Here is a 288,358-nt window from a genome sequence, read left to right on the forward strand (position 1 = left end):
TTAGCAAGTAGAGTGTTTTGTCTCCACTTTTTCTCCTATCTCCTTGCTTCACCTTCAGATTGAACATGCAGATTTCTTGCACTTGGTCTGATTTTTGCCTGTTACAAAATGACACTTTGCTGCGGTACCTGCAGTGGTTCCCCATGTCGTGATTGTTTCAGTGGTTTAAAAAAATCAGCCATCCCTGGGGTTCTTTCCATTAGAGAGAAGCTGTCACTGAAGAGCAGGTATATGCTGACCTACTGCTCTCCATGGGTGGTGATTTTTTGATCTTTCAGCAACTCTCTGTGTCATCAGAGAACCACCTATTTTCTCAGGTTTCTTGACTTGAGAAAGAGCAATTTGACTGCCTGGGGATACCTTGGGAATATTGTCAGAATTGTCTAAGCATTTGTCATTGTCTAACAGTTCTGTAATTATGGGTTTTCAATACACATAGTACAAGAAAGACTTGTTTTGCTATAATAATAACACCATCTGAAGTTTTTTATTTTCTTTCTAAGTGCAATAAATGGTATAAAGGTCTATACCATACTGGAGTAGGGCAGGAAAATTACTTTCTCCTTCAAATTTATGTTCTTTCTGTTCCTGACACCAAATTCTAATGGTAAAAAAAAAAAAAAAAAAAAAGTCAATTTTTAAGTGTATACCAGATGAAAGGACTCATGGTGCTGTTTTCCTCTGTCCATATCATAGACTAGATAGTTTGTGGTAGAGGAAACGTTGAGCCTTTTGTATTGATACTTTTCAACAAAGAAAGATGCACTGAAATTTTCTTATGTCTCACAAGTTATTCCTTGCAGTGTGTGTTTGATCTAATGTTAAGTATCGCTAGCAGTGCTTGAAAGAAGCCCCATCTGTGATTAATCACACACATCTCAAGGCTCGGGATTTCTATGCATGAGCCATATTGTAAGTAGCGTTTTCCAGAGTGGTGGTGTTTCCCTAATTCCTTTCCCTGTCAAGTTGGGAATAAAATGATTTTTTTTTTTTCTTCAGTGGAAGGAAAGTGATGTTCACCATCTCAAAAACGCCAAACTTCAAATAAACTGAAGTTCAAAGAGACTTTAGTAACTGCCTCACTTGTTTACCTTTGCAATAAAATCAAAGGTGTGTCACTAGTGGGCAGAAGTGTGATTTCTTATAAGAAAGGATGTGATGATCTCATTCTGGTCCCCAGTGAGCATGTATCCAGTGTCAAAACATCCTGTATTGCAAAGGAATGGGTTGTGCATAAGTCGCATACAGACGTCTCATGTTCGCACCAGTGGTCCATTATACAGAGCTCTGCTTTTTTGTCTTTTAAAAGCATTTCAGTGTTAACGTGAACAGCATTGAAATGGAATTAATGGGCATTTACACTGGCAGGTGGTTTTTTCAATAACCATTAGGTTCAGTACGTAGGTTATTTCAGTAACCACTAGGAATCCTCATACCCGACAAGTATACAGGTCACTGAGGTAGGAATATCATGGAATGGTTGGGCCTGGAGGGGACCTCCAGAGATCATCTGGTCCAACTCTCGTGCTCAAGCAGGGCCACCTCAAGCCAGTTGCCCAGGACTGCGTCCAGACAGCTTTTGAATATCTCCAGTACGATCTCGTGGTACTTCCATGACAGTGATGCAGAGGTCAGGGTGGTCAACTGGCTTTACTTGCAGTGTCTTTTACAACAAAATACGTTGAAAGAGCACTAATGACAAACTCGAGCATTCAGAAGTCAGGAAACGACAGAATCCAGATTGTTTGGTTTTCTGCAGTTAAAGACTAAAATTAAAGACCATGAGTATGGTCACCGGTCACAGAAGCATTTGTCTCTCCCATGGTTTCCTTTCCTCGTTCAGAGACCTGCCTGGACAATCTTTTCTGATGGGGCAACTTAACTTCTCTTCCTTTGGGTAGTGCTTCACTGTGTGTAAGTATTTCATTGCTCTGCCTGCAGACTGACCTGCTGGCCGTTTCCCACTGCTCAAATACGTATTATTTTATTATAATATTATTATAATATTATTCTATTCCATAGAAAAACAGCTATTCAACTTTGCAACCACTTCGTTCAAAAGCATTTGAGGCCATTTTCCCCTGAATTCTCATCTCTTTGTCAGCAAATAGACAAACCACCCTCATCCCTCATCTAACTGCATGTTTTAAGTATATTTGCATCTGCATCGTTCATTACACGTCAGGTTTGAATACCAGAGTGTATCAGCAAGAGAAGGGATTCACATCTTGGGAAGCCTTTAGCATTTCTGCACTGTCCTGGGGTGCCCCAGAGAATCCTGTTAGTGTTGCTCCATTAAAAGAGTGGATGCTACTTCAGTGTGTGCAGATTATTCCCCATGGCTGTTGATGGGGATAAGGTTAATGGGATGGAGAGAGAGAGATAGACAGACAGACAGACAGACAGATAGATATTGCCTCTTCATTCTTCTTTTGAACTGGAGTTTGATTGGATTCAATTGAAGGATGTGGGATGCTGCCAGACTGCCTCAGCTCCTTATTCATAACATCTTTTGTCACTGAATTAATGAAATATCATCTTGCTTTTAACTTCTGCAAATGACAGTAGTCTTTTTGGGGCATGATCATGGCTCATTTTCGAAGTCAGTCCAGCCTATACATTGAGTGAAATGCAGGTCACGTAAAAAAATTGTATATCATCATTATTTTTTTAATATGTCTTCTGTGATGTATTTTGGATGGGTATGTTGCTGGAGAAAACAGGTTTTTGAGGGAGAAGGTCCTTTCATCCTTCTTTCGTACGTGGAAGAAAATTACTTGGGTCAGAATTTGATCTCTGTGAGAAAGAATGTATTTTTTATACGACACAAGTTCTGCTTTTCTGTTCTTTTTCCAAGCAAAGAAGCCATCTGTGGTGCTCCTGCCTTGCACTCTTGCTGTTTTAGTGCAGGTGTCTGCACCGCTTCGTGTCTTATTAGCTTGGGCTTAGTCCTGGGGCTGATTGTGCCCAGCATGGCCCGCAGCGTGTTCCTGCGGTGCTGTACCTGTGCTGTTAAGCCCTGCTGCTCGTGAGCTCTGCATGGCTCTGTCCTTTGGTGGGTTGTATTCACACCAAATAATCCACCCTATTATTATTTATTATTATTATTATTATTATTATTATTATTATTATTATTATTATTATTATTATTATTATTATTATTATTATTATTATTATCTCTCTGGAAGAAAGTCAACTGTGTTCTATTAATAAACTAAGCTGTTCAGAGCCCTGTTATGCAAAATTACTGACGTTGGGATTTTCTGCTGTCTTCCTGTCCCTGCTTGTCTTGCTGAAAATGGGGCAGGAGATGGGAGGAAACTGCTCCTTTGGACGTTTTACTCTAGGAGGCTACGGCACATCACGAAAGTAGTCAAGAATCAGTGTACAAATTTGCCTCTTGTCCATGCTGCACTGTTGCAGGAGAGGCATTTTTCTTTTCTTTTTTTTTTGTGACATTTTTGTCATATCTCCAAGCCAGAGAGCTTTTGTGCTAAATGAATTTTTATTTCTGTTTTATTTTGAGATTCTTAGATAAATATAAGTTATGCTGTAATAACATAAAAGATGCATCAGTATTTTGCCCAAGTAAATGAACTACACAGCCAAATTTGTGATGTTTTAGAATGTGGGGGGGGGGCTGGTGATACGTGGAGCTGTTGGAGCGGGTCCAGATGAGGCCACGAAGATGATCCGAGGGCTGGAGCACCTCTGCTATGGAGACAGGCTGAGAGAGTTGGGGCTGTTCAGCCTGGAGAAGAGAAGGCTCCGGGAAGACCTTCCAGCACCTTCCAGTACCTAAAGGGGCCTCAAGAAAGCTGGAGAGGGGCTTTTTGCAAGGGCGTGTAGTGATAGGACAAGGGGCAATGAAAAGAGGGAGGAAATGAATTAATGAATCTTTAAACTGAAAGAGGAGAGATTTATATTACATATAAGGAAAAAACTTTTTTATTCACACCGAATAATCTACCCTATTATTATTTTTTTTTATTATTATTATTATTATTATCATCTCTCTGGAAGTATGATGAGGCACTGGGACAGTTTGCCCAGAGGAGTTGTGGCTGCCCCATCCCTGGAAGTGTTCAAGGCCAGGTTGAATGGGGCTTTGGGCAACCTGGTGTAGTGGAAGGTGTCCCTGCCCATGGCAGGGGGGTTGGAACTGGATGATCTTTGAGATCCCTTCCAACCCAAACCATTCTATGATAGTGGGATTTTCACACTGGAGTTTTCATAGAATCATCTTGGATGATTAACTCCAGTGGTTGATATTTCTTTTTTTAATTCCTATGTAAATACAATAGTCATAGCTTCTGTTCTTGTTTCCACATTCATTCACTGAAAGTCACACTGAAGGGACAGTGTCCTTCTGGCCTTTTCGTACGATACAAATACTTTTTTCATGTACTTCATATACAGGTTACCAGTTAGTGTTGGGTAGTGATTTTTAAAGCTGCAAATAAGGTAAATCTGTAATCAGAAAGACGGTTGTTCATGAGGACACAGGCAATCTGCAGTTTTCTGTCGTCCCATTTCTCTTTCCACACTCTGTAGGTGGGGAACCACAGGGGTCAACGGCTGCCGAGCCGACGGCAAAGCTGAACTGCAACGCAGAGCGGGAGATTTTCTGTCTTTATGGAGTTTATGGTCTGTTGATCACTTTGGGTGATGCACTTGTTTGAACGTGTGCTGGGCAAGAAATTTAGTGAGGAAAGAAGGTCTCACATTCTAATTAATTATTTTTTCTTTCCAGTATTTTCCTCTTTATTGTTTGAGGATTGGTTGTGTTTTATGGGGTTTCAGCCTACATAATTTGACTGATCAAAAAGGTTGTGAAGCTTTCCCATTGTTTCTGAGTCTGCTTGTATCTCAAAATGCTACAATTCCTGTGGTTAGAAGGAACCTAATGCATTGGTACAAAGAAATAGTTATTATAGAAAGCTATGCCAGTTCTTTCACTAGCTTTGGGGTATCATTTAACTTGATTTTCATAAAAATCAGATGATACTAATTTGATGGATTTCCATTACTGCCACATAGTAAAAACAGTTGTCTTTCTTTTTTTTAAAAAAAAATATCCCTATCTAATGTTTCTCCTCTGCAAATTAAAGCAAATAATCCTTTATTTCTTTTTCTCTTAATTTAAGAGTTCAGATTTCAGTGAGTTTGTACTTTCTGCTACTTTAGTGTATGAAACTGTAAAAACTTTTGTAAGCAAAGGCAACAGTACATTTGGGGTATGTGATAAAATCTTCCATAAAGCAGTATAGGGTTCTATTAAAAATTGAACTGAAGTGTACTGACCTGACCTCGTACCTGTAGCATGTTTTTATCTGTCTCCGTTCTCTCCTGCCTTTCCAAGTTAAGTAAAGAGACATTTAAAGAAGAGTGGAGATTGATTTAGATCCATTTATTTCTTTTGCTTAGTCAAAGCTTTGTTTTTCTTTTCTAATCTCTAATGAAAAAAGTAAAGCACAGATTTATAGGTTTTGACTCCAAGAGTACTATTTGGTTAATCTGATGTGTTACTTTATTTAATTTGAAAGATTTAAAATGGTATTCCTTATGAAATCCTAGATGTTCTCTTTTTTGTTTTATTTAAGTAGGCTTTTGTGCTTTGTTCACCACTGTGGTATCTGAAGCTAACGGAACATTAATTTACTTTGCAAAAGAAAGTGACCTTTTTTTTACAAAAAAAAAAAAAAAGAAAGAAAAATTAATACTGGCTGTAGTAACTATGTGGGACGGTCCAAAACCTCGTGGAGATATATTACTTTGATTATCCTTTCATTTTGGTGTAATTAAATAATTATAACTTACAGACCCAGCTCACAGCTAATTTAATTTTGGATTATTTGATACATCTACTGAATAGGATTAATTTAGCCAGAGTAAAGACTATAAATTTTAATCTAAGAAGTCTGCTGTTTAGAAGAATTGATGGTAATTTAACTAAATCCAAACAATTTGTAAAGCATACAGTATTCCCAGTGAATAATTTATTTCTGAACTTAGAGAAGTTAAGTCAACAAACTCATTGAAAGTTTCAAGTCCAGCTTGAAGCCAGAATGCAACTGAGCGTTCAGTTTTGCCACCGGGTTTTTCAATTTATTTTTGAACAAAGCGTGTCCTAGGGTGTTGCCTCTTGCCCCATCTTTCCAACCATGGCAGTTGCAGACAGCACCATATTAAACCCTTACGAACGTCGGCGTGATGGTATTTCCCCAGTGCTGATCGTTTCGTGCCAGCTCAGGCTCTCGGAGACTTTTTTGGTTCTCTCTTTGTACAGTAAGCAACTTGGGAGGCAGATGGTTTGCACTTCAATTTTCACGAATCGTCAAGTGGCCTTGCGTTGTCCTTGTTTAACTGATGAACAGGCATGGTGGTTTGATCCATAGCAAATACGATGGGAATATTGTGAAGTTGCCAGTATGACCAGGTAGCCTGTACGACACAAGGATGTAAGACCTGGCCAGTTATTTCTTGTTCGAATGGAAAAAAATCTTCTAAGAACACAAAACCAAAATCCAATACAAACATTTTCAGTAACAAAAAGTCCTTCTGTAATCGCTAGTGAATTGTTCCTGGGCTCCGTTATCATTATTGTTTTAAACAGCACTGGTATATCAAATGTGAATGTAAATATTATGTTGTAAGTTAAGAAGGAAAAAATTGCAGTATTGAAACAAAGCTGGCTGCTCGCTTTGGAAGGGTGTGTGAGCACGCCAGCTCCAGAGAGGTGCATTAATCTAATCAAGATGCTTGGAGTGAGAATTTTGACAGAGTTAAATAGTAGATTATTCTGCACGCTTGGAAGCCTCTGATGCTTGCTTAGACGGCAAGACACGAGACGAGCTGAACCGTGAACCTGAACTAACATCATGACTTCAAATACTATTCATTTCAATTTCTTTTCCTTCATCTTTACAGTTTTGCCTTCTTTTTCGGACAAAATAAAAGGTGTTAAATGTAGCTTTTGAATAAGTATCCATGTTCAGGTTCACAGGTATTTGGCTGTAGGTAAATAATTGTTCTTCCATAGAAAGTTGTTGTCTTGATGCTTATTCCAGTCTGAATTGGTGAAGTTGAAGGAAGACAGCTCTAGTAGTCCGGCTCCCTGCTGTCAGGGGAGGATGCTTTCCTTCACCACCTTGCTGAGTGTTTGCTTCAGCTTAGTTTTACCTCTGAAAATCATCAGGGTACAACTAAGAGACTGCTCAAGGGGTTTATTAATCTCCTTGACACAATCTGTTTCTCCTCATCATACTCAGCTCAGCTTTTACTTTCTTTAAATGTATTGTGATATTCATATCTACCTTATGTTCTGCATATAATCCTCGTGACTGTAGTTTGTGCAATGCCTGAGCTGAGAGGCAGGCATCCTCCTAGGATACCTCTGAGGTGGGAGGCATGAACGAAGGGCAGCTGAAGCCCAAGAAACTCAGGACAAGGTGTTAAACACAAGCCTTGCCTGTGAAATGAATGAAATCCTTTGAATATTCCATTTTTACACTGCAGGTTATTTTTGTGGTATGATACTGTGTATGTTTTTGGTTGGCTGGGACATAACTACTATGTTAATCTCAGAGATGCTGTTATCCTTGTTGAAGCCCCACTCGCTGAGCGTGGCACTGGGAGACAGTAAACATCTTACTCTCCTCAAACTGGGAAAATACTTCTAGTTCCTAGAGAAAGAAAAGTCCTGAAGCACATACTGTGTTAAAGCCAAGCAATTGCCTTCTGAAAACTGCAGCATTTACTGGCACGCAGCAAAAGTGTCCGAAGTAGTGCTTGGTGTCTGTTGCTGTGCTTAGGTGTTTGATCCATCACAGCAAAAGTATATGTGGCATGTCCTTAAATTGTCCTTTCTGTCCCGTGGCTATCAGTTCTTCCTTCCGTGGAACTGAGGAGTCAGCACAATCTTAACAGCAGGTTTTCCTAAACTGCCAGTTGCCTGTAGGTAAGGTATAGAAGTGTCTGTCTCAAAGCCTGTGCTGTGGTCGTACCTATATGATTCTTCTCCGATCAAGTTGTTTTCCAAAAATCTGGAAACAAGACTTAAAATCCATTCTGTGGATCTGTGAAAAAGAGTAAAAGATTTCTCTCTTTTTTGGCTTACTAATAAGACCAAATTAACTCTGCATTGGTTCCTGTTTTGTATTGGTTTAGAATAAAACTTGTGATGTTTTGCTATTGATTCAGTAATTTTTCTTTGATAAATTGGAGTCTGAGATGATGAAAATGTAATATTTTAAAATCTGTTCTAAGGCTGAAATTCTGTAGTCCTTTATGGAGTCAGTATGAGAATGAGGATGTTCTTAAAATCAAATCAGGATTTATCCTTTCAAAAGGAATGATAAGAAAGCTGATGAGAAGTGGTTAAAGCATTGCTGCTGAGTTGCAGACTACACCCCTTCCTCCTCTGGCAGTTGGCTGAGGGAAGGGGCAGCACCCGTGGGCAGTCCAAGGCCCAGCTGAGCAGTGCCCGTCTCCTCCTATGTGCTTATCCTATGATGTCTTTCTGCAGCACAGCTGAACCTCAAAGAGGCTCTTAGTGCCTCAGCTCTGGTATTTCTGTCTCTACAACACTGTATAGACAGGTTTATCAGTGCAACATTGACGTCCCTGTCTGTAAGAACCTCAAAAGTTACTCAATTTATATTTTGCAGACAGCTTTTTCTGTGAGTCTTATCTCTTTATCCCACAGTAAATTCAGAAGTCTTGGTGGTATAAATTAAAACAATGCATACTTCTGCACTTATGTGAAAATCCTCTTTTTCTTTTAACAGATAAACAATCAGATATTGTATGGAAGAAGTCATCAGAATGCTTCTGCAATCATTAAGACTGCCCCATCAAAGGTCAAGCTTGTTTTCATACGGTAAGAACAGTTCTCATCAAAATATTTGTTTGCACTTTAGCCTGTTACATTACATATTTACTGATTTAGCCTGTTTTGAAAATGCTGAACTCACTCAGTTCTCTTTGAAGTGAAAAAAACCTTTTCCTGGACTATTTATCTCAGGACTGTTGAAGAGTTATCCTTAATAATGTAAAAACCCAAGATCTAATGTCATTGAATGCCTATTTTAGGGATGTCTGATGAAGACTTGAGCTGTCCCTCTTGGGTTAGAGAGCACCCTGATAAGAGCTTCTTCCCTTAGAACTTACAGAAGTGCTTTAGGTTGGTTCTGCCAGCACAAAAACGGGGTGGGCAGTTTGCTTCATCCAGCCTGCCAGAAGGGAGTGCAAAGGGTGCAGAGGCTTGGGGCTGGAGAGAGAGCTGCTGCGAGGGGAGCAAACACGTGTGGATGGAGTGCATGGAGCATGGGCTGGGTGGGTGTGTGAAGGACAGCTCTGTATGGGCATCAAAAGAGGTTTTAAAAGGTGAGCTAAGGCTTGTTCTACAGACAGGGAACCTGACTTTGGCAAGGAGCACTGGGATGGCTTGTGTAGGAGGGAATATGCTAAAATAACCTTTCATCTGCATAAGGGCATCTTTTATTTTACTCCAAGCATGAGAATTTTTCCTCTCAGTCTGTATGTGAATTAAGGACACCTCCAAGCAGTCACTCTGTCATTCAGAAAGTGTTACTCTTATGACTCTGGGCAGGAGATCTGGGAAGAAGCTAGTCCTTTCTCGGAACTCATATATGCTTTAATATATTGGAATTTCGTAGATGTATCTATTCCCAGCTGTGCCCTTTGTTGGGCACTTATCCCCTGCCATTTTATTATGTGGTCTTCCCACTAACATATACATCATACTTGATATTGTTTTATATTCTTTGCTCATGCACAGCTTACCTGTGAACAATGTGATAATCTGTGGGTGAATGCATATAAATATGTACATTTACTCGCATGGCTCTGTCTGGTACAGCATACACAGAAATGATGGAAGAGCAGCATTAGCACAGTGAAGAATGAGTTGCTATACTTGGCAGCACAGAGGATCTGGAGGAGATTAATGATCTGGCCTGCAGCTCCCGTGTTACTTTCCCCAGCTATTGAAAATTAAACGTCATGTACAACAACTCACTCACCATTACTTAATTGCACGTGGAAGACGTGTCTGGTTGAAGCTCCAGAGGCAGAACCACAACTTACAAAACCAAAACCCAGGGTTGGGTTTAGTGCTGTTGGGCAGCACGGAGAGCATGGGCATCTTCAACCCAAACCATTCTGTGATTCTATGATTCTTGCAACCTGCCCTGCTGCACCCAGCCCCGCGGCACAGAGCTGCAGCAAAGGGTGTGCCTTAGCTCGAGTTGCCCATGGATCGGAAATCCTCGATGCATATCTTTAGGACACAAAGGCCATGTGTTCAAACAGCAAAGAAAGAAATTCTCCCACTGAGAGGGTGTCATTAGTAACTAGAGCACTGGCTCTAACCTGGGGAGCAAATGTATGTCGCCCTTTTTTGGATGTATGGCCAATTTCTTATAGTAACAGGGGTGTTTCAAAATTTTAGCAAAGCCATATGAGACTGTCTCTCTTAAAGGTGAATTTTAAGGAGAAATGAGAATAATTTCCTTCTGTCATGCAAACTATATTCCATGAGCCCATTCTATCTTGGTGCTTCCTGATCCTACACCTCAGACCACAAAGACTGATTGAAAACACGAACTGAAATACTCTGCTGGTCCCAGAAGTCTTGTTCGTGGTGCAGTTTGGTAGAAAAAGGTTTTGCTTGCTTTATCAACTTATTTTAAAACTCTAATATAAAATGGGGGTATTGAAATGCCACTGCTTAATGTGTTGTGGTGCCAGCTGTAGTAAATAAGAGCAGCAGCAGGCCTCTTGAATCTCCATCCATCTCTGGTACGTGCATGTGCAATAGCTTTTCCAGCTGAGAACAAAGTGCTGAGTGTAGCAGACTCAGCTCTCCTGGTAGATTTGCTGCTTGGCTGATTTCAGATATGTTCCTCTGGGCTCTAATGATGTGGAAAGAGCAGGATACCGTTACATTTGTTATGCTTTGGAAGCGAGGAGGAGCCAGTTGCAGCAGAAATGCTACTTTCCTCCTCCTGAGCACTGTTACCCGTGCAGCTTCTTTTAAAGGTAGAAGGTGCGTAGCATAACGTAGCCAAAACATACCCTGGAGCACGCAGTGAGAAGAGGCCACAGCTCACCGTAGCAAAATAACGTGCACTGCAGGAGTTACGAGAGAAATGGATTTGGTCTTCACGTGCATGAAGATACTAATGTTCTAATTTCACCAGTGAAAGACCTGAGTAGGTTATAGTTTTCCCGAAACATGTCATTCTGCATCTTAAAAAGTTCCTACATGCCTGACTGAGCTGACCTAAAAGGTCATAAAGGACATAAAAGCAAAACTAAGAAGTGCCCTCTTTGATATCCTGAGGCCTTATTGTCCTCAGATGAAGGATGCTCAGTGATAAGCACGCTGCTTTTCACTTTGAAGCAGGAAACAGCATTAAGGTTTTCCTATTTCTGGTGTTTTGGTTCATGTGCAGGGCAAGGGGATGTTTCCATAAACTCTTGAAACAGTTACGAAAGAAGCCCAGAAATTCCTGGGCACAGAAGAGCCGTTCTGGGAGAACTGTAGTAACTGTCATTAGATAACTTGGGTTTTGTTGCACCTAAATTTATTTTTTCTAGGAAAAAATACAGAATAAAAGGTGTCCTCAGCCTGCTTGACTTTTTACTGAAGTTCTAACTTACCGTCTGAGCTATAAAAATCTGTTCACACTTTTTTTCTCATACTCAGGTAGTGTTACAATTGAATTCCCACCCTTTCCTGAAATTTTTGCTGATGAGACATGGTGCAGTAAGTGTCGTGAGAATCACAGACGTCCCCTTATATTTGAAGGCTTCTTGCTCTGGTTTATGAGCATCTTTTCCTCAATTAAGTTGACGATGCCTATTTAAAAGAGTTGATTTTGGCCAGATTCCAAAATATAGGTCTTAACACAGCACTGTTTCCCAGTGGTCTCATTAATTACATGAGCTTGTAATAGCATCTAAAAGATTTGCAGTTATAGTGTCACTTTTCTTTTTTTTTTCTTTTTTTTTTTTTTTTTTTTGGATTCAGTGCACCTCGTGCTTTGTAGCCTCCTACAGTAACAATTTGAAGGCGTTTAACCTGCTCCCCCAGTTTATCAAACAAACAAACCAATTGCCCAAGCACGGCAAGATTTTCCTGCGATGAAACGGCTCGGACCGAGTGCTTCCTTTGATTAGTGTCCGGTCACGTTTTATCTGACCTCAAAGTCTTACAGCTGCCGTGTTAACTTCCAAGCTACTGTAGCAAATACTGGTTGCCTTTTTAATTTCTGAATATCAGACATAAATAATAATTTGACTGCAGCTTTCCGAGGCGTATGAAGGAGTCTTGCTATGGAAGCGCTGGTGGAAGCGAGTGGCAACAGGGCATGTAAAGGTTTTAGTTGCCTTTTCCAAATTCTTGGCCTGAGTCTCCAACAACAGGAATTAGCCAGGCAGTAATGTGAGGAAGAGACTTGCTTCTTGTAGGAATCTCTGTGCCCTAGTTCCCAAAATAGAATGGGGTTTGTATCCACTGTGGTTTTTGTTCATGCATTGTAAGTGCATCCTTTTAAGACGCGTAATAAAACAATATAATTAGATTTTACATCTGTGGTAGGAAATCCAGTTTATATCAGAATGCTCTTTTACAGTGAGAATTTTATGATTCAGCAAATTCAGTGTTTCTTCCATGCTCAATTAACTGCCTTTAATCTGTTGTGGCGCTTCAGTGTTGGTATAACAGGCAGATCAAATAGAGTTTGAATGCTTGAATCAAAGTGAATGCCACTGATTTCAAACCATCGTCCCATTGTGTTCAGTTCCACGATTCATTCTGTGGTATACCTTTATTCCTTAAAAGAAAATCATCTGGTGCTGTGATGGAACATGAGGAATGCTTTAAGACTAAAGTGCTGTAGGATTTTGCTTATTTAAATACCATCTGTTTGCTGTCCAGAGCTGTCCTCCCACGCTGCAGCGTTCGTTCTGTTATCATCGTGTTCTGGTGATGAGGCTGTAGCTTCTCAGTGGAGCTCACCAATCTCTGTCACCTAACCCCTCCTTCTGCTTCCAGGTGTAGTTGTAAAGACTGATCTCCAGTTATTTCTGGAGATGTGCAAAGGAGAGGGGTCCTTATGCTCTGAGGACTGGGAGAGCGAGGGGCAGTGGCTGGGTCGGCCAGTTCTCGGTGCTGGTTAACGCTCTCCATTGCTGTGACTTTGTCACCGAGTCTTTGCTCTTCGTTTAGAGCCTCTATAAGTAGCGTTGTGTGTTACATGTGAGAGTCTCAAATACTGTCATGCTTTAGAAATTATTTCTGCTTTGAGTTTCTTCTAACTTACATAATCGGTTGTATTCTCATAGTATAAATTCTGTTTTTACTTGCTTTGATTGTTTAGGTTGTTTCATGTGGGAAAGCTTTAAAAATAAGCTCTTGCCAGACACTCTGTGTGCAAGTTTGAACTTTTCCTGTTTTCTTAAAAGCTGTTTCCTCCTTGCTGTCACACACATGTGGGAACAAGTGCACGGTTGAGGAAGTTAAGTAATTTGGGCTCTTTCAAACCTTTGATGACCTAAGCTGCAGTTTATATGAACATTAATTGTTCATTTAAAGTATCTGTATGCCTTTGGCTCTCACATAGTTAGGAGTGGACAGAGGGGAAATGGAGAACAAGACTGTTCTTGCTGTTAGTAAGAGAGATTTTTCAAGAAGATGCACAATACAAAGGTCTTGCCTTGACCCAGCCAAAGGAAAAATCCAGCGTGCCTTTTCAGTGTGCAACTTTCCTGCAGCTCCTCTTTTCCAAAGGAACATCTAGAGGAAAACAAAGATGAGAAAATACGAGATCTTGACCTGTTCTTTCGTTTTTTTAACAAACAGATTCATAGATTCATAGATTTCTAGGTTGGAAAAGACCTTAGAGATCATCAAGTCCAACCGTCCCTAATCCCCATTAAACCATATCGCTAAGTAGATCATCCACCCTATTCTTAAACACATCCAGGGATGGGGACTCAACCACCTCCCTGGGCAGCCTATTCCAGTGGCTGACAACCCTTTCAGAGAAGAAAACAGGATGAGGGCAATATAGGTTTTCAATAATCTTCTGGACTTTATGCCCTGGTGTCACAACCAGTGGGAGTCCTAAGGATTACTGGGCAAATGTCGTTCATTCACTTGGTCTGCAGATGTGTTCCAACTAAGATGTCACGCAACTGCATACAACTCAATACAATAGAATACAGTACTTTGTATTCCCAAAAAGCATCCCCAACCCTTTACAAAGCTGTTGTCTTTTAGTGTTGATGATGTGTGTAGTTACAGATGGTTTGGCAGGAGGTTCATCTCCCTTAGTTTAAATATCTAGTGGTTGACTGGACTTCTGTGATTAAGGAACGGTTGTCAGGAACCTCCAAAGAGCAATTCAGTTCGTCCTGTCCTAAACTAGGTCATTTAGGTGCCGGGATGAATTGCCCTTCTAAGTGGATCTGGTTTGGGATTTGCCTAGATTTTGCACTGATCATAGAAGAAGTTTGGACACTGTCTTAGACAAGATGCTCTGCTTTAGACAGGTAATGAGTCTCATCCAACATGCACAACAAGGATTTTCGTAGCGTTACATGACAGCGTATCTTCACAAACCTGAGAGACGCAAGAGTGAGTAGAATGAAGGACAGAAAATGTCCTCAAAGGATGACCGGGAACCTGAATGCAAGAATTACAAGTCTGAGGTTGATGAGCAATTGGAAAAATAAAAAAAAAATACGACCTGAATTTGGCTGAGGCTGTGACTTCTGGTTATCGTCTTAGAAAGATAACTTTCTGAATGCTTCATGGACCATTCCAGCTGTGTGTGACATTTCTCCAAAGTGCCAGAGACAGATTTCTGATAAGTGCAGCACAGCATTGCAGGCCAGCTTAGCTAAAGCCTTACAGCACACAACTTCAACTTCACTTCAGGCTTACTTTCTGCTGCATGGATTGAGTAATGCCTTTAGATTTATATTTGCATATTGCTGTCTTTAGGCTTCTTTTGGGCAAGTGTTTATGGTAGTTAATTATTCGTCAATAATAACTGTGTTTGTCTTTGCTTAAGCTGCACATCTCCCCCTTCATTGGAGGTGCAGTTTTTCGATGGGGCAAAACATCAGAAGTTCTTCTCTTTGGTCAGCAAGAAAGGACAGGGAATGTCCAGGGGTCCTATTTAGACTAGAAAGGAGGTAAAAAAGTAGTAAACTGTGGCCATCTGATTGAATAAATCTGAAAGGGTATGAGCTTTTCTAAAGCTTAAAGAGTCTTTCCTGCTTTGATCTTGCTTCGTGTGACATTTGCAGCAAGGAAAGCTTCTTGTTTCTTCAGTATTGAGCTATAGTTAGTGACGTTGGTAGAAGCACTAGGCACTCTAACCTCCAAGCAGATTTAATTCCTATTTTCTCCCAGAAACGCATCCTGAGAGGTTAGAAGCAATAAAAGTGTTGGTGGGAGGAGTGATGGATTCCTTCCCTATTCAGTTTATGTGTAACTGATGAAATATAAACAGCTCTCTGGCACACGAGCTCAGCGAGGCGGTGGGCTGCCGTCCCAGCATCTTCTAACAAACCAGTATAAGAGCTGGAAGGAGACCGGTGGATGTTTATCGTTTTTGCAGATAATGGAGGGGGAGCGTCTGAGCCGCCCTGCTCTATAAATTGCATTGTATGTTGCTCTGACCCCGAAAGTATGAAGCTGTGTCTTGACTGTGAAGGGTTTCTACATCTTAACCTCAGGCAATATTGAGCACTGGTAGCTGAGAACAGCTTTCTCGGAGGTGGTGATGTAGCAGCTATTGGCAAATGTGTTGAATGCTCATTTGCAGTCACTGTAATTTGAATATGATGTTCAGACTCCTGAGCTGCCTGCTCCTGCATCACAAGAAAATGATTGCTCCTTTTAGTTGTAAATAAATTCATGTTTTAGTTGAGGACACTTAGGGAAGTGGAGAGCAGAAAGAGCAATTTATTATTAGATCTGTCACTTTAAAATATGTTCCCACTTTGATTCTGCTTTGAAGCATTCTCCTTTGAAGCAGCATTAAAGTATTTAAATATGTACGAGTCCTAGCAGGGGGAGATTACAAGTTGTGACACTTTGTAACCTTGGGTTTTTTTTATTCTTTGCATTTTTTTCCAGGGAATTACTGTAAGTGGTTTTTTTATTGCTTGAAATAAAAATGGCCATCCATTTAAAACTGCATAAAAATGTTTGCCCAGTGCCTGGAAAAAAAAAAAACCACAAACATTTTCTGTGTGAATATATGAAGTAGAAACTAGTTTGTATAATTAATTACACCCCACTTTGTCATGCAGATCATGAAACTTCTACAAAGGTTTATACATACCTTGTTGTTTTCAAGTTTGCTCCTAATTGCAAGGTACACAGCGTGCATTGTAAGCTACAGAAGTGTTGTTAGTTTTCATGCTGTTTGTGTTTCATATAAACTATCGTCAGAAAAACCTCCAGAGTCAAGTAAAAATTGCTAGGTCTCTTTGGCACCTCACTTCTGCTGATTTATTCTTACAGGTTAGAAAAGCAACATAATTAGACCGATGTCTCATGAAGATAAGAGGAGAAAAAAATGTTCTTGCCTAATATGCCTTACGGGGTAAAATGCACTTGGAAATTGTGAAACATGTATGAAATTCGTGGGCTTGATTCTCTGCATTCCTCAGATTTCTGTCTGGGCCCTGTGCACGTGTGTTTCTGCATCACGGACCACTCTGGTTCTGATCTCAGCGTGGTTTCTGACTCTTGCAAGGCTTTGAGCAGGGCCAAGAGGAAAGGCTGGGAGCAACTACAGAAATGAGCAGCACAAAACCAATTCCTTTGAATTGTATAGCTGTTTGGTTGAAGATAAGTAAATGAATTCACCAACCTTTGCCTGCAGGATTTATCATTTCAAATGCCTGTGACTGAATTTCCCATACGCAGCTCTGCTGGGAGCAGGGTTGTCTTTCAGTGATCATAACATGTTAGCTTCATGTGTTTAACTCTTGAGGGATAAAATGAGATTTTTTTCTTCCAGTTACTTCTATAAAATATTTATGAACACAGTACTCTAATATTTTAGATTAGATATAAGGAAGAAGTTTTTCACTCTGAGGGTGGTGAGGCACTGGCACAGGTTGCCCAGAGAAGCTGTGGCTGCCCCATCCCTGGAAGTGTTCAAGGCCAGGTTGGATGGTGCTTTGAGCAACCTGATCTAGTGGAAGATGTTCCTACTCACGGCAGGGGTGTTGGACTGGATGACCTTTTAAGGCTCCTTCCAACCCAAACTATTCCATGATTCTATAATAAGCATCTTCGAAAAATTAATCTATGGTAGTAAAACAGGTTTTATATTTCAGTAATGTGAATTTTAGACTATAAACAAGCAGTTAACAAATGTCGACACTGTTAGAAGAGACTAAGAAAGTATTAACACATCTGTTGATAGGTAGGGATGATCCAACTGCATCCTCTGGTAATCCACACAAAATTAAATTTCCAAAGAATATGATGTCAGTATGTCCCAGATGAAACTACTGTGGTCCCAAGAAGGGATGTAATCTGGTTGCTAGCAAAGAACACAAGCGAAAATGAAGAGCTTTCTAACTTCTGGTAAGAAACAGTTGGGTTTTTTTATGGTATTTAGAGCATTTTCTTAATGGGCAAAACCAACTCAAAAGGAAAGTTTGACCATTCTGGTTTAGTGTAATACATTCATTTGTTTTACAGAAGTGAAGATGCAGTCAATCAGATGGCTGTTACTCCTTTCCCCATACCTTCCAGCTCCCACTCTCCTATTGAGGTAAGGTTTGTGGGTTGTTTTTTTTAATTAGGGATTGCTAAATTAGATAGATTAATCATAATTAGCAGTTCATTATAAATTCGAGCACCTTGTCTAATTAAACCTTGAATCATAAAATGCATAGGGTAGGAACTTGACCTAACAGGCATGTTTTCCCCTGTCTGTTTTTTATTGATCTCATCGTTACTGAAAGAGCTGGCGTGGCATTAACAACTGGTATTAAACAGGTTATTGCTGTATAGGGGGAAGAAAAGTCTCCAAATGGAAACCTTGCCACCTCCTCTCCTGCTCCTTTTTCAGCGGGTTAGAGTAGTCGTGGTGAAGATCTTTTGCCTGGAAAGTGAATATCCTCCTGCAGAAGAGAAATGAGTGTTTTTCAGGGGAAAGCTCCCACCTTCGAAGTTCATTTTCCCCCAGAATACCCTCCCATCAGCATCTCAAAATGAAACAGGGATGACCAGCAACTACCTACAGTAAAAGAGGTCACTGTGTACATGGGTGGCATTACAAGACCCCTGTAAGACAATCCCAGCCCAACTGAGAGCCCTGGTCCACCACTTTGTCCTGTGCCCCAGCATTGGGCTCCCTCGTTCCTGCTCATTTTCTCCATGGAGAAGCAGATGAGGGTGGTTTAAGCAGTGAGCTCTTACTACACAGTGTTGTAGCAAACAATCTTCCTATGCAAAAACTTCCTTTGTGTGGTAATCTTACCAATGTTTTTCTTCATTATAGTTGCTGTCTCAGCCCCCATGTAGACGGATTGCTCTCTTGTGCACCATGAATCCCTGCGGTGCCACCACATTGTTATCATTTTGACATCTCGATGTGGTGTAACAACATTTTCTAGATAAAGTACATGGTTAGCCTTGCTGTTGCTTTTTAATTCCATTTCTATTTGAGCTAATAAAGCAAAAGATGTTTTCTAATTCAATTGGAGTTTGGTCTTGCCCGGAATTGATAAATTCATGTGTATTGAACTCTTGGTATTTCAATTACTGTGATCCCACAGCACTGGTCCACCCTGGGTAATGCTGGATGAATCTCCAATTATGCCTTCAAATATCTTTGAAATACCAAATAAATTTTTAACGTTGTGTGTTATTTACATGGGACATGAAACTTGTGAGATCACAGTAAATAGCCTGGCTAGTGTAACAGAATATCAGTGTGCCATAATTACCATGTACTATTGTGTTAACTTTCTTCATCTTATCTCTTTACCTTCATTAAGGTATTTTAATATGGAAGGTGATAAACAGTAAATATGCCTTAAAACAGGGTCTTGCTTCATTGCATGGAGTTGCAGGATCGGATAAGACTACGTTGTGGTTTAATACTGTGGGCAAGCCACCAGAAGCAAAGTATATTAAATATTAATTACTGTAAAATATCTATTTTAAAAAATTTTCATTCATCAGAAAGCCACAGAATGAGATACTTTGTTGCAGTACTGAACAGAATGAGCCTTTGTACGAATGCAGAGGTGCTTCACCTGCTCAAGTGGCAGTCGAGCCATTGGTGTGATTCTCCTTGTGCGCTTAAATGCAAAATGTCTAATGAAAATTCAGAAATAATTTTACTTCTGGGCCTGAAGATCTTGCAATTGGATTTGTTGCTCATAGTCCGTTTTGCTTTGCAAGAGAGAACAGCTCCAAATTTGGATAAAAGGCTCTAGCCGTTTTAAAATAAAGTAAATCAAAATAATAGATGAAAAATCTTTTCAGAGTCAGGACCTGGTTGGTTTAAAAAAAGGAAGGACACTTAACATGTTAAATTTTACATGTAACCAAATTAGTGATAGTCTGAACTTTAAATTCTAATTTAACGTTTTTCCTGAAAAGATACCATTTCCTGTCTATCATAACTTGAATTGTCAGTAGGGGAAGAAAATGGTTTTTTTCTTGCAAGCATATGCTTCTTAAATATATGCAGAGAAAATACCAGAAGCTTTTCTGCTTAGTATGGTTATTGCAGCCTTCCAGTACCTAAAAGAGCCCACAAGAAAGCTGGAGAGGGACTTTTGACAAGGGCATGTAGTGATAGAACAAGGGGCAATGGATTTAAACTGAAAGAGGGGAGATTTAGATGAGATCTCGGGAAGAAATTCTTCCCTCTGCGGGTGGTGAGGCAGTGGCACAGGTTGCCCAGAGAAGCTGTGGCTGCCCCATCCCTGGAAGTGTTCAAGGCCAGGTTGGATGAGGCTTTGAGCAACCTGGTGTAGTGGAGGGTGTCCCTGCCCATGGCAGGGGGGTTGGAACTGGATGATCTTTGAGGTCCCTTCCAACCCAAACCATTCTATGATTCCATGATTTTATGTTTCAAGGGTCATTTTTGTTTGGAATCCTCTACAGAAAGATAAAAACTTCATGCAGGAGAAAGTACTGGAGCACATCTTTGTGAAAATACTGATGTCTTTTGGACCATTCCCTTCATTTGCTGTTTCTCCTGTAGCTGTCAGTGAATGTCGTGTGCAGTATTCTCACAGTAATGCAGAACTGCCTCAATCCTGAGGCTACGTTTGCACTTCAAGTTGAAGATTGTGCTTCAGTGCTGGCTTAAGCCTGCTGAGCTTGGTGGCCATGTGCTCTAACCAGAAGAGCTTTGGCTTTACCAGTTCCTCTCGGGTGGAGCACTTGGTCCTGCTGCTACGGACCTGTTCTTTAATGTGCTGAGCACACGTGAGACCCTCCCTCCTGACAGAAGCCTGGAGAATGCCTCTTAATGCAAACTCAGCAGTTTTCACAGTTGATGGGGATTAGTCTGGCCTTGAAAGTTGACACAGATCCTCACCTAAGTGCTAGTGTTGGACTGCATTGTGGTGGTTTTGGGCCAGCCAAGTGGAGACCAAGGTCTGTCTTTCAAAACTTCTATCACTTATTTGTCTCCTGACATTAGATGCTTTAATTGTGGATCTTTTTACTTTTTCATGCTGGTACTTGTTTAGAAAAACAAAAGAAAAGGTAAAATTGTCTAATTTTTTTCTTTAGCTGTTATGGGGGTTCATAGTTCTGCTTATAAAAACTCTTGTCAATCCTTTCTGCCAGGATCATGGTGGCACTGAACCTGCAAGCGGTGAAGAAGACACGAGTTTGGAAGTTGTCATGAAAAGCTTGACTGATGAGGAATCCAACAAAGCTGTAAGTGACTTTAAAGCAATAGTTAGTGATGATCAGAGCTTTGAAAATACAGACTTATTGCCTTGGTTTGTTTTCTATCTGCCTTTGTGTTGGAGTATTACAGCACACTTTTATCAAATAACATCCAGTACAAGTAGAAGCAGAATCAAACTTTTAGCTTTACGTACATAGACTGTTCTACTGAACTAAGCAGTCAGTATAATTTCTTAAAACATTGAGATAAGAGGGTTTTATGTAGCATTTTGGCGCTCTCTTGAGTTCTTTGTCAGTGAAGGGATTGAGTTTCCACTCTTGCCATCCATGTGTGACAAACTTCAGAAAAAAGCGTGGTCTGTAAATCATATTCTTATTTATATTCATAGCTTCATAAATTCTAAGGCCAAAATGTCTATTATCATAATCTAGTCTTGCCTCCTGAATAGCATAGCTATAGAGTTACTCTCAGTAATTTCTATATCAAGCCCATAACTTCTGGTTTAATGTGGTACTGTCAGTGTGCGCTGTAATAAATACTGAACTTCTCATTGATACAGATGGGGTTTTTTGTTGTTTTATGTGCCAGGATTGTGCATTATCAGAAATCTGAAAGTCCTTCAGGGTGCAGCTCTCATCTCTTTTTTTGGGCTCTATGTGAAAAGTTTAAAATGGAAAACTATTAAACATGCTGACGAGTGACTTACCTAGAGGTACATAAAATTTGCTGAGATGGTCTTTTTGCCCAGCAGCCTACTCCTTTTTCAAGGAGTGCGTTGGCTGAGACTTGCTGTGTGTGCACAGTTTGCGTGTGCTGTCCTCAACTAAGGAAATGTGATATTTCTGGATTTTTTTTTTCTTAGATGTCTTCTTCCTGCTCCATCATGTCTTTTGCAAAGAATGTCCTGGGTTTTGCAAATACATATATTTGAATAAAGAATATACATAATGTTCTTTAGCTAGTAAGTATTTAATTAAAGAGTCTATGAACTTCAAGAATTAGGAAGTGTTATGTGCTATTAAAGCATCAGAATTAACCACCCATGGAAATTGGATTGGTTTGTGTTCCTAATGGATTAGAAAAAAGTTGAGTTATTTATATTTGTTAGTCTTGTGCAGAATCCTCCTTTGATGCACTGGAATATAAACGCATCAGAGTTTTATTGTATGTATTTACAGGTGTAATTCACCTGGTTTTATTGCTGTTCTTGCTCAACTTGGCAAGAAACTTGTGAGGGATTACAAGGCAATATGAAAAATTACTCAAATATTGAAGCGGATAAAAATATATAAAATATGTTGTACCAAAATGAACTCTTGGTGTAGGATATTGTGCTGTGCAGCTTTTGAAAGAGGAAGCACAGATTTAATGGGGAAAAAAAAAATTTGCAGCAATCCAAGTTAGGTGTGGAGGGAAGATGCTGCTGGAACAACAGGGAACCCAGAACATCTGGGCAGCTTCTTTTCAAACTTGAACAAGACGGGAAGTGTGGAGCCAAAGGGTAGAAGTTACATTATTTTAGGCTGAAAAGTAAAAAAAAAAAAAATAAAAAAGAAAAAAAAAAGATAAAAGTATTGGTGGTAAGAGTTGTAGTTGTTGAGAGCAGAGCAAAGATCCATAGCAAAGTATGTGAAAGCCTATACATCCAACTGCTCATTCCATAAGGGCCAGCCCTTGGTTTAGAGGCATAAATGGATGAAAAATAATGGAGAAAGCGAGTTTCATGATTTCAGAGTTTTCTTTCAATCAGGATTTTAAAATTACATGGCAAATATTTCTAAGTATATCTTATTTTTGCAAATGCTGATAGTTGTGATCAGTCCCTTCTGACCAGAAGGAAATGGGTTTGTAGTCATATTGGCATTAAGATTTTGACACTGCAGTGTCGAACAACAAGACAGCTCATTATTTTGAGGAAAAGAGATTTCTCTGCAGTCTTCTAGTGACTGTTGAGGCAAAGTCAGTGCCTTGTTTTTCATAGCATGATGGTTGCTACTAAAGCCTAATGCTACTTCACCGTTGTTATTGAATTTCTCAGTCATGCGTCAGGAGAAATCAGGAATGTGAAAGTTAATAAGTAAGATCACATTCACTGGGTAAATAAAAAGTATGTGCTTATCAGCAGAGATCTTCCACAAGTATGTACAACTCAAAGCACGGGCAGGATGTCTCACCAAGTGACAGCTGTAGTTAGAAAAAAAAAAAAAAATCAGATCATTCTCTATTCATTTGTTGCTGATAAATTTGTCAGTCTCTCCCAAGATACTTTTTGTTGTCACTTCATCACTTTACAAAGTATAAGGTTATATAATGGACATCATGGTAGACTTGGATGATAAGGGGGAAAGGAAAACAACTTCATTTCTGAACTGGAGCCAATGGAAGTGTTGGGCCAAGTCTGCATGCTTATGAGCTGAGGTGGGAGGTAGCCTGATAGAAGGTGGTGGTTTTCTGAGGACTGTAGCTATCTTGCTTTCCATAAGGTGTCTTTGGAAAAGAATTGATATATGAGGGCTTTGAGATGCTCCCGAAACTTTTAACTTTACGAAGGTGAAAATGGCTGGAGCGGTCATGTGTGCTCTGAAGCACCTTGTGTCATCCGTGTCCTGGCACAACGTGTACGTATTTCAGTTTCCTGTAGGTGGGATAATTAAACTGATGTTTGTTAAGTGAGAATAGATTCTTTTTCCATAAAAGATTTGAGCTTGGAACAATAATCTGTCTTTGACACAAACAGAAAACTTGTCCTTGAAACATCAGCGAAGAGGAGGGGCTTTGTAAAAACGCTTTTGGATGCATTTGAGGGAATTGAATTAAATTCAGTCGGGCCACAGGCTCATGACCAATGCTGAGTGTACAATTCACTGCTTGAGGGGCTGGAAATCCTTTTATTTTGTCCAAGCATCTCTAGCGTAGTCTGAGTTCAATGGAGAAGATGGGAGAGATTTAAAGGTGATACTCGGTGCTTACTTGATGTGCAGCATGAAGTTTCAGATTTTAGTCACATATCAGAATGAAAAAAGGAAGTAAGAAATATTTTTTCATTGCTCATTAAAACAATCGCTCATGAAATGACAAAGCAGTCTTCCCCTTTCTCCCCTGACACCTCTGATAATACAATGAGATCACCACTTTATCTTTTTTCTCGTTATCCATTTGGATAATAGTTACAGTCGTACAGTTACAGCAAGCCTGGAGAAAAATGCAGAAAAAACAATGCAGAAGAAAAAAAAAAAAAGCCTATAGGGCTTGGCCAGTATTTTCAAGCTTGGTTACCTAAAATTTGATTTATATATTTATTTTTTTGTTTAATGTATGAATTGTCATCTTGAGTAGGAATTCTCTTGAGATGCAGAATATCTCTGTTGTCTTCTGAAGCTGTTACTCAGCTTTTCCAAAAACTAGGCTGTTGATTGGGTTTTTTTAACATGAGGTGAGATAACCTAATACTGTGATCAAAGTGGCCGAAATTTGGCTGAGAGCTAACAAGGGGAGGACACTGGAACAGTCTGGAAGCAGCTGTAGAAGTAGGAGAGAAAAAATATTTTTTAGTGTATTGGAAGGATATGGAAAGAAATGAGGATACAAGTGGAGCCCGTGATTGAAGTGCCATTGTCTGAGATCTCTCTAATGAGGCTGGAGGATGCATTTTAAGCAGTTACTTTATTTAGGTGCTGGCAGCATGCTCAGTGCTGCTGAGGACTCACAAAAAAGGGAGGGGGAAGCAGGGAACAGAGACTTTGAACCCCTTCCTGCTGTAGGCACCAAAGGGTCTCAGCTACCCGCGTGCTAGAGCTTCGGCACACAAATATCTGCACGCTTCCACGCAGCATGGGAATCGCTGTCCCAGTCACTCCAGAGGATGCACTTCCATTTTCTTTAAAGCTTCTTATTGCTCGGGAACAATATAGACCATGCATGATAATCTCCTCACAAAAAACCCTTTCCTTACGTTGTATCCCTTCAAAACTGTTCGGTGTGTTTTTAGTAATTCCTGATATACCCCGTATACATACTGGTTTTTCCACTTCCAGGTTGTGGGCTTCAGCTGTGTGTTCTGCTACAAGTGTGCTTCTAGGACAAAGTATCGCTGTGTTGGCCTGGGAGCATCGTTTTGAGTTTTGGAGGATGTTTTATTTAAGCTACTGTGTTATTTTCAATACACCTCACTTTCTTTTTTGACTTTTTAGGATGTGAAATGTAAAGCTGACAAACCAGTGCTGGTGGATCAGCAGGAAGTGGAGGAGCAGCTCCCGGAAAATGTACGTTAACCAATAAGGGAGGATTCTAGGGGCTTGATCTAGTTGAAGACTGAGTGATTTATGGGGGCAAGGAGTTAACTGGGGAGACATTAAAATAATTTTCTCAGGTAGAAACTTAAGAAGTGACTTGCTTCTCTTTAATTATGTGGAAATAGTCACACACGCTAATATCAAGGATGTTTTTTTGCTGTTTAAAAGTTAAAAAAAAAAAAAGAAAAACCAAAACCCAAACCCTCACGTTATTTGGTATGAGAGGCACAATTGAGAAAGGTGAAGTCCTGTCCCTACTTCTTACATGAGCATTTCTGGAACCACAGGTATCCAGTCACCCTGATTTTCCATTTATTTATGAAGAGAATGTTTCCATTTCATCTGTGCTCATTGCTTGTTTCCCTTCTATTGACTCAGTGGATTTAATAAAGTATGCTAATCAACAGCTAACGATGATGTCCACATAACATGCCTTTCAGTGGCTGACCTCTTTTGCTTCTGCTTTGCTTTGCTTTCAGATCCTCAACCAGATCAAACAATCCAAAACTTCAACAAAAGTACCAGTCAACTTACAGGAGATACCCCTGGTGCCAGCACCTACTTACCTTTCTCCAGAGGCAGAAGTCACCAGCCGTAGTATGAACCACTTATTTTTTCCACCAATATAGTGTATATTTAGTACCCTAACTCAGGTTGAAGCTTTTCTTTTTTTTTTCCAAATAACTTTTGCTGAGATTTTTTTCTTTATACATTGAATGACAAATTTTAAGTTATTGTACAAAGTGTTTGTACTTTTCTCTCATTTTATAATTTTTGAGAACTTGAAGATGCCTTTGCTTGTTTTTCTTGACTTTTCCGTGCAAAGGTGTTGTTCCTTCTTTTAATTAAAATAAAAACAAAAGGAAAAGCAATCTGGGACATGCTGTCCATTTGACAGTGCTGGGACATGGCCTTATGTGTCCTGAATGGAATAATACAGCTTGCCATCATGATCTGAATTGTATAGTCATAGAATCATGGAATAGTTTGGGTTGGAAGGGACCTGAAAGATCATCTAGTTCCAAACCCCCTGCCATGGGCAGGGACACCTTCCACTAGATCACATTGCTCAAAGCCTCATCCAACCTGGCCTTGAACACTTCCAGGGATGGGGCAGCCACAGCTTCTCTGGGCAACCTGTTCCAGTGCCTCATCACCCTCAGAGGGAAGAATTTCTTCCCGAGATCTCATCTAAATCTCCCCTCTTTCAGTTTAAAGCCATTGCCCCGTGTCCTGTCACTACACACCCTTGTCCAAAGCCCCTCTCCAGCTTTCTTGTAGCCCCTTCAGGTACTGGAAGGCTGCTGGAAGGTCTCCCTGGAGCCTTATGTTCTCGAGGCTGCACAACCCCAGTTGTCAGGTGTAGGAGAGGTGCTCCAGCCCTCAGATCCTCTTCATGACCCTCCTCTGGACCCACTCCAACAGCTCCATGTCCTTCTGATGTTGGGGGCCCCAGAGCTGAACACAGTGCTGCACGTGGGGTCTCACGAGAGCAGAGATTGACTTCAGAAGTGACTCAGAGTAGTACTTCGGTTTAGATTGGTAAAGGTGAAAAGCAAAATACAAGAGCTTAATTAGTTGCTCTCAAACAATTCCTTTGATGGTTTTCATTTTCTCTTTGAATAGTGTGACTTATTTCTCTGACTTCTCATGTTCTTAGGTGTCTTTCCACCTCCGTTGCCTGTGGATCCAGCAACGTGTCCAATAGTTCCAGGGCAGGAGATGACTATAGAGATATCTAAGGGTCGGTCAGGCCTGGGACTCAGCATCGTTGGGGGGAAGGACACTCCACTGGTGAGTTAAACTGGTATTTGCTGTCTCTGTTGCAGAATAGGAGACAAAGACAAAGAAAACGTAGAAACTATTGATGCCATTAATCTATAATTGCTCTAATTAATCGTTCAGTACAGGGAGGAGAAACCAGCAACTACGATCTCCAAGATCAGATTGATAATTTTGCCTTGCATCAGATCCGTTGTTTTCTTTTCCTTTTTAAGCTGAAACGTTTGTATTTCAGTAGTGCTTTCTGCTATGGTCAGAGTTTACAAATATGTTTTCTTTTTTAATCATTGTGAATTAAGGGTTTCGAGCAGGTAAGTTACCAGAATAGTTGGACTAGAAATGAATGTCACAGAGGTAGAGCTACCTCAGCATGGTTAACACCTCCGTCTTGAGGACATAAATGCTTAGTAGCTGTTTAAACAAACTGTGATTTATCTCCCTTCCAGCAAAAGCCCTTGTTGAACAGAGGTAAACCAAACGTAATCTTTTATTGTTTTCTGTGTCTTTTTGCTTAATCTTGCTCTTGGCTATGCTATTTTTTAAAAAATGATCTTCAGCTAACTTAAAATGTATCAGTTCAAGTGTAAACTCAGCAAGTTAGTTACGCTAAACCCTTCTCAGCCTCTGCTGTTGCTGTTTCCACTCCACTTTCCATTTAAGAGATGCTATGTTACAGTACAACAGAATGTCAGATTGGTTTTTTTAAATGTCAAATTCAGTTCTTTCAGTAAACAAGTCTGCTGCAGAGGTGTCTTTACTGGATTCTCCAGAATCCCCTGCCGCAGAGACGCTTAAAGCAATAGAGCTGCTCTGTTACGTGCAGTTGTTCCTAAAAATATCATGGTGGTGCATCATTAAGCAATGAAGTGCTGTGAGGTGTCAGCAGCTGCAGACAGTTGCAATGCCGTAATCCTTTTCCAGAACAAGAAAAAAGAAGGAAAAAAATCCGAGGAAGTTGAAAGAAAACATGAAGTTTTGTTTTGCAAAGCGTAGGCTGTATCTTTTATAGTATTAAAGCTGAAATTGGAGAAGGTTCAGCTTTTGGTCCCTTTTATCCAAGTCTCCGATTACGTAGAGTTTGGAAGAATTGCCCTGTTTCACGTGGAGATAGATCTGAATTATGTTGAAGGCTTAAATCTGCCTATGTAGTTTTCACTCCGTTCAGCCGTGCGCTGTTTTGTACCCCGTCCCTTTTTTGCCAAGCTCCTCAGTGTTGAGTAAATTCAAATAAGTTCAGTGTTAGTCATCTTTCTGCTTTTTCATTTCGCCAGAATTTGGAAATAATACATGGCAGTCTGTCAGACGCAATCTGGTACATGTCTTTCATGAGATTTTAATATAAATAAATGAAAATTATAAATATCTGCTTTACAGAGCAGATGAGAAAAATGCAAAAGACTTTATTCTTTACATTGAGTAAATGGGTTTGGTTAAGTATTAATACTTTCATTAGTTTATTCATTTAAGTGTCCTCCTAGGAATTTATTTTTGAAATCTATGCACTTGATTGCAGTAACTGAAATTCGTGGGAGAGCAGTCCGACTTCCCACATTTCTGATCCTCACGTTACAGGACTTACCAAAATGAGTCCCTGTTTCTTTTCGTATTTCTGAATCTACTCGTTCAAAGACAAGCAATGTTGTTTCTTAGGAAACAAGTTGCTTTCGTGAGACCACAGTCTAATCTGATCCCTTACCACACGCGGAGACCCTCGTTGGGATTCTCCGTAACTTGCGTATCCAAAACGGTGTGTGCAAACCCTCCTCCTCAAAGCAGATACTCAGGGTTGTGTTTTAGCTGGTGGGATCGTCATCGCTCTGTCTACTTTGTCCCATTGATGTCCCCAAAATTATTTTGAAGCCTTCCTTTCTTGCCGTGAAGGCAAAAAACCTTTTGTTGAAGAGTTGAAATGAAGTTCACGTAACAAAATGAGGAGGCGTAAAAGAAACCACTACTCAGGACTGTAGGAAAGTTTCTGTCTTTCTGGGGTTTGTGGATTAGAAAGGAAATATAACAAAATGAGGTACATGGAGCTGAGTGATGGATCTTCTCTTGCTCTCCATCTTTTTATTTTAACTTGAGGATGCAGATGTATTTTTAAAAAGGCAAAATAAATTGACTTACAGCTTTGCTGCTCACATTTGTGTTATGCTTATGTGCCATAGAAGTTCATTACTTCTGAAAGTCTTGTGTGGCAGAAATTGTGTATCCAAGACCCTCTGTTTTCTGCAGGGCAGAGAAGTTAAAATGAAGCTATAATTGGCTTCAGCGATTCAGGTTTGGTTTTTTAGCTATTTTTGAAACGGGACTTGTCAGATCAAAGTCGTAGAGAATGGGAACAGCACCACTTGTAGACATCTCTGCAGGCATAAGGGATGCTGCCTTTCGTGCTCTTGTAGTTCAGATGGTGGGCACGGACGATAGAGGTGAGATGCCCTGATGGGACCATGGAAGTGTGCTCCATCGGTGGTGGGAAAAGGCATGGCAGAACAGGGGCGATCTGCAGGGACGGTGCCTGCGAGTGCCACAAACAGCTGCAGAGACATTTTCTTCTACCTTTTTGTCCTCTGAGAAAACAAGACATGAACACCTATTTCTTCCTCCCTTTTCTACTGGTGGACTATCTTTATTTTGTACCTGTGCAGGTGCGTATGTGCCTACAAAACGATGAGGGATATCAACCCCGGTTCCTAGGATCTCAGAAGTAATGTATCAGTATGGGGTATAGAGGGAGGCTACTCCTTGGCAGAACATGTCAAATCTAAGGCAACTATGGCAAAAGTATAAGGGTCTCATCTAGGTGGTATTAAAATGCACGTGATCTAAAAACATTTAACTGTCTGCTGGTAGGCAACACTGATGCACAACAGGGTCACGGGTGGTGGGAAAGCTCACTTCAGAATATTTCTTAAACACGTGATGTACAGTCCCAGCTTTTGGAATAATAAATCTGGCAACCCCCTAAAGGGACGCAGTGCTTCAGAGTGAAATATGAAGTGCAACTTTTAAGTCATAACCTTAGGAATCTCATCAGAAATCACCAAGTAGAGACTTGAAAAATACAGCCTGTGTGCAGGGAGGTTAATGCGTTCAGGAGGGTGGAAAGTGATGTCTTAACCTCTGTGAAATGTTTTTTTGTTGAGAAGATGACCATCCCATTAAACTTGCAAAACCTTCCAAGGTGCTTATATTAGAAGCAAGGACTGTGGCTGTGAGCTTAGGGGAGCAGCAGAGCATCAGCTGGAAAGACACGCTAGTAGAAAAGGCACAGGGAAGGAAGGGCTGTCCTTGAGAGTTGTCTTCATGTTGTTGATCTTTAGGTTGCTATAGCCCTTAGGCAGTCCTATTTCATTTTATTTTAAAGGTTGATTTTTATTTTTATTTTTTTCTTCACTGCCTTTCATTTCACCTTCCCGTGTACCCCTGAGAGAACACAACACATGGCCTCTGCTTTAAAGCAATTAAACTGCAGAGTGGAGCTGGCTGAAGTACAGGGCTTTCAATTTGTGAGAAGATTTTGTTTGGTTTTTTTTTTTTTGGTTGTAGTCCAATCAAACTTGTAAAAGTAACCTCAGAGTGGGAATTTAAATAAAATTTAAAAAAAAATGTTTTCAAATACATCCCAAAACGAGGTTTGAGGCTCTAACTCTGCTCCCCAGGACCTCTTCTGCCCTCTCGTTTCCCCCCATCACCAGATGCTGAAATAAATAAATGCTTTTCAGCTCCGCCACTGCTAATAGCATCCATAAACCTGACAGGGGTGTCATTGGCATTCGACAGCTGCCAGTGGCACTCGCTCCAGCCACGGGATGCCCAGGATTCAGGAACCTCTTTGGGCAGCGCCTGCAGTGCAGCTCGGAGAGCAGCGGGCACCGCACGCCCCGGCGCGCTGGGCAGGACGCTCGTGCACGGGCTGCCAGCCCGGAGCCTGGGCAAGCTGTGACTCTTAGATGTAGAGTTCAGATTTCAGACACGGAGGTTGACGGCAGCGAGCCAGCGTTGGCACGGCCACCTGGCCCAGGGCTGCACGGGCCGGGACTGCGCGGGTCCGGGGCGACTAACCGGCCCTGCGGGATACAGGACTGGCAGCACCACATAGTCCAGTTTTTCACCATAAATTTAGGAAATGTTCCTCCATTATTCTGCTTGTGATTCATTGCGTTCTGCCTAAGTTGTTTCAAGGCAAGTAATTTTAATTCAAGTAATGGGCTTTTTCCTCTGAAACTGTTTTGCCAGCAAGATTCTATGAGGTTTTCTTCTTAAATCGTCTGAGAACAGGACATCAAGGAATTGCTTAAAAAAAAAATGGTGTCATGGTACTCCTCCAGATGGCATGTGGGGTTAAATCATCCAAACCCCGTTATCACCCCAGAGTGGGGTGGATACTGCCATGTCTTGTCCAGTTGGCAACTTGCAATGAGCCAGTTTCTGTAAAACAGGATTGTCGATTTACAGGGATTTTCTTCTTGGCAGTACACGGAAGAAGCATCGCTCTGAGATACAAACATTTTCTTAGTAGGTGGGAGCACTATTTTGCTTCCAGATGAATAATTTAGTAATGGTTGAGTTGATTACTCGTAGTTATTGACTCTGTATTTGCTGCCTGGGTGATGAAGATGCGCAGATGTGCCGGAGGGGATCCGGCGCTTTCAAGGCTGGTGGAAGCTGGTATGGGGACATTCCCTCTGGGCAGAGTTAGAAAACCCTGGGAGGGGAGGAGAGCACAGAGACTCTTGTTGTGGGGCTTGAAATCACAGTTAAGTACTGAAGAGGCACCTACGATATGAAAGAAAAAATGTTTGCAGGAGCAGTAACCTTGTGGCTCTTGGGAGGTGGAGTGGTTCAGAGTCGGTCGTTACCTGAACCTTACATAGAAAGGAAGAAAAAAGCATACTTTATCCTGTGTCTTTTTTATTAAAAATGACAACAAACCTCTTATGCAGAATTTTGTATACTGGGTTGTCTACTTTGAATTCAGTAAATAATTATTTTTTTTTTAACTTTTGCTTTCAGCTGGCTTTAATAAAAAGCATTTTTAAGGCAATTAACAAACTTTAAGGTATTCCATCTGTAAAATAAAGTGATCCACAAATCCAGGGAACTGGAACACTTTAGCAGTGCTCCAAAAAGTAACAGGATATGCCTAATGCTAGTTGGTGTAAGAGCTGGTAACGCCAGAGTGGGAGAGGAAAAAGCTTTCCTAATCACCTTGGTTAGCCCAGAAGGCTTTCTGGCTTGCAGCAGAGCAGGGGAGCTTCGTGATGGTGGGGATGCAGTTTGACAGGAGAATATTTAGATTCATTCTGTCAGTCCAGGTGAGTCATACCTTGCATAAACCCCATCTGTTAAGGAAGGACAAGGGAATAATCAAGAAAACTGTGACTTTAAATTGCAGCTGTTCAAGACCCAATGTTTGCCCCTGGAGCTGTGAGGGCTAATTACCCTGCTAGGATCTCCACGCTGCCAAGAGCAGGCTGTTACTAACACCGAAGCCAAGTCTAATATCTCTGGTTTGTGCCATGCTGCAGTCAGCAGTGGGGACCTACCTAAACACAAGGGCTGATGTGACTTGTGTGTTACTGAATGAACAGGTTCTCCCTTGGTTGAGCTTTCCTCCCTCCTTCCCACTTCAGTTCTATTTAGGTTCAGGCAAAAATAACTTCATCAGTTACAGACAGATGGGGTCTGAGCGACTTTGTAGACAGTCATCAAGTGCAGCTAAGACTGAAATGGGTTTAATGGAACATGCTTACCTTGTAGCTACAAATGAAAAGCAAGATACTGGCCTCAGGAGAGATTCAGCAATATATTGGCTATAGGTGCTGTTGCTGTTAAGCCTATTGCACAATGAATGGAACAATAGAATAAAAAATGGTAACAGAAGTCCCAAGTTTTTAATTGCGGCTTGGGTATTGTAGAGGAAAAGTTTGCGGTTGGGAGGGGAAAAAAATGCAATCACTTCTTAACCATCACCCACGTTTATAAAACAGAAGGCAGTTTAATGACAGAGTGGTAAATGCAGTTAGCTTGAAATTGTGAGGAATTGCTTTGACTCTTGGTTGGATAACGTTAAAATGAAGTCGGTGGATTCATCATAATTCCAAAAGGACATTAGCTTACAACAGCATGAGAAAACCAAACCGCTTTGTACATGAGTTATCACAAGTGGGAATTAGAGTAGTAAGTTTTGCAAATCATCTGTTTGATAGATCGTTGGCAAGGGTTTAGCTGACTGTACAGCCAGCTTGCGTAGCAGTGTCTTGCTTGAAGAAGTCGGTGTCTTCCAGGAGTGTAAATCAACCATAAAATTTAAGCTGACAACATACAAAAGCAGTAGGACATGTCAGAACGGACTTTGGGAATATCTTGCTGGCTGGTAGTTGTAACCACTGGCTTTTGGCGTCCTGTGTCATACGCATTCAGGATCTCGTGCATTCTTTATAACCCGTGTTGTACACTGTACACTGTAAATTTTCATTTTTTTTTCATTTAATAAAATAATGAGAGTGAGAGAGTTAACATTTTAATATGTAGTTCTGTGTTTTATTATTCCCTCTAAAATGAGCATGTATACTTTTTAAAAAACTTTGGTTTGCTTTGGCATGTGATTCATAGAAACATAGCTCTTTCTATCATTCTGACTTAAGTCATATATTTTTACACTAAACATCTTATTACCTTAGTTTTATTATTTCAGAATCAAAGGAGAGCTTGCAAATGTCTATGACTGCAGACCGAAGGAATGTTAATGAATAGTGCCATTGAATTTTCAGGTTTTAGCTTTTCTGATCTTAGAGAATATAACTGTAAGCAAAAATATTATGCAAGCTGAATAAAATTTAAATAAATAAGGACCAGATGTAACTATAGGGGCCTATAAAATGTAATACAAATATTATCCACTTCCTTAAAATAAATCTGTATTTTAGTATGAAAAATTATATTCATATTGATGTTGTGGATTAATCTTTTTTATGAAAGTTGGCAAGTGAACACCATCTCTTGCAAGGGCTTGTTCTTAAATGGGAAACAGACCTTTTGTTTTGACCTCGAGTAGAGAAGTTTTTCGGTATCGTGCGATGTAAAGCATTTTTACATTAACACGGTAATACATTTTTACATTATATAGCCTGTTTTATTACAGTAGTGTTTGGCTTAGGATTTTGGGTGCCTGTTAATGGTTTGTGAACGCTAGCAATTGCAAAATATTTGAGTGTTGGAAAGAGGTACATGCAGCATGATGCATTAGATAAACCCCTTTAAGAAGTCAAATGATTTGCTTGGAGTTGACCTTCAGCTTTCGTTGCTGAACCGTTATCTTTTAGATTCCATTCAGATCTGCGAGTGGAAGATGGTAGATGGTAACATAACTCTTGTAATTTCCTCTGCCTACAAGTAACCAGCAGCTGGATTTGTTTTAACTACTGGGGGATTCTTATATGGGGCTGATTCTTCAGCAAAGCACGCTGTGCAACTAGTTGATTTCTACTTTATCTGTGAACCAGCCTGTAAAAATGAAATGACAATTTTACTACTCTGGACAAAGTGTTATAGAAGTCGAAAAGGAAATAACTAATGATGTTGCATGTGCCCTGGGAAAGAGATAAATCTGTAATCCTGCAGTCAGCAAAAACCCTTGTAGCTTTATTATCTTTAATAAATGCTAATTTAGTATAACATTTGTAGCTATGTAGGAAATTTGTTGGAAGTGTGTAACATTAGCTTAGGTAAATCAGAAAACATCTTTTCCTGAATGTTGTTTTGTATGTAGCTTACTTTTTTGCTTCCTCGGGAAAGTACTCTAATCCCTGCAGAAAGCTTCATTTCTTACACCAAATACATAATTATGGTTAGTGGTAAGATTCATTCACCTAACTACAGACCAAACTGAGACACAGGCACGTAAAATTCATGTCATTCCAACAGTTTGCCCTGCCTGCTTTCTAACACTGCCCAACCACGTAGGTTCCCAAAAATCTGGTGGCTCTGTTTTGACCTGGACTTTCAGCAGCATTATCTGTATGTGCTCAGAGGTGTCTGCCTGGGAGACAGGTATTTTTTCCCTATACGATGCTCCCTTGGTGTGGGACAGATGGCTGGTGATGCTCTGGTGGTAGAGATAGCCTTGTAGCTACAGGGCAGAGCTATGGATCTGATTTCTACTCACAGGACCATTTGGGGGATTTTTTTTGGCTAATGGTTACCACCTTAAAATGCACATCTCAGAAAACACGGCCTGGGATTTTCAAACAACTCGTTTCTAACTGGGTATCTTACCTGGCGTCATTCTGTGCTGATGATTATTGCAGTCCTCCATGTGTAGTGGTTCACCTTATTTCTGGGAAGCACCTCTGATCCTAGCAAAATATCGGAGGGTCTGGCAGGCTGAAATAGCACAGCAAAGATAAACTCGAAGCAATGTTAGCTCGGTTAAAGACACAGCTTGTTGTGAGTGATCTGCAGTAGATAAGGACTATTCAGTACTATGCAAGAAGCCTTTTTACCAAAATTCAGACCTTTTTCCTTGTCAAACCCAGTCAGCACTAGGTATGTGGTGTTTTCTCTGCTCCAGTTCTCTTGAAGTCTCCCCTTTTGCATGCTGATTCACCTCTTACCGCATAAAACTACTTCACCAAAATATCTGTGGTACTTAATGTTTGAGCCTCGTTCATGTCTTGTGTCCTTTATTCCCTCACTCTCTACTCCCAGCAAACAACCTCATAGTCTGGGGGTTGATGTTCAGTGGCAAAGGGCACCCGCGTGGAAAGCTGCTGCTCGTCCTTCTGAAGAACAGCTGCATAGAAGAAAGGAAGCACTGGAGAGACTGGCTCAGAAGCTATAAACTTGCAGAAAAACGCGTGAGCAGTCCAAGCCTGAAGCCAGACAGCGTGTGAGACTTTCTCACCACTGTTTATGGTCCTGCAGGCTTTTAAGGCTCACTTGGTCAGTGATTTTCCTGAATAGGAAGCCGACTTTACCACCTTCCTCCCAAAGGCTCAATCAAGACAGTGCTATGTGGTCGTTGCCTGGGGTCTCTGCCGTACCAGTTCTTGACATTTAAGATGCAAAGATTAAGCTGTCACTCTTACTGAATTTAATTCTTAACGTTAGCATTTCTATTTGTGCTCTGCTGACGGGTGAGTTTGATATTCTTCCCCTGCCAGGTCTCTGAAGTTGCTATAAATCAAGCAGAAAAAATATCCACAGCTTGGGGGGGAAGTTGAGATCCAATTCCTCCAGAGTTCAGGGATAAACCCCTCCCACAGGTAGAAGGCAATGCAATGTAGATCACACTGTGCACATTTTACAAGTGGTATTTTCTGTAAGTGGATTCTCAGATTGGGCGCTCGTTTCTGGAAGATTGTCTTGCCCTCAATGTTCCATAGTCATTTGCTCTGCACCGACGTTGTTCTTCAAGGTGTTGACCAAGAAGCTCCAAGAACTCTTCTACTTGCCTGCCATTGCCTTTTCTTCCACAGCCAAAACCTTTTCTGTCAGAATTGTCACTCGTGTGCCTTCTCTTTGTTCAAGGCTGTGCAACAACTGGTATTCCACTGGTAAAGCTCAAAATCTGAACCTCATAAAATACCATCTAATATATGCGTGGCAGGTTTGGTAAGCACTACCGCTCGTTAACAGATTTGGTGCACATCATATAGGAACCAGGTATGCCCTTGCCATGTTTTGGAACTATTCTAGCTTGCAGGTGATTTTTTAATTTTTTTTTTTCAGCCATGCATTATCAATAGTATCAGTGCATTCATGTTCATTGCATCGGACTGCAGGCCCTTCAGTAGCCTTCGATATAACCATTATTTAGCCCAGGATGGCAACCTCAGCAGTAGCAAAGAATTTCCCTTCTACTTTGTCTTTCAGTGTTTTCATGGTCGGATAGTCTAAGCTTACACCTGGACTTTGTTTAGCGTAGAAAAATGCTGTTTATATGCCCTGGCTTGTATTCTACATCCTTCCGTCCCATACAAGAAATGTTCAACTTGGCACTAATTCCTGATGTGTAGAATGGTCCCAGACTATTCTTTGTCAAAATATACAAAGATTAAAGCTCCAGTTTTTTGAATGTATTTGTAAACCTGATGAAGTATATGCTTTCAGCAGCTGGATATCTTTCTTGAAAAACTGTGTTCTTGGTATGAGAGTGTTTCTATTCCCCCCTTCTGCACAAACAGTTTTTGTGGCTCTGCCAAGCTGTGTCATGGAGTGCCATAATCTACATGAAACTGGTAGTGAAAGGAGATGGGGGGAACGGGAGTGAAAAGTCTGTCCAGAGCCACCATTAATTCACAACCTCTAGTTGAACATTGATACCACTTTCCTTTCCTCCCTCTCGACTGATTGATTGATTTCGAACTACTTAGGCCTTGACTTCTGGAGATACCAAGCATGCAACTGAATTTGAAGCTAGTGAGCAGGAGCTGCAGATGTCCAGTAGCCAAAACCTGTCCTTTAAATAAATGCTTTGCATTGTTTTAGTCATGATAGATCCTATTTTTTTCCTGAGGCACTGAGAGGGGTGTGACAGCTTAAATCCGTAGCGTGTCAATAGAGTTATTGCAGATTAGGGCTCGCTGAGATGGTTGAAGTGTGATGTTACATCTCACTGCTGCGTAAACTTTTTTAAAATATTCCTATAATTAAATATGTTCAATAACTTCAGTAGTTTGTTTTTAATGATTGGCCATGGATGATCAACACTAACCGAGTCTTATCCAGATCCCACTAGATCCAACAGAAAAAGATTACTTCTGGGTTAAGTGTACTTTGAGCTGATCCCAGAAGTATCAGAGTCTGTTTATCGCAGTTTATAAGCTGAGGAAGGTAAGATTCTCATATTTATGCTGATGGATTATTTAAAAAATCTTTACGGTACATCGTGGACACGTTGCTTCATTCCATTTTTAATCGATTTGATAAGCCTGGTTCAACTACACCACTTAAACAAAAAAAATAGTTAAGAAAAACAGTGCTTTGGCAGGTCAGCAAGATGTTTCCTTCTTTGGGGTAGGCACAGACCGAGCAGGAATGTACCTTTTCGTGCCATATGTATTTTTAGTTCTAGGTCTGGCTTCTAACACATGCGGGAACCGCAGTGTAATACCAAATTGTTGTCTTTTCAAATAGATGATGCAGATTATTCAAACTGATAACATTCAGTCATTCCTGAATCCGAGCTTTAGGTATGTGTGGTTTTACATTCAATAACACAGCACTGGGAAAAGCTGGTAACTCTGGTTTGTTGACCATTTTTGAAGCAACCGCAGATGTTAGGCAAACTTAAAGAAATGTAATTGAAGGTTCCTCGCTCGGAGGTTAGGAAGTGTCAGATTAAATACAGTCTGAAAGTGTTTGATTTGACTGTCTTGTGTACATGCCCAGTCTGCTGATACCTGGTTGCATTGCCATTTTTCTGCCAAACCTCATGTTCACCCACTGCCCTAGCGTGTCCTGGTTGAATGATGCTGTCTTAACAAGCTGGTCAATATTTTGTGCTATCTTGTTGACCACTCCTAAATGCCTTCCTTTGTAAAGTGTTTAAAAAAAGGAAAAGTGAAGTGTGCTAAGGAAGTTCTAAACCACAGACTCAGCTTTTTCTCAGAGTTACCCGTGATCAGCCTCAGGTGAAAAAATATACCTCACTGTCACCCTCCTGGCTTTCACCCAGGCAAAAGTCTCTTGTGTTGACTTAGAGTTAAATGATCGTTTTTAAAACAAAGGTAACAAAAAAAAAAAAACACCCACCCCCAAAAAAACAATCAAAACAACCAAAAACCACAACAACCAAAACCCCACAACTGAGAGAAAATCTAAGACACATAGCAGAGGATTTCGGCAGAGCTGCTGAGATGGACATGCACATGTTACTCTGTCCCACTGCTGTTTCAGTTATTTCTAGGAAACCTTGCAGTTGCCAGTGGTGTGTGTGTGTATATATATATAATTTTTTTTTTAATTAAACCGTTCTTTTGATTTTCTTAATTACCTTGGTACACAGCTCACGGTATTTTGCCTTCGTTTATGTAGATTGGAATCTTTTTTCCCCCCATCTGGGACGCTTGTATCAGCTGTAATCCATTTGTGATTAAAATCCTTCAGGCTTTTTTCAGTGACTGGTGTATATGAATCAAAGAGGAAGCTTGGGACAGTGGTGCTGTGCTCCAGCAGCCACGGAGCGGCTGTAGGTACAAGTCCACATCATTAAATAAACTGTAGTGGGAATGAAAGAGAATAATGGTCTCAATGTTGTCTTGATCAGAGCGTTAGCTTAAGGGCATTTGAGTTTTCTTTCTGTTCAACATGCACCATGTGTGCTGGGAAAGGATCGCAAGGCAACACGGAGGGAGTTAACGTGGTGATGAGAGATGTAGTATCGAAGAGTGTTTTCGAAACACGAAGGTGCTTTGTTCTACCCCAGCAGCTATTTCCTGCTCCTGCTCCGGGAAGGCGGTGCACAGCGGGGCTCGCGCACCGCCAACCCCGTCGCCTTTTGTTGCACACGCTGCGGAAAGTCTCCCCTTGGACTCGTGCATCAAACTGGTGAAGGAACTTCACCACCGTTGCGTTTCTAGAGGGTGTGTTTGTCTGAGAACGGGTTATCCGATGCCTGCGGATCTAACTGAAAATCACTGCGTGTTTTATCCAGAGCCGTTTTAAAGTTCGTAGTGACGCCGGTGCTGGGTGTTTGCTGGTGATGTTGGAGAGAGGAACGTGTTTTGCAGGAAGGGTCCCATCCTGCTAGCTGTCAGGACCACAGCTGAAGCGCTCCTGCAGGATGTTCACCTATTTGTTTCAGGGTAAAAAAAAGAAAAGAAAAAAAAAGAAACAAACCAGAACAATGCAAAGGGAAAGCACCAGCAAGAGAACAGTATGTTCTTTGTAATGCTTTTTCTTTGGGGACATCTATTGCTGGCAATAAGATTAAATCACTGAAACCTTCCCTGAAGCTACATCTGCCACTGCCTACATTTTCCAACCTCAGTAATAAACTAACATTTGCCATTGTTCGTTTCTTCTGGATTTCATTTCTTACAGATTTAACCAGCGCTATTTACCACAAGGCATTCAGTTCTTGCTTAAAGCTGAGATCTATGCCAAGTCCCTAAAAATATTCATAGCTCCAAAGAATCTGGTTTTAAATAATATCATAAAAAGTAGACGATATTAATACAGCGGTTCACCCCGAGTTCACGTGCTGCTGATGCCAATGTATAAAAGTGATGGGAGCCCACGAAGCTCTAGACAAGACAAGACAAGTGGGGAACAAAATCATTTTTACCTTTATACCAGATGTCTGTTTTTTCATTATGGCAGTCGTTTTCTTACTCCAAAACATTAAAAAAAAAAAAAAAATAATATGTAAATCTGTGTTCCAGTCTGGTTTATCCTGCCACGGAGTGCTGTGCCTTTTTGCTGCCGAGCGGTGGGCTGCCCGGGGTGGGCCGTAGCTGCCGCTTTGCGGGTGTTTGGGAGGGAGGATTCACGCCACCCCCTTGTTCCCGCAGGATGCCATAGTGATCCATGAAGTTTATGAAGAAGGGGCAGCGGCGCGCGATGGCAGGCTTTGGGCCGGCGACCAGATTCTGGAGGTAAAGGTGTCTTTCCGTGTCTCTTTGTCGTTGTACGGTTGCGTTCAACGCGGCGTAGGTTTCTCGTAGGGGAAAGCGATCGTTTAGTAGGATCTGTGCTTGGAGCTTCCTTTCTGTCACTGAGAACGTGCTGACGAATTCGTATTTCCTTATATATTCATATAAACCGAAGGTACAAATTGAGAATATATTAAATTTAATTGAGCAAGGCAGTTCTGGAATTACATAGTTCAGCTGTCATGTCCAATAGCTCAGTATTATTCATCTGTTTAATCTTTCATTCGGAGGCCTGCGCTGCCGCCGCCGCTCCGGCATCTCCGCGCTGCCGAAGGAAGCACGGAGCTGGGTGAAGGAAGCACGGAGCTGGGCGAAGGAAGCACGGAGCTGGGTGAAGGAAGCATAGGGCTGGGCGAAGGAACGCGGGGCGTGAGGGTGGCCGCAGCGTCGCTGCGAGCATCCCCGCCACGACGCTCCCGGTGCCCACGTGCAGCGTCGCTGGTGGAGCTACCGGCTGCTTCAGGCCACAGCTTGGGAAACTGGGGGACCCACAGAATTATTTCTGTGGATAAATGTAGTGTTTTTCCCCGCAGACAGGCATGGAAATCGAGGAGGGAAGGGGTTAAGCGAGAAGTGTTGCTCTGCAAATGAAACTTGCATCAGGCAGGGGTTCGGCGCAGCTGCTTGCAGCGTCTCGCTGTCAGATCAGGACAAATTCCCAGCATGGCCATTAAGGCTTTGGTGTGTAGGGTTAGAAAAATAGCGAGGGGTACTTGGGGAGTTGTCTTTACAGCTCTTGCATTGAAAATATTTTTTTTAGCGTTGAGGCTGAATGTTGTTTTCGTTTTATAAATAACTGTGTATTAACAGAGCACAATAATTAGGGGATAAAAATGGGGCAGGTTAATTAATTCTTCTCTGGCCAAACAGGAAGGTGCTAATGTTTGTGTGCCGTGATATTGTTATTTCAGCTTTTAAAAGCTGTACTAATGAACCAGAAAGATGACTCTGAATTAGTTTCAGATTAGTATGGTAAAGCACACGTAGATGCCTGTGTTGAGAAAAGAATACCAATGCAGTATATAAATAAATGTTTGCAGAATTAGTACAAAAGAATAGAATTACTTATAATTATCTTAATGTAAGTGATTGCAACTTCGCATATCTAGAAATACTGAGAAATATTTTCATTGCCTTAAAACTTATTATGTTATATAAGTGGTTTAACATTGTATTGTTACTCAGCTACAGTTCGTGCTACTTCCTAAAGAGACTTCAAAAATATTTAAGCATCAGTGTTTTTTTGGTATTGAGAAATAGAAGATGATTTTGTCAACAGAATATTGGCACACAGCTTAAAGGGCATCTGTGGATCAGGCTTGGCAAAATGAGGAGATTAAGTTTCAAGTTGTAATAGGGTTTTTTTTAATACTTGAGCATTCAATCAGAACTTCTTGTTCTATCTGGTACTACTGAAATACTAAAACATTTTCAGGTTATCGTGAGAAATGTAATTCCGTGCTCCAGGAGCGGTCTTGTGTGCCATCTATTGGAACAAGGCAAAATAACCATTTAAAATGTCCTGCCTGGGCTTCACCGTTGCCATTTGCTGGTGCTTCTGATTCCTTCTGTCTCGGGCCCCGTGGCGTTGCGAAGCCACAGCCGGGAGAAGGAGTCGGAGCACAGTAAGAGCTATAGGAAGCTCAAAGGAGCACGTCTCACTTGTCTGGTTGTGAGAAAGAAGCATTGTTTCAGGTTCCAGCCTTAAAAAGAAGGACAGAACACCCACAAAACTTACAAGCCAAAATGTTTTGATTATTGTGATTTACTCCAGGCAGTGGCACAAAGCACCGAGCTCGGGATCAGTAGGAAATCCCGGAGCTCAGCCCTCTGGAAATGGGAGCACTAAATTAGAGTGCCAAGGGGTGTCAATTTGACAAATCTGTCCTGTCACACAAGGGTAGGGTGTGATGAAAAGATCATTTATACATGTCATTGGGAAAGAAAACACTGATTATTTCAGGTGAACGGGATCGATCTGCGGAACGCCAGCCATGAAGAAGCTATCACTGCGCTGAGACAGACACCCCAGAAGGTGCAATTGGTCGTTTACAGAGATGAAGCACATTACAAAGATGAAGAAAACTTGGAGATTTTCTATGTAGACATACAAAAGAAAACGGGCCGAGGACTAGGGCTCAGCATAGCTGGAAAACGGTAAGAGCGTCTCTCCGGTTGGACCGCACTTCAAATGAGACGTGTTTTGCTTTTTGCCATGTGAACAACTGTAGCCATTCAATGGAATAGGAAATAAAGGAAAAACTCTGTAAGGAACAAAATTTTGGATCTAAATATCTTCAAGGATGCCATGGGGCTGTGCTCCTGCCTCCTCTATCAGAATGACGGCGTACCTGTGTAGCAAAGGAGGCTGCTGCTGCCCAGGATTGCTCCGGGCGTGCGGCACGGAGCGGGTGTCCCGCTCGGAGCGAGCATGGCCAAGCGGGCACGTGCAGAACCGGGATCTCACTGTTCTGGTGGCTTTGTCATAGCTGTGTCTCAGGGCTTGGAAGCCCTTGCCATGGCTTTTCTGATTTCAAACTGGGGAGAGAAACCTTCCTATTTCCAAATAACGGGTTATGCCTTTGAAAATGAGTTTGTGAGTTAGATCTGGCTCGTGCTTGGGTTCAAAGGGGCCAGTGTCAGTGGAAGATGAGAGTCTGGGTTGGACCCAAATCCTGAGCGATGTCAAAGTGTCTGCACAACACTACAGGCAGCAGCTCTGTGAGTACAGAGCACAGTCTGAGATACGGTGGTAGGTAACATTTGTACTGATGTATTCCTAAACCATTACCATTAGATCATTCGAACCAGGGCACTGATAGATTTAATTTTTCATTGCAAGAAGAGATTTACAGCATGACACTGGCGAGCACTCGTTCAGCGTTGGTGCGTCAGGAGTCATATGGTTGCTCTTCTGTATTGCCAAAAAAAATTTATTTTCTCAATTACAAATCATCGTGTCATTATCCCGACTGCGTACGGTCAGTAAAGTTTCCACAGCGGTTTTTTTACAAGAGTGGCAATGTTTAACCCAGGTGTTGTGAGCAGATTGCGGGTTGGGTAATTAATTTAGCTTATGTAAATTACCCTACAGATGGTAATCGCGGTCTCCAGCCCTCCTGCCTTTGCTTCTCTGCAAAACTTTCTGTGCTATCGCTAACTCCTTCGCTTGTGGGGATTCCCACGTCACAGGGAGCCCAATTTCTGAAGTCATTTAAATGATACCTGGATATAATTCATGTTGTGCACTGTCAAGACCTTTGGGGTGAAGGATACCAAATGCCAGATCGTTGCCTCTCAGCCTTTAGACCCTTTAGGGACAATATAGGGAAAAAAAAAAGAAAATCTGAGGCTGCATAATTCATATCAGGCACATCAAGAGATGGTTTAACTCCATCTTAGACCAATCTTTGGCTTTTTATTCGTACAAGTGGTATTTTTCATGAATCTTTGTGCATCCTACAGTCAGAACTAACTGTTCAAGGGGAAAGACAGCATTAAATATAGCAAAGCATGCCTTGCTTTTAAAACTCGTAGATTTTTTTACACTCAAATGGTTGAATGGGGTGTAAAACTCGTTCTTCCTCTGCTCACAGGTTTCTTTTAATGTCTCTTAAATGCAAGTAATCTAAATTGGTCTCCCAAAGAATATTGGATTGTGTAATTAGCCATATGCTTCTTGCATTGTTAGAAATGGAAGTGGAGTGTTTATCTCTGACATTGTTAAAGGAGGAGCTGCAGACCTAGATGGAAGATTAATTCAAGGAGATCAGATTTTGTCTGTAAATGGAGAGGATATGAGAAATGCCTCACAAGAGACTGTTGCCACTATACTTAAGGTGAGTACGTAACACATTTTAAGGTACTGAATTGCAGTTACTGGCACTAGGCAAGGTGATTATCCTGAAGTGCTATCTACACATACACAGGACAGCTCAAACTGATTACCGAGACAGGAATTTCATCTCAAATAACTTTGGGAGATTCATTTAAAATCTCTTCTCCGTGTATGTTTAGAAGTGGGGTGATGTGAAGTGGGCAAACAAAGACACGTGTGGTATTTAGGCATTTATTTGAAAATGCAGCTGTGTGTTTCATACGTTAGAAAAATATTTTGAAACCTGAGAGTCATACAAATCAGAGCTGACATAAAACACCTTGGACTTGGCTAACCTGCAGCTATAAAATGACAACTTAAATCTGTTTCTGCACAGTTTTCCATCTTACAGGAGCAATTTTATACCCAGAAGTTGTACAGTCTGATGGGAGAAGTTGCCTGTTTCCATTAAAAAGCACGTGGCTGCTGGAGTCGAAGGAGAGGGCAGGGGATGCCTGCTCCCCTCTGTACAGCTCCCAGCCCCAACAGCCTCTACCGAGGCTGAAAGGACGGGTGGGAGTGATGCTGCAGACCCATTTCTAGACAAAACTGCATCCAGAGACAAGGGCTTTTTCCCTCCTATCACCACTAGTGTTTCTGCATATGATTTCTTTCATTCTAGAAGGGAAAGGCTGATTATTTCCTTGCTTTTTCCATTCGGGGCTGGTACCTGGCCAAAAGTTCACCTATTTAAGAACTGGAAATCAGTGATGTGAGGGTGTATTATGAAGTTGAATCCAGATGTGTTAAGTTCACTCTTTTCTGCAGTATTTTTCCTCTGAAGTGTTTTTCATGAGTATTGTTTGTAGCAAATGTCTGTTAAAGAGTCGGGGGCTTTTTGTTTATTTTTATTGAGTAATTGACTGTCTGCAGTTTGCCAGTTGGAAGAGTCACACTGACTTCAGCAACCAGGACAGACCTTCAGGATAAACCTAAATCCAAGGACAGATACTTTTTGTATTGTCTAAATACAAATGTTAACGTTTTGAGCATTCCTTGTGGTTTTCTTCACGGAGTTGCAGTGCTGAATATAAACATAATTCTCTCCAGGAGAGCGCGAAATATTATATGTCTACTTAAATGCTGTACATTGTGGTTTGCTTTTTTTTTTTCCAAGTGTGCCCAAGGCCTAGTGCATCTTGAGCTTGGGAGACTGCGAGCTGGGTCGTGGCTATCAGCACGGAAAACATCCCAAAACAGTCAGGTTAGTGACAAATTCATACGTATGAAACGGAGCTGTGAAGGGCAGGGCCCGGGGACAGAGCTCAGTCCTTCCATAGGCACTTACTGCTGAGTATGTGGAACAAAATATTCTATTGCAATAATTTTCTGAGCTAAACTGCGAAGTAAGTGTCGTGCCAAAATGCTGATTAAGTAGAAGAGCTAGTTAATGGTTTGGGTTTTTTTTAAGGAGTGTCTTCCTGGGACACCCCAAAAATACGTGATATGTTTCTCAAATGATGATGCCCAGAAATTCTGTAGCCCTGCAAAAAATGCTGAATGTATTTTCTGCAACTGTTTCGTCAATCAAAATGAGTTAATGAATCTGAACTGTATCTTTGCCTATCTTATGGCAGAACCACATGAGAGCTGCTTTGCTCTCAAAGAAAACACAGAGCAATTTCCTGCTTCACTTGCTTTTTACCTGAAGCGAGAACAACAATTCATTTTTCAATCAGTGCAGGGCTTTTCCCTTCTCCCCGCACCTCCGAATCAGCTCAGCTACCGATACCATTAGTATTAAAGCCCGAGTGCTGCAAGGGAGCAAAAAAAACAAGGCGAGACGACTTAAAAAACTTTTTTAATGGATTTTCTTTCCAAAACCTGCCTGCCTTGCCGTGATATTTAAGTTGCCAGTGTGCTGGAGAGAGACAAGCTGTGGTTCACAGTGCTGGTGCTCTGGAGTGTTTTGGCCCCTTTCTGCATGGGGGCAGCTGTTGGGGACCAGGGGGGACATCGCCTGCACACCGGTGAGACAAGTCCTACAAGGGCTCAGGCTTGGAAATGGAGAGGAGGAGCCGTAGGAGACTTAGGCGAGGTGTAAATTAAAGCAGGAATGCTTTAAAATAATGGCTAAAATAATGGCTAAATATCATTGGAGAAACATCTGCACTGCGTGCAGCAGGCAAGGAAAACTGAAATAACAGAGGAAAACGGTACTGATGGCATTAAGTAAAGACAGCAGTCTTGAGCATTACTTATTTTTTGGTCCTTGTGTCAACAGCTAGCCTAAGCAAGAGCAACGTCATCAAAAAATGACGATTAAAAATTGTCCACTCAGCTTTACTGCATAAAGCTCAAAGCTGATAGGGAAGCAAAATGCCGTAGTATCTAACGTGAGTCTAGGAAGAAAATCAGATCAAACAACGTCATCCCCCTTTCTTCGTAGCACAAGAGGCTTTTGCAGGAACCTGGTGATTTCTGTATTGCTTTTACTACAAGAAACGTTAATAGCTCTTCTTAATGAAGAGTCATTTGAGAGCCTTCGTCTCGCTGCTCCTAAGTGACTTGGTGATTTTGAAAACTGAATAAACGTTTCTTAACAAAACCGTTCCAAGAGTTATAAAAATTCTGGCAGATAACACGGCAAATCAGCTTGAATGATTTGCACAACTGCGAGTGATGTTTCAGAAGCTGCTGGCCAAGAGCATCCAGACCTTTTGTCCTCGCTTGGCTTTTTCCTTGGTCCGTTGCGTGCCTTTAACGGTAGAAATATAAGGCTTGGGGTGCAGGACAGTGATTTCTTTCACGCACATTGCAAATTATGTGAACTGGCCCAGGAGTTGGCAACCAGAGGTGGAAATTGTGCTCTGCCTGTTGTTCGTCACTGACAGCTGCACACTGGTCAGTTCAGATAAATGCTGCCAGAGCTTTCTGATTCACCGCCTAATGCGTCGGGAGGGAGGAAGCTCTGCCGTGGATGGAGAAGTATAGACCAGAGCTTTGTTCTGTAGAAGGCAGCTTAGTTGAAAAGCTCTGGCCCTCGGTGAAACCTCTTGTTCAGATGCATTTCCTAAATTGATAATGATGTTGCCTCAAGGGGCAGAGTCTGACGATAAAGGCAGATATGGAGATAGGGAAAAGGGAGGTTGGAAATGGATGGCCAAGAACTGGTAACATGCACGAGCATCTGTCTTCGGAGGCTGTCCCTTTTGTCAGCTGTAGTACACAGACATCTCATCCTGCCCCTGGGATGTTACTCTGGAAATGAGAGTAGGTTCTCGGTCAAATGGAAAGAGCAGGGTCAATTACAGGACCTTGCAATGGGGCAGTATCCAAACGGGCAGGGCGAGGAGCCTGCCGGGGGCTTCGTGGGGAAGATGCCCACAAGCTTTAGCAGCAACCATCATCTGCCCTTCTCCTCAACTTCGGAGACACACTGGGAAAAAGCAGAGGAGGGGGTTAATCCTACTTCCTTATGACCTCTAGAGCAGACCAGAACAACGTACACGTTACTTGTGCACGTAAGGGAGTGAAGTGCAGTTGGGCGCTACTGTGAGCAGCTCTACGGCTGTGCCCACGACTCAGGGACAGGTTTTGGCACGTTCCCCCTTTGGAAGTGAAGTTGGAGGGGTCTGCACTTGTGTGGCTGATGCGGTATTTGCAGTCTGGTTGGCACAGAGCACAGCTGTGCCTGTGTGTTGCAGGAACTGGTTTAAAGTTAACGTTTGGCTTTAACTCACGGGTTTTAATTTATTTTTAACATCAGGTGAGCCAACAGAGTGTCCATGGCCACTTCCATCCTACTCTTGCTCCGGTCCTCTCTACCTTACAGAATTTTGTCAGCACGAAAAGATCTTCAGCAGGTGTGTCTCAGAGAAATTCAGGTATAAGCTGGGCGGCCGTCGGAATAGCTGTGTGGCATTTGCACTGTTGCTTTATATTTGTGCTGGTTTCAAAGCAAAACTGAATACTTGAATCTGGTTTTCCTGCTCAGCCTCCCAGAAGACGTACCACTGATATTTTAAGACCCAAACACTTTCCAGCAGATGACATTGTTTTTACGTCTATTAGTATGGTAATGGCTCCTCTATTTTAAAGGTAGAATTCCTGCACCTTCCAATTCCCCGATGCCCTTGTCGGAGGCTTAGCACAGGCAAGGTTCTCACATTAGAAACATTTTTCTGAGGGAATAAAGCTGCCACCACTCCATTTATATCTTTGTTGCTCTTGAGTGTATAAAGGGGTGTTTTGTAATGAGAAAGTCACGATGCCCCGTTTGCAATTTTCAGATTTAGCAAGTGCTAAATCCACAACCTGCAGCAGCTCGTGGGGAGCCCGTGCGTCCGTGCGCTCCGACCTGCCTCACGAGTTGGTACCTGTGCTCGTGTCCGACCGTGGGCAGGAGGCGAAGACGTTTCTCCTGGCAGTTTGCACGTGCTGGAGGAGGCGTGTGGCTTTTTGGGACAGCCTTCCTCTTGCCGCTTCGAAGGGCCCTGCAGCGCCGAGGTGCACATCTGAGCACCCCGATTCGGCATCCCACGGCTGCAGACCTCGCTGCGCCTCGGCGGTCCTGCACGAGCGCACGAGAGAAATACTCGTATGTGTTACTAAGAACCATTAACTCTTGAAAGAGTCTCTGTCTTCTAAAAGATTATTGAGACAGTTTAATTAAAGCTGATAGAATTAGCGATCAGTGTAGGAGAGCCCAGGACCTGACTACACCATCAGCTTTTAGGCTGTTTAGTCCCAGTTTGAATGATTCCTTTGACGTGTCTCTTTTTTTTTTCTTTTGTTTTGGCTGTTTTGAGTACTTTTAAATGTCCTACGGCTAGGTGTCTGCCAGCTAGACTTCCTGACTGTCTATTATTTACTAATACAGCACAAATTAGAAGAGGAAATCAATAGAACCTCAACAGTCTCAGACCAGCTGCATGCCCTACCCTTTGTGGTAGGGAAACAGTGATTTATGAATAATAAGCCAATCTTTAATTGAGTGAAATGCACAATAGGGCTTTTTTTCAGACTGGCAGAGTGCTGCTATTCAATAGATTGCGGTGAGCAGCGGCTGCACTACAATGGGCGTCGCGGTGGCATCCGTCAGCCGGGGCGATTACATCCGTATTCATCTCTGGGTGAAACAGAAATCCCGTCCTCCTCACGTGAGCAGCACTGCCTGGTTTGGCACGGGAAGGCTCTGCTTCTGCTCGGCGATAACTCTGACTAGGCAGCAAGGGACCATTGTCACCTGACAGCCTTATCTCTTAATTATATTATCTCTTAATTACAGAAGCTAATTGTTTGTTTCTTTATTAGTAGGAGCAGATATGGGCCCAAGGACTGTGGAGATAACAAGGGTCAGTGAGTTGTTTTCTATCAATTCAGAAAGCTGACACCTTTAACTGAAGTCGTTAATTTCTGTAGCGTTTCTCAGAAGTAAAATCGCATTATTTATGTTTGCGATGGGTGGTTGGATGTACGCCTGTGTAATGGGACATGCGTGTGTCTCTCAAACCTGTCTATTTTCTCCCTGTTCCATAAATCAAACGAGTCAGTTATTGCTATACCCTGAACGCTGACCTCTCCAAGTTGCTCCAATTGCAAACGTCGTTTTTGTTTTGTTTTGTTTTAGGGACCAAATGATGCGCTTGGTATCAGTATAGCAGGAGGGAAGGGAAGTCCATTAGGAGATATTCCCATCTTCATTGCTATGATTCAAGCCAGTGGTGTGGCTGCACGTACCCAAAGACTCAGAGTGAGTAGAGGGGTCTTCTCAACACTTCCTATTTCATCTGCCGTGTTTCCCACAGAGAAGGAGCCTCAAACCCTTCTCTATATGACATCATTTTGATAATGTCTCATAGACTGTTCTGTCTCTTAAAAACAAAGAAACAAACCAAAACAAAACACCAAAACCAAACCTGCCCTTCTCTTCCCTTTTTGATTGTATTGCATCTTGGGATAATGGCAATAGTTGCCCACATGGAAAAGTGATGTTAAGAGAAAGCACATAAATATGTTTGCAGTGGTCTTTGGATGTGTATGTTCATCCAGAGCCAGAGAGGGCAGCAGCAGGCTGTCTGGAAACCACAGGTGTTTGGGGGACTGCAGACCGGGCATCGTTTAGAGCTCAGACCAGGTAGAAACCAGCTCAGAAGTCAGTTGTTTGATCTTAAGGCCCTTAGAAAGAAATGCCAAAAGTAAAGCACTTGTATCAGACCCACAGGATAGGTGGGTTTCCAGGAATGACCGTGGTGAGCACTTTCCAGTTTTGGAGTTTCATGGAATCATTAGTATTGAAAAGAGCTTATTATGCAGATACATGGGATTACTTTGGCCCCAAGATGCGTTAGCACACGCTGCTACATTCATGCCATGTCTCTGAGAGAATTACACAATAGCACTAAGTGCCAGGGTCAAGATTGGTTTTATGTATAAGAAGAAGAAATCATGTAGGTTAATTAGAATAATATCAAAAGTGCCTGCTTTCCTGTATTGCGTTCAGCATGTGCATACACAGTCTGTAAGAATAAGAACTTGTCTACATATAAGGACACAAATGAATCCTTTCTGGATGGGCGGACAGCAGTGAAAATCTCACTCTCTGCTTGCAAAAGGAAATAGTAAAACACAACCCATCTTTGTTTCTCTGATCGCGTTGTTATGTAAAAAAAAAAAAAAATCTGTATTGCACTTGCTCTGAAGAATGGTAAATGATCACTAGCAATGCAGAATTCTTACAAAAGGGATCCTGCAAAAGAGAAGCATGACTGTGCGGTGCCAAGTTCACGAGGAATTTTAAGCATTCTTAATTTTAATTTTCCCTAATGCTAGTAATTTTCCATTACTGTTGTACTTTTAGGTTGGAGATCGGATTGTCAGTATTAATGGGCAACCTTTGGATGGGCTGTCTCATGCAGATGCGGTTAATCTACTAAAGAATGCTTATGGGAGCATTATCCTGCAGGTATGGTGATAAATTGAACATGCAGCTGCATGAGGGTAGATAAATGGCATTCAGGAATAAAAAAAAAAACTAAGCATCACTGGCACGAGGCATCACAGAATTGCAGGGTGCTTGCTGATGGGAATTACACAGAATGAAAGCAAGAAATAATTTTCATTCAAAAAATCTTTATTGCCACTCATACAGGCTGTGAGCATGATTATATAAAAGCATAACAAAGAGAACAGAATAACTTGTTGCTACACATGATAAATCAACAAGCTTCCAAGTTGGTTGTTTTTTTTTTTTTAATTTGAAGTTAACTAGGAACAAAAAATTACGTGTGCGTGTATGTGTGCGTGCGTGTAACTAGACTGTGACCAAACTGCCCACAGTGTTAATTTCCTTGTTCTTGAAAAGGGGAGAAGAAAGAAATGCTGGCAGCATTTAGTAAAAATGATAGCATCATCATTAAGACAGTGCTGCCTAGAATTGATTATTCTACAGGTAATGAATAATAACACTCGAGAGAGAAAACAGTGTTATCACTGCCACGTTTATATGCTAGCTAAAAGGAAGACGTGTTCTGCCACTTTGGTTCTAATTGCTGCTTGCCAGTATATTCATCTTTACTTTATTTTTATGTTTACATAAAGAAACGGGAAAAATACTTGCCAGAGAGAATTCAAAATACTACTCGTTTGCAGAATTATTGTAACAATTGGAAAACAAGCTGAAGACGTACCACTAAAATCTACTCTAATTTTCTTTATCGTCACAGCATATTGGATTGGAACACATCTTGAGAGATTTTTGCAAGCTTCTTGCTCGCATTGCAACACAAATGTGACTATAAAAAAATGGGAGGGGTGAAGGAGGAAGGAAATGAAATGATAATAAACTTACTTTTAGACTTGCTTATTCTTTGTTCTGTGTGTCTGTGAACTGCTGACCTGGTAAGTGATGAGCCAGTTCCAGAGCAGATGGTGTGTTTGTCTAGTTCCATTGAAGTCAAAGGAAATGCACAGATATACACCAGCTGAGGATTTTCTGTTAAAATTATAGTTATCATATTGTTGCTAACGTTGAGTAATTTCACTTTTCTTGTCAACGGTATTCCCTGAATAGAAAATGAAAGCTTGCTGCGGAACCCAAAATTGCTCATCTTGAAAGCTGTAATACAGCGTATTCCACCTCATCAAGTATTTCAAACTCTTCCTGACGAAGCCCGCTGTCAGTTGGGTGCTCACATAAACAAAATGGTTCTTCTAGGAACGTCTTTGGGTTTGTCAGTCGAGGGTTTTTCTCCCGCGTTTTTGCCGTCGAGCTTAAAATGGGCTGAATAATTTTTACGGATGACACGGGTTTATTCTGATGGAATAGAATCTGTTTTCAGCCATTAAAAAATCCGTGATGTGGAGGTGGGGTGTTATGTTTTAATACCAGCAGGGAGTCGTGTGGCAGCCCTGCCGTAGCGCGGGGACGCGGTTGCCTCACACGCCGACGGCAGGTACTTCTCGATCACCAGATTGCCTTGATTTCTGTTAAAACAATCTAAATGCAATAACCCTATCGCCGCGATAATCGTGACTGATGTGCCATTAAGTAATTCTATTTATCACCAGGTTAGGCCACTTCATGGCAAACCGCTTTGAAAGGTCAGATAATTGCGTTCAGCGGTGCGGAAAGGCTGATTATCAGCACGTCCTGCGAAGGATGGCAAAGGAGTTTGCAAATGCTGTTTGCAAATGGGAGATTAGGGTCTCAGGGGAACAATCATCCCCTTCGGCTGTTTTGATGCTTTGGTTTAATTTAATTTCTTTTCTGCAGGTGTAGTAATGAGATAAGGGGAAGCTTTTTTACAAGGTTGTTGAACTCCGATACGTTCTTACTGCCGACTGAAGATTTTTGAATATGGATTTGGTTTGCCCTCGTTTTATTTAACAGCAAAATATGACAAATACTGATGACAAATACTGGCTGGCACCCTTTTCCCAGCTGCAACAGGACAGAAAACTTAACGGTGTCTTTGCTGGCTGAGCCAGGTGCAGCTGTCTTGTCTGCCGGACCCCTTCATTTAGGGCATCCCAGAACCTGAGTCCTGGGATGCCAGATTTGCGTGAGAACTAATCTTCCTTCCTAGAAAATGCTACCACCCTCTTGGCTCCAAGTGATTAGAAAGAGGGAAATGTTGTTGTGGAAGAATTGTGAGCGTTCATTTAAAACGGGGGATTTATGTAATGGATTTTTTTATATTGAAAAGGTACGTTTCCCTTAAGCCATGTTCACAGCAAGAAGTGGAAAAATTACCTGTGAATTTTGATAAAGTAAGGCCATAGATAGCTAAAGGAAATATTGAAAATATACTTACTGGGTATTTCTTACTGTCCCTGAGCTGAACTCCTGCACTGTACAGTGAAGGTCAAGCAGAGAAGAATATCTCATCAGAAGCAGATGGAGTTAGGGGATAACCATGGCATGTAGTTGTTAGGAAACTGATGCCCTTTGAGCTGCAAATACTTAAAATCCAAAACACTTCATAATGGTTTCCTCAATTTTTTTCCAGAAAAAAAAGCAAAGACTAGAAAAGGTTGCTTTAAAAAGCCTGAGCAAGTTTGCTGCCCCACAGCTCGTCTAAATGTCATTAACTCTATTGATTACTGCGCGGTCGTAATTCGTGATGGTTTCAGAATAAGACAGGAGCCAGAATTGGGAAGTTTAAGAATCCAGTTTGTGGGATTCACGCTGGAGATTGCAGAAAAATTGTAACCAAGGATTAATTTCTTCCCTGCTCCGCAAACAAACCCATCTGAGGTATTTCAGGGCCTTTGTCCAATAGACCCTTAGGACTCTGTATTTAGTTAAAGGCTGAGGTGCTCTCTGTGGGAGACCTTTACGTTTAAGCCCTGCACCAATCCTGGACACATTATGTTGACTCTGAGACACCCCTATTTTCTTGACAAAGTAACCTCTTCCTCTGGATTATCCAGAAGGACTGTTCCCCTCTGCCCAGCGTGGGAGTGACAGTCGTGTAAAGGCAAGAGGAAGCTTCAGAACAAAGTTTGCGTTGAACCCCCAGAAAGGTGGTTGTGATTAGCTGTCAAAAGTGTTGAATTAGTAGGAAATTTAAGACAGTAGGACTTCTATTTGAAAATTTACTTGGAAAAAAACCACCAATGACTGATTTTCCTAATTTATGGGCTATTTTCTATGTAATTAACCAAGATGTCTTTGGGATTAAGTGAATACACATAATTCTTCATTGCATCCTTCTGTTTAGGTTGTGGCTGATACCAACATCAGTGCCATTGCGACCCAACTGGAGAGCATGTCTGCGGGATGCAACCTTAACTCTTCTGCTGAGCATCCTTCTGAAGATCCCGAGTAAGTTCGTGCTTAGTCCGCGTCACTGAGGTGGATTTCCGTGCGCCGTGCAAAGGAAAGCCGAGGGTGGTGAAGGAGGTCTCTCCTATTGCTTTTCTCTCTAATTTTCCATCACCTTTAAAATGAAAACCTTGGCATTCTCCAAGCTGATTATGGGGTTGTGTCTGTCTTCACCTCATGACAGAAATTTCTGGACTAAATAAGCACAAAATGCATTTCCAAGCACTAGTTCTGGACATTTTTTAAAAAAAAAAAATTATCTCCTTTGTTTTCTAATGTGTTATGCTGACATGATAGTTCTGGCCTTGTCTGTTGGCTTCCTTGCCTGAAAGGAGATACGATCGTAGCAATTTGAAATAATTTGTCATTGGCAGCCTAAGGCAAGAGGTGTTAAAAAGCCTGGTATCAGAGACAAATGTTTCGATAACTTTCTTTGTCTCTTTACAATTAGAAAAAGTCTGATTTAAAAATTTCCTGCTTACAGCATTTCTGGATGGTGATGAAAGTTAGAGATCTAGCCCTTCCGTGGCCATGCATCATTCTCCATCGTGTGCTTTTTAGGGCAGTTTAGAGCATTCCAGTTATCTTTTTGAAATCCATTTGATCTTCATTTTCTTTCATTAGCTTCATTATCATCTTCATTTTCATTCTTTGGTTTATTATATTTATTTTAAGAAGCTGAGATGCAAGTTTCTACCCTACCTCAGGGGGTTTTGAGTATAAAAGTTAAGCTATTTATGCCGAGTTCTCTAGTCTTACAATGTGAGATGCTGTTTTTATTGCTGCTCTCAAGGGAGAATTGCTTACTTCACTAAAAGATTTGTATTCTCTTTTTGTATCAAAATAGTACGGAAATTTGAACGTGAAAATGTGAAGGTGGGCGTATGCATTTGTTCTGTCCCAAAGAAATGGCCAGATGTTAGTCATCAGAGGCTACACCGTTGTATAGGTAGAAGATGCCAGACAGCTTTTGTCCCCAGTAGTTCTTTCTACATACGTAGAAATTACTTTTTCAAATTTGAGTTGGGTCTATACATACAAGTGGTCTAAATTCCACCAAAAGTCCTCCTTTGCTCAGTGGAGACAGTGAAAGCCCCTGGAGAGAGTTCAGGCTCGAAGCGCTGCACCGAGCGAGGGGCTCTCAGAGGTCAGCCTCTGGGATGTGGGTGGAATAGAGGTGGTTAGAAGAGAGCCCAAAGAGTCTGCAGTAGAGCTGAGACTACAAACATGAGCGTTCCTGGCTGCACCCTCTCTATTAGACTCCTTCCTCTGAAGTCATAAAATAAAATTATGCTGTAAGGGAATTGTTGCAGTTGCCACTTAGGCAGAGTAAAGGCGACAGCCTGGCCGGTGGGAAAGCAAACTCCTCTACATCCGTGCGGTGAGTGCAGATGAGGGGAGCATCGCCTCCGCGTCGGAGATCAAGGCTCTTGTCGAGCTCTTATTGAAAATAAGTATTTTCAAAGAGAGGAGCTGAAGTACAGGGAACAGCGTTTGATCTCCGGGCTGCGCAGGAGTGTGTTTCAGTGGGAGGACAAGAGCTGTGGTTTGTGACTGTGTGAAAAACTTCTTGGTAGATGAATATCTCTGTAAGTGTTCCTTCTGCATAAAGTCCCCAGAGACAGACTTTGCTGTTCTAAGTGCTATTTATTGTGTTTTCAGAGCACCTCAGCCTAAGATTATTACTTTGGAGAAAGGCTCTGATGGACTGGGATTTAGTATTGTAGGGGGGTATGGAAGTCCCCATGGAGACCTGCCCATTTATGTCAAGACTATATTTGCCAAGGTATCTTTTTTTTTTGTTTTGCTTTCTCCCTTTTTCTGTATTATCTTTAAAAATAAACCTACGATTTGGCTTGGATAATATATTATGTAGAATAAAGCAAAGTGTACTGTCCAAGGACATTGATGTGAGTAAGTGAACCCAGGACTCGCAGCTGGCTTCTCAGTTTATATTTCATAGTACTGATGGCTGAAAGAAGATTATCTCAGCAAAATTCCTCTGTGTACTTGGGAAACTTGCTTTAATCCATTAAAATATTTATGAGGCAGTTTTCTATCTGTAAATCTCAGAGCCTTCCAAGAGGTATGGAGGCATCCCTTTTCTCCCTGTACGGGAGAGGAGGCGGTTGCGGAGATGCTGTATCTTTGTGGCTGAGCTTCAGCTGCAAAACCAGCGATAAGCTCCTGTGCTCAGGTACTCACCTGGGTGAGAAAATCACCGAAAGACGAGAAGGCCAGAGCTTGTGGCTTGGTAGTGAACTGGCTTACACGTCGGTCCTGGCTTTAGTTATTCTCCCGTGCTTCCAGCTTCTCTCTCATGCCTCTCCATGAGTACCGTGTGCTGGAGCCGCTCACATTCCGGCTGTCTTAGCCCATCTCTGACCCCAACCCTGAGTGTTGGGGGGGGAAATCGGGGGTCCCAGCCGGGTACGGCAGTGGCTCCGGCCACCGAGGAAGAACCAGAGTACAGCACAGCCCAGCCTCAAGGCAGTCAGCCCAGGAATGGCCACTGGTGTAGAGGGAGAAGTGCCCCTTTTCCCACCTATCCCCTGGCTAGAAACGTGCTCAGTGTGGGCCAGCGAGGTATGGCAGACATGGGCACGGGAAGGGAGTTCTGGACGTTGCAGGGGAGGAAAGGAAAACAGTGGGAATTAGGGATACTTTCCATAAAGTAACTTTGAAGTCGGTCACACGCAGTTGCTTGTCCTGTGCCTGCTTGCTGTCACTCGTGTCAGCACTTCTGGCAGGGTAGGTGGCATAAGTATGAAAACTTCATCTGAAGGTGGAGTAGAAGTCGTGTATGTCTCCTCTGCTGTGTGATTCCAGGGCTCAAACCACAAATAGCTGGTCTTTTTCCAATTTTCAGTTATTGATGTAGGAAGATATTGTGTCTTTAAAGTGATGCTTAGATTTACAAGTTTCTAGATGGGAGCACAGCTGAGAAACTCTAAACCCAAGCTAGAATACACTGCAGTCCCTGGTGGGGCCGCGGGGCAGAAACGGACATCACGAGCTGACCTCTGGGCAGGGCAGGGCTTGGGATTTAGACAAAAGAGTCACACTGAGGAGGAGTACAGCTGTTTCTGAAGCTCTGTGGGAGCTTCTCAAGGACCTTCAGTCAAGCCCAGCTCCGTCCGGGGCTTGAGGCAGTGCCTGGGCTGTTCTGCTGCATGAGCTCTGCATCCCTCTCCCCTCGGATGTTTTGACCTGTTTCTCAGCACTGGCTGTGGGGTATATTTAAATGCCACTTTAACAAGCCTCTCCTTAATCTTAAAAGCCAGAACCAGTCTCTACACTGCAGTTTTTTCAGGGATGAGCCGATTCTCCTCCTCCCAGGGGTGCATCGCCTGCCCACGCTGCCCCAGACCTCGCAGGGTGGTGGTTGGAGCACTCAGGGACCCTCCAGCACTGTCATTTCCCATGTTCCCCACCCCGTTACGGTGGGATTTCCAGTGCTGCATCCCTCCTCATTTCATCTGCTGGCGTCGGGAGAGGCGGGAGGGCTCCGTGCGAGCGGGCGCTGACGAGTGGCTTTGCCGTTTGCAGGGAGCAGCTGCGGACGACGGCAGACTGAAGCGCGGCGATCAGATTTTAGCAGTTAATGGGGAAGCTTTGGAAGGTGTTACCCATGAGCAAGCTGTGGCCATCCTGAAGCGCCAGAAAGGAACTGTAACGTTAACGGTTTTGTCGTGAATGTCGTTGTGCTTGCGGAGATAAGTACAATTATTTTAGAACATCAGTAGAGCTACAATAATACCGTTCAGCCCTGAGCAGGATGCAAAGCAAACCCTGGCAAAAACGGATCAGGGTTCATCCCGTTGCCAGGAAGGGTGGTGTGCATCTCGAGCTTCCCCATTATCAGCCTTTCTCCCTGCCCTGCCCTACTTCTGGTGGCTTTTGAGGCTTCTCTGGACAAGTTTAATTAAGAAACTTCAAAGAACAGTGTCCATTTTACTTTATTTATACATCAGTTTATCCCCACTAGCCTGAACCCCGGTTACAACTGCTGAACCTGGAATCAGTTCACACACAAAAGAGAATTTAGATCATCAACTGATCTCATCTGATGAGCAGAAATAAATGCCGAGTGACTTGTCATCTCACTCATGATTTACTTATGCTAATTGTCCTTTCAAGTATGCCAGAAAACATTAGCAATGTAATTAAATTACCACTGTTCCAAATGATGAAATATCAAATTCTCCTCTGGGAAATTATTTGTGCTCGGCACAGTAGGTCTGATAGTCAAATGTGAACTTCTCGTGTTTATCTCTTTGGGTAGGTCTATGGAAGTTAGTCAGAGGTAATTACTGTGATGTGTCAATTTGCAGCCTTTCGCATGAAAAATAAACTAGGGGAGAAGGAAATTTATTTTTTTAGGCTTTTAAAATGTTTGAGCCTTTTCAGCCATTTAGGCAGCATGAATAACAACAACCTATCTCGTTCTATTCTAATTATATTTTTAAAGAAGAAGAAACGTGCTGATATATGCCAGGCATGTTGCGTACAAAGGCAGTTGTTGTTGTGCCAAGCTGCAGCATAATTGTTCATCCTGAAACTTTAATGAAGACGAAAAGTTTGCTTCGGCAACGCGATCCTGTAATTCTAGTAATGATGGTGAGCAGTCCCTCTGCGCGTCGTCTTTGAGGATAGATGACGTTAATCCAAACCGGCAAACGGTTCCGCGTTTCCGAGAGTCTGCCCAGGATCAGATCGCGCAGGCAGAGGCTTGCACGGATGGCAGAGGATGCTTCTCTCTGCAGGCTGCTGGAGTTCAGTTTTGGATGACACCAAGTAACGCCGGGCAGCGGTGAGACCATCGCCGCAGGAGACCGCCGCGGCAGCTGGAGACGCTGCCCTCCCCGGGGCAGAGCCTGCGGAAGGGGGTTCCTCAGCCCCCTGGTGAGTCGGATGGCTCAGCTGAAGCATCCGACTGTTTTTTTTGGTTTAAGCTAAGCCAGGCGAGAGCGTGCTGAAGCCCACGAGGAGCCTTCCCAAGGCCTGTCCAGCTCTGCGTGGTGGAGGCGGCGTGCAGGAACGTTCAGCCAAAAGTTGGCAACTTCGTTACGTGTCGCAGCCGTTCCTGCGGTGATTATATGGCCGTGGCCGTAGTGATTTAGCAGATGAATTTGGCAGGCAGATTAATGGCAACACAAGCCATTGTGGTTTAATCTTCCTATCCAGAGGAGCAGTAGGGTTTTAGAGGAAGCAGCCCAGTCTAATTTGGACTATTTGGTATAATTTATAATGATGATGTAGCTGGGAGAAATGAAAGCGGGCGGGGGGGGAGGTTGTCAAAATTGGCTGCTCATTTTATGTGTAAAATCCCTGGAATGAAATGGCAAGAAGATTCAAAATCCATGATATAGTAACTGAGTCGTACAGGGTTTGTGTTTAAGGTACAGCGTTCAGGGTGTTTCAGCGAGGGCGGGTATATTCCCCCATTTCACGTAAAAAAAACAGGAATGAAGCGAGGTGCACTGCACTGAAACAAGCTGTGACTGGCTCTCCTTGAAACGGTTTTCCCTATTTCATCAAAGAGTTTTCTGTGACTGTAGGTAACCACGAAGTGCATTTAGCCTGCCGGAACCGCGAGTGGGTGTTCCGTAACTAGTGCCTGGAAGGGACCTCACGTTTTCACTGGATTCCCACTGCAGTGTTTGATTTTCCAAGCGAAGCGTCAGCGGAACCGTGGTTGGAGACGCATGGCAATATGTCCAGAGGTAGCAAATTGGAGAATTTTTAGCAAACTGCCTTTGGTTGCAAAAGTATCCCAGGTATGCCCAAGTTAAAGGCGGGTAGGCGAAGTACAAAGAGGAACCCTCAGAAATATTGTATGGGATTTAGTGATTCCTCTGTCTGATTATGTTTTTATAACCGTCGCATTCCTACTTTCAGATGTTACCACATGTAATCTATGAAGTTTTACGTGACTATTTATTAGCCTGTTATGCACATCCTGTTCATATACATAAAGAATAGAATTTATGGGCTGAGATATTTTGCACTTCTCGTTGCTCAGAACGAGAGAGAACATTTTCTGCTTCTTGCAATTTGCACTTTGCGTGCTGAATATATTACTGCCAAAAATTATATTGCAACTAATTGATAAACCAGTGACCACGAGGAGGAGCGTGTGCTGTGTGTACAGGACCAAGTTAGATAATTAAATTTGCATTACGCTTGTCTGGGTTGAGGTGTTCTGGTTTGTTTAAAACTTTATTTCTGTGCGAGGGAAAAAGCAATTAAACCTCCTGATTGTATGTTTACGTATATCGGTAAAATGAGACATTTTATGACTTCAGAGATTCTAAATAAAGCTCGGTTACATAAGTAGTTGTGGTCCATTTTATTTTAATTTTCTTTTTAAGGCACTGTTAAAATCTATTGCATGAGATGTCTGTTTGCTATTCCAAGTGGAGCTCACAGTTGCCCTTCTCAGGGAGCAGGAGCAACGGTTGCTGTAGGAGTGCCGGAAGGTGGTGGGGCCGGAAGGCCATGGTGACAGCCGCCCAGGGCTCTGCACCCAGGGAGTGGGATTGCTCCCGAGTGAGACGGCCACAGGGAGCCGTCCCGTGCACTCTGCCCTCCATCAGAAAGCTATAGCTGCCTGTCTCGATGGCTCTAGCCTGGTAAGTAGGTTTTGGCCAGGGGAACACCAAAAACGACAACTCGGTTGAGAAACCAGGGACCAGGCGTGCAGGCAGCAAAACTGGGGAAAAGAAGAAGGAGGATGAAGATGAAGGTGCTGAGCTACCGGTGTTATAGAATCACAGAATGGTTTGGGTTGGAAGGGAACTCAAAGATCATCTCATTCCAACCCCCCTGCCATGGGCAGGGACACCTTCCACTACACCAGGTTGCTCAAAGCCTCATCCAACCTGGCCTTGAACACTTCCAGGGATGGGGCAGCCACAGCTTCTCTGGGCAACCTGTTCCAGTGCCTCACCACCCTCAGATGGAAAAATTTCTTCCTTATATCTAATCTAAAACTCCCCTCTTTCAGTTTAAAGCCATTGCCCCTTGTCCTATCACTACATGCCCTTGTAAAAAGTCCCTCTCCAACACTCCTGGTGTTGTACCAGGAGTAATCAGAGCCAACATGAAGCGTGCTTGTAGGAGGAGCATCCATGCCCGGACGTCTCACAGCCCTTTGGAGGTGCCACTCACCACTGCTTCAACTTGTATGTACTGGTGGGAAGGGTTCTCCTGTCTTGGTTTGAGGACTCAGCTGTCAGAGCCTTTTCTTTTTGAAGGGCCATGTGCTGTTCACAGTCCTTCCATCAGCTTCCTCACCTGCAGAGACCCAGAATAACCTGTGGTTTGCAGTGATACCATCAAGGACGTCCCTGACATCACCAGGAGCCATCTCAGGGCTGTTTGTGTTCCTTGGCTAACTCTGCAAAGGAAAGGGCTGGTTACACCAACGTTGACACTTCTTCCAAAGGCTGGGATTGAGGTGCTGCGAGGAGTTGTGCCGTCCCCGCCGTGTGAGCCTGCCAGGGAACAGAGTCGGTCCAGGCATGACCCCAGCTCGGGCTGCCACGTGAGCCGTGGCGGTGGTGGAGGGTGGGCAGCGGGTCAGCCTGGAGGGACGCACCGTGCGCTGCCGCATACGGAGTCGCTGTAATGCCTCTAAATTCACTGTAATTAATCAAATGGCGATTACCACCCTGGAAGTATGACATATATAGAGCCTGTTGAGGTAATATGATTATGCCGAGATGGAGCAGTTAATGTACCTTCGCCTGAAAGAACTGGAATGAATTAATTTAACGTTACACATGTATAAAACATTAGTTTTTACAGTTGTGCTGAGCATTGATATATAATTCCATTATCATCTTTCTCCACGGTTTCGCACTCCTATGTCCATAATTTAGCTGTATTTACATTCTGGTTAAACACTGCCACGGTCATTGTTTTTCCTCTTAGCAGCAATGGACGTTTCGTTGTCTTAACTCGCACAATCCTGTGATAGCTGGAGCTTTTAGGATGGCAACAAGTCACAGATCCCTGTTCTGCAGCATCCCAAATGGAAAAGGAACAAGGATCTCCTTGACTTTGCCTCCAGCCTTGTCCAGGTGGGCTCTGAGGTCTCCACTGCTTTAGCAAGTCTGGGCCTTGTTGAAGCGGGGTTTATTCCTGATTCCTGCACAAATAGGAAAATATGCAGTGGTGGTGAAACAATTCATCATTCCTGATAGCGCAGCCCCTGCTGTCGGTGCTGGGCCTCTCTAACTGCTCCGTTAAAATAAAAAATTCACATCCTGATCAAAGTAATTGTACTGATTAAAACCGCATTGACATGGAGTTGTTCTCTTCTTCCCAGCCGGGATGCCGTGGGCAGGACGCAGACCTGCGGAGCTCGGCTTTTCCCTTCCATCATGTCCTGGGAAACAGGTTTTCTCTCCGGAAACGACACGACGCTGCAGTCGCTTTTACAAACTCATCAGCGAGGGGGAGGTAAACCAAAAAAGAAGAGGTCCTCGAAGATCTCATTTTTCCTGAAGAAAATGTACTTTTGAGGTAATGGATTTAAACTGAAAGAGGGGAGATTTAGATGAGATCTAAGGAGGAAATTCTTCCCTCTGAGGGTGGTGAGGCACTGACACAGGTTGCCCGGAGAAGCTGTGGCTGCCCCATCCCTGGAAGTGTTCAAGGCCAGGTTGGATGGGGCTTTGGGCAACCTGGTGTAGTGGAAGGTGTCCCTGCCCATGGCAGGGTGATTGGAACTAGATGATCTTTGAGGTCCCTTCCAACCCAAACCATTCTATGACTCTATGAAACTCTGTGCAGGAGCCCAGTGCCTCCTTGCACGGCCCATCACAGGGTTTGGGGGGCTCATGCGCCCCCCCCTCAACGATGCTGCTCAGCAAAGGCCTCGTTAGTGCTCACCTTGTGAGACAGGAGGGTTTGCGCGCTGGAGATGGTGTTTTGCAGCACGGTCCTGCCAAAAATCAGTCCTCAGCAGGGACCTTGTTTGCTCCAAGCTGTGTTTGGGCTTGAAGAAGCCCCGTTACAGGTGACCCCCGTGCTGGCACTGGGATCGTAGGGAAGCAGATAAAGCTGGACAAATTCTTATTATGGGGGCAAACATTTTTATAATATTGCTGGTTTTTAATTGGGAGAGTGGGGTAGCAAAGAGGGCTGGTTGCTGGCTGTGTTGGTGTCACCTCGTGCAGGTCACCGCGTGTCATTTAACCCCCTCCACACCAGATGTCCCCCTTGCAGGTGGCACACGCTGGGGGCACGTTGTGCCCGGTCTTGGGGTGACGCCTGGGTCTGGGTGGTGTGTCAGCAGCTGCTCCTCAGCCCCTCGACGGCTTGAGCCCACCCTGCCAGGCTTTGGAAATCCGCTCTTACCTTGCAGACGTGGGGCCGAGCGCCTTTGCTTCATTTATCGTATTTCTCTCGTCTTTCTCGAAACGGGACTATAAACCCTCACATGGAAACATCTGCCCTTGAAAACATCGTATTCCTTATGAGCATCTTCAGCTGTTAAGAACTCACTTAATACTTTTGTTGTCCTCCTTTTCATCCCACCTAGCAGCGTACAGGAGGGGTGGCACATTCCCCAGCCCCTTGCACACGGCTGCCACCGGCTGATGGCACCAGTGCTGGACCAGAGGATGTCACCAGTGCTGGACTAGGGAATGTCATCGGCGCTGGACCAGGACCAGGACAAGGACCTGGCACATTCCCACCAAAACAGCTCCAGCCACCAGCCGGCAGCGGCTGCAGTGGCTCCCACAGCTTTTTCTGCTGAAACGGCACTAGATGGAGCAGTTGACAAAATGTTGTATTTCTGCTGCCTTCGGCCGGGGCCGGTAGCCCTACCAGAGGGGCTGTGCTCCAAGGGATGCTCCGAGGATGCTCCATCCTCTCAGCCCAGACTGGGAAAGACAAACTCCTAAAGCTCCAAGCTGGCTTTTTGCCCTGCAGATAGGTCCGTGCAGCGAAAAGGAGAACACGCCTGGGTACCACGACAAGAAGTTTCTTTGCCACTGACACATTCGTCTCTTCTAAGAATATTAATTTCTGCTGATAATCACTGAGCTGGCGCCATCCGAGCTGCTGATGGGGCAGCTTCTGGGTGAGAAAGTGAGAGGGGCTGATTTACTCTGCCACCCGCATGGGCAAGACTTGGGGAGAGGAAAGAGAAAGCAGAATTTATTGTGGTTTGTACCTTATGCTTCAGCTCGGACCTGAGAGAGCAGCTGGTCATTGGCTTTGCCTCTCCCTTGACGTTAAGCCCCAACTGGCCAGTGCCCGCACTCAGTCATCACCCCGCACGGGAGGCAGCGGGCAGGGGCTGCCCACGGGTGTACAAAGAGCCTGGGCGCAGTGGGCTCGAGGTGGTCTATGCTCTCCTTGAGCTTTGAACGTAGCCATGGCCCCGTTTCGGAGACCCACGGCCGTTCCTTGCCCTGTTCTCCCCCTGCCCATGTTCCCCTGGGGGCTCCTGCCCTGCCGGAGGGAGCGAGGTCCCCCCTGCGCCGTGGGCTGAGGATACCTGATATCTGCAGCGTGAGAAATGAGTCAAAAAAGCTAACTGCAACTTTTCAAGTAGCCTGGACAACGTTAACAAATCACCACAATTATTTCATCCCCTTTTCTGCTTTCTACAGTCTCAAGCCGATGCTGAGGAACCATCTGCATCCCGGCAGCGGGGCCGGAGCCTCCTTCGCCATTCCTTTTCCCAGCCGGAGACCCGCTGCCCCCGACACGAGCCCCACGGTGGTTTCCCCACCCCGCGGCCGCAGGCGCTGGGCACAAGGCAGCCTTTTGTCCGGGCCCGCCGGATCGCGCGTGGAGCCGCGGAGCGGGCGCCTTCATTCCTCGCATATCTCACAGCTGATGTCAGGGCGGCGCGGGGGCCGTTCTGCTCCGGGGGGGCACAGCGTGGCCACATCTCTATGCGTCCCCTCTCTTAAAATTTCAGGATATTGTTTTCCAACCCTGGTGTCCCCAGGGAGATGTTGCTCCCGCGGCTTGGCAGCTCGCGAGCAGTGGGAGGAACAATTTGGGATCATCTGGTTTTCAGCAAGTGGGGGGGGGGGGGGGGAGCTGCCAGCTGTTTCTTTTGTGTGTTGTCTCTGGTGTGGGCATCGGCCCCAAACCACGCGTGGGCGGCAGCTGGCTGGGGTGGGAGGGTCTCACATGGCTCTGGCCCTTGTCCAGGACCAGCAAGGTGGGCCAGGGCCCAGCTGGGGGCAAAGCGGTGCCCCATGGGGACAGGCACAGCCCCAAGGGGGCTGGGGGGGCACAGTCACACACTGTGCAATCGTACAGTTGCTTCAAAACCAGCGTTTGCTGTGGAGCTGGAGCCTGCCAGCCGGGGATGACATCTCCAGGCATGGGGCATAGAATAGTTTGGCTTGGAAGGGACCTTTAAAGGTCACCTAGTCCAACCCCCCTGCAATGAGCAAGGACATCTTTCACTCGATCAGGTTGCTCAGAGCCCCGTCCAACCTGACCTTGAATGTTTCCAGGTGTCCAGAGTCCCCTTCTCCCCAGGATGGACCTCAGGTGGAGCTGGCTCTTGTTCCTCTGGCATCTCCCCTTCGGCACTACCATCTCCGTTCTTCCACCAAAGCACTTGATGTCCAACATCCCGCTCAGGCGATCCCCCAGGGACACCCAACAGGTTTGTGTGCATGTGGGTTGGAGGACAATGTCTGGGTGGAGGAGGGCTTTCTCTGAAGGTTACCAGTAAATGAGAAGGGAAAAACCAGAGAATCACCCCGTTTTCAGTCCCAGGATGGATGCTGAGGGCTGTGCAGAGCAACGTGGTTCTCCATGACCATGGAGGTGCTTCGGATGAGACCGTCTGGGTCCCCACTCCCCTCCTTGCAGCAAAAGAAAGGGATACATTGGAAATGGCCATAAGAAGAGTGGAAAAGTCATGTTCAGCTGAGTTTCTCGTCATTCTTTCCCTTTATAACTAATTAGCTCCTAGATGGTGAGCCCGTAAAGATCATTAGATTAATTTCCTTCCTTGCTGTGACTTAATTGTCTCCATTTGTACTGTACAGCGCTGGGGATGTATTTTTGCTTGCCTATATTTAGTTTGATCTCTACCATGATATTGAAATACATAAATTCAGGCTGGCTCCTGGGCTCTTTGTGGCAGTGAGATCCCACAGATGATTTTCTATCTGTTTCGTGCAATTTGGTACTTGGGCAGTGTGATGCTGGGCCCTGGGAGATGCCAAGAGCAGCGTTGAACCGGCCATGGTCCCTCGGGGTCCACACGAGCGGAGGAGCTGCTCGGGGTGGGGGGGGTCCCGAAACGCTATGCCCTGTCCCCAAAACGATGTGCCCTGTCCCCAGATCACACTACGGTGAGCTCGATATCCCGAGGGATCCCGCAGGCGCTTCCTAAAGCCACCCCGATCCTTTGCAGAAAATCTCCCATGTTTACACCAATTTGGTCGATTCCTGCAAAAAAAACCCAAACAATCCCACCCCCCATGTCTGTGCAGTGAGGTGGGGCCCGGGACCTCCTGGAGCGGGTCACTGAGCTGAGAAACACCCCAGAAATGACTGATCTCATGATGTGAGGGTACGCGCAGTCCCCAGGGCTGCGGGGTGTCCTCCCCCCCTTTGCTTTTCGGGGTCCGTCTGTCCCTCGGAGCATCCCGGTGGGGGAGACAGGACACAGGCACCGAGCACACGCAGGTCCAGGTTTAACTCGAGTTTATTGTACGTAAAGGAGGTAACTGCATTTTGAGTTTAAAAAAAAAAAAGGCAGCTAGAGATTAGAGACAATGAATGGTTCTGACTGAAAACACGGAGAAAGGAAAGAACCGGAGCAAATTTTGGTGGAACACCTCCCGTCCCTGCGAGGCAGGGAGTGCTACCAGCGGGAGGACAGGGGCTCTTGGCAATGGCTTCGCAATACGCAGGAAAGGGAAAAGGCAGCTTGGGAGAGACTTCGTGACGTGCATCGACTTGCAAGCAACCAAAGCGATCCAGGATTAACTTCTGCTTAGTAACAAAAAAAAAAAAAAAGTAATTAGCTAACTAGGGAGATTCGCTGTCAGTGATGGCAAGAACATCAGGGCTCACCCACCAGCTCAACTGCTGGCAGCATCCAGGTCCACCAAAGCCTACGGAGACGCAGTGCAGCCTCGTGAAATGGCTTTTCTTGGTACCCAGCGACTTAATGACAAAGATGTTTGGAAAAGTAAGGCTTCAGCCCTCCCTCTTTGCCAGCGGCAGAGGGATTTAAGAAAAAACTCTGCTCTGTGTGTGATGTGGTGATGCTGGACTGACCCTGTGGGTGCCCCGTGGCGGGGCAGGCCCTGGCACCGGCCAACGATGGCAGCTAAATCACAGAGTGGGTTTACACCACAGCAATTTGGGCATCAGAAAGTCAAGCACACATCCTGGGATGGGAATCTGCTGTGATCTTCTCGTGCCGTGCTCGGGATAACCTGATCCGCCAGATCCACAGCGTCATACGTGCTGATGCATGGTGCGTGTCCGTGGGCTACGCTTCCCCGTTAGCTCCAACTTAATTAGAAAAAATGAGAGCCATATGGTAGTTCCGCACACAGGCAAAACAATGTCTGTGTGTTTGGGTCTGGTATACACAAATATTTTCCTAGAGCATTAATTTTTAATTCTTACATCAGACTCACTTAAGCAAACATAAATAGGATTTTTATACTTAACATAATCCATCCAGCTTGTGTTTGTTGTTACATATACTGAATAATCACTGCCTGCCGCTACGTACCGAAGAGCTAATAATAAATATTAGGACACAAACTTACAAGTTAAATGAGATACAGTTAAGTAGTCGATTAAAAGGACAACCGTAACCAAATATTGCTTTTCTAATGTGCTTTTCTCCTTCATCTCGGTTGCTCACTTGCCAAATCTACACCAGGAGGAGCGTAGGGGAGAGCTTGCTGTCATCCGTGGCTTAATGAGGAGCATCAGACACAGGGAACATATGCAGATCACCAACAGGGTTCATCGCCCCGGACGTACGGAAACCCGCGGCATCGGCCCCAGCTGCCCAGGCGAGCCACGGGGCCAGTACAGGAAGGAGCTGTTTGTTCCCCACTCCTCATCCCGGTTTCTTCTCCCGGCTCGCTCACGCGGAGAGGGACGGGCTCCGCTCGGCGTGGGCTCGCAGGAGCGCCGCGATGTCCCCGCGGGCAGCGCGCTGGGCCAGCGACAGCGCCGAGTTCCCGCCCTGCGGGGAGGGATGAGCACAGACGTTACTGCCCGAATCCCCGCGCATCGCCCCGGCCGCCCGTCACCCGCCCAGCTCCGGCCTCAGCTGCCACCACCACGGGCGGCTGTTCGCATCCCGCCTGCTGGCCGTGAGTTTTCCTCCGCTCTCCAGCTATTTACCCCCAGATCCCCCTTCCCTGCAGCTCGTCCTCCATTTAAGATGATCCACCATAGATTTCATAGATTTCTAGGTTGGAAAAGACCTTAGAGATCATCGAGTCTAACTGTCCCTAATCCCCCATTGAACCATATCCCTAAGTAGTTCATCCACCCTTTTCTTAAACACATCCAGGGATGGGGACTCAACCACCTCCCTGGGCAGCCTATTCCAGTGGCTGACAACCCTTTCAGAGAATCATAGAATCATAGAATGGTTAGGGCTGGAAGGGACCTTCAAAGGTCATCTAGTCCAACCCCCCTGCAAGGAACAGGGATATCTCCAACTAGATCAGGTAGCTCAGGGCCTCGTCCAACCTGGCCTTGAACATCTCCAGGGATGGAGCATCCACCACCTCTCTGGGCAACCTGTTCCAGTGTTCTACAACTCTCATGGTAAAAAATTTTTTCCTAATATCCAACCTGAATCTACCTCCCTCTATTTTAAAACCATTACCCCTTGTCCTATCACAACTGGCCCTTCTGAACAGCCTCTCCCCATCTTTCTTGTAGGCCCCCTTGAGGTACTGGAAGACCGCTATAAGGTCACCCCGGAGCCTCCTCTTCTCCAGGCTGAACAGCCCCAACTCTTTCAGCCTGTCCTCATAGGAAAGGTGCTCCAGCTCTCTTATCATCTTCGTGGCCCTCCTCTGGACCCTCTCCAACTGGTCCATGTCCTTCTTATGTTGGAGACTCCAGAACTGGACTCAATACTCCAAGTGAGGTCTCACAAGGGCAGAGTAGAGGGGGAGAATCACCTCCCTTGACCTGCTGGCCACGCTCCTCTTGATGCAGCCATCATCAAGATGATGATGGCTTTCTTCATGAAAGAAAGTATTTCTTTCAGAGAAGAAATACTTCCTAACATCCAACCTGAATCTCCCCTGACTAAGCTTATACCCATTTCCTCTTGTTCTATCACCCAACACTAATGTAAAGAGCCCTTCCCCCACCTCCCCACCATCCCTTCTCAAGTATTTGTAGGCTGTAATCAGGTCTCCCCTCAGCCTCCTCTTCTCCAGGCTAAACAGCCCCAACTCCCTCAGCCGCTCCTCATAAGTTTTATTTTCCAGCCCCTTGACCAGTTTAGTCACCACCCTGCACCCCTCCCCGCAGTGTTTTGGCCCTTGACCTCAACCGCGCAAAACACATCTGGCCAAGCCTTCCCTTGGTCCCGCTGCCGTCCCACACCTCTTAGACAAAATTGTATTAATTAGAAAACCGTTGGCTGACTATAAACGCAGCCACGTGTCCTCTCGCCGCGAGCCGGCGCAGATTTCCGCCGGCCGGCTGTGCCGCTCCCAGCCCAGCCCCGTCCCACGCGTCCCTGCAGAGGTGCCCGTTCTCAGGGGAGAGTTAATTGCTGTTAATGTCTCGGCGCCGAAGCTATGCCAATTCCAGATGTCCAGGATTTCATCTTTTTTTTTATGTTTACATTGGGTTGGGTGCTTCCCCACCACACCTGGGCTGTGGCTGGGATGCGGGATGCTGCCACAGCCACCCCATCCACTGTGCAACAAGCACCAAGACCATGGATACTCTCCTAAAAGCGGTCCCCTGATTAGAGAGTGGACTGAAATTATACTTCTTTACTTAAAAACCACCACTCAGGGATTGCTGTGTATAAAGTGTGACCCCGTGTGAGTGTTCCCTGAGCGTTCCACGTGACGTCGTGGATGGGACCGCGTGCCGGAGCCTCACCTTATCCGTCAGCGCGACCTGGCAGCCGGGCTGGGCCAAGAGGAGCCGGACGAGGTCGGCGTTGCCCAACCGGCAGGCCACCATCAGCGCCGTCGTGCCCTCCTCGTCCTGCAGGTTGACGTCGGCCCGGCAGGACAGGAGGGCTCGCACCATGGCGTCCCGCTCGTGGCTGACCCCCAGCATCAGGGCCGTCTGCCCTCCCTGCAACCGCGCGGGGAGAGGCTCAGCACCCCGTACCCGCCGCCTCCTACGCTCCTGCTCATTCACGCTGTGATCATTATTACTACTAATAATGATAATAATAATCCATCATTGCATCTCTATCAAAAAAGTGCATATTATTCTTGCATAGTGCGTATAATAATTCATATTATTATGGAATATTGCATATTATTGCATATTACCATTAAACAACACTGGGGCTCTTCAGCCCCTATTCTTCTCTCTATTACAAGAGACACTCACTCGCTTGCACCATGGCCATGTGCCAGATCTTTGCAGCAGCATGGCCAAACCACCCACCTCCCCACTGCCCCCAAAGGTGGGTCCCTGCCACCCTCCTGGGCAGCTTAACTTAGTCCAGACAAACTTGTACAGCTGTTTGGCAGAGGAGCTGGGCGAGGGCGCTGCCATCTCTGAGCCCTAAATGGGTGACTCTGATGAAACGACTGCTCGCCAGCAAACCTGGGCATCCTGTACCCCAGGGTGCACCGCCCCCCTCCCTGGTATCACTTCTGATTTTTTTTAGCTCAGAAAAATAGTTTTTCAAAATTTTCAGCCTTCCTCTCGTCTCTTCGTTTGATCCAACTCTCGCGGCCCTGCGCAGGGAGCTGGTGGGTGGCCACGCCGCAGTTCAGCTGAGGTTGGTTTCGTAACTCTTGGGAAACAGCAGCTCCAACCCAACGGCTCAGCCTGGCACCACACGTGCAGAGTAAGGAATGGGAATTCTAGCCCCTCCACCACCCCGAGATCTCTATGGGGTCATGATGATGCCACAGCCTGAACTGGCCATAAACAGGAGGCTACGAGCTCAGCAGGAGCCACTTTGCAGATGCTTTTGCCAAATAAATGCGGAATGCCGGCCGGCTGCCCCCCACCCACGGCCCTGCCATGGGCCCAGGCGCCGCCGCGCTGTTTCCGAAGAAACGGCGGCACTCCGGGGACGCACCTGGGCAGCTCGCAGGTTGACGTCCCCCTCCCGCAGCAGCTCCATCACCACGTCCATGTCGGCGGGCGTCTCGGCGGCCGCCAGCGGGGTGAGCATCACCGCCGTGTAGCCGGCGCGGTTCTGCAGGTCCAGGCGGCACACGCCTGGCGGGCGCCGCGCAGGGGAAGGATTCCGCCCCGCGATGAATCGGACAGAGAGAGACGAGCAAACGAGAAGCACAGAGGGAATTATAAGACACGCAGCATCTCGCAGTCCCAGAAAGTGGAGTTTCCATAATTTTACAGGGCTGGGATTTGCCGGTGTGCAGTATCTACTCTTGCGAGCGCAGCGCTAAAGGACGTTTGGTGCTACGCATTGCTACGGTTAATTACAATGGCTGAGGTTAACTTGATTAACTTGGAAGACCATAACCAAAAAAAATGGGAGGATAATTAATGCCTTGGGCACACGCCAGTCACGGGCTGTTTTCTCCGACTCCAGCAGCCCAGGAGCAGCGGAAAGACGAGCGTCACCCGTAAATCCGCACTGTAAACCCATCCTGGCCCCGTTTCACTCACTTTTCACCTCAAAGAGCCTATTTCCAACCCCACCAGGAGGAAGGAGCCGTGTCTGGCAGGCTGGGGCTGGAGGTCCAGCCCTGCCCCGGGGCCGTGGCCGCCTCCCGCGCGGCTGCGGCAACAATCGGCTTATAGAGGCGTATGATAATCTGCCATTTCCCGAACATTTAGCAGATTGTCTGGGCCAGGAGAAAAGGCCAAAGTGCCTTTGTTGTTGCCGAGCACGCCTGCTTTTTCCCCCCGCCCCGTACAAGCTCAGCTGAGATTTTTCTTTCTTTGCAACATGAGCTGAAAGTTCAATAGTTTAAAATGGAGTTTTTCCGTGGCGCGGTGGGGTGTGTTACGCTGATCCTCTAGCTCCCAGCCACGATGTGGCACTCGCTGCTACCAAGAAGCTGGGGAAGCCACCCCATCCCACCTGGACTGGGGCCATGAGAGACACCCCTTGGCCACGGGGACCCTGAGCCCTCTCCAAAATCAGCCTGCAAAGCCCTCAAGGTGTGTCAGGGCCCTGAGGACACTAATGAGGTTTAATGTCCCTGATAAGCTTCTACTGGGACCTTTGCCCACACACATGGGACCAGGGCTGAGCTATGGGGAGGATGCTGGTCTCCAGATCAACCATGTCTCCTGGGTGGACGATGGCCCCATGCTTTTATCTTGGATGGACCTTGGCCCTACATTTATCTCCTGGATGGACCCTGGCCCCATGCTTGTCTACTGGATGACTCCCTTGCATGTAGGCTGTAGTTGGTCCCCAGACCCACCTCTGTCCCACCTCCTTTTGCTCTTGACTGAACTCCCTGGCAGGACCCTGGGCCTCGTGCACTGTTTGCCAAGTCTGGGCCTGATGATGGATCCTCACTACCTGGCTCTGCCAGCCATGGTCAGCCCCTATGGGACCATGCACCACTGGCAAGAGTGACATAGAGTAACTTCCACATTCATACCCAACAAAAGCCATGGCTGAGCAGAGCGGCTGTTCCTACCTGTGTCTAGCAGGAGCTTCGCAATTGGGAAGTTGGAGTGGGAAACGCTGTAGTGAAGAGCCGTGTTGCCGTTCCTGTCAGCTAGGTTCACCACCAGCGCCAGGAGCTGGGGCTGGATGGCCTCCAGCGCCTTGAGGTACGCTGCGACCACCTCCGGGCTGGAAGACTTGCGGCTAGACACCCGGAACCACTCCTGGCAGACAGTGCTCAGGACATGCCGCTGGAAACACCAAGGTCTCACCGTTACTCCTGAGGTAGTCATCCTGCAAAGCGGTCCCTGCCCCAGCTCCTCACCCCGCACCACCTCGTCCTGTGCTCTGGCATCGCCCAGCTGCTATTTAGCTTGTGGTTTTGGGATCACTGTGTAACTTAAGGGGGAAAGGAATTTCCTGTGGTAACTTGGAATGAGTAAGCAGAGAAAGCCTTTTTTTTTTTTTTTTTTTCCCTTTTCCTTTCTTTTTGGCTATTCTAAAACTGACTCAGAGGGCATCTCGTCCCCCCCTCCTCAAAAGCTGTCCATGGCACGGTAGGGCACAGCCTGCAATGTGCCAGCAGGACAATCTTATCCACCAAACGTGACAGAGAGTGGGAATCGTGTCTGAAATGGGATGGAAAATTATCTGTACCAGATGCTCGTCGCTCGTGGTCCTGATTTCTGAGAGGTGCTGGCTGAGTAGCTGGCAGTCGGCAAGGAAATCTTCGGACGGTTTGCATCTAAAGGGAAAAGACTTTTGTAAACCCATCAGGAGACAGAGCTTGCGGGAGGTATTGAAGCAGGAAGGAGAACACGTGGCTGAAGTCAGAATACGTTCAAGACTTAGTCAAGTGCTCAACTTTATGGACACAAGTCGTCCCATTGACTTGACGCAGATTTCAGGCACAAAGCTAAGCACTTCAATAGGTATTTCAGTCCAGAATCCCAGATCGGTATGGACAGCTTCATATGTTAAAAGAAGCCTTAAAGTGGGGAAAAAACAATATAAAAAACCATCTTATTCCTGAATCTGCAAAGAATTTTACTCAGAAACTTTACTCGAGAGGGGAGAAATGAGCTAATTGTAACCAAGTATGACTCACTCTGCCTTTTCCACAGTCAAGCTTACGGCCTGAATCCATCCCCACCAGATTCTGTAGTAACTCAACAAATATTTAGCTCTTCAAAGCCTTTTTTCCCATGGCTACAGAGGCCAGTGGCTGTGTCTCCATGGAGCAGAGGAAGCCCCAACCCCAGCCCTGTAGGAGCCGCTGGATGCGGTGCCACACATACCGGGGCTGCAGAAATGTGGTGGAAAGCACCAACACTGCCTGGTTTTGTAGTCACCTGTCAGCCTTGTGCTGAGTGCAGGGCGCTGCTTCTGCCGATGGCTCCTGCAGGTCATCATCCTCACGTCTCACCTGCGCGTCATCATCCTCACGTCTCACCTGCAGGTCATTGTCCTCAAATCTCACCTGCGGGTCATCATCCTCACTTCTCGCCTGCGGGTCATCATCCTCACGTCTCACCTGCGAGGAGGTCCCCAACGAAGCCCCCTCGCTTTCATCTCCAGCTTTCGCCTGTGTGGGCTCCAAATCGTCGTCTCTTCTCTCCGTCTCGCTCTCGGCGTCCCCGTCTGATGGGCTCTCTTCGCAACTTGTGTCTTCGCTTGAAGTTGTTTCGTAGCTATTTGAGGACACCACATGTTATTCACTCCTTCCCCATCTGCAACCACAGGGCCTGACCAAGGCTCATTGAAGACATCCACTGACTCCAATGGGCCTTGGATGAAGCCCAGAGTGATACGCACGTGAAAAGGTTAGAGCCACAGCCAAATTTGGGGTTAGTCTTTTTTTTTTAACGGCTTCTGAAGCCAGCAGGGGTGCGACAGAAGCAGGTAATTAGCAGCAGGCAAGGTTACTTTGGGGACTACTCGGTTTGGAGGGATGTCCATCACATGGCCAGCCAAGGGCTGGTGCCGCCTCCCTGCTGGGAGCTACCAGCACGCAGATGGAGAGCTGTGAGAAAAGGAGACCCTGTGGCAAGGTGGGACAAGCAGTATGTCGGCAACCTTGAGGACTGCTAGACAAAAACTGTGATTGCAGCTCCAGCACAGACCTGAGTCCACCATTTGAGCAGCCCTGCGAGAGGGATGTCTCTTCTGGTCCGTGTCTTCCATGAGACAGCACATTTCACTCTGAGGGATCCCAAAACTTTTCTCAAACTAGTCGAGATTCCTCTACTTGCTACAAGCTGTACCTATTTCAGCGACTGTTGGTAGAAGAAGCCCTACACAACAAGAGCGAGCAACACCTGATGAACCCAACAGCAGTAGCCATCGAGCTGGGAAGTCAGAGACACATATGTCAGCACAAACCAGTATTCAAACTTGCACACATAGCTGTTGGCACAGGGAAGGGACAGTGAAATGTATCCTGCCCTCTTTATGTGAGCACACGTGCTCCTGGGCAGAAGATCTGCCAGTGCTGCTCTTAGAGATGCATCTACAGCATACATTGTTACGTCAAGTCAGCTCAAAGGTGGAAGAGCATTAGATATTGGATACACAGCGAACTGGGTGTTGGAGCGAAACCTAGAACACAGGTCTCCTACACCCCGAGGTAATTCCTTATTTACTGAAATAGTCTCTTCTCAGGCCCTGAACCAACTTTTGTTGGCTATCGCTGGAGCGTGGAGGCAGGTTAGCGGCAGCGTGCCCACCCAGGCAATGCTGGCCTCCTCCACACCCCACCCCAGTTAGCAGGAATCTTCCTGTGGACCCAGCTGGGTTTTGGATGAAGCCCCCAAAGATGGGTGAGCAGAGAGCAGCAGTCCCCAGGGTGTCCCTCACTGTGCTGAAAACACCAGCTTTTCTACAGGGTTACCTGAAGGGTATCAGTGCTGGATTAAAGAAGGGAGAAAAGAGGCTCCATTTCAAATGGCCTTTTAATCAAGAGGTTTGGAAGGGAAAAGAGGGGAAAAAAAGAATGACTTCTTCAGCGCTACAGAGGACGTCACATGTTAAAAGGTAGTTTTTATCTTCTGAACGGATGCTTACCCACCATTCACCCCCACAAACTGAAGATTCTTTTTGGTCCCATTGCCTCCTGCATGGAAACCATAACCCTTCTTTTTCATGATAGATTTAAGACTTGTGGTTGGAGAGGTTTCTAGCAAAATACAAAATAACAGATTAATTAAGCAGATGTGCCATAATTATCAATGATTATTCCCAACCTCTAGCAACAAACAACAAATCATAACCGTAAGCGTCTTAGCTCATCTTAGGAGATGCTTTCTATGTCTTGCAAAACTACTGATGCACCTGGCCACAATCTGAACCCGCCCTGCCACCTTTAAAATAAGGGTCTCAAACACCTCCAAGTGATTGAGAATATAAAGGGAGGGACTGGGAATTATATACGTGTCCCATGAGTATAAGGAGGTTTTACTTTCGTAATAATGTTTTCTTCATTATTTTTTTTTAAATACTAATATATTGGCTGTGAATCTCCTAAATATATCACCTATAATACTACATGGATGAGTCTTTCCATCAGCATTTGAATAGTCTCACACATATTGCTCATCAGTGATAGGTCACTTATCTACTGCAAGTCCCCCCTGACAGTGAACAGGATTCTCCTCTTCATATAAGCTAAAATTATTTTAGATGAACGGCTGTGAGTGGGGACAGGTCTTTTCCCAGCCTAGTTGCTTGGATAGCTTGAATTTGTTTTGGTTCTGGTGAACTTCATGCCGCTTTACCCTAGATGAGCATGAGTCCCATATCCGCAAATCGAGATGGCCAATCCAATTGAGAAAAACAGTTGTTTGACGGAACAGCCACAAGTATGGCCACTTTTGGAAGCTGATCCTGCATATAACTGAGGCATTGATTTATCAGCTCCTACATGGTTTTGTTTGCTTTTTTTATTTAAGATCGTGTAGCTTACGATGTCAGAGATTTGCCTCTCTCATACGTGTTCAGGAGGGGCTATTTCTGATCAGACTGGTACTAATTATACCACCGAGGTCTCCTGCATCACCCCTACTCAACGCCTGAATAAATGGGAAGAGATTTGGCCTGGACACATTGAAACCTACGCCAATGTTATTTACCCAACTGTTGATAGTGTGTGTTCGAATTCTCCTTATCCACAGGCCCGTGCGTAGAGTAGGCGGACAGCAACGAGTTTAAGGAATTAACTAACTGGTTCTGAATGGAGCTGAGCTTGGAGGCCGGCTGCTTAATAGCGCTCGCTAACTCGGGGTAGCCGTGCTCCAAACACAGCCACTGCTCCTGCAAAAGCTCCTGGATTTTTTTTACGTATTGGCCAATGGGGTCAACAGCGGGGAGATCCTCGTGCTCAGGGAGACCTTCCTCTTCCAGCCCATCTCGAGGGTTATCTTTGCCAAAGCCTGCCTTGTTTTCTCCCGTGTTTGAGCCAATTCTCGTTCCTCGATAGCTTTCTGCAGCCACCGCGTGAGCAGCGAGACTCTGGGAACTGTAGTTATTCCTGTGGTTTTGATTGTCATCGCTGAGGTGCTCGTCGATCTTCAGTTGGGTGAAGCACGGTGCATGAAGGCCAGCCTCGATGTCGGCTTCACCAAAACGTCCAGGTCCTTCTCCACTGACACCAGTGCAAGCGTCTGCCAGCCCCTGACCTCTCCGAGCACCCAGCTCCACCGCTTGCGCGTTCATGTTGCCTGATCTGTGGATGCTGCAGCCTATGGATACGGTGGAGACTGGAATATTTACGTTGATGCCTTTATCATGGGCTTGCTTGGCCTCGGTTACCTGCGAGAGGTCAGTGTTCACCGCAGCGTCGTGACACTGCAAAGCCCCGCTGCTCCGCCTGGGCGGCGGCTGGGCATCTTTGGTGTTTTCCTGGCACAGCTTCTCTTCCAGCTGAGCTTTGGAGCTGGCCAGTAACTTAATGCTTTTCTCCTTCTCCTTGATTTCATGGTCCTGCTGCTCCAGCACTGCCCTGATCTCCTCAAGCTCTTCCTTCTTCTTGCTCAGCTGCTCCTCCAGAGCAGCGATCTGCTGCTTCAGCGCGGCCACCCCGCCGGGCTCTCCTGCGTCACAAGGCTGAGGACCAGGGCTCTCCTTGTTCTCTCCAGCCTGGACACTCCCCTCCTCAACTTTCTTCAGCACGTTTGGAGCGATTGCACTTACACTTAACTCCCTTTCCCCAGGGTTTGTGCTCTCCTCTGTGGGCTGGAGGGCACCCGGTGAGGTTGGTTCCCCACCAGCCAAAGCAGATTGACCGCCAGCATCGGCACCATCACCCTCCTCACCTCCGCTCTCCAGCACCACCTGCAGCTGCGGCACTGTGGGATGCTGGCTCTGCCACGGGGGCTGCATCTGCGCCAGCCCCGGGCTGCCTCCGCTGGGCTGCTCCTTCTGCCCCAAGGAGACATCTTGCTCCAAGCTCATCTCCCGGGCCGGATTCAACACGACGCTCTCGGCACTGGGTGAACGCGGCGTGGGGCAAAACGTGCTTTCGGAGCTGCTCTGGTCGTGGCAGTGCTGGGGAGGTGGGCGGAGGGGCAAGGGCACCCGTCCGTCCGCCGGCGGGGGCTGGCCAGGCGGCAGGGCAGAGGGCATGCTGGAGGCTCGCAGCAGCTGCGGCCGCCCCAGCTCCGCTTGACGCCACGTCTCCGCCAAAAGGGCTTTTCTCCGGTAACTTGGCTCATCGGCCATGGGAAGGGTCGGCTCGTCGGGCAGGAGGGGACAGAGGGTCTCCTCCGCCCCCAGGGACGCCTTTCGCTGGGGGAAGGAGCAGGTGGCCGTCCAGCTCTTGCTGGGAGTGGACACGCAGCCCCGGGAGCCGTTCTCAGGCAGGCTGAAGTTTCGGGGCAGGGTGCTGAATTTCGGCTGCTTGGCTTTCCGGTGGATGTGAACCCTTCTGATGGTGTTCCCTTTCTCAATGTCATCCACGTACTTCAGGAAGTCCAGGTCCAAGTGAAAGCCGTAGGGTGTCTCCACGGAGTAGGGGAGGCTGCGGGGCTGCTCCCTCTCCCCGTTGGGTTTGGGCAGCTGGCCGTTTGCTGAAACAACCCAAAGAAAGGAGATGATTAAATTTTGAAGGCAACAAAAAAAATCAAAAAAAAAAATACGTTTAGAGCAGGGGAAAAACGTTACTTCTTTTTGCATCCCAGTTTCAGTTCGCCATCGCGGAGGCTCGGGGTGAAGCTGCGCGGAGACGCAGCAACACGTGCGAAGGTCCGATCCAGTTTTCTGGAGGTGAATCAGGTCATTGTTGTACTGAGGAAGCCAATAATCTGTTGAAATCATGGCTCTAATTGGCAATTAAGCAAACAGCAGGTTTTGCAGGTGGAAGTAAGTATAAAAAGCTGCCCGATAATAAATTCACCTCCAAAACAGAGGGTGGAACCAGTCTGTGACAATCACATTTTTCAAGGCTTTCGGTTTGAACTTGTCAGTGGCGTCCGCAGCGCCGCGCACACCAAGCAGGAAAATGATTGCAACGTTTCATCCGCAAACACCCGGTCACAAATTATTCCTTGGAAATGATGAATACGGCACCGGGCAGAGGCCAGACCCAGACAGCGCCTGCCGGGGCTGCTTCCCACCGCCGCATCCATGCGAAACACGTGCTTCCCAAGGTGACCGGCTGCACGGCACCGAGCACGGCTTTTAATTGAGGAAAATCACCACGGAACGCGTGGGAGTGTTTGCCCACCCGGCCGTCGCCGGCAAACGGCACGGCTCCAGCAGCACAGCCCGACGCTCCAGCTTTAACACAACCTCATACAGCCGGATCCAGCCTGCAACAAATTCACAGCCCCCAAATTTTAGACCCTTGAGGGTCTAAATAGTTAAACTCCTGCGCCGTGGCTCGTTTTTCAGGCAAATCCCTGAAATCGCTGTGATCTGGGCTACTTTGTACCTCTGAGCAAACAAGCTGTGCTCTAGGAGGATGAGGAGGAGCGGCTCAACCGGGAGGAAGCCAGGTTTCCTGGCTGCTCCCTCTCTCTCCATCCCGGTGCAGCAGCTGTGCGGGGACGGGCAGAATTTGGCACAGCTTTTGGTGCCGCTCGTCCCACAGCACCACCGAGACGCAGCCGCCTTTCTGGTGGGAAGCGGCACGGGAAAGTCAGCGGAACGATGGAGGGGAAACGTGGCGCAGGGTGAACGGTGCGGTTTTCACCTCCCAGCCCTCGCACGTATCTATAGAAAACAGGTTATTTACAGTATTTCGGGTAAGGAAATTACTCCAGGGCTTGGCTGGGGTGTTTTTTTTTAAGAAACAAATGAGCAAACAAACATCCCGTAGCCTCCGTACCGTCTGTCTGCTCCATGGTGCGGTCTGATCGGGCTGTCAGTTAAACATCCTCTGACAAGCTACGGCAGATGAGTCGCTTCACCCTTGAAAAAAAAAGAAAGAGCTACTTTTAATTTAATAACAAAGCTCAATCACCTGAGCTTAATCTCTCCTTAAAGCCTGAAACCTCTTCCCAGCCCGCTCCCCCTCTCATTTCCCATATTCTGCAGCCTGACTGTGCCTGCTAAGCACTTTCAAGCTGCTCAAATCGATAGCTCCTTCTCCAGCGGCAACAACTCATGCTTCACAGACACATCCCAGGTAGCTGGTTCTTATAAAACGTCCCCTGCATTACAGAGGGTTTTGACTGGAAAAAAAAAAAAAAAAAAGAGAAAGGAGAGATGTTTAGGGCAATTTCTGTTGGGCTTGAGAGAGATGGCACAGGGACTCTTCATGGACTCCTGTAAGCTGGATATATCCAACATAATATAGCAAGGGATATAAACTATACATAGGAATGTCTTGTTTGTCACTTTAAAAAAGAAAAAGGCATAATAACCAAATATTCAAAATTCAAGTTAAATCTTGCTCAAACAAACCCCATTATTTCAGAGCACATCCATACTCCTACAAAGAACCGTCACCAAACTGCACTAAAACACAGAAAAACTGCTTTCATCTCAGGGAGGATCTTCAGGTGGAGATCCACCACAGCCTACACCATGAACCTGACATCCAGCCTGGTCTATTCAGCCTTCCACCATTTTCCTATCATTCTGATATGGGTGAGACCTTCTTGGAGAGTGAAAGGAGATTAAGCCTGAGAACAACAAAGAAAAGTCTTGGGTGAAGCTTCTCTCCTCCATGCCCTTTAGAAAGACAGAGGGAGGAGGTAAGCAAGGGTGAAGGAAGTTGAGGCAGTTGGACACCACTCTAGGAGGCTTCCTGACCTGCATGAGAAGGGCAACGTTGCTCAAGAGTGAGAAGGTCTGTCTTTTAATTCCTGCTACGGGGTAAAAGGTGGGGGTTTCTTGGAGGGCAGGTTGCTTGTTGAGGATTTTCCTTCAAGTATCTAATTTGGTTCCTGGCCAGAGATGGTCCCACAGCAGCTTGGAAGTCCATCCCTGAGTTTCCAGTGCATCCCTGAGCTATCTAAGATTCTCAGGGGTAAGAGCAAGGAGCACAAAGCCTGCACTGAGCCAGCCCCAGGCAGCTGGGGACATTGCTGGCACTATTTATTCCAGAATCCAGCTCACCTTCATCTCATTGATCAAGCCACCAGAGTCTGAATTCATTTTCTACCTGCAGTATTTCGCCTAGGTGAGGACTTCAGCATTTGACCACACTTCCAGAGCTCCCTGTGAAGGGGCTCCTACCAACCTTTACCCCTCGCTTCACCTGGTGTTGTACTTATCCAGCACCGGTCTTGTTCATCTTCCTATTTTCTCTTCTGCAGCATCCACCAGCAGAACCATCTCTCGAGAGCTCAGGTTCATTCACTGTCTCAAGAGAAGCTCTGTCCTGTTCGTCTTCTCCACTCTGCAGCTTCTAAATTCTCTTTTTCTCACGGAATTATTTTTGCATTGTGTAACTCATCTTTCTTCTCGTGGCAATGGCAAAATAACTGGATCTGCAGCACAGCTAAGGCTACATGAAGTAGAGCAGGGCCGCTGATAGTCTCTTCTAGAAGCACTGACACGAAGTGGTTTAACTACCAAAGACCAGCTGGAAACCAAAGCCAAATCCTGCTCAGAGGAAGGACACTTTGAAAGATCAAAACCTTCTGAAAAAACAATTAGTTCTGGCATTCAGGTAGACAAGTTTATTGTCAATTTAGAGCCCTGATGGAAAGTTTGGAGGGTCCCAACCCAAGGAGAACATCAAAACTCTCAATAGTGCCTCCAGGGTGGGTACCTCCTCGACGCTCATGCGGCTGGACAGCAACACCGATGCCCACCCAGCGCCACGTGAGCTTCTGAAACACCTTGACCCATGGCCTCCTGATGCGCTCTCCAATTAACTGCACTTCTATAAAGGGCAATTTCTTCTGTCTCCTGCCAGTGAACAGCATGTGCCAAAACAAACGCTAACCTCCTTCTCAAATGTTTCTTTTTTAAAATTTTCCGATGACGGTCAATTACGGAGCACTTACAGATCCCAGCTACAGTCTGACCAGCTACACTTCACTCTTCTAGGTCATTTATTTAGAGGGGTGGGGGGGGAAAGCCAGTAAATAGGACACTTTTTAATATCTAGATAATTACATCTAATCAGTTCTTGTATGAGCTGGCTGGGTCCCAACTCTGCAGCCCAAACCGATACTACAACTTCTCTCTTTTGACCAATCTACTTCAAAAAGGCATCGTAAAAGGATGCTGAAGGTACCCCACCAGCTTGCTGATGTTCTCCCGTCCCACCTGGGGCAGCTCAGGTGTGGAGCAGATGGCTTTGAGCCAAAACCATGGCTCCTTGGACCCCACAGGTGCTCTCCGATGCCTGTCCCTAATAAAAATGAGAATAAAAAAATGAAGTAATCGCTGGACAAAGCGTACCTGTACGCCCAGAGTCCAGCCCACGGTATGGGGCAGTTTTAGGTGAGTCTCTATCTTGCTAACACCTGTTACGCTGACCCTCTGTTGGGTTTTGTATTTGTTGAGTTTTCCCCTACTGCATAAAATCAAAGAATACTTATTTTCCTCTCCAGGCAGGTGACATCAGCACACACCCAGCATTGCTGATTTTCACCTTGAATGAAATCACACTGCTTTTCTCAAGGCAGGAATAAATCTACACGGAAATGAAAATCAAGAAGGCGAATATATGAGAAGGCAAGAGCACAGAACGGTTTTACTCCCTGGCACAGCCCATTCGCAGGGACATTGCACTGTCTTTTTAAATAGCCCTGTCTCTAACACTGGCTCTCGACAGTCACATTTAACCCCTCTTTTACTCTGTCCCGCTTGCCCAGCAATGCGAGCGCCCGCCCGCTCCCCATCCACCGCAGCCAGCAGAAAGAAGAGCAGCATTACACCCCCCCAAGATGTAAAGAACAAGTCAACTGAACCCCAAAGTCAAAGATACAGGAATTTCCTTCTCCAAGAGCATCTTGCTAGCAATTTCAAAATGGAACCATTTAACCCTGTGCCTGTAAATAAGAAGATAATCCATCCCCACTGAGCGGCATGTTAACAGTCTCATTAGCTATTAGCTCATTAGCTCATTAGCATAACACAACAGCTTTTTGAGCTCTGCCTGTCGTGTTCTCCTGCACTGCAGCAAAGGCTTTAGCACTTCCTCATCGTGTTACCTTCTCGTGCTCCCACCTACAAGCCCACCGGGGAGCGGAGGCATCTCTTCCCATGCCAAGAGCCAGCAGGGCAGGGTTCGGAGCAGCAAACGTACCTTTTCCAGTTGTTAAAAAGTTGGTCAGCTGAGCAGTGACCTTGCTCGGAAAGCAAATACAAGTTTAAAACAAGAAGCACAAAAGAGGGATTTAATTTCCTAACAAAGCAGCCCCATCGATCTCACATGACCTTTGCGAGGACAGCCGAAGCCCGCTGTATAAACCGAGCTACTCTCCACAGCGTGGATAACTTTTCCATCAAACACAAATCACGGAGCGCTGCTCGGGCTGTCCCTGGGCTGCCTCCCTTATCGGGAAAGATTACTGAAAAGACAATTATTCACGATCCGGTTCGGATTGTACCTGATGCCGCAGGCTGCAGCCGGAGCTCGCCCTCCGCATCCTGCGCCCTCCCAGCCGAACGCATTAGTTATTCTGCGGAGCGCCTCTCCCAAGGAAACACAAGCGGCTGCCACGATTAGAAGGCGGCATCTTTAGAAGAAGCTGCAGAAGGTCTCAACGTCTGTAATTAATCCTGCCGGAGCCCAGGCGCGGAGCAGAAACAGCCCCTCGGCCCGTTCCTCTTCTCCCCAAAGCTCTGGCCCCTCACGTGGTGCCCACCCATCCGTCCCCAGGAGATGCTGAACAGGATGGGGTGACCGCAGGAACGCGGCCGCGCGTAACCGCGGCGCAGGAGGAGGACGCCTGACCCTCCGTGCCGTGCCCCGGCGCAGCGAGGAGAGACAGGCAGCCCCCGGGCTCCTGTGGGTGCTGGTGGGACTCTCCATATAAAATGCTCCAGGTTTTTGCAGTGAGGTTATCAGTGCAAACTTCAAACTGCAGGCAGGCAAGGCAGGGGACAGCTTGCAGAGCAGGCACGGTGTGATTTTTGGGCAGGGTACTCATGGCACGCAGCTGGGCGATGGGCACGGCGCCCATCCCAAGCCCCTGCACTGGGATTCCTGCTGGGCACCCCGGATTGCTGCACCCCACACCAGCAACAGGGAAAAAAATCCTCTCTGTCTGCATAACAGAGCTGCCAGCATTCCTGCATCTACCAAATGTAACTTTACCAGCTTAAGTTTGAAGAAAAGCAGAAAAATGTTGCCTTTGCAGGAAGCCAAATAGCCTGGACACGCACAGAAACGGCAGCAGTTTGTCCTTGCTAGTTCTCCCCAAGGCATGGATGGGTTAACTTCTTACTCGAGGAATGAAAAATAACCCCCTCATCTCAGCAGCTGGTTAAACGCCGCCTTTCCCAAAGCCCCCCTTTCCCAAAGCTGCCTTTCCCAAAGCTGCCTTTCCCACGCGGCTCCAGCATCCCACGGCTCCAGCGTCCCGCACCGCGTAGGGCCGTGACTCCGTGCTGATGGCTTTCTGCCTCCACAAGCCATCACTGAGCTCGGGGGTTCAAAACGAGCTCGGGAGCACGTTGGCTTATTTTCCATCAAATTCTCCTGGCTGAGCTGTGCCTGCGCGCCTTTTCTGAGCGTATTCTGCTGCTCCTGTTCTCTAGACAAAGCAGCACGGCAGAAAAATAAACATATTCCTACACAGCGCTGATTTTAAAGTAAACCTAAAAGAACTGTTCCGTTGGAAAGACCCAGCAGAAAGCTTTTATTTTTAGCATTTCCTTGTCGCAGTTATACACAGAAAAATGACACTTTTTCTCAGATGTAATCCCCATGGGCCTGAAGAAGGTCTTCAAGTCTTTCTCCTCCTAAATAAGCTTTTCATCAGGAACTATGAATGGATGGAGTCTAAACACGCAAAATAATTAATTATGGGTTGGTGCTTGATGGAGCCAGGACTGGCTTCTGATAGCTTTGCCCAACGGAGATGGCACAGGGTAGGAAATGGGGAAGGGTCTCACCTGGGCATGGCCCGAGACTGTCCCACAAGCACGAGGAGGACTGAGGTCATGGCCTAAAATTGCTGCTGCGTTACGTTACACACCACAGCTGTCGGGGGATTTTGCTTTGCAGGCTGCTCCCATGGATGATAGGAAACAGGCGGGCCAGGAAGCAGCTCAAAAGCCATCCCATCGGTCCCTGCCTGTCCCGCCGCGGCCACCACTGACGCCTTGGATGCTCGCGGGGCCAATGGGCAGAGCTCTGCCTGCCTTCCTCTGCCCACGCAGAAACGGCGCAGGAGGGCACATTTGGGCTTCACCCGCCACCCCCTGTGCCCCTCCACCACACGGACCCCCAGGGACGGAGCTCACCCTTGGTACCCAAAGGGTTACACTCAAACCTGCTCCATCCAGGCGGTCTGCTCATTGCGCAACAACCAGCCGAGCTATTATTGCAAGTGGACATACCAGGAATAAATACAGCCTCTCGGGGAATATTTGTTGTACGGATTTTTCAATTCTGTTTTCACTGCAGAGGAAGAAAAATAACCCGCTTCCAGGCTGCTGGGGACATCCACGCGGGTGGGATCTCCGTGGGGCGGCGGTGGGCTGTGGTCGGCTGCCGGTTGGCACAGGCACAGGAAGGAGTTTCCTTCCAGGAGGTAAAAAAACAAGTTGAAAAACTTTGTGGGATTAAATAAATAAATAACTAAATAAAGCCAGCTGAAAGTCCTGGTTCGCGTTGCAAGAAGCTGTCAGGAGGTTTTCCAAAGTGAGAGCAAACAGGGTTTCCGCTGTAAGAGATCCGCATCCCGAGAGCCCATCGGCCGCCTTCCCGAGTGCATTCGGCATCGTGCAACCGTCGCTGCCAGCGGCCCCACGGCATCCCTCGGAAACGGCAGCTGGTCCGTGCTGCCTGTGGAAGGGCAGGAGACAGCCGAGCAGACCCCAAACCAAATTGAGAAGACCAGATGATGCCTGAGCCCCAGGAAGCCCACTGCTAGAAACCCATCAGCATCCGGACAGGTGAGTTGGCAAGCTGGATCCGTCCCAGCCCGGCGTGCACCCCGCAGCCACATGCGGCTCGGCGCGGCACTTGCTGGGCAAGTCTTCCTCCACACTGGTGTCACCCAACTGCACGTGCTAAAGTGGAGCAGGACTAGACTTGAGGATGCAAAACTCGTCACTGTATGGGAAGAGCGGAGGTGGTGGAGGCGGCAGGGAAAAAAGCATGACGACAAAACGGACCCCTCGGAAAGCGAAACGCCGCATAGTCCTGCTTAAAACTCACCCTCCATCCCGGGGCCAGCGGACAGCTTCGGCACGTGGCTTATGGCAACGGGTGCGCGTTGCCTACGGTGCCAGCCCCAGAATTTTATGGCACCCCAGGCTTGGCTGCTGCCTGGCCGGGGCTTCTCCAGAGGAGAGCTGGGAGCTGGAAGCAGTTTGTGAGCGCTCAGGAGGGACGAGCCCCCTCTGCAACCCACCAGCCCGTAGTTGCACCAATGGCGAGGTTCAGGCTGGCCTCCACCCTCCGCTGGCCATCACCTGCTCCGCAAAACTACGGACACAAAGCAGCAGAGGGGGCTGGAGCCAGGGGCTGGAGTCAGGGGCTGCTCACGCTGAAAACACCCTGGTGCCTCACTGGTGTTTGAGAGAGTGGTGGGCTCTCGAGAAACCTGAGTAATTAACCCAGCGCCACTTAATAAAGAAGATGACCACATTTCAGCATCTTTTCAAACAGCAGTAATAAAGGCGAGTGGATACTGATTTTATTAAAGCTGCTTATTGCTGTTTAATAAATGTCATGAGCTTCCTGCCAGCATTTCCATTAGAGACGGGTCAGGACGAGACCTGGAGGTATCAGATATCCAACCTCTCGCCCTCTTTTATGGCTCACCGGGAGGGGAGAACGATCACATTCGTCCCCTCCTCTGATAACCTCTTTTCCAACTGACCTTCAGCTCATTCCAGCCACGGTCTTACCAAAGCTTTGGTCAATTCTCATGATTTTATCCCGTGCCTTGGAAACTGTGGCGTTTTCCCTAAAGTCTTCTTTCCCAGAGCCAGGCGATCAGAAAAACGACCTGAACCCACGAATTGAAAGCGTTCCAAGGTCAGAAGGCAGACAAAAATCTGAAGCATCTCATTTCTGATGTTTCCTTTTTTTGCCTCAATCCCACAGGTTTTAGGGGGAGGAACCAGTGAAGTCCTCCTTTGGCTCCTGGTCTCTTCCAACCTGCTGTTTTCCATCTCCTTGACCTTGGGACAGGTCAAGCTCTGCTGCCATGATACTGAATAACTTCCGTGTGGTCAAAGAAGCTGGTAGCAACTTTATGATAACAGAGTTGTCCTTGGCTTGGCCAGGGCTTGGTACATCCTCAGAGCTCCTGTGCTCATACTACTGAAGAGCCTGAGCTTTGGCCCAAGCTGGGCTGGAAATGCCTCCATTTCCTAAGAAAAAACAGGATCCTTTGGGTGCTTTCAGAAGCTGGATTTGGAGGGGAACCATCAAACTAAGGTGCTCCTGCTTGCTGGGAAAGGCTCTTCCACCGTGCTCTTGCTTGGCGGCTCGCTGAGACATGAGATGGATGGTGCAGCACAGGGAAGGAAGGGTGTTATGCCACGTCTGATCCCCTTGGTGCTTATGGAGAGATGAAACACTAGAGTTTGTGGAACTGGAGAAACCCACCTTGACACAGAAACTGGGCTTCCTAAACCCCACCAACCTGAGAAATCTCCAAACAGTGCATTTGTGGTTGTGAAAGCTGATGGGCCATCCGGTGTCTGTCCTGTCTCGCCCCCGTCATCAACACAGGTCATCTCCCACTGAAAGCAGGACTTCTGGAAAGCTTCATTCTCTCCACACCTGATTTTGTCCTCTTCCCATGGGCAACCACTGCAATCCCCCATGGAGACCTGGGGCCATTTATATGGATTTCTGGCCTGAGCCAACAAGACTTGATCACACTCAGGACAGGTTTAAAAACCTTTCCAAACTGGATTTTTTTTTTTTTTTCAGGCCACCTGAAAGCACTCTCCACATTGATCAGGACCACAGAGGGGATGGACATGTCGCCTTCCTCTGCTGCTGGGATTTCCACATGGATGCTGGGAGTGCTGCAGCCAGCAGCCACATTTCCCCGCCGTGCACTTGGGTTACGGGAAGAGGTTAGGAAATGGGGGCTCTTCCCCAGTTTGCTGCCCAAGCTCAGGCTGCACGTTGCTGGTGTGTTTTCGGCTTTCTCGCTTGCGCCGGGACTCACATTCATCCCTGATGGACAGAGGAACTGGCTGCAATGATGAATGGAAGATAATCCATTGGAAGATGGGAGTCACTGCGTGCAGGGGGGATTTTCACCATGTTTCACGTTTCTCACTCCACCAAATTGTCCACTTTGGCAGTATATTATCATAATAATGACAATAACTGCTTTTTCATGTGCTGTTCAAACCCTGGGACGTGTAGGACTCAAGGCTTCCCGAGGCACAGCGCCGGAAATGTGAATTCCACCGAGATCTAAAATAAACTGGGCTGAAGAAGGAGCTCTCTGCAGCCGGTTCCTCCCCATCGCTCTCCTCCAGCACAGCGACATGCAAATGTGCACGGTCGGGGATTTCTGCCCTCAGCCACGGGCTCCTTCGCACCCCCAAGCTGAAAATTAACCAAAATCTGCATCTCGCTGCTCATGAGCAAGGCAGAGTCGTGAAACCCCGTCGTACAGGGCACCGAATGGAAAATACAATAACTTCAGGTATTTATTTTTTTCTCTAACAAGTGGGAATACATTCATCCCTGGTGCTGCTCTCAAAGCTTCCCTGAAAAGACCCGAGATTTGATGCTTAACGCTCGGTGATAAAAATGCGACTTTCAGAATATTTGGCAGCTCTAAAACCGCAGAGGGAGGGACCTGAATCAGCAACGAGCTTGGGAATGTGCTCGTATTCCCCTAAGGCTGGTCATCTCCCAGAATCTCAAAGCTGCTCCTCATGCGAAGGATGTTTTGAGACCAAACCTCTCCCTCCCGAAAGGTGCCCACGCCGAGGGACGCAGAGGCTGTTTGATGGGAAGCGACGTCGCAATCCTGCTCGACGGCAAATAAATGGGGAGGGGGTGGAATTTCAGTGAGCTGAGGAGGAAGGGAGACGTTGTGACACCCAATGGGATGGCTCCTGCGGGAACGGGACAGCCCCAGCACTGTGCGAGGGGGGTGATTTCTGCACCTGGGAGACAAAACCTTCTCCATAACCAGCCCTTCCAGAAAAGAGCCAAACGTGGCCCTGGTTTTCCTATTCACAAGCGGTTTGGAAACTGCACCAGGAGACTGACAGCACCCACAGCAGCAACAGGCTCCCCCTCATCTTATCTTTCAGTTTCAGGATTATTTTAACGAACCCATTAACCAATCCCTCCTCGACCACACATTCCCTGGCCAGGTCACTGTTCATCAGGCTGGCTGCCGTTTTGGCAGATATATTTATTTTTGAAATACTACAGATGAGGCAACAAGTAATCAATCATAAACCACACGTTATGAGCCCCTTCCTCTCATTTACTGTTTCGGGAATCACTTAAGAGATCAGCTTTTTCCACTTAGTCCATCCCAAATCAAATGCAAAACACCGGGAAGACTGTGAAACAGGTATGAAGGCAAATGCTGATATTTTTTACCCTCCTCTGCGGTCACTATCCTTACCCTGCCCGTGCCACGTTTTCCAGTGCTCACCACCCTCATTTGGGCCATGTAACTAAAATATTTAATTCCTGGTTTAAACTCTGGACAAAGGAAACCCTTCCCAACGGCGTCGCATCCCATAGCCGTGAGGAAAAATGAGATAACCCTGCGTAGTGCAGTCTTAATTCCATCTCTGCAAGGTGAACATCATACCCACAGCATCCAGACCACGACTTCCTCTGTCCTGAACTTACTCGGACTTGCAGTTGAGATCATTTCACCCACTTTCTGCCATCACTGATCTTCCCACGGACCACCCAACCTCTTCTACACAGACCTCAGGCGATGGTCTACCCCGGTGCGGCAGCTCCCTGTTCACACTCACTCTGATTTCTCCTGGAGCGGAGTCAGAGCCCGGCACGTCTTTCCCTTAGGTCTGCGCGAAACCACAAGCCGAGCGCCGGGAGCTGGTGAAAGTGTGGGCACGCCTGGTCCTGGCAGACTTGGGCTGCTCAGAAATGCCCTGGCAGAAGCCGCTGTCGAGGAAAGGCGATGCTGCCTGCGACGGAGAGGCACTGCCCGACGCTCCGCTCGCTGCCAAACTTGCTGCTGGAACAGCCCCTCTCTCGGCCCCCTCCAAGGATGCAGAAACCCGGAGCTCAGCCTGGCCTCGCTCTGCGGCCGAGCCCCGTGGGACACGGGGAGCACAAACCTCGCTAGAGACAGAAATTAATTATAGTGCCGCCAAGAGTTTCTGTGTCCGGAGGGCTGGAAAGCCGGCAAGGAAACGGGGAGAGGCTGGAGGCACTGGGCCATGGAGGCTGGGCTGGGGCTTGTCTGAACCACATCTCCGCAGCCGGGGAGGGTTTCATAGTTGGGCTTTGAGGCTGAACGCAGCTCTGGCTGCTCTGAGATCCCGGGGACTTCTGCCCCATTGCCCGGGGGCCCTTCCCAGCCCTCACACAGTGACATCTGGGAGTCTGGCCGGGGCTCGGAGCCCTCTTGCCCTCTCCCCGCTGCCCAGCCACACTCCGCGGGGGAGCTGGGGCTGCCACTGTCCCCAGGCAGCCACTCGAGGGGTCAGGGATCCCTCAGCACCCCCAGGAGCACCCTTCAGGGCGCTCCCAGGTGCCCTCCGAGCACCCCTGGGGCACACTCGAGCACCCCTGGAGCACACTCGAGCATCCCTGAGCACTTTTAGCGCATCCCCCGAGCGTCCAGCACAGCACCCCCGGAGCACCCTCTCAAGCACTCCCAGAGCATTCTCCAATGCACTCCTGGAGCACCCCTAACCACTTCTGAAGCACCCCCGACCATCCACTGGCGCATCCCGCAAGCATCCCCGGGGCACCCCGGGAGCGCCTCCCTGGAGCGCCCCTCCGGAGCAATTCCCGGGGGGATGGCGCGGGACGATGGGAGGCAGCGGTCCCCCGTCCCCCCCCCCGGCTGCGGGGACCCGCTGCCCCGGGCCGGGCCCCTCCCGGGCTCCCCCCCCTCCGCCGCGGCGCGGCCGTACCTGGGAGCGGCGGAGCGCGGCGGTCGCGGCTCGGCGCTGCCGGCGGCCCCGCTGCCTCCTGCGGGCGGTGCCCGGGGCCGGGGCGGGGCGGGCGGGGGCGGCGCCGGGGCACGGCGCCCTCCTCGGGCAGCGGGGCCGGACGGGGGCCGGAGGCAGCGGGGATGGGCTGCGGGCGGGTCGGCGGGAGCCAAGGGGAGCGGCTGCTATGGGAGGCCAGAAATCCACTTTTTTTGTTGGTTTTTTTTTTTTCTTTTCTTGTGACTGCGGCATTGTGCTGGGTCCGTCGCTGTCGCGCTTTATTTGTACTTTTGGAGCTCATCCTGTTTGCACAGATGCAGATGGAGAGCGGTGGGAAGGGGAAATCTGCGGGGCCGGGCCGCGGCTGCAGAACGTGTCCCGGGTTTGCACCAACTCTCCTGCGGCTCAGCCGTTCGGCACGGTCCGGTTCACATCGCCCCTCGTACCTCCATGTGATGGCGTGGAAAACAAAAAGAAAACGCAGTTTTGGGTTTTGAGCCTCCTCGCGTGCCTTGCCCCGTGTGATTGTACATGCTCGTCATCCACCTACTTGCAGCAAATCGCTGTAACGGCATTTTTTTTCTAGACTCTGGGGACAGGCAGAAATTGGTAGGATAGTGACCTCCCATAATACCTTCGACTTTAGGTGAAGCTTTTGATTTTGTTTGTCTTGAGACATAGAGGCAAACCCCGGCCCTGCTCCCAGCTGTTCTGGAGCGTGGGAGAGCAGCGGCTCCGGCGATGCTGGGGGCAGCCACGTGGCCTCCGTCCGGGCTGTGAACTCAGCATCTACCGGGGAAGAATGAGGCCCACTGTGATTCCCCCTTCCTTCGAGAGAGGAGCCCAAATACCTTTCAGCTCTGGGTGGGAAATGCTATAAATCAGAGCAGAGTCTTCAGGCTCCAGTGGTCCCACCACCACTGCCATTTGCACCTCTTGGGTTTTCATCTCTGGGCCGAAAATGGTGGGAGGCTGTGAGCGGAGCAGTGCAGTTGCCAGAGCCCGGTTCGGATGGGTGTTTGGGTGGCCAGGGCGAGTGGACACTGACCGTGGGAGCAGGCAGGTCTGGAGCGGGCGCCCCAAGGCACGGATCGGTGTGGGGTCACACCTGGGCTCAGCCCCGGGGGAACCCACATTGTTGGAAGGTATCTGAGGGTTGGGCTCTGGCTGCTGCCAGGTTATTTTGGCAGGGCCCAAAAGAGAGGAACTGTGATAACAGAAAAATTTTTTTTCTGGCATGGCTGGCTGGTGCAGGCGGGAGATGACCCCTACATTATTTTCTTCTCCCATTCCTCAACAAAAAACGTATTTTGAAGTGCAGTTGTGGCCACTGAGGCACAGCACTTCTCGTGCTGCTCCTGGGACGGTGCAGCTAAACCATGACCCATCCCTCAGGCTCATCCCCAAAGCCACAACGATTCCTGAGTCTCAGTGACAACAATGAGGCTTTTGCAGCAGAAACTTTGGGCACCTACAGGAAGCTCTTGTGGTCACAGACATTCAGCTGAACTTGTGTTTTGTTCTGTTTTCCCTGGGGTTAGATTAAAGCATTAAAAAGCGTGCGTAGGGGGGGTAAGAAGTAAAGCGGTGGCAGTTCACAGCACACACTTCTGCAAGCGTGCCCCAGAAAAACAACAACTACCAAAAAACCCGCTTTTGAGCAAACCATCAAAATGAGTTCCCCTTTTCAGTCACTGAGGTTTTGCTTGCTCGGTGACTTGAAGACAACGAATCTCTCTCCTATGAAATGTTAGGTGCTCAGAAGTGTAACAGGTATATGCATAAAACTTCTGCGACCCCTCTTTAATCCAAGAGAATATCCAAACAAACGGGATAAACGAGGAGTCCTCTGCTGTATGTGTAAGAGAAACATGATAAATCATTTAAAAACGGATCAGATGAATTTGCGGAGGAGAGCTCCGAGGTGGCTATTGCACACCATGGTTGAAGAAGCCTCCAAGATGCGGCTTGCCAGGAGCTGGGAGGGGACGGCAGGAATGCAGCCACGGCGCAGCCACGGCCGCTCCCTCCTTCTCCCACCGTGTCCTTCAGCTCCACGCTCGGGCAGTGTCAGAGGCCGTATCCTCCGCTATGTATTTCGGTCTTGCAAAGTTCAGCTATTCTTAGGCGAGGTTGTGAGTCATTAAGCGCTTTCAGAATGTTTATTTGTCAAGCCACAGGCACTTAAATTTGCTTCTGAAGCCGGAAAACCCGCTTGGAGGGTTTCTTTCTGCCGCAGAAATTACTAGGTGAAATTCCACGGCAAGAGGTCAGCCTTGCCGCCCGAAACGCTGCGAGTCGGATCCCACCCAAGGGCTGCCACTAGTTCGGGTTTAAAGTGGTCTTGTTTTCAAAAGTCAGTGTAAGAGGGGAAAAGAACAAGAGGAAGAATGTCGTTTCCTACAGTCTTTCACCACCTGATTTAGCTTTTCTTACGTGTGTTTTTTAAGACAGAGGCTGGACCTTCCTAGTTGACTGTAATCCCTCTGAGGCTGGACGGTGGTTTGGATGGGGAAGGGGAAGTAGGAAGAACCCTGGAGAAGTAGTTTTCCCTGCGGGATTGGGATTAATTCCCCCCCAGACTCGCTTAATGAATTCCACACTGCCCTCACCCACTCTGCGGTGCGGTTTCTCCCTGCAGCTCCGGAGAGCAGACAGACAGGAGTGGGGTGAGGTTCCTGCCCCATGCTGGGAGGAAGACCAAGTTGCTGTGGTGTTCAGAGCCTGTAGCGACGGGGCCAGGGGCTGATGTGATCGAGTCCTTTTGGAAACGCAGTACAAAATCACTATTGTTCTATACGATGCTATGCTTGTGCCAACATCCATTTTTGTAGGCTCTCTGCAAACTGCTCCCCGTTTGCTGTGCTCACAGGAGCTGCCTTGTATGGTCTGCGAATGCTAAAATCCTGCCCATCCACCCAGACGTGGCTGGCACGGCCATGGCCTTCCACGGTCGCTTTTTCGTCGGTGGCGTGAATGGGGCAAAACGCTTCCGCGAGTGTCTGGGTGCTACAGGAATACAAATATCTACTTAACGAAGTAGCTCAATTTGGGAAGATTTGATGGACCGTGCCATTAGCATCACCACAATATTTAAAAACACCTGAGAGGTTTCCGTAACTGCGCATCCGCTTGCGCACACCAAACCAAGCGTTTGTGCCTCCCTATGCGCCCCAGCCAGCTGGGTGCAGGCAGGAAAAAAATGTGGAGGGTAGATGTGACCTGTGTGTCCGGGAGGAGAAGATACGGCCTCCAGGAACCAACCTCGTGCTCATTCAAAAGCTGCCAGCCCTGTGCTGTCCTGGGCTGCGCACATCCAGCGATCCCCAAACAGGTATGGAAAACGCTTCGTTTGCTTACGACACAGGGATCGGTCTTGCAACGTTCACATCAAACCATGTGAGCTTCCCCGTCAGATCAATTTGCTCCAGTTGTGTTGCCTAAAAGAAACTGCTGTGTCTTTGCAAGAATAAACAAGAAACGATAGTGCTTGTAGTGCACTCAGCTGCTGCAGCCGTAGCTGGAATTCAGACATCCCTTTATAGACCCCAAATCTACTTAAAGAAAGGAGAATACTTATTTCCATTAAAGATATCTCTTGCAAAGGGAAATCATCTTTTTTTCCATAAATCTACTTTCATTGCTCTGTTTTCTGTTCCTGTTTTCTATCAGTCATCCCAGTCTCTGCTTATCTCTTAGGGTGTGATTGCATTTCATGTTTCTGCACTAAAAAGAGGGTCGAAGAACTCGACTGCGCAGAACATGGGCTTAGCTAGCACAGGAACTGCGTGTGCTGAGACACAGGGTATGTCTGCAGGGAGCTCCATGCCCAGGTACCAACAGGTCGCCCAAAGGAGGGGGTTACTCAGAGAGGAGGAGAGCTCTGTTCGGCTCTGCTCCACGACACACGCGGGGTGTGTATCATGGAATCATAGAATCACAGAACGATTTGGGTTGGAAGGGACCTCAAAGATCATTTCGTTCCAACTCCCCTGCCATGAGCAGGGACACCCTCCACTACACCAGGTTGCCCAAAGCCCCATCCAACCTTATGGCATCCTGTTATTACCCAGCTGAAATGAATGGACTGCGTCTCTGCTCACCGTAAAGCCTTCACTTTCCTCTAAAACCAAAAAATTGTAAAACAAAAAGGGGGAATTATGGTATCCTGTTATTACCCAGCTGGCATGAATTGAATCTAATGAACTAATTAACTAAGGTACAGACCCTGCCTACAAAAGGTGGGCCATTTCCTCCAGGCTGTGGAAGATGCAATAGCATCCTTGGAGCTGCAGCCCAGGCTGGTGAGCAACAACTGGTGACCCTGATGTGATATGGACACAAGAGACCCTGAGGACTGTGACTCCCTTGCTGGAGCCAGAGTAGCCAGAGCTGGAGCCAGGGCCAGAGCGAGAGTCCTTTGGTAAAGAAGGTAAAGCTGCAAGCCCTGATGTGGTATTTGTGGGAGGGAAGTGTGCTGGAGTTGGAATGAATGGACTGGGTCTCTGCTCGCCATAAAGCCTTCACTTTCCTCTAAAACCAAAAAATTGTAAAACAAAAAGGGGGAATTATGGTATCCTGTTATTACCCAGCTGGCATGAATTGAATCTAGTGAACTAATTAACTGAGGTATAGACCCTGCCTACAAAAGGCAGGCCGTTTCCTCCTGGCTGTGGAAGATGCAATAGCATCCTTGGAGCTGCAGCCCAGGCTGGTGAGCAACACAACCTGGCCTTGAACACTTCCAGGGATGGGGCATCCACAGCTTCTCTGGGCAACTTGTTCCAGTACTTCACCACCCTCTGAGTGAAAAATTTCTTTCTTCTATCTAATCTAAATTTCCCCTCTTTCAGTTTAAATCCACTGCCCCTTGTCCTATCACTACACGCCCTTGTAAAAAGTCCCTCTCCAGCTGTCCTGTAGGCCCCCTTTAAGCACTGGAAGGCTGCAATAAGATCATCCTGGAGCCTTCTCTTCTCCAGGCTGAACAGCTGCAACTCTCTCAGCCTATCTCCAGAGCAGAGGTGCTCCAGCCCTCACATGATCTTCGTGGCCTCCTCTGGACCCACTCCAGCAGCTCCATGTCCTTCTTGTGTTGGAGACCCCAGAGCTGAACACAGTATTCCATGTGGGGTCTCACGAGAGCAGAGCAGAGGGGCAGAATCCCGTCCCTTGACCTGCTGGCCACGCTGCTCTGGATGCAGCCCAGGACACAGTTGGCTTTCTGGGCTGCCAGCACACGGTGCCGGCTCATGTTGAACTTCTACGTGCTGTATGGATCGCTGACTGGCTGCTCTTCCCATGTCTCTTCAAGAGCAACCGTTTTCTTGCTGTACTTACCGAAAGCACCACAAAGTCACAATAAAGACACAAGAGCCTTCATTCAGCACCTGGGCTCTGTGCCTAGGGCACTGGCTTCTATTACGTGCCAGGAACATGAAATATTTTTATTTTAGAGGAAAGCAATAAAGGGTGACTGAAGGGTGATGAGCTGCAGCTCTGATTTCCAGGTGAAGGAGGCAGCAGGCGCTCCGGCGGGGTTCGCACCACGGCGCAGGGCAGACCTGCTCTGCCTGCACATCCTCACCCAGTGGGCAGCAGCACGGGCCAGCATGCCCGTGTCGGTGACGGCAGCTGAGTGTGACAGCTGCCCAGGGAGTGGGCATGTGTGTGTTCGTCACCCTGGGCTTACTGTGATGGAGCTCTCCATAGGAGAGAGAACACATCCACACATAACAGAGAGATGCTCAGCTGTTCTCTGCCTTAGCTTTGTTTTTTCTGGGTTTTCAGTCATCTGGGATGTGTCATTCTGGTCCAAGCAATGGTCTGACTAATTCACACTGACCCACCACGCTGGGAGTTTCTGTGCTTTAATAGTGCCTGATGGCTCAGGGGACAACTTCTCTATAATACTCTCGATGAGCTGCACCTAGAGAAGACCATTTCCCCAGACTCCTGCAGTTCCATCCTCCAGGCTGGAGGGTGAACTGTAACCCCTTGGCTTTGCAGGGCTCCCACGGAGAAAGCTGTTACTTGTTATAAAACTGCCAACCCTCTTTAAAAACCAAGAAAGGGCATGTGATGTGTCTTCTTGGAGCTGGGAACTCTGCAGCCTGACTGCAGCCTGCACGAGGAGGCATTCGTTTTCTTTGGCAGCACCATCCTGTGACCCACTTACAGCCCCTTCTTGTACCGAGGGATGGGGCAGAAAGGAGAAACCGATCTATTCCTATGCACCTTAACATCATAAACGCTTTAATAAAGTTTTGCTTTTACTGGAGTGATTTATTGCACTTCATTCCCATGATGATGTCTTTGACAGTAACAAAACGCTGTCTTTAATTTTAATATATATTAAGACTCTGGGGAGGGGCAAGGAACCTGACAGGCATCACTGGATCCCATTCTTCAGCTGAGAGTTCCCAGCAGGGAGTTCAGCAGTTTTGGAAGGAATGGCTCTGTGGTGGGAACAAGACCCGGCACAGGGCTGCTACGGGGCCGGCACAGACCTGTCCACACCGAAGGCTTTGCCCAGCAGGCGATGACACACTTGAGCACAACCATCTGCAGGCAGCAGGCTACGGGGCCGGAGAGGCTACACCTCTTCTTCAGGTGCTCTGGCTCCTGCCGACTCCAGCAGCAGATGGGGGAGGCTGGTCTGTCCTGCCCTGCAGAGACACAAAAGGTTCTGCAGCTCCCTTCTTGATGTGGCTACACTGGGGTCACGGAGGCCTTGCTATGTAATTCCTTAAAAACCTGGGAGAAATGTCTCTGCTATGGAGAACTGTTTGTAGTTTGATATTTTTTGAAAAGAAAAACAAGCCCTCACCTGAATCTTCAATCTTTATGACCGTGGTCTCGTCTCTAGATGTGGACATATCCCTTCAGGTTCGAGCAGAATTACAAAACCAGTTCTAGGTATGTCTGTCAATGGAGATGCTACCAGCAGATGGAGCAAGAACGTGCAGGTTGTGTCTCCTCCTGTCTGCTTCCAGGAGTGACGTACAGCTCTGTGAGATGTTGTTCCGACCTAAGAACAGAGACGGGGAGAGATTTTGTTTTAATTATGGCTTGCAATATAGCACCTGGCTTCTCATTTGAATTCCAGCCCATAATGCAAAACTGCACTGCCTCTGCTACCAGCGAGGCTGTGGATCCATATGTTACATTAAACTGAGCAGCAGGCTGTGAGCTGAGAAAGAAAATACGCATAGACAGACAAAATATGGGGAAAACATTCCTAACGATGCAATCAGACCACTTACACAACATCACTTTTTTCCAAAAGATGGGAGGAGACATGCTCCGTTCCAGACCTGGTCACAGAACCATCTTGCCCTTGGCAGAATTTCAGTGCACAGAACCACATGTTTATACTGTTAAGAACTAATCCGCTTTGTCTCTACATTTTGGGTGTAATTATTGTTATTTCCTCAGGTGTAATAGATGCATGTGTAGCTCTAGAAGTTCACAAATCACAGCCTGCTGTGTTTTCTCCTGAGTTAAGAGGGAGAGAAACGAGAGCTGAGGCTGCATGCTGCCTGCAGGATCAGGGGCTGTACATCTCCACCTCAAACCCAGTAAAGTCTCCGGCACGGAGGAGCACATCATGGCTTGTGCACTGACAAGCTCATGGTTTGGGGCTCAGACCTCCACGCTGACGTTTGCCTTTCGGAAGCTGAAACAAAAAGGAGTCATTGCAGGCTTCACCACCGAGTTTACAGAACCACAGTAATGTCTAATTTACTATATCCTGCTTTTCCTAACGTCTGCATCTTTAAGGATGCCTAATCTAAAGCTTTTTAGACAAAAACAGGCCACAGAGGTCAAGCTTTTGGGCTAGGTTTTACACAGGAGAGACTGGAGCAGGAGTAACTCCCTGACTGCCCCCTTCTCCTCTGGGTTGTTCCATGACGTTGCTCTGTGATCCATGCTGGCATGATCTGGTGGAGAAGATCCCAGCCCTGATACGAGACAGTAGCTCTGCTGCTGCCTCACCCCCTCAGTCTGACGTCAAATCCAACAAACGCATCCGCTTGAGTTGCTGGAAACCAGGGAGAGCCCTGGAGAGGTACCTCTCTCAAAGGGACCGTGTTTCTGCAGTCGGCAAACTGTTCCCACGTGCACCGACACAAAAATATCGGAGTTCAATAACGGGTTATGGAATTATTTGAGATCCTCTGAAAGCAGATGTAGCTCATCAAGTAGGAATCGTTTAAGGCTTGTGAAGGTCCCAGGCTGCTTGCTGTGGGAAGAGTCAGATTTCCTTTCCAGTGTAGTAAAGCGAGTCACTTTGTTCCTGTGTTTGTGGCTGTGAAAGGGAGCAGAGCTTGCACAAACGGTGGATCACCAAACAATAAAGCCCCTAAGTATTAATTTCTATTCTTTCTACCTAGACGCAGTCCTATCGCGATGATTTATAGTCAGGATCCTCATTTTTGTGACTGGTTTCTCACCTTTCCTGCCGTAGGGCGTTTGACCAAGATTCGTATTCCCAAGAACAAAGTAGGTTCTGCAGAACCCTAACCCTTCCCCGGGTGATCCCTGCGACGGGGGCGGGAAGGCTGCTGAAAGAACACATTGTCTGCACATGGTTTTCACAATGTTCACAAAATTCACAGAATAATTCGGACAATATGGGAACCCTGACAGATTTATAGGCCTGTCGCTGATAAGGCTGCAGGGTTTGGAAGTTGATGTAATTTATGTGATTCGGCAACAGTTAGAGGTTGTGGAGGTTTTTTCCTGCAGGGGATAGTGCTCTGCACTGGAGACTTCCTCCGAGAGCCCAGAAATCCCATCTCTGGGGAATCTGCTCTTTCCAGGCATTTCATATGGTTATTTTTGGCCATGCCTGTGGAGATTTCTACTTTCCCAGTGCAACTATTTTTATAACATATGGCTGTGAAGTCTATAGTATTAGGCATAACTTAATCTTGCATGTTCGAGTGTCTTAGGACCGTACATATGCAATTACTGCCTCTTGCACCTGCTCCCTCTTTGGCCTGAATTTGAAACACTCCTTTACTGTAAGAAGCCGAAGTTTCAGAGGCTTCTAGACAACAGTTCCTTTATTGAGCGTGCTAAGCCGCCATAAATATTTAATTAGGTGTTGCTGTATTTTTGAAGAGATAAAATAAAAATAACAAAAAATAATCCCCACATCCTTACATTTAAACAGAACGTTTTCTTGCTGGAAAAATTTCCCTGCATTAACTAGTGACAGGGAGCCGTATTTTAAGAGGGTGCCTAAACATTTGAGAGGGTGAAAGGCTGGTGAAGAGGAGGTTTCAATAAGCTGAGGGTTCTTTCCTGTGAAAAACTGTACGCTTCCAGCCTCTGCAAAAATACTCTCTGCTAACGTCTCCTTTCCCTGTTTCACTCAGTTAAGGCACCTGAAAGTTAAACCACGAACCTGTAAATGTTCACAGAATAACTTTAAACCCAAAGCCAGGCCTTCTGAAGTCACTGGTGGTGTTCCTACGCCCAACTCTACCTGAAGCTCACCTAAACACTTGCACATGTGGAATTAGATTCTCAGATTGTAAAATTCTTGGACATAAATAGTATTTTATCATGTTTGCTAAAGCAGATTGCTAAACCAGGCACTTGACAGGGTAGACTTTTATTGAAATGCAATACCAATAAGTAATAAACGGCCTTAGTCATGCCGTTTGACGTGAGACATGTCAGGATGTGCTGCCATATTGAACCTGGAGCGACTGGACTCCTGCCCTTGGAGTTTATTCCAGCCTGTTATTGATTCAAGGTCCAAACACTTAGAGATTTCATCCTTCTCATTACACCACTCTGTTGCCACCACAGTCTCGGTTGCCCAGCACCTTCCGGCTCTCGGAGAAGCGACTCCTCAGCTGGCCACTCAAACTGGCAGCATAAAGCAGATTTAATGAAACACATTATTAAGCAATCGAGCAGTTACATGACTTCTGAGCACCACCCACCTGGATAAGACTTCCTGACACACACCTGTTGTCTCATACAAAAGAACCTCTGTAGTCCTGACTGTCTATTAACTACAGTGAATTTAAGCAACGTTTGCTAAATGTCATACTGTAGAACTCAGGTCAGGAAATCCAGGGATTTTCACTGGGAGCTCAGTATCTAGCCAACTTTGGAGCTTTGTAGATCCCACTAGCCAAGTAAATAAATCTTTAAGTCAATATATACCTTGAGAAGCTGAACCTTGGCTCCCTGGGTGATGGGCCTGTCTGTGCGCAGACATACAAGGATATTTTACCCTATAAAAGCAAGCAAAATAGGTGTAACGAGCATGTCTATGACTGCCAGAGTACATAGAATTTCTGCCATAATTCAAATGTATATTTCGGGATATTGATCTACAGTAATAATTAATTCATGTAGTAACGTAAAAAGCATCCAAGAAGATTGCAAAGAACTTTTCAAAATAAAATTGCTTTAAAAATTCTATTTAGGCTTCTGATTTTGTTCTAGCACTAACATATTTTACTTGGCAAGTGGCAAAGTTATACATTACTGTGCAGGAAATACGCAAAAAGAAGCGTACGTGAGTCAGGAGGGAGCTGCCTGAAGGGAAGGGAGTAAAACACCCGTGGATGTGGAAAGGGCACTATCAGTAACAACACTTTTTGGAAAACGGTGTGGATCTGTGGCAACCTGTGACAGACACACTCGCCCCCTCGCCCTTAACCAAACCAGCCGCAGTTTGGTTCCGGCTCCAAAGGAGGTAAACACCTGAGCCGTGGCCGGACCGAGAACTCCCCCAGGAAGCCCACCAGGAGCAGAGTGACACCGGGAAGCCGTGGGTGTGAGGAGCCTCGTGCGTACCGCTCCCGTTGCGTGCGATTTGACGGCGAGCCGACCGCTTTATGCCCAAAATGTGACAGCCCGAGCGAGCCGCCTGCGCGCTGCCCCGGCCGGGCTGCGTGGCGGTCACCTCCCCATTAGCCGGGACGCCTCTCCGTGTCAAGAGATATGAGCTGTTTGGCTCAAACGAGCAAGTTTTAAATAGAATAAATCACTTAAGAGTTATAATGCCGCGTGATTTAGCATGCTGTTTGCTTAGCTTTGCTTATCTAGCAAAAGTAGCTCGATCTGCTGAAGTCTCAAGTCACGAGCTGTAAATTTCCACTTAGATCTACTGAACGTGGACCTGCTTAGTCAAAACAGGGCCTCCAGAGCCAGTGTGAACCAGAAGATAGAGGCTTCAAGGCTACAACCATCAACAGCAGCGGCAATTAGGCAAGATAACGCCCTGGCTGAAGAGTGGGAAGGAATCCGATGAGGAACGAGGAAACCCCAGACCCAGATATGACTATTGGACCGAACTGTCATGTGTCTGTATAATCACCCAGGGATTTCTTTGTTTGGGTTGGTCCCCTCTCCAGAGACACCCAGCTCGAGCTGACCCTGCTGCTCTACCACTCTGTTAAATTATTTATTTTTATAAAATCTGATGCCTGAGAGTCTGCTCTGGGAAAGCCCAGGGTTCGAACTTTGGAGCAAACTAACGACGGACGCCCAAACGGAAGGTAAGCGAATTGGGAATAAGCACGATGAAACTTTGAAATCTTAGCTAAGTGACGTGGGGAACTGGGCGTGCACATATAATCCTTTGGCTATAAACACATATAATCCCTTAGCCATAAACCATGGACCAAGCCTGGGACTAGGAGTGGATCCAGCAGCACCTATACTCTTCTCTGAGAAGTTTAGAAAACAAGAGGGGTCCACTCTGACCCTCGTGGCTCCACAGGAGGGTCTCTCTTCCCTTGTTGCATCTCCAGTCCCTGTGTAAATCATTCCAAATAATTCCAACCCCATGTTTCCTCCACGTAGTAAGTGAACGAACCTTGCCATCAAACTCTGTTAAGTCACAGTTTTATCTAAACACTCATCCACAACACAACCACACGTGGTTTGGTGGCCATCTAGTTTCATACAATCCTAGAATGGTTTGGGTTGGAGGGGACCTTAAAGATCATTTGGTTCCAACCCCCCTGGATGATCTTTAAGGTCCCTTCCAACCCAAACCTACTTTGCTTTAGTATCTAGCAGACGGCACAGTGCCACTCTCGGGGAGGGCAGCAGGAGTTTGGCCTGGGGTCCTTTGGCTCCGTAGTGAGTGCTCAGATTTGGGGTCCCTCCACCCAAAGTGAAGGGATGCTAAAGCCTAGGTCTGGGCACGGCTTAAAGTCAGTTTTGAAACTAGTCCTATCTTAATGAATAACTTAGAAAAAAAGTTTTCCAGTGGAGTCACAGATGTTACTGCAATGAACAACTGTGTTTTGGCTTAACGGGCTTTTTCAAAAATTATGACTGCCACATAGAGTTCCTTAGTTCTCAAGATAACAAGATGAATCCTTAAAAGATTTCTGACGTTTTGGGGCAGTATTAAATTACATAGCACCACAGTATATAGACTCCAGGTAGCCGATCCATGTTTCATAAGAAATGTTTACTACAGCAACGCTTCCATCGTGTTTCTCCCATCTCACGCTGTCCAAGTCCTGCCAGAGGAGAGCTGTGAGAAATCTAAGACCTTATATGGAGTAAATAAAGAGCAATTTTCAGAGCAGCCAGATGAATTTGTGAAATATGGAAGCCATCTTATATGTAAAGACAAGACCTCGTAATTCACAGCAAGTGAAGCCACAGATGAACTATGGAGGCTTTTCATCATAAACAGAAAAATTCTGTGTTCTGCAGATATTCACTGTGTCGCACGACTGACATTAGATTTAAAATATTTCATTCTTTTTATTAAAAAAGAGGGAAGTGCATTTCTCTTTAGGTCAAGCAGAACCGTTTCTGCCTAGAGAGCATCTACTGATGGAATCACAGGGGCTTAAAACTTCCAGAGGTAACGAGATGTATTTCACGACCTCCCAGTATGTCCCACGTTTTCCTTTAAAACAAAAACATATCACTAGCCTGGGGGGCAAGTTGTAGCCTTTCTGCAGAAAGAGGCTTTTGTAAACAGTGTGATGAATCTATAGCTGCATGTGACAGACAATAAATGTATTTACTCCCAACCATCACCAAGACTGAGTCACTCAGACACAGTTTATACGGAAAACTTTCCGCAGAACTTCTGGTTTGGTCCCGCCGGGAAACCTTCTCTGGGCGGGCAAGGTGAAAGTGGCAGAATGGAGTAGCCTGCAGTGTTTTCCCACACGCCATCTTTTGTGAGGATACTGACGCCTGTACGGGGATTTCTGGCAGCCTCAAGAGTGAAAAACGAGGATTTATGGCATTCTTCATCGCTGCGCTGGTACAGCTTTGTAGCACGGATCTCATAGGAGTTACAAGTGTAATGAGAGCGAGGCAAAAAAAAAGGCAGAAAGTTTATTTAGGGAATGGGGCTGAATCCTGAAACGTATCATCCCCGATGGACGCTGATCCAACGCGGTGCCGGCTGGGCAAGCTGGGACAGCCCGGGAGCGGCGTGCCCGCGCCCGCCCAGCGCGGAGGGCAGCGCTGCAGGCCGCAATGGCGGACCGTCCCCCGCCGAGCCAGGGCGGGCGGTGCCCGCTCTGCAGCCGCCCGTTCCGCCGGGGCGGTCACGGAGCCACAACCCGCCGGGCAGCGGCGGCACCGGGCGGGGCGGGGCGGGGCGGGGCGGGGCGGGGCGGGGGGGGGGGGGAGCACCGAGCGCCCGCCCCGCCCCTTACCTCCGGCGCCGCGCGCTGCGCGCCTCTCTCGCTGTGATTGGCGGAGGCGGGAAGGGGCGGGGCTAGAGCCGTGCGCTGCGCGCCGCTCTCGCTGTGATTGATTGGCGGAGGTGGGAAGGGGCGGGGCTAGAGCGGGACCAATCCACCGCCGCCGGAGCGGGGGGTTGTCTCTGCGGAATGGTTCAGCCCAGCCGCCTCCCCTCCCCTCCCCGCCTCGCGAGCCCGAGCCCTTTGGCCGGGCCGTTACCAGCGCTCGCGCGCGCCCAGGCAGGACCCCGCGGGCTGCCCGCCGCTTTGCCTGACGGCGGCGGCGGAGGCGCGGCGCCGGCCGTTGCCGGCGGGCTCGTGCGGAGGTGTCGCTCGGCCGCCGCAAGCCGGTGGGAGACGGACCGCCGGCGGTCACCATGGCCCTGCGGTCCTGGCGGGCGCCGGCGGCGGCTTCCGCTCCGGCGTTTGAACGGGGCGGCCGCGAGCGCCTGGGCGCGAGGAGGGGTGAGGGCGCGGGTCCTGGCGCCGCGGAAAACGCGCCAAGTTTCCCGTGGCGGGGAGAGCGGCGCCGGGGCGCCCCGCGGTCTCCATAGCAACCGGCGGGCGGCGGCGGCTCGCGCCGTGCCAACATGTAGCGGTGAGGACCGGCGGCTCGGCCGCCGCCGCCATCCGCTGCCCCGGGGGCCGGGCCGGGCCCGCCGCGGCGGGCGAGCGGCCTCCCGGGCGGGCGGGCGGGACCGTGAGGGCGGGCGGCGCGGGGCAGCGTCCCGCGGGCCGGGGCGGGAGGCTGCGGGCGGTGCTGCCGGGGCGGGGGGCTGCGGGACGGGGCTTCCCGCACCGAAAGTCAGTGGCGACTCTGTGTGTGTGTTTGCGCCAGGTGTGAGCGGCGAGCGCAGCTTCCCGGCCGGGCCGGCCGCCCCCCCCGCTCGCCCGCCCGCCCGCCAGGAACGATGCCCGGCGTGGTGCCGAGTGACAGCGCCGCGCCTGCCAGGGGGAGCCCCTCCAAGAAGAACCGGCTCTCGCTGAAGCTCTTCCAAAAAAAGGAGGCGAAGAGAGCGCTGGATTTCACGGAGTCGCAGGAAAATGAGCAGAGGAGCTCGGACTGCAGAGGCTCGGAGATGTATGTAAGAGTTTCCCTCTCAATAAGCGTTTCTGGTGGCGGTGTGGAAGGAGCTGAACAAGAGTTCCGTGGGATGTGAGGGATACACAATGCTCCCTCATCCGCTCCTTCCAGTGGCGTGTTCTGGCACAAGCGTGCGCTTCCACGCCTGGAAATAAACCCTTCGGCCGAGCTAATCAAACTGAACTCGCTATAACGAGCTCCTCGAACTATTTACTTGTAAGAAAATGGCTTTGCTGCACTGTGGGTGTTTAGCTGGCACGAACTTTTTAATAACTTGAAGAAATCCTTATTTGGAGTTAATATAAGGTAGCGATTGTGGTGCTGAATTATTTAAAGTTTATAAAAATGTAAGTTTTTGCCAAAAAAAAAAAAAAGAAAAGGCTATTTCTGCTGCAAGTAAAAGAACGGATTATGGTCTTTACTGTTCTTTAGGGTGTTTCAAGCCCTGAACAAATCCGTCAACTCGCTTCATTGCAGCTAGTGAGGAAACTTAAATGGGAAAAAGAAAAATTGCTCAATCATGGTCAATTACAAATGTGTTGGAGACTTCAAAATTTGTTTCTGTTATGTCAGTACGATGCATATAATGTGCCAGGTTCATTGGTTCTTTTTTGTTTGTTTGTTTTTTATCCTTTTGATTTGCTTCCAGAAATGATGTGAATCTGGACTAGGGGACAGTAATAGAAAATATGTGCTAGACACAACTCTTTCTTAGTGCTGCCTTAGGAATGAACAAAGAACATACAAAAGTGTTTTAAGGAATCAAAAAAGTTCTCTTTAAATCAGTCTCCTGGTGTTTTTGGAAAAATATGTATTGGAACTAACAGCAGATTTGCCTGCTGCTTGTAAACCTGTCTGTTTTTGCATCAGTTGCTGAAGAGAAGTGTTACAGTTGAGCAGTCTGTGTTTGAGTGCCTAGAATCCCCGTATGGACACTCTCAGAAACACTTTGACATGATTTTGATCTGTATATATTAGTCTTTAAGTCTATAAGCTGGCTCTGAGATGGGGATGGCCAGGAGAGAGATGTGCCTGTGCCCTAGAAGGAGTCATTTTCAAAAACTGTTTCTTACACGCTGTTTTCTCTGTTTCATAGTGATCAGGTTGTTCCTGCAGCACAGCCTCCCTCCCTGGTTAGCTGTGAGAAGAAAGACATGCCGCCTTTTGTGGGCTTGAACAATCTGGGCAACACTTGTTACCTTAACAGCATCCTTCAGGTAAGATCGTGAAGATTATTTATTTTTGGTGAAGGAGGAGTGGAGGAGTTTCGTAGCTGGATATTACGTGGATGTCTGGGTGTAGTACGAAAGGGATCTAAGTACAGTGAGGAAAAAAAGGTGATACTGGAGGAAATGTGTGCACCGTAGGTTGCCTTGATTGGGTGATTTTTCACTTTATGGACTCTGGGCACCGCCCTGCTATGAATAATCCTGCATCTGTGTGCTGTGCAGCAGCCTTGGGAGGTGCAAAGCCAGTTGGATCGTAAACGTGGACGTGGACATTGAGTAACTTCTTATTTACCAGTTATTCTCTTTGTTTTAAACTGTTGCTTTCAGGTATTATATTTCTGTCCTGGTTTTAAAACTGGAGTAAAACATTTATATAACATCATTTCAAAGAAGAAAGAATCTCTGAAGGATGAAGGAGAGCAAAAAGCAGAAAAGGTAATATGTCAACACCACCACCACCATGTTCTTTTGCTTGTAGTTGTGCGAGCGAGGCTGCATGCCAGGAGCGTAATGATGATTTCACTGTGTTTTTTTCTGTTTGTAAGAAGTTTTGCAGTGTTGGTTTCTACAGTGCTATTTCAGGTAAAGGTACATTTGAGTTGTTTTGAACATGTGCTCAAACTTGAGTGTTAAGAGTGTTTGTAAACTTGTAAGCTTTACAGAAGAAATTGGAGATGATATCTCACCAGGCTCCTGACATTAAGATAATTATGATACAGTACTTTGAGAGTAAAATTAGAGTCTGGGCAAAGATAGTTTGGGTTTTTAAAATAACGACAACTCTGGCTTTTATATTTGTTTTCTACTGGCAAAGAGCAATATATTGTCTCAAACTCACCTGCTTCCCTTAGCAGACAAAAAAAAAAAAAAATCTGTCAAATGTCTGTTAGAAGACTGAGGGCAGGAGCGACCAAGTTTAACTTGTTGTTACAGACGAAACTGCAAGTATTTTTATTCTTTTTATGTTGTTATTGCAGGGAAATTGTAAAGAAGATCCACTGGCAAGTTACGAACTCATCTGCAGTTTGCACTCCTTGATTCTTTCAGTTGAGCAGCTTCAAGCCAGCTTCCTCTTAAATCCAGAAAAATACACGGATGAACTTGCTACTCAGCCACGAAGGCTTCTAAATACCCTTAGGTACAAATTATCTTAAACACGTTGTTAGAATTCCCACCTGCAGTTTTGAGGTCGCTGTACAGAACAGCACGGACACGTGGGAGGAAGATGGTCTTAAATTTGGGGCATCATCACAGGAAGTAGGTTTTTTTGTGGTTATTGTTAGCCCTATGGTATCCTAAATTTGAAAGTAAATTTTCATTTTGTAGTAATGGAATCTAAATCCAGCCAGGGATTTAAAACAGTACTTAGCCTTAAGTATGTAAGTATTCTCACTGATCTGAGAAGGACCACTACTGGGTTGTGACTGAATCTGTGTTTAAATACACAAGGCTTTGTGTATGTAAAGGTGTTTAAATACACCTTCCCACAGCTCTGGGTGGCAGAGAGGACTTCTCTCGAGGCCTGGAGAGGATCCTCCCCTGCTTTTAAATCTCAGCTCCCTAATTTAAATCTCAAAAATCGTGTTAGCTAGGTCGTAAGGAATAACTAGCCTTCGTTTGCCATGCTTATTTACTTTTACTTTTACTAGAGAGCTCAACCCTATGTACGAAGGCTACTTGCAGCACGATGCCCAGGAAGTTCTGCAGTGTATCCTGGGTAACATTCAGGAAACATGTCAGCTACTGAAGAAGGAAGAATTGAACAAACTGCCCGTGGATGAGCCTACAGCTAAACTAGAAGAAAAACTCCATCAAAATACTGAGAGCAATGGAACTGGCAGCCCTGCTGAGGAGGAGGATAATGCACCGAGTAGCCACGGTGGAGAGAGAGCTGAAGACAAGCTACTCAAAGGAAACGGGAAAAGAAAAAGCGACGCTGAGGGCGGCAACGTAAAGAAAAAATCCAAAGTATCAAAAGAGCAAATTGCAGCGGAAGAAAATCAAAGACAAACCAGGTCAAAGAGGAAAGCAACGGGAGAAAAGCTGGAAAGTCAAAGTGATACCATTGCCAAGTGTTCCAGTGAAAACGAGAACGCGAAGCCAACGCAGAAGAAGTCACGGCTTAGATTAAACTGGTTAAAGTCTTCGTGCAAGCAGCCTAGTATTCTCTCTAAATTTTACAGTCTAGGAAAGCTAACTGCAAACCTGGGGTCCAAAGACCCAGGGAAAGAATATGATGACTGTGAGCTTGAAGAGTCGTCCGTAAAGTGCGAAAACGGTAACGATATTAAGGAAGAATATCGTGAACCGGCGTCTCCGGTGGAAAGCCATAATGAAAAGGGAACTGAAAAAGAACCAAAAAAGGAAGGTTGGTGAACAAGTGTATGAGCTTAAAATTAGCATGATTAAGAAATTACTGTGCGTGGGAAGTCAGCCTTTGGGCTGCACAGCCAGCAGAGCTCTCTAACTACAAAATTAACATTTTCAGGAATTAAAAAAGATTTTTACGAAAGAGCATTTATTTTTATTCCAATTTGTAATTATATTTTTTTTTATAACTTCACCTGTTTAGCTTAGATCTCACGAGGTATTTCTCTAACATTATGTAATCCCTGTGCGGTATAAGAAAAAGAATATTAATTAGCAGGTTTATATTATCACTAATTTTTGTCATCTATGGAAATAGCAAGTGGGTTCCAGATGCAAAGGAAGATTACTGTCAGGAGCAAACAGAATCCAACCCCATGGCTATGACTGTGTGTCCCAAGTCTTTACAAATAATATCCTCTCCTTCCCTCCCTCTTCATCAGTCCTTCCATGTTTCCAGCCTTCCCAGGAACTAGGAAAGACACTGGGTGTATTAGGTGTGCTAATTGCCTGGCAGGCAGGGATTTTGTTCATGTCGATGAAATAAGGTAACTGCTGAGGGAAGGGCCTCGGTATGAATTCAGCAGTTACTAATTCCAAACTTTCTTTCTGATCCAACCACCAATTTTTATAAAGATTTGACGGAATGCAGAATCTTTCGAGATCTCCATTTCTTCAGCAGATCTGACTAAAATTGGCCTACAAGTTTGGAAAATATTGGAGGAGAGGACTGAGGATAAATAGAGACCAGGCAAAAAAACCCAAGGGTGATGTTCCTTGAGGAGGCTGACAGTCTGTACTGAGAAGGCAGCGCGCTGATGACAAACACAAATTTTCCAGAATGTGACACTGTCACACTCATGTATAAAACAAGAACCTCATCTTAAAACAGAACTTCAATTTTGAGGGCCAAGAGGCTCCCTGTTTAGTTACAAGTAGATGATGTGAAAATTGCATGTGATAAGCAGCTCTTCCTGCTTTTTTTTTTTAAATTTATTTCTTATCTGGAATCTCTAGAAGGCCGTGTCTGTAACACAGTGATTTTCTGTGAAGGACAGATGTGTTTTGCAGTGTCTTTTGAATAAAATGCTTCTTGATAAGTGATCTGGCATATACTTTCTCTAGGTACAGAGCTGGCTGTTTTTGAACTAGTGGAGAAACTGTTCCAGGGCCAGTTAGTACTGAGAACGAGATGCTTGGAGTGCGAGTGCTTCACTGAAAGAAGAGAAGATTTTCAGGACATCAGCGTTCCAGTGCAAGAAGATGAACTTTCTAAAACTGAAGAGAGTTCTGAGAGTAAGTAATGGTTGAAAAGGCTTGTGGAAAAGTTGATTGGAAATTGTTGAAAAGGCTTGGATGGGTGTTTCTGCTTCAGCCAGCCGTTGGGGAAGGACAGCGCCGTCGTTATCGTGGAACACTGCTCCTGTTTGTGCTGGTTAAAATCGGAGGCTGTTGTGTTATCTCTTGTCCTGATTAACTTTAGACTTTGGAAACACAGCGCTGATAAAGGAGACAGATCCGGAGAGTATGAAAATTGTTTCAGGTCTCAACACAGAACGCAGGCTGCTCACAATGCTTCACTTGCCTACGTGTTTTTCTGCTTATAAATAGGTATTTTGTTTGATTTGGGTCTTCTCTTTCTTCCTGGATAAGAAGTTATTCTGCTTTTTCTTCATTTTATAAGAAATATCTGCATTTTTTCCCCCAAAATAAAATAAATTAGAAACTAGCTTTTTGTTAATTTATTGTAAAAAAAATTATTTTTTCAGTATTTTAGACTGCCGTTACCTTAACAGTGTTTGGTTTATATTTATAAATGTTAATCCTCTGGCATCTTTCACAAATTTTAGCGATCTATACGTAGTTTTTAGCCATTTTCAAGAGTAAGCATGGCAACAATACATTTTGAAATTCAGAATTTTACAGAAATTAATTTTAGTTCCCATGGAGCAGCTTTTACTATTTTTGCCCTCCCCGTTTTGCTGAAGGACTTCCAAGTGTACGTGGTGGTGTTCGTACGGGAAATGCTACCGACAGCACGGGTGATCCTGTTGTCAGCAGTGTGAAGCTGCCAGGGGAGGCAAAATGTTAAAAAATGAAGAGGAACTTCCTGGTTATTTTGGAGGTTTGCCTCAATGAGTGAAATTCAGGTCTCAGATACCCAGTTTCTCGACATGGCAACAGAATTAGTACACGTGATCTGAAGACAAGCGTTGGGAAAACTGTGCGTTTTTAAGTAATATCCATTAAGTGGTATTTTCATCACTTCCTGAAATGATATGAATACAGGGAATTCAAAGATTTGAATAGATTTTCATACCTATTGAGTGTTCTTTACAGTGTTGATAGTAGTTTTGAACGTGTCTTAACTTGACACACTTTGTTTTGTTGTTATCCTGGCGGGACGCATTGGAAATGTAAATAATCGCATATCTGTGAATGTAACGATTCTCTTTTGCAGTTTCTCCAGAGCCAAAAACAGAAATGAAGACTCTTAAATGGGCGATTTCTCAGTTTGCATCAGTGGAGAGGATTGTGGGAGAGGACAAATATTTCTGCGAAAACTGCCATCACTACACGGAAGCAGAGCGCAGCCTTTTGTTCGATAAAATGCCTGAAGTGATAACGATTCACCTAAAGTGCTTTGCTGCTAGTGGCTTAGAGTGAGTATGCACATTGACTGTCTCACCAAACAGGGTGCTGTTGGAAGGGAAGGCTCACCAGAAGAGGGGAGAATGTTTGGTAACTTTTCCAAAAGCAAAAGCAAATTTCTAGATGGAAATTAGCTTACATCAGTGAGATGCAGCCCCTAATCTCAGAAAGGCTTTCTGTTGTTACAAGTAGTGGCAGAAGTTACCTCCAGGAAGATAATGCTGTCAGGGGACTTGTTAACAAAAATTGTTTTATCTGTATTCTTACACCAGCCCAATACCCTGATGTTTCTTAAAACTTTCTTTACTTTTCATAGATTTCATAGATTTCTAGGTTGGAAAAGACCTTAGAGATCATCGAGTCCAACTGTCCCTAATCCCCATATTTTAATATCACCTGTCTGAGTTTAGAAGCAGGTTTAAGTACTTTAGCAGAACAAGTAATGAGAACAAATCTTATTTTTATGGTCGTAGTTAGTGGTCTCTAGCTGAATGCAAGTACTAAAATTCAGGGAAAAAAAAACCCAAAATCAGATAAACATTTTAAAGAGCTAACACACATCACAGAAAAATCGATCAATTCCTTTAAAAATAGTCATATCAGTGTCATTGATGTTCAACTGCTGAGCAATCAGTTTGATGTTATAAACTGTAGAAATCCTTTTTTGAAAGAGATTATTCTTATGAGAGCGTTATCTTTTTTTCATACATAGGAATTCAGGGATTTTCTTCGTGAGAAAAAAAAAAACAAACAAAAAACCTGTCCCTTCAGGACTGCACCACAAATGAAACAATGCCATGACAATTTATGTGCAGCATTTTGCAGTAAAAACTCATTTCTCTACTGAGACTCAAATAAAGAAAAATGACAGAAGGCTTCATCAGGAGAAACTTCTTAAAATTCTAAAATATTTCCCTAGATCCTTTGTTACACTATTAATTGCATTTTTGAGAGTGACTATACAATTTTAGTAATGTTTGCAGACTTGGCCCTGTATTTTCAACTTGTGGCATTCACTAAAACATAACTTTTGCTGCCTGCACTCACTTTGCTGGATGCAGCACAAGAAGATAAAGGTGTGTGGGTTTCGTGGCCGCTCTTCCGGAGAGCCACGCACGCTTCTCTGCCGCAGTCTGCGTCCTGCAACCTGGTGGCAGGAAGTTATTTATCCACTTTTTATCCACTTTTTATCCACCAAGTTCCTTGTGCTTTGCATTTCCCTGTTGGTTGGCTCTAGACCTTCAGAGCCACCTCGCCAGCAGGAAGGCTAATGCACGAAGTCTTCCATGGAATTTAGTTTATGATATTTGTGTCACCAATACTTTAGAACTGGGAGAGTACAGGACCTTTGGCAGATACCAAATATAAGTTGACAAATTTGTCAGAGGACGCTCTGTAAGCAAGTGCTGGTAACTGTGGTCGATAGAAATAGGATTTGTAAAATAACTAGTGTCAAGGATTACATTAAAATACTTTTACAGGTAGTTTGCTAAGATTCTTAAAACTAGAATTCTCACTCTGCCTGATTTTAGTACTTGCTTTTAGGAGTATCTAGGTTTCTGAGAAAGTAGAAAGGAAACTTCCTCTGTCTCTGTAATGTCTGTTAACTTCTCTTTGTCTAGGATCAAAACACACAAAATTGTCTTTTCATTGTTCTAAGTAATATTTGACTGTCACAACAAGGCAGAGGAGAAGTTGCACGCTTTTTTAAAAAACTTGATGCTGTTAATGAGTAGCTCTTGATGTGAGATGGTACCTATCCTGGCATGATTACAGGCTATTCAAAAACATGCAACCCGAGATGCCCACCTGAAAGGAAACCTGAGCATTACTTTCAGTTTGCCCCTACATTTGCTACTTTTTTTGTTTCCGTGAGGAAGTACTTGCAGCTTGCAGGTTAACCAGCCATCTCCTGAATCACTTACCTCCTTTTCTGTCCTGGCCATCTTCAGGTCCTCGCTCCAAAACACTCAGACCTCTATCCAGGTCAGACTGAATCCAGTCTCTTGTGGTGTTCCTCATGTGTCCTCTGAGTCATGTCATACATTTTCTGCCAAGTGCTAACAGCCAGACATTAAGGAAGTAGGAGTGGAAAAATCAGATGCAGAACTGGAGTCAGTGGTGAAGCTCAAACTGCTTAGAAGATTGTTTCCTTGGTTTTGGCTTGGGCATTTTATCTTGGACAAAACCATGCCATCTCTAACATCTTGATTTGGAGGAATAAAGCACAGCTGCAAATCAAATGGGGAAGAGCCAAGGCTAGTAAACCAAAGCCCTGGCTTACTCCATAGTGTCCAGAGTCACTCTTCCAGTGATACTTGAATGATAAGCTTTGATGGAGCTTCCTCCAGTTGACTTATGTAAACTTGTAATAACTATTGTAGAAATACTAGTTGTCTCACAGATGAGACTGTAATGGTTTGCCCCAAAAGTAATACGTCTGTTTTGCTGGCCTTGAGCTTAAGATTTTTAAACTAAGAATCTTCATGCAACTTCTCTTAGCTCCAATAAAAATTCTGAAATCTTGTCTGCTTCTCAGTTGTGCTCTACCGAGTTTCCCGATGACTGAGTTTTAGCTAAATGAAGAGAAATGAAGCAAAAGGGAATGGTAATGTAAATACTTGCAGTTAGTAGGGATATGCTTCATCTTTTCTAGATGCTGGCTTGCAAAGTGGTTTCGGGTTGGTTGTGGTTTGTTTTGTGTTTGTTTTTTTTTTTTTAAATAAAGCAGCCAGTGTGAAAATCTACTTGCCTAGGGATGAGTAATTCTCTTTGGCAAGTGTGTGTGGGGAAAAAAGGCCATGTGTGCTATGACTGGGAAGCTATTAAGAAGCAATGTGCAACTGGTAACATCTAGTTAAGGATTTCCACTATATAAATTTAACAATTGGTGAGAAAATTAGATTTTTGTCTTATGAAGTGGTATCAGGTAAGAGCAGGTGATTTATTTATTTTTTAAAAAGACTTGCTTTAGGTTTTGTAACAGTCACAGTTGCCAATTAGTGGCAGCAGTTCAGATCTGTATGTATTAAAAGAATTGCAGTAAAATAGTTTGAGTCTTTAAAAGGCTGTAAGAACTTGAAGTATTAATTCAGTACAGTGGGTGAACTTCCACGAATTTATGGCCTCAAAAGATGTAGTTGCAGAAATCAAGTTTGCTGTGTATGAACTACTGTGCATCAGTCAGAGGAGGCAGAGTACTTGGCATGCAATTTTTCTGTCTTCAGATTCTTATCATTAAGAAGAACAAAAAGCTAATAGGAAAAGATTTCCTCTCTTATTTCCTCCTCTCCAAATCTTTCTGATGCTGGATCTCATTCAGAAGAAAGGTAGAGCCTGTTTTTTAATGTTTTATGTTCATATGATTGTCACAGTGTGCTTGAGTGGAACTGGATTTCTGATCTAGAGTATCAGCAAGCAGTTTCTCTGTTTCTTGACTCTCTTCTGAATATCTCTATTCCTGGCTACTAATAATAGGGATTTTCAGAAGACTTAAGTTTTCTTATTTCTGATTATATGCTCTTTTGTGTTTCTTTTGGTGTATTCAAATGTTTATGGTAAGCCTAGGTCTAAAATGAGATTTCAGTTAATTAGACTTGAGTGACTGAGGACATCTGTGTGTGTGTAAATGTATTTGTGTTTATGAGGGTTTATGGATGTGAACATTAGTGAAATGCTTAGAAGCACAGCAGAAGCAAAACTAAACCCAGTAAACCAGAAGTAATACTCTTGCTGCCATTATGCATATACTGTTATGCCATATCTGTAGTTTCCTTGGGTTAAAGATAGTCATTCTTCATGATAAAATGCAAATTGAGTAATAGTAGTTAGTTCTTCAGAACTTAAATGTTACAGGGTTTTGTCTTTTTTGCTGAGCAAGACTGAATCATCAGTGAAATCTACTAGGACATCATAATGTGTCATTAAATGAAGGGGTTAGTTAAATTAGGCTGATGCAATATGTAAATGATGCAAGATCAGAGTCATTCAAGGAGGCTCATACACACTGATGTAAAGGGCTAAGTCCCAACACTTAATTTCTTTTCAGATTCTTTGGAAGATCCTTATTGCAATGAAAGGACTTAAACCTTTTGCCTTGTAAATTTGTGCGCTATGAACGAAATGCTAAATACTTGCAGAATACAAGATGCTTTTCCAAAGTAAATCAGCTAGATACTGGTTTAAAGAAACTGCACAACATAGGGCAGTTAATGAAGAATCCCTGGTAAGAGGAAAGTTTTAGTAACTTAACTCAGATAACCATTGGGAGTATGCTACCGTGCAGTGTGATGATCTGAGGAAAATTACTATAGCAAAACCCCAGATTTTCTGAGTGGCATTAAAGCTACTCAGAAGTAAAACAAATTTGTATTCCTTTATTTAGTAAATGACTCTTTCAGAGGTTTGGGGGAAAAAAAAAAAAAAACAGCCAACCCTGCTTGCTTCAACCTTGGATGTTGAAGGGTTTGTTTTTTCAATCTGGAGAGCAGGATGGTGTCTGGGAAGAAGTGCAATTATTCGTGCATAGAAGTAGGAATGGTAACTGAACCATTAGGTAACTCCTTTTGTCATCAATATTTAAAACATAACTTCGGCCAATACTTCAGAAAAAGGGAATTTCTTAAAGAGTTAAAATACAGAGTTACTAGGCTGTAAGATTTAACACTACATATGCTCATAAAAATGTCTTTACTGAACAGGAGTGCCTGGGAGAGATGCTCACGATAAGCAAGTTAAAAAGTGAGCAACTTCTTACATTCAGATCGCCCCTGTCTTTTTATTAATAGATGGAAAATAATATAGACATAATACGTGGGCCACTTAAAGCAGCATTTATTGTGAGCTGTTGTGGCCAGAGGTCTAACTCTACCTTTCTTCTCAAGGTTTGATTGCTATGGTGGGTTATCCAAGATAAACACTCCCTTACTGACGCCGCTCAAACTGTCCCTGGAAGAATGGAGCACGAAGCCGACCAACGACACCTACGGCTTGTTCGCAGTGGTCATGCACAGCGGCATCACGATTAGCAGTGGACACTACACAGCGTCTGTCAAAATCACAGATCTCAACAGCCTGGAGCTGGATAAGGGCAACTTCATCACTGACCAAATGTACGAAATGATTAAACCCGAACCGCTGAACGAGGAGGAGGCAAGGACTGTTGCCGAAGACTACGACGACGGCGAAGTCTCTTTCAGAGTCAACGGAAACGCGCAGCCGGGTAAAGTCCTGAACAAAAAGAACATGGAAGCTGTGGGACTTCTCGGGGGGCAGAAGAGCAAGTCTGACTGTGACTTGTACAACAACAAACCAGCTAACCCTGAGAAGTTTCTTAACGTAGTTACTGAAAACAGAAACCCCGAGGCCAGCAGTACGAACGGGAGCGCGGAGTGCAGCACGGAGCACGGTGAGCAAAACGGTGTCGCTTCCAGCGGACTGGAAAACAAAGCTCTGTATGTACTGCAGAGCCTGAAAGAGTACGAAGGAAAGTGGTTGCTTTTCGATGATTCTGAAGTGAAGGTTACAGAAGAAAAGGACTTTCTGAATTCTCTTTCTCCGACATCGTCATCTACATCAACTCCTTACCTACTGTTTTATAAGAAAATGGTAGAGTGATACTGTATTTTGATTGTAAATATTAGGGATTTGCATACACCTATTGGTCTGATTTGCAGCAAAACTACCTGGAATAAACAGCTGTTTGTTTTTGAAGCTACTGGATCATAATGTTTCTGGGTGTTGGTTTTTTTTTTTTTGGTTCGGTGTGACTCAACTTGAATTAACAAACCATGACATAGAACTTAACTTACAATATAACTTTTATGCTGGAGAATAGTGATGTTACCTTTTAGAAATACGGATTTGTATAGTTCCTAAATGATGCCTACAGTACACAGTAGTGGTTTTAACACAACTCTAGGTCTCAGACATGCCTATTGTATTATTAGCCTTTTTTTTTTTTTTTTAAATAAAAGTTATTTGTATTCATATTCTGGAGTAAATGTATATTACCTAGCAAATTTCATCAGAAGTTGTGTATTTTTGTAACTTGGGAAGTAATAGTTCATATTTAGTCTTTGGGTAATCGACGTGGTTTATTCTCCTTATCCAGTTCTATCCTGCTTGGTGCACCCTGAAGCACAAGAAAAGGGTCTTGTAACCTTGTTTAGTGTATTGGAAGGAACTGAACTTAATAGAAATGTTTGAATGGTCTAATTTACATCTTGTTGCATAGGTGTTAAATGGGCAAAGTGTAAATAGGTGTGATTAATACTTCAAAACAGGGGGAGCGTGTAGTGTAATAAAAATAATTTTGTACTTTTAAGAGTAAAGCCCTCTAATATGCATATCTGTTGGGTGGATTTGGAGCTTAGTGGTGACCTTATAACAGTTGATTTGTACTTGGAGCTCACTGAAATGTGGGAAAGTGAAAGCATTTGGCTTTGATACTTTGTTAAGAATGTATATATGAAATAAAAAATTTATGATATGCATCTGAGATGACTAGATCAGACTTTTGTATTTGTAGAGGGAAAAGCGGAAAGTGAAAGTGGTTGGGGACTGTTACAAAAAGGCTGGGAAACCATCTGTCTTAGAGAAATGGAAGATTTAAAGTGCTTTAAAAAAACCTCTCTTTTTCAGCCAATTTTTGTACAGCGTATCCTAATTTGAAGGCACTTCGTGACTACAGGTAAGATTCAGAGGCAGGGGGAAAGGGAAACTAAGATTATTGTAAAAAGTTAAATGTTTGGCACTAAATACTAGAAATTAAAATCCAAAATCACCTGTTGGATGCTAAAATGTTAATGTGAATCCTATAAACTGCAGACAATTAAAATCTTTAAAATATGACATAAAATAGGATGAGTGTTACTTCTGCTGTCATAGCATGGATGGAATGACATCAAGCGCTGCTGCAGAGAGAAACGAGGAAAAGATACACAAGATGTGAGTAAGCCCTAGTTTTCTGATAAACTTTTTCAAATACAAATTATTTTATTTACAGGAAAAGCCCTAGAAACCTCTACCTAGTTTATTCTGCAATGCTTAGTTTTTTACAATCTTTTAGTATAATATAGTATAAACACTAATGTAACTCTAGAAAAACACCTTTAGTGTATTTTCCATGTTATGGTAGACCTCAGATTTTTGTACAGACCTTGATTTTGCAACATATCCTCAATGATGATGTGTTACTAAAATGTGTTTCAGTCTGGAAAGCTTGTACTGTCACTAGAAAACAGTGTAATAAAGGCTGGACTAAATTTAAGAGTTGTTTATAAACTCATGCTGAATAGATGTCTGTAGTAATAATCTTCTACAGAGGAGAAAAATCTGGAATTACAAATTGATTGAAACCCTTCACCCTTCGAAAGCACTGTCACCATAACAAGTAATTTTGTAGTCTAAACCAAGAAATATCTACATTAAAAAAATCACAAAAAAATAACAGTAATCTTACCTTGCAAGGGCAGCCAAATCTCATTACACAATGCTATTTTTTACTGCCTGCAGCATGGGGTTTGCTGAATTTCAGCCTGCAAATGAAAGTTTATTTTGCCACGCTTGACCCAGGACTTTTTCTTTCAACTGCAGGAACAGGAAATGTTCCAAGGAAACAAAATTCCATTACATTCAACAAAATACTGGCTGCAGTGTAACCCAAGGAAGACCCAGCTGTCTTCCCTCATCCTACGCTGCCCAATCTCAGCTTTCCATTGTGTTACGCTTCTGAGCTTTATCTACTCAACGAGTTACATGAGTTTCATAAGCCAGTTAGATTTATGCTGACTTGGAGCCATCCAGTAAAATCAAAGGATGTTTATACAAGATTTGGATTAACACAGATGCCTTCCAAGCTGAAGAAACAATATACAAGGACTACTGTAAATTAAGGTTTCATTCTCTCATGGCTATTGGGATTTGTTTCCTCTTTTTCACTTCGTAACTACTTTGCATGCCTCGTCATATAAATCTCCTGCAAAGCTACTCCCTCCTTCCTTAATTTCCATTTTGAGCTCCAGACTGCCATGCAGCCTCCAAAGCCTTGTCAACATCCCTGGGCTTTGCAAAAAGCCTTTAAAATGTCTCCAAGTTTGTTTGTTGTGTTTTTTTTTTTTTTAAAAGGCTTAGGTTAGGGGAGTAGTTTTTCTTTATGCAAGAAACTCCATGCAGGCTTTCCTGTGTAAACGCTGAGCTAGTTCAGGATTACTCGTGTTCAAAGGAAATGGACAGGGACTGGCACGCTGGGAAGAGCACCGCGCTTACGTTACCAAAAAACACCACTATGAAGCTGTTGGAACGAAAGTGCACAGGAGAAGGACAGAAAATCAGCAGTACTGCCCTCCCTGCCCCAACACACTCCTTGGCCACAGCCAGCGTGCCCTGCAGCACCTTGCTCTGCACCATCCTGCTGGGTGCCATCCCACCGGGTGCCACCCCATCGGCGCAGGCCGTTCACCTACAGCAAATTCCAAGAAACACCTTCCCCCAGCACCTTCTCACATAGAGGAACATGTATGTTCCTAACACACAGGAACAGAAGGTGAAACGATTTAGGTTTCAAAAGTCAAATACTCACTAAGTGGAAGTGATGATGTGTAATTGTTTGCTATCTTAAAAGCTCATAAAACCCTTAAAAAGCATATAAACCCCTTTTTTTTCCCTTATATTTTTACATAGATAAAGTATGTTCATCAAATTTGGGTTTAAATATACATATGTGTATATATGTATATGTATGCATATTTAGGTATTTATATAGAGAGAATAAGGTTGTGTTTTATCACATACCACCTATTCCAAAGAACGTTGTTCAATACAGAGAGGAATAATATAAAGCATTAGATTTAGGAGTTGTGTACTCAGCTCCAATCCTGATGCTTCCTTGAAGTGCTGTGTTAGCCACCAAAATAAATAATTTACAGCCACCATGCTGTAAAACATGTTTTTCTTTACATAAGTAACAATGCAAAGAACGCTTTCTATGTAAGCTTTTAACTTAAACTGTGATATCGTTTTATGTTCTTTTTCCCTGTGAAATTGGTTTTTAAATGGAAAAAAGGGCTGCAAGAAGCAGTCTACTTGCATGTACACTGCTAAGCTGAATGGCACGTTCGAAGTTACGAGGAGATGACCGTGCTGTTTGGACTTCCTAGCTGGTGGAAATGACCACGTACACACAGAAATGATGCTGAAACTCCACTTCACTGCTACTGAAGGAAGCACAAGATGTGCTTCCATTCTTCTGACAGCTACAGATGGAATTATTTTTCTTTGCAGCAATTCGTATTCAGAGTTACAAAGGCAAAAGGATAGGGATAATAAAAAAAATCACCGCTTGGTTAAGGAGTGTTACTGTAAGACTTACCTTTCTCTGAACCTTTTTCCGAAGGATGGCAAGCTCTGAAGTCCAATGCACAGGGAATTAAAGTGTAAACATTCACATATTTAATAGTACCATCAAAATAACCATCATCACTACATTAAAAACTTCAAAAATGCACTTGCGTATGGTCCTAATATAAATTAAATATATGAACTAAAAGTAAATAAATTTAACATTAGGTAATGCTATAAATAAAGGTAAATGCGTTTAGTGTACCTTTGAGTCATAAAAATGCCTTAAAAAACAGGTAAGTTTACAGCTTATCACCAATACTCTGGATACCACTGTCATGATTTTTTTCAAACATTGATAAGTCTACATTTGACAATTCAGAATGATTTTTGGCCACTGAACACTTTGATGGAGGAAGAGCTGTGTGGGATGTCCAGGATGAAGTCCAAGTTTTATTTCACAATAAAACTTCTTTGATTCCCAGCGCTGATAACAAGGCTCTTTCTTTTCAAAACCTTAATTTTAAGTGCTTTTTTTATTTTGGTTTTTAACTCGTTTAGATATCCATTTTGCGAAGGCTCATCCTGCTGAAGGAGTCTCTGAGGGAGAGAAAATACAATGATGAGCTCATATTTTCCACAATGAGATAAGAAGCCTCATCAGACGAATGATTCTGTACTCGATTTCCAGTATTTTCTACAGCTGGCTACTACAAAAATTAAGTCCACTGACATTAACTCATTGCTTTTCAAATGAATCGATTTTGGTCTGTATCTGGGATCGTTCAACTGCCCACGGTTTACGGACATGAAAGCTGACAGAAAGTTTAATTCATGTGTACGTAGAGAAACAGCACAAACCATCTGCACTACCGAAATCTTATTTTAGTCTTTCAAATAAATCTCTAAGTGGAATTTGTCTGGAATATCTCTGTTAGACTCCCTGCACAGGCTGAATTTCACAAGATTAGAAAATAATTACCACGACAAAAGTGCTGGTGAGGTTCCCACCTGGGTGGGGAGGGAAGCACTGGGAACTCCCACCATCCCCAGTCAGTGAGAACTGACTCCAGCAGAGACCAGCTAGCACACAGTGCATGATCTGCAGAGAGCTTTAAATGTCATGGACCCGGGGCATGGGGAAGGCCACCTTTCTCAGTATTCAGCAGACAGAAAAACACATCAAATTCAGCTACAAAAACATCGCTGAGCACTGCTGTGTGAGCTGGGGACACTCATATCCTTCATCCAGCACTAAGTCGTGATCTTTTCAGAATGTAATTCTGCCAAGTTTCTCTTTTCACAATGTTTTTTTTGCTTCCCATTGCTCTTTACCTCTGAATGACACTTTCAAAACCAGGGCTGCGTTCTCCTAAACCAACGGCATGGACATGAGCTGAAGCCCACATTTCCACAAATCTCCTGAAGGGTCTGTCGTTAGAAGCACCATCACCGTCCTGCCCAGTGCTAAGGAGGTGCCTCCCAGAATCCCCCCCCTCCTCACCAGTATGAGATCACGGTGCCTGGGCAGTCCTGCTGGGCTGCCTGAGCCTGCCGTGCAGACAGGGATGTACCGGGGTGTCAAGCCAAAGATTACTTGGTGTCAAGATTACTTTGTCAAAGATTACTTTGGTGTCAAGCCAAAGATCTGTCAGGTCAAAGCTGGGAGGATCCCACCTGGGAAACACTCCTGCCCCTATTCTGGGAGCCGGAGCCTCGTTAGAAACTCTCTGTACCCAAAGTTACCCGGCTCAGCCGCAGCCGGCGCCAGGCTGCGCTGGTTTGGGCTGGGACGGAATTAATCTTCACAACAGCTACTACGGGGCTACGTTTTGGATTTGTGCTGAAAACAGTGGTGATAAGGCGGGGATGTTTTCGTTACTGCTGAGCTGTGTGAGCACAGTGTCAAGGCTTCTCTGCCTCTCATCCCACTCCACCACCAGCAGGCTGGGGGTGCACAAGAAGCTGGGAGGGGACACGGCTGGGACAGCTGAACCCAACTGACCAAAGGGATATTCCACACTGTATGACGTCATGCTCAGCATATAAAGCTAGGGGAAGAAGGAGGAAGGGGGGGACACTGGGAGTGAGGGTGTTTGTCTTCCCAAGTAACTGTTACGAGTGATGGAGCCCTGCTTTCCTGGAGATGGCTGAACACCTGCCTGCCCATGGGAAGGAGTGAAGAAATTCCTTGTTTGCTTTGCTTTTGCGTGGGGCTTTTGCTTTCCCTGTTAAACTGTCTTTATCTCAACCCTTGAGTTTTCTCACTTTAAACCTTTCAATTCGCTCCTTTCAATTTTAAAATTTCAACCTTTACCCTTTCAATTCCTCCCACGGAGGGGGAGCGAGTGAACAGCTGTGTGGGGCTTAGTTACTGGCTGGGGTTAAACCACGACACCGGGGATCACAGTGCTACGGGCTCTGACCTACTTCACGCATTCCCAACAGGGGTTTTACGCTCAGTCTCGTTGCAGACAAACAAAAAGCCTGGACTCCAGCTTACCGGTCTTCCACCATGGAAGACACCAACTATTTTTCCACCCTGCCTGCCCCTGGAGCTCCTCATCCCAGTTTCACTGGGAACAAACAAGTGTCAAAGTCCTGTCATGCTGAGGGTGGTTTTGAATCTAAAAAAAATGGGATGCAGGATGAGAAAAAAGAAATTGTCACAGATCAGGAACAAAAGGAACCATTGGAGATACCACCTGTCATAGCTGCTGGGGAGGGGAAGTGCTCCGAAGTCAGGACAGAAGGGGAAAGGGGGTGGACTCAGCCAAAAGAGCCATAATTGAAAACAAATAGATGTCACAGGTTCAACAGGAAGAGCAGACACCCCAGTCCCTAGTTTTACACCTTCCTGATCTCTGCTGAAATGGCAAAATCAAATATCCACCTGTGGCAAGTGACCGGCAGCACTGCCTTATACAGCTGTGGGATCTTTCTGTTTATCAAAGGCTGGAGAGCTTCCTTTAACCGGTGATAATTCCTTTCAAGTTCTCGCTGATACTCCTTTTGGTCTGGACCGATCAGGCTCTTGTTCTTGCGCAGAGCATCTTCGCATCTAGGAAACAAAAGCCTGTGAAATTTGTGCACGTAAAAAAGGAGCTGCTTGCTACAGCCTTTTTAACCAAATAGTACAGAAAAAAATTCACTCTGCTCCTCTGGGATGACACATAATATCCTTTTCTATTTTGTCTTTTGGGTAATAAAGACTCAGCTAAACTGCTTGGTGTCCATGGGGAAAGGAGAGGGGTGTCATATTTCCAATTTCCATTTCAATTCCAGAGTGCCAGCTCCTTTTTTATTTTAATCTACTCTCCAGTTATATTTATTCACTCTGAAGAGAAATGAAAAGCTGATCTCCACAAAGCCACTTCCAGTCCAAGAGGATTTAAAGATGGATAGATCTACTGCTCTCCTACGGAAAGATTAGTTAATAGCAGACTGAGGTGTTCATCAGGAACTTTTCTACTTGCAAAGATGTAATTTAAACAAAGGTTAGGAAAAGAACTGCATCATCAATGCCATTTAATACCCACGGGAAAACTGTTGCCACTGGATCTATCTGCTTGGAACATGTTTATTTCAATTACACATTTTCTTTTAAATTCCTTGGTGCTTGCAAAAGACTTGTATTACTCAAGAGAAAAGTAGAGCAGCCAGCGCATTTCTTTAGAGAATTCTGCCAGGATGCTTCCACTCAGTTTGGAGAGATTCACTTCAGAAGGAAATTAAATCTCCTGGCCAATTCAGCAGTTCCTCCTGACTCTGCCAAGCTGTTAGTTCATCTGCACCAGCGTGGCTTCTTGTGTTTTCTGAAACAGGAACACTTGTTCACAACTGAACTGTGATCATTAATTCATTCCTGATAAACAGCAAAGCCGAACAACTTCAGCCCCTTAAGTCATGGACCAGAAGCACCAAAAAAAACAGGGAACCAACTGGGCAGCTGAGGAATTCAGCTGCGTATGGAAACTGGACAGCTGGAGTTACAACATGAATGCTGCTCTCTCTGGATAACCCTTGAGTTATTGCACATGTTCCTGTCTGATGTGGTGGTAATAACCGCATCTGGCAGGCAGTTTGAAGACAATATTCCGTACCTTTTCGTGAAGTCTTTGAAACAGAGCCGTAGTTTGTTATGATGTCTGAAGAGCTTTGGATCATTGGGTATCTCAGACAAGAAAACTTGTGCAACTTCTAATGGTCCCTTTAGGAGCAGAAGAGAAAAAGTAAGTTTCTCGGAACCACCTGTCATATCCAATCACTGGAGAAACTTCTTGCACGTAGAAGCAATCGTGAAACGCAACATTTCCTTACAGAATGCATCCTGAAGAATTGCAGCTGGTAAATCTGGCACAAATCACCAAACATCATGACAACTGAATCTCTTTTAGGCTTTTTTTTTGTTTTGTTTTAAATAAAACTCAGCTTTTGGAAAACAGTGTGAGAAAATGCACAGATTCTACGTTTGTTTTCTCTTATAAGGACTTTTGACAAAGTTGTCTCAACTCACAACTAAGACAAAGTTTAAACAATGCAGATGGAACCCAGGAAGCGTTTGCCAACACTGTAAACTCGACCCAGAACTTGAAACTCCAGCTGACTTTTTTCCAGCTTGTGCATTAGCAGAGCTTTACTCATACTTTCTCAGTTTTTCCTCAATTTTTCTGCATTCACTAGTTTTGTTTTCCATTTTCTTCAAAAACCACAACAGGACACAATCCTACTTCCACCCACCAGAGCCTGGCTAACTAAAGGGAAAGTAATAAATTTCTATTATTTTTTTTTAAAGGGAAAAGGAGAAACAGGCAGAAACAACCATGAATACCAGGAAGGAGCAGGTATCTGAGGGAGGGCTGTCTCTTCTAAGCCACTTTCCAGATCTAGCCACATTTTCAGGACTCTCACTCAAATAGCAAAGTCACTGAGAGCAGCTGGTCTAGACCTACCAGTGACCTTAAAACACATCCCATAGACTGAGTGGGGGAAAAAATCCAAGGTAATTTAGAAATAAGGCTCAACACTGAGCATCTACTGCATTGTCTACCCCAGTGTCTCCAACTCAGACGGCGATCCTCACCTGATTTACTGTGGTACCTACTGATCCTTGCAGCACCATCTGCAGCATCTTTGGGTCCGCAGGGTCTTGGTGGGTTGCAAAAGCTAATTCCTGTGTTTTCTTCTGCATGTCCTCTATGGCAACTTCAATGGGTGTCAAAATGATCTAAGCAAGTAGCCAGAACAGAGGACACTTGTTATGGCTGAGGCTGCCAACCAGACACAGACTTTCAGAAACACCAAAGTCACTTGGGGGTGGCACACTGAAATGGTCGAGGACACCAGTAAGACTGACAGACTGGACAGAAGCACTTCAGAAACGCATCGTCTCAGTCTTGGTTTAGGAATATCAGGAAAAAGTTTGGTTTTTAAATGAGTTTCTACATCTGGGTACTCAAGAGCTCTCTGAGATTACTTCTGAAGGGGCAGACTCATGTCCCTTTGCGGTCACTACAACCAACAGCCCAGGGTTACAGCACTGTCAGTGCCTAAGCATCTTCTACTGTGTCCCAGTGATCACATCAGTTCCTACCTACCCTTGAAAAATTAACACAGCTCAATAAATCTCTCCACAAAGCCTCAGGATCCCGCTGGCCTAGGGCCGTTGAGGCCATGCAAGTGAGCTGCAAGGCAGAGCAAGGGACACGCTGCTCAAGCGGAGTGGAGGAGAGCAACCTCAGCAAAAGCACCTGCGTACACCAGCTGCTGTGATGTGGATACGCTGGTGAAAGAGGTGGAAGCCCCTGTCAGCACAGGCCTCACCTCCTCTTTGTGAATGACGTTTATCCTGGTTTTAATGTAAGGGAAAGCGTGGGACGTCGTCAGGATCGTCTTGCGCTTGAACTGCTCGTGCAGCTCCCCGTGAGCGCGGCCGTCCAGCGTGAAGGGCGTGCAGTACATGAAACGCCGCAAGTTGTAGTTTTTGTCGAAGTAGGTGATCCTGTCCTTCATCTCGTACGTGTCGAAGTACGGCTCCACGTAGGTTATCTGAATGTAGGCCTGCAGGAGGGAACCCAGGAGTGCGCGGTGAGGAGCAGGGCCAGAGCAGAAGAGCCGACTCCTGCACACCCTGCTTTTTAGCAGTGCAATAGCCCAGCTTGCTCCTTCCTCTTGGAGCTGCCCCTGGAAGATGTATGACTGTTTTCTGCCTTCACTCAGAAAAACCACACTTACATTAGCAGGGACTAGGGGAGCTTGAAGCTGCTCAGCAGTTTCTGGGCTGGATAAAATCCAGCTCACTGCCCCTCTCCTCTCACGCTCTTCACGGGAAGCGTTTCCTTCCTTTCCTTGCAGATAATGCCCTGCCCTAAGCCACAGTCCTGTTTCCTGGGCACGCTCCTGTTACTTCTGCTACGCTTAAAGGACATGGCACAAGACCGACAAAACGCTGCAGCTGCAAACAAAAGCCAGAGGCCAGTGAATGGCAAACTCCCTTCCCTCCTCGCGCTCGGCAGAGACTACAGAGAAAGGCAAATACAGCCTGGGCCTCTGCTGTCCTTTCATCTCCTCCCTTCCCACCACCTTGTAGTGCTACTACAAGGGCTGAGGCTGGGGCAGGGAATGAAATGGCTAATTCTGCATTCCTTTCCTGGGATGATTTTCCCCAACTCTCACCCCAAGCAGTCGCAAGACCTTCTGTACGTGGATGTCACTGCCTACTTGGTGAAATTCAGGGCAGGATCTGTCCCATTACGTTTGCATACATTCAGGACCTGTTCTACTTCTAAACCTGTACTTGTGTTCTTACCTTGTTAGGATCTAGTTTACATTTGTCCACAGGGTTCGAGTCCTTAATCACTTCAAGCACATCTTCACCAAACCGTTCTCCGTAAAATCCCTACAATCAAGAGCAAACGCATTGAAAGAAAACACCAAATGGCAGCCACGAGAGATGGGGGTTGGAGAGACAAAGGCATATTCAGGGGAGGTGAAGCTCCACATGCCTTCAACAGTGGCTGTGCCGGGGCTGAATGTGATCTGCTGAACTTAGGAGAATTAAATCAGTCGCATTCCAGGGGCAACAGGAAAAAACAAGCCTAACACCCTGGAAGGCAGGAGAACTCGGGAGCCTTCCAACCGCGTGCACACACGCTGCGTGGTTCTGAACAAGCCATTTGAGCTGGCTGTGTGTCTGTGAGCTCAACTGAAAACTGGGGTCAATACGGGATCTGCCTGGAAATCAGGTGCTGCATCAGAGCACGGCTTTGCTGGGCTGCGTGAATGGCCAGATTCTGCACTCAGTTTCATGTGCATAAACCTCAAACAACGCCGCTGCTTTCAGCGCAACGTGACAGCGGCTGAATTGTTGCGAGCAACAACATGACATCAGATCTATTCTAGCAAATTAAACAGGGCCAGGTCTGCCCTCTGCCCCTACGAACATGCAGCACGGCACGGCCCACAGCCATGCTGCTCATCCCTTTCCCACTGGGGATAGCCTCATCTGTCCACAGTGCTTACTGGGAACAGTCTCTGATCCATGTTGTTTCCTAAACTGTGCTAGGATGTTATCTAGACACAGGTTAGTTGGCACAAAACCAGGCCAGACGAACCATTACATGGTACAGATGATCACTGGGTGGTAGCTGGAGCTGCACCCAAGCCCCAGTTGGATCAGAGTTGCCTTTGCAGGTTCATAGCTGAAACAAACTTCAGACCCATGATGTCCCACCTCGAGGGCTCTGAAATTCAGCCACCTTAGAGGGCTCAATCTCTACAAGCAGAGGAACATGATGTGAAGGCAACAAAACGACAGAAAAATGCAAAACTTTCTGCATCAGGCTCCAAGAGGCGCAGCACTGGTTTTGCCCAACGATTTTAATTTCCTCCACTTCCTGTAATTTGGCAATGCAGCTCTTAAATAACTGATGCAAAATAGTTAAACTGCAACTCACAGACAGAACTTGAGGTCAGCCCCAGTCATCTCACCTCGAGCCTATGGGAAATTTCAGCTAACTTTGTTATCGCGGGTTCCTTGTAAACAAACTCTTGCTCATCCAGGTCTCCAAATTTAGTTCCATAAAAACCAACTCGGAAGTAGGTGCCAAACATCCTCTTTCCATCCTAGGTTTGGAGAAACAAAAGGTTACTTCAGTGGGGAGACATGCATATCCCCAAGCATGGCTGCAGGCGGGCTCCTGAATTTATGCAAAATAAAAAAGAAGTTAAAAATCAAAGGAAAACATAGAAAGAAAGAAAGAAGGGAAAGAAAAACACATCTGAAACTCAGCATGAACGCATTTAGCAGCAAACACCGCAATGAAATTAAAAACTAACATGGAATTACATGGATCAGTTACGACCATTAGCCCAACCCTGCAATGACTTTTCCCACCCCAGGAGGAGGCTGGAAGTGTTGATGTCTCTGAGGAAGAGTCAAAGGCAAGTCCCTTCCTTTGGGTAATTATTTCAGGCTCTCCAAATCTCTATGGACCTGGTCCATAGCCTGTAGGCACAGGCGTGGGGAAGTCCAGATGCTGACAGCCTGCAGCACGCTGGGACATATAGACATCCCTGAAAATGACCCACACCAGAGCCCCCGGAACCCACTCCCAAGTAATTGCAGGATTGGGCCGAAGTCAACGTCCAGTTCACTCCCACACACACACACGTAAGTGCTTTTTAAAGAGCATGTCAACTGGAAGGTGTTACGTTCTCTTCTAGTAACTAATGTCTAGTACAGAGGGCCAAAGTCACTCCTGGCGAAAGCAGATGCAATCCACTGTATCATGTACCTGCTTCCATCCGAACCAGTGGTGAATTTGGCCCAGAAATGCAACAAAAGTAGAGAAACAAGAAAGACTTTTGCTGGAAAAGTAACAAAGAAAATCTGATTAAGACAGAGAGAAGAAAAACGCTTTAAAAACAAATGACACCTTTGATTTTGTTAAAAAAAAACAAACCTCACGCTGCATGCACAAACCAGAAATGCCTTTCAGCAAGAAACTCGAAAATGTTCACCTTTACTCTCGTGGGAAAGTGTGATGTAGTATAAAACGCTCAATGTTTCTGAATTCGGGCTAGTGTTTGGTTTCAAACAGCACTTACAGATCTCCTGGCTGCTGTGCATGATTTTTATATTTTTTATTTTTTTTTTAGTATTTTGCTATGGCAAAACTGATCTCTTGTGGTGATGGTGAACATGATCTATGGAAGGCAAAGAGGATAAATATGCCAAACTAAAATTAAAAAAAAAAAAAACTCAGGCAAACTCCAGAGACTGGAAAAAGCCCTGTCATGGGAAGCCACCGCCTTCTCCAGGCCTGGAGGAAACTCCTGGGCATGACTCCGGAGCTGCCCAGGCACGGCTCAGCTCCTCTCGCCCTGGGCACAGCCAGGAGGACGTGGTGTTGTCTTTTTGGGGCGAGGGCTGCTGCCCACCCCAAGCACCTTCGGGAGGGCAAAGCTCAGCTCTGAGCCAGCAGCAGCCTTGCTTAATACACGCAGGTCACACCTTGGCTCTTCTATGGGACATGACAGACACAAATTTGTTGGGTCTGCTCTGGCAAGAGCGCAGACACACGCTCCCATTTAAGAAAACAAGGAGTTGCACCCAGAGTTGCTCATTTGCTTAATGTGGCTCCTTGGCCCCCTGCTCTAGCCCATCCCTGAGCAGCCCTCCTCCAGAGAGGGGCTTTTATCCAGCTCCACCTGCCAGCATGGATTGAAGGGTTCCGTCACACCACCGCCATCCCCAGAAGCACCCCTCAGGGTGCGACCCCCAGCTGCAAAGCTATTACTGATTTATTGGAAGTACCATCTGGCAACATCTGGGAGCTATTTCCCTGGACTCCCTGTCTTTCTCCAGAGTCTGTCCCTCTGGACCCACACGGGAACAAGCAGTCTAACGAACTCATAATGTACTCATCACTACCTTTTCAAAGCCACGGTTCTGGACAACACTACCCATGCTAAAATCCCTCAACACCCAGTATTTCCAGCTTCCTGTGCTATTTTTTTTCCAAGTCAATCTCAATATCCTGGCAGAAAGCTGTGATTCCAGGGCTCCTTTCTCAAAGCACTTCCCAAGGTAGCACCATGTCTGCCTAAGGGGAACTGCCACGCGAAATATCTCCCCAAACTTTGCACGGGGCCTGGGCACGCTCCACATGGAAGGTGGTGGGATCCTGCCCCAACCCATGAGCACAGGGCAGGTGCCGGCAATGGAGGACACACTGGTACACTTCTAACTCGTGTTTTTTTTCCTGCCTACTTGGCGAGTGATGTTCAGGCTACGAAGTGTTTGCAGAATCTGGTCCCTGCAAGGTGTCTGCCACATGGACATCTGCCCAGACAGCTGTTTGTTACAGGCAGCATACATTTACGTTGCTGTAAAAATAACAGCGAGCGAGCAGAAAAGGTTGTCTGTTGATCAGCATCAATTAATAAGGAGTTCCGGTGGCATTTATTAAATGCATAAAATAAGAGTAACGGGACATTGGGAAGTCCCAGGAGTGGCAGCTGCGTGGAAGCCTGGTGAGATTCAGTGCCCCTGTGAGAAGGCAGCTCCCAATTTATGTACTTGTTTCATGATCATGAAGACCAGCTGCACTGGCTTTCCCTGGTAAATCCAGTTGCTGAAACTCAGTTATCACCAGGATCCCAGGGAGAAAAGGCAGCAGTGAGGAGCACTGGTTAGCCTCTAACGTGACAGAAGTGTCTCCCCACAAAGCCCTGGATCCATCAGCCATGAAACACATGTGACTCATGATGGGGGATCTGTACCTGGAAGCGAGGGGCTGGAAACACACTCCTCCAGGACAGCAAACACCTATGGGCTATGTCTCACCTCACTCAGACATCCAGTAGTGCCAGCCCCCTGAGATCAGGAGAGCTCAGTTTCGTGCCTGGCATTAAGAATACGGGATGGCTCTGCACTCGGATCTTTTAATTGAAATTTAGCCAATACCAAAGTTGATCTAATCACAGTACTGAAAACAAAACAAATAACTTAAAAATACTCCATGGTCTTGTTTCTGAAAAGAGCTAAAAATGCAGATATGAGGGAGACATTATTAAAAGCATTTTATCTCCTATTATTTTATGAAAAATAATAGGTCTTTGGGAGGAGAAGAGAATGAAGGTGAACACTGAATAGCCATTACAGAACTGGCAGAGCAGGTAACAGCCACCATGATTTATGAAGGTTCATGACTTGTTATTATGCATGGTAAATACCTTTCAAAATTGCTGGGAATAAAGTTTTAGAGTTATCTCTTGCACGCACACAAAAAGCTTTGCCAACAATCAGACGCAAGAGTGATGATCTGCTTTCTTCACCAAGACCAACACACGAGCAGCTGCCTGAAGGCAGAGTCACCCCAAGTATGCAGGAATAAAAGTAACTCCTCCATACACACTGTGCAGAATGCCAAATCCAACCATTTTTACCAAACTGAGCACTGATACTCTCTTTCTCAATTTTAACCCAAGGTCTTTTGCAGTGTTGCCAACTATTACAAGTCTTCCAACATTGAATTTTTGAAAGTACCAGCTCCTGGAGTCCTGCTGTTCAATGGCAACATCATCCCACATACTTTAAAAAGCATTTTTGAATTCTCATGGCATAGCATGAAAAGATGTTTTTCCTAACAACCTTCCTAACTGGAAAGTAAACAAAAATACTTAATTCAACATTTATTCAATGAAGGAACATACAAGCAGAAAAAACCCACCACTTGGTATGTTTAAGCAGGTCTCAGAAACGCGCTGGTGCCAGACTCAGGGTACTTCAGTGCTGTAGCTGGCAACACTGCTTTCCTTGTGACATGAGGGGGGGTTCTGCTGTTGGCATAGCTCTTTGGTAAAACAAAATTGGGGTTTCCACAGTGTAAAACAAAAAATAAAAAGGGAGGGAATAAAGAGAAAGGAGGGGGGGGAAAAAAATTCCACAAGTAGGAACTTACCACAATAGACAATAGTAAGAGTGGGGAGGAGGGTCAGCAACCAGGGCGATAGAGGAGAAAACAGAAAGTATTTAATTAGGGAAATTCCAAAAAACAAACAAGCAGCAAATTGGCAGCAAATAAACATTAAAATAAAAAAGGGTGAGCATCAATTAAAGTATTTAAAACGAGGAAAAAGGGCAAAACATGCAACAAATCTGAAAGCTACAAAGCACAAAGATCAGCGGAAGTGTGGCAATGAAGGAGCACGACGACAGACGAGAACAGAAACCATGGGTGTCTTTTACCATGCAGTAAAACATGACTGAGTGATGTTAGAATCATAACCAATGACAGGATTTTCTTCAGGGGTCGATTTAGGGGCAGACTAATCAAAATAGATGCTCACAGGCCTTCACCTTTGTTGGCTACTGAACACAGATCGTTTGCACTCCTACCGCACGCACTCTGGACTGCTGTCCTGCCTCATCTGCTGGGACTTTTCACAACAACAAGCAAACCATTTACAGGGCCAGCCCTTAAGTGTCAGGCATTACTTTTAAGCTACTGAATTCCACTGCTTGCTAAGGCTGCAATTAAAACAGACGTTCAGACATCATCAGCCCAAATTAGTTGTGTCACACAACGTAGAAGAACTTTGTTCTTGGCCCCGGTTTGGGAAGCACGGGCTTAAATGCTCTCCTGCGGTGGAAACGTGGGAGTGAGATGGCCCATACTGAGTTGCCCGATTCCCAGAAAAGCAGAGATTAACTGGACAGCTGAAGACTAAGCAAATAATATAACATCATATTCATGAAACAGTTAAAACGTCTTCTGAGACTTCTTGACGCTCAGGTACCCACTGTGTTGGCTGGACTAGTTATCAAGCTCATGCTGTGTGTGACTGCAGATGAAGCCCACTGCTTTGTTTTTTTTTTTAATCCAAATGTGTGGTTCTCGTGGTGTGTGCTGTAGAAATGTGAGCAAACAGCCCCTATAAAAATGAAAGCAGCAAAACTGACACAATCGAGCTACTTTACTGCCAGATAAACAGCTACATAACAAATTGATTGTTTTTAAATGGACAGAAGGAAGCAGCCTATTCTCTGAGATACAGTCTGCTCATGCAGTAAACCAGTTTTGTGTTTCAGTACCTCTGAGCATTATTGCTTAAATCGACCCCTGTGGGTGGGGTGAAAATATGGTATGAAGGGATGATATTCTGTGTCAATGCTGATGAAAAGAAATATAAACAAATTATAAAAACGAACTAGTGATGATACAGTGGCTCATTCACCAAAGAACCTCATTAGTGGAACACATCAGCATCCATGCACTACCTATAGCTTCTTATGAAGAATTTCCTACTACGACCACAATCGGTTTATTGGTATTTCTTTGGTTAATGAATTGTTTTAACAGCAGACAGCAACAGAAATACCCACAACTAGCACATGTGGGCAAGCGTTGGCGTGAGTCATCTGAAAAATCTATTAGTGTTCTTTACTAACTAAAATGGAGTTACCTACCTCCCAGCCAGTACTCTGTGTAATAAAAAGTAGAAAGCGCATGTCACAGAAACCAAAAAAAAAAGTTTCAAAGGCCAAAACATGACCATCAATGTAAGGTATCATAAGCCTGAAATGGTTTCAATGATTGTAAGTCATCATACATCCAAAACGGCCATCCTTGGCCTAGAAGGACACTCAGGGATTGCCCTCTATCGGTACACTTAACCTCAGGAATCTGGCAATGCCAGAACGTGGAGAAAACCACCGGACTCTCAGCTGGATCCTATGAAATCGAAGCCCTAATCAACATCAGCGGAGCAGAAGGGTAACCACACCGACAGACAACGGTGTACCCAGCAGCCCATGACCAGAAAGCTGGTTGGGGTGGGGGGCTCAGAGCAGCACTGGCACATACCGGAGGAGGGTCTGCCGAGTGATTGCCTGCTCTGGTAGAAAGGCATGCACCCGGTGGGCCTCTCCTAGAAGAGAACATGTGCTTCCTGGGAGTTGCCAAGTGCTCTCGTCTCCTGCTTAGCTGAGGTTGGTTAAGCTTTGTGAGCGTTGAGAACTTTCGATGTCTCTCATCAAACGCTCAGCACCTAAGCTGGTGGGTTCTGCACCACCTAAGTTTAGATCGTTCCTTCAATTATTCATCCACCATATGAATAAATAAATAAAATCCCAACATTTCAGAACGTTACCTACCAGGCTAAAGGCAAGATATAGTGTTTTACCCAGAAATACAGCATGCAAAACACAGGTTAAAATAACATCTGAAAGGATAAACTGACAGACAATTTGGAATTTTTAACTCTTGGATATTTCTGAAGTTACAATGAAACTTAGCATGTGATGATTGTCATGTTCAATGTTCAGAAATAAAAAGTCCTGTTAGTAATCCCTGCATTTACTGTGGATCACCATTTGACAATTCTCATGTAACATGACTAAAGTGTTTTTTCCTTAACAGGTAGTTTTTAGTTACACTAAGCATTTGAAGTTTCTTCACAATTCACATTGCAGCTGAAAATTCAAATCATTACCTGGTGAACAATCTTGCTGAATGCTTCTTGGAGTTTACCATGAATAGTAGATAGCTTCTTGGCATCTCTATTAGCTTCGTGAATAGGAATAAGGACTTTGTAAACCTCATTAACTGCTTCATACATTCCAGCCTACAAAAATAAGGTCCATCAGATTGCTCCATCAATTCAACAGCAAGAATGATACGTACTACCAGCATTTCAATTAGAAAACTGCAAAATGAAAAGGTGGCACTGTGATGTAATCAGCACCTTTTCTTAAAATACACCTGTATATGAATGGAATAAAATCCCTAGTCACCTTTGGAATCAAGAGCCTACTGCATTACACATTGCTACTAATAAATGAGATTATTAACAGAATCAAAACTGAGGTATTTTGGATGGATATATGTAAAAGAGCATAGAGGATCCTAATCAAATCTATAGGAATTAAATATGGAAGCCCAAGAGCACAGTACAGCTCGTTCTATGTAGTGCATCTTCAACCTCAGAGACTTCTACATCCAACTTTTGGCACTCCATGAGATGGGCTTTGTGAAAATTCCTTAAGATGTCTCTAATGGAGGGGATCCAGCCCATCATAGGCAGCGACACTGCACTGCATGGCTTAGCCAGCCCTCAGCAGGGCATCTAGGTCTTTGCTCTGGAGTTATTGCTGCTTGTACTTAAACCCACTGAACAGTTTCATATTGTGTGGTGGGAAATAATTCACTTGTTTTCCTTGGTTTCTGGTGGATACACTACTACCAGCTCATTAACACTGCTCACATACAGCTCTCAGCCCACTCTTTTTGAAGAGGAGGAAAAACATTACGGCCTTTCTTTACTGTTGTGAACTCCCAAATGTGCAGTACTGAAGTGAAAGACACTGGAAATACACAAAGGCCTCTTGGTCCCAGATCCTGTTCTTTGCACAGTTTACTCCAGAGGGCAAACCAAGCTGTCTTGAACTCCCAATGCTCCATGTAAATTAAGTGGTTACAATAGAGTTATACACAGAGAAAACATTTTCCTTCATATTGCCCAGTGGTATAAGATTGCTGAAGAAGATAGGTAAAGAAATTAAAGTCTTCTACCATGGAGAAAGATGCTGCAGCTTGTTCCAGCAATCCCACCAGACCAGCTTCTGTAAAATACTTTCCAGAACAGATACCTTCTTCATCTGGTGATACAACATCATCAGAAACTGCTGATTCTTCCAAAACATTAGAAGATATGTTCTAAGGAGATACAACGCAGATAACATATCTTTACTCAATTTAAACAACATTCAAAACTCTCAATACTTTAAAAATCAGCTGATTTTCAACCAAATCCTAAAATTTTTAGAGGCAGCTTTCACATCCATTTTCTTTAATTTCCTTCTGAACCAGCTCGGTATTTCAGCACATGCTTAAACTAACTGGACTGGAGCAACTACACGTTCAAGGCTAAGCACGTGCTTGTTTGGTCTACTCAGTATTGTCCTGCTTAACATCACCAGTCACATGAACCACTTCCATCAACTGCGCCCGCTACAAAATGGTCAGATCAAAGAGGGTAAAAACCCATGACTGATATGGAGAAATAAAAAGAAATGGATTCACTCAGTGCTATGGCTGTAAAGACTTAGGGGAACCAAGACAGTCTTCAAGCATAACACACGTTTTCAGAAGTTGCTGTAACGTATTCTCCCCAAAACAAACAGAGTAAGTGCAGTATGAGCACGCAGACACAGTAACACCCGACACATGGAGATACTCAGTATCTCAGCAGCAGATAACAAAACCCCAAAATAACAGATAACAAAACCCGGAGGCTCCAGGGTGACCTTACAGCGGTCTTCCAGTACCTCAAGGGGGCCTACAAGAAAGATGGGGAGAGGCTGTTCAGGAGGGCCTGTTGTGATAGGACAAGGGGTAATGGTTTTAAAATAGAGGGAGGTAGTTTCAGGTTGGATATTAGGCAAAAATTTTTTACCATGAGAGTTGTAGAACACTGGAACAGGTTGCCCAGAGAGGTGGTGGATGCTCCATCCCTGGAGACGTTCAAGGCCAGGTTGGACAAGGCCCTGAGCAACCTGATCTAGTTGGAGATATCCCTGTTCCTTGCAGGGGGGTTGGACTAGATGACCTTTGAAGGTCCCTTCCAGCCCTAACCATTCTATGATTCTATGGAAATACAATAAATTCCTACCTGAAACGTAACACACCCTACAGGGAGGTATTTTCGGTCTTCCAGCATGCTTAGATATTCAGCCACCAAGGCTGCAGAGTGGACCAGGCACTGGGCTGATTCGGCGTGATTGCTCCTCTCGGAGTGCTTTCCAGCCATGTTCTGCAGCCAGGTCAGGCGCAGGTCAGGGGAATTCTGATAGCCCTTTGCGATCCTAATTGAAAAGAAAACCTCTGTCATTAGTATTTAGTAACTTCTGCTTAAATAACAACCACCCTCAGTGCTAGGCTATCTAGAAATACATGAGACAAGAAGCTATATAGATGGAAAGTTACCCTGAATTACTTTACACATTTCTGAGCCACTTAGTAGCAAGTAAGCAACTGCAGCTGCCCCCTGATGGCAAGATGCTTTTCTGGGTGACTGCTGAAGCTCTCAAACAAAGATTGTGTTTCACTTGGAGACTGGTAGTAAGTCAAAGGCGTGGGACAATCAGAGCAGATCTGCCTGATTGCTTATGACAAAATCTCTGCCACCTTCTAAGAAGCCTTCAGGACCATTTGCATAGACAACACTATGCAATTTGGTAGCTGGGATCTTAACGTGGCTCTGGAATATCTTCTGCATTTGGAGACCATCATATGTACCACCAGCAAAAAGCCTTTTGTGCAAGCAGGTCCTGAAAGATCCTTAAGTTTCCCCTCACAAGCAGGGAGAGTTGTCTTTACTCAGGTGGAGGATGAGATTGTCAGAGACTGCTGGGGAATGGAAACTACTCTTATCCAAGATAAGCTACATAAATGCCAAACAAAACCTATCAACATCACATTCAAACACATCAGGCAGGTACAATATTTGTCCATGAGCACTAAGACCTGGAAATGCTCCAGAAACCAACCTCTGTAAGGGCTCATGGCAATACCTGAATCCAAAACCGAACAGCAAGTAGCTGTGCAGGTTTCAGGTGAAATGTGAAGCATGGCAAGCAGTGTAAAACAGGTTTAAGTTTAAAGTGAAGTAATTCCTAATAAAAAGCAAGTAATCAAAGTTCACAGCAATACAATACCTCCTGCTCTGCATACAGGAAGGGCAGTAGGTACAAAGCTTTGTTCAAACACCATGTGGAGCACTGACACCTACTGTCCCTACAGTGCCATGGTTATAAACTCTACCTGTACATCAGGTCAATCAGCATTTCTGGATCTTCCTGGTGCTCCTTCATTTTAACTGTGTCAGAGAGGATCATATGGAGGTTGAACACTAGATCCTGGACCTGTGAAAAATATACTGCTGTAATGAACTGGCAATGGGATTTGAGCTACATACTGCTACATTTGGACCAGAGTCACACTGAACCTTTGTGTATTTGCATCTTGGTGTGAGAATTAATCAAGAACCTGAGTTTTACGTACTTAGGTGATTAAAAAAATACTTACCTCCTTCAGGGAATACATGAAAATTCCAGCTATTGACAGAGGTTTAAGAACAGCCTGTTAATGAACTACACATTACTTCTCTTGTGGTATTTGTTTTACCTGATCAGGAAATGTTGTCTCCCTAAGTTCCAGATCTTCTTCAGCATATGTCAAAATAGTCTTCAGGGAACGTCGCAAAAATTCCTCATTGAAGTTTTGGGATGTCCCCACCAGGGATGAGAGAGACATGGTCACCTGCATTTTTACTCTGGCAAAGTTCTGCAAGAGAGAAATTGTTATTGTATTTCAACAGCCTGGAGATACTGCAACATTCTGCTGCAGCATCAGTGCTCTGGTCACTGCACCCTTCTCCTGACAGACACCTGATACAAAAAAGAAAACAGGTTTTGTGAAAAGGGCTGTCACAGAGCAGTGACTACAATAAACCTCTGGTGCTGCTGACTTCATAATCTGATGACAGAATTATTTATTTCCAGGAGAAGGTTCTCCTGCAGAAGTTTTAGTTTTCTCTCCTTCTCCCTGCTCTCCTCTCAAGCACCCTGAACAGGATGATGTTCAACTCCCTCTTGTGAATACAGCCTTCGTTCTAGACACTGGCTTTTGGTTTGGTCTAGCCTAAAGAGTGGAGTCACTGTTAACCCACTGCTATCAATCCACTAAGAGTCCCTGGGCCCAGAACCAGTGGGTCCCTCCAGCTCTGCTACTCACCATGGGGAACCAACTAAAGCAATTTAAAAAAAGATGTCTGAGGGACCACTTTGTTATACATGGCTACATAGATGCCTGCAAAAGGCAGGAAGAGTTAAGGCTGGAATAACCAAATAACTGGAAGAGTTAAGGCTAGGAATTCTCTTGACAACTGAAAGTGCACATGAGTGTGTCAAGCTAAGATGTAGTCAGAGGTAAGTAAGATCTGAATGGAAACAAAATCCCAGCATTGCAAACTCACTTGCACTAACACAGCCCTTTCAGAAAGGAAATACATACCAGCTGTGCCACAGAAAGGGCTGTGGCTGTTTCTGCACTCACCTAGAGGTGTGTGAAGGCAAGGCAGAGGGGAGGAGTTCCTCCAAATGGCCCCTCGAGTGCAAACTGTTCAATCTTAAAAGCATGCAAACCTTTCAAACTGACAGGTCTGGAAACTCTTGCAGTGGATGTTCCAGACAGGGCTCTGCATCCTTCTATAAACCGACACAAGAGACAACTTGCCTGCAAAGAGACTCTGGGCATACAGCTCAGACTCTGACACTGGAGACAGGGCACTCCTGCTAAGCACTGACCAGCAGCGTGGGGTTACTGCCAGACCAGGAGTGAGGCAAAGTCACGTAACTGCTGCGTGCCTCTCTTCCCTTTGCACATCGCACTCATTTCGATGGCAAGCCCTCCAACAGCCTTTCTCCCACAGGAATACAGAGCTCCATCCAGCAGCCCTCAACCAGTTTACATGCAATAACCTAATGAAGTGCAGCAGGGTACTCACGTTCCCAATCTCAAAGTTTTGCCTCATCAGAAGGTAAAGAGAGGCACTCGCATGTGACCGTATCGTGCTGATACTGCTACTACAGTGCCTCAGAAGCCTCAGGCACAGATCTGCACACTGCTCAGTCTCTTCTTCAAACAGCAGCTCAGGGAACTGGAAAAAACAGCACAGGAGAAAATTAGCGCTTGGACAGACAGGAACGAGCACTCGGACAAAAGGGCCATGGCAATCCTAAGCAATGAGCATACACTGGCATTAGAGGAAGCCCAACATCCTCTGTTTTGAGGGGAATTATGCTAATTTGAATCACTTCACTTTTACAGTAAGGCAAAAGCAGACTCACTGGCAGCACAGGAAGGGAACTCATTTTACCCACCCCCACACCTTGCTCCTATATCTACACCCCAAGACTGATTTACATTAGTTCCAAAAACCCAGGCTTAAAACTTCGAGCTTTTCCCAGTACACCTACCGAAACTGGGAAATGGTTTAAGTTATGGGCCCAGTAAAATAAATCCATTTTAAGTGAGATTCATAGAGCTTAAATTCCATCTGTGCTTTCTGCTCCCTGCTGGCTAGGTGCCTCTGCTCACTTACCACCAACCAGCAGGAACCCACACCACACTCAGGCTGCGCGAACTGCACCTTTGTGTGCAGCCATCAAACCCAAAATGCATAAATACAGGTACTGATCATGGAAAATAGTCAGGATCTATCAACCCCCCGACCACACTCCCTGAAAACCAATATTGCACAAAATAATCAATGCTTAGTGAAGTGACCCCAATGCAAAGGAAGAAAACAGCCCAATCCTCCCATCGGTGCTGCTCAGGACATATTATAGCATCTGCAGGGGATTCACCTTTGAAACCAAAGCCCTCTGTGTGGCGAAGCAGTGTTGGAGATAAAGTGCACTTTGGTTGCAGGCCATGCTGTGCAGAAGCACCTTCAGCACCCCGCCGAGGATACTCTCTTTGGACTCCGTCACAGAAACAGTCTGCAGTCAAAAGTAAACCAAGAGTTGCATGAGCAAAAAAAGAAATGACCCAGCCAGCTGGGCCTGCAAAACAGCCACGTTTCTGAGCCAACCCCCAGGTAATGCAAACCTGATCCATGCACTAACGGCAGTGCAATGATGGTGCTTTCCACCCCATGAGGCTCTGACCTTTGGGAGCCTTGTTCTACTACAGGGAAACTCTGTAGCTGGCCTCTAGGTAGATTATTAGGTGGGAATTCCTGGGTCTCCCCTACAGCCCAGAGGTGGATTTGGGAAGCCTGCTACTCCCTCTTTCAGCCCGTGCCCAGGTTTCATTCATACAGAAGGCAGGGGACAAAACTGCCGTGTGTCCATGCTCACCAGCAGGGAGTGAGGAAACAGCTGGGCTGTGCACACAGACTAAGGAGCCTGGAAGTTTTCCTGCACCGTGCGAATTAAGTACAGATACAGGAGGCTCTCCTGGAACCCGATGACTTGAGGTGGATTTGGGAAGGAACTAGAGGAATCGGTTAGAACACGGCAGAACTTGGAAACGTTTACAGTTCCTTATTGAGTTTTATGAAGAACTGCTTCATATATTACAATAGTGAACAAGTTTCAAGAAGACTGAAGGAAGGTATTGACATTTTAAACCAGATTGTTATGGGCTGAGGATCAGGAGAGGCATTACCACCCCTCCCGCTGCAGCGGGGGAGCTGAACAGTTCCGACAGCGTTCAGGCAGTCAAGAGCAGCAGGCAGGTTGGGTTTAACAAGCTGCTGCCTGGCCAGGTGATCGTAACGCTGTCACATCTCTATTTTCTTATCATCCTTACCTGTACAACTATCTCTAGTGTATCCAAAATAATCAGATTCGCTTCCGTTGCAAGATTTCCATCGATAAGTGCCTCATGTTCTATCTCTGCCCTTGATCTAACCAGAGAAAAGAAAGCAAGAAAATTACTTTCTATTTAAGAAGCAGATCTACGTATTTTCCCAACAAAAATATTGTTACATTAGCAGGAAAACACCAGTCACAATGTGTATATTTATTACTGGACAACACTACAAGGATATTTCAATGCATCCATTAAAAGGACAGGAAGAGAAAGACTTTTTTTTTTTTTTTTTTACATATACAAACTTCCACGGGATTTACGTTCATCATGCTCAGGAGAGATCACACTACTTTGACACTTCGTTACTCTCCCAGCAACGCAACAAACAGTTTAGAATCAAAGTCCAACTCAAAAGTGGTTTAGTAGTATCGTTAGGCATGCAACAGCAAAACCAGGAACACAACGTATGGTTTATGTTATAGGCTATGGACACGAGGTGGTGCTACACGAGCGAGTATATCTGCACTGCTGATCCCAGCAGCTAGCTGTAGATCCCAGACCGGTTGTAGCATAGAGCATGTACTGTAAAGGTGCGATCTTTGTCCGTTTAAGCTACATTATATTACAATTCTCGAAGAATATTCTCCTCTCCAAGAAAAACTACACAATTTTGCTGTTATATGCCAGGCACTCACTTTCCTGGAAAGGCTTACAAAGTTCATACACCCACTCACACCAGCAGCCCCAGGAATTCAGCAGCAACCACCTAATTTCAGTAGCACAAGCTGCGTTTGGCACAGATCCAGCAGTATATTTGAAGAGCCCAACCACAGGTGCCATCTCCAACAGACTCGTACCAGGCCAGATCACGGCAGGAGGGTGACCCATGGGAACTGACAACATCTAAGCAAAATACACACCAAAGGGGACAGCAGCTGACTCGGCTCTGGGACCTGTACTGCAGCAACCCTCCCCTGCCACACTCTGCTTCCTCTGCGAGCTGGGTCATACGCTCATTATCTACTTTTCAGCCTCCAGAATATGAAGGCTGGGGGCCTGGCCCTATGTAAAATAACATCATCTGCAATTAGCTGTGCACAATTCTTGGTGTGGAAAGTCTTGCTGAGTAGGTTCCAAAGGGCCAGACTCCACCTATGCATAGAGGACACACTTGCAGTGCCATAGGACTGGAGTGTGATGGACCCAGGTCGCAGTAAGCAAGTAAGGGTTAAAAAGCAGGTTTGTAAAGTCATCTAAGCAGATTATTTTGTGAGGTGAGATACCATCCTTTGACCATCAAGGTCACATTACACAGCTGTTTAGCATGTACATGAGGTCCTCCTGGGAAGAGGAGAGTGCTGAGACCCAGAGCCGGCAGTGAACTGATGAGTTCTTCAAGCCAAATTTTCATCTGATGTAACTCTGTCCACAGCTCTGGAGTTGTACCATGGTGGAATTTATAGCTACATCACTTCCTTAGCAGGTTGAAACACTGGTCATTTGGCTTTCTCAATGTCTCAACAGGACTGGAGTCTCGGACAAAAAGCCACTACTTGACATAACAAGAGATTAAACTCTTATGTGGGACAAAGCAGTCAGAAACTGCGAAGATATACTTTCTACTCCAGGAAGCATCAATGTCTTCGTGGGTAAAATTTGGCCTGATCTCCACCTGGGCTCTGAGGACCCCATTCCTCAGTTTCTTCAGAGCTCCACCTGGGCTGAGATTGCTTTCCTAGGATTAGGAACAATGCTTTTACTAGGAGGATGGAGACTGCAAGTTGCAATTTCAAAAACAGAAAACGTGCACAGCGAAGCTCAAACACAGCTCCTGAGCCCTCCAGATTAAACCACACCAAGAGAGGGAATTTTAAAGGAAATGGGTCTAATAAGCAGAAAGAGCTCGTTCCAACCAGTTGCACACACACACTGAAAACTTCTGCCAAGCATCACAAACAATGCTGTGATGATTGAGTCTGCAGATGTACAAAACAGCAATTTATAAGAACTGCACACCAATACTACAGTACCTGGCTGGTTTCTGGCTTCTAAAAGCACAGCACATGTGGAAAAACAATCAAAGTGATGGATTAGGACAGGAAAGGGAAGTGAGCTTTGACAACTCCAGAATGCTCTTATGGACTAAAGGAAATATGACATGAGATATATATGCTATCTGTGAATACCGTTAATGGATCTTCTCTCTAAATTACAGCTTACTACAGGGGTTTAAGAAGGAAACAGGTTGTACTGGTCTCTTTAAATTTCATTTTAAAATCTAAAGCAGCAAGGGACAGTGGAAACCTGGTGTAGTGGAGGGTCTCCCTACCCATGGCAGGTGGGTTGGAACTAGATGATCTTTAAGGTCCCTTCCAACCCTAACCATTCTATGATTCTATGAAAAGCAAAGAGTTAGATAGGGCAGTGTTGGACTAAAAGCCATTTGCCCACTGCCAGCCCTGTTCCACTGAGGGTCCAAACCTGCTCGCAGGAGAGCTAAGTGGATTGCTGCCACTGCCCTACGGGGAGAGAGACCCTGCCCCCTCACAGGCGCTGCCACGTTCTTAATGTAGAAGGAGAAGGTAGAGTTACTTGTCAAGCTTTTCTGTGTTTTGACGCCAGTGAGTCATATCCTTTCTCCATCTCAAATTCTCTTGACTTCCAAACGCGCTCCCAGAAGGACTTCTCTCTGCAGGACAACATTAAAACAACAGCAGTCATCTAACGCCGTTTTTTTCTTTTTTTTTCACGGGTAGCAACTCTAGATTCGTTCACAAGTGACGGGTGATGGCAAACTATGACTTCTTAGAGCCCAAGGCTGTGGCACTCACCCCAGATGTTTACATGGCCCCTAATTCTGCCACCGCTGAGCGGCACGAGAGGCAACTTCACCTGCGGCGGTTTTGTACGCAAGAGAGCAACGAGCGACGCAGACCGCTGCGCGCGGCCACGCGCCAGCTCACCGCAGAGCCAACGGAGGGAGGCGGCTGAGATGCTCCAACCAGGGAGGCAGCTACCAGGGCTGCTAAGAGAAGTGCTTTCCTTGCACTACATAAGGTGCCTGGGTGCAGCAACCCTCAGCAGTCTGATATCGCTGTCCCCAGCTGGCACACAGTAATATTCTCAGGGTGGTGCCCACACCCCCTTTCCTACCTCACAGTCTTTTATGTCTTTGTTCTCACTGCTGGGAGGGCAGGGGAATTTCAGGTAATAAAGGCAATCAGGCCAGATTAAGAAAACAAATACAAAGGTCTCCGTCTCTCTGAAGTGATTCATTAATTAGAGCTCTAAAATATTTATTCAACTTAGCCCACAGTAACTGGCTCACATGTACCAGGATGCGGGTGGCAGTGTAGGAGACCAAACCCAGTTCTGATTCTTGTCCTAACCCCTGGGCCATCCTTCCTCCCAGACAACATAAACAGCAAAAATCATCACAGGGTGCCTGTTACCCCAACTACTGGCTATCTCATTAAATCAGCAGAAATATCCAGGCATTTTCAGAGCTAGCAAAGAAAGAGCAGGCGGCTTGTTTTCCACTCTGACCCTTGCACAGGACATACTAGAAGGGGGTTCTGAAACATGGTACATTAGAAGCAGCTCAGGCAAGAACATCCCATAAATGAGACATGATCACATGTACACAAAAGCAGTCAAGTAACTAATAAACTGCCCATAAATGGAACTTAGGACAGGTGTAGAGATTTTGCCAACCCAGTGAAGCATGCTGCAAACTGCAAACAGCTTCTTCTAGGGGCCTCTTTGTCTGAAGACCTTGATGGATAGCATCCTACACCACAGATGGGTGCAGGTAATTGCTGGGGATGGGAGTTGCAGCTTTTGGAAAAAGAGGACAGCACAGAAGTCGTCTTTACTTACCTAGCTGTCCTCTGCTTCTTCGGACCATTTCCTGCCTTGCCCCTATGCTTCCCAGAATAGCTTCTTCAAGTTTGGCTCTCATATCTTTTGACTTCTTGAATGTCAGACTGTTCATTCTTTCAAAGACTTTCTTGCCCTGCAAGTTTCAAATGAGACCATGAGGAAACACTCTTTCAATCTGGGGTATTTTCCAAGCATTAATAACTCAAAATATCTTTCCTATCTAAAGCCATAACACAAGAAAGGAATACAGGTTTAGTTGCTAACTAGATAATCTACCCAGACTCCAGCATGGCTGCAGAAAACTCTCTTCTTGTTGACAGTAAGTAAAATGGTCAAGAGCTATCTCCTTTCCGGGCAGCAGTTCCCAGATGAGTGGCAAGCGGCACAAACTGTGTAAGAAGTGAAACAAGGCACAGATGCTTGCATGGCTGAAAAGTAAACATGGAAAAAGGCTAGAGGTTGCACAAAGAAGTGCTTAGCCGTGGGATTTTGAATACAGGAAATACTTAGCAGAGAGCAGGAAATGCCTTTCTGGAGTCGTGTAAAGGATGGGAGTGTAAAGTGCCTTGGCAAGCCCTAGGAGGAACTTCAGGAGGTTTAAACAATATAGCAGTACCTTGTATTCAAAGCAGGATACGCAAAGATAAAGCAAATCCAGCAGTCGATTGAGCTGCAACACTGACAGGTCTGTGAACCATTTCTGCAAGACACTTTCATCTGCATTCTTGAGCACCCACAAGAGACAGATCAGAAGGCTGCGGCTGGACTCTGTTGAGAAGGTGGAGTGCTGCCTGCCACTCTGAAATAGACAATTCGAGACATCTGACACACTGTATTTCATGTCCAAACTTCAATCGTCACTAAAAGGATCTGCACTAGCTACCACCCCAGCCTAAATAATTACTAAATAGGAACAGAAGGTGAACAGACATTTTTTCTAACAACCAGGAGATGCACATTTCTCTTTCTCAACCCAACAGCTCAGTGGAGCCCAGGTATAGCCATGCCACAGGAGTGAAGCAGCAGTTTGAACCAAAAAAATCACATTATATGAATGAGTTTCTGTTCAGGCTGCAAATACTTACTTCCCTCAAGATGCCTTTAATAACCTGCGGCACGTTAACAGTTAAGCAGAGGGGCTCCATCCATTATCTCATGCATGTATCGGTGTCTCATTTGGAGTGCACAGAGAAACCAGGAAAAAGGGGTCCTGATGCAGGTGTAAAGGGAGGAGGAGGGAGAAATGGAAGGCCTGCCTGTCACTGGACTCAGGAGGATTCCCTCCCCATGCAGAGAACAGGGGAAATAGCCTGTTTATGTCTTCAGCTAGGTGGGATTTAGGTGTGGTAGGAATTTTTGCTTAGGGCTTAGAGCTCATAATGACTGGCACACTTCAGAAAAAGAGAATCTTTACCAGCAAAGAGAATTCTTCAGTGTCCTGAGGTTTGTTTATATTTATCCCTGCTTGGCATTTTACTACAACCTCTCTGAGACAGATACGACAACATGCAAATGTGATTTGTTCCCCCCCTTGTCTTTCACCCTCTGCCTCCCTGTGTAACACCCAGCTGCAAATGGGTATGAGCCCCTACCGCTCACTGATTAGACCCACAGGACCTGCACACATAAATATTTGCTTGTTGACACAGACTGAGGGTCAAGGAACAGGAAGAGATGGCTTTGTACCGATGAGGTGTGTAGAAAACTGCTGGGCCGGGTAAGCTGAGGGACCGATGTTCCTGCGATGGCCATGGCAACTGTCTGGCTTATCATGCTTCCACCTTCACTTTCGTAATCATCGACAGCGACGCAGCTTGGCCTCCCTCGCTGATTGTGACTCTCTGCCGAGAAACACGTGCACCTAGTGAACCCTCCAATTCAAGGTTTCTCTCCCCAGCCTCCCTCCGCAGTGCTGGTTTCATTGAACTGTCTGGGAATGCAAACTGAAAATCATCACACTCATGGGGTCCTGCAAGTAAACAGGACTACTACGTGAGGTCATGCAAAGCAAAGAAAACAACAATTTTCAAATGCAACCTACACAACCTCAGGATCTGGAACCCTTCTGAAAATAGACCTTTTGTCCCTTACCTCATTCCAAATCCTTACTGGCAGCTTTATTGTGTCATTAAACTCAAAGGATGTAGAAGACAACTCTAAATCTCAAACTATTCCAGATTAGACTCCCTGCCCTGATTTGAAATAACCTGCCTCTGCTGCTCTTAGGACATTTTGCAAAGCACCCCTGAAACGAACTGCTGACACAGCACATACTAGGAGGAAGAAGAGGAACTCTGCTTATCCTTTGGAATTGTTATGAGAATTGTACAGTATGCGGGGTGGCTTTTAAAGCAGGTCAGAGACACAGAGGGAAGCTGGCTAAGCATATACAGCAGCCAGCCAGATGTAAACTAAAATGCATTGCTAGTTTTTCGCTTCATGCAAACAAGTGGGCAAATGCAGCTTTTGAGCGTTCACAGTCACCGAAGACACATTTTGCAAGCGCAGTTTAGGAAACGGATGTGAAAACATGTCAAAGTTATCATTCAGAAATAGAAACAACCTCATCCAACAGTAGAGGGTTTTGTAGTTCAATATTAGAACCCGAACACTCAAGTCTTGTGAGCAGATGAACACATATTCAAAGCACAGAATGCAGAATACCTGTAAAGTCATAGAGCTGAGGCACGGTCTCCATGATCACGCCAATGAGAGGCAGGTACAGCATTGCCACCCGGGCCTTTACCTGTGGGTCAGCGTACCGCGGATCCGAGTCGTGACTGGACAGTAAATTGTGTACCATATTGATGACCTTCTTATGCAATCCAAACAAACTGTTAAAAGAGAGTTGGGTCATGTGGATTAGTTAGTATCTTCAAAGCAAACCATACTTTGTAACTAAGGGGCTTCAGATAAGAAATCCTGGCTTTTATTTTTAACTTCACATAAACTGCGAATACACACGTATTTTTTGATCTCCCAAGTATTTTGCAAATGGCTGGCTTTTCACTATGTCAAAAAAAATGTACAAAAGTATCTTGCAGAGGTGCACACCCAATATAGTGTGAACGCTCTCATATTTTTTATACAAAAACAAAGCCCCAGCTACTGCTATGCTCAAGGATCGAGTCTACTAAAGACTGTTAGAAGAACTTCGGGAATCCAGAAAACAGGGAGAGAAACTTGAGAGGATAGTGGGTTTAGTGAAACTATTTGTTGTGGGGTTTTTTTGTTTCTATTTAACACCATTTACAGAGAGAAAAGCCCTCCTAAGACAGAACATTGCTTTTACCAAATGATCAGGAAGTTTCCGCTTCAGTTCCCCAACCCTCCATGCAATTATTCAACCAAAACGTTAGACTACAGATGCATAATTCTGAATAAAAAGTGTCAAAGAAATGGAGGGGTAGAAGGAAAAACAGCAAAAAAATGGCCTTCCTCATTATTAAGATGCAAACGACGGCAGGGTCTGAGCACCATCCCCCTTGGCAGGGCGCCCTGCGCGAGCCGACTCGGGGCTCCTGCCTTGAAAACACAAACTCCCCTGAATCTCTCAAGAACTCGCTCTGCTCCTTTCAATTCCCTCAGCCAGAGGGAAACTGAGGCAAAACACAGAGGCAAAACTCTCTCAGAGCAAATAGCAGGTGTCTCTGTCGCTATTTGCTTCTGTAGGCAAACCAGGCCAAGAAGACAACTTTACCCCATGCATGAAGCAGCCAAGGAAGCTCATACATTATGCATTAGCAGAACATAAGCTTCAATGTTCAGACCTGAGGTATTAAAACAAGTGTTGAATTTCAGGCAGTATCCACTTTACCTGAAAAGTAGAGTTAAGTTCTGGTTAAAAGAGACGAGAGGTTTTGACTGGATGGTTGAGGGTTTAAAATGATTCAAAGCACACCAGTACAGGTCAGGACGTTAGCTGGCTGTAGCTACCCTCCTTTCCTATGTTTTTTAATCAAGGCGTAATGAGATTCTCAAGTTGCTTGTTTGCATAATTAGTGAAACTTTTAACAATTAGGAAGAAAACGCTTACTTAAGTAACTGGTTCTTTCACATTAAGGTTAAAGAAAAGTCTTTGTATTATTTCGAAGGAAGCTGTGTTTCTAATAGTTCAAGGGAAACTAACCCGCAGGCCACAGAACCAAATATAGGGAAAATACATCCAAACAAAGCAGCGTAATTCCAACCTGGGGCTACAGGGATTTCTTTTGCACTCTTCCAGAACAGAGCAGGTACCGTGGTGGATCGATCCATAGTGAAGAGGAGGAAATACAGCCCACTGGTCTTTCTGGCTGATAACGCAATGAATTGATCCTGCCGCCCTCCAAACGTTTCCTCTGTTATCTCAGCCCTGGCCTGAATCTGTGTCAACACTGCACACTTTTAGGAAACTGACTTTTGTCACTGAATACTGAGGGCCAAATTCCAATTTTCTCACTTTGATCCTGTAACATCAGTCAATATGGGCAACATGGGCACTACGAAACCAGCAACACAAGTTCATAACCAAAGCCCCGCAGCACTGTCTGCAGAGACAACCCGTTCAGGCTCTCGCTGCTTGGACTTGCTCTCTGTTCTCCACTTCTGCAACTCTCAGACTCAGCTGGCTTGCTTCATCCACACGTTGTCACGGCTTTCAGACCACAAGTGCTCTGGAGGAGGACTGTAACATGCCGTGTTACCGCACAGCACCTAGCACAGAGGGATCTATCTAACCCACCACCTTCAGGCACCAGGGTACTGCAGGCTTTTCTGTCCAACTCAATCCAAAGAGCTCTTATAAACTGAGTGAGCTAAGATTTAACATATTTTGCTAATGGAGCAAAAATAGCAAGGACAGAACAAATTTCAGGCTTTGTATCGCCTATCGAAACCTAAGGCAAAGCTCTAACACAGTAAGCATCTAGATGGGCATCCCACTCTTCTGCTGCAGGACAGGGCAACTGGGAACAATTATGAGCAGCTTCCAAGGGTGGCCAAAACATTTTAATGGCAAGATTCTCTGAGCTCTCTGCCAATAACGTGCTAGTAATATTATCTGACCATTAAAACTTTTCACAGGCAAGGGAAGAGCAGATCTGAACAGACTGGTTTACTTTACACGGTGGATCTACCAAGGCAAAGGCAGAAGGTTTAAGCCTGAGAACAGCTAATAAGCAGCAAACTACAAGTCATTCTGGAAAATAATAACAAACAAATGCATTACTGGTATATGTCCTCACCAAAATTCAGGATTTTTGATCAAAAGTAATCTCCAGAGCTGAACTGCTATCAGTGGGCTTTCTTTTGTCTAGACAGGGTTTGAGAGAGCAGCTGTCTCCCCAGTGGACACCAGCAAGATCATACTGAGAGCATCTTTGTGCAGCTGGGCAGAAATTACCATCCTGATCCAAGCTTAAGTGGACCAGTGAGGTGAGAGAGCTCAAGAGGCAGGTAGGTGAGAACAGGAAGGTTGTGAAGAACAAGCGCAAATATGATCAGAGACAGGAGCTGATTTCTGACCAGGGAGCACGATGTTCCTATGCTGCAAAAAGGATTTCTGCAGACAGCATATATGGGTAAAGATTTGCTGCTTTTTCCATTTCGGACCAAACAAATGGGACTGCAGTGTGTTATGTACATATATGAGAAAATATTCTAATTTATGGCATCACTTTCTTCTCCAACAGGAAACAGAATGAATGTTTAACTCCTGAGACCTCTTGGAAAATAGGGCAGAGTTAACCATGAATCATCAGCATTTGTCGACTCTGCTGATTTCTGAGTCCACTTTGCGAAAAATGCCTGCAAGAGAACTTGGAATGTGGAAGCAATCAATAATTTCCATCGAAACCCATTTTAAAGAGGCAAGGCAGAATACAGCCCTAAATAACACAAGTAACAGACTGGATGTCAGGACTACAGGCTACACTCCTACTTCAGAAAATCATTTGCTGCACAAGCCAGACAAGCCACCGACAAACTCTGCATGCTTGACTCTATTTGTCTATTTATGTAACCCGCAGGGGCCTCATCAATGCATAATTTACGTTTAAAAAGAGCCAGGAGGACCACAGGTGAAATACATTTTAGCATTTAAAACCACCAGCAACAAAGACTTCCTAAATGTTGGGAATTATTTCTTGTTACAATTGAGAAAAGCTATTTTCCTCTTAGAGCTCCAGCAGTGCCCCTGTGGCACCTCTTTCCCTTCTTCTCAGTTGGAAAAATGTAACTGAAATCATGTTTACAGAGCCAGGGCTAAGGAAGTAAGAAATATGAGGGGTAGGGATAAAGAGGAGGATTCTTAAAGAACTGGTTTCTTATCTTCTCAGCTCACAAATTTTAATCAATTCTAGCCGTGCCAGAACTTGCTTTGCATCCACCATTTGCTTGGAATTACAGAAAACTCTTGGGGAAAAAAAAAAAATTGTAAAGATTTACCCTTCTGCATCAGGATCTAAAATGACAGCCAGTTCTGTTAACACAAGCCCAGCCAAGTAATGCTGTTGGCGGAAAGGCACGGACAATTCAAACATATTTGCAATCTTCTGGTCTTGGACATTTGTGGAGAACCCAGAACTCTGTGAAAAAATCAAGTTTCAGAAGTTGCATAATGAGGCCCCTTGGAACACGGGGTCAGAGCTTATGAAATACATTAGAAGCAGTTTTCAGAATTAAAGACAATCTCACATAAACTACCTTCTCCCTTTTCTGTTAGGATCTAGGCACATCTGCTTACATTATATCGAAGCTCACTAACTCTTCTACTAATTCTGCTGGTTGTTATTGCCTTCTCAGCTACATGGCAGGCCTTAGAGGAGTTAAGCCAAATAACCTTTAGAAGTGGATTAGTTAAACTTATAACTCAGGCATGTATGCTCTTAAGAAGGCTTTAATTTGATTTAGTTTATGTAATTTTGCAACTAATTAATCCTCTTGAACCGCACACTTGCTAGTTCAAATTATTTTTTCTGAGCAGGTTAGGACTAAGCTACAGTGCACGACAAAGACCTTTATTTTGTAAGAAAAGGGTAACATTGGACAAAGCTTTTTCTTTAATGGCTCATTTATGTTCATGCATTCGTCCAATATAGGAGCAGACTAGGTCCCTAAGGACAGAAATATGTGTGGTCACTATGAGGACGGAGATATGGGCATTCTTTTTCCAATAATAAAAGGTCAAAAGAAACTAAAACCTATGGAGCAAGAAAAACTAATTTCTAAATAAATACTTCGAAAAAATATTAGCAAGCAAAGACTGAAAATACAAGTGATACAACTGCTTCATACGATTTAAGCCTCAGCACAAAGCTCAGCTTGCATTTCCACAAAGGCTCCTTGTCACAGCATACCTGAGAAGTTGCTGAAGACACAGACGGTGATGGAGATGCAGGCGGTGTGAGCAAGCTGCAGGGTAAATTCAAGGTGACGTAGTGTTCATGGCTGCAAATGATGCGAAGGAAGTCCAGCCTCAAAGATGCCAGGTTACTTGGATTTGTTAAGGAATACAGCTTTGTAGACACCTGGCAAGTTTAGCCCATAAGATTGCAGTTAGCACCAAAAGCAAGTGCCCTCTGTCCCACCACTGCTCCCCAAAACCACTTCCAAAGCAGGAACTGAAGAGGTTGATATCATTAAACGGTCACATCCACATCACTTCTTTGTGCTAAACTTCTGATGTGCAGGAGCCACACACATCCTAGCCAACAGCACACATATTGTAAGCAAATGAAGAATTATGTGCTTCACACACGACAGCCATATCCTGCTGATTTCGGGAGGGAGTTGTGAGAAGCAGGACCACACTGTGGGATGCATTACCAGGTCAAAGATGCAGGTCGGCTGACATAAAGTACACAACAAAGCTCAAATGCTATTGCTGCTCTTGCCCCTTACATAAAATGTTTTAGGCTTTGCAGCAAAACTGAGTCTAAGCCTAAGCTCCTGTTATCTCTCATCTCCTTTGCACACAGGGTCAGCACGCATGTTGGTAGCCCAACAAAACTTTGTGGTTCGAGGTGATTTCCCTGCCACAACATTGTAAATAAGCTTCTCAATGCGTAATGTAGGAACCCTCCTTATGGGGGAGGAGACCTTGCACCCTCAGAAGGCTGGAAGAGGAACTTGGTGATCAATACAATCATACAGGGTCAATGTGTCCTTGAGAGACCCGCTTACAAACCACGATAGTCTGAGCTCCCCCACAAAAACCTCCTACTCATTTTTGATTTAATTACTCTGAACATGGTGAGCGGAGGGAATAATTCTTCCTTCCTGCTGCATGTCCAGTCAGTCAAGAAAATTACTCCCAATTCACATTTAAGATTGTAATCGGAAGGGTGTAAATTTTAAATCACCACTGAGAATGGCTTGCTTGCTCTACAAAGACCTGAATAGTAGAATTCTGTGTCTATACTTTACTATCTGTCCAAAGAAAATTAGGCTATGGTATGGTTCACAGTTATGTCACAATATCTAGCTGCATTCACCTGTTTGTAGCAGGTCTTAATAAGAGCAAAAACAAATCCTCTGTCCATGATAGACAACAGGTCATTGAGGAAAAATGCAAGACTGGTGTTGAGTCTTTCAACCATTTCTGTATCCTAGAGAGAAGAGAAAAACGAGAAAGAAAATGAAGAAGAGCACACTGTGTGTTTTCAAACAACTCCTGGTCTAGGCACCAGCAAACACGCAGGAGGTCTGGTGCCTGAGCTCTGCCCGGGGTTCAGTTTAATTGTTTGTCGTTACCTTCTGAAACCGAGAGACTATATCACCGGCAATTGTGCTGACCAAAGCAGTTACATCATCCATGAAACGCTCAGGAAAACGATTCTTTCTTGGCGCATCCAGTTTGTCAGCAAAATACAAATGATGCACCATGCTCTTCACCTATAGGAATATAAATTACAAGAAAGTCACTTGCGGCTGTTGCCGTTTGTGTTTTGCGCTGGAAGACAATAAGCAAGGTGTTTCCAGTTTGCTCACCATCAGCTCGAAGAAGAACCAGGCCTGCTGTAGGGCTGCCTCCCGCACGCTGCCGCTGCACACAACCCACTGCAAGGCCAGCTCTTCGTGAAAAAGCTACAGAGATTCAAATCCAGAGTTAGTCCGAGCCTCGAGATCCGCTCACAAAACAGTCCGCATGAGAAATGGTAGCACGGTCCACGGAAAGTATGGCAAACAATGAGGTTAAGCAAAATAAATAATGGGGAACATGACAGCAGTGGTGGCATCCCTTAAAGAAAACCCCAGCTAACAATGAAGGGTGATGTTATGATACGTGATGTGAGAAACGTTTCACAGCATCTTGCTCCGAAATTGGATTTCAAGTGTCAAAAGGATTTTCCACCCGCCCCCCCCCCAAAAAAAAGCTGGTGCTCAAATTAGTTTAGTTTAAAAGTCTACCTTTCTGCCTGGTCTGATTTTTGCAGGAAAAAGGAGTAAAAAGTGGACACATAAAGCAATTTGTACAAAAATTTACTGTGAGAAAGGACTTAAAACAGTAAGAAAGAAACGTGGGGCTAAGAAACAGCTTTTTGATTTCTTTTCTTGGAAGGACCAACGCACACGACCGGACACTGTCAGTGCTCACATTTTTGTTACACAAAAAGTCAGGCGTTTTGCCTTTCTGACATTGTTCAGGAAGATCTCGTCTCCTCTAAGGGAGTCGGCTCTCAAAGAATCAATCATACACTTTCTGGAGTCACTTTGGATTAACACCTGTAATGCTGGTCATCTAACACATCATAATTTTGCACACAAGAATTTATCATTTACATGTCTAGACAGTGCTCTTCATATTTTTTGAAAGCCAGTAATAAACTGGCTCCAAACAGTATAGACATTAAATCAGGCAAGCTACTCCTGATGATTTTACTCTTCCCAATTCAACTCTGTCAAAATACTTCATATTCACTTCAGCCTGGATATTCAGAGGTGCTAAGCAACAGCAGTTCCTAATGACCTCGGAAAAAAATCAGGCTATAAATAAAAGAATAGATTGCATCATGTTTTCAGAATGACTTGACCTCACTGCCCCACAACATCAATTGTCTTCACTGAAATCTACCTTTTTAGTTGGTAATCGTCCTGTTAATGTTTGTAAGAAACTTGACGTCTCAGTGTGCGAAGACATACGATTACAACTTCGATCCGTAGCCTACGGAGTGGAGATGAATGAATGATGACAGGACATTAAAGTTTGCTGTGGATGGGTTTTGCAGCTCAAGGACAACGTACGTTTACAAAAATACTGTTCCGACTGTAGGCTTTTATTGCCTTTTTATGCATTCTCAAACTCTTACTCATTTACAGATTTGGTTTAAACAAAACGACAGCACTTTTTATTGGTTTAAGACATCCAGGCTATTTCAATAACTGCGTGTTCTTACGCACAAAAACACTTAATGCTGCAAAGCATGAAACTTTTTTTATCACTGTGTTTTATCAACATGCATATGTCAAGGAACTCATACTTGTAATTTCAGTCCATACCTCTCAATCTACCAGAGACCAAGCACGTGGGGATGTACCCCACGGCGCCGCCGCTGCTGGCACAGGGATTGAGGAAATCACTGAAGTTCTGTTTCTAATGGAAGTAATTTGAAACGAGTGCAAGTGAACTCTGGCTAAATACTTCTGGAAGACCAATAAACTTGAAAGGAGGTACATTTGAGAGGTACGTTCGAGGCAATCATGCAGTGGAAAGCAGCAGGCAACAGGGGCTAAGTAAGTCTTTTCGACTGAAGCTGCTATAAAGTTTTCATACTTTGCAACACGGAACAGGTACAATTGGCCCTAGCAAGTCACTGCTTCCAGCACTCAAATTTACATGTTTTAAGAGAGAATCTTACATGTGGTAATCAATTTTGGTTTAATAATATTCCACTGAAACAGTCATGAAGGATTACTTGATGATGAATACTAAATGCTTGATGAGAATGGCAAAATGGCTCACAACATCAAAAGAAATGGCAAACATGGACAAAACTATGAAGCTGTGATTAATGTTCCCACTTAGAAACGTGCTCCACCTGAAGCTGAGACTAGTGTTAGAGAGAGAAAGAGAGAGAAAAGAAAAGAAAAGCAGTCACAGCGTTTACATTTCACAGACCAGCAACCACTGAAATGAAAGAAGGGGACGCGTTCGCGCATTTTGAGGTTTTTCATGCAGTGTGGTGAGGTGGGGGGGGAGAAGATGCTAATTTATAAAATAAAACTCACAAAAGTTTTCAGGGAATAAATAAACAAAAAATAAATCAGCAAAATCAGAGTATACACTGAAAGGAAGGTAATTCTACAGGAAAACATCAGGGAAAACAAAGCCAGAAAAACCTCTACCGAAGACACCACCTGTGTTGACTCTGCACTTGGGCTGGGGTTGGATCCCCATGGGGCTGCTTTTGGACCACCAGTGTTTACCCAGGAATTGGAGCGGTCTAAACCCTGGGCATGTAATAGAAAGCAGTTGGGAAAGGAAAGAAATATTACATGTTGCATGCCATACAGTAGTCAAAGTTTAGTCCTTAAAAGCAATCAAACTGGGCACACTGCAAACACATCACCAGTTAGCACTGTTAAAGCAGCCTGAATTCTCCAGGGTCTGTTGAGACATTTTAGTCCAGAGGATTATTTTATATCTCATCACACACACATACACCACATTAATATCATCAATAGCTCTGGTCCAGCTTGTCTTATCTGTACTGCCTGACATTCAAAAACCATCCTCCTCCTCCTGAAAAATCCCACTCTCACTTGGATCACTTTAAATCCATTCACTTCAGCAGATGAAGCCAGCTCAGACTTACAGTGTGACAGAGGAAAACTGGTGCACGGATGTGAAAATCACAAAGGATTCTCTCTGAGGTTTGCAGCAATTTTAAGGTAGACTACTTTTTAGCCCACAGTTTATAAGCTTTACGACTCCTACGGAAACACTGAAAAACTTTCAAGAGACCAACTGTCAGCTCTCACAGGGTTTCCTACTCTGGAATAAAAATCCAGCAACACTGGTGGAGTAACCCTGTGAACAAGATTTCACACGGACATTTGGGCATTTTCACTGGGCAGCGTGGCAAAGAGAGGGAAGAGGACATACCTTTTCTGGAACCAACCTGCTTTGCCAAACAAAATAATTTAAAGCACTTTGCTTTTTAAAAGCTCAATCTAGTTTGTACTCCAAATTCTACTCCTTTAACGGCCATACGGGCAAAATTACTGGGGAACCCTCCTCTCTCTCTCTGCTGTCTTCTCCTCTCAAGACACTCAGAAAGAAGAAAAAGAAAAATTTTACCATGTTTGTCACCCAGGCTGCTCCCAAGTCAGGGACATTCAGTGGGATGTAGTGGTCTTTCCTGGGTGCCAGGAAGCAGCTTTAATGGAGAGGCATTTCTGCAATGCCGCAGCCGAACAATGGCTCCTTATAAATTCCACACATTGGCTTCAACCCTCACCTGAGCAAGAGCTTTCATTCTAGTTTCTGTGCTAATTTAGGGCTTTTTCCCAATATGTGAAGAAAAGGTGCAGCCCGTTTCATCACAGCCATTATCATCAGCTGCAAAGTCCACCAAGCCTAACAATCCATTTCTTTCAGTAAAGAAAAATCCACCTCAAGGTGGAACCCAGAGTGAGAGCTGTAACCTGGGATTCGAACCATTAATTCACCAAGCTATCCTCCATGCAGAGTACAGCAATGCTGTAATTTTGCTTAAGATGTCCATTAAAAAAAACACTGAACACACACAAGGAGAGTGTTTTAATCTCAATTCCTTTTTGGAAGAAATAAATCAATGCTCCCTGCCCTGCTCAGACCCATAAACATGCTTTATTTTGCTCACAGTGCATTAAAGTCGAAAGGACTGTGCAGAATGCTGAACTAAGCTCATGTTTTGTAAAATCAGGTTTAATTTTGAAAATGCCTTTGTCACGCTCACGTTTCTGCTCACAAGCTTTCTAATTATGTCACTCTGGTTCTGAGGATAAAGTTAAATGTATATTGTGTTTGCAGAAGCAGAAGTCACTTTCTAAAAATCTGAAAAGGGAAAGATTCTTCCCTCTCAGGAAAATAAAAGAGTACAAGAGCTTCTTCTTGCTTGGTAGAGTCACTCAAAAGTTCACAAAACGGCTATTAAATTCTTTCCTATCTTGGAGGTTCAACCTGCAGCTGAATCTGTGCAGGAACTTCACACAATTTTTTGTGAAAATCCACTGTCAGGTCAATGAAAATCCACAATCTTTTCTGTTTCTTCTCCAGCATTTCAGAAGCACTTAAAGTGTAAAATCTCATCGTAGGGCTTTTGAGACAGTTAGTAAATTTGCTTTAGTAGGGAATAAAATTTACATGGCCTCAATTCACCAATGAAGGCAAAATAAGTGACAGATCTAAAACCTCCTCGCTTATGCAAATACATAGAAATCTTCCAAATCCTGAAAGGAGATGACTGTTTCAATTTTCAGAATTAAGTAAGAAGCTGATATAGGGCAGACTTGAAGTATATTTACCAAACCTACCAAATGACTTACATTACAATAAAAAACAATACAAGACTGGACTCTGAAGACTTCCCATCAAACAACAAAACACAATTTGTATTTTTTAAAGCAGAAACCCTCCCATAATAAATTCTAATTTGAAATGCAGATTCCCTGTTTGGGTGTATGTGCTCCAGCACATATAAAGAAAATATGAAATTACTTGGAGAAACAGAATAGGAATTTTTGCACCCTTTTATCCATTTCAGCATCTCAAGAAGTGTCTTATTTTTATCTATTGACTTTATTAAATTATTATATTCAACGAAAATTCTGTATAGTCAGACTGAGCTTAATTTCTGATGTTCACACTTCCCTAAAGGAAACTTTTCTCTTAAAAATTATTCACAGAATAGGTTTTTCTTTAAAGCCTGGAGGACATCACTAGAAGAAAATCTCTCTTCATTTTGTATTGTGACATTATTCACTAAGCCAGCACGTGTTAAAATTCTGATAGCCTGTGTAAATTCCATATGCACATTAGTGCCTATGGCATTTCACAAAAGGTCAGGGTTGTTTAATTAGCAAGATACTGAAGTGGTCTTTAAAATATTTTAAGACTTTTAAGTCCAAACTTTGATGTAAGAAATAACAATTTGCCTGCCCACACTTCTTCAGTCTCTTATTTGGTCTGCAAATCATGTTGTTATTCATTTTAAATTGGTAACCTCTTTCTGAAACTATGTTTTTCTTGCTCTTATAAAACCCAGGACCGATCAGTGTCAAGCCTCTCTGGTCAGGCTGATGTCTTTACTAAAAAACTTGCTCACTGAGCTTCCAAAAGATCAAACATAACAGCTCTCTGAGAGGGCTCAGGAATTCATCTGTGCTGAAACAGCAAAGGGCCACAGATGGGAAAGCATCTCATCTTGGTGTAAGTTATCACAGTTTGAAGATTAAAAAAAGAGAACCCCAAACAAGCTAAGGCACCTCTCTCAGGGAAGGGAATTACCAACACAGCAGATTTGTCCTGGTTCATCCCACCTATTTTAGGCACAAAACCGAAGTGCTCAAATTGGGACTGTATCAGTCCTATGTACCTGGAATTCACCAGAGAGGGACAGGCCTTTCTGCAGGAGATGCATATACTGAACCTTAAGAGCCAAAGTAAGACAATGCCAGATGCTCTGCATTAACGTGCCCACACTGGAAAGTCACTTTTATAGAATCACAGAATGGTTTGGGTTGGAAGGGACCTCAAAGATCATCCAGTTCCAACCCCCCTGCCATGGGCAGGGACACCCTCCACTACACCAGGTTGCTCAAAGCCTCATCCAACCTGGCCTTGAACACTTCCAGGGATGGGGCAGCCACAGCTTCTCTGGGCAACCTGTGCCAGTGCCTCACCACCATCTGAGTGAAAAATTTCTTCCTTAGATCTAATCTAAATCTCCCCTCTTTCAGTTTAAATCCATTGCCCCTTGTCCTATCACTACATGCCCTTGTAAAAAGTCCCTCTCCAGCTTTCCTGTAGGCCCCCTTTAAGTACTGGAAGGCTGCTGGTGTTGCGGGGGGTCAGTGTGGGTGCAGAGTTAGCACATCACAAATTCACACTGCGGCTCAGCGAGCTGGACTATGGCTCAACTCACTAACCATCCAAAATCCTCTGTGGTCCATGCAGGGACCAAGAATATTCCTGCTGCGTGCAAGATACCTGCTCTGGACATAAGCAGTAGAGAAAGCATCTGAGCAGCCGTTAGTGCTGAATGCAGAGGAGAAGAGAGAGTTCTGGTTTGGGAGGTCAGAGTGGGATCACAGGGTGGCAAGGCAGGGGATGTGAGGTTTGGGGAGACATAACAGAGCTGGTCAGAGGATACGGCTGCTGGCCATGTGAAAAGCAAGGTAGTAAAACCATTCCTGTCCTACTACTTCCTATTTGGACGTAACACTGCCAGGATGGTCTCCAACAAGTAAGAGAGACCAGCAGCTATTTTCAAGGGGTGGCATTTCAGTAGTGTTACCAGCAACTGCCAGAAAAAGTCTGAGAAGGGGCCATTAGTAAGGTCATCTTTTCATAGGACGATATCATAAAAATTTCCCTGATATTTCTTTAAAGATTACATAAAAGATGCTGGAGTTCCTGTAAGATCCTGAGCAGTGCACGCGTACCTTACTGCCAATGATCGAGCGAACTTCATCGTCCGGCGAGGTGGGGGTCCCAGAAATATCTGGGTTGCTGTTGCTGAGGCTCCGTGAGCGGTTCAAGTTAAGGCTGGCCGGTCGGACAGCAGAGCGAGCCATGGTGGCATAATGCACTGATCCCCCTAAGCCACCGGGACCTACGGCGGTGTATGGAAGAACATCCTGTTAGACCATCACTCACAGCCTTGATTCCATGCTGCTTGACACCAGCCTGATGCAGTAAACCCTCTGTATCACCCGTAGGTCTGGCCTAGGATGAAATCTTCCCAAGAGCAAGCAGCAGGGAGAAAGGGATGGGATTTAAAAGCTATTTTATCCACTGATCTGTGGGAAGCAGGAAGCTCCCTGTGGATTTAGGCAGCCAGTGAGGTGTGTCTTTAGCTATAGGGATATTTGCCAGACCTCAGACTCGAAAACCCCTGAAGAACTGGGCACAGCTTTAAGCACACAACATTCCCAATGCCTCTCAGAGGGAATCCACTCCATGCAAGAAGCAAGTGCTGTGCCCAACAGTCCTTCCAAAGCCTAGTTTTCTGTGGCTGTCATTCACAACATCTCTTCCCCCATGCAGATATATCCCTTGTTCTCCCTCCTGTACTCGGACACGCGTTTTCAAGTATTTCACACTTCTTTGCCTGTGTTTCAACTTTTGCTGGAACTGGATAAAAGTACAAAAGTACTACGGAAGGAGACTGGGAAACATGACAGGCCAAGAGTGTACCACATCTGTCTAACTTGCTACAGAAAACAAAACCTAAAAACCAGTATTTTGCCATAATTTAGCCTCATGGTCTTTCAGCAGTGACACTGTGATTTAAGATCATCAAATAGTTAAATCTCTGACATGGCTAACTGTAATTAAACTCATCTTGTAAATGGCTACACTGGATCCCAGAGAAAGTTAATAACAGGGCTGGCAGGGAACCAGCCATGCAGTTGGAGCTCAAGAGCACCTGCCAGCCAGCAATTTCTGCTTGGTTTCAACAGCCTGTGACTTGAAATAAAACAAAAAAAGAGCTACCTGGTGATGGTGAATTGGGATAGGTATTCGGTAGGCGAAAAACATAATAAATATAGGAAGCAAGAAGGCTGTTTCTGCCATGCTGGTCCTGGTTTCCATCCAAGTTCTTGTGAAGTCTGTTTATGATTGATGCCATCGCTTCAAAAGATGCTTGGCCCAGGTTAACTGAAAGTAGTAAGTGAGGAGTTTGGTTTAGACTGCAGCAGTACCCATGAGCAAATCCTAAATGTGCATTTAGTCCATCTTCTAAAGGATAAACGTCGAAGCTTGCTAAGAGTATGGCAAGCACCTCTCATGAAAAAACGAACCTGGTATTTGAACCAGGTCTAATAAACAGCTTGACAGGAAGACAGGTGTTGCAGTGATAAGCTTCCACTTTTATTAATAACAAATTTAATGAATTTAGGCCTGATTTCTGGAATCAGCCCAACATTGGTCATCAACTGCAATGGTAACAAGATCAAGTCTTTGTTTAATTGATGGATAATATCCTTTGCATATTTATCATACTTTTCTCAGTTAATTATTTCCTCAATTTTAAGCCTCAGCCAAAATTTAAACTGTATCAAAAAGAAGAATTCCATTCTGCTTTGGAAAAAAATCTGTTCTAAAAATGAGCACAGAAATCTACACATGCATTGAGGTAGATATTCTAAACAAATTAGGGATGATGCAGACAGCAGCTGGAGACTGTAAATCTTAGTTTTTTAAAAACTAGATACTAACATCCTCAATGCTCCATATAAACTAAACCAACACAGAACACTTAAAAAGTGAAAGAGCTTTAAAATAAAAAAATAACAATTGAAGCAAAATTCTTCCCCAGAAAGATAACCTTTCTAAAACAAATGATCACGATTTTTAAAGCTGTCTTAGATACCTATATTCCATCATGGCTAAACGCAAGCTCCCTACAAAAAATCCCAACTGCTATTTCAAATACTAAGGATCGAATCCTGACTTCCACTTGAGATTTTTTTTTTTTGTACTGCCAGAGCACAGCCCGTAACAAGGAGCAAAAGGAAGGATTATTCATGCTGACAGCATCAGATCCACAATAGCTAGAGGAATACACAGCATCTGTATCATCTTCTTTTACCTACTTCAAGATTTTCCAAGGTGACTAGTAAGCTTGAAATTCTTAGTTTCTGAATGTCAGTATGGAGACACCTTAACAGGACCCAGTGCAAAGAAAATGCTGAGCATCCAACTCATGAAAGTCAGGCCCCTTCCTGGTGTCTCAACTTGGACACCAAATTACTAGTCGTTCTTGAAAACCTTTGGATTAAATATTGCTCTTGTGCATATCACCACTGATCTGGATGCCAGCATGTTTTATTTTGAAGGTACATGGTATATTAGTGGCACTAAAATAAAGCCTAAAAATTGACTTTTTTATTTCTACATAAATATGATAAAATTGGAAGTGTCAAACTTTCAGCTATGTAATTCTCTATAAAACTTAAATGGAATACCTATTTGGCCTGCAATGACAGGAGGTCTTACTACCAGAAGAATCAGTTTGTCAAGCAGGAGATGAAGAAATCGCACTACCGGCTCCAGTTGAGAGGAATTTAAAGCGGAAATGCTGCTCTTCAGTTCATTTTCCAAGTTGTTTTCCATAATTCTCATGTCTCCTATTCGCACAGGGAACATGTGCTCATCCAGAGCATGGACAAGTGCAAAGAACTTGTCAAGATACGGGTCCTACACACAAGCAAAAACAACAATACTCAGCAAGAAGCTCCAAAAGGAACTCCACTTTCTATAGATTCGTACCTCATGACTGGATTCTCTCCCTCATTTTTCTACCTGACCATTTAATCTCACAAAATTAGCAGAAACTCAACATCTCCAAGAGCTCTGCCTGTATGTCTAGTTCAACCGAAATCAGCCAATGTTCAGAAGTTGTCAGGTCAAAACTAGACCCACAGACTGTGTATTCTTAGAAAAACAGACAAAAACGCACTAAAATCATGTAACTATTTACAGCACAAATAAAATACGCAAAAAACATCAAAACGACATACTGGGAATTAATAAACAAAAGTTGAAATGATTAGTCAAAATGACTGTCATCTTTCTTTCCAGATCAAAGAAAGACAGATGAAAAATACATGGAGAAACAAAAGAGGCAGAGGGGAAAAGGAAAAAACAAGAAAACATCATACACCTGGACTGTATGTTAGACCTGTTGTATTAAACACAACAGTGTGAGGTCTGAAAACACTGTTGGCCATTCACCCCCTGTGAATTAAGGCCAAACTGCTCATATTTTTAAGCAGAACTTCTCAAATATACTCACAGCAGAATGTGGAATAACAGGTCTGCTGGCTCAGAACTGAAAATGAGATTGTAATTTCACTACAAGGAATTATTATACTCTTCACAGTATCAACTTTGACAGTATTTCAACTGTCGAAAGACTATCAAACTCTTTTTATTATAATGACTGCTCTTAACATTTACCTGAGTATGGAGGGATGATACAGCAACAACTTCTACATTGAACACCCCTTTGTGGTTATCCACCCACTTCATTCCAGGGAGTGGAACCTATGGGTTAACGGAAAGATGAGCGAGGAGGTGACAGAAAGCAGAGCTAAGGCACTCCTAATTACAATTGCCACTTCTTTTCACACACACATGCCCACACACAAACACAGACACACCTCTCTAAACAATATTTAAGAAATAAATAAGCTGAGAGTTATAAACACACTTGCACACACACACGCACACTTATACGTACACGTGCACTCTCTCACTTTTTAAGACAATATTCTCCTGCTGATTTTCAGCATGGAGGCCAACTCACCTCTGGAGAAAGCACTGAATAAGCCTGTGGTGGTTTTTCCAACGAAACAGGTAGGCAGAACTGACCAGTCTTCAACCGTCCATTCTGAAGCATCGGTATCCACTTTAAAAAGAAGGAATTAACAAAAAAAAAAAAAAAAAAAAAAAAAAAACGACACACTTCTTAAGGTTTTCTTGCACTTTGCAGGCTGGACTGTCAAATTCTCAAATTCTGCAATGGCGTATGAGTTGACAGTGATGCTAAACGAACTGCAAACAAACGCATTATGAACACATCCTGTGCTGAAAAACGTAAAGACTGAAAGACACTCACGGTGTATCCAACTGGAGTCTCCAGGGGAGTGTTTTGTTTTTGCTGGCAACTGACGTGGTAGAAAGTAAAAAGCAGGTGGTGGTGATCGGTTAAAGTGGCTGGAAGCTTAATCTTGATTTCCTCATGAAAATCAGGCGATCTGTGCAGAGACCAGACCCTCAACTGAGTCATCGATACAAACAGTGTGATTTACTAGCTTATGCTTGAGAAAAAACCCTTTGAGTTGAAGTATCTGGAGGCAAGGAAGCATACGGACTATCCCAAGGGATTAAAGCTTCACTTTCTGATCATTGAGTACTGGAAAAACGTTGAGTATGCATTTACAGTCCACAAAAAATGAAAGCAGCAGCCCCCACCTCACACAGGAATTCTGAACCGCACCGCTCCACACGAGCAATGAACTCTTGTCTCAAGGTGGGACTGCCACAGCCCCCAACTGGCAGGACAAGATTCTCTCCCTGGTACATCTCTCCCTGGTACACCTACAAAGACTATCGACATGTTCAGCTCTCTGTACTCCAGCTGCAGTGAAATTATTTTCAAGACAAAGTACTTCCAATTTGTAACTAAAGTTTAAAAGGCTCCAGCAAAATCGTGAAGCATGTGCTAACTTGAGTTTATAACATAAATCTTCACGCCTACTAGCTTGAAGCTTGTAGCCCAACATCTGAGTTGGGATACGTGCTCAGGATCATCTTGGTTTGTACCAGAGCAAACAAAGACTCCGGCTGCTAGGCAGCACAAAACACTGCAGGTGGTGTGAGTGCTATGCAGATAGTCACTGTTAAATAATTAACACCAAGACAGAGTCACTGGTGAGTTGCTCCACTTTCACACCAGTAAAACTTCCTTTGGGTGGAATCATACTATCCATACGGGGCCAAGTCCTTTCACAAGCTGTCACGTTTTACCTGTTGTGATACACTACAGCTGTGTATGCTTCTTTGGAAAATTCAGGACAGCTAGATTTGCCAAAGATGACCTGCAAAAAAGAAAACAACCTCAGAAATCCCCCTATAAAACTGTGCCAAGAATTTGTTCCACAATCCCGCAGAGACATTTACAGCTCCGTTCACGAGCCTGTGCAGCTGTGCACAGTCACACCTGCTTGTTAGGTGCTCCTTCACTTAACATTGTACTTGGTCACCGAAGAGTTCACAATTTTAATAATCCCAGTTACGCATGCACACAGGTATGGCTGAAGAACTGATGAATGTAACCACCCTGACGCAGATCATCCCCAAAGGCTGATCACTTCTGGCCCTGAACACAAGTGTAACCATCATTTTTTTTTTTTTGGCACAGAAGCAAAGACGCTACTCCAAACACAACGATGTCCACTGCAAACATCTGAGGTTAAAATACCAGCTACTACATTGTTAATTGCAAACTCTATACAAATGCACTCTTTGTTCTGAAATATTGTAGTTTTCTATTTCCCTGAACTCCTTATTTTGGAATGTATTTCACGGAGGTTTTCTTTAACACGGTGATTTTACGACGGCAAGGCGTACTCTGCCTTCTCGGCACGCAGCATTCACGCGGAGGACAAAGTGCTTCCCTCACCGGCATAGCATTGCTCGGGTCCTCTCCATACATGAACTGGACTTTTACAGTGATATTCCTGGCAGATCCTTGGCGGTTGGCGAAGTTAAGGCTCTGAGGATAGACATAAAGAAGATTCCTGCAAGAGACAAAAGCACCAAGTGAGCATCTCCGTGTGAGAATGAGGGTTCACACCGTTATTAATGCTATTATTTAAACCTCTACAGAAACATTTGGAGAGTCAAAGTGAAGAGTTAGACATTTTCCATTCACCCGATGGTCTTCTCTTCAACTAACAATCATTGCTCATCCGTACAAGCAATCTGATAACGACCCCTTATTTTAGACATCAAAAATCATAATTCTTTTAACTGCCAACATATTTTGAAATAGTTCCTGTTTATAAGGGTACTTAAAAAATACATCTGAAAATTTAACAGTGATTCTACAATCTAAGATGTTCAAGTGGAAAGAAAACATATGAATAGAAAAGCACTGAGAAGCATTTATTTGTTCAACACGGAGTGGTGGCTTCTGTTAAATATCTTCCTTATTGTGATCTGTTCTTTTTCTTCCCCTTTTTTTTAAAAAAAATCTCCTTACATTATGATGACTTCAGGTTACACCTCTCCTCTGAAAATGGATTAAACTAAACGAGTATCTGTAGCTTTAGCAGATATGCCGTCTTCACAATGGCTCAAATGGAATGGTGTCTCCAATACCACATTTTGGGAAGGATGAGGATCAACTAAAACTCACAGCTGAGAAGCAAGAATAGTAAGGAGCTCTAGAAAACAGCAGGGATGGCCAGACTGAGCCAGGAGTGTTTATTTCTGAGGGAACAGCTGGGACCACAGGTAATGACAACACTCCCAGGTATCTAAAGAACCACTGCAAAGACCAAAGCAATAAAGTGATCATCACATCCACTAGGAATACAACAGGACATAAAGGGCTGAAAATGCAGCACAGGAGATGTAGGTTAGATGCGAGGAAAACATTCCAACTGTAAGGCTAGTTAAGTAGTAGAACAAATTGCCTGGGGAGGGTGTGAAATCTCAATTTTCTGTTATCTTTTGAGGACAGGTGAGGCAGCCACCTGTCCAGATCGATTTACAGACAACCTCAACCTTCACAAGGCAGGGGGCACATTTTGGAGTCTCCTTCCAAGTCCATTTCTCCAATTCTACAATTACTTTAAATGTGACAGTGACAAGATGCATAATTCTGCAATATTTTCCGTCCTCTGAGTCCCTGCCAACAGAGTGCAAGCTGGATTCACACAACATCACCAAAACTGTCCACTACAAACTCCCACCTGCCCTATGAGCAAGTAAATTACACCACAGAAAGTCCCCTCCATGTTCCTATAAAGACAAAAAAGACAACAACTCCTGAACCATTCCACTCAACATACTCAATTATTCAAAGGAAATATACCTTCTTTCGCCCCCAAACAAGTTCAAGTGCACGAATTATTGTACACCTTCAAAAGGCCAGACTAGAAATATCCTGTCCACCTCCTGCACAGCTGTGCCCACCAGACCAGCATCGTTCCCCCTCGGACACCCTGGCTCCTACGACTCTACCAAGAGGGATCGAGAGGGATGCTCATCGCAGGCTGCTCAGCAGCCCGGTGGTTAGGCGAGAGGTTCGTACTGCTGCCCTGCATCTTCTAGGGATAAAAGACTGGCATGTTGCATTTTGCCCAAACACAGAAGCAACCAATTCTGTAACAAGCCCTGGCTTGTAGGGCAGGAGGTAAAAGAGGTTCCCTTCCCTCTGGGAACTAGTCAGTGAATCTGAACACAATTTGTAAGTAGTTTCCAACTGTTGCTTGTCCCAGAGAGACATGAGACAACAGATGGGCACAGAAAACTGCTGTGATGAGCATAGCAGGACAACATTTTAAGTGTAATAAAGCAGCCACTACGGAGGGCTGGCAACAGTAGACTGAAAACACAAAGATCTTTTTTGGATTGTCAGGAGAGCAGTGATTTGGTTGCTCAGTGAAGGTACCTGGTGCCTTTTTAGATGCCATGGGTATCCAAAACACCTGCAGTGGGCTAGAGGTGGGTCACTCATCTGGAGGACCAGATGAAAACAAGGTGGTCTGCTCTAAGCTGTCTGAAATTGTACTAGATGTCAACGTTTTGGCAAATGAATCCCACTCGAGGACTTGGTACTGAGAGCAACTCCATTTGCTCCCTGATACCCATGGGTACTCCCATCTATACAGACACGGGCTAATGCTGGTCCTATGGAATTCTCCAAGAGCCTCTGAAGAAGAAGGTACCTCCTCCAGGTCAGCACCTACACAGAGCAATCCAGCTGTACAGCTCCAGAAGGCTATACGGGGCAGCATTACAAAGCCAGGCTCTTTTTCACCCCTCCAGACAGAGGAATATGCTTAGCTGGCATGTGGGAATTTCTTCCCTTTCAAGACCTTCATGGTGAATTAAGTTTTTGAATCCCATCCCCATTGGTCGCTTTGCCTAATCAACACTCTCTTACTATTTCAGAGGGGGCTTGTGCCATTTTTGTGACTCTACTAAATTACTTTGTTCTGGCACGAATACATTTGCTTCTTGAAGTCCTTTTTAAAATGAAAATGGATATGAAAATTTACTCTAAAATGTACATTGCTCATAAAACTTTTATTAAGTATTATTAGTGCTTAAGAGAAGGATTTAATGTATTTGTGAAGCCAGGCTACAGGATCCCTATATTAAAGGCAGTCTTATGCTTAGGACTGATTTATGCTGAGTAGCAGAGATGAGCCTAAACCAAGCTTGCAGTTCTCTTACTAGCTCTTCTGCTAGGGTTTGGCCTGCTGGGAGCAAAGAAGACATTTCCCCAATTTGATGCCACTCCAGAAAGAGGGTGGTAGGGACCTACAAGCAGACACTACGTGTCAGGCAGCGCCTTAGCTGCATTCGTAACAACCAGCACTGGAGGACATGTACAGGTTGTTCCTCCACCCACCGCCTTTCAAGCCCTTGTCTTGTGAAAGGCCCAGAGGACAGTTATCTTGCATTTCATTAGGAAGAAGCTCATGTTGCTTAGGGGAGTTCAGATGCACAGATCCCACTGTAAGATGGGAGAATTGGATTCTTGCTTCTCTCCAAAGGGTTTCCTATTTCAGGTATCATCCTTTTGTCGAGAATTTACAGATAGAGGAGGCAAAAAATCTCCCACTTGCACATCAGAACATGACCCCAAATGAAAAATTCTATTTTACCTTACAAAGGTAAAAGCCACAGATCTTCCTGTCTGCAATAAGCACAGCTACAGGAGCCACAGAAAGAGACCGACACCGCTGAAAACCCGATAGGAACATTATAAATCAACTGAATTATAAAATAAATTATAAAGCAACTGATGCCCCTGACTAACAGCCACCCTGGGAGGTGGAAAATTCTGTTTCTGCCTTGTTACCCTCTTTCCTTTGACTCATTATATCTCAAGTTCTCATGGTTTGTGTACACAAATACCAGGACTCAATGGACTTTGTAGGACACCACAGGTGTAACCACCATCCTTTGAAAAAAGTGAACCAAGACTTCTGTGCGAAGTGATGGCAGAAGCTGCCTCACCGCAGGGGTGAGATGACAGGCATGGAAGTTGCTGGGCTTTTAAAGGCAAGGTAAGTGGCATGGCACTGAATATAGTCTTCCCAAATCAAGCGAGGACAGTCCCAACCCTGTATTACACACAAGCAGTGGGAAGCAAGAGGAGAGAACAACTTTCTGGTGGGCCACACACTGCACAAAGGTCTCACATGGCAGTGTTCAATTCTCCATAGAAGGGATAAGGGAGGAGAAGGGATTAACCAGGAAAATAACACTGCAACATCAACAATGCTAAACACACATTGATTAAATGAAAGGACTGCTAGTCCTTACGCTTCCAGGTAACAGCTACTTCTTGATGATACTATTCACAGATTCCTATCAATAAAAGTTTCAGCCAGAAGCTCTAAACCTAAGGACTTGTGTCTGGAGCTTTTATTACAATGCTACACAAAATATATGCAAAGCTTATACTATTATCTCAAACAGATCTCAAAAGTACTTTTACCTCCATAAAATGAACTGCTAAAGTGCAAAGGCTTCCCAAGCCATGGAAATAATGGCACCAGGCACTCCTCTAAATATTTATACAATGTGATTGCAGCCATTTTGCAAAATCCTTCATAAAGGTATTAAAACGTTAAGAGCTGCTCCTAACTCTTAGAGAGAATGTCCAACTATTATGAAAATTTCCCTTTTCAGTAAAACCCAGAGACCTTTTCTCTGCTTTATTCCTACTATAAAAATCATTTAAAGCCCATTTAATAAGGGTCACCCAGGTGCGTGAAAGATCTCAGGACCATGTTTGTTATATACATCTCTTCTAGTCTGGGCTAACAGCTCTCAGAGGCAGGATTCCCCCTGAGGGTTTCTACAGCCCTTGAATCTTATGGTTTAATTACACCAGAAGGTTTCCTCCCTTCTGCTTTCCTGTGTCCTGCTTTGCATATGGACTCTGCGACTGTTGTGACACCTAAGGGTGGTATTTTGTAGTCAGCTTGTCACTGCCTGACTTTATTGGCACTGGCATTAATATGGAAATGTGCTTGGCAGCTACTTGTGCCTTTTTAATATTTGACATCAGAGCATTTTGACTGCCTGTCTCCTTTGGAAAACAAACCTTTCTAAAGGGTAGAGTCACCGTGCGTCAGCTGAACCGCGACAACCGCGGCACGGCACGGGAATGGGCAGTGCATGGCGACACGCAGGAATTCCTCAAGCTGCGGAAACCTGGTAAAATGTCTGATCTCCAGTTGCTTTGTTATTGCTATTTCTTGAGTAACTACTTATGTTTCTCTGAAGACTAAGCCAAGAATCAAGATTTTGGGGGGTGATGGGGTCAGGAAGACTTCAAAACTCTTTAAAACAACACTGATAAAGAATTCTCGTAAGAAATAGCTAAAACAATAGAAAATTATTCATGTGAAACACTGTAAAACCACAGCCACTCAAGTAGTTTGAAGAGGATTGCAGAAAGTCCATACTTTTTTTTTAATTTTATTTATTTTTCAACCAGTTCTTCAAGTTTTGCAGTCCAAAATCCCTATGTCAGATGCCAGAGGCTGAACTTTGTTCCCTATTACAGAGCAGTGTCAGGCCAAGATAAAAACCACATCTAAGCTTCATCTAAACAAGTGAAACTCCAATGAGCTTCCCTACAGAAAATACAAATCCCTCAAAGGCACACGTTTATCTTCATTTTATAAACACTGGAAGTGTTTAATAGGTTTATCAGGTATGATGTATTTTGGTCTACCACTCAAAGCAAAATCTATCAAACCTTTCTGAGTTGAAGTGTTAAGAACCCTAAGAACTTCCCAAAAAGGTACAACACAAGTGCCATAAGTGCTGTTCAGATCCTGCACATACTTTTTTTTCCCCACTCATTTGAACAGCTCTTCACACATTTCCGTTGATCTTACCAAATGAGAAAATGCTGCAGGAACGATGACTCAATGCAAACCCTCCAGGCTGATCGCTGTCCCATGAATAACTCTAATTGTTCTAACACTTTTACTAACAGATTTTTAGTAGGGTTGTGTAAATACTGATTTGATTAGCTTCTTTAGAAACTAAGATTTGATTAGTTGATCAAAACTAAGATTTGATTAGTTTTCTTCAGAAACTAATCTGAAAAAATTGCAGATTTTAATAGGGCATGATAGCCTTCCACTGAACAGCTTCTCATAAACTAGAACCTCATGGACATCCCTTATGAAAGCAATCAACCTTGTTAAAGCTAGATCTCTGGAATAAAGCCCTATGCCATGCAAATCAGAGAATTAATCATGATAAACGCTCAGTATAGCAATAAAATAAAGAATGACAATAATGATTATCATTTGAGCCCTACTTACTAGACTTTTACATGTGGAGTTGAAATACAGTGCCACTAAAGAGGCAGAAGCAGAATGATTAAAAGGTGTTTAATTTTAGCAAAAGTCCCTCTTCAATTCTGTGCCTCTGTGTAGACTGAGCTTCCCAGCCACACCACTAGAGTATTTTCAATTTGCTCCAACTGATGACACCTACCCAGGCCAAGTTCAACACCACTGAGAAGCACCTGATTTAGGAATACAGTAGACTCTCCACTGGCCAAAGCCAAGCTAATACTTACCCATTGAATAAGCAGCACCAACAATAATAAACCTGAATCTAAACTCCCAACACAGAGTAACAGACAAAAGTATGTGCACAACTTTCAATCACCAAGAAGCTCCAGTGCAGCCAGCAGTGGTCTTGGGCTGTGGACTGCTGTATCTCTAAGCATCAGAGAAGAAACAGAGCACAGTCCTCACTCCCTCTCATTTCTCTGCACAAAACCACTTTGCTCCCACTGCTCACCCACAGATCTGAGAGTGGCTTGAGCTCTGTGAAACACCAAGAAGTCTTAGCACTTTGCTTACCTCTCAGCTGCTTGTTTACATGCTGAATGTGTTCAACCAGTCTCCAAAGAGTCACTTGTGTTACTTTAGAAATGAAGAGGACATCATGTTTTCATCAATGCACCAAATACTCAGTGCAAAATACATGATCAGCAAGTGAATGGACGTACAGGAGCTATAATGAACAGCCCATAACCATGCTCCTCGCTTGCCTATAGCCTTCCAGGCTCAAATGAGTAATTAAGCAAGTAATTATTCTCCACCATGTGTTACATCTGCCAGCAGTGAGCAGATACAGCCCGGTCTCAACTGGCTGGGCTCAGCCAACTGTGGCTTTGTCAACAGAGAACCAGACAGGCATTTAGCTGGTAAGGGCCGTTCTTTCTTCACCTTTCATGTGCGCGTTTCTGACCTGATTTGATGCAATCTGCAGAAAATTGAACAGAACTAGGTGAGCACTGCAGCATCTTCACAGGCCTGCACGTATCTCAGGCCTCTTCACAGCTCTTCAGTCTGTCTTGAAAGGCAAAAGGGCTGTCCAGCTAAAGTATCTGAAGAGCTCGTTAACAACAAGCTGCAATTCAAATGAAGCAAAGGCTGCTCCCATCCCTGGCAGCACTACCCACCAGATCGCAAAGCTCCTGTTCCCCGACTCTTTGCACAGTGCAGCCAGAGCTGAGACCTCTGGCCAAAATCCTCAAAACTCTCAGTGTTCAGGGATTTTTAAATCATTACTTTGCTTCTTTGCTCAAGTGTTTCGAAATTATGATTGAGAGACAATTCCTGAATGGTCACAGCCCTTTACGATGCTGTGAATTCCCAACTATCAGCGTACAAGGATGAAGACCTTCAAGATGTGTTTGCTGCCGTGGGACACCTTGCAAGACCAGAAATTACTGGGTTGGTTTTTTATGGGACAGAACCACATCTTGGGGTTGTGAAAATGCAGTGCTGCTTCTTGGTATAGAATAGTGATTATTCTCTGTATTTAAGGATGGTTCCTACATTTCCTTCCACTCTATGAGAGTGGGTTCTCTTTGAACAAATCCTCATTCTTCCCAGTGCCAGGCCTGATGATCTACACACTCCTGCTGTTTTCTTTACTTTGTGCAGATACTCCGGTAAGTCTGATCCAAATCATGCTGGTACAAAGTATTCTCCACCAATTAAGTGGAGATGTAAAATACTTTCATGTTATTTAATTACAGGTGGGAGGCTACCTGCAGATTATCAACCCTTCATCACACAAGAAGTTCAACGTATGAGATAACAACTTCATTTTTAAAACAATTTTTCTATTGATGCTTCATGTCATACATGCATCTGTACATGAACAACAACAAAAAGTCCAGGGGAAGAATTACTAAGCATAAAAGAACCTAGCTAAAATCTGAAAACTCTCCGAAGTACAGACTATTATGCATGGACTGATTTCTTGGATTGCTATGAGTGATTCCAGAAAGAAAACTACAGTTCACTCATACTGCAATATTACTCAAAAACCATGCATGCTTCCGTGCAGAGATCCACTGCAGAACAGGACATTTATTTCGGAATACTTGTGGACTTGCTTTATGTAGTGTGAATCTTAAACAGTAAGGAGAATGTTGAACTGAGAAATGTAAGCGAGGTATTATTTGTCTCACCCACCTCTCAAAAGCAGCTCCTAAAAAATAAGTTTTGTATGGTGTAAATTACTGCACAAACCTTAACATAGTAGAATCACATCCAGGCAATCTCCGGACCTAATTCCCTCTTTCTCACTTAATCTGAACCAGATGACAAGTAAATCCACTGCAGCACAATGAGTTACATCAGAAAATGGTACGAGATGAGAATCAAGTCGTGTGAATCATCTGGGAATATTTTGCCCTTCCACAGCTTATCAAGGAGCTACAAAACCTGAAATACAGCGTCCACGGCTCTTAAGTATGGTAAACCCTTTTATGCTCCTGAGGCAATAAAAGCAATCATACAACACAAACAAGAAGAAACTTAGGCCCTTATCAAGATTATGACCCAAAATTAACCTATTAAAAAGCATTGTGTGAAAAACACTATGTTATCAATAACATTTTATAACAGAAGGTCTGGCAGATGGAAAAGTTCAGAACCAGTTTAATCAGCAATGTGCCCGCCTATCAGTTTTATCTTCCCAGATATCAACCTACATTGAAGAGGGGTTACATTCGTTCAAACACACACAGTTTAATGATCAACTCGTTGGTCTGCCTCTTCTGAAATGAAGAGGAGAATAAATAGATCAAATTCTTCAACCCAGAACAGCCACACTGTTAGTAGGAAAAGTCTCCGCATGCTGAACAACCAAAAAGTATCAGGAGCAGAAAACATGAAAATCATTCTAGTCTTTCTATTCATTGCCCCACTTGCTCTTCCAGCTAGAGCTGAGAAGGATTATTCCTCCTTTGATTCTGCAGTATCTCCCGAAACGAAGTCAAGATTTGCCATGTTAGATGATGTACGAATCTTAGCCAATGGACTCCTCCAGCTTGGGCACGGTCTTAAAGACTTTGTCCATAAGACAAAGGGGCAGATGAATGACATCTTTCAAAAACTTTACATTTTTGATAGGTCCTTTTATGAGCTCTCACAGCAAACCAGTGAAATCAAAGAAGAAGAAGAACAGCTCAGACAAACTACGGCCAGACTGCAAATCAACAATGAAGAGATAAAGAATCTCTCACAGGAGATGAACTCAAAGATTGAAGACCTCATACAAAACAAAATCCAGCTGCAAGAGAAAGTTTGGGGACTGGAAGACAAAGTCACAAAACTGGCCATTGTCCAGCCTTCAGTGCAAGAGACAAAAGAAATTTCTTCACTCAAAGTAAGTAGACTTGTGAAAGTGCCCTGACACACAAAGCCAAAGTATGGGTAGCTATGCAAAAGCAGCTTATGTTTTCCCTGCATCTTCACTGTGGTACTACTGTGTATTTTGAGAAATAAATCATTGCAATAATCTTAGAAGAATCGGTGTCTTAATACAACGTATTGTTTATTTGCAGTAAAATTCCCCAGTGAAATCAGTGAAAAAATCGTGACATTATAAGGCTCTCTATCTTTTTCAGTATTTTTTTGCACATTAATTTTAAGAAATTCTGTAATAATAATGATAAAAAGAATTTGCAATCAGGAAAGTTATGTGATTACCAAGCCTACAGTTTGTATCCATCAAACTCACTACAAATCAATACACTAGGAACTGCCTGCTCAGTATAAAACCAGGAAGCTTAAATCTTTAAAGAGGGGCATCTATAGTACCTATATGACCTCCAGGACCAAAGAACCTTGTAAGTGTTCAATACATGCAAGTATTTAGGTGGGTATAAGGTTTCCTACAGAAAAGGAAGTATTAACTGCATTTTGCAGAAGCATAGTTAAGGCTAAGCAATTTGCGTAAGAAAATTAGGATATTCATTTCAAAGCAGAAAGATGAATACAGATCTCTCAAATCCTAAGCTAATACCCAAAACACTGGGAGTCATTCCTTTTTTTGTGACTGGTGGCACATATTTAGTTTGACTCAAGGGCCAACTTCACAGAACGTAATTGTTCTGGACATGAAAATGGAAGGAAAATAAAAACAATAAAAGCTTGTGAAGGTCTTCTGCTTCTAACCACAACCCTCCTCCCTCCATGTCCTCAGGCTTTCGTGGAGCAGCAGGACAACCACATCAAGCAACTTCTCAAAATCGTAGAGGACCAGCATGTGCAACTCGACAGACAGCACAATCAAATAAAGGAGCTGGAGGACAAGGTACAGGAACCATCGCTAGTTCTCTTTTCAGAATCTGTCATCTCTTGTGACACTGAAGGAGTCAACGGCCCAACCACTCATTTGGGTCAGCCATCCCTCTTGTCACGGTTTGGGGGTGTAGAGGAGGGTATAAACAATTTTGATCGCAAACAGGTACCTTTTTGAGCGAGAGACGGCTGTGCTGTCAGGCAGGGGGCTGTATTTTCTGACTGCTAATTTTCTTTTTTTTTCCCCTCTTATTCATATTATTGTTCTTCCATTGGTCTTTAAGTACCATTACTTTCTATCTCTTTCTGCCTTTCCAACATTCACACCAACAGGGAGCCATGTTCTGCAGTTCAACATGTGTCACCGTAACGCTGGGTACAACTGACATGCTCATATTTAATTTATTCCTAAGAGGAGGCTATAAAAGGAAAATGCATTTCAGCCTAAGGAACTGTGGGTTCTGTGCTCTTTAGATGTTGGTATTATTTGTCTAAGTGATGTCACCTGAGGAAATAAGTTAAATCTGTTTGCACATTAAGGTGCACCTCATGAGAACGGGTCATTTACTTGCCTCATGAATCCTACCTTGTTCAAGCAGTGGCACAGCTGACGTCCACGCAACTGAAATCCACCAGCGCGCTTCTCAAGTTATTTTTATGTTGTAAATCGGGCATTCCAAAGGATTACATTAATGAGAAAAATTATTCTCTGCATGACATTGTTTGGCTTAATACACCAATCTCATCGTTTCAGAGCCTTGGGAAATTAACGGTCTGTAATTACGGCTCTTTCAGCTAAACCACATAGAGCTCCAGGACCTCACAGAGAACTCCTTCACGGGAGAGCAAACAGAATCAGATGCCACCTCCTTCCCTGCGCGCAACGTCACGGCTGTAACACACAAACCTGATGGTGAGACCTTATCTCTTAGATGTCACTACACAATCATTGCATCTGCAGTATTCTCCGTGAAAGTTTTGCGTTGGATTTAATAGTCAAAGACTAAAAGCAAAGGACTCTTAAATTATATACAGTGCTATGGGAAGGAGCTGGATTTCCTGTTTTGGAAAATGCCAACTTCTATTTAGCCCCACTACACGTGTACTCGTTTCCGCGGTGACATACAGAAACAACATCCCATAATGCAGTAATCTCGTCCTCAACCTTCAGCCTCCGTTCACCCCTGGTGAACACACGCCGTGACTATCCTTTTACTGACACTTCTGACGTTGCTGGTACCTGTCTCGGAAAGCATCAACAGAGAACTAATTTACTTCACATTGGCTAATTATAAGATTTGGGGGAGTTTTCTTTAAAGTTGAGGGGCGTTTTCCAATTGCGGCAATGGAAATGGTATTTATTGGGAACTTGTAAGGAGTAGGAAAGTTCATCTGCCAGAGTTTAGTGCCAGGCCTTACAAACTTTCCAAAATTATCTAAATTGAAACCTTGCCTAACTTATAAAATATAGGTGGCCCACCCTCCGTACAACTTGGCAGCTGCACTACCAAGCCCAAAGCAGTTTGTCCATTTCATGACACGTATTGTAAAATAAAATCACCAAAAAGATTGTTCTAGGTTTTGTTTTGGCTCTCTCTCATACTGAGCTTCGAGTTACAAAGCTGGATTAAAACCTACCACATCCAAACCAGGATTTGTGCCTGCTGTTTGCTTTCCCAGGTGCTGCTCCTGACTGCACTGCTCTCCATAACAGCGGCTTGCGGTCCAGTGGGGTTTACACTATTAAGCCCAACGGCTCAGAAGCTTTTGATGTCTACTGTGAAACAAAATTTGGTAAGACAGCTGTGCTAGCAACAGTCTAATTTTCACGTGAGTAGTTTCCTATAAGCCAAAAAACTGTGTCGAATCCTAAAGTACACAAAAACTTACTGTGATTTATGTATCCTCTTGACTTCTCTTACTGTCCTGTCTGTGCTCCGAACTCCGGTTTCCCATATCCTGAATTCTCCTTAACGCTGCTTTCGTTCTTTACTCACTTCTTGTTTACACCAAGGCAAGGACTTTCAAACATGCGACATAAATGAAGTATATATGAGGCACTGGCACAGGTTGCCCAGAGAAGTTGTGGCTGCCCCATCCCTGGAAGTGTTCAAGGCCAGGTTGGATGGGGCTTTGGGCAACCTGGTGTAGTGGAGGGTTTCCCTGGCCATTGCAGCGGGGTTGGAACTAGATGATCTTTAAGGTCCCTTCCAGCCCTAACCATTCTATGATTACATATTAAAAAAACAAGCCCCTTTAGCTATAGATAATGAAAATGGAAATTATAAATGCCATTATATTGAAACCATGAATACCTTTTTTAAATAGAAGCAAACAGTAAACACCTTACTAAAATTTTGTTTCATTAACAAGGGTTACTGCTTGACTTAGAGGTACCACACTAACCCAAAGAGGTGAGCCCTGGAGACAGGACTCCTGTATCATGTTTGGGTGAGTCAGTAGCTATGTATCGTACAGGTTCAGAACTGTCACAGACCAGAATGCACAGCACCTCCCCAAGCTCTATCTTTTTAAGAAACCCATTTGTCCGTTCCTTTCGCCACTACCCAGAGATCACCCGTTGTTTGGCCACTTCACTGTTCCCTGTTTTTTCCACCCCGCAGTGCTGCTCTGTGCGTGTCCTGCCCAGCTTCCCTGCATGCTCCCTTTGCCACAGCTACGCTTCCCAGCCCGGGAACACGCTGACGCGAACGTGGCAGGGCCACGTTTACTGTGATTTGTTTGGATGTGCAAACAGAGCAGCACGGGGTTGCCCTGTGCAAAAAGCTCCTTTGCTTACATTTGTTGAAACTGGGGAAACGAGGATGTCATGACCTGGGCAGGAGAAAAACTCCACTGCAGCTCTAGTGCGGACACGACCTCCAACGCTTTATGCCTTCCGTGGAGTTGCGTTCCCAGCAGTCAAGCACTATCAGTAGAGGAAGTCTGACAATCTGATCAAATGTCTGGAACTTTTCATATCTCTTTTTTATCATTTTCCCTATGTTTGTGTTTCTCAGCCCTCATAAGCAAACGAAACCCAGTTAAGGCAGCTTACCAAATTAAGTCCAGTGCACTGAGTCACCACAAGTGTGGCAGAGGACACCTGGACAGCCCCGTGTTCTGTTCATCTGTGCCCACCTTAATCTCTTTCATGAAAGAAGGTTTAGGCTGACTCATTCTACCTCAAAATTGGAGCACCCAAGAGCACACTCATGTGTTAATAAGGCCAAGGCCAAGATGAGTTGAGCATCTGCTCTCTGTACAGCCGAGAGGCTTTATAGCTCAGCACACGTGCACTTGGGTCTGCTGCAAAATGGAGAGTAAGTGGGATCCATATGGAGCCACCTTCAATGCAAGCCCATTTCTTTCTTCACTGCAGTAGAGGCTGAGCTCTAAGGGCAGGCACAGCAGTGCAGTCTGCAGGTCAGCGGCTGATGGTCTCAGCTACTTTCCATCTTCTCTCCAATGCTTTAAAAGCTTAAGCCAGGCTTGTGACTTATCTCCCCTTCGCATTCGCAGGCAGTTCCTGGACTGTAATCCAGAACAGAGTGGATGGATCACTAGATTTCAACCAAACCTGGGATGCCTACGCAAACGGTTTTGGTGACGTCAATGGTAAAAATGCCTTTTTTTAATGTTTTTATTTTGTATCAGTTGATTTGAGAAGCTGAACCTTCTTACTGAAAGGTATTCACATGAAAGCAGGCAAAAGCTGCAATCAAATCTTACCTAATTAGTGGAACACCAAAAAGCGCTTACCAGAAAACCTAACTCCATAGAATTCTCAAAGACACACCTTCAAACGTGTGTTTAGAAACTTTTGCTGAATGGAGGCCAGAATGCCTTAAATGCTATTTTAATTATTGAGATTTTACTATTTATAAAAGCACTCCTCAAAGCCTTTAAAATATACATATAAATGCAAAATCTCATCAAGATGCTGTTTCTGCTTTCTCTCAAACTTTCTGCATCCTGTTTCCCTTAAAACCATCATACCAATTTTCCCAGTCCCAAGAGAGCCCGAGGCTGCGTGCGCTCCCCTGCACAAACACCTCTGGCTTCCACGCGGTGGCCAATCCCCTCCACGGCTGGATAGGGTGAGGGAACACCCATGTTCCCCTGTTAATCATCAACTCCAAAGAATTTGTAGCACCAAGTGCTGCCCAAGAGCCTCCCCATTCAGAATGTCTTCCCTGTTTTCCCTCGTACAATGAGATGACTCTACTTCTGTTTAGAAAATATTTTGAATTCCTAGGCACAGAACAGATCAAAAACTCACTAATGTTGGCAGCAATATTGACTTACTTCCTTCCACCTCTTCTACAAAGAGCTGCCATATCTCAACCTTTCTCTCATTTTGGGATAGTAGCTCACAACTGGAGGTAGACTTTTACCAGTATAGTTTGTCTGATATTGAACGCTACGGTTGCTCCTTGATTGGTCTCCAATTCCCACATACCACATCAACAGGAAGCCAGGTCTTTTCAGCGTCAGAAAGATTTTGCAGAGTATCACATCACTCTCAGCTATGTCCTACTCAGGTCTGTGCTGCATATTCCAAGGTGATAAAATATAACGCGCTACTGCTCCTTACCTGTAAATTGTGGGAGTATTGTACTCAACCATCTTGTCTTCTATTGTTTTTAAATGCCACCTGCATGTATGGCACTCGCATTCAGTTACACCAGTTCTACATGTGGCAATTACCTACTGTGCACTGACACCGGCGGCACTGATAATCAGCTACTTAGTGAACGTAATTTATGAAACAATTAAACTAATTATCATGAATTCTAGCAAAAGAGAAATGTTCGAGTTAAATTCACTTTGTACACAAGGGTATCGAAACCTCGGTTTAGTTCTGCAGCTCTTTCCTCCAAAAATACAACAATTGCAATTAGGTTTTATGTATGTCATTTGCTTCATTTGTCACACGGTTCCAATTACACGTGTTTTAAATGCCTTGAGCTCCCTCTCGGAGTTTCACAAAAGGCGGGAAAGTTGAGAGAGAAGTTCATCTATATCTCTTGTCTTTATTGATCACCAGTGTGCAATTAAGAAGAGGTAAACAAAAAGAATGTAGCAGGAGACCTCTGAAAAGATCAACAGTCCCCAAGACTCATATTATTGATTTAATTAAAGCAATGAATAAATCCTTTTAAATACTATATTTTCACACATACTACCCACAGGTTAACTGTAAAAACAAATTCGACAGCAGTGTGAGCGATATGGGGTCTTAGGGAAAGTTTGTGACATAACCCCTTCCCCACTAACTCTCTGCCCAGTGACTTCTGTCCCCTAATCCTCACCTCTGACATCTCTCGACGCTGACATTGCACAGCTTATTTGAACACATATTCTCAAACACTGATATTTTAAAGGTGAACGAACTCTCTGAGGTATGGGTTAGAGATCTGAAAAACACGGTAAGTGTACTCATGCCTAGTTCCATATTAACAGCATCTATTTACTATGACTTTGCAGAGGAATTCTGGCTAGGCCTGGACAAGACCTACTCCATTACTAAACAAGGGGACTACATCTTACGGATTGAGCTGCAGGACTGGAAAGACAACAAACGTCACATTGAGTACGCGTTCAGCTTGGGAGGCCCCGAAACAAACTACACTCTCCAGCTTTCACGCATCTCCGGGAGCATCCCCAACGCGCTGCCGGAGCAGACAGAACTGCGGTTCTCAACTGTAGACCATGACGCAGACTTAATTAACAACTTCAACTGTCCAGAGAACTACCTAGGTACCAGTTTGCTGGGTGTATTAACATGGGAGTTTCTTTGTTACATGAAGGATGGTACTATGTCTTAGCGGGTAGTTGCTGTTATTAGCCTGATTTTAGATACAAAGAGAGGGTAGCAGCATCTTTCTCCTTGCAAGAAAAGGCAGGAGATGTTTTTTGTTGGCAGATAACAGGGTCCTACAACAACGAGGCATCGTCTTTCTATTTTATAGATCGGTAAAACTAAAGCATAGTGAGGCTGTGCAAACGACCAACATCAGAAACAGAACTAGCAGCATAGGTGGAAATAAAACCCCAGGATAAGATTCTGAGCTACAAAGTAAAGGGCAGTTCTTCCTCTGACACCTGCTCCAGTGTGGTGGCCTTAGGTCGGATTGTTTAATCCCTCTTTGCAAAAAAGTGAAGACAAACTGACTCAACTCCATTTTGACTACAAACCAGAAGTTAAGAACGATGGTGAGTTTCCACTCAAAGGCAGGTTTTAGCTGTTTGTCAAGTATACATGCTGCAATCGCTCTCAAAAGAGCAAGAGATGTGAGGCTGAAGATGTATTTCTCCTTACAGATAATTTGGTTAAAGGATTCCCAATTCTTTGACTTTAAGAAGCTTTTATGTTTTGCCAGTTTATAGCAGAAAGCGAAGAATTGAACAATTAATTAATGATTAAACCACAGGACAGAGAATTGCCCTCCAGACACCATTTTGTACGCCATTCTAGGCTTGAAAATTGTTAATGTCTGAAACTCTGTTGACAGTGTTACTCAGCGCTAATGACCATAAAGCCAAGGACTTCCAAAGTGCTAAACTTTCCATTTCAGCAGTCACTGCCAGTCCTCTCCAGGCAGAACTGGACTTAGAATTTAGGCTCATGTTTAAGGACACCAGCCAATAAAAGAGAATTTGTTCACTAAAGGCTCTTCAGCCTCCTGTAGATGCAGAGATTTAACTATATGAACCTGAGAAAAATATCAGCAAATCAGATAGTCAGTTGTAGCAGGTCAGGGGAAACATGGAAGCGCAGAGCTAATGTCCTAAGTGTCCCAATTCAGTGGCAGCATTTGTGTGTGCAGTTTTCTATGCATCACTACTTTTTTTGTGAAGCAGACAATAACAGGGAGCACAACTTCTTTATATTGGCCCTCAGCTTGCAAGTGAGTGTATGTACAAGCCCCATTTCATTTGGGTATACTGGCTAATTGTCACTTTTGCTGGAACTGGTCTAAAGATTTATGTTGCAAACAGGAGCTGTCTACTTGGAAACTGAGCACAGTATGTTAGGGTACAACTGAGAGTAACTGGCATTATGATATTTTTCCTTAGGAGGCTGGTGGCACAGTGAATGTGAGGAAACCAATCTTAATGGGAAATACGTCGCACCAAGGTCAAAAGGAAGACTGGACAGAAGAAAAGGCTTATACTGGAAGCCTAAGAAAGGAAGATACTACTTGCTCAAGTCAACCAAAATAATGATACACCCCACAGATTTAAAAAGTTTTGACTGAATGCTCAACCTGACGCATTTTAATTCAGAACATACTCACTGAACATTACTACATCAGAGAAGTTCACGTTATGCTTAGTAACAGATGCGTGTCTAAATCCATACGCTGTACGGTGTGTTCTCCAACACATAAACCTGAGGCATGTGCGATGGTCTGACAGTATGTTTGGTAAGTATTCTCATTCCCCCTAGCCCCAATGCGCTGTAACTTTCCCGGAGTTTTTCCCTCCCTAGGATGAAACTCTAATGCCTGGGAATCAACCACCTACCCAGGTACCAAACAATATTGCTCGGGGGAATGGGTTTTCAGGCTGTTGCATTCGTTTCTGGGTCTTGTAGTAGGGAACACGAAAAGTGCTTCAGTAAAAACAAAAGGCTGGCAAAGAGCTACAGAAGCCATTTAGGTATTAATCTGTCAGGAAAAAAAGAAATTGTTTCCTAAAGTAACTAATTCGATGTCCATGTGATGGTTGTGGAATGTTTCCGCGAGCAAACGAAAAGATGGGCAATTCCCCATTTCAGGGTCCTGCATATTTGCAGACAAATTTTCAGCAATGTAGCTCAGGCCAATCTTCACTGAAGCACTGTACTCACGCAGCTGTAGATCTGTACACACACATCAAATAAGCCACAGCACAGACCTCATCTTTGAGAGACCACACTTGGAAGAATAACTTAACTTTCAGTAAGAAAACGTAGCTCTTAAGAGCTAAGCTTCAAAGCTTACTGAAATAAATAAGAGATCTTTTCTTCTCATTTGAAACGGATTCAGAGCCATCCCTTTGTGACCTTTTAGTACACCTGAGAAATTAAATGAAAGACTAAAAAGAAAACCAACTCTGTCCCAGCCGAAACCAGGACAGCACACGACAAAACACCTTTCAAACAGAGAACAGTTGCCCGAGGAAGGCAACTCCACCGGAGTCAGCGGTACCAACCAACAAACCCTGCAGGCACAGCCTACGTGACGGGGCTGGTCCTGCTCCTGAGAAGACATTCACAATTGTTCAACTTCAGCTGCAGAATACTGTAAGGCAGAAGGACTATCGACATGTTGGGGACAGCCAGCTGTGACAAAGACCCCAATTCTGCAGTTACATTGAGTCATATTGACTTGTTTATCTTATCTAACCCTTGTACAGTAGGGATTTTTTATCTCAACTTTTGCAGAAAATGGTTTTAAACTGTGATTTGTCAGAGTGAAACAACTGTGAATAAAATGTGCTAATTACAGAGAAACTGCAAAAATACTCCTACTCCTCATGGATTTATTGCAAAGAAGAGATCACACAGTGCTGCTTATTTGTACTGGGGTATTGTAATGTCTAGTTACCTGTCCAACCTCTAAAAAGAAATAAATAAGTAAATTAAACTTTTGAAAAGACGTGATATGAAACTTGACTAAACTCTTTCTTGTAAGCTTTGGTTTATAAAAACCTGGTTTGTATTCATCTAACTTTTACAAGAAGAAGTAACTGATTTGGTGAGCAAGTTGGTGAAATTACTCAACTGAAGAAGACAATTCTACTCAGAGGTGTAGCATCTTCAAAGATACTGTGAAAAAGTTTTAAATGAATAGCGGTACATAATGAAAAGAAACTTGATTCCTGTCTGGGCTTAGTTATAGAAAGGTTATTGTTTTCCAAGATACTTCAGAAATATTTCTTATTGTCCAGATCTTCAGAAGATTCTTTTTCAAGCATTCAAGTAAACAAAGAAATTGCTTTTAAATCAAAATGGAAGTATGAACGCAGGGAGTATGCATTTTCTTCATTTTTATCCCCCCACTTTAAAGAAAAAAAGTCACTGAAAGTGTCAGAAAGTATTAGAAACAGTTGGAGAATTATGACTTTAGCACACGCAGAAAAAAAAACTACATAAAACTGAAAAGAACTCAAATAAATTTCACTGTGAATTTTAGGAAACAGAGAAACTTCTCTCATGTTTCTGTTCCAACCCAAGTTTTCTGCAAATAATATATCTGTCCCTTCACATCTGTGTACTTTCTGCTGTGTCAGTCTGGACCCTTTTTGTGCCTCTGGCACAGCAGATCTCCTGATACAGCAAGTTTTGCAACAAACCAGATGATAAGGTAGAAATTCCTAGATTTGCCAGTCTCAGGTCCTGAAATGTGAAATGTATTTCAAAACTCTAACCTGTATGTGGTATTTGGAACGTAGACATCCCTGGCAGGAAACTCCAGGATTTCTCTTGTAGGTCTAACTCTGCTGTCTGGGTAAAGTTTGACTTGCAGCAACTCTGGAGTTAGACAGTAATGGGGATTCTCTGGAGCTGGAGATATGTCTATCTTTAATTGAGCTGTAAGAAGAAAATGGTTTTATGACAATAAGTAGAAGTTAAATATAAATAAAAGAGCACATTCATGCTTTGTTTCTTCAGGTTAATAGCCTATATATGAATTTCATAAAGAAATTATAAATTACAGCCTCTGTGGATTTGTTAAAAACAAGTAATAGTGAATCAAACTGGTATCTAGAGCAACTGAGGTACCAGATAATAAGAATCAACAGAGAAGATATATCTTAACAAGTCCCAAATGCTATTCTCATAAGCAAGTTGGGGAAATACTGTAATAATGCTACTGTGAGGCCCAAATACTGTTTAAAAAAAATATTTAAAGTCTTATAAGGAATCTCGCCTATCAAACCAGAAAGGTACATCAGGAGCTGCTGAAAGCTGATCTGCTCCAAGATTATTGAATATTTTCCTTAGCAAGTCAGCTGACTACTGACAGCACTGAGGCTGGAATGACCGTAAAAATTTGGAAGACAGGAGAGTTGGAGAAATGGCATCAAACGACTAAGGTGGAACATAAGGGACTTGCATTAAAAAAACAGAAATAACTGGCATGGATCAGTTCTGCAGAAAAGGGCTGGGTGACAGTAGTGACAATATGCCAATGTCCAAAAAACAATTACAACTGTTCTAAGATATATTAGTGTAGTGTCATGTGTAAGACACTGGAGACAAATTTATCTGCTTTGCTTGGCATGAGGTCTGTCCTGGTTTCACTGGGATTGAATCATAGAATCGAATTTCTGTTCAGAAAAGCTACATTTCTGAAGTAAGCTGCATTTTTCAGAAGACTGCAGCACCCCATTCAGTGAGAACAAAGTCAATGAGACAGTTTCAGTTCATGGACGGCCATGGTATCCATGGTGCTCAAGGACTTTTCAACTCGTTTTTGCTAATGGCCCAGATGTCCAAGAACCTGGGGGGAGCATACCACGTAAGGTCACGCTCACTATCATTTGGAAAATTCGTTGCGGATGGTCTCTCTTTCTCAATGGTCACCATCTCTGGAGGGTCTCACCCATCATTCTGTTCCCAAGGCCTACTACTCCTTTTCCAGGATTGCAGTTTCAGGACTTTCCTGCTCTGGGATCACTAGTCAGGAATGGGCTGGACATTGGTCAAGGGGTTGTGAGCAATTGCACCATACACCACTTGTCTGCATGTATCATTATTAGTTCTCATTTATTTTATTTAAATTACTAAACAGTTTTTGTCTCAATTCATGGGTCTTCTTTCCTCTTCCTAATTCCTCTCCTCCAGTGGAGAGGGGTCGCTGGGTAATAGAACAGCTGGCTATTGTTCAGCCCCAGATGCAGGCTAAACATAGCCAAGGTCTTAGGAAGAGGAGCATACTCAGCTTAGAGCACTGCACTTGAAGAAAAGCATGGACACATTAAAGAAACTCTAGCAGAGAGTAACAGGCAATTTTAAAATCACAACCTTTGAGGAAGGGTTGAAAAAAACCTGAGGTTGGTTAGGCCACGAAATGGAGGCGAGCAAGAGTGAACTAATAACAGTATTCAATACTTGAAAGGTTGTGATAACTGCCCTGAGGGCATGACAGACCATAATCAGATTAATTGGCAGCGAGACAATTTTGCAAAGTTTTCTTAATACCTAAGCTCACTACAAGGACAGCCGAGTGCTGGGAGAGATGGTCTAAGGAAGCAGTAGGATTGCTGTCGCTGGAGATTTTTAAGAACAGGTTAAGTAAATATTGTCAGGAATAGCACAGGTCAGGGACCAGGGATGTTTCACTGCTGGAGTGCCAGTGTTTTTATTTCCCTTTCTCAAACAGAGGTGGAGTCTCTTCCTATTAACCAAGTGGGAGCCAGGAGACAGGTCTCCTCTCACCTAGAGAGGTATTTTACTCAAGAAAACAGAGGTTCCTCAGCCCCTGCAGGGTTCAGGGCTTTGGGGTTTGCATCCTCTTCTCGCAGATGCTACTCTCGGTGCGACAGGAGCTGCGTGTGCACTCGTGCCAGTGAAAAACCTGCCAAAATGCCATCTTTAGGGCTCGTGGTCTACCCAGGATTGCTGTCAACGACTTCATGGGGTTTTTTCATCTGCTCACTTCTAAGAACTGGGTGGCAATTGGGAAGGACTAACCAAATACCTTAACACATGTGAGCCAAACAGATCTCGTTCAATACCTGTGATAGGTCTCAATCTCCGTAACACTGATGATGGTCGTCTCATGTCAGCAAGGAACTTGTACAAATCTTCGTCGCTCAGGCGATCACCCTCCTGTTGGGTGTTGGGAAGAAAATGGTTATCTACACAACCCTTCAGGATTGTGAGAGAATGAATAAACTATCTCATACTATAGTCTCTTTCAGCTGATACCAAAATGTACCTTCCCAGAACAAGGTGTTAAGATTAACTTGCTAAATTACAGCTCATCTCTCCATCCTTTTTCCTTCCCTTTTTCCTTATTAATCATCGTGACGGCTGCAGGAGCTTCTCATTGAAAACCTTTTCTCTCCCCATCAATATTATCTTTTTCAAAACTGAGAATGGTTGTTAAAAGATTTCTCCCAAATACCCAATTTTTAGCAAGTATAATAGTTTGAAAAAGTATCTGTCATTCAGGTAGTGATCCTCACTCCTCCTTCTCTGCCTTTTCTTTGGAACGAGTCTAAAAGAGCCTTACTTTTCAGAACTGCTAAGAAACGGTGGGAAGTGGAAGGATTCTGTTGTCAGTCATCCTTGTGCCACATTCTAGTAGCTCAGAATTTCACTAATTTTGGAAACATAGAAAATGTGACTCTGCCACCCTCTAACTATCCAAAAGCAGAAGACACCTGATAATAAACGTAATAAATCACAACATGAAAAAAAGAAGCAAATGGAAGGAGAAAAGTGCTGAGTAGTATTCAACTAATTGTACTCAATGGAAGAAATGGAAGGGAAGATAAAAAATAAAAGACATCGAAGAATTAAAATTAAAAATCTTACATCAATGTTTGGCAATTTTTAAAGGACAAATGAATAAAACAAGCTGTTTCAAAGCTGCCAACGAAAACAACCTCGACAAAGTCAATAAATATATTCTTTTGTGCATCATTACTAACTCAGTGACCTGGTTTGAACTGGTGTATATTACAGAGGGCTGCACGACATGATCGGTGGAAAGGCTGCATCAGCAATGCTGTAGTACATTTTTTTTCCTTACTTTCTACACTTTAGGTGAATACGTTACAGAACTGGATTTCATTAACATCTCAGGTAAAAGGAACGTTCTGTGCTGCTCCGTGTCACTGGGACCCAAGAGACACCACTCCCCGAGCCCGGTTTCAGTCGTGCCGAGTTTCACGAAAGCGCAGAGCAGCAGAGGCATGAGTCACCCTCCACTTACACGGCTGGCACCACGATAACATCGTGCCCTTGATGACATTTCTCCTTGTTTACACTACTGGATTTAAGAGCAGACTTTGGATGGCTACCCACAGTGAAAGTGGCACGTAACCAAAACAATCAGGAAAAAAAAAAAAAGAGCTCAAACAACTTTCAATATACAGAATCTCTATCTTTGTATTCGCAATGATTGAGAAATCAGTCAAAAAAATATCTGGTTGTACAATATTAAATCCCTTTTTATACACAAAGGTGACATTGAAACAACAATTTTCCTTAACCAGATGTGGCATTAAGCAAATCTTAGTAAAAATTAATGAACTAAAACCATTTTGAAGCTTAACTTAAAATTTTATTCTGTTTAATCATGTTTTCTACTGCTAAGAAAAGCTGCCACGCAGCAAAGAAGCATCAGAAATGAAATGCTTTTTTCGTTTTCAGGCATCCCTGGATGTGTCCAGGGAACTGATGCCAACCTCAAATCATAATGATGAACCTGGTTCTGAGCCTGCTGATGTTTCAACAGGATTGTACATCACCTAATGAAACCAAAGGAGTCAACTAACCATCATGATAAAGGTCATGCAACTCCTAGATTAAGACAAATACCTGGAATACTTTTTGGCACATACTAACTCAAAGAAGTTATCCTCAGTTTTTGTGAACTGGCTTCTAAGAGAGTTTTTCCAGATGTGTTTACCAAAAGGCCAGGCAGTGATTTTTCCAATGCATGTCAGAAAAATCTGGAGCAGAATAAACTGGTGTCCTTCTGGGCAGACCCAGTTCTATTAGCTGGAGTGGGTAAGTCACTATGCCATAATGATGCTTAATCATTCAAGTCAAAACCAGCTAATAATTTCTAATTCCATAATGTAATTATTCACAGTAAACTTATTGAAGGAATTCACCAGTTGACTGTGGACCCACTCCTGGGAGAAGTAAGCACATGATATAATAAACCCACTGCATGGTGTTCAAAGATACCCTGTGATCAGGGAACAGACCTTACACACACTGAAAGCATCCCAAATTAATCATTCAGGTCTAAACTGACTTTGCATGATCACACCGCTCTGGCCGAGAAGCGACTCCTTAATTCCTTAGCTTCATACAATACCTGTTTAAAGAAGTTTGTCACTGTCAGAGTAGCTGGTCTAAAACTGGTCAAATTGCAAGCCTCATCCCCACTCGTGGTTCTCTCTAACGAACGTCTCCCGACAATACTGGAATTCCGCCTCTCCGACCACGACCCTTTACGCTCTTTGAAAAATAAAAAGGGGGAGGAATGAAAAAAAAAAACCAACCACAAACAGAAGAAAAACAACAGTTCCAGAGCCTATTTTTGTTCCAATCTGGATTTTCTACACAAGAAGATAGGTGCTGCATTTGGAAATTATGCAAGAAGCGTGATGGAAGAGGTGGTTATGCTAAGACAATCACACTCCTGAGGCATCAGGAAGCTATGAAGCACAGCTGACTACTCCTGCTCCTCTCACAGCAACCTCACCCCAGTGCCTTACTGCTATTATAAAAGTCTTTATCACGTGGAGATTTATGTATGTCTCTTGCTCTGAAAGATGATGAAGTTGGCAGTTTTGGGGATGCTGAAGAGCAGTTTCAGATGAGCTGTGTGGTTCACAAAGATTAATCCACTCCTTTTGAAAACGTTCATCAGCCTGTAACACGCTCTCAGTCTTAGAAGGCTGGTTTTAAATAATATAACAGATGGTTTGCTTGTAAAATCCTTGAAAGGTAAATCCACTTGTTATCATGGACTTTCCTCTTTTACTTCAACCATGACCCAAGACTGTCAGAAGGCCTAGGGCAGCGCAGGGAAAGCGATAAAAGGAGCAATGGCAGATAAAGGGCATGAATCGAGACTTCAGTAACCCTGGATTTGCCCACATTCCCTCATGCAGATGCCAGATACTGTACCTCCTGTGCCAACTTCTACTTCTGTGGAATCTCTTTCCAAACTTCCAGCGCTGCTCACAATGTTCATTAAATGAATGGCTGTCCAGGCGAAAGGCATCCGATACTTGCCTAGTCTTTGGCAAAACTGTTCTGCCTGGCATTTCAGTTTTTCCAGCTTTTCCTTATTCTGTGAAGAAAATATTCAATCCAAGAGATTAAAAGGAGAGGAATAGGAATAAAGGTTCACTTAGCAAAACCAGCAACAACGGTATCTTTTCTAACTTGCAATGATTTTGTGCTTCAATAGCACCTTCTAGAGGAGGATCCCTACAGACTTCTGCTTCACAAAACTGCCATCAGGGCAACAGTACCAGGTACAGGACAGCCAGAGAGTCAGAGCACTTGGCTTCATGCTCTTCAGCCTCCTGAATAGCCTGTCAAATCCCAGTGAGCTCATCCACTGCCCTTTCAAGAAAAGCTGAATTTTACTCTATGAAGTCTGAAATGGCCTTTCTTAATGTTATTTTATGCAGCAGGTGCTCAGATCATCTGGAGTTGCATGGGAAACTGAAAACATTTCTCAAATAAGCAGTATCATACTCATTTTGCTGAGGAAAAAGGGAGTAAGAGAGGACTTTTTTGTAATTCTGCATATTAAAGAGTAATTTTTTGCTTTAGAAAGGTTGTCACCTACAGGCCTTTAAGAAGTCCCCAGACAGAGGGCTGGATAACAACACAGAGCACTCTGCTGCTCATGTTCTTCTAGTGCAGGACATGCTTATACACCTTGCTGGGAAGGAGACCTTGAAAAAGATGCAGTTACCAAAACTTGGTGGGATGAATCCCATGACTGAGGTGCGGCTACAGGCAGTTCAGAAGGGACAGGCGAGGAAGGAGAGGCAGAGGCATTGCCCTCTACATCAAGAAATGGACAGGGTGTGAAGAGCTGTCTCCGAAGAATAGCCATGAGAAGGTTGGAAGCTTGTGGGTAAGAGTTAGAGACCAAGGCAACAAAGGGAACCTTGTGGTTGGTGTCTACTACAGGCCATCCGATCAAGGGGAGTCTGTTGATGAAGCCTTCTTGCTCCAGCTACGGGAGGCATTGCACTCACAGGCTCTCCTCCTGCTGGAGGACTACAACCACATCAACATCTGACTTCAACCACACCAACATCTGCTGGAAAAGTAGCATGGTGAGCTGTCAGCAATCCAGGAGACTCCTGGAGTGCATGGAGGATAACTTCTTAAGCCAGGTAACAGACAGCCCGATCAGAGGGGATGTGATACAGGCCCTGATGGTCACCAACACAAGTGAGCTAATCAGTGATGTTAAGACTGGAGGCAGCCTGGGCCGCAATGATCACGTAACTGGTGGAGTTTGCAGTCCTGAGGAATATGGGTGAGGACCCTGCATTTTAAGAAAGCAAACTTCCACTTTTTCAAGGAATTAGTCAATAGGACCCCCTGGGAAACTGCCCTCAGAGACAAGTGAGCAGAACAGAGCTGGCAGATCTTTAAGGATGCTTCCCATAGAGGGCAAGAGCTCTCGATCTCCACGTGTAAGAAACCAGACAAGGAAGGCAAGAGATCAGCATGGCTGAGTTGAGACCATACTAAAGGGCAAGAAAGAAATGCACAGGGACAGGGACGCTGCCCATTTGTGTAGGGATGGGGTCAGGAAAGCCAAGGCACAGATGGAGCTGAGCTTGGCAAGGGATGAAAAGAATAGTAAGAAAGGCTTCTACAGGTATGTCAGCCAGAAAAGGAAGGTCAAAAAGTGTACTTCCCGTGATGAGAATCTCCTGTTAACATATTTCATTCGCTTTCTAACCCTTCTAGAGGAAGGTGAAGCTGCTGTGATGGAGTTAAGCTGCAGAAGCAACGGAAAAGCCGAAATTTTACTGCAAATTCACATCAAAGGCTGCCTTCACTTGACCCAGCTATAAGCACGCAGCTGATCCTTCGGGACAGGGAATCACAGATGACTGAGCTTGATGGTAACCACACATCTCCCCTGTCAGCTACAAAAACTGATGACCTTTAACTACTCTACCCCAATAAGGCATCAAGATTCAAGGGTCTTTGACTCTTCTCTGGCCTTTAGAACTTGACTAGATTCTTAACTAAAAATGGATCATTTTAACAACAGCAACAGTATCAATGGATGTTAAGTCCCAAGGTGAAGGAAAATAATGTGTTTAATTTATTAATAACAAAATGCCTTAAAGTGCTTGTAGTCAAATTTAACCAAAACATAAAAAAAATTCTTACCTTTGCTGCATCGGATTCTTTAAAAATCATATAAGGCTCTGCACACTCCCCAATATCTCCCTGCTGTAATACTTTTTCCAGCTGAGAAGGGAAAATGAACCATTACAAGGACATATATTCAGCAAGGATTGTTAAATTAAACAAACACTAGTAGGAAAAAACATTCTTTCAAAAGAATTAAAGCTTGATTTCCCTTTGTGAGTCAGGGAATAAGCACTGCATTCAAGTGCTTATTGTTAGAATCATTAAGTTCCCAGATCTCCAGCTGTAACTGAGTCACCAGTGTGAAATATAGGTTCAAGGGGAACATATACCACTTCACTTTGGTTTGATATGTTCTAGAGCTACTTTCTTTTAAGGCCTTGAAGACAGCTTACACTAACTCTCCTCAGCATCCTCATTTTCAGAATTCTATTCTTATTTTTGTCCTCCAGCAGCACAAGAAGATGACTCGGATGAGCTCAGCTAAAACACTCACCATTTTAAACCTGTGTGTTTTCAAATCAAATAACGAAATAATCAAATAATTAAAGTTAGCCAAAGAGTAGATATTTGCTTCTGAAGTCTCTGAGTAACACAAAACTGCTTAACACCCATTTTCTGATGGAAATATCTTCCCTATCACATGCACAAAGACACTTTCTTTCAGAAGCATCCTGGCCCTCCCTCCCACACCCGCTACTGTGCACATCCTGTTATTAGATTAGAAAATCTTTTAACTTCTCCCATGCTTAAAGTGCCATTCACACTTGTCTATTAGCAGAACTGCAAGAAGCTACACAACATAAAGAACAAAACTACTTCCCATCAAATCCTGCACTCCCTGCTGAGTGCAAGCCAGCAAGACCAGCTGTCTGAAAGGTGGTTTCCCAGTATGACCCAAGTGAAAATTCACCTGATAAGGCACGTTATGCATCTGTCTTATTTAGCCCTGACTACATCCTTTTCATCATCAAATCAAAAAATCACCTAAGCCACCAGCTCCTCTTGGATCACTGGTTTTACAAGCACTAATGTGCAGTCACAAGCTCTTTCAGACAGATCCTCATCTCATAAATACGGGGTTCTCTCTTCCTCACATCTTGTAAAAATCAGAAGAGTGAAAATGTGTGCACAGAGAGAACATGATTTTTAGAAGGAATTCAGAGAATCATACCAAAAATTGGAGATCAGAATATGCCCCAGCGTTACTGAAAGCCTTATTCTCATCTGGGACGGTTTTGTCATGCCACAAACCCTTAACTCATCCCTTCAAAACACAAACCCTTCAAAAGCTCATCTCTCCTGTAAGAACCAGCTCATGAAGAACTTGCACCAACCTCCATCAACTGGGTTCTCAAAACACAGCACTCAGCTAGCAGGCAGTGGCCTGTCAACTGAAAGCTTGTACTGAACTCCTCTTTTTACAATAGGAGGATTTTTATACAGAAACCAGCCAAAAAACCTGATTCAAATGCCAATCTCAAGTAGTAACATTTGTGCGCTCATTGAATCAAACGAAAGAAGAGAAATTAACTTTTATCTTTGTATATTTTATTCCAGGAGTGACCAATACAGCATTTTATTTCAGTTATGCATCTCACTCTCTTAGCAATTTCAATTCTTGAAGACATTTGAAAATCTGGCTTAAGGGCATATATCATTTTTGAAATGAGAATCAGATCAATATATATTTTTAAATCACTCACTTCTCTATCGACTTAAGGCGTCAGCACATTGTTTCATATGAAAACCAAGGTCAAGCCCCAGAAAGCTGCTCTGTATCAAGCAAACCTTTGTGCTCTTTTCAGATTTTGATAATACAACAACACATATCTCCACTGAACTGTTTCTGTTACAAAAGAACTTAATGTACTAAGCGAGAATATCTGAAGTGAAACAGAATTCTGTGATGCCAGTGTTCACGCTTTTGAGAACAGAATTCTGCTCTCCAAATGTAAATAAGAAGTCAACTAGTCAGCCAGACTTGCTTATATTGTTTTAAACAGGAAACAAAAGACAAGAATAATTTAAATTTCTCCATCATTTCTTACCTTTATTACCAGAAAGACATCTTGAGAGGGATAAGTGATAGAAAAGATGGCAGATCTAGCCAGCGTGGATATAGCAGCAGGAGGGACATGTGGACGAAGCATTCCCTTCATTTGTTCGGAGTTTAGATCAAAGTAGAAATTTTCTGAAATCTAAGGAAGAAGTTGGGTAGCTTCAAGCATTAGTTATATTTTTTATTTTTGGTAAACTCTTCAGAAACACAACAGATCATTTCAAAACACAAGTAAAAAACTACCAAGAGTGCCTCCTTTCAAACCATGTATAAAAAGACAAAAAAAAAAACCAGCCTTTTCATTCAGAAATCAAGGCAGGACAGTGGGAAAGGTGAAAAGAAAGGGAGCCAAGGATACAGACTACCTATAAAACTTCCTCCAGCTCTCGTAAGGTATGTAGTTCCATCACTGGGCTAGGAATTACAATTGCTACCTGCACTGAAAATATCAAAGCATCAAAATAGAAAACGATCTTTAAGATCGTTCATAGAAAAAGAAAAAAAAAAAAAAAAACACATCTTGAAAGAAAGACAGGGAGCTTTCCATGCTGACACACCAAACCCTCGACTGCTCCAAGGATCCTTGGCTGTATCAAGGCTTCAAAGCCAAAATGAATGTGAGCAGGTTATCAACACCAGAGGTCACTAAAGAACTTACTACGTTAGAGGAAAAAAATGGAGCAATGAGATGATAAAATTGGCTTATGAAATGTGATTTAAATATTAAACAAAGTTCACATAATATTCCACATACTCTCATCTACATAACTTAAAACTCAATGCATTAAATTCAAGTCTTAAAGAGATAAATGTCAAAATGCATATTTTTAACATTTTTCTCTCTACTACTGCTAATATCTTGAATTAGGAAAACTAAGAGACTCTTCAAATATTAAATACTGAACATAAATAGGGGAATAAATGTATTTCACATTTCCTATAACTTAGATCTTGAAAAGACTCCTCAGTTTTGTTTTGATTTTAGCAATTTTAGCATGTATGACTTTTTTGTGCATTATTAAAATGTTACTCGGACACATACCATGCTGAATCACGAAAAAGAGATTAAGAAAGTCATAAAAACTTAATCTAAATAAAAGGTTTCAGTTACTTAAGTTCTCTCTGGGGAAGAGACTTTTGAAAGCCAAGATTGGACAATATATATATTCTGATTTCAGGCACTCGCGTTAGATAATATTTTTAGAAAAGTGGTTATACTTCAACTGTTTCATTAAGCAGAACACACAAGTAGAGTCATGAAATGCCTTCATCGTTCTTCCAACCACTAGTATGTCACTGTCTTCATAAAGGTTTGCTTCATAAAGGCTTGCTTCCAGAATTAATTCCTACCCCCCCCTCTTTTTTTTTTTTTTAACAATACAGGTTTGTAATGCTTCAGTAGAAATGTCACCACTCAAGTAATTAAAAACATACCTTTTTCTTTTCTTTGACATCATACAAAGCCAAACTTGCAAAAATGGGCTCAATTTCTATTTCAAATCTTGAAAGAGAAGAAACACAAAATCAGTTGACTTGCATTTTGTAAGAAAGAATTACCTACCCTCTCCCCACATCCTCCCTGGTGACAGCTGACCACTGCTAAGCCACGATGTCAGGAACAGCTGAGCCAACCTAAGGGCTTGCTCCTGCTGAAAAGGGATCTTGCTCCCCAATTTTCCCCCCACTCCTGTCCTGCTTCCTCTGCATCGCCCCTGCTCCCTTCCACCGGGGCACACATTGGTGCTACCTGGACCTTCTAAAAGCCATTTCAACTCATTGACCCAATAGAAAGGTTGGGATTAGGGTCACAGGACATAAAGCATACATCTATAAATGCTTTTATCTTCATAGAATCATAGAATCATAGAATGGTTAGGGTTGGAAGGGACCTTAAAGATCTTCTTCAAGTGTTGCTTGAAAGCTAAGCAAAGCAACCTAATAGCTTCCTTAAAGGGAGAGGAATTATTAATTGGGACAGTTGGACCACTTAGCTCCTCTGATGCCCTTGAGAAGCTGTCCTATGTGCTAACCTACTATGCTGACCTCTTGATATGGCTAAATGGCCAACTGCTGCTCTCGGCATTACTGACCAGAGCGCTCCTTCCCTCCGGAGGGTCGGGGACTGCTATTTTGGTGATTTTCAAATGTAACTTTTGTCACAAAATACCAGTATCTCAAAAACTCTCTCAGAAAGGTGTGTTTTTCAGAGTAACTGTTATCAAGCATTTATGCTAACTGAAACACTTCCAATGAAAACACTAACCTACCAAATAGAGCTAAACTTATTTTCAAATCACCTGGGAAGTTAAAGAAATTAAAAACCATTCAAAACCTGTCCCTATACCAAAGTGAGCAGAGGCTGAAATGGCATTTTCCTGTCTGCAGATTGCCCATCAAATTAATGCCCAAACCACAGTGGGATACCCCCCACACCCAGTCCCTGCACAGAGCTCTCAGCTTTTCAGCCTGGAACTCTTTCTGCCAACAAGGAGAACAACATATAGGATTCCACTACCAAACAGGTATTTTCTCTAGTTTTGCAACAAAGGTGAGATTAACCTGAAAATGACTCTGCTTAGGTCATCCTAGCCTTCTCCCTGAGGAAGAGACTACGTTTGGTTTTTTTTGTGCCACCAAGATAGCATATACTGGATGCTCGCTATCACAACTGTGAGTTCAATTTCAGAGATTACTGTGGTACACAAACAAGTGTGTACTTGGGCAGATTTGCAACAAATTTACAGTCAGCAAGAGATGCTCAAATAGCAGAAATCATTAATTTCCAGCATCTAACTTATTTATGCTAAAGACACCGTCCTTTGGAGAGGAAGCTCCACTGCTGCTGCATATTATGTTGTTCCAGTTCATAAAAGGCTGCAAAATCAGTTCATCTCTACAGCTATATTAGGTCCTGGAGTACTCTACGAGCAGGAGATATGTCCCACACATATATCTCAGTTATGAGCCGCAATGTAGTCTAACTGGAGCTCTCTAATAAGAAGGGTTGACCTAACTGAGGACACAGAAGATGAATACAGCAGTGTGGAAAATCAGTTTTGTACTTTATTTCTCCAAGGGAATAACAGTAAAATTTTACCTTGTGTTATTAGAGAAGAGTTATAGGCAATGAACCAGCTGCAGGTAACCCTATATTCAGGAGCTCCACTTCATTAAACTTGTTTAACAGGTTTCTATTCCTCCAGTTAATGCTTGCTAAGTATATAAAGTCTTCACTCTTAAAGGGACACAGTCAAGGTTGTCGAGCCTAAACTTTGGCAAATCTTCAGTTGTCTTGTGTTTTAAGGCTTAAGCACTTTTAATGTTTGTTTCTTGCTTTTTTCCCACTTAAACATCCTTGCTACAGAGCTGAACACGAATGACTGTAAATATTTTAAAATAGAGGGAGGTAGATTCAGATTGGATATTAGGAAAAAATTTTTTACCATGAGAGTTGTAGAACACTGGAACAGGTTGCCCAGAGAGGTGGTGGATGCTCCATCCCTGGAGACGTTCAAGGCCAGGTTGGACGAGGCCCTGAGCAACCTGATCTAGTTGGAGATATCCCTGTTCCTTGCAGGGGGGTTGGACTAGATGACCTTTGAAGGTCCCTTCCAGCCCTAACCATTCTATGATTCTATGATTCTATGACTGGCCAACTTCAGAGCCCTGAACGAGCGCGGTGAGGCATGCGTGCTGGTAACATGGAACAGGTATAGCTACAGACTGGCTGAAAAGCAACGCAGAGAAAAGCCAAGGAAGGTGAACACTTCCTGTATCACACCACTAAAGAAAGCCTTGAAGACAAAACTGTCTGATGCAAAGTACTGTGTAACTTATCCTTTACAGAACTAACCTTTAAGCCTACGACCAACCAACCAATGTTACATCCCTTCAAGAGTAATAAATAAGGCAGCAGAGTTATTCCAGATGCACGTGGATACAACAGCAGATTTAAATTCAGTTTCTGTGAAGAGGCTGTCTGTTGGAGTGATACTTACTTAAGGGACAAACACTTCACCAGGAGTCTTTGGCCAAAGTGTTCTTTGGGTACTTCGGGGACGCTAAGTCGTTCTATAGGCTCCTCCTGAAATTGGACACAGGAATGGCAATTTAGAGACACGACACTTGTACCAAGCCCTAATGCCATTATGAAGCAAAAACATGTATCACTTTTTTTTTTTTTCCTAAGGCACTAGCCTCAATTTATCCCAAGGCTTACCAGCATGTTGTATTCAGCAGCAGCTATAAATATGCTAAATTAAATCCCTTTAATGTTTCTACATTATAGGGGATTGCATAACCATCAAGGAAAACCAATCTTCAGAAAATAATACCTATGGCAAGACAATATGCTAAAAAACACGTGACCTGCAAAATAGCAAAAGTTCTCACGGATATTAAACAAAGGTGATCTTAACTCCTTCATATCCGTGGCAGACTGACAGTTTTCACATTCCCTATATCCTTCCCTTCTTTAGTTTCACCCACATGTATATAAAAATACCTCATCTGGTGCTGGATGTAGTGCAAAAAGCTCCTTATGCCTACTGGACTTCCTCTGATCTTCATTGTGGTGGTCAATCTCTTCATTTGGGGTTCGGTCCAGTAGGTTTGGGAGAAGGGCATCTGGGAGGGAGTTCTTCAGGTCAAAAATACTGCATGCCCAGCTGCCCCGGGGAGTATCATCAATCGACATTGAACGTCGTTTAAGGTCATCCTGAGATTCAACAAATTAAAAGCAACTTATAATGGGAAAGGGACTGCACTTTTAAAATGTGACTATAAATTAGGTTTTACGTAGCATGGGTTTAAAAGTATATTACTTGTTCATCCTGGTAACTGTTGCCATCTGGAGCTTCGTCAGACTCAAAGATCTGTTTGGGGAGTCCCTTTTGCCTCTCCTTCTGTTTGTCTAAGGTGTTGGGATTAAATCCAGTTCCCAGCTTGTGATATCTGAAAACAGAGTATTTCAAATGCATTCTTAGCATCCTTTTTGACCTCCAACCCGGAAGAAGAATTACAGAACAAACGCAGCATTATTAGCGTGGGCCCTCTCAAGGCATAAACTACTCTCTGCAAACAGTATTTCCAGTCACCCTCCACTGTAGCTGAGCAATAATCCAACAACCAGTATTGCAGCACCACAATGTGACTCTCTTCAACTATAAAGCAACCCCGGGTGATGTCAAAAGAAGTATTATCAATGGCCAATTAAGGTCATCGTAAAACGTGTGATTGTGATGCCAAGCTTAAAACAAGCCAAGAACATGGGGATGGGAGGCCAGTGGTTCTGCTGGAGCACAAACTGACTTGGAGCAGACAGTGTTAATATCTTTAAAAGTAGAACATCAGCTTCAAGTAGGACTGCATGAAGCGCAGAAGTCCTGAGCAGCTCTGGAAAACATTTCTGACCCCCACTAAAATGAGCATCTTCCTAGAGCATCTTTCTAAGCAGAACAAAGATGTCCCTTCAGAGCTTCCCAGGGTGTAAGAGCACTTGCTAATAAACAGTCTGCCTTCTGTTTCTGACAAGATCAGCTCTCTTTGACTAACAAATTTTTGGATACCAAATGGCACAATGTCTATATTTACACACACATATGGCCAGAGCCAGTCTCCTTACAATACACGCTTTAAGTCAGTTCCTGAAGCAGTGCTGGGGTCGTGTCTAGAATTAATTGTTCTTATCCCACCCTGTTACTAAAGTTACCACAGAAGGATGCACAGACGTGAAAACCACGGATGTGCTCGCACTGAATAACAAAAGGCAGGAGAAAAAGGAGGAAAGCACTTTCCTCGCTAGGCTATAATTCCTGAGAGCCGAACAATACAATCTGTATTGAAAAGAAAACTTATTTAGCTTTTCCAATACCATTAAAGTAATCACTGAATGGATGGATTTGTCTGCCCCCAAAACCGTTCTGGTTACACAGAACTGTAGACTGCGACTGAAATAAAGATTATTTCCCCTGGGGTAGGGGAGAGAGGATGGCACATCAGAAGCCACGTTCTTCTAAAGCCAGAAGAGATGGATTTTTTGTGTCCCCAGAGCTAGACAAAGCACTTGTAGCCACCTAATGGGATGGCTTAAGAGAAACCTGTTACCATCCTTACTCAAAAAACAATTAAATCCTTCCCAGCCAGGCTTTCGAGCTCTTCCCCTGCTCCTGCAGTAACACTTCTGTTTCTAACCAGCCCACCACCATGATTTGATCCAAGTAAAAACTGCTACAAATGTTTATGGAAGACCCTCTCCTGCTCTGAAGGGGCAAGACAATCTCTGATTGTAGTTCATCAATCACTCATCACACCTTCAACCCACTCAGGCCACTTTGATGTCTTTAGCTTTGTGCCTTCCGTGACACAGAACGCAACTTGCAGCTGATCTGCACAGGACAGAAAGCTCTACTGTCTCCAACTGAACCTCTGCAGTACAGGAATCACTGTCAAGTATTCCAGATACCAGCAAAAGTTGTTGAGAAACCAAGAGGTGTGCTGCCTGGTGGTCACATTGTCCAAGCCCACTGCATGCTCTAGACTGTGCCCACAAAGGCTGGGAGTTAATAAAGCATGTGTCTCTCTCTCGAGTTTCTTCCTGGTTTTTTTTTTTTTTGGTATGAGATTACAAACCACATTTTTATTAGGTCATCTTAGCACTGCAAAGCATATCTTCAGCATCCCCTGAAGTGGTTCTCAGGACAACATTAAACCAGTGAATTGTAGCAACTGCCACAAGGGCAGAGCTGTAGCTGTAGTCAAGTCATTTGTAGGAGATGCACATCACATGGATCACTTCCTCCTTGACAGCAGCTCTTGAAGTCATCAGACTTCCAATCATCCGAGAGAGTGTATGTTCCAAGTAAAGCTACTCAGAAACCTTCCTGCTAATTTGCATAAATTAATCAATGCATTCACATTCTCTGAACAATTAACTCATTAAGCAAATGTTGTGATAGTTCAAATATTAACAATTATTTGTTTAAATTATGTACTATCTCAAAGTCTCTTTGGGAATAAACGAATGCTGCAGAGGGCACCTTACCTATTAGGTGGTTGTGCCTGCACATAAATCTTAGATCGTTACAAAATTGATGCAACTTCTCTCTAAAAAGAGCTAAAAACTTAGAAAACAAAGAAGGAACAAATGCTGAAAGTAATTTTATTTGTTCGCATTCTCTAATTTCTCCACCATTCTAAAGGAGCAACCGTTGACTAAAATGGCCTAGATTTTCAAAAATGCCCCAAGGGGTTTTGATGTCTGAGATCTAATTTTCAAAGCACAAAGCGTCATTTCAGCTAAACACAAAGCATCAGTTCAGCTGAGCTGGGCAACTAAAAGCCAGGGCACATTGAATTAGTAGCCAGGACAACATTTTTTGAACCTCTTCATACCAGCTAGGCATCCTGCAAAAATGTAGATGTGGAATCAAGCTGACAAATACCCAGAGAAACTCACTTTCTGTTCACGATCGCCCAGTCTTCCGTGTAACTTCTTACACAGTCTCTCACATGAGGGTCCATCTCACTGTTAAAAGAATAAAAACAAACACCTTCGAAACCACAGCCATGATAATGACTTCTTAAACACACGTACTTTCGCTTAGCTTTGTATTTACTCTTGCAGGCATTCACAGACCAAAATCCCAAACTTCACATACTTAAATCCAGAACAATTAGTCTCCTTGAGCGAGGTGTCCCCCTGTCACTTCCTACCTCTCCTCAGGCACGGCCGACACAAGCGTTCGGCATTCTCGGGGAGCGTACACAACCTCGATGTCATCGGGAGGAAACTCGAGCAAGTCCCGCAGGGGTCCCGACTCCACGGCAATCGGGTGTGTAATAAGGTAGTCCTCCAGCTCAACCGGGTCCACGGCTTCTGTAAGTGGCACCTGGGAAACGACAAGCAATGGAAGGGTCTTAAAACAGAGAGAACGGGGGGAAAAAAGTCAAAACAAAACAATCACATGCACATGTTCTACTCTGGTTTTTAAACCAGCTCTTGCGCCCTGTTGAGGACACTTGATCCAACATCAGATGGTAATGAAACCAAGTGGTGTTAGTCTTAGCTACTGCTGACACCCAGCATAAAGCAATTTTCCATGTCTTGTCTTCTATACAGTACTCCTCTGGACACATACCAAGATCATCTCGAAAAAAAAAAAAAAAAAGGCATTTTCATCTATTTTCAAGAAATTAATCCATTTGCATCAAAAGAAAACATTACACTTTCTTTCCCATGTGTATGACTTTGGGTTTCTTTCTACCCTGCCACTCCTCTGATCACATAGGGAATCTTCACCTTATGCAAGATGAAAAGAACCCTTTCACTCTGAGGCATGGCCCCCAGGCAGGAATCCAGAGCATGGGCTGATGTACCAGGAACTCACAAAGCCACAAAACTCTAAAGACTAACATTATTTTGAATTAAATTACTTCTGAACACAAAACACAAAGTTTGTCCACCACAAGCACAAGTTTAACCACCTCTTCTCCCTGATACTAGAACCTCCAGTGCCACAATGACCCTGCCCATGCCAGAAGGGACACTGCTCTAAATAAAATGGATGCTTAGAAGGCATCTTTACTGGACACAAAGCTTGCACCTGAAGCACATGGAATGACTGAAAAAACACATGTGCAGGAAAACAGTGGATTTCACTGGCAGTACTGATCTCACCGTACTGGAAAAAAAGTGAGCTTTTTTTAGATACATGGGAAAAAAAAAGCATAAACTGGATACATACTCACATTGCATAACTGTATTTTTACATATGTATATTATATAAATACATATATATATCCTGATATGAGATCATTACCCTATAAGGCTGTACATAAACATAGACATTAAGGAAATGAAACATTAAAAACAAGTTTTGAGGAGCCCGTTTCTACAGCAACTGACAGTTTTCCTAGAATTCCCTGGCACATCTCAGTGGCACTGAGCAGTTTAATATGAGTCACAAAAACACATAAAAATTCAGCAATTTTTCTCTACTACTTTCTCTTTCCTGTCATCCAGATGATTTCTGTGAGACAGGGAACCATCCCATAGCTTGTCTTCTGTTGCAGACGACTTCAAAAAGAACACTTAGAACTTAAGTTTGAAACATGCTTCTCAAAAAAATTGCTATACCAACCCCAAATTCCAGTTTTTAAACTTCTATTGCCAAAAAGTTCTGAAATGAATTAACTTTTTATTCAAGGAAAAAGACTTGGCTAACACAGAGGGTATGGAAAGAATCTTTCCTACCACAGCAAACTTAATGAATACTACAATTTTCTTAAAATACAGAAGGCAAATAATTCAGCAGAAAAATGGCGTGACTCCCATGAAGTCAGGTGAGCCGGACCAGATGACTTTATGCCAGATAAGAACCTGGTCAATCGAAACAATATGATGGCTAGAAACTCAGTATTTAGTTCTGTAACTGAGGTAAAAAATACAAATTAATGTTTGTGTAAAGAAATGCATCATCATCTATTTAACTCTGACCCCACAACCTTTTTCCCCCTTCTAATCCTGAACTCTCACAATGCACTTAAAGCATGTGATTTGGAGAACTTTTGAAAATACAAACCAGATACTTGTAACTGGTTTAATCACTGCGAAACTCAAATGAGTAGAACCTCATTGCTCCTTCCCACATTACAGTTCACATGTCATCACCTCGCACTATGTTTCTTACGTGCAGATGGACCATCTCCATTTGGCACTAGATAACTGACAAAACCTACAGCAGTGAAGTGTGACCGTTTATTATTGACGAATTGCTAAAAATGAACGTTTTGGGTTTTTTTTCAGAAGAGCTGTTATAATACTACCACTACTTCGCATGCATATAATCCTTTCCACCCATAAACCTCAAAACCATAGAAGAATAACAACCCAGAAAGGGGGACTTCTTGCAAATGAAGATAAAAATAACCAAATCACTGAGCAAAAGCCACAGAGGCACTGGGCTGCAGAGGTGCTGGGAAACGGCCCTTCTTCAGGTCCTCTCGTTGCCAGTCCAGAGCCCCAACCAGGCAGTGATGCAGCTCCCAGTCGGACGTCGAAAGTGCCCTCTGGAAGAAGGCCAGAGGGTTAAGGCAGCCTCCGAGGGTGACTTAAAGCTGCTTAACTGACTATTTTTAAGCCCTAACATTTTCAGGCTTACTTTTACTCCCCTTGCTGACCTCCCTCCCACACTGGCAGCCCCAAAGCTGAGCCACCTTCCAGCACACCCGCTCGGCAAAACTGAGCTGACCACAACTGGGTTTCAGTCCCCAGGAACTCATTTACCTGTGCATCTCCCCAGGCTGACCAAGAGGAACCTTTTCCTCATTCCCTCCCATCTTTTTAACCCCTTCATCCTCATAAACATTAGAAAATTACAACAGACAAGGAGGAAATTCTGTATCAAGGCAGAGTTGAGGGGTACATGCAGGAGCGAGCAGACATGGGGCAGAGACTGCCACTGCCCCACACACAGCACGTTTCCCCATTCCTGGTGGTTTACGCATCAAATTTCACTGGTCCAACTGGAGCATTGTAACATATCAGACAACAGATTAATGAACTGGCTAGGTTAGTAAAACCCCAATCCGGAAAGGCGGGCAGTGCTTACGGGACTACCCAACACCAGGGCTCGGGTCGGCGCTCCAGGGCTTTCCCAGCCCTTCGTACAGCTCAGGATTAGACCCAAGGTTGAGCTTTACAATTTTCCAGTTTGTCTCTTCGGGTAACTATTGTACCATGAAGATGTAAACAAACATAAAAGTCAAACGCAGAAGCCTGTATTAGGCTCACCATCTGTGCAGCCAGAAATACTGTCTAGCACCTGAGTAAACAGGGCAAACATAAATCCATGGTTATGAAGAGGAACTACTTCGTGTCAAGACTATTGGCAGATAAAAGGCAAGCACATTATTTTAAGCTTTGGATATTTGTGGGGGAAGAAGTGATGAAAGAGGAGGAGGAAATAAGGATGAACAAACGCACCAAAAGGAAAATGAACCCAAACGGTGTCCCAGTCTCTGAACTGAACCACAGCAGCTCCTCTCATGACTCTCACTGCTGATGGTTTAACCTTTCCTCCATCCTGCATCCCTCCAAAGTTGTGGATGAGACCAAGAATAGACGCAGTACGCAAGGGGCTATTCCCATGTTATCTGTAACCTGGTCAAAGTTGCCTGGAATCATCATATGAATCCATCAGATCGAGCGTGCACACCAAAGGAGTCAGACAAGTTCAGATAAAGACCAGGTTATCCAACCGCATCATCCCGGCCTCACCGCTGACTGAGGAGCAGAACCTGCTCTATCACCTCACCTCCAAGTCTCCAGGCCCAGCTTACCTCCTCACGGCACCAGGAAAAATAACGAGGCACCCAACACCAACTCCCATGGTCTATTAGGATTCTAAACTTTCTTAGTTTACAGAAGTTTCGCCGTTACCCTTGTGCACCACTCTGACGTACAACTGATCTCCAAATTATCACAAGAATAGCAAGTCCCACTTTCAGCTGCATATTAAAAGGTTTTGAAATCTGCTGCAGCAGAACCAGGAGAACAGCTGAGGAGCTATAAAGCTGTTCTCTCCCACAGTCCTGCTTGCTAGCAGGCTGCAGACAGGGTTGCGTCTTGCTCATGATATGCAATCTTCCAGGATTCCACCTCGCTTCCAGGAAAGTCCTTTTGGATTCCTCCCGACACCTCCCAGGAAGCACCAGTAGGTGCCTCCTCCATGAAATGCAGCCAGTTTTTCATCAGACTTCCAAAGGCAGAGGGACAACTTCAGCCAAGTATCTGCAAGCGTGCAGTCCACCTACCGACCAGCTAACAAACCTAACGGGGGAATGCTGGAACGCTACTGTAGGAAATCACTGACAGGGTGTCCGTTTCTTCCAAGAAGAGTTTATTAAGGCCCGTTGGAAACTGCAGTCGTGCAGGAGCTCTGACCATCTTTCGAGCCAGGAAGACTAAATTAATGGCAAACACACACCAAAAACATGCAAAGGGAAGCCTGCTCTCAGAATCACGATTGCCGCTCTTTCGAAAAACACTCCTTGATTTTGCATGACTTGTAATTACAGATAAAACTTTGGACAATCTTTTGGATAATTCCTAATCACTCAGTCTTTATCCCCAGGATCAGGCACAGCTGCCTCACTCTGGGCAAGCGCTGTGCTGGTGCTATTAAAATGAAGAGGACTACATGGGGAGAAAGGGGCTGCCGGGTATGAGTAAGAGGGGCATAACCTGCTCCCTGCCAGCAGAAACAAACACAACGTGCTGATAAACCAAAAGCACAGGAAAAAAATCAAACAGGACTCTCTTTTTCAGACTTGCACAGCCCAATTACCCCGAATCAAACACAACACGTGCAAATAACGATTCTGCAAATGTCCTTAACCTGACCACAGACACGTGCTCTGTCAGTTTAACTAAGACACCAGTCTGATTGATTGGGCTTATATAAACTATGTAACGCACACGTTCCATAGGTGCCTCTGTGTTGTTGCAGTTACAGCTCTCACAAGTTGCACTATGAAACCCTATTTCAAAGGTTTACAACTCCTGCAACAGGGACAGTCAAGCTTTCTTCTTTAAGGCTGTGTTATTCTTCACTGTTATATCCCCTTAAAAGCTTGAAAATAAAATTTCGTTTCCTATTGACTTTGTCCTTCTGTAGACAGCAAACATTGTATTTTGCTGCAGTTTTAGAGCACCACTAGCCAAAACATGTCTCTCTCCTATTTACGTCCTTCTTTTGAGCACCTACCTGTATCATCATCATCAGTTATGAAAGAAGCATCTGCACAAATCTGGCAACCAGGGCAGGAGCCTCTGCTAGGGGACGTGGCGTAACTCCATGGAGGGTAACACAAACCCTCGTTTGCTTTAGCCGAGCATCTCACCCAAGGACTGCAGGAGCAAAGGGCTAACACGGAGGGAAAGCTTCAGCCAGGGCACCACACCGCAAAGCCTGTGGCTTATTCCACCCCACCAAGGAAGCAGAAATAAAACACAAAGGGCAGATTTCTATTAGACCTGCTCTGTGGTGGCACTCCTGAGAACAGACGATCACAACCAGCTCCCTCGTGCACTGAGCAGTTCTCCTCTGACAAGCAGGACTTCCCACGTCTCCCAGTGATCCAGGGTTTGCCAAGCGGCGGCGTTGGCCACGTAGGGAAGGCAGCAGCAGCCATGCTCAGAGGGAGTTCAGCAAGCAGGAGTGTGCAGGGCAAGGTGATTCGAAAGGCAGCTGAGACACCTCACTAACAAAGGCAACGGGGATACTTGCCATAGATGCGCTTTTCCATGGTGCTCAAGAAACGACCAAAGGATATCTCATTAGCATGCCATGTAATTAGCCATCATTTTGTGACCTTGACTGAACAGCCTCCCCCCTCCAATTTGCTGCCTTACCTAATTACACCTACACTAGTACCTGAAGACTACCTGCTCTCCTGGGCACTGTACAGAAGCTCAGTAAGGCATCACAGCAGCCACCAGGGCAGAAAAAGAGACAATTACTATCTCCATCTCACAGACACTGACTGAAGCACAGAAGTCCTGTGTAGATCACTGCTGTGTGCCCTGACGTCCACAGGCACTGAGATTTTTGCCTGAAGGACTTTAACCTATCTTTCCCTACACAAACAGCTGGGCAGAGGGGAGATTTCTACATCCTATTCCAGAAGTTTGTTGCCTAACTCACACGTGTTGTACTGAGCATCATAAGTAGTCTTGTGGGACATGCTCTAAGCAACACACTCAGATCCCAGCTATGATTTTGCAGACTCTTCCAGTTAGCCTATGTCAGCACAGCCACAAAAAGCACCACATCCCTCGCATTTCCTTCTCCCTCCCTTACCTCTGCCCTCCCGAGATGCTTATTGTCACGGGGAGCCACAATGGCATTTTAAATGGTTATGACACGATGTCTTGGCAGGATGCATCTGGCCAAACAAGGATTTGAACCCAGTGGCCCAATCCAAGACCAATTTTCCTTTTATCTAAAATGAGATGCATAACTCCCAAGGGCAGAGACCCAGTCTCTGTGAGGATCACAGTACAATTTGGGGCCCTGTAAAAATGACAACGGCAAGGACTGGAAGGTTCTACCTCCTGCCTCCCGTGTAGGAGTAAAATTCCCTGTGAGGATACGATAAGGGACCTTGAAAAATTAACCTTGCAGAGCTCCTCATCACAGGGAGATCCTGACTACTATTTTCACTTGGCGGCTAAGCACTTCTTCAAAATCAGGGTGATATTTCTTGCCGATTTTGAAAGTAGGACAAAGTTCCATCTTAGCTTCAATACCTCCTTAAACATTGAACAATTTATAACGTGCTAAAACTGTAACAGATTGCGCCAAAGCTTCAAATTCTAAATTAATACCAACTTCCCACCCACTGCCTCCCTGGGCAAAATGTTGGAAGGACAGAAGAAGCAGATTAACATTTCAAAGCTGAGCCCCAGCCTTCCCTTAACTATCTCTAGGTCTCCAGGGCAAACAGTCACTTCCCTTGCGGAGCATTCAGGAATGCAGATGGTCTGTTCTTACCACTGTCACCCTTAAAGGGATACTGGTACCTCAGGGAACTGCAACAGGAGTCAAATCTGATGTACTGTAGGAAGGACTCAGTGTAAATCTGAGAACACAGGAAATGTAACACACTAAAAAAAAACATTTCAGGCAAGTTAAAGAAGGTAAAGATTTAAATAAATATATTTGCTAAAGAGAGGCATCAGATCTAAGTGTGAACTACAGCCAATAGTCACTCCGAGGGGTTTAGAAACACAAGCAGTGCAATATTAACCACTGACAATGCTCAAGTAATTAAAAAACATGGTTTACATTTTCTTTAACCTAAACACTTACTCGAAAAATAGTCATAACTGGATCCAAATTCTAAGAATCACAGATTCGCCTACTGCCATTACTGCATTTCAGAAAACCCATACCCCTAACTTGATAAGCCTGATGACTGGTGAGCACAGAGAACTCCCGCATTTAATTTTCTGGCTGCATTTATAATACCTGGAAACATTTAAATGAACCAAGGAGATTCCTAGGCAATCTCTGTTTTTCATCAACCACAGGCAGCTACCAATGCTCAACAAGGTTGACACCTCCCCAGCCATAAAGTGCAATCATTACCTCCACATACATGCATGCTGCCTCTGGAATGCAGTTCCATATCTCCTGCTTTGCTCTGGATCTTATTACTTCTTTTGCATGGTGTTTTGAAAGACATAATTACTACAGTGAATAGCTGATGAAAGTCTTTAATTTCAAATGGTAAACGTGCCTCAAAAATTTCTGTAAGCATTCTCTGCTAAGACGAAAACTGTTTTAGAAATGGTCTGAAGCCTCCATTTTTAAGATCTGAGAATATTTAGGATAAATTCTGGATTCCTTTTACAGACAAGCCCAATGATCTGTAATGTGTGTCAAATTCATGCAATATCACAATGCTTGAAATGGAAAAAGCCTCTAACGAAAGGAAATATTGTAAATATACCTACCCAAAGAGGAGTCCTACATACAGCAAGTAACAGCCAGCCACAAAACCAGTGAGATGTTTTATGTACAAATATTGCTAGGTTATTTGCTATTATAACTGGTTGTTAACATAAGAAGCCATTTGGGTAAAGAAATATTAACATTAATCAGAGATTAATTAGTTATCTGGGAATACTAAGGCAATTTCTTACCAAACCCAGAAAGACACGAGTTATGCCTCCAAGGATGGGTAAGAAGAAAGATACTATCTTCTTTGATGACTAAGAATCACATAATTTCACCAAGAGAGTATGTGAAGAACACGAACACTTTGATACAGAAAACACAAGTGCTGAGACAGATCCGAAAGAGCTACCCTCTGATAAATTGCATCAAAACTGTGAGCGCAGAGGCTGAGACAACAAAAACATCAAAGCTCCATTATTAAAGAAATGAAAAAGCCAAACAGTTTGATCAGAGACTCTAGAATAATCACAGGCATCCCACTTTTGGCAGAAACACTACATCAAATCAGCGGAGATGGATCCCTCCGGACCCTTAGGGTTCACACAGGCAAACCATGGTGGCTCTCAACCGTGCAAGCTGACCCGTGGTAACCACAAACATGCACGCTCTTCTGAGTGGAAAATACTTGGCACAGTCACGTCTCAATTGTCAGTGGGCAATTTATCCAGTGTATGGATTAGCCACGAGACACACGAAGATGCCAGAGCTGGCGTCGCGTGGAGCTGCCTGTGCTATTTAGCTAGAGGACAGCTGAAGTGGTTTACATATGTGCCCAGGTGAAGAAATGACTGGGTCTGCCACATTCACGGCGAGCAAAGCTCCACCTAACAAACCACACGAGTCCGAGCCACCTTGGGGCTCAGACAGTGCCCACGTCTCCGCTCTGTGAGCCTGAGCAGCGCTGTCTGGAGACACCAGCAGCGAGCCCCAGCACCCAGCTCACCCTGCAGCGGCACAGCCGCCACGGAGCAAGGCTCAGCCCATCACCCGAAACTCCAGGGACCACAGTGGACCCTCCATCCTCGAGTCCTGTCGCCTGCTGTTCAGAGCTGGCTCTGCAGAGCCGCTGGAGTGCCCTGCACAGCCTGGTGCAAAGCCTGGGTGCATCCCCCAGCCCTGCCAGCCCAGATAACAGAGACATGGATCTCATTCAAATTAAGGCTTACTCCTTCACGGACTCACAGCCGGCACTAAAGCACGCTCCGCCAGCTCTCCGGAGCCTTCACGGGCAAGCAGCAGCAAGATAGCTGAGAAAGAGAAAGCAGCTGTAATTTAGCATCATGAAGCATCAGTCTTCCAGTCCACTGGTGCTTGCTGGGACTGTGGCAGCACTGGCGTGAAAGACTGTTAGCAGATCAACAGGGACCCAGGCTGAAAATTTTGACATCGCAATTTGAATCCAATATTAAGAATTTTTTGCAGTTTAGGGTATTAGCAGCATTTCTACTCAACGTCAGTTTGTTTATGCATTTTTCTCCTAAAAAAGATGTGTCACAACTAACGTTAATAAACAAAGAGTAGGATTTAACAGCATTTTTAGATTATTTATTAACAGGCCTGTCATGAATGCTTCATTTAAGTAACTGAATTTACTCAGTATAATAACATTTAGTTAAGATTAGTTATCTCTGCTATCTCTGCAAAGTTATTGCAGATCAATGAGACTCAGCAGCATTTCAATGGATACCAGACTCACCAACTTCATATATAAAATGCTCATGACCTCTGCAACAGGGCTCGCTACTCGTTTTAGAAAAAATATGTAGCAGTTTTAATTTACTAAAGAAAGCGCCTGCACCAGAGCAGAGTTAACTGTGAGTAATCCCTAATGGGAGGAGGCAGGGAAGAGGATGTGGATGCCTCTCCCATCCTCCCCCATCCGATGAGGACAGACCATTCAGCAAGGCAGGGCAAAATCTCCAGGAAATACATATAATGAGAGTCACTATGAAGCCTTAATCAGCTTTGAGAGAGCATTAAGACTTGGCTCATTTTCCTTTTCATTTTAGTGATTTTGGTGATAAAACTACTTGGCTTTGAACGCTTCAAAACGCCCTTTTCCATGCCACGTAGGATACTGTCATGTTTTCCCTTGCAGTGTTTTCCATTCATTTGCACAAATTATCTTTTCTTCTTCTTTTAAATGATGCTAACATAAACTATGAAAATACACAAAGGAACCTATATTCTCTTATTGAATAATTAGATACTATCTCTGAATACACAACCAAAGTCTAACATCCAATAAATCCGGAACAAAGCTCCAATTAGCCCAGATAATGCCGATAAACCCAGCAGTGCTTCACAAAGATATGCTCATGTCAGCACCTTTATTTTACATGGAGAAAATGGAGTGCTGAGAGCAGACATGGTCAGATCACATCATGTCCAAGAATCCAGACCCCTTTATTCCCAGACTAATTAGCATCTCTTATAAAAGTGTTCCTCCTCATACTAGCATTCGTCTATGCTGTAACATACACCAACAGACAGGAAATATTACCCCTGATCCTTTGGAAACAGCTGTGATTTTTCTGTAAAAAAAAAAAAAAAACTGTATACATTCATTCTGCTTATTTGCAGTTTCTGTGAAATACTGCTCTGCTAATGAAAATATACCTCTCAAGACTTAAAATAATTAAGACAATTTTCTTTTCTTTGGAAAAAAAAAAAAAAAAATCAAGTTTTGGACAACACCCAAGACCATTTCAACAACTATCTTTAGCACACACAAAAGTGAAATATTCAGAAATCCAAGATTTTATAAGTCTTTATCTAATTTAAAAAATATAAATATCATTAAGCAACAAAAGTCGCTGAACGTAGAACAAGACACACCAACAGCCAGCCTACAATTGAAGAGAGGTCCGGATACCTGGTGATTATTTTCTGCCCTTTGATAACATCATCTGCCCATCAGAAAAGGACAGCACACACAGGGGAAAAAAAACAGACGACGAGCCCATTTGCAGACACAAACCAAAACTCTGCTCTTCTTACACCAAAGCAGCACAGAAAGCAGCCACGAAACAGCAAACTGAGGCATGTGCACCGACATGCAGAGAAAGCTTTGGGTCACTTCAGCAGTAACTCATGCTAATCTCTGACAATCCGCAATCCAGCTTCATCCAGGTGAAACTACGGCAGAAATCCGGAGAGAGGAACCAGGCCTCTGCCACGCTGCAGCACGCAGCAACGAGCAGAAACGACCGGTGCAAGAGAGGGTGAGCAGGCAGAGTTAACGAGCACCATAACACACGGAGTTGCTCAACAGGAAAAATAAACTTGGAAAGAAAAGAAAGTGGTTAGTCACGAGGGATTATAACAGCCCATAGTAAACAGTCCAGTTCATCAAATAAACACAGCAAACGCCCCACGCTGCAAGATGCTGGGGAATTCTTTGAAAGGAAGCGTGAGCTCCGTGCTTTCATGCATTCAAGCCGTGAGTTCGTGGTGAGAAGCCCCAGCTCCCACGAGGGAACACTGAACCCCTCGATGCCCCGAGGATGAGCACAGCTCGTGGCTCACAACGCAGAACGCCAACAGCAAGGGGCAAACGCACGCTCGATTTACCAGTGGACTTCGAGAGACTTGCAAAAGTAATTCCAAAAAATAAAATCTGCTTTATCTAACTCCAAGACCTTACCAGCTCCTGTTTCTCAGCAACAAATTGTCAGTGCGTTCTGTTCTGGGTTTGAAAAATAAGAGCTCAGTGCTGCCAGGACTGCATCCTGCAGGAGTCTCCGTTCGGCACATTAGGTTACACAGGAAAAGCCTCTGAAGGCTTCGGACCTCTCTCTGTGGTTTGATGAATGTGCAGCTAAAATCAGCTGCTCCTAACGTGGCAGAAGGGTGGAGGCTGACAATAATAAACTGCAAGCTCCTGTACAGTCATTTCAAAGCAGTGTCTTCTCCCCAGCTCTACCAGATACTAAATTAGAAACCATTCTGGCAGCATTTCGTCTGCTGCTCGTGAAGCAAAAGGGAAGGGACTTGTTAAAATCCAGCTGACAGGTTTTTGCATTTATCCCAGGTTCAACCACAAGCAAGCCTGTCGAGTGTGAAAAGTCCCTGTGCTGGCTTCAGCCAACAAGAAACAAAAGGCCCAACCAAGGGCTGAGCTGAGGGCCCTTCATTCACAAAAGCACACACTTCTCCAGAAAAAATGTCTCCATAGGACTGCGTGGGGTAGGACTCTCAGATGAATCACTATAAGCAGCAACTGTTGGCAACTGTCGACAGAGAATGAGTGCTGACCTGATCATAACTACCTATGGAAGTGCTCAACACGATGAGCAAGATGCACTGGATAGGGAAGATCACATCTGCATTAGCACTAGAAGTCCTCCAGTTCTGTGCTGCACACTCAACAGTGCAACTTGCTGCCACTGTGGAGACAGACTCATAGAATCCTAGAATCACAGAATGGTTTGGGTTGGAAGGGACCTCACAGATCATCCAGTTCCAACCCCCCTGCCATGGGCAGGGACACCCTCCACTGCACCAGGTTGCTCAAAGCCCCATCCAACCTGGCCTTGAACACTTCCACGGATGGGGCAGCCACAGCTTCTCTGGGCAACCTGTGCCAGTGTCTCACCACCCTCAGAGGGAAGAATTTCTTCCTTACATCTATATCTATGAGATACTCACATGAAACCAAATCACATGGCATTATTAAAATATCCATACATTTTAGCATCAATTTTCTATTTAATCCCACACTATGTGCCCTACTCTAGGCTTTTAAACCCGTGTGGCTACGTAATACTGCAAGGCAGGTTCAGGACCTTCTACTTCTTCTCTGTAAAAGTGTAATGACACACAAACTTTTGAACTTTTCCAGAGCAAACAGCTATTCAGAGCAGTAATGCTTTCTCTCTGCATAATGTTTGTCATCAAATCAGGACAGGGAGGCACAGCAGATTCTGATGGATGCCTAAGGGAGAGAAATTAACCCAAAATTCAGCACAAGTGAACCTCTGTCATATTATGCAGCCTCAGGACACAGACTCATGACTTAACTAAATATACTTTTCCTGCAGACCATCTCCTACAAACTATCGCTCCATGTTAATCATGCTTCTGAAGAGCATCTCTGCTCAGCACAGAATTTAATATGACAAACTAGGAGCTTATCACATCAACCATCACACAATGCAGTTTGAGAGGAAAGGCTCCGAGCCTGCTTCCAGTTAGCATGACCTTTTCCAGGATTTTTACAGATTCTTGCATATATTTAGTAGAAAACACAACAGCAACAGGATAATGATACTAGAACTGAAGACAGGGCTGACAATACTGTGACCAACAAATCTGATCCTGCATTAAGAATTACATGTGAAGATCAACAGGACTGAAGCTTTGAGCACACACGTTTGATGATGGCAGAATGGAAAAACCTTAGAAATAGGAAGAACCATAGAATCAGAGAATGGTTTGGGTTGGAAGGGACCTTCAAGATCATCTAGTTCCAACCCCCCTGCCATGGGCAGGGAAACCCTCCACTACACCAGGTTGCTCAAAGCCTCATCCAGCCTGACCTTGAACACTTCCAGGGATGGGGCATCTACAACTTCCCTGAGCAACTTGGTCCAGTGTCTCACCACCCTCAGAGTGAAAAACTTCTTCCTTATATCTAATCTAAATCTCCCCTCTTTCAGTTTAAATCCACTGCCCCTTGTCCTCTCACTATACACTCTTCTAAAAAGTCCCTCTCCAGCTTTCTTGTAGCCCCTTTAGGTACTGGAAGGCTGCTAGAAGGTCTCCCCCGAGCCTTCTCTTCTCCAGGCTGAACAACCCCAACTCTCTCAGCCTGTCTTCATAGGAAGAAGTGGAAAAGACAATTCAAAGGAGGCAATACAAGCAAAAACAGATATCAAAAATATGGCTGGCTGAGGAACAGCTCGAAGAGGTACACAGAAGAGATCTTGCTTTATGAAAGCAATGGGGAGTAGAAAGGCAATTCAGTCAAGTTGTTCCAAGATGAAACCACATGTGAGACAAACGAGGCACAGAAGCTTGTGGGATGGACATCCAACGGGTCCTTCAAAAGCAGGCTCTATTCCTCAGCTATCCATTGCTGCAGGGAAGCGGATTCAATGACCCTGAGTGCTCCATCCAGTGTACTGCTAATAGCAGGGGTCCCTCCCTATTGCCTAATACTGAATTATGCAAAAGACCATACAGAACTGCCAAGTCAGGGCTTTGCATTATCATTCCACACCCCTAGAGAGATTGCTTCGATAAAGCATTAGCCCTGGACACACCGCTCTCGTTAACCCTTCCTCCTTCCTGCTCACTCCCATTAAGGCTGGGCACACAGCTGACAAAGCCAGCCTTCTGGTCTCCTCGTACTCACACATGATGCAGAGGGAAACAAGAGGAATTCCAGCCCTCTTCATTCCCCGGTGAGTCCAAGCCACAGCTGGATCTCCTTAAGGATGAACTTTCAGCCTGCAGCAAAGTCATTCTTCTAAGCTAGGGGTCAAATGAGTCTTGGAGATCCCTTTTGAGATGATACTAGCTCCAAGGACGCATTTGTGCTCTGTCTGAGAAAGCTTTAATGCATTACATCGGACACAGAGCAGTACATGAACTGAGGAAACTCTAGAGGACCCTACTCCAAAACGAGAATAACTCTTGTAACCTCAGAACACTCGTACGATCAAATTCAGGTCACGTTTCCAGTACTGCCTGACCTAATCAACCCTCTTTGAAGAAAACAAGATGCTATAATATTTGTTTTGTATGTTGTCTGCTGCAAAAGAAACTGCTATGACCCGAAGCAACAACCCAAATCAAAGGAACACTTCCAAAAATACAGTTCCAGCCTGAAAAAAGTTTGCTGAAATTTTGACATTTTTACGACACACTGAATAAGTTTTGAAGGTTACTGGTAGGCCATGCAAGAGAATCTGACCTCGGAAAGGGTGATTCTGACAACGTGGCCTACATTTCAGCCACTCTTGAAAGAGGACAGTAAACTTGTAAATAAATATACATTCCTGAGGAACAATGACATTCGAGTTTCACAATTACATTCAAAATACCTCTGAAGAGTGAATGAGCCACTGTGGTCCCACTCTCAAGAGGGACAAGAAACACAAGAAAACAGCTACCTGGAGTGTATGAGCTTGCAAAGAGCTCTTCGTAGAGAGAACCACACATGCACGTGGAATTTAATGCCCAGTCCAGGCTGTTCTGGGATAAAACAACTGACGTCTCGTCAAGGGAGCCCCTTGTCCTACCAAGATTCTGCAGAAACACAAATTACCAGCCACCCCAACTGATTTGCAAGATAGATATTTCCAAAATTAGCGAGTTTTGCATGGAATTATTTTCCTCAATGTTATCAGGGTCATTTAGGTCAACAACCTGTCAGCACTGCAACTTCTTTCCAAAAGGTAATCCAAATAACTACGCACACCTTCTTCAGGCTTCCACGTTCCAAGCATTACTTACTGTTGTGTGATGAGAGACGCTGCCTCCAATATTGAGGTTTTTGAGAAGCTGGGGGGACCCTCCATACTGCCCTGAGATCTGCTTCCTGACTTCAGCAGCTACAGTTCTGAAACGAGACAGGGACAACATTATCTCTGTAAAAGAATTACAACGAAGATGATGTATCAAATACATTTTACACCGCCGTTGGAACGAAACCAAAATACTTAGCGCGCTGGTCGGAATGCGAGTGTCACCGGCCGGTGAGAACAGTCCTCATGTATTAAATTCCTGGAGAATCACAAAATTCTCACAAGGCTGCACATACACGTTCTTAACAGCAATTACATCCTTTTTCCTTTTGTGAGCTGCACATCTGTGGCAATAAAACACATGTGACACTGAGCACAAATAAACTCGTTCCCAGCAGGCTCTTTCCAGTTCCTACCAAGGAAAGCTCTCCTCCACCACTCTCGGCACCCCTCGGCAGTTCCAAGCCTGGTCACACACCTGCTTGTGTGCTCTGCTCTCTCATTTCCATCCCTTACCTATTTTGGGGGTTCGCAGTCACAGAGATAAGGACCAGCAGCCACTTTCCACCCAATATCCAACCACTTCAACACCCAGCTCGGAGCAGAAAAGCAGTCCCACGTTGGGTGGGCTGAAATGTCTGGGGAACAACACACGGAAAACAACCGACCAGGGCGGAACAAAAAACTGTTTCCCCTTTCACATAGGAAAGGTAGCGGTGGGACTACAGTGACGAACAGAAGGGACATGCCATGCACCGGCTAGCAGGGCACCATGCCATATTGTCTCTCCCAGAGAGAAATCCCACCACTGGGCAACTTTTCTCAGCAGGAGGGAAAAACACAGATCAATCCTTCCATGCCTGGAGGGTAAAACCCACACTGTGCCTCTCTAGTGTTTTCTGTTCTCCCCCAATAAGCCACGTTGTCACTGGTAAGCCTGAAAACACAACAGTTGGGAAAACCCATCAAGGGAACGTCTCAGCAGCAGGAGAGCACATCGGAGAGGGACATCTCAATAGTCAAGGACTGCCTGAGCAAACAGCCACAGGTCAAGTGCTCCCTCCTGTAACCTGGCAATACGCAGCAGCTCACCTCGGCGGTAGAAGTGGGACAGCCAAGTTTCTGAGTTTTGTTTCAAAACCAAACCAAAAGCCCAGATTCTTTCCACAAAAAAACATTCTGCTGAAAAGCTCCTGTCTAGCCCTGGTCTACAGAACCTCACCGACACAAGAGCGCTCGTCTCCAGGAGTCCATAACCAATTTATGAGCGACAAACACGCTCCCAAATGTCATGAACCACATCGCAGCACTGCGGTCCGCTTCGTCTCGCAGGACAAAGTCCCAGCTCCAAAGAGATGCTAACCAGTGCACAAAACAGACGAAGAGGCTGCAAGGACACAGGTGATTTTTTTTCTGCTGTATCAGCGATCTTTGTGGGAACAGCATCACGGCTAACAGACCCGCTCCCGACTTCACTCGGAGGAACGTGCTGTGTATCAGCATGGTGAACGAGCTGCTAAAACCCTGTCGAGATGGTTAAACCTCCTCTGAGCAAAACCTTGGGCTCCTGGCTTCGGGGCTGCTGTGGCAGGGAATGCTGGTGGGCAGGAACGAGGGCAGGTGGAGGCAACCGATGTCAATGGAAGAGAAGGGAACTCTAAAAGGGAACTAGCTGGGACAACCAAGCCTACCATGGAGAGCAGATGTTTCCTCAGGCCACAGGATGGGAGTAAGATTAGCTAAAGGAAGCATTATTTTGTCTTTTTAAAAAGTGGACTGCAGAAGGGAAAAAACATTTTATGCATTCTGGCTGCAAGAAGTCATTTGCTTCATGTTTGCCTTTATCCACAGGAGACTATGTTTTCACTTCTGGAGGGTGGCTTCTGAAAGCAGACCAAGCAGCTCCTGCTGGGGACAGACAATGTTCAGGCTGTCTGATTGCCCTCGGAAAAACCTTCTTCTCCTCTCCCACCACCTGCACACGTACACTCGCAGACGCACACACATGAGAACAAACCACGCATGCTGCTAGCATCCATAGGAAAATTTGGAATGTATTAGAACGGCTGCTTGGCATGGAAAACACTCCGCATCTGTGGTGGACAGGATTTAAAAGCTTGCCCTCGGGCTGCAGAGGATCTCTGCTTTAAGCCCAATCTCCTACTCGGTGCGTGTTTCGTGTAGTTCCCGATGATACGCAAAAGAGAGCCTTCACTGCACGGCTGCCAGGAAAAATCAGAACCCACATTTCACCATCCAGCACAACAGAGGAATAACTAAAAATCTTTCCCCGTTTTCAAGAAATATACACTGTTTACAGACGGAAAGTATAGCACAGGAGGAAACCTGTCCTCAGCTGTCAAACCACAGCCGATGCCGAGCCACGTTACTCGGCGCTGCTCCTCCTGCGTGCAGCAGCTCCTTACGAACCTGCGACACGCCGTGTGATGGACTCCAGAGGGGTTCTCAGTCCTTTCTTCTTCTACGTGTCGGCCTACGACTGCGCCTTACCCAACCTGAAGCAGAAGCAGGCTTGGCTGCAGTTACGGCATCGCTCGGGGGCACTATCAGTCTGCGTGGATGCCATCACACTGCCCAACATCATCCCCGCTGAATAGGTCATTGGATGCAACAGGGGAAGAATCATGGTAAAACAAAAGGGTGGCACTGATCAGCACAGCTTCTGACCGTGCGCCGTACGTTGACGGCTGCTCCATGTTGCTGCCCCATTAATAACCTCACTGGATATGGAAAATTGCCCTGAAGCATGATCACAGAAAGTCAGAACTGAACAGCCTCCAATCGGTTTGGCCAAGACACCATGACTACTTTCAAGTCTTAAGTGATCCTACCTCCCTAGCTTTCACAATTACCAATCAAACCTCTCCCCACGTGAAGAAACTGGCTACTGCCTAAACATCAAAATTCCCGAGTGGAGCCTGCAGGAGTTACTACTACTCACTCCAAGCCTGCAGTCTAATCCACAGCTCTGGTTGGCTTCCTTTCTGTATCACTGCATTCACAAATCTATCAAACACCATTTCCCCTACTGGAAAGCGTCATGCTTCTGACATTTAGAAAACATCTTCTAATGTAATCTCATCACCAAGTGTATTTAGGGGTAATCTATACCTGCTTAGTTTTGTGCCAACCTCATCAGTTAGGTTCAACAGCTTCCCTCCCACTCCTTCCTACTTGCAAGGTATTCCAGACAAGGAGTTGTATCCCTTCCCAGCCTTCCTTCTGCAAAGCTAAGTAAGGTCAGATCCTGCAACAGGCTTTCTGCTCTTGACCACCCTGATGGCTCTTCTCCACATTTGTTCCAGTTGGCAATCACGCCTTTTAAAACACTGTTTCATCCCGATCACTCACTCCAGATAAGGCCTGACCAGGGCTTTGTAGAACCAAAAGAGCATTTTCCTATTGAGAAAACACCTCAGTTGATTACTTTCAGGACTGTTTTCTCACTGCCTCATCATAGAGGTTCACAGTTTCCCTAAAACTGATAATACACTTGCCTTCTCCTCCTCCATTTCCAAAAGCCGTTTGTCCATGACAAATGCCATCTATTCATGACGAGTTAAGTTCATGTTATATTATAACTCTGAACACTATTCCTAACTAGAAGCTACGCTTCATAAACCAACTTAGGTTAAAAAGTGTATAACATCAAACCCAAGCAGAAGAGAGAAATAAATCTTAAAATAGTCTCCAAATGAAAAAAAAAAAAAAATCCATCTGGCAGAACAGACGAGCCATTAAAGCTCTTGATAATTAGAAGGGCAAATAAAAAACTGCCTCTTTAATAACTATCTTATATTCAACATGTAACCTGGGATCCTTAGACAAACATTCCAGTTAATTACAGCCCACAGCCTCATGAATGCTGATGTTTAAAGTAAATCTTCCAGAGTCACTTCCTTTCTGACCTTCTTCACTGGTTAATTATTGTGTGTGCATGTGGTTCATACAGAAAAAAAAAAAGAAAAAAAGACAAAGGAGAGGAAAAAAAAATCCCCTTGGAACTGGCTTCTAAAGCAAAACAAGACTGGTCATTCTCAAAATACTCTGGGCTGTAAATAACAAAATGAAACCATTTGTTTGCACTTCCATGTTTCTTTACTACAAACAAAAATCATTTCTGTTTCTACGTGGCTGACCCCGTCAAAACGAAAAATTGCTCCTTTTTTTTTCTTTTTTAAAGCTTAAGCAGCATAGTGGAAATTCAGTTCTTCTTTTTGCCTTCCCACGAACAGGCTCACCAAGACCTGCCCAGTTATGCCAAGCAAGGCTGAGAACTCCACAGAAGAGGTGGGTCAGGATACGGTCCCCTAGACCATCTGCTGCAGTGATTTGAGGAAGTCTCTCTTTTCCATAGCCCTCCCCATTTTGAAAGAGCAAAGCAAACTGGTTTTCCCCATCCCACTAATTACAAAACTGTTACTCCTGCCTGTTCTTCATCCCGAGTGTCACGTGCAGTGACTCTACATTCAGTAAGCCTCTGCCTCTTGAGAAAGACAGCCTGGTACAGTGAGGCATCTGCGCCAATCCACAGCAAAGCTGCTTGTTCTCTCTCAGCAGCAGAGAAAACTGTATTTACATAGTTCACTTTTTAAAGTGAAAGCATCCCCCTTTGCTCAGCCAGCTCACGCGCGTGCAACTCCGCATACGGCTGGAGGCATCTATCCTGCTTCAGTCGCCATGCTGGAGTTTGAGTTCCCAAGCTGAGTGGCACTGGCTGGTTGCGTCCCTCTTGCTGCTGCAGTTGAGATGACCTGTGCCTCTGTCCCTACGTGCTCCACCTGGGCTCTCCTGTTTGTGGAAGAGACCGCTCCACGCAGGCTGGAACCACAGTGTGAGTCACTAGGTACCTGGCAAGGCGGATGAGGGAACCTGCTGGAGGGGGAGCTCTGGCCTTGAGCCACCCTGCCAGTTCAGCCGTGCCCTGGATGCAGCCTTCCTCGTAAATCTGAAGTCCTGTTTCCTTTGGAACGAACTCCGTCCCCTCTGAGTGAAATGGGTTGGATTTAGAACCCGAAGCTGACAGGACGAGGGAACGGCCTCAAGTTGCACCAGGGGAAATTTAGGTTAGATATCAGGAAGAATTTCTTTACAGAGAGGGTTGTGAAGTATTGGAACAGGCTTCCCAGGGAGGTGGTGGAGTCCCCATCCCTGGAGGTGTTTAAAGACCGTGTGGATTTGGTGTTCAGCAATATGGTTTAGGGACCCTGACAGTGCAGGGTGAATGGTTGGACTCGATGATCTTGAAGGTCTCTTCCAACCAGATGATTCTATGATTCCATGAATACCCAGACTGATCTTGGCTGCTGCAGGGTAAGTGTGGGTTCTTAAATCAATGCAGAAGATGAGCAACAACGTGTTACCTTTTTCCTTAGCATTGATCCAAACAGAAAACACCATCCAACACTGCCTGTGGTGCTCTTCTGATAACATTTTATTATTAGGGCTGAAAGCATCCTCCTCGGGCTGCAGCGAAGGGAATGAGCTCCCAAGATACCTTACTGTGGAAATCACCACAGGGCTGGATTCTTCAGGAGAGACTGAAGTCACATTTCATGGTAAAAAAAAACAATCAAATGAGGAAGCTTTGCACGAAGAAGCAGCTTTGCAGCGGAGCCCTAGAGATGATGTTCTCCTGCCTTCTCCCTGCTTTGGGCACTCACAGATTTTCTCGGGCTTCCCAGAGCAGTGCCGACTCCGGCACGAGACATCCGCAACGGCTGAACAAGGGCAGACAACGCGACTTTTGGAGAACAGGAAAAAGCTGCTCTGAAGTTTCTGTTAAAAATACTTTCAGTTATCCATGATAGTGTTTTGACAACACAAGTGGGCATCTGGATGTGGAAGAGAATGAACTGCAATGACTATCCTGCTGCAAACACCACGCTTCTGGACTGATCTGGTGTTTGTGGAAGGCAGGGACAGCTTTGCTATCGGTTTCAGTGGGTGCAGGTTTCACACCATCCCTGTTCACCCCAAGGCAGGGCAAAAGCTGCTGTCAGTCTCCCAGAAAGACCGTTCAGGCAATGTAAAAGGGCTCTACATGAACACAAATGTAAATTCAGTCTTCCCAAGCCACCTTTTACAGCACCCCATCAGTGTAAAGGGAGCTTCAGCAGAAATAAGATGCTAGCTCTGAATGTAACAGAAGTGTTTTCCCCTCAATTCAAAACCATAAAGACAACAAGCTGTGACTACTCCAGAAATCTGTCCATATACAACGTGGATGATGGGGAATTTCCAAGTCACTGAATGCCTGAAAGCAGGGTCACTCCCTTTCAGCCAGAAAGAACCCTCAGCCCACCCTAGAGAGCAGCCTCATGGCACCACGAGGTTCCTGCTCACACGGAAACACCTCAGAAGCTGGGAGGTGTGAAAGGAGTATGAAGGTGAAGGAGGGTGAAAACAATTTTCTCCAGGCTCCATCAAGAGCTGGGGACAGGAAAACCGGAAATTCTCAGCAAGAGGATAAAGATTAGTAGTAAAAATCACACTCTGGGCTTTGTATGAGGTTGAAATGCAGAGCAAAACAGAAGGTAAGGCAGGTATGTTATTCCAAGTCAGAAGATCCTCTAACTGTGGGAGCAGCAAAGGAAGAGCAAAACTCTTTCCAAGGAATGACACTTTCAAAATGGTGATGGTCTGATCAAAGAGGCAGTTCTGGATTCCCTAGATAGCATGATCTCCAGATGGTCCAAGGGCAATAACAAGGCACTGAGACAGGGACTTGCGTGAAACACTACATGAGCTTGCCTGAACTGTGTACTTTGCGTGATATTTAAAAGGCGATTTTTTCTTTTTCTGTATTTGAACACTAAAAATTCAGCATCCCTTCTCCTCTGCCTGGCCCTGGAAAGCCTGGAGTGCTGGGACACAACACACTTCAATTACTGGGACATTCAGGAACTCAGAATTGACCTTTTCGGCAGCAGGGCTTCCACGTCCCATTTCTCAGCCAAGCTGCCCCGTACCCAAAAAAACGTACTGGAACAAGGCAACTGGGAATCTGAGGCACACACAGGCGAAGGGGTGAGGGCTTGGTGGGGACAGTGCAGCACAACCCCAGAGGGGCCTGGCACGGCACTCGGCGTGGTGGGTACTGAACACCCAGCCCTGCTGAGAGCTTAGCTGGTTCTTCAAGAATAACGTATTGACTGTTTGGTTTTTATTGAGACATCTTAATGGGTGAACTTCATCTCTGCCGGAGTGGATCCTGCCTTCTGCTGACTCTCCTCTAGTCCCCGAGACACCATGTGAGCTGAACGGTGGCACTAAATAGAAGTACACCTGTTCCTACACCGAGATGGAAACAACAGAATGTATGCAGCTACAGAAGTATTATGATGCTGCAGAAGGATGTTCCAATACAGTTTAATTAAAAAAAAACATATTACCAACATATTTCCAATTAAAAATTAACAATTTCAGGCAAGATTTCAGATAATATTAACCCACTACAGTAAGTTTAACTCAGGAGTTTCTTCTGACGGAGTCAAGAAGAATTAGCAAGTACATGTGATGGCCAAAGTTCAGGCTAAAAACCTGTTCTAGTTTAAAGCCTTCCAACAAAAACCCAGCATGACCTAGTCAGAAAGATACCTTGTACCAGACAGTCTTAAAAAGATATTTTGAAACTGCGGTAGCAGTCACTGGTAACTGCTATCCCCAATATTTAAAGATTCCAGCAGTAATCTTGGCACTGGAGTTCCGTGTACACCCTTGAGGTGCACCACACCGGCTGAAGAACGCACAGGCAGTAAATCAGGGCTGTGAAGACCACATCTGTGGTCTTCCTAAGAAACAGAACAGCCGACCTCACATTTCTTTTTGTACCACTACTGTCATAACCAGCTTGAAAGCTTGCGGCTGTTTGGCAGGTAGGCCTTACAGCGATTTACCTTCATGGATCTGAATTACATCCCATCCGAATTACACGCTGTCAGGCAAACCAAGAGCAGCATGGCCATTTCCTGTGAATAAGACAAATGCTATGTCTACCTCGATGAGTAAGCCAAACCGGGGGGCAGAGTGTGAAAATGTGATGATCTATTCTTGTTTAAACAATGGAACTGGGGAGGGCTTCCAGCAATCACCAACACAGCTCCTGGGACTTCCGTACGCTGCTTGCTTGAACCTCTCTCTCATCCTCTGAAGGAGCAACATTCGCAGCAGGAGCACATTCTGAGCCAGCTCGAGAAGGGCTAAGGCTCAGTCTGGGCATCTCTAGGTACATCACCTCTTTTGCCTACAAGTTTTTTACCTTCATACGCACTGGGTGGGCAGCCCATGAACCAGGAACTTTAGATTTCTCGTAAGACAACACTACAGTATGGGAAATCCCTGTGAGAAATACAGCAGTCTTACAAATAAGCGTAAAAGAACGAGTTGGAGATACAACAGCCCTGCTCCAGGAGGAGAAGACCTCATTGTAGACCACCTGGGTCCTTCTGCAGGCACAGCCTGCACGAACAGTAAACTTCACAACTGAATTTGAGGTGTCAAAAAGACCACCTCTGCTTGCACACATATACTGCTGCCACCTGGTTGGTGTGAAAACACATGGAGCAGATTAGACCAAAAGGTACACAAAGGTGGCACATCTGTGCTGCCGCCTGATGCGGGCACAAACGCGAGCACCCACAGTGGCCACCCCGGGGCCATTTCATTTAACCTCCTGCCAGGGCTGCAGAACTCCTACGCTCTTACTTCTAGCACTTGTCTCACATGTGACTATTTCTATGACTACAATCAAGAACCAGGAAAAATGGTCTGGCAGCAAATCCAGCCCTCTCAGTTCCTGAGACCTTGATCTGTCACATTAACCCCTGGCTGGTGCACATCAAAGCTGGCAGAGAACTGTGAGAAAGAAGCAACGTTTTCACCTTGTCTTCAGATCCTGAATGGGGTGGGACTGATGTCACTCTTCTCTCTCCTACCTAGCCTTCTCCTTCGACCTCCTTTTTCTTTGTCCATGACCCTTCTCAACCATAGCTTCCCTAACAGCAACGATTTGTACCTACAGTTTTCTCACACAATGGCATGAAAATGATGCTGCTTTCACTAATGTCCAGAGCCTCCTGAGTAGCACCAGCAAAAGTGATGGTTCCCAATTTCACTCTGCTGTTAGTTACAGCCAGGAGAGGTACCAGTCACCAAAAGCTACCTTGTCAGACCTGCAAACAGAAAAAACGTGGTTCCCACCTGGAACTACATGCCTAACGTGGAATACAGATCTGCAGAAACTTGGTATTAGCAGGTAATTTCCTATAAATATTCCTCTTCAAAGAAAAACAAGCAAACAAATCCCGAACTTTACAAAACACAGGGATCTTTAACACCGTAAGCCTCAAACAGCTCTGCATGCCCGAGGAGCTGCGCTAACATTAACCAGCCGCTGATCACACACAAAAGGAAAGGAAATATCTTCTCCGTTTTGCGGGCAGCAAGGAAGCGAGCAGCGAGGTTTGCTGCTCCCAGGCACGGGGCGCAGCGCCCGGACCGGGCTCCGGCCGCCCCCCCGCAAGCAGCTGGGGAAGGCCGGCTCGGCGCGCCGCAACCGGGGCCGCCACGGGCCGGGGGTCGGGGGGAGGCTCCGGCACCCCCGCACCGGCAGGAAAACACTCTCCGCGCTGCCGGGAGCGCTGGGCCGCCCATTGTGCGGCGAGAGGGGGCTGCACAATGCGCCCGGCCGGCCTTTGTTCACGGGGAGCTGGATCAAGCAGCTCCTTTCCTCCTTTCTTTTCCTCCCCCCGTTCCCCAGGGAAGCGGCGCCGCGCGGGGCGGACACGCACACGGCCGCATCCCCCCACCCCTTTGTTGCAGACGGGGGAACCGCAGCCCCGCGGCGCCGGCCTGGGCGGACGCTGCCCGGCGGCCCGGCCGGGGGTTGCTGCCGGCAGGCCCGGCCCGGCGACCCGGCCCCGGTGCGGTGCGGCTCGGCCCGGCCCGGCGGGCCCGCAGCCCGAAGGCCGGGAAGGCGGCGGGCAGCCGCGGGCCGCGCCCGGCCCGTTCACCCCGCAGGGGCGCGGCGGCGGCAGACCCCGCGCTCGGCGCCAGCCGGGCCCGGCAGCGCGCCCCTCCCCACGCCGGGATCCGGGTTCGGGACCGGGCGCCCTCCCCGGCCCGCTCCGCGGCCGCGCTACCTGCTGATCTTCTGGGCGAAGGCGCGGCGCTCGGCCATGGCCGCGCTGCGGGGCTCCGCGCGGCCGCTCCTCGGCGCTGGTGGAGCCGGGGAGCCGGGAATGGGCGCCGTAATGCTCCGCGGAGGCGCGCACCCGCCTCCAGCTCCCACCCTCGGCGCTCGCCGCGCCCGCCCGCCTCCGCCCTCCCGCCGGGTAGGGGCCGCTCTTCGCAGACATACGGCGGGGCGGGCGGGCGGCCGCGGCGCGGCGAGGAGTGGCCGTGCCCGGTCCCTGGCACACCCCCGGTGCCAGGCCCGCGGCCCCCGGGGCGGCCGGTGCGGGATGGATCCGGCCTCCATCCCCCCGGGCTCGGACAGCGTTCGCCGAGCGCGCCCCGGTGCAGACTGAGCGCGCCCCGGGTTCCGCTCGCCCTCACTGCTGCGATGCCACTTTATTCCCATTCAAACACGGAGCGGGTCGGGGTTATTGCTTGCAATAATGAAGATCCACTCGTGGTTAGGGAAAATGGCTCTTCAGCCGGCTCACACCACCCAGCATCTCACCCCAGTGTCGAGCATCTCACCCCTGCAGAGTTCAACTGGAAGGTGTGGGCAGCGGAGGCCCCAGCTCAGAAGTGCTGCCGGGGTCTGATACGTGCTAACCCTTGGAAGCACCTCACCGGGGCTGCTCCGCAGCTCCGGGCTGTCAAGGGTCTGCATGGCATGGCTGGGTCTCTTGGCCACCCATACCCGCACCCAGCATGGCATCGAGGGACGCCATTGAGTACCGTATGCTGCATGTGCCCGCAGGGACGAGACTGGGCTCTCGGTCCATCATACCCTGTATAGTGCCAACCTGTCCTTCAGAAAGGCTGAAAATCCTGCCTAACGGTGATTTAGAAGATGGCTGGAATACCGTAACAACCATCTTTCCATCCCAACAGGTCATTACTACCAGTCTCTCCATAAATACGCTGTATTTGAGACCATCCTAATGGGAGGAGGAGGTAGAGAGGGTGAGGAGTTAAAAAAAGACTATTTGGGGACTTCGAAAAAAAGATTGAACCTAGGACACATTCTAGCAGATAATTCAAAATCAATGCTACGCGACATATGCTGTGCATTAATCTAAACCAGAGAACTATTAATAGTAATCCAGGAAGTGTCCCAAAGTAGCGAGTGCTAATTCATCCGATTCCATCTGTTTGCATTGTGTGAATGTTTCCAGCACGTTGCGACTGCAATCTGAGTATACCAGTTTTTCCACTAGCAGAAGCCACCGATTTCCAGCTGCACATAATTATTCTGCTTTTCTGTTTGTATGTGTTTGCACAGGGGATCTCAGGCCCCGAAATCTGCAAATATATACATGTGTGAGTAATCCCACTGGAGTTAATCGGACTCTGTGCATATATAAAGCGAATCCCATGTGGGAAGGATTGCGGCCCCGCTACAGAAATGTGCTATCATGCGTTACACAGATGCACGCGCACACGTGCACTCAGATGGAGATACTGCAAAGCAAAGACCTATTGTGTGCCACTTGAGAAAGGGCTGCTCTTCTCCAAGGGGAGGGGAGAAAATATCCCACCAAGGTCTGCCAAGACAAAGCCTTTTGTTCTGGAATGACTGCCTGCATGTAGAACTGCACGCAGAGTAAGTCCATCACACAGAGTGGAAAGGATAAGCCAGTGAGCTGTCTACCTTCTTACGTCCACGTAAGTTGTGGATGCCCCATCCCTGGAAGTGTCCAAGGTCACGTTGGATGGGGCTTTGAGCAACCCGTGCTAGTGAAAGATGTCCCTAACCCTGGCAGGGGGGACTGTCTAGATGATGTTTAAAAGGTCTCTTCCAACCCAAACCATTCCATGATTCTATGAATAAATTCTCGTACATAGTGTGTGTGCATACAAGAACAGACCTGAGCATGAGAGACCACCACAAATGTTTCCTCTTTCCCATCCCCAATCCCATATGGACTTTTCTTTCCAAAGTTTGAGATGCAGGAGGGTTAATTTAGTCCTGCCTTAAGGGAAAACGTCACTGCATAACTCTTTTAGACTGAAATTGAGAATCCTGCATTCCTGAAAAGGGAAATTCTTATCGCTGCCAGAAGGTGCAAAGAGCAGTCCAGCCTCAGAAGCCCTCATACACAGAGCACAGAGTATCCAAACTTGATCAAGAGGCGTCTTGGATTTTAGGTTTCATCTTCCCCTCCTGCCAGTTACTACCACCGACAGAAGAACTTAAGTTGTGGGACACATAAAGTCGGCTCAGTATCATCCCCCAAATCTGTGTACATATGTAATAGCCGTGGGCAATTGATTGGTTCGCGTGGGCTGTTTAAAGACTAACGGGACACTTCAAAATGCAGTAATGACATGGGCAACTTTAGGTCCCTGTCTGACGAGCAGGAATGACTTTGCTTGAAACAGCCACCCACCACCCATACTGCCTGCCTCACCCTGCACAGGCATCTGAGCTGTATGTCAGCTGCTTCCTACGGCTCCGAAGTCTATAGCACAAAGGCTTGAGGTAACCAGTTGCTGAGTTTTGATGTCATCTTTGCTCAACCATCAGTGCCCTGCTCTTCACTGACTTTTTCTGCAGCTTAGGGCTTGGCCAGATGAGCTCTGGCAGACTTGATTCCAGCCGTGCACCCACCTCTGCGCTGGAGGCGACTGGCGGAAGGGCAGTTGGATGAGACGTGCTGGCACCTCAGCCGCGCCTGACAGATGTGTTCCGACATCTGAAACTCCGAGGAAGGAAAGCCTGTGCATGGATACCAGAGTTTGAAACTGCCAGCTGAGGTGGGGACACGCATCGTGCTCCGCCACCCTTGCCAAAGAGGTCACAGCATCGCTGGAAGAGCAGGACAGTTACTGGGAAGAATCAGGCTTTAAACTACCATGATAGTCTCTCGTTGGCAGTGAAGGGCCTTGGCACTAATTGTAGATCATCACTGCTAAAATGGAGCAGGGGACAGGACCCCACCTCTTTATGAATGATTTGTTATTCATCTTGCTGGAACATATAAATGTACAGAAGTATCAACAGAGATGGAAAAAAAACCTAACTTTACCCTATCTAATACAGAACATGTATGTACAAAAAGAAAAATAAATGTTATTTCCAATTCAAAAACTAACTTTACCCTATCTAATACAGAACATGTATGTACAAAAAGAAAAATAAATGTTATTTCCAATTCAAAGATACAAAATATATGTCTATTGAACACAGAATATCTTATGTGCACTCAACGGGAGGGTATTGCTTTGCAGATAAATAGGCTTTCTCCATATAGTTGAGCTAAATATGAAAAAAATCCCTCAATTCATTGAAGAGTCAACATAATAAGCGAATTTCAGAAAAATAACGATTCCTCATTACTTTGCAGATAGTAACAGCCCAGCAAAAGTCTACAAAGTCAGCACCAATGACTTTAAATAGTAAGAGATCACTGAGGTTGGTAGAAATGTACACATGACCTTGCAAAGAGAACCAAGAGCTACTGTAGATTAACTAAATTTTTCAGTGTGTGGAGCATGAACCAAACGAAGTCAAGGAAAAAGTGAAGAAATAGGAAGGAAAAAAATGCAGACTTTCGCCATTATAAATCTAATAATGCCAAACACTAAAATTCACGATATCAACAAATCCTGTCTCCATATTGCCAGCAAGTCAGTATGATGGATGTTGTGGTGTCGCTGTATCATTTTGAGTACTAAGGTGAGTGCTGCCACTGACAGGCTCTGAGCCACATAACCTTTCTAGAAGCCTCTGGTTTTCTCATCTGAAAACAGAATTAATTGAAGGAAACGTCCAAAGAAACAAACTCATGATTTGCAAAGAGGAGAATGTGACCAACTGGACAAAGAAACCTGTTACATGGAATTTCAATCTGCAAAATACTTTTCTCCAGGCACCTGTTTGGGAACTAGCGGCTTCCTCCGATTCAAAAACAACTGTTGTGTGGCAAATTTTACCCACAATAGAAAACTGGACTATTTTCTTTTAAATTGTTTGAAATTGTGTGCAATCGATGATGTATCTGGAGTGTTAGGCTGCTTATTTTTCATAAAGTCGTTTGTGCATGTGTCCTCAAGGGTAACTGGTATCTCAGAATGAAGGTGAAGACAAATCAAGACTAACTTCAGTGGAGGGACTGTGTACACTGCCATTAATACCTCCATACAGCCCAACTTCATTTAAATTAATGTTTGGATAGAGGCTACATGTTTCTAGTAATCAATTTAAAACCTGGAACTTTATCAGCATGATGAGGACACTGAATAGTTACTCTGCCTTAACATCTTGTCATTCTTCATCACGTTTTAGAAAACAAAGAAGGAACCTAGCTTGTTCTACACTGGATTCCAACGGTAGAACACATCAGCCTTTCAAAGACATCACTACTTTCAACAAGGAGTTAGCCTATTTATGCAGCCATCATCAATAAGCATCTCCTGCTCCGGATAAGTGGTCTCTGAGAAGCTGAGAGGTGATCCTCACTTGTCCCGGGTGCAGTAGTACTCCAGCAGGACAAAGACTGAGCATATACTAAATTGGGAGTTGAGGGAGATCATGAAAGGTGATGGGCATCCACCGCAGCTGTTGCATTTTCCTTCTAGTTACCTTGCTGATTTGGGAGCTGTGGAAAAAGCCCAGCAATTTATCAAAACATGGACTGTCGTGTTGAAAGTCACCTTTTAGTCTTCTCTGATAAACCATGTAACGAAAAGGTGAGGAATGAACAGCTGAGGCTACATCTGCAAGCTGTATTTGGGCTAAGTGGCTATCTAAAGTTCATGGCCTAGACACAGCGCTCTATTAACACACACGTGTCCGTGAAACATGTCTCACACCGAAGGGGTGTCAATGAAGAAGCATTTCAATCAACTCACTGGAGTACCTGTCCATAAACCACACGCATCCTTTAACATACATGACTAAAATGCTTTTTTATTGAGAATTCACTTTACTCGGTTATAATCAAATTTGGCAAATGCAACCCGCAAACACAGATGTAACTCGTTGAGCCTGCTAATTGTAAGATTAGGTCCTGCACAAGAAAAATCTTTTGGATCGTAGCCATAAAACGTTTTGCAAAAAGTGAACCAATCCCCTCTCTGGTTTGTTAGCAGTCTGTTTACTCAGTCCATCGCTTCCTTGTTCTTACGTAAACTTCCTCAAAGCAAACACGCTGAAAACATTTTCCACGAAAATGCGTCCAACATAATTCAATAAACAACGTAGTAAATAAGAGACTGCAAATTCAGAGGGCCATCTACTGGCAGCCACGTGAAACTAATTAAATTCATTAAGGGCCAAATCTTCTCTGCCTGTCTTTGCAAATAATTTCTTTAACGACAAGGAACTATGCGTGTGTAACGTAACCTGGACAAGCATAATTATCTTCTTAAGGCATGTGTGGCAAGAGTGAAGCTGCTGGTGTTCTTAGAGCAAGAAGCCACCTCGTTTGCCCAGTGCCCAGATTCTGCTGGACAAATGAGAAACTAGCAGAGTAAAGGAGCGAGGACTCTCTGAGTGCCTGCAGCCTTCACTACATCCCTCACATCTATGTTCTTTCTTTTACAGACGACTCAAGCCAGGCATAGCAAAAGCCAATGACAGCAGAGCTGGAAGCAGAGCCGAGGTGCCCTGAGTAGGGCGTTTCAAAGATAATTTTTACAAGGAATGGTGTTCTTCAACCCAGACATCCTAAGATCACAAGGGATCCTCACAGCAAGGAAGGGAGATACTTTGTAGTTCGGGATACCAAATCAAACCCTATCAACTCTCCCATGTAGCAAAAGAGCTGTGTGTAAAACATTCTGTCTTGAAAAGAATCTCCCAGCCTGTGAGCCTGACCCACAGGAGGATCATGCTTCCTCTCCCAGGGAGAGGCACAGCAGTTCCAGGCTACGGTGCTCTTTGAAGATGGGGAAGCAGCAGTGGTGTCTGGTTCCTCCCTTTCTCTTGGACTTACCTCCATTATTTTAGGTGGAGCAGCTGGGTAGACCAGCAGACACTGCAGCAGGAATGGCAGCCAGGCTCATACTTCTACAGAAGGAAAAGTTCCTTTTGAGAGAGAAGTGGAAATTTTAATCCTCAAATGCACTAGCCTTCTGCAGCCTTCTTCATATGGCAATGTTTGATGTCTGCTTCATTTTTGCCTTTATTCTTTGTCTCCTGGCATTATTACTTTCAGATTTCTTCATTTTAACAGACAGGTTCATGAACTTGAATGTCCTCAGATAAGGACTTGCAGTCTTCCCAACCCAGCTTCCACTAATTTCTGCTCATCATTTTCAGGTCGTTTATGTTTCCACTCTGAACACAACTTTCAATCTCTCCCAGTTTGATACTCTGTGAACGCTGCTAATGTGATCATGTGATCTTCATTTTCTCTAACTAAGATCTTAAATTAAGGGTAGCCTTGGCACAGATTCTTACAGATTCTGGACCCTCCTCTTCCCTGGCCTAATCCTGGAATAGAGTAAGAAAATCTGGTTTGGATGGAGTGAGTGGTCCAAGCAGAAGCACGCCCGCTAAATCAGTGGAGACAGACACCTCGAAAGCAATCAGCAATCTAGTGAGGGGGTGTGCTCACACTGTCCCTTTCACCCTGCATCACTGCTTGAAAGGATGGTGCACCAACTACTGCCACAGTTGCTTCTGCAGGCAGACTGACATACCTGGCACGTGTGAGCAGATTCACACTTGGGTGGACAGGTGAGTCCAGTCTGGAGAAGAACCTCGGGGTCACCCTAAGCAGACAGCGTAGTTGGGAGTCTGTGTGTGCAGGTGGGAACATCTCAAGAAGGGCCACAAAGATGATGAAGGGAGTGGAGCATCTCTCCTATGAGGAAAGGCTGAGGGAGCTGGGTCTCTTTAGCTTGAAGGAGACTGAGGGGGGACCTCCTTAATGTTTATAAATATGGAAAGGGTGACTGTCATGAGGATGGAGCCAGGCTCTTCTCAGTGGCATCCAATGACAGGACAAGGGGAAATGGATATAAGCTGGAACATAGGAGGTTCCGCTTAAACATGAGGAAGAACTTCTTCCCAGTAAGGGTAACAGAACCCTGGAACAGGCTGCCCAGAGAGGTTGTGGAGTCTCCTTCTCTGGAGATGTTCCAAACCCACCTGGACGCGTTCTTGTGTGATCTGATCTAGGTGGTCCTGCTCCAGCAGGGGGATTGGACTAGATGATCCTCTGAGGTCCCTTCCAACCCCTGACATTCTGTGATTCTGTGAAGAAGCAACTTGGGAGAATCCTTTGTTCCCTGAAAGGATCCTTCAAGCATACATGCCACTTTGTTGCTTTACGATTGCAGTGACTATTCACCTTGAAGATCCCAACTTCTTTGTGAAACCCACGATGTTCTGCAGTAATGAGTTTGCTTCAGAGACAAAATGGTTGTCATAGCTTTTAGTTTTTAATCAATAATGCTTCTCATCTTTATAAAGCTCTGTATCATTTATCTAACCCTTCTATTTCCCATGGCGTTGCGAAGCGTAAGCAACCCTTTCACAAGCAAGTCTGAGGTTTTCTGTTCTTAAATGGGTGGGAGCAACCTTGTTATAACCTATTTCAACAAGTAGTTCTGTCAGCAACAGAATTAACACAGACTGGATTCCAGCGTTCTCCCTTTATCCTATTCCAGGGTCTCTTTTTACTTGAGCAGCTATTTCCACAAAAACTGGAGGTGTTTAGCATCTCTGAAGCTCTGCAAACTTAAATAAATTGCAGAGCGGTTTGAAAACTTTACAGAGGGAAACAGATCACAGATGGCTTACTTCCCTAGGAAATGAAACTAAAAATAAATGAGGAAAAATTCCGTTCCTTATAGCTCCTTGACCCAAGGTCTGCTCTGTTTAGACAACAGACTAACGGGTGTTTTGGAAAGAACATACTGTCGGCCAAATGTTTGATGGGCTTTTCTAAATATATTGCAGATTATTGACGAATGCTTAGATGACTTCCCAGAGGCAATCTAGTAGGCTAGTGGCAAACACGGGAGCAGAAGCTGCATTCCCCTGAGTTCCCAGCAATTCAGTGTTATCTTACCATTCTGCAGTATTTGGTGGGCAAATGTTGGGTAACCGTAGTATCTCCAAGATCCATCAAGCGGAGAGTATCTTCTCTAATTTTTAGTCTTCTCGGCGTTGCCTCTTGGTGTAATCTATTAAAAAAGCAAAGACAAATTGTATTTTCCACGAACACAGATTTTAAGTATTTCCTTACTAGCACTACATTAATTTAGCCCAAATAGATGGTTTGCACAGTCTTTATGTCATTAAAATGTTGAAAGTGTCGGCTCTGTGACATTTGTTAGAAGTTTGTTGAATGCACTATGTTCTTTCCCACTCCCTCTGGAAATCTTCCCTACAGAAACAGGAATTAGTGAATGTGAGTAAAACTCTGTCTTTACAGATAGTTATTTATGGTTGCCCGAGTAATTATTTTGCAATCAAAGCTTTGTTTTGCATGATCTAACTGATGCAAAATGCAGAAAATAAATATCTTCATTATCATAACCTGATTGCCTGAGGGATTTATGATGTATATCCAGATGGCATATTGTGTGGCCTATCAAATCAGGGCATGGTTATTAAATTGCAGAGCAGGAAGGTGCAGGCAACTAATTTCAGGCCAGGGAACGGTCATTTCATTTGATCAACTGAGTAATTCCTTGTTCAACATTTAGCCAAATCCAAGCCACGTTACCTACTCAGCTCTCAATATTCGAGACCATACGCAAACAGACAAGCACATTCGTCTTTGTCTGAGAGAGTAAAAGCAAAGATGAAACTTTAAAGAACTATTATTCCTAAAAAAGATCATAAAATTCTGAAGGCAGGAGGCCTCTTTCCTTCTGCACTGACAGATTACTCACTATTGTGGGGACACAGTCTTTCACGAGTTTAGTCCAAATAGCAGATATTTTTTATTTTTAAATCTTTATCTTCACATGGAATATAAAGACATATATGATGTGGATGCCACTTCCTCTGTATTACCTCTCCTTTCCAGTTTTGAAAAGGAACATGCAGTTACACGGGACCATTCTTCAGGATTTTTTAAGAGTTTGCTGAGTTTGCGGCTAGAGTCTGAAGGACTCGTAAGAGAGATGATGACTGTGATCACTAATTTATAGGAACACAGACATGAAGTGTGGTTAGCAAGGGCAAGCAGTGAGCTGAAAGGCAGGGGAAGGATCAGAAACGTCATCTCCTACACCCCCACTTCACGCTAGACCTCCGAAACCAGATGTCGTCTGCTTTGTGCATTAATACCTGCGATCCTCTTTACTGATCGACCCTACGATGTGAAATATGTTACACCCATGAGATTATGTAACAAAACCCAACATGAAACGCACTAAGCATCTATTGTTGGTATCTGTATTGAAGCTTAATTTTAGATCATGTGCTATAACCACGTGCTGATTATAAAAAATGAAACTCGGTCTGATCACCTTTGACCAGCAGAAGGCAGTAAAATCACAAAATGGAAAAAAAAAAACCTCCTAGCTTTCTTCATGAACCCCAGCTCGTGCCGTTGAGTCCGCAGAGAACACGGGGACGCGTCCTTCTGTAGGATGTTCGCCAGTTCCAGACGTGCAACAAATTCACTTCGCATTAGTCCCAAATCCTGCACTTCTGTTTTTTTTAAACCCTTGGCTCCTGACACAGCCAATGACAATTTTTAAGCAGCTTACGACAAAGAGATTAATGAAGAACCTACTTTACAGAAGACTAAAAAGAACCAGTCTCCAGTCGCAGTCGGCCCACCCGGAGGAGCCGGCTCGGCTCAGCTCGGCTCGGCTGGGCTGGGCTCGGCTCGGCTCAGCTCGGCTCGGGCGGGCTCGGCTCGACCCGCCCGGCCCCTCCTCCTTCTCCTCAGCCCGCCCCACCGCCTCCCGCTGCGCCCTTCCCTCCCTCCGCCACAGGCGGCGGCTGAACACCACCACCGCCCCCCTTCCCGCCGCCGCCGGACTACAGCTCCCAGCATGCCCCGCGCGGCCCCGCCGCCGCTCCCGGCTCGCTCCCGCAGCAGCGCCCGCCGGGAGCTGTAGTCCCGCGCCGTTCCCTCACGGCTGAAGCCCCGGGAGGCCGCTCCCCGGCCGGCTGCGGCGCGGAGCTCACCGGGCGGGTAAGCGGCGTTCCCACGGCCTTTCTGCTGCGAGCGGCGGGCTCGCGACGGGTCTCCGTGCCAGCGGCTCCTCCGCCCGCTTGACGGCGGCCGCGGAGGGCCGCGGCGCGGCCATGGCGCCTTGACCGCCCGCCGGCGCGTACCGGCGGCGGCGCCGTGAGGGGTGAGCGGCGCGCGCCGGTGGCGGCCGGCGGAGGGACTCGGGGTGGGGGAGCGGGCGGCGGCAGCGCGGTCCGGCAGCGCTGCCCGCGGCGGCGGGCGGGAGGAAACGCCTCAATGGTGGCGGCCAAGAGGCGGTCGCTGCCGGGCGTACCCGCGGGCGGCGTCGCGGGCCCGGGGCTGCGCTCCTGGCGAGCCCGGTTGTGCGTGTCCCGGAGGGGTCAGCAGCGCGCCCGGGGCTCTCCCGCTGTCCCCGAGCCCCTTCCCGGAACGGGGTGTGCGGGCGGGCGTGTGCCCGCCGTGCTCGGGCCGGCGGCGGGGGTGACGGCGCTGCGGCCGGCGGGTGAGGGAACAACCGGGGCCGCCGTGGCACGCCGGCGGCCGGCGGACAAAGCCCGCGGGAGGCACCGTGCGGGCGCACAGACCCGCCTCCGCCAGCGGCCGGAGTGGCACCGAGCGAGCGGAAAGGCGGCTGCTCTGCGGACGGCTCTTGCCTGGCTTCAAACGCAGGATGGGTAAAACGCTCGGTCTTTGCTGCAGGATTAACACCGATACCTGCTTTTCGTCACCTGCGCTCTGCGAAGTATCGTTTTTCGCCGCCTTAATATGTGTTTACAGCTGGCGATGAGTTACTCCTTGCAAATGACCTCTTGGCGTTGTTCTCTGTCAGGGACTTCTTCTCCGTGGGTTTTGCTGACTCTCATTGCTGCTAGTTCAGTTTCTCTGCAGGGAGAAAAAAAAAAGTGAGAGTCTTCATTCTGAAATTAATGAAGATAATCCCATTTAGACTTCATTCATCCCTTTTGCTGCGGTCGCAGCGTCAGGTTAGGCTGCTTTTCTGTTGTTAACGAAAAGAAATTCTGTTGTTGGGGAGGTTTTTTCCATCACTGTTAACAAACAGCCACCTCGCTGCAATCATTCCCCCTTAAAGACTGGGTAACAGGGGCTCTGAGAGAACAGGACTTTGTTTTTCCTTCAGAAGTGTGTCCTGGTGCTCCGTGAAGTAACATCATCCTAATAATGTACGTTCTAGATAAATTCTTAAATGAGACAACTTCAGTATAAAACCATTAGCTTTAGATTTAATAACGGGGGTTGCATTATGCCTGTTGGGCTTGAATCTGTAGTCCCTGTGACCTTCTTCTGATGCTGTTCCATTAATTTCAGTGGAACTATTACCGATGCCTTCCTACATTGATGGGAAGAGCCTCCATTTTTCCAGTGGGATGAACGTGCCTGTTTTGTGTTAGCATTCTTCTTAGAAGACCTTTTCACGTCTTTAGCATAATGCTAGGGAAGAAATGTAACAAGATGAAAGAAGGATGTGGTGCCATGACCACTGTCTTTTAAAGGAATATGAGCTGCTTTCTCATTTCAATAATTCTTCCTTCAGGCCCTTTCAGAGCAGTAGAGTTTGTTTCATTCCTAATTTTAGCCAGAGGGAGCTTTTATAGGTATTGGCTTTTAAGGCAATCAGTGGCCTCTGCATAAATGACTGTCGCTGACTGATCGTGTGAGGACAGGCTGGACCAAACACACCTGAAGAAGCTGATCTTACCAGCTTTGCCAGCTAGAGTCAGTGATACATGTCTGTGTGAAGTCTTTCTTGTATTCTGAAAAAAAAAAAAAGGGGGAAAAAGTGTGAGACATTAAAATCTAACCTTAAGTTGTTTTTCCCTGCCTTCCCCTACAAAACCCTGGCCTAACACAGGGCTAATCAAAGTAGGATTGTAGCCGTTTGTTATTTTCACTAGCAAAAAAATATCAGTCTTCCACCATGTTTGTGAGCTTGCATCGCCTCTTGTTCCATTAAAAAGTTGTTGACAGGCTTTTTTTAAATAATACAATGGAATAGCAGAAAAACATGCTGGAGAAGGCTTGGGCAGTAGACTGCTGTTTCCCTTCCCCTGCCTACAGATCCCAGAAACAATGCATCTGTGTGAGTACCGTCAGGTTCTGAAGACATTTGCACCCCAACATCTTCACGCTCTCTTCAGTTACACTGTCGGTGGTTAGGTTTTGCTTTCTTCAGATACGCTCCCAGTGGACAGAAGGAACGTGATTTCATCTCTGTCCTGCTTTTGATCCCCATGGAATGGAGAATAACACATGGAGAGGTAAATACAGTTCTAGATTCTCCTTTTAAAGTAAGGAGGATATGTATGGCATCAGCGATGGGGTATGCTCCTGGTCCAAGTTTATTAATTAAATCAGATAGTTCACTTTCGTTCATGTCATCATCTGATGCTACCAGAACTGAGCTAAAATCACAGTGAAGGTTGCAGTGATGTACCACTATTGATCGACTTCTGACGTCTCACAGGAGCTCCTGTTGAAGCATTGGAAAACTTGTGAGCAGTTTTTACAAAATTAGTCTGCACCCTGGTAGTTTTTGCTACCATTTTACCACTCTTGTGATGCAACTGGACTGCCATATGTAACACAAGCAAATCTGAAGAGAGCCTTTTTTGCACTGCACGTGATAATCAGAAGAGCTTTAAAGTAAACACTGATTTTATGACAATGTTCTACTCATCTTTTAATGTAACCCCTCTAGCAAGTTAATTCTGTACAAATTTAGGTCCCTGTTACTAAACATATTTTCATTACTACACATTTTCTGCTGTGTACACGTACAGCAAAAGGTCTTGCGCTTTGTCCTTCAGTTCCTCCAATGCATGTAAACTTTGGCGTGGATAATTTTGGATTAGAAATCTGGAACTAACGCTATTTTTAAAATCAAGCTTTGTTTATTGGTGCTCAGGGCCCCTGAAATGGGGGAAAAAAGTGCTTATTGTATTCTACTCAGCAGAAAAGAACAGCATCTATATTCTATTTAGTGAAATGCATTGTAGCTTTTCATTTCCCTGCGAACTAGAATGAGCGTACTCGTATGCCAGCACAGGTTATGTGCTCTAGATCAGTCTGCTGAGAGAACATTATATTTTATTTAGCTTTGTCTAGTCATTTTATTGGTGTATATTTGGAATTAAATGTTTTTATTACTTATTCATGGAACATGTGATGGCTTCTCAGCCCCTGGTAACAGAAGATTCTGCAGGTTTATTGCTGTTTCTGGTCATGTTAGGCTTAAGTACCGAAGTGGGCCAGTGGTGATGCTACACCCCGTGTTCTCGGTGCCCACGGATGTGTTTGTGGTTTTGTTTTTACAGTAGCAGAACTGCACGTCTTACAAGACAGCGATGGCTTTTCCTCTAGAGTTTGAATATGGAGGCCACAGGGACAGATGAAGTAGAAAAGATAAAATCAAAGTTTATGTCTGCATGGCACAACATGAAATACAGTAAGTGAAACAGCGTATGGTAACATCCTGTCTCCTTTGAAACGAGTGGAACGCTTCTTGTTGACTTGAATGGGATCATGATTCGGAAACTTAATTAATACTACTAACAAAAATGAAGTATGGCCCTTGAAATAATTTTTACTTTGATATCATAAATAGCCTGAGTAAACAAGCTTGTTTAGCTTTTCATTTTTCAAAGAAATTTGCATGACTTCTTTTCTAAATGACTTCTTTTGAAAACAGCGAATACATTGTGTAAATGACACTAGATTTGCATAGACTTTTTAAACAGGGATAATATGGAATCATCTGCACTAAGATATTTTATTTTTTATATGTACTTTTATGGAAAAAATAGGACAGTGTGTGAAATACAAACTCCACTGAAGAATCTACTTCACACACTTGAGTAACATGCTTTTCCACAGTTGAAAAAAACAAATTATATATTTATAAACAAATTCCTGATGCTCAAGTGTGCCCTTTACTAATCTGTCCTTAACTTTAATTTTTCTGCTTTCTCTCTACAACTGAGGTTGCTCAGATTTACCACCAGGTTTCTGATAAATCGTGTTCATTCTCATAACTAAGCCTTGATGTCTGGCAAGATGAAAAGATGCTTTTCTTCTGCTTTCTTTAAGGCTACCACATGGCTGAAAGGGAATAGAAGTCATCACACGCTGCGTGTGATAGGAAAAGTTCAAGAAACTATTGACTTAGGGTATCAAACAGCATAGGATTTAGACTTAAGTGAAAAAGCTACTGTGTGGGGACAGTATCAAATGATAAAAACTGAATTCTGGCCCTTTGAATTTGTGCAGCATATCACACTACTCTTTTTGTGTCTGCAATCTGCAGTTTAATTTTGTGATAAAGAATCTTTAATCCTACGGGAGAAGCAGTATTCTTCGTGCATTTTCGCTGGTCAGGTGTCAGATTTATTGTGTGTTACTACAGGTGTTGGAAACCCCACAGAATCAACCTACGCAGTAACGAGCTCACAACAGAAACAGCGCGACTTAAGCTCAGCGTTCGCGTTTCCGCGTCCTAACAGATAGTTAGGATTTCTGGGCAGGAGTACCGTTGCATTAACGTTCCAACTTTCATATGTGGATACCATTGTTACTTTTAAACCAGAGCTCTAATCTCTGTTTTGCAGAACTATTAAATGTTTTGTTATTTATGAGAGCAAAACCCAATTTCAGTACGTTTTCTTTGTATTCCCCTATCAAGGGTTACCTTTGGCTTAACCAGATGCCGTTAGCAATTCCTCTTTGGAATACTTCAGTCACAAATACGTATTTGTTTTGTGTCTCTTTTAGGTTGGGTGTTGAAAACAAAAACTTACTTCAGTAGAAACTCTCCGGTCTTTCTGCTGGGAAAATGTTACCACTTCAAAACTGACGGTATGTACGTAGCACTTAACTCCTTCCAGTCTCGTTCAACAGGAGCTCTGTGTGTGTATTTTTAATCTTCCAGAAAGCCTGTCATTAACAATGACCAAATTCAAAATGGAGATATGAAAAGCTTACAAAATACTCATTTAAATGTCCAACACCACCACTCGTGTAACCCATCCTAGCCTGCTTTATTCAGATTTACACTGAAGTCTTGTTCTTTTTGTAAATATTAGTGCTCTAATTTGCACTTATTTCATTTACCCATTAATTTGAGATTTTATTTTTAAAAACTCCTGACTAAAATAGTGACAATGCCTGTACGATCTCTACGCCAACACCTTTGTTACCGTTTTTCAGTATGCAGTTTAAGAATCTCGCTCTCTATTTGTCCATTTAGGTGTAGATGAATTAAGCAGTTGCTTGCTTGCAAGTCAGTGATTCCATTAGCACAGTTAACGTTGGCTGCGTTGCTCTTTTATTATATTTTTTTTAAGCTCTCACATCTCTGTCGCATTTGCCTTCCAATTTGCCGGTCTTGTATTTGAAGCAATTGTTATTTTTTTGCAAGTTTGCCCTGTCTTTCCGATAGAATAGTATGTTTCTACTTTCCTTCTAATAACAGAAGTGCTGTACCAAGTTACAACTTAAATTTGTGCTTTACCTTACAGAATCTGGTGAACTCTCTGCAGATGGATCCAATTTTGATAAAATCAAAACGGAGATTTCAGGAAATGTTGAGGAGTTTCGTAAAGATTTTATTTCTAGAATATGGCTGACTTACAGAGAGGAATTTCCTCAGATAAAAGGGTCTGCATTAACAACAGACTGTGGCTGGGGTTGCACACTGAGAACTGGTCAGATGCTGCTGGCTCAAGGTCTTATGCTTCATTTTCTTGGTAGAGGTAAGTTACAGGAGAAGGTCTCTATATTTGGCATGGTAAGCATGGGTGTTCTGTAGAGAGTGTGATGGTTTTTACATAGTTCGAATCTAAAGTGCATGCTGGTTTTGGTTCTGGACTTCCTGTCATTAATATTGGAATTGTTACCTGGCATTTGGAGAGGGACTTTTTACAAGAGTATGTAGTGACAGGACACGGGGCAATGGCTTTAAACTGAAAGAGGGGAGATTTTGATTAGATCTAAGGAAGAAATTCTTCCCTCTGAGGGTGGTGAGGCACTGGAACAGGTTGCCCAGAGAAGCTGTAGATGCCTCATCCCTGGAAGTGTTCAAGGCCAGGTTGGATGAGGCTTTGGGCAACCTGGTGTAGTGCAGGGTGTCCCTGCCCATGGCAGGGGGACTGGAACTGGATGATCTTTGAGGTCCCTTCCAACTCTAACCATTCTATGATTCTGTGATTAGAGCTGTGATCTAGCTCTAGATAGAGCTGACCTACCTTCCATTTCTGAAAAAGGGAATACCAAGGAATGTCAAAGGAAGATAAGTAACGTCAAAGGAAGATATGGGATGTGTTCAAGGCCAGGTTGGATGGTGCTTTGGGCAACTTGGTGTAGTGGAGGGTGTCCCTGCCCATGGCAGGGGGGTTGGAACTAGATGATCTTTGAGGTCCCTTCCAACCCAAACCATTCTCTGATTCTTTGTGTTGAAATTTTCACTATTTCGTTTCCTCCCTTCCCCCTAAGTACGCACAGAGGCACTTCCCTTTTTTTATTTCCCTCTCATTGTCTGTCTCAAAATACTCCCTCAGTCACAGCTGTTTCAAAGAAGTAGCTTGAGGAGACTTGTAGTGCTTCCTGCTTTCAAAGGTTAAGCGTGCATGTCCTCCCCAGTCTTCCCAGCTGAACCATGACCTGTGTAGAGGTATTTTGGGTTCTCTTAGTTAACCACCTTCTCTTTCCATCCTCTTCTCAATCCCTTTCATAATCTACTGCATTGCCCCTTTCAAACAATTGGTCCTGTCCTCTGTCACCACTGCTTGTTGTCAAAATGATCCAAGACATGGGGCTGAAGCCACCCGGGCACGTTCGTCACAGAGAATACAATGCATTGTTTGCTCAGCTGTTTGTTGGATCCCAGGAATGCTTTAGGAGAAGATAGTTCTGAAAGCCTGTTTTGATAAGACTTGGTACTTACTGTGCAGATGTGATGTAAGCTGTGAACATAGTCCCAAACAAGCTGCATCACAAAGTCGTCTTTCTCGGCGGTGTCACGACCGAACTGTCGGGTTGGCTTACTGAATGCTCTTTTTGCTGTAGATATTTAAGTCATAAAACATTCATTATCCCTTTCAACTGACTGCAGATATCAAAACGTATGAAAATACTTCTGTGGAGAACACAAATCCCTTAAATACAACTTTCCTTACACATATATTTAAAGAAATTTACAAAATCTGATCAGAAGACTGCCTGTGAGTAGGAACACATAATGGCTCATTCTGAAGTAACCCTGAACAAAAAAGCCCCAGGTTTATATCTCTAAAATCCACGGTTACAAAGAATTCCTTGCACGGTCCCCTGTGCATCCTAATTTGGAAAGTGATTTGGTCATTCCAGAGTGCTACTGTTCCTGTGGCAATCCAAATGCATAGAAACATGGAATATGGATGGTCTTTCTGGACTACTTTTCTCATCACCTAGCCTTCTGACAGCTGGTGAATTATCTTTTGAAAAGGTTTTTATGAGGTCTGAGTAGCTTTTGAAACATATTTGAGTGTTTACATGAAGTTTTTCATCGCTGTTTACTCTTTTCCCAGAGATGTTTTCATTTTAGTTTAATGGTATTGTTTCTGTTACAAAGCAAAACTTGACTGCAGTTACTAGCTGGAATACTTACGCTTCTGCTGCTGTGTAGAAAGTTCCAGATATCGCTGAATGATGTTGTAAATGAGTTTTTATTTTAAACATTGAGATGCTGGTATGTTTTACTTCGAAATGCTTGTGCTTAAGACACTGACTTACGTTTGAAGCTCACAGTAGAGGAACAGCAAGGCCTGTGATGTTGTGTTGAGCTTACGCGTGCCTCTGCCTGGGTCTGCAGCGAAAAATTAACATGAGGTTTCATGTTAATTAAGTTAATTAAAGTTTCATGTTAAGGGGTGTCACTTGTGGTAAGAGGCATTGATGCGGAGTGGTTGTCGCACTGTAAGGAGAGTGGGTGATGTGTATCACGGCCATTACTGGAGCCCAAAGGTAGATTTTTAGAATCAAAATATAGTTGCCTCTGTGCTTTCTCCGTGTTTCTCAAAGACCTTTACGTGGATACTTCAGTAGGAATTAGGAGGAGGGCTGTAGTTCCTGCTCTCTGTCAGTACTGGTTTGAGAAGGTTCCTCTTGCTGCTGTAACAGCAGCTTTCTGGACCTCCAGGAGCTTACCCGGTTCTGGCTCCCTGAGCAAAAGCACCTCATCCGTAGGGTTTGCTCCTTTGCACGTGGCCGCCGTCCCCTTGGCTGCCTGCTGGGATGTTCGTGGGAGGCCTTCAGGGTATGTTTGGATCTCACAGGACGTTCACCGTGTTTCGGAGGTTTCCTCACGTGCTCTGTGTTGCAAGTAGTTGTTTGAGCTTGTGGGGGAGGCTTTTGGTCATCCGACAAGGGAAGCGTTGCTGTGGCTGGATTTGCGGAACCACCGTTGTGCCGTAAGAGGAACGCCGCGCGCAGGACGCGTTGTTAGAGAAGCCTTTTGCAAGAAACGCAGGCTGTAGATACTGTGCTGAGTAGTGTTTGAACAAGCTTGCCTTGTCATCTAGGTAAAAGATTCATAAATCTAGTGAAGAAAGAAGTCTTGTCTGTTTTTCTGCTCATCTCCTTTGACAGTTTGCCAGAAAGAATTGTTTGTTTTTACATTAATAATTCCTCAGGTTTGCCTGTGTTTTTTTTAATAACTGACAAACGAGAAGAATTAAAAACAGCTTTTGAAACTTATGTTTGACATGGATAAAACTTTTTAGATGGTACTGAATAGCTAACTTGTGTGTTTTTAATATGTAAGATAGTTGTAACGTGCCTTTTAATCAGGTATATCTTAACTGACTGGGATGATGGAACCTGACCTATCTCAGATAGCATAAATTGCTAACAAGTGTACTGTTAGTGATATTTTGTTTCACCTATCACTGAGCAGAAGATAAAAGCAAATCATATCCTACTAAAATTCCTTTGTTTACATTTTAACACTGACATTTGCATCTCGGTACGTGATGTACGTGTTGTTGGTCCGAGGAACGTGAGGGAGAAAGGGATGTGCTTTACTAATGGTACCAAAAAGTTAATGTTAAGCCTAATGTGCATCTTAAAATTTCTCGCTGCAGCCTGGGTCTGGCCAGATGCATTGGACATTGACAATTCAGATTCCGAATCGTGGACAGCCCACACAGTGAAAAAGCTGACAGCTTCATTCGAGGCATCGCTTACGGCAGAAGGAGAACCCAGGATCCTGTCCCATCATCCTCAGGGAACATTAAAGAGAAACTGCGATGCCAATGAAATGAGAAATGAAGTTTATCACAGGAAAATAATTTCTTGGTTTGGCGACTCTCCGCTGGCAGCTTTTGGCTTACATCAGCTCATCGAGTATGGAAAGAAGTCTGGAAAAATCGCTGGAGATTGGTACGGGCCTGCAGTTGTTGCACACATTTTGAGGTAAAAATACCGCTGTTCTTTGTTGTTACCGTGCCTTACACGTTACAGGAGAAGCGTTTCAGAGTGTCATCAGATTACTTCAGCTTAATTGAGCACCTCATTGTTCACTATTGGCTTGGTAAAATGTCCGTTATGAGTAGCAATTCCAGAGATTTTTCAGAGGCAGGAAGGGAAATGGCAGGTGCAGGAATGGAACTCTGAGCCTTTGTTCAACCTTATTCAAGAAAAAAATGACATGCTGCCATATTTTGGGCAGTAGAAGTCCGAAGTATCTCTCCCAAACCTGGGCCTTTAACAAAACGTTCTAAAAATTAACCACTCTTTCAACCTTGGAACATGCATAACATTGCAGATCTTTTTTTTTTTTTTTAAATACTGTAACCTAGGGGCTGTAACGTACTGATAGTGTAATGAAATGTCAGAGCTAAAATTGATGTTTTCAGCATTTCTTTGCACACATCAAATTCTTGTGAAACTGTAAACGTATAGGACTATTAATATTGTAATTATATCACAGTAAAAGTAAAGGGTCTGTGACATTCAGTGTGGTTAAAAGAAAAAATCTAAAGTCAAATTTCTCTATACTATGTACCTTTATATGCCATTTCTTTGAATATTACTGATTTTCTTGTTTTGTTTTGTGTTTTGTAGCCTTATGCTCTTAGTGGATTCCAGGTTACCTATAAGCTGAATCCCTAAGTCATTTAAGCAGCAGAAGCCCAAGTTCATACGTTTATCTATATGTACATGAATAGAAGAAAGTGGCATTTAGTACGAAAGTGTATTAGTCTTAGATGAACCTGTATGGAAAGAATCAGGTGTATATGTGTGCATACACACAAACCCATACAGAGCTGTGAGAGGTTAGCGTTGTTTATGTGCTTTCTTCTCTTTTTTTCTGATGAGAAACTCTCAGAATTCTTCTGGCTTGCTTTGAATTGCAGTGGCCTGTTTACAGAATGGGAGCAGGGGGCGGGATTTGGTGCAGAATTCCGTTCAACACAAACCCACCTGTGATTCCCACCCCTGCAAAAGTTTCCTTTCTGAGATCTCCTTTCCCTCTTACGTCAGTACTCACAATGTATAGCACTCTCATAGCTTTTGAACAGTTTAATTTCTTTACAAATGTCATCCTTGATTGATGTTCATCCATCAGACTATCAACGTACATTTTCTTTTTAGCTTTTAGGTCCATTACTCTCACTGTTTTGAGGATGGCCTAATATTGCAGTTATCTTTTTGAAAATTTTCGTGAAACCTTACAGCTTTTTATGTGCTAGCCTTTCTTTCCAGAGCCACAAATTAGGACCTGCTTATTTGAACTGAGGTCAACCGAAGAGATCTATCGAGTTGAAAGTAATATTTTTGTCAGCAAATTTAGCCTTTGTTGTCCCAATATACATGACAGCGAATTGTTATAAACAGGAAGAAGTTAGGTAGTGAATATGAATTTCATTGGAAGTTAATGTGTTTCTTTGGGCTTTTTTTTTGTGGTTTTCGTTGTTTCTTCTAAATAGCCAGACATCGTCATCTTTGCTTGGGAAAATCATGTTGCCATAATCACTGGATCTTGGTATCCAGTGTTTAAAAAGAAACCCCCCCCCACCCCCCACCCCTCCCATCTGTAGTTACCAGGAATGGAAGGTGTTTTGAATTAAAAAAATAACCAAACAAAAAAATCCCAACCCAATGACAGACAATTAAACCCAACCTTTTTCTAAAAATTAAATAATTCATGTTTGTTTACTGTTAATTTCTTTAAAATCAGAGATGAGTTAAATAGTTTTGTGTTTGTACTTAGAAAAGCTGTTGAAGAAGCAAGAGACCCTGAGCTACGAGGAGTAACAGTCTATGTTGCTCAGGACTGTACAGGTAAATGTTGTGATTATGTAGATTTTTGCAAACATTTTAGATGCTTTTTATGCCTTTCAGTAAGCACTTAACAATAGAGCTCCAAAGGAGAAAAATAACCTCAAAATTAGATCCACAGAATTGAGATTATGTAGACAAAGGGGTTTTTGATATATGCAGATGTTTGTTCTCTTTGACAATTGGACGTCACAACTTGAAAGCTTCGTACATTGCTTGTTTGGTATCTCACAGAGGAATTCCAAATCCAGCAAAATAACTTTTTCTTACAATCTGCCTGTTGTAATTTTTTCTTTTGGATTTAAATCAATCAATAATCTGTTTTTTACTCGCTTCAATGTTGTTTTAGCAATAAGCTAGTAAGAACTTCCATATCTTACCAAAAATAACCCCCGAAAAACAACCAACCAACTGAAAAATACTTGAGTTGAGTTAGATTTGTTAGTTATATTTTATTTGTGTCTTGTCTTGCACCACAGGATTCTCTTTTACCCATTTTTTTTTTAATGGGAAAAAAAAAAAACCCACCACACCAGTCTCTTAGAATAGTAAGAAATCATTTTCGCTTGGAGTTCAAAGATGTGAGCAGGATAGTGACCCTGAGCCAGTGGTAACCTTTGCTCCAATGTGGCATTTTAAATGATCAGTAACAGGCAGAGGAACTTGGAGCACTGGTGTTCAGGAGCAGAAAATGATGTCAAGGTAAACCAAACGTGTGGTGAGACTATAGTCTTTCAAATCTAAGCACTGTGTGTTACTTCCGTAGCCATGTTTAGCTGCCAGAAATTTTAGTTACGTCAGAACTGATCTGGGGATAGGACAGACAAGACCGACTTCCCTGGGTAATGGATCAAACTGATTTTAAAGAGACACTGTTTAATCAAACACTACAAACCAGTTTCACCTGACTTACAATAACACTGGAAACTTAAAATTGAATTTTTCTCTTCTTTGTTCAGGTGATGGCTTTCTGTCTTAGTTTGGAGGGAATAAACAATAATACTACATGAAGTTTTTTCGCTCATTTTCAATCTCTGTGTTGTGTTCGCTTTAGACAGTGAACTTGAGTATTTATTAAAAATCAATTATTGTCTTTTTTCCTTTCACATGTAGGTGTTTCTCTTAGTTGTAGGCTTTCAAGTTTTAAATTACTTCTTTTAGAAGAAGTTTATATGATGTGAATAAGTATTTATTTGCTTTCTCCCAACCTCCCCCTTCTGCATTTTCCTGACAATGCTTCTTACCTCAGCAGCAGCAGATTACCGTTCTACAAAATGCTGCTGAAAATAAAGAGGCAGAACACTGTTTTCTCAAAAATAAGGAGGCGGAACACTTTTTCATCAGAGACACTCAGGAGTTACGTTTCAGGAGAACAGCAGGATTTGGAAGGACTGCAGTTTTAGTTTGTCAAACTAAGTGATAACATGTTGTAGGTATGTCTTTGTAAAAGCTAGCGGTTATGTTTTAAATACGAATATCTCTGTGTGTCTCCTTCCAGTCTACAGTTCAGATGTTGTTGACAGACAGTGTTCTTTCATGGATTCTGGAAAAGCAGACACAAAAGCTGTAATTATATTAGTTCCTGTGAGACTCGGTGGAGAGAGAACGAACATGGACTACTTGGAGTTTGTAAAGGTATGAAATGAGAGCTCAATCATTTTTCAAATAGCAGCACTAGCTGGTAGGAAAAGCGACTATATGATGGTAATCTTCTACCTATTAAATGCGTGGTGGTGATTTTACAGTTGAAGGTTGTAAAGTTTGACTTTACAGATTTTAAATTTCCCCGTTACAAGATCAGACATAATTGCAGAGCACATGATGTCCCTTGGTAAAGCAGTGATAACTGCCCTACTCCTGAAGTAGCTGCCTGAAAAGATGTTAATGCAGTGGCTCAAATTACAAATGGTAATTTAGTTACATATGCTATTAGAGTTGTGCTATATTAAGTATCAGTCAGCGTTTTAAAATACAAATTTACCAAATTCCTCATTCTGTTTCTTATTTTCTTAAATGTCAGATGGTTTAAGGTTGTTGCTTGTCTGTTCTTCCCATTTTCTTTTGTCTTTTTCTTCCCCTTAAGAGAGGGATTAGAATTTTTTTTATACCTTTAGTCACTACGTCAAGTGTTTTTTCACCATCTGGACATTAGGATCAATGTTTCTAAGGACAGTGATGCAGGAGTAGCAGGCAGTTACCACAAATAAAAACGAACTGGAAAAAAGAAAAACTCAGGGAGAAAGCAGAGGGGAGGAACGTCTATGCTGTCCTCTTTTTTCTCAGCAGAGGTTCTGCATATGGTGCTAACACCTGGAGATGTGCTGTAATCCTGCCTCTTGAGCACAAGAATAGAATCATGGAATGGTTTGGGTTGGAAGGGACCTCAAAGATCATCCAGTTCCAACCCCCCTGCCATGGGCAGGGACACCCTCCACTACACCAGGTTGCCCAAAGCCTCATCTAACCTGGCCCTGAACACTTCCAGGCATGGGGCATCCACAACTTCTCTGGGAAACCTGTTCCAAACCTATTCCAATACTTCTCTTAGGGAACAGATAGCTCTGTTGGTCCTGCTGCTTCGTCATTTTCCATGCTGCTGTTTATCTGTCTTTAAATTCTTGATTCAATTTTTAAAATACCAACACTTAGTAGCATGTACAAAATCTGAGAGTCTATTATGTCGGGTTTTTTGTGACTCTGTCTTCTTGTTTGTTTTTTAATGGCATGGGGATGAAGAGTGATGAAGACTTTTATTTAAGTGATCAACTAATAAATTGTTTTCCTTTCCTGATTCTTTTCCTTGTACGTTCAGACACTTGGGTTTGGAAAGTTTTAGTTCTTTTCTGGTTAATTCTGACACAGCTAAGATAAGCCCATGGTCGTAGATGTGATCTACAGCAACCTTACTTTATTTTGAGCGTTGACTGCAAAAAAGCCTTTGAATCAGACAGACCCAGGGAGACACATGGTGCCTTTGTTTGTTCGTAAGCTAACAAACAGTTGCTTCTGCAGCTTTGATAAGGCTTTCCCAGGGAAAGAAAAGTGTCTCCAGCTCTTTAACATTGGCTTTTATAATTGATGGGATATCTATGGCTAGTTTTACCCTGCAAAGGCTTTCTCAATTTAGCTCTCAAAAACGCTCTTTTGCCAGAGTAAAATTCGTTTGCGTGGCACTGGGTTTCATAGCACAGTCACGTTATCTAAGCTCGCCACATTCAACTGGTTTTACTGGGGCAATCATTTCTGCTGCTCCTTTACCAGTCCTGGTATTGCCTCTTGCAGTCCGTTGTAATGGAGACTGTGATAAGGGGGCTTTCAATTGCACATATTAGTCACTCCAGTCTCTGTCTTGACTGTTCACAAGAAGTGGCTGAATTTCTTGGGGTCTGGATTTAAGTTAAAAATGCAGATTTTAGAATGTAGTCCAAGAGGTAATTTTTACAAAGGATTTCATATTTATGGATGAAAATTGATGAATTTTTTATAATTCACTTTTACAAGAAAATCCCCATAGATGAAACAGTTATTCATTACTCTAAGTACCTTTGCTCCCTTTCCGTTTCACTGGCAGAGGATGTGTCCCCCTTAACTGTTTCAGCCTTTGCCTCTGATCTGCCTAAATGTTCTGTAATGCTCAGCCATTTTCTAAAAAAAGTCTTCTCATTCATATTTTAAATAAGCAGCGCTTTCTCTTACCCTATATAAACCATGCTGAGTCAACTTTGTTAGCATCTCAGGTGAGGAATGCAACAGTTCCTGTTATGTTACATGACTTTGTCGTTGCCTAAGCAGAGAATATTTTAGCTCAAGACACTTCAGTCTTATTAGTACATGAAGTGTTAATCATTTTGTTGAGAGAAATTTTCCCTACTTATGCAGTGATAATATAATGGTTATACTTTTCATGGTTGATCTCTAGAGGAGAGGATGTAGATATAACTGCCAGCTAATGGAGACTTCAGCTCAGCTGATAGTCTTCTGGATTGGTGTCCCAGTTTGGACCAGGGTCCAAGTTTTTGGACCTAACGCTTGTCTAGTGCCACAAGAAAACCACTGTGATTTACGGACATTTAAAGACTGTTCAGTTTTCAGAGCATTTAATGGTCTCGGGCTTCAGTTGCGTTAGAACAGTTGGGCTCAGCTTTCCGAAGTGCTCAGTGTTGGCAAAGTTCAGCTCCCCCTGGAGTTGGTGGGATAACTAATAGAAAACTGCGTTACACCGAGATTGAATACTCACAAAATTCCTAATGAGCCCTGTTAAGAAACAACCTCATGGAAGCAAGAACAGTAGAAGTATGTTGAAGGGAGAGGAGGAGGAAAGTCCTCTGTGCCTTCCTCCACTCCTTTGCTTGGTACTGTTGGTAGACAAATGAACAACGGTGATTTCTGTGCTGTCCGTTGTCTGCGACTGCATCCAGAGCTTGTGGGTGATAGAGGCATTTCCGTCTGTTTTACTGCTGAAATGTCCTTACCTTGGTGAAATTGTTCATGTACAAGTAAAGGTGTGTCCATAAAAATCAACATTTTATTATGAAATGGTACGTCTGCGAGCTTTGTGTGCCAGCACAGACATGGGGATTCCAGAACCCAACTCTGTACAACAGAAATACACTGGCAGCACTGGTGTGACTGTGGTCTCTGGCTGACATCCCAAGTCTTTTCTGTCCTTGGTGGCTCCTAGCTTTGTGGTGGCTGAGGGAGCGTATTTCTTCCTTTACAACTCCAGACTGCAGAGATTCCTATGTTTCACCCCACATCCCTCTTCCGATCCCCTGAGATATATTGCAACGTCTCTGTCTCAAAGTGGCTCCATACTGATGGTTCTGGTGCCCCTACCCTCACAGTCACAACCCAGTAAGGTTTATGGGGCTTGTCTGCTGCGTGTCTGTCTCTCCTCCCATATTTTGGGCTGCTGTTCTTAGAGCTGTACCTTGGAACTGCTCTTGCTTCAACTGGCGTTTTTCCCCGTGAGGGAAAAGTTCATACTCTAGACAGACTTCTACGTTTGAATGTAGAAAGAAGAGAGCCCCCAGAGCCACAGAATGTAAATGTATATGAACCCTGTAAATCTGAATGCTTTTTTGTCTTTTGACTGAGCAACCTGTGCTCCACTTGTGTGACATTACGTTTTTTCTCCTCTCCAAAAATGATGTTGCCAATTCTTTCAATATATGGGCATCTCATAGAAAGGGAGTACTTTTTCTGGAATATCTGGTGGTATGTTTTCACTTTGGTCAGTTGTAAGCTTCTTAAAATTGAGTCAAGCCCCTGAATTAAGTCAGTCTTTAAAAAAAAAAGAAAAAAAATATTTGCCTAGAACAGTAAAGAAGGAGCAAAGATGTTAATTCAGTTTAACACTTACTCCGTTGAACCCTATCCTAATTATTCAATGTTCTTCTTGTAGGGAATTCTAAGCCTGGAATATTGTGTTGGTATTATTGGTGGCAAACCCAAGCAGTCGTATTACTTTGCTGGATTTCAAGGTTAGTGTTTTAATACGTTATGTCTCTTCAATATTTTTCTTTAATAAGAGTTAGGAAGTTAATATCAAACCAGTGGGAAATAGCATGATTAAAATAGCAAAATGAGTACCTTATTAATTCATCACATCTACCCAAGCCCAGCCATTTGTCATTTACCCCACGTGGTAATTGGATTCTGTAAAATGTACGTTTAATTTCCGCCGTTGCATAAACAAGGCATAATTTATCTGTTTCACCAGACTTCAGGAGCATTTGCTATTACTGTCTGGCAGTCCTTATTTACGTATTTACTTTTTACTGGTTTAAGTGGTGTTAGTTGATGCTTAAATGACAAGCAATATATTCTTCCTGTCAGGATGAAGCAGCACGATACATTTTTCATATGCAAACTCCAGAATATAATTGTGTGTTTGTAAAAGTAATTTTATCACCAAAAATTAAATGACAGCCTCATCACTTTATAAAAATTCTGCTTATACAAGCATATTTGATTATGCAAAAGTTAATCTGTCCTGCAAAAACCTATGCTTCAGTCAATGAATATCAGCCGGGCAAGCAGTTACTTGCTGCCTTTTTTTTTCAGCTCTTCTGCATAGAAATTGGATTGTAAGCAGTGTAATAATAAGGTGTTTTTTGAATTACTTGTCTTCTGTTTTGTCCTTGTAGATGACAGTTTGATTTACATGGATCCTCATTACTGCCAATCTTTTGTAGATGTCAGCATAAAGGATTTCCCTCTTGAGGTAGTATGGATATAGACCTGGCACTGTTTTCTTCCCATATGAATCAAACACTAATTATTTAGAGATGTTCTAGCTAGCTGCATCTTTATGGCTTTACAGTTACATGTTATTTATCAAAGTTCTGCTCTCCTTTATAGGCCTATAATCAACAAAAATGACCAGAGGTTGAAAACTCAATATGAGGTTTTAATTTTTACTTCATTAATCTTTGTGTGTTTCTTTTTAATGATCAGAAACCCTGAAAAATAGATGATCACTTCATTTAAGTAATTTTCCATTACAGAAAATAGACAATATTTGGAGATCTTAAACCCAAGTGATTTGGATTTGATTTTGTTAGTTTGTCTTTTTGGTCATTTTTTATTTTATTTTATTTTAAATTCAAATTGCAACAAACGTCATGGGGAGAATTACTGTGGTATTCAATAGTAGGAGCCTGTTGTCAGTTTGGGACCACAGTTCCTGTAGGTTTACCTGCTGCTTCTTTATCTATGAGTTTGTAGTATTTCTCTACTGGAGTAGGTGGGTTATCATGTTAAACGTAACTTTTGCTCCTAACTACTTTGCAGCTCACTTTTTTTAGCTTCATATAAGAGGAAATTTTTGAGGCTTATCTGTGAGGTTTGTGGTTGACAGGTGAATTTTACTCAAGTCTGCTGAACTGCCTCTTTTAACAAGTTTTATTATTATTTTTAATCAAGCTATTTTTATGGCATAAGTAGTTTCCAAGAACCTGACAGGTCTGAAAGTGTAGGTGCTGTGTTTGTTCTTTCTTTACCCCCAACCCCCTTCTAGGCCATGACTTTCTGGGTTCATCTAGATGTAGCGAATGCATCTTTTCAGGCTATGCCTAGGTCTTAAGAAATTATGGTTGGGTTGTTTTTTTTTTACAATACTGTTTTCCTCCTTCTTTAACCTCTTGCCAAATAACTTGCATTGAAAATAGATAGAGCTAAAGGAGGTTATTAAAGAACTCAATTTACCAGTACCAGGGGAAAACATTATCAGTTGCAGAAGTGAGTGTTCGATACTCACAGTAGAAGTACTCGGTGCTGTCCATACAAAGTCTCCTTGATCCTATGTCCGACTTCCAGATGAACTTCCAGCCTCCTCAGAGCAACTTACTCAGTGTAGAAACACGCTCTGGGTGCTTCCAATGCTCAGGACAGCATCAGCTGCTCTAGAACAGAATTGAGTAGTAGTAGTGGTGCATCATGCCACTGTGTTCTCTGAAGTTAAGTACTCCAGAACGTGGAAACACAGCTGCAGGAACAACATACATAAGGAAGAGGAATATGGATTTATCTCCACTATCCCTAAAATACTAGCCCACTCCTGAGGAACTGAGTAGGTGATCCTAAATAGACCATTTACACCTAGAATGTAAGTCAAATGGTGCGTAATGAACTTAGATGTCTTCATGGCTTCTCTTTTGTGCAGCAGCTAAGAGTTAACTGAGAACAGTGGAGTGCAATGGTCCTGTCTAGTGTGACCGTGGAGAGAAGGATCTGTTCACATACGTTGATCACAATACCTGAATCAAAATACCATCCAGTAGTATTTAGGAAAAGTACTTACATATACCAGAGGACTTACACAGGGCTAATATGAAATCCTAGTGCCGACTTAAAGCACATACTACATATTTTTCAGTATTTGTGCTTAGCAAGATGCTTTAATCACTGTGACACAGAAGTATAAGGTTCTCTAGAAAGTGAGAAGCTTCTAAATTTAAAAAAAAAGGAACAGAGCAGCAAAATGAATCAGAAAATATCCTAGAGAGAAACTTGCGTTATTTTTAGAGGTACCTTTAGACTTAGCCCATTGAGACATTTGGAAGAAGTGTTGGTGAGTCCCAGCTCTGCCTGTTGGTATTGTGGCAGCAGCCAGAGATTATAACCAAGATCCTTGCCCCTTTGTGCTAATAACTGAAGTAAAATACAATGCCTTCTCTGAAGGTTTTACAGTTTAATTGGGTGAGCCAGGCAGAAGGTGGGAAGAGCACAAAGCAGCAGAGCTGAAGTGACTTCCTTAAGGTCACACTGTAGCTCAGTGGCCCAGCTCCAAAAAAAAAAAAAATACACATCTTTTGGCTTCTGTTCCCGTGACTAATCCTCCAGATTGTGCTGCAGGCTGCCATTAATATGAATTTCCAAATAATAATAAGGTTTTAAAATGTATTTTGAAGGTCCGCGAGCTGCCAGCTTGGCTTGATCGCGTCCTAATGCTTTTTTGCAGACGGAAAATATATTGCAATTTAATGCTTAGTGCATTTAATAGTATTATGTCTTTGTCCAGAAATGTCAAAAGTAAACAGAAATTGCTTTCTTAGTGCGGATAGTTGCTCGTTAGATTTATCTGTAGGGAGTATTTTCAAAATTGACAAATTGTCCAGAATAAGTTGGAAATCAATCCACTCTGTATTGGCTTCCAGAATCCATTTGTTTGGAGGAATGGAAAAAAAAAAACCAAACAACTGCCTACCGACTTCTCTTTGTTGTACGGTGGTTTGCGCAGCATTAAGACCACTGCCCTGAGCAGCACAGCACAACTGGAGTTACGGTGGTGCTGCTGGAACGCGATGCGTCCGGCAGGCTGCGATTTGTGTATTTGATGACTTGGGAATGAATATTCAAAGTACAGTGTCTGCCTATAAAATTGGAACAGAATTAGGAGAAAAATCAGTGACTAAAATCAGTCTTGTAGAAATACAACTTTCTCGTCTTTCCTTGTGTTTTTTTGGGGAGAGGTTTCATAGAAATACCTCTCAGGTTTGTAATCACAAGTGAAGAACCATATACTTCAGTAGGTGAAACTACTACACTGACAGATACTCTCAGATTAGTAACTAGTGCTGTCGTCTTCTGTACACTGACTTTTCTGACTGCCAAAAAAAAAAAAAAAGGCAAAAAAAAAGAAGATAAAACGTGTTTCTGATATACAGACTGCTTGATGTTAGCTGTCAGGGGTTGCTGTTGATACAGTCAAATCAGGCTGTAGCAGTTGTTATCCTTCTCCTGGAGGAAACACAGGGTGAGAAATCCCCTGTGTTGCTCTGTCCTGGTGTTGCTGTTGTGTCCTGGTCCAGTGCTGACCCGCGCTGTCCCCGGAGAGCTGTGCACAGCTCACACGTGAACGTGGCAGGAGATAGCACAGGGTAGCCACTGGGGAATACTGGTCACTGGGGGGAGGTTTGTGAAGAGCAAAACCCGCGTTGTAGCACGGCGGTGCCTGCATTCCAGTGTGGTGCAGACGTGGCGCGTCAGCGTTGGTCGCAGAGCGGCTGTGGCAGGATCGCCGGTGATGGAGTGCAGGTGGGATGGCGGGGTGGTGGGATGCGGGTTGGCGGGGCAGAGCGGGCTGCCTTTCGGAGACAGGCAGTGGTGGCCACCCAATTTCAGCTGTTAGGCAGGGAGCTTCACCAAAACTGCAGTTCCTGTCGTAAATCAAAACGTAATCGGGGTAGAAAGCACACACTCATCTTTTTTCTTATAAACTGAGTGAGTGTGGGCACAGGGGTTGGGTATTTGTTTGGTTTTTCTTACACCATGACTGCTGATAGCATCAGGTCACAGCCCTGTCACAGCATCATCTGTCACAAAAAGGGATTTCACATTAGGAAAAAAAAAACCACTTATAAAGCAGGGCATGTTGTTTGTTTTTTTTCCTGACATGTGAATTATTGGAATATGGTTTTGCGTTTGCGTTTTTTAACCAATTTCGTGTACTACAGGAAAATGCACGAGGTTGGTTTATTCCGTTATGGCTCTTTTATAGAGGCTGGGGGAGGGAAGGGGGCAGTGGGCGGTGGTAGTAAAGCAGTAATTGTTGAGATAGTGCAAAAGCTGTTACAAATTCAATTTGCAGAAGAGCATTCACCTCCTCTGCCTTGGGAATATTCAGGAAGTCCTGCTCGGAGCGGCAGACCCGTGGTAGATTTCAGACTAACATGGAGTGTGCAAGTTTGAATGCAGCAGGTTTTATACGTGTGGAGAAAAGTGGGATTACTTGGATGTTTGGGGGGGTGAAGGAAATAACTTCAGAAGTGTGTGCTGGGTTTTAATTCAAGTGATAGAGGGGATTGTATGTTAAAGCTGTTGGTGGGGAAAAAATGAAATGCATTGGTGGGTACCGTCCTCAGCCTTAACCGTGCGTTTCATGGTTTTTAATCCTGACACTTGCAGTCATTCCACTGCCCTTCTCCCAAAAAGATGTCATTCAGAAAGATGGACCCGAGCTGCACGATAGGATTTTACTGCAGAACGGTGCAGGACTTTGAGAAGGCGTCTGAGGAAATATCGAAGGTAGGCACCTCGCCGCGGTGGCGTTCCCAGCCGGAACGGCGCGGGCACGGGGTGCGGGCGGGGGGAGAGCACCGCCTCCGCTCTTCCGCACGGGCGTCGTGCTGTCCTTCGTGTGCACCGCCGCTTGCATCGCGGCGGGAATCGGGATCGCTTCCGTGCCGCCCACGCGTGCCGCCCGGCCGCGCTGCGGGAGGGTGTGCGGCGGCGGCGGGGCCGAGCTGCCCGCCGCGGCCGCCAGGGGGCGCCCGTGAAGTGGGAATGCGCCCGCCGCGACTGGGGGGACTGGGGGGCCGGGGGCACGTGGAGGTACTGGGGGAAGCCGCAATAGCGGAGTGGTTTTGTCAGCGTAAGTGCTCTTTCCGATGGGCTCTCAACGCGAAGTGGTGCATTCCTGATTTGGTGGCAGTCTGCGGAGCAGGTGTCGCCCGGAAAATGTGTCCAAGCATGTCCTTCCGCATGAAAAACACGGATACAGGTTCATCGAAGTCCAAATGTAATAGATTCTTTTCCTTGATTAATACAGCAAGTGACTGTGTGAAATACAGCGTTATTAACACGTTGTATTAGCCGTGGCAGCAAATAACTGGTTTGGGGATTCAAAAAAGTCTGCGGAGGGGTGATGCAGCGCAGCAGCAGCTGGCCACGACACTGGGATTCCAGCCGCAGCAGTTGCCACAACAGCACAAAGAGTTAATGTCTGCGCAGTGTTCCGAATGTCCTGTGAAGTGCTATTAGCATCCTAGCCAAAAAAGCATTTTTAATGCTGTACCCGTTAGATATCGATTGATGCTGATGTTATTTCTTTAATTCTTCCAAATAAATTTAAAGAAGAAATTCCTAAGCAACCAATATATGGGAAATTTAAATAGTGAAGTTTCTATTTTTCCGTGTTTTCCTCGTCTATCATGTATAAGAAAGAATGTAACAACATGGTAAAAATCTAATTATAGTATCAGTTGCACTGGAAGTTCTCTTTCTCTTTTTTCCGTCTTTCTTTTCTTTCAAGTTTGGATTAAGTGCGTTTCTTTTTCTGAACATATGGTGTGAAAATACTCGTGGCTGATCTAAGTCTTGGAGCTATTATCCTGGTATTTTAGATAGAATTTCTTGAATATTGGTGACACTATTTTATGTAAATATATTTCAGGCACATTGAGTTTGAAAGTAGAGGAAAACTTGGATACAAATTCAATGTGAGAAAAACTCTATGATCTTTCAGTCCTTCCTTCACATCCTTTGTTTTTTCCTGCTCTTCCACTATTTGTTTGCAATTTGAGTGCAGTAGCTCTGGAACTATAAAGCACAGTACGCTCCCAGTGTGCCCTATGTAGGCTAGACTCAAAATCCAGGTTCCTGCTGCTTTTGTGGGCCACAAGAGGTGGGAGAAAAGATTTAGCTTTTATTACTTAAAGGATAAACCTTATGAGCCACATATTCAGTGACAGAGAAATTAGGGCATTGAAATCAGGGGCCCAAATGGAGTGACTGGTGAAACTCCACCCAAATCGCATTCACCTTACCCTTTGTTTCTGTAGTTGCTAGTTAGGCAGCTATTGTTAAGCAGTTTAACAATACCTGGAATTAAACGGTTGATAGATTAAGGAGACCTGGAAACACAGCCGGACTTGAGGAGGATGGATTTGCTGACTGGCTGTGGCCTTACTTTTGCCTTGCCCTTCCAGCACCAGTACCGAGCAGGCACAGCAATTTCTGTCTGGCTTCTCAGCACCGTGTGGCAGATCCAAGAGCTCAGCGAGAAGCTGTGGCCTCTCCGCAGCACCTGGGATGGCTCTGCCTGTTCCTGGCCACAGCTTTAACTTTAGATTGTTACTTAACTGGTACCAGGCTTGTCTTTCTGCTGGTGCAGGGAATTGTTTCCATATCAAAACCCATGACAGCAAATGAATAATCCACTTGGGCTACAACTGCATTTGCCCGTTTGTAGCCCAGGTTCTTAGCAGTTCTCCAAAGATCCAGACTGACTGAATGTTGAACTTGGGTGCAGTTCAGCACAAAGAGTTAATCGTTGCAGTGACGACAGTGGCAATCTGAGCCTAATACTGAAATACCAAACAATTTTCACATTTGCCAATAAACTACTCTGTAGAAATCATCACAGCAGTATCTAAAGGACTTGCAAGTTCTTTAGAGATGCAGTCATCTGTAGCCTGATAATAATGGCAGGAACCAGAACCAAGTTCCACTGGACTCTTGTTTAGGCATTTGCTTGTCTGCCCAGTTTCTGTGCTGTATGATTTCATCCTCCCCCTTAGTACAGAGAGAGGTGTTACAGGTACCTGCGGAGGAGGAAGTTTCAGGGGAAGCCGAACAGAGACAACAGCAGAGGAACTGCAGGTGTATTTCTGTCCTGATCTGGAGGGACCATCTGCAAAGGTGCGATGGTTGGCTGGTCACCACGCATTCCCTGGGATGCAGTATTCCGATGAGTTTTCTGTTGCAAACTTGCAGTTAGGAGCTGGCCCAAGTCCACCCGCCACTTCACAGACCAGCAAACAGCCTTCCTGCAGCTATCCATTTCTGTTCCTGCACAGCAGCCAGCGTGGATTCCCCCCCTGGAGATGAAAGGGTTGCCATCCAGTTATCTAGTCTTCTCAAGAAACAAAGCGTTTGTATGTCTTAGAAACTTTTTCCTTTCTAATGCTCGTTTGTTACTCTTCTTTTGGTTATTACTGCGTGCCTGTCTCTCCTGCATCTCCTTGCTCTTTTACTCACAATAGCCAAAGGCAATTAAAAGAGACAAGAATCAAGTGGAAAATTTCAGACCACAGTAAAAATCAAGGATTTTTACTATTTGCACTAATAAATAAATCACACTCACAGTAAAAATCAAGGGGTTTACTGTGAGTGTGATTTATTTATTATTTTTTTTAAACACTCCCCTCAGCCCCTGACTGCCTTTTTTAAAATAGTTCTTACTGTTTAAAGATCTATTTTGGTTTTTTTACTGTTTTAGATTAATTGCTCTCATGAAATTATGGTCAGTGATTTTAGTTCCACACAGTGTATGTACCTCTAGGCTAATGGAGTTCTGCATGTTACTGCAGCACTGGGCTGTTTTTTCAATGCAGGTAGGAAATTAAAAAAAAAAAAATTGGTGCCCAAAACAACCTGAAAGGCTGAAATGTCCTTCAGTATTTGACAGATTTTTATCTGCTATTGAAGGTATTTTGCTGATCTGTTTTAGTATTTATCATTCTCCACCACCTGCTTCCTACATGCTCAGTTTTTTTATTTATAAGTGTAGATTTTCGGCACCCTTGTTACCACAGCCTGTTACTGTTGTTAATCTGTTTTTAACCACGTGCTCGACTGACTTATTTACATAGGTTTGTGTGTTTAAACTTTCCATGAAAACATGGATTATTGTGCATGCTGCTTCTACATCAAAGAATCTCCCCGAGATGCTCAGTTGCCGCAGAATTCATACCTGTGCTTGAGGGGAGCGTAAGGACCATTAACTATTTTGTAGAGTTTTTTATCTTCCTCCAGGAGCTCCAGCTGCACTGAAACAAACAGCACGTGGAGGTGATCTGTATGGAACAAGATGCAGGGTTAGGCATAAAATTAGCAGCTACCCGAAGAAGGGGTGGAAGTAAATGTTTGTTTAACAGGAGGAGGGGGTGCTTAGATTAAATTGTACAATGCTTTTGTTTTAATATGATGATAGTAAAAATAAACCCCACGTTTTTTACTTGCAGTCGTCATCAGATAAATATCACTATTTACTGTATGTCTTCATTTCCAATTAACATTTTACCTGGTTTGTGTTTTACATTGTAGATGCTGAAATCTTCATCTAAGGAGAAATATCCCCTGTTTACTTTTGTAAAGGGTCATTCTAGAGACTATGACTTTGCTTCCAGTCCGCTCCGTGAAGAAAATGACCTTTTCTCTGAGGATGAAAAGAAAAGATTAAAAAGATTTAGTACAGAGGAGTTTGTCTTGCTTTAAGGACGTTTTACACAAGATTATTGGCAGCTGTCCAGGAGAACACTTGCCTTTTTTAAAAATAAAAAAATGTATGTGTCCTCCTCTCCCAGAAAGGCAAGCTTGTGCTGAAATTGGTCTATTTTCATAAGGATGATAATGTTTTATATGTTAATAGTCTTTAAAATGTCATTTATAAATGTACTTACTAATTATTTTCGCTCACCACTAGTTTTGGATGAGTTTAATGTCACGTTGTGCTAGTGAAGACAGAAGGCATTGTTCAGAGCCCGGTGTGCTGAGACGTGCCTACGTCCCGGTCTTGCCCTCTTAAAAGCTTGGCCAGTCCCCAAAGCCGAACCCGTAACCCGAAAGTCGTGTCAGTCCGGGACGAATCCTGAGCACAGGCTGCCAGATATGTGTGGGTTTTGCGTCACGGATGCACATCCGTGGGTTTTGTGTCACAGATGCACATCCGTGGGGTTTGCGTCGCGGATGCGCATCCGTGGGGTTTTGCGTCGCGGATGCGCATCCGTGGGGTTTTGCGTCGCGGATGCGCATCCGTGGGGTTTGAGACCATGTTGTTTCTATTTGTAAGCAAAAGTGAGTTGTGTGTTCGTGTGGCGAGGGTGGAACTCCCGCCTGTCGCGCTGCGTGACACGGATGACAGTGGTGCTGTGATCGTGACACGCACCCCGAGCAGCACGGCGTCGGAAAGGTGAGTTTGATAGATCAGTAGTAATTGCCAGTTGCAATACTGAGGTAATTATATAGGCTGAATTGTGAGTTAAGGTACTATTTAGCAGTATGATTTTATAATGGTTTCTCATTAAGCTTGCTTTGGAGCCCTAATATGAGTGAAGATAAAGCATTACCTTTCCCCACAATTTCTAAAGGTTATACTATTAATATTAACGGCGACCAATCAAAGCAGCTAAAGACAATTATTAGAAGAGAGCGGTGTTTGTTTCCTGTCTCAGCTACTATAATGTCGAGGCTTCTCTCCTGTTAGTGCAGCTTTGAAACCAAAGCAAATGGGGGAGTGGATGTTAAAAACTCTGGGCTGTGATTTTTCTTTTTTTTTTTTTTTTTTTTTTGGATACATGTTCTTACTGTACAAATGATTACTTGATGGTGCGTGTTCTCAGACTGCAAACGAATGTACATAAATAGTTCCATGTTTTAACAAAGTAAATGCAATATTTAAGATATGTATTAACACTGCTTGGAAAATAAAAAAAGGTGTGAAAACATGAAATGCATGTGCCTTTTATATTAATATTAGATCCTCTAAGAGTGAATATAATCCTGCATCTAAAACAATATTGCAGGGTGTGAATACTCTGTTTATTTGCAATAAAGGCAGATTTTATTGTTGTGTTGTAAACCAAATGTTAACCTATTCTAAGTGCCGTTCAGGCACAGAAGGCAGGAATGTTGCTGATCCAAATAATAAGCATCACTTGTGTTCATTAAAGCACCTTTTTTCCTTTTAGGAGAAAGAAGTGACTAATAGATTTCAGGCAGAACTAAACCAAGTACGTGTATGTGTCAGGGCTGGAGTGTGCATTTGCACGTGTTCATTGAGTTCATGTTACAAAAAGCCAAAATGAGATTGTGCTCAGCTGTTTTCAGGGAAAACACCCCCCTCTCCCCATCATTTGTCTAAATTAGTAACCTCTGCACTGTTGAATCCTACTAATAATTGGCATAATATTACTTTTAGATGCTGCATGGATTTGAGGACGTTTGGCTTGATCTTACTTAATATTTTTCATTAATAGCCCAGAAGAGGGAGTAAACAACATATTTATGGAATTTAGATGTCAAAATGAGGAGAATTGTGGATGTCAGTGAGAGCTAGAAAATAGAAGATTCCTGTTTAGTGGTGCACAAGCTAATGTAGCTTTAGCAAAAAATAATGCAAAACCCTTGAGTGGTTCCTTTGGGTACCAGTGGACAGGAAATTACACTTGTAGTTGTACTTTGCTTTCACATTTGGAAAAAAAAAAAAGAGCAATCCTGTGCTGCAGCGTTAAAAGCTTCTGTCACAGGGCAGGGGGATGCAACTGGTACAGTCTGGTTTTGCTAATGCTCTCCTTTCTGCTTACCTTTCCATGAGGAAGGCATCAACTCCTGAAAGTGCATAGTAAAAGAGGAAAAATGATCAGGAGCCTGCAGGGATAGATTTAAGGAAGATTAGCTTGTAGCTACGTGGCTTTGTTACTGTATAGCTGGAGAGAGAGGGAAGCACTGCAGTTTACAAATAGGTGTAAATAGTGTATGTGCACTGGCGAGGGGGAGAGGAGCAAGAGGGAAGGGGAAAAGGACAGACAACTTTGGGAAAGGGGAAGATGCTCGAGGAGAAGATTCCTAGGGGAGGATACGAGGCTGTGTAATATTCTCACCCGGGAGCACTGAAAGTCTTTACCATGTGAGGCTGTTAAAACCAGAGCGGCCCAAAGGCTGACGAGCGCACGGTAAAAACCATCTGCATTCAGCGGATTAGTTGAATCAATAATGTCTTTTCCATTTACAGCTTCTGTTGTTGTAGTAATAATCATAAAATGTAATCAGCTTCCGAGGCTTTCCTGCGCAGGAGGCTGCAATATTTGTAACGAAGTTGGAAGCAGTGCTGAGTTATGTGAAACTACAAAAAATATAGAGCTGTACAGTGGACTTCTTTCCCTGATTATGTGGTATTTTAATTTTTTTAATGAAAGTTACTGTACTTTCAAGACATTGATGTACGTCTCAAGTTGTATAGACAAAAACCCCACATCTCTGTTGAAAGGCTTTATCCATCCTACCCCATTACAGGCTTCAGCCCTCATATCCTAACTGGGAGCAAGCTGGGCGCTCGGGACAGTGTGAAAGGAACGACTTTCCCTACTGCTCACCGAGTGCCCGTAACGTTTTGAAAGAGGCAGGGGGAAAGCAGGAGGATGTTGTGCACGATAAAAACGGTAACGACACTACTTGGTGATGATATTTTGTCATCGGACTAAACCAAAACTGCTCGGGCCTGGTAACTCTGCAAGTTTTCCACATCCAGGCCCTTGTACCTGTTGTTCTGCTGCACACCTACAAGTACATCGTGGGCAGCTCCGTCCCGCCGCAGGACAGCAGCTTTAGCTGGGACGGGAACTAAAGGATGTCTTTTCCTTCTTCCTGAGCTCCACTGGCTGAAGCCGAGGTACGTTAGATGATCCCGTGTGCATGTACCCACCTGATCCAGTGTGTCTCCAGAAGTGAGCTGCTCTTCCAAGACCTTTGGTTTGGTATCTTGTAGCAGAAGCAGTCGAAGGGAAATGTAAGAGCTGTTAGTACCTGTAAGCGTTAAAAACGCAGTTCTGCCATCCCAACAGCAAACTTCTCTGCAAGGGCAGAAGAGTTTCATTGTCTCAGGCTTTTTGTGACTTACTGATAAAGAAACCCAATGGTTGAAAACCTTTGAGTAGTGGATTTTTTTAATCTTTTTTTCCCCATTTTGACTAAGGGCAAGAAAGACTTAAGTGCTAGAGCAGCAGCTGGTTTTGGTCCTTTAATCCGTGAGCAAATCCTTTAGTTTACCGCAGTGGCGTTTTGTTTGAAGCCTGCTACAAATAGTTGTTGAAAACTAGTGGCTATTTCCAGAGTTTTTTTCCACGTTTCCCACACAAGGCTTAAGCATAGACAAGCCCACACGTTGCCCGGGTGCACCCATGTACGGTGGTGACACAAGTTAAATTACCAAGTTACTAGAAATTAATGTTTTTCGGTAACTACAGAGGACTTTAATTGGAAACTATGTTAATCGCATAGTAATTCTCTTTACCTCGTCTGCATTATCTCCTGAAAACCAGGCAATTAATTCGTGTCATCACTGTTGCTGCTGCTGCCTTCAAACACAAACCAAATGAGCATTAGTTACTCACACACCCAGCAGTGGCCTGTTTTCTTACAGGACTTCCACAAATCACCGGGTGATTACTCGCCTCCCCGACGGAACGAGACAGCACGTACCACAGAAGGTGGCAAATAGTAGCTCTTTCCAAAGTCTGAGCTTTTCATCACCTTTTCTTTCCTGCCATATCCTCTTTCCTCAGAAGGAACGTTTCTCTGTGTGCTCATAATATCTAGTATTAACCCAACGCGACCTCAGGATTCCAAACGATTAGCTGAGACTCTGCCTTCCCTGAAGGCAAAGCTGCTGGCCTCATTTTTCAAACTAACGTGAGACCTCAGGGTCCCCTTTGGTTTGCCTCTGCCTGGGCAGTGACCAAACCCCATCACCCTCAGAACTGATGGAGAAGGTGGTGGTGGTTGTCCCTCCCCAGGCAGTGCTGTAGCTGGGACTGGGGGCTTGGGTAAGGCGAAGGACCTCTCCGTGTGACCTGGCTGTGCAGTTCCTCCATGGGAAAAACCCACCAGCCACCACGTCCCTTTCCTGTTGGCTTTGTGGCCACTGGCGTCTCAAGCCAAACACACAACCTTTAAAAACACCTTTGGCCAGTGCCCAGCTTCCCTGCTGGCAATCACGAAAGGCAGCGGCTGATTTCTGACAACTTTCCAATCTGAAACCCAGTGCGCTGGTTTAACTCCGTGGAGGACAAGCCAGCAGACCCTCAGGGAGGGCCCTCAGGAGAGAGGAGGCTGGAAGGCTGGTTTTGCCCCGTAATGACACATGAAATTAAAATTTCTGAAGTGGCCGTTTAGGAGAGGGGGTTATTTACTGATATTGGTAGAGGCAGCTGACCTCAGAGAGAAACAGGGCCTGGAGAATTGTAGACCAACTTCCAGAAGGCCTGGAAACAGGAAGATACTCGATAGCATTGCGAAGTTAGTGCCCACCTGTGGCTGCCAGCAAATGGCTTGTTCCTGATGCCTTTCTTTAAAGGCTCGTTTTCCCTCTCGCCTGTCCCCTGTGCTTCAGCAGAGCTGTAAAACTGGCGCCACCCATTTCGTTCCTGAAGGTCTCCGAGAAGCTCCGCTCCTGTGAGAAGACTTGGGTGCGAGTGTGCCAAGCACGTCTCCCTTGGCAGTTACATTTTTCCCACAGTATTAATGAGACACCCCTAAATGACAAAAGAGCATTACACTGAGGGTGGTGAGGCAACTGGACCAGGTTGCCCAGAGAAGCTGTGGCTGCCCCATCCCTGGAAGTGTTCAAGGCCAGGTTGGATGGGGCTTTGGGCAACCTGGTGTAGTGGAGGGTGTCCCTGCCCATGGCAGGGGGGTTGGAACTGGATGATCTTTGAGGTTCCTTCCAACCCAAACCATTCTGTGATCCTGTGAGTAGGTAACTGTAAGTACCACATAAAGGCAGCTGCTGGATTTCCTTACAGGTGCAGCAGCAACTAGTGTTGAGGTGAAACCACACGTTCTCTCGCCTGATTTTCAAAGCCAACACCGGCTTCGTGTTCTGAACAAAACCTGCTCTTCCCTAGTTCCTGCACAAGGTGAGACCGTGTGAGTCTGGATCTGTTTGTGGTGGGTTCACTGGCTCCCAGAGGAGCCGATGTGACCTTGCGCTGGTGAAACAGTGTGGTAAATACACCCGACTGACCTTTAGCGTGGCGACACGCTCCTTAGTTAAAGCAGCAACAACAAATAAGTGGCTGGTGTGTGTACATCAACTGGCACTTAAACATCAGGTTCAGTTATCAGCATGAAACGCAGTGGGAAAACAGGGAGTGCGGATGAGAAAGAAGGAATCCCCCTTTCCCCCGAGCACTGCCTGGCTGTGCAGTGGCCACGGGCAGAGTCTGCCACTGCCTGGCTGTGCTGGAGAGGCCACAACAGGCTCCAATTCTGTTTTTTGCGCTTGCCCTTGGCTTACAAATTTTTTTACTGTAGGAAACGTCTTTGTTTTTTCTTTTACTTACCTCTCCAAACCCAGAAGCATCTGTGATGAGAAGCAGGCGAAGGCCAGAACAGGGTATTTGGGAAGGCAGGGAAGGGATCTCCCGTTTGCCATTAATTACCGTAAGAAAATGGACTCGCTCTGGAGACCTGATTTTTTTCCGGAGTTATTGACAATCTCTTAACTGGAATGATGGAATGAAAAGCAACCATCAGTGAGTTATGAAAGGTCAATAATGCCACAAATTAATACAAACAGCATATCTGAAATCCAGCCCACCCTGCTCTCTGGTTATGCAACAATTTCATCCAAGGTGAGACGGCTTTTCGGAGGAGGCTGAAGCACCAGCTCTTCTGAGCTTCCAAGAAGCCTCCAAGAGAGCAGGACACATCAGGTTACTTTAAGGTCCCTTTACCCTGCAGTTGATTACTATGGGCGTATGGATGCATTTCTTCTTCCCAGTGTGTGGAACGCGTTTCCCTAGCTCTGCGTGGAAGGCAGGAGCGCATCAGGTGTAACACACAGCAGTATTCCAGCCTAATGCTCCTTGCGTGATCCCTACGGCTGGAGCCTCTGCCTACAGCTTTCTGGCAGCACAAAGGTGTTACAGCCTCCCACCACCTTGGTTAGGCCATGCCAGCATTATGTGAAGGGTCTTAAAATGCTGGGAACTTGTTTGCATTGACAAAAAGATGTAAAGAGGAGCTCCGGGGAGTCAGGATTGAGCCTTGAGTAATCACCGTTTGACCCTGTGATTTGGTATCTTCATGAGATGGTTTCTGTTGCCTAATTGGATGAACTGAGCTTTATAAACAGTTCCCTTCCCTGTCTGTAAGCAGTTCACGGGCAGCTGTAATTGTTTGAATCCATGGTATGAATAGCAAAAAGAGCTTTACTTAATGACTGCAGAAGCCCTTCTCGTGTGAGAGCTCTCTGGTATTTATTCACACCAGAATTCACGATGCTTTTGTTTTCTGTGAACGCTCCTGCAAATAAAAACTTGCTCACTCTAATGTTTATGAATAAATGTGGTCGTAAATGCCATCAAAGCAAATCAGCAGGGTTTTATTTATGCAAGAAGATGCGCAAATAAATGTTTGCTGTTTTCGCCTAGCTCCAGTGGGTGTTTAGGCATGTGTAAAAACCAAGGCTTTGTGGGCTCTCTGCTCAGCATTCACACGTTATTCTTACTTCCCAGCTCCTCCTTTCCTGCACTCTGATCCTGCCAGTGAATCCCTGTGCCCCAAGGGAACATTACTGAAGTCAATGTTTTAGATATTTATCCACATCCAGCAGCTTGCTGGGTCAGCGGATAAGGTCACGCAGGGTAGTGGGATCACTTGTAGGATGCCCAGGGCTGGGGCCCTGTACTCAGGTGGACAAGAGGCAAAGGGGGATTGTAATTGCAGTCTCGTGCTGTTTTCTGCATGGCACGCAGAAGATGATACCCACAACTGCTGCACTGGCATGCGCTGACTCATGGAGCAAGGTGGCGCGGATTTTGCCTTACACAGAAGGAGTGCAGGAGGTTATCACCATCCTGTCTCAATCAGTGCCCTAATTAAATATAGGAGAGGATTTTCTTTTTAAAATGTGGTTGTCAAGCCTTGTTAAAGAAAATTAAAATGCACTGAAATTAATGGGGAACTGTGGAGGTGCTTAAGATAGAGTATCTCTATTTATTAGAAAGGGAACTATAAAGGGAAGTGTTTTCTGATCAGAATTCAATTCTTAAACTGGGCCATTTGCCAGTTACTCACAGAATATAAGGATGTTACGCAAGTCTACAAATTTCCCTTCAAAATCTGCAGTTAGGGACTGGTTTCATAGAATCATAGAATCATAGAATGGTTAGGGCTGGAAGGGACCTTCAAAGGTCATCTAGTCCAACCCCCCTGCAAGGAACAGGGATATCTCCAACTAGATTAGGTTGCTCAGGGCCTCATCCAACCTGGCCTTGAACATCTCCAGGGATGGAGCATCCACCACCTCTCTGGGCAACCTGTTTCAGGGGTAAATTCTAGGTCCCAGCCTCTAGAAACTGTAAAGGACTATAATGTGAGACTCACCTCTTTTCCAGGATTTATCTGTAAATCCCCTTTCTCTTAAATCATTTGGGATTTTCTCCTGGCCACACTTTCAGGGGGTTGGACTTGAAGACTCAGGTTGTTCCCTTCCATTCCCTTGTTCCCTTGGGTTCAGCAGAGCACAATAGTACAGAATTTTTAAAAGCTGCATTCAGCAATATGATAGTCCCCATTTACAAATAACACTGTATAAAGGCATCTGGCTACTTCAGCCCACAGAGCGCCTGAATCAGAAGCATAAACCAGAGCTTGCAACAGTCAAACCCAAAGTCCTAGCCACGAATGCACTAGGATGGGGAGTTCAAACAGAAAACTGAATTTTTTCAAAGGCTTATAGAGAAGAGCTTCAGCTGATCGCAGAGAGATGCTCCAGCTCTGAACTGTGATCTCAACCTGACCACGGTCAAAGCTTCAGTTCAGACGTGTTTGTGCCGCCCCTGGCGCAGGTGAGAAGATATGCCGGTTTACGGCAGTGTGGAAACACAAAATACAGTATTTGTTAAATACAACAAGCTCACGTCTTTGCAAATATATGAAGTTCTTTGGCCTTCACAGTTCAACCAGTGGTTTGTTGTTTTCATGCTAATACAAATTCTTGTATTAATAGGAGCATGGCCTTGGGTTTCTCCATCCGTATGGGAAAAAGTTACTTGTCTGATGGTAAACAAAGAACAGAAGAATCGATTCACTGTCTTCACTTTTAAAAAGATGGTATGAAGCAATAGTGAAGCAATTTTAATTGTGACTGGGTAACACTTGCGATCAGTAAGATCATTTGTGTTCTGTTTTTAGGAATCGGGGTACTAAAGAGTACATACAGCATTAGAAATGCAAAACATGACCGCATGTTCTCAGGATTTTGTCAGCGCTACATGAAAGAGCACTTGTGCTGGGATGCTCAACTCTGAGGGTATTCTCTGTTCAGTGTGTATTTACAGAGATGTATGAATATTTGATTAATGAGTCATGGTCTCTGGAGAAATTTAATAACTGTACTGCTGTACAAAGCCAGCTCCTTAACTGTTAACACAGCTGCCAATAGTGTCACTGACACTGAAGCCCTTTCTGCATCTAATATATTCTGTGGAGTAAATTCCTTCGTTGCAAGAGAATCCATGGGACACATTATTCCGTTATCTGTTTTGAACTGTTGCAGGCTCGATGTACAGACCCTGATTTGTAAAGATTTTTCCAGTGGAAACACGCGGTGACACACAAGGCGTAAAGCAGCAGTTTCGTGTGGCTGTGTTGTTAAAAAAGTTAGTTGGAAGGTCAGCTCTAAAGAAGAGCTGCTTTAAAAATTCTTGCGTGATTGATAATAAAATAGGTGCTGCCGTTGTCCAAATGGCTATTTTCATCAAATATTTTTATAATATACTGTAACAGCACATCCAATATGCAGGTGAAATGAAAACTGTCAAAGCTATTGGCTGTGCCTGTGCCTCATATTCGTATAATCCGGTTTACAAAACGTAAAACAAACAAGGGGTGACAATATTGGTGTACAGAAGACTGATCCAGCAAATTCTTACCACCTTAAAAACTGGATTCAGCGGGACTGCTCAAGCGAGGAAAGGTTGTTCGGGGGTACACGGTTTGCAGATGGGGCAGAAGTTTTCACCCCGCCACGACGCCAGACCAGAAGTGTTCTTCGTTTTTGCTGAGCGGTTTCCCAAGAATAATTCACTGCTAATTTTATCATTTCCCCATTTTTATTCCTAATACCTGTGAAGAGATCAATTTTCACTTATGAAGTTAGGTGTATATTTTAGCCGTGTTAATCCAGTTCAACTGCTTTAAATAATAGGGGAAAAATGTCAAAAAAAGATAAATTTAGTGCAGAGGCTTTCAGTAGGAGCTTTAACTGCAGGTTAGAATTATACATGCTATGCAGAATTTCCTGCAACACTTCTCCTTTGGGCCACAATGCATTACAGCAGACGTATAATGAAGCCGCTATAAAATCCGTGGTAATTAAGGGGGATTTGACAGTAATTGCAACAGTGAATCAACTTAATTATTACCTGCTTCAAAGAGAGCTAACCTGATGTTATAATCTAACCTTTCCTACTTCTAAAATGAGAGATTAAACAAGTATATGTAGCATTTAAGAATTAAATCTGTTGAGACAGAACTACGTTAATACACTTTTCGTATACATTTTATATGTGTGTGTGTAGGTAGAAAGCAGCTGAACGAGCAGCACCATAAGCTGGCAAACTGCAGACACGCCGACTGTGTGTGTTCATAAAACAAACAGAACCTCGTCTGCATCTGAGGCGAGCCAGCTTCTCTGCTGTCTGCTGAAAGCACGGGGACTACACAAAGGCCGTTGCGATAAAACGCTACGACACGCACAAGCCTACTTCCTGGAACAGCCTTGCAAAGGGGACGTGATGGATGTATTGTCTTTCTGTGCTTAATTTTAGGCAAACTGTTCTGAAATACATTGAAGGTAGGCTGGAAAGCTGCAAAAGTGACAAGTTGCTTGAGGACTTCCCAGCCCTGCTGCACACTGCCCTGGTGTGGCTGCCATCGTGACCCCTTAACAAGGAATATGGAGTATTGGAGGTTCCAGCATAGAGGAGATTCGCCTTTGTCTGAAACCATTTTGCTGTTTTTCAGTGGCACGTGACTTCCCCTTGAACTAAAAAAGAAGCTTCTTACTATGTCTTCCACTTGCTTTGAATCTGGGACCCGGGCTAGAGAGCTCCGTGGGTTATGGAGCAGCACTGTCCAAACTCCAGGTGCTTTCTTACCCGCCTTCAGACAGTGGCCATGAACACCAGGGAGCAAGTAGCCTAACAACACTGGTCTAATCAATTCCAGCAGGATCAATCCAGCTCGTTCACCTGCTGCACCAGGTGTACTGAACCCCACGCCACTCGCTTGGGGTCTGTTGGCTGAACCCATAATCACAGACATCCCTTTTGCTTAGGTTTCCAGAGCTTTTGAGATGCGTTACCTGAGAGCAGGGGGTTGTCAGAGGGTCGCTGATCCAGCTGTTGTACCCAGCTGGTACGTGCAGTGCCATGTCTACAGCAGGTGCATTGCAGCAGGAGTATTCTGGAAGACAAGAGGTGCAATAATAAAGCACTAACTTCAAAAAAAGAAAGTGGGCATTGTCATTGTTATCAGCATGAAAACTTGCCACAGCAACTTAGCCATGAAGTTCATCTGCAAAATTGACCAAATTAGCTTCAACTCTGCTCTGAGGAGGTGTTCGACCATCCCAGAGAGGCACTGAGTAACTGACTCGTGCGTGCCCTTAAAATAAATTTTCCTATGTTTACTTCTGCTCCTTATATTGTGAAACAATAAATTAGAAAAACTTCTTGTTTGTTTTTTCATGTTCTGCCCAGTAATATGCTACTGTTAATAACTAATTTTATTACCTTAGGGCTCAGTTTTCAGGGAGCTATCGAGCTGACAATGTTGAACAGACAAATAGGGTAAAGACGTCCCCTGCCACGGGTATGTGATTTAGCTGTGTGGCAAGAACAAAGTCTGAAATTGCATGACGCCAAAAACCATCTCATCTTTAGGACACACACTCTTAGAAGATGATAGCTGCTGAATCTGCCTTAAAGTAAACTTGAAAGTCCGCCAGGCTTTGAACAGCATTGTACAGTAAAAATAGTAGAAAAAGCCAATTCAGCCTGGCAGTAATAAAAAAAAATCTCATTCTATTGCTGGCCTTGTGAATGTAAATTAAGAATAAACATCTAACTTGCAGGGGAAAGCAGGCTGTGATTTCTCTTGGAGTACAGACAACATAATCTCCTCATCAGTAATTACACCGGTAAACTGTGGAAGCTTCACGGTATCTGACAACTCATCCCAGGGCATGTGCCCTAAATGCATCACACCTGTAACTGGTACCAAGGCTTTTACTTAAGATGCCCCTTCCTGGAGCCATAGAGCACTCCCCTTCTACATCCATTAGCTCCACAGCTCTCCCAGCACTCGCTCCCGTTTGGTGTGTGCCCAGCGTGGGGGAGGCTGCAGTAAATCCCGGGCTGTGCCCGCTGCGCTGTGATGTGCCCGCGGCCCTGTGCCTGTGTGTCCCTGTTCCTGGGAGCTGTTGGAGCACGATGCCAGCCAAGCACGCGTCAGGAGGTGCCAGGGGCCATCTTTCTGGTGGCAACAGTGGTTCTCTGCTCATATGTAAGTAGAGGAAATGGCAGACTTTAAATAACAAATTTTCGCCGATGCCTTTTGCTATTTTTACAACGCATTTTAAAATAAATGAGAGATTAACACAGGAAAAAGTACTTAAGGTGCATGCTCAGTAACTATTTTTTCATAACGTTTTAATGGATTCAGGGTTGAGCTCCACTAAAATCTGGATTTATTAGAAACGCTCCATGCATTTCAATGGAGTTTTTCTCATGAATCTAGATATTTTACATTATTTCAATAGAGCTGACCCTCTGATTCATTAGAAATGCTCCAATATAACCAATGGAGCATTTCTAATGATTCTGGTTTTACAGCAAATCCAAGGGTCAGCTGTACTGAAAACAATAGTGCTAACCTCTAGGTTTATTAGGGAAATGCTTTGTGTCTCAATGGAGCATTTCTAATAAATCAGATAAATAGGGATCTCCCACAAAAATGCTCTACTGGTGAAAGAGACCAATGGATTTGTTGTCATTGAGATCTTTTAAAAACAAAGATTGGTTAACAGACTTTTTTATTGCTCATTCTAGTTCAATCCCTTCCTATCTAGGATTCAGGTCTTCGCCATTAAACCCAGTAGATTTTCCTCATAATGCCGTCAGGGTGAGAAAAGAGCACTGTTGTCCCAAGCTGCCGAGCATTTCCCACTTCACTGAAGAAGACACCACGGCACAGCCGACTCGCATGATGTAGGAGCTGTAGTTGCTGGGTTGGGGTTCAGGGGTTTGGTGCTGTGCTGCTGGCTGGGATGGGGCCTTTCACACTGCTCACTGCCTCTGCTTCTGCTACAGGAACGGGGAGAAAGGTGAGTGTTCAGACAGCTCGGCGGTGGGGATCACCATTGACCCACTATGGGTGCACGTGAAATTTAACTGCAGTACTGGGAATATTTTTAGACCTATAAGCTAGCTTTGTTTTTCAAAGTTCTTCTAATTTCACCAGAAAGCATTGTCATGAACTGCTTGGGCCACCATGCCAGGCCACAAAAAAGGTAAACCAGTAACTCGCACATACCATCTGGACAGGCCTCTCTCCGCCCACCGGAGCATCACATCATGCAGAAGTTACAACTTCTGGGCTGGAGCTGCGGAGACCCATCACCACCTCGCTTTGGATGGTCCTCCTTATGTGCGCGCCTGCGTAGAGGTGAGTGTTTGTACGTACGTGTGCACGGGCTCTTTGGAGGGTGTTGGGAGCGTAGCCACGTCAGGAGGTCCTGTCTGTGCGCAGGTGGGCTGGGTGGCACGTCATAGTGACAGCCTGCCCGTGAGACCTCCTCTGTAGCAGCGCTCCTTCTCAGCAGGAGGAGGTTCTGCGTGGCGTGGTGGTGCCGGCAGGAACAGGAATGGCAGGCATGCCCTGATGAACTCATGTGTTGATCCAGGCCAGGAGGAGTAAATGCCTCTGCTGTGAAACGCAAAAAAAAGCCTTGGTAAGCTGAGACAAAGCTTTCTGTTGAAGAGGAAAGGCCAATGAGATAATTTCAATGACTCAAGATTTGGTTAGAATGTTCCGTATTTATTGAGTATATTCTGTCCTGTCCAGACATTTCCCTCTGGCTCACATACCATACATAAACCACAGTTACTGCATTTGGATTCCCTGTTCTCTCTGGGTGAATTGCAAATCCTTGGCTGAAAGCCAGTCAGTCTCAGTTTGAACAGTATTCCAGTCCTCTTCCCTGCGCTCCCCAACAACTTCGAGAAATCTGCTGACCAGTTTCTCTGAAAACAAAACGTGCTGCGGTGGTGACAAATCCACAAAACAGAGACTCCACTTTAAAATGATTGGTGTGTCTGAGAGGGTCTCTTATTTTTTTTTTTCTTTCTTATCAATCAAGATGATTTTACCTAGCAGTGAAAACTGAGAAATTCACAATGGAGTCAAACAAAAGGAATTTTACCTATGGGATGCTGGATGTCTGCCCATCTGCCTGGTGCTGGAATATAGGATTGTTTTGTCGCCTGAGTGTGGGAAGATGCTGAACCTGTCTGCTCAAGTTGCTGAGAGTCCTTCATAAGCTTTAGGGGGGTGTGACCACCACTGATTTCCCTGTTCCGTGGTTCCTCCCATACACAAGTTTCCTGCTGCCGGCATGGTTGTCCTCTAAATAATAAGCAAGTTCTTCGACAAAAATTGCAGGTCAGGGTGGGAGCCTGCTTGGTCAGGGGGCTTACAGCAAAACCAGCGATGGGATTTCGAGGCTTTTCCTACCCCAGAGGCACTGGCAATATCACCACCAGGCAACCTCCTCCCCCTACCCTCAAATGAGATACAGCAGTTTATCATGTCAAGCCTTGCTGCTGAGTGCTGTGTCTGGGGCCTCTGGCTGTCAGAGGCAGGATTTCATCCCGGGGTCCCTCAGGCCATATAGAAAGCCTAAAATGTTCATTTATGTTTCTTATTGTCTGGCCAAATCTGTGTGTGCTTAAAAAATATCCGGAAGTTTAAAGGCTGATCCCTGATTATTGTGGTTTAGAGATTTACTCGGTATTTTAAAAAAGTTGAAATTCATTTATTATTACAAACAGCAATGCCTTCGTCAGCTCTTAGTTATTCTACACAAACTGTTCATATATTAAATGTTGCCTTCTGTGACGTTACTTCCCGAGATGGATCTCTCTCATTACATTTTTTGGAAAGCAGATCCGTTAAGGATAAATATCACTATGCAGGTCTAATTCATAGAGATATCTGTGAAGATGTACGGGTGGTGCACGAGTACTTATGCATATGGGAATTTGTACCTTGGCTTATCTGAATTTACACGTGTTTGTGCACATATATGCCATAGACAGTATTCCCATAATAATCAGTGTGGGTATACGTGTTTATCACGTGCGTAGATTTATGTGCTTTATATATATGCAATGTATCTGTGTAGCCATAACTTAATCTGCTGCTCAGAATTTATTTCAGCTTTCCACATGAGCTCTTTGAAACAATGTTAATTGTTTCAGAACCAAAATCGTTGATGATAACTCTTTTAGGAATTGTCATGTTGTCTATAAATATTTAGCGACTGGCTTGTATTTGCCAATGTATTCCTGTATTACAGATGAAAAGGTAGCATCTGCCGAAATTAAAAGTGGCCACATTTTCGCCGTAGCTTAATTAAATGCCAAAATTTATCTACATTAACAACAAAGTGGTGAAATTTATTGATCAATTCACATGATATAAGTTGACAAATGGCCCGAGCAATTTCCATAATTTTCTACACGTGTTAAAATTTGTAATGAAAAAAGAATACTATATTAACATGAAATGTGAAGTGAAAGGGGGGTTTTGTAATGGGAGCGGGTGCCCTGGGGCAGTAAGCTGTGTTTTCCGCGCCCTGTCCAGGCGAGGCTGTTCGAGCTGTGTACAGATGGGCCTTTGACAGTCCTACAGCTGTTCTCCTAATTGTCCATTAAGTGTTCTATTGATTCTCTGATTCAAAGTACATGTCTTTCAGCTCGAGCTATCGTGTGAAGTGGCAGACACATTCCTCCTAGAATGACAGAGCTGCTTGAAACCTAAAAATGTGGGCTGCCAGTTTCAATTGCGGATCCCGCTTTCAAAGGAGAAGGCTTGGTTAAAGGAGCTTTGTAATAGCTGGTTAGATTCTAGTTTCTAAACTTTTAGCATCAATCAATTAAAGCAGCAGCAGCATGAAAAGTTTTAATTCCTTGTTAAGCATTACGGATTGCACCTGGCTGATGAAGTGCTGCCTGAGGATACCGGGTCACGATAACAAGGATTAGATCTTGTTTAGCTGCATGCAGATTTTTTTCTCAGACCCCCTGACATATGTAATGATATTCTCATTTGACTTGCAAGTTCACTTTTAGCATTTTTTAAAGGAAGATCATCTGCAATTCCAGATTATGCCAGTCAGAAGCCTGTTTAAAATCATCTTCCTTTAATCTGAAGAGTGAAAGATAAGATGCATATCTGTTGCAAGGACCATAAATCTTCAAAGAAACAAATAGCCATAGATAAAACTGTAAAAGTTATTTAGTTCTCTTCTGAAAGAGGTTTATTAATCTAAAATTTCCAGTCCATTGTGTCATGATTTGGTTATCACACTGTATCTCATTTCTTGCAATTGTATAAGCCTTGTGTATCAAGCAAAGAGATGAGAGCCTCATAGCTTAAACTTGATCAGTTCTATTCAGATATATCACTACAGCTAGGAATAAAAAAAAAAAAATAATAAATTGAAACATAAAAAATAGCCAGCTGAGCAGAGATTTGGACTGTGCACGAATTTTTATTCAGAATGTTTCCCCTTATTTTACTGAGAGGTGTATGAAGTGAGTTTATTATTAAATTTAAACTGAATTTTAAATTCTTGTTTATCTTTTTAAAGCATAATTCCTGGTAGAAAGAACACAAACAAACTGTTTATACACTTATTACTTGGGAGCCATCCACAGTAGTTGTGCACTAAATGAGCTTTTCCCATATACCATCAGTTCTATTTGCCTTTATATTTTTCTTTTAAAAAATCCCCATCATTTAAATGAGACATGAAACTGTTTCCGATAAAGCTTAAAATAAGGAGAATTATTTCTCTTTGAGAAGATTTTTATCCTTTACAGTTAATGAAAAACCACCCTCCTGTGAACGTTTAAGATCTGCTTATTCTTTAATCATCCTTCCTTACATCATTGCCCGTGTTAGTTTTTGCACCACAACCACCTCTGTGTGGTTGTATTTCTGATAACCTTTACCTCCACCACTTGGTGGTGGGTCAGTAGTCAGATTCACCAACATGGAGGCTAACAGATGACTTGGCCCCATCAATCAAATTAGTTACAGCCTTTTAATTTAAACAAGAAGCTTGCTGATTTGAACAGAATTAGATTTTTTTTTTTTTTAACCTTAACCTATTTGTCTTTGGGACATCAAATTTACAAGCATCAGCAATGTTTAATCCTAAGAAGTAAATGTACTAACTAGGTGGGCACTGCAAGAAAACAGACAAAAATTCTATGCAGTCATCAAAGGCAAACAAAGAAAAGAAAGGAAGAAAAAAAAGGAAAGGGGAAAAAAAAAGAAAAGAGATAGCATGTAAGGGTAGGCATTTGACATTTTATAACCAGAGTTTCTCTCCCTATTCCATAAAAAAGAATATGTGTCAAATTAAAGTAGTAGTGTAGGAAGCTGTAGGATGTGTTACAAGGAGCCTTTTCTCATTTTAGGAATGTAAGTTTTGGGTTCGAGGTGTAAGGCCAACCACTAAAAGCCCCTTGCATCAAGGGGACAGTAAACCACCCGTTTGCTTTCACCATCGAAAGAGGAAACTGAGGAGTCACTTCAATGTAATAAACCACACAGTGATACCTGCAAAACATTTTGTAAATCTACTTGGATTCCAGCGCTTTCAATTACACCGTTAGCCAGTTTTTTAAAAAGATTTTTAGAAGCTTTCAACTGTAGACTTTTGTCTTGTTGAATGAACTTCAGCTACACTAAATTTTAAGTAAATTTGTGATGACTGAGCAATATACATTGGCTGAGCTAGAATCCAATAACCCACAGGACAAATTAATTTTCAACAAAAAGGGCAGAAACCTCAAGTGCCATGAGTATATGGAATCTCAGTCTATCTCTCTGGAGCCATTTTTGCAAATCACTACAGCTATTCATAATCTAAATCAGTCTCCTTTAGCAGCAGAAAGATCTTTTTTCATGACAAAACAGAAGATGACATTCATTAGTGCCTAACTTGCATAAGCTACCTTAAATTTATTGGTGCTCTTATACTTATCTGGGTAAGAATTCCTTTGTCTACAGCTATAGGAAAATTCCGGACGTACTACTTAAAAATATAAATTGTCACTTTTATCAGAACTTTTGGCAGTTTACTTTATTTTAGAAGTAAAACTGGTGGTTAAGGTTTTAAGACTTCCAATGGGCGTTGTTTCAATCATGGTTAATATGCACCCAGGATAGCAATACCAATATAAGTGAGCAGTCGTACAAAAATCCGGAGAACCGTCGCTGCCTAGAGCACCAGGTACTAACTTTTCCCTGTATTTAAGTACAACTTACGGCATTGCAGAAGAATCCTGTGATCTATGTGTGGATTCAGGGTGGAAAGCCAAACCCTTGGCTGATGCAGTTGGGGGATGGCTGCAGAATTGTCTGGACAGTGTCTCCCTTTTCTCCTCTCATGGACCATTTCTTACATGGAAGGTCTGCCAGGCCACACCAATCCACCTGCAAGTACCGCATATCCTACAGAAACTGCAGAGTCTGATTACTGTAAAAATGCACATTCCAGTCAGTATATAGGAAATAAAATATAAATGGATTTGCTTTAATGTGATGCAAGTGAATACCGGTCTTCATCCACCTGTTTTATAAACTCTATTTCCTGTCTTGGGTACAGACTGTTAATTCTTAAGTGCTTTTAGCTTGATGTCTCCTACTTGGGATACAACTGCAAGAAGTATTGTGACCTAAAGATTGACATACATGTCATTTGTACAAGTTGCTCTTTATTTCTTCATGCAGAAAAAGGTGGAATAAGCATCTGTGGCAGCATTTGTCAAAGCCTGGATAAAGCTAAAGGATCACAGAGTCGCTCTAGCCTCAAAACGTATGAACATGCTTTCAATTACGATTTCTTTTATGGGGTGAAAGTGGACAGGGTTGTTTGAATGACAAACGAGAGAGATAAAATAATGAGTATGGTAGTGGCTATGCCTGCTCTTTCTTTCTGGGTGGAACGACTTCTTCTGGTAGGTCCTACACTGTCAACAGAAGGTGGTGAATCTACCTGAATGCAAGCAGTAGGTATTCAGGCTTCAGAAGGCGAAGACGTGGTCTCAGTCACAACTACTGTTATGGAGCTCTAACCAGTAAGTTTCAAATGAGCTGCTGTGTTGCTCAAAATGTTTTCTGGATTCTGTTACTAGTTCTCCATTTCCATTGCTGAGAACGACCCTGAAAAGTAACGACTGAACAACTTCCAGCCCAAGACAACAGAAGAAACAGTTCCCACAGTGTTGGGGAGAGTGCTCTGATTCTTAGTCCTACCAAGGAGTTTAGGTCCCGGCAGCAGGTTGGAAGCAAATATACCTGTATCTTTGTAACTTCTAGGGGATGAAGCAACACTGTTTGGGTTCCAAAAGGGCTTGCAACATCATACGTTTCAAAAGTCCTTCTTTCCATTTATCCTGAGTTGTAGTCATAACCTTTTGTGATTGACTTAATTTTCTTTACCTAGGAAATTCCTAGGAATATTGTAGAGTCATAATTTTGGATCTGTTGCAGGCTGTTGTAATAGGTAAATGAGGCTGATGATACTTAGCTATAGAAAATACACCAGAATTAACATTATCTTCATGTATTTGTATGTCTAGGAAATCAGGCTAAAAGAAACAAGACCAAAAATTACTTATCAAAGACTCCTACCAGGAGCTTAATATCTGCTGTACTCTTTCCTCAAGCACAGATCCTTTCTCAGATGGAGTGAGAGCATTCAGATTGAGGGCTGGAAAACATAACGGAGATTTTGTAGTGTAGATGGGAAAATTCTTACCTATTGTTTTGCACATTTTTTCCTCCAAATTTGAGTAAAAGCGAGCTCTTATTTTGGGCCGTTTTTCTTTGGAGAAAAGGCAGCTGTGTAATTCTTGTTTTATCGCCTACATGCTATTCCTGGCTCTGCCTCAGTGGATGACCTTGGCTAGTCATTTCCTTCCTGTAAAGTGGCAATTGGGCTATTTACTCCCTTCCCATAGGTGCTAGGAAGCTTAATTAATATCTGCTTTGAGATCCTCAAAAGGTGCTAAAGTGTTACTATATACTGAAAACAATCTTTGTAGCTCTAAACAGAGAAGAGAAAAGGGACTATTAACTAGCTGTCAGTTCGGAAGGTGCTGTATGGAGCGTACAGGGTGAGCGTATAACGTATTGCCTCTGCTCCTGAAAGCAGAGACCTCTCTGCAATGACCCTTCTGCATGACTCTCATCTCTGCCAAACAGTTTTCCCATCCAAGCTCCAAACACTACCAACGACTCTCCTCCAGCCTACCTGCTTCAGGAAACAGGGCAGTACGCTTGCGATGGAAGATGAGCATCACTTTATGGGAAGGAACACAACTTGCCTCCTGAGATCTGAACATGGAACAGAAATCCTGTTGCAGGAGCTTCCCTGGTGCTCCTGTACACCTTGGACGTGCAACCTGCAGCTTTTTATCAAACCATATGATTTATGAAATATGGATGGCTATGCACTGGTGCCTCTGCGTAGCTTGGCCACGCACTGTGGTTCTCTCTCCTGAAGAATGTGGATGACACTCATGGTTAGTCAAGAGGAGCTGCCAAGGATCCTCTGACATATAGTACAGAAATTGCAGCGCACAGAACTTGTACGAAGAACAAAATCAAGTTCTTGGCCTCCAGGCATTGCCATGTATCTCAA

The 288,358-nt window shown here is 44.3% G+C and overlaps 6 protein-coding genes across 7 annotated transcripts in view; 4 read left to right on the top strand and 2 right to left on the bottom strand.

The window, feature by feature from the left end:
• Window positions 1-58,523, top strand: part of PATJ (PATJ crumbs cell polarity complex component) — a 151,287-nt gene extending 92,764 nt beyond the window's left edge. The window contains exons 16-31 of the mRNA XM_086617077.1: window positions 8,790-8,881; window positions 17,765-17,837; window positions 20,882-20,974; window positions 25,139-25,210; window positions 25,720-25,837; window positions 26,901-27,034; window positions 27,322-27,333; window positions 38,162-38,217; window positions 40,911-41,121; window positions 42,644-42,837; window positions 44,372-44,519; window positions 50,130-50,252; window positions 51,360-51,464; window positions 54,724-54,827; window positions 56,490-56,613; window positions 58,167-58,523. Coding sequence (XP_086473203.1) covers window positions 8,790-8,881; window positions 17,765-17,837; window positions 20,882-20,974; window positions 25,139-25,210; window positions 25,720-25,837; window positions 26,901-27,034; window positions 27,322-27,333; window positions 38,162-38,217; window positions 40,911-41,121; window positions 42,644-42,837; window positions 44,372-44,519; window positions 50,130-50,252; window positions 51,360-51,464; window positions 54,724-54,827; window positions 56,490-56,613; window positions 58,167-58,523 — 2,016 coding nt within the window. The remainder of the gene's footprint in view (window positions 1-8,789; window positions 8,882-17,764; window positions 17,838-20,881; window positions 20,975-25,138; window positions 25,211-25,719; window positions 25,838-26,900; window positions 27,035-27,321; window positions 27,334-38,161; window positions 38,218-40,910; window positions 41,122-42,643; window positions 42,838-44,371; window positions 44,520-50,129; window positions 50,253-51,359; window positions 51,465-54,723; window positions 54,828-56,489; window positions 56,614-58,166) is intronic.
• Window positions 58,524-68,940: 10,417 nt separating this feature from the next.
• KANK4 (KN motif and ankyrin repeat domains 4) lies at window positions 68,941-80,960 on the bottom strand. Its single transcript, XM_086617622.1, has 10 exons — window positions 80,945-80,960; window positions 77,751-79,685; window positions 76,687-76,798; window positions 75,158-75,314; window positions 74,976-75,049; window positions 74,281-74,368; window positions 73,655-73,874; window positions 72,109-72,251; window positions 70,941-71,141; window positions 68,941-69,042 (listed from the first exon to the last, which is right to left on the bottom strand). Exons 1-10 carry the CDS (start codon window positions 80,958-80,960, stop codon window positions 68,941-68,943), a joined length of 3,048 nt encoding a protein of 1,015 aa, XP_086473748.1.
• A 25,979-nt stretch (window positions 80,961-106,939) lies between these two features.
• Window positions 106,940-119,816, top strand: USP1 (ubiquitin specific peptidase 1). Its single transcript, XM_086617353.1, has 8 exons — window positions 106,940-107,109; window positions 108,209-108,329; window positions 108,669-108,776; window positions 109,319-109,479; window positions 109,991-110,709; window positions 111,834-112,004; window positions 113,170-113,371; window positions 118,244-119,816. The coding sequence occupies exons 1-8, from the start codon at window positions 106,940-106,942 to the stop codon at window positions 118,974-118,976; spliced, it is 2,385 nt and encodes a 794-aa protein (XP_086473479.1). The 3' UTR covers window positions 118,977-119,816.
• Window positions 119,817-123,256: 3,440 nt separating this feature from the next.
• DOCK7 (dedicator of cytokinesis 7) lies at window positions 123,257-231,908 on the bottom strand. Its single transcript, XM_086617078.1, has 51 exons — window positions 231,871-231,908; window positions 221,697-221,802; window positions 206,425-206,600; window positions 206,168-206,236; window positions 203,535-203,664; window positions 203,216-203,428; window positions 202,710-202,795; window positions 200,146-200,212; window positions 198,701-198,850; window positions 196,668-196,748; window positions 194,418-194,583; window positions 193,600-193,742; window positions 191,279-191,372; window positions 188,966-189,128; window positions 169,345-169,462; window positions 168,690-168,760; window positions 167,779-167,917; window positions 167,467-167,568; window positions 167,118-167,204; window positions 166,124-166,355; window positions 164,649-164,813; window positions 163,595-163,764; window positions 159,305-159,397; window positions 158,022-158,111; window positions 156,938-157,033; window positions 156,701-156,841; window positions 156,442-156,555; window positions 155,305-155,475; window positions 154,394-154,533; window positions 150,632-150,801; window positions 149,654-149,808; window positions 148,584-148,766; window positions 147,965-148,100; window positions 146,678-146,774; window positions 146,116-146,133; window positions 144,083-144,179; window positions 143,134-143,268; window positions 142,272-142,424; window positions 140,891-141,049; window positions 140,528-140,628; window positions 139,377-139,569; window positions 138,278-138,421; window positions 137,199-137,330; window positions 136,174-136,188; window positions 130,689-130,823; window positions 129,508-129,597; window positions 128,523-128,759; window positions 127,783-127,926; window positions 126,803-126,909; window positions 125,593-125,760; window positions 123,257-123,299 (listed from the first exon to the last, which is right to left on the bottom strand). The coding sequence occupies exons 1-51, from the start codon at window positions 231,906-231,908 to the stop codon at window positions 123,257-123,259; spliced, it is 6,423 nt and encodes a 2,140-aa protein (XP_086473204.1).
• On the top strand, window positions 178,131-186,810 carry ANGPTL3 (angiopoietin like 3). Its single transcript, XM_086617775.1, has 7 exons — window positions 178,131-178,628; window positions 179,448-179,558; window positions 180,341-180,458; window positions 181,226-181,339; window positions 183,068-183,163; window positions 185,036-185,308; window positions 186,629-186,810. The coding sequence occupies exons 1-7, from the start codon at window positions 178,131-178,133 to the stop codon at window positions 186,808-186,810; spliced, it is 1,392 nt and encodes a 463-aa protein (XP_086473901.1).
• Window positions 231,909-241,961: 10,053 nt separating the features above from the next.
• Window positions 241,962-269,055, top strand: ATG4C (autophagy related 4C cysteine peptidase). Of its 2 annotated transcripts, XM_086617404.1 has the most exons (11): window positions 241,962-242,013; window positions 245,346-245,476; window positions 246,799-246,882; window positions 247,545-247,778; window positions 251,145-251,475; window positions 253,277-253,347; window positions 254,843-254,979; window positions 258,749-258,827; window positions 259,494-259,570; window positions 263,755-263,874; window positions 267,676-269,055. In XM_086617404.1, the coding sequence occupies exons 2-11, from the start codon at window positions 245,401-245,403 to the stop codon at window positions 267,844-267,846; spliced, it is 1,380 nt and encodes a 459-aa protein (XP_086473530.1). In that variant the 5' UTR covers window positions 241,962-242,013; window positions 245,346-245,400; the 3' UTR covers window positions 267,847-269,055. The 2 variants fall into 2 exon arrangements, with proteins under 2 accessions (XP_086473530.1, XP_086473531.1); XM_086617405.1 differs by lacking the exon at window positions 267,676-269,055 and having other exon boundaries at window positions 263,438-263,792.
• Window positions 269,056-288,358: the final 19,303 nt, after the last annotated feature.

The sequence above is a fragment of the Tauraco erythrolophus genome, chromosome 10, assembly GCF_009769465.1.
Source record: "Tauraco erythrolophus isolate bTauEry1 chromosome 10, bTauEry1.pri, whole genome shotgun sequence".
NCBI lineage: Eukaryota > Metazoa > Chordata > Aves > Musophagiformes > Musophagidae > Tauraco > Tauraco erythrolophus.

Excerpts from the sequence above, each read along its gene's own strand:
- ANGPTL3 (XM_086617775.1), top strand. The coding sequence starts at position 178,131 with ATGAAAATCATTCTAGTCTTTCTATTCATTGCCCCACTTGCTCTTCCA. Across the intron at positions 180,459-181,225 it reads TGTAACACACAAACCTGATG|GTGCTGCTCCTGACTGCACT; the intron begins GTGAGACCTTAT and ends TTGCTTTCCCAG. Across the intron at positions 181,340-183,067 it reads CTACTGTGAAACAAAATTTG|GCAGTTCCTGGACTGTAATC; the intron begins GTAAGACAGCTG and ends TCGCATTCGCAG.
- ATG4C (XM_086617404.1), top strand. The coding sequence starts at position 245,401 with ATGGAGGCCACAGGGACAGATGAAGTAGAAAAGATAAAATCAAAGTTT. Across the intron at positions 247,779-251,144 it reads GCTTCATTTTCTTGGTAGAG|CCTGGGTCTGGCCAGATGCA; the intron begins GTAAGTTACAGG and ends TTCTCGCTGCAG. Across the intron at positions 259,571-263,754 it reads TAAAGGATTTCCCTCTTGAG|TCATTCCACTGCCCTTCTCC; the intron begins GTAGTATGGATA and ends TGACACTTGCAG.
- DOCK7 (XM_086617078.1), bottom strand. The coding sequence starts at position 231,908 with ATGGCCGAGCGCCGCGCCTTCGCCCAGAAGATCAGCAG. Across the intron at positions 164,814-166,123 it reads TGTCATTGCAGGCCAAATAG|TTAACCTGGGCCAAGCATCT; the intron begins GTATTCCATTTA and ends TACTACTTTCAG. Across the intron at positions 139,570-140,527 it reads CTGATTGACCTGATGTACAG|GATCGCAAAGGGCTATCAGA; the intron begins GTAGAGTTTATA and ends CTTTTCAATTAG.
- KANK4 (XM_086617622.1), bottom strand. Across the intron at positions 76,799-77,750 it reads CACACACTATCAACAGTTGG|AAACCTCTCCAACCACAAGT; the intron begins GTAAATAACATT and ends GTATTTTGCTAG. Across the intron at positions 73,875-74,280 it reads CCACGAGCGACGAGCATCTG|CGGCATGTCCTGAGCACTGT; the intron begins GTACAGATAATT and ends TGGTGTTTCCAG.
- USP1 (XM_086617353.1), top strand. The coding sequence starts at position 106,940 with ATGCCCGGCGTGGTGCCGAGTGACAGCGCCGCGCCTGCCAGGGGGAGC. Across the intron at positions 107,110-108,208 it reads GACTGCAGAGGCTCGGAGAT|TGATCAGGTTGTTCCTGCAG; the intron begins GTATGTAAGAGT and ends TCTGTTTCATAG. Across the intron at positions 112,005-113,169 it reads AACTGAAGAGAGTTCTGAGA|TTTCTCCAGAGCCAAAAACA; the intron begins GTAAGTAATGGT and ends TCTCTTTTGCAG.